The sequence below is a fragment of the Excalfactoria chinensis genome, chromosome 4 (assembly GCF_039878825.1).
Source record: "Excalfactoria chinensis isolate bCotChi1 chromosome 4, bCotChi1.hap2, whole genome shotgun sequence".
NCBI lineage: Eukaryota > Metazoa > Chordata > Aves > Galliformes > Phasianidae > Excalfactoria > Excalfactoria chinensis.
The window spans coordinates 17,073,947-17,301,687 of NC_092828.1; the positions used below are offsets into that span (position 1 = coordinate 17,073,947).

At 40.8% G+C, this 227,741-nt stretch overlaps 4 protein-coding genes across 5 annotated transcripts; 3 read left to right on the forward strand and 1 right to left on the reverse strand.

Moving 5' to 3' along the window:
* The first annotated feature begins 1,178 nt into the window (after positions 1–1,178).
* Positions 1,179–18,663, forward strand: SLC34A2 (solute carrier family 34 member 2). Its single transcript, XM_072335877.1, has 13 exons — positions 1,179–1,212; positions 6,670–6,784; positions 6,886–7,020; positions 7,515–7,643; positions 8,458–8,601; positions 9,203–9,314; positions 10,903–11,098; positions 11,712–11,807; positions 14,324–14,444; positions 15,148–15,315; positions 16,674–16,790; positions 16,878–17,002; positions 17,764–18,663. The coding sequence occupies exons 2-13, from the start codon at positions 6,679–6,681 to the stop codon at positions 18,337–18,339; spliced, it is 2,025 nt and encodes a 674-aa protein (XP_072191978.1). The 5' UTR covers positions 1,179–1,212; positions 6,670–6,678; the 3' UTR covers positions 18,340–18,663.
* Positions 18,664–31,473: 12,810 nt separating this feature from the next.
* SEL1L3 (SEL1L family member 3) lies at positions 31,474–62,419 on the reverse strand. Its single transcript, XM_072335439.1, has 24 exons — positions 62,224–62,419; positions 57,847–58,414; positions 56,390–56,516; positions 53,621–53,742; positions 52,196–52,311; positions 51,278–51,333; positions 50,615–50,747; positions 49,845–49,977; positions 49,073–49,216; positions 48,139–48,350; positions 46,269–46,448; positions 45,541–45,660; positions 44,900–45,040; positions 44,609–44,671; positions 42,272–42,448; positions 41,531–41,658; positions 40,343–40,426; positions 39,454–39,544; positions 39,259–39,343; positions 36,997–37,106; positions 35,681–35,808; positions 33,906–34,008; positions 33,739–33,811; positions 31,474–32,748 (listed from the first exon to the last, which is right to left on the reverse strand). Exons 1-24 carry the CDS (start codon positions 62,278–62,280, stop codon positions 32,582–32,584), a joined length of 3,318 nt encoding a protein of 1,105 aa, XP_072191540.1. The 5' UTR covers positions 62,281–62,419; the 3' UTR covers positions 31,474–32,581.
* Positions 62,420–62,443: 24 nt separating this feature from the next.
* On the forward strand, positions 62,444–68,021 carry SMIM20 (small integral membrane protein 20). Its single transcript, XM_072335440.1, has 3 exons — positions 62,444–62,785; positions 64,357–64,413; positions 65,722–68,021. Exons 1-3 carry the CDS (start codon positions 62,677–62,679, stop codon positions 65,757–65,759), a joined length of 204 nt encoding a protein of 67 aa, XP_072191541.1. The 5' UTR covers positions 62,444–62,676; the 3' UTR covers positions 65,760–68,021.
* Positions 68,022–125,506: 57,485 nt separating this feature from the next.
* Positions 125,507–217,006, forward strand: RBPJ (recombination signal binding protein for immunoglobulin kappa J region). Of its 2 annotated transcripts, none has more exons than XM_072336314.1 (11): positions 125,507–125,667; positions 191,304–191,342; positions 195,536–195,631; positions 203,720–203,885; positions 205,487–205,661; positions 207,115–207,252; positions 207,465–207,577; positions 208,774–208,914; positions 211,761–211,916; positions 212,550–212,653; positions 212,771–213,243. In XM_072336314.1, exons 1-11 carry the CDS (start codon positions 125,657–125,659, stop codon positions 213,084–213,086), a joined length of 1,455 nt encoding a protein of 484 aa, XP_072192415.1. In that variant the 5' UTR covers positions 125,507–125,656; the 3' UTR covers positions 213,087–213,243. The 2 variants fall into 2 exon arrangements, with proteins under 2 accessions (XP_072192415.1, XP_072192414.1); XM_072336313.1 differs by lacking the exon at positions 125,507–125,667 and adding an exon at positions 160,005–160,096 and having other exon boundaries at positions 212,771–217,006.
* Positions 217,007–227,741: the final 10,735 nt, after the last annotated feature.

Consider the following 227,741-nt stretch of genomic DNA (forward strand, 5'->3'; position numbering starts at 1 on the left):
ACCTTGAGGCCATCTCCTATCACTTTTTCCCCCTTCAGGCTATGGTCAGGTCTCCTTGGGCTCCAACATCACCTGTAATCAGGGTCAAGGCAGCGGTTGGCTTTACACCAGCAGGTGCTCTGCGATTCTGCAGATGGGGCTGTGGAGGCTTTGCAGCCACCACTTACACATACACATTTCTGAGACTAATGTGAGGATCAGGTCCTGGCCCCCAGCTCCAAAGGCTGGGTGTCTGATAGGTAGAAAGGTGCAAAAAGCAAGAGTTTTATTTTTCTTGCAGTTACTAAGTCACCGAGCTGCAGGGAGATAGCCCTGCATATGCACAGACGAAGCAGATCTGCTGATTCAGTGGCTGGTTTACAGCTTACTTTCTCAATACAGCTTGCCAGCTGAAACAGGAAAAATTCAGAGGGAATAAAAGTACGGTGCCTGAGGTAGCCCCTCTAGTTCCCCGCTAAAATCGTCAGTGAAATAGTGATTTGTGCCTACTTGGTAATAGCTTACTGTAGTTATTGGATAACATATCTCTTTATTGTAATCTTCCTTGATAGCGCTCCGAATGCAGTTATCAAAGGTGTCCTTACATCTTTAACTCATTCAGAATGAAAACCATCGCCAAAATGCTAATGAGCTCCCCTTAATCGTAAACACGGAGCACTGATAAGAAGGAAATTTCATCCTCTGTTCTCAAAGAAGTTCTTACGTGTTTCCTACTTACACCGCGTTTTATCTGATTCCCCTTCACTTCTGTTCCTAGGCAGATTAATAGGCACCCGAACGGACAAATAACAGTACTGCCACTTCTCTGCATCCTTTTGACAGACTTCTGAGATTGCAAAATATTGTTTGACAATTACTATTGGAAAAAAGATTACCGAGTGATCGGGCAGACTGCAATTTCTCCGGCTGGAACAAACCGTCCCGTAGCACTCACATGAACACATTAGTAACTCTTACTTAAGTGCTGATGGGACATTTTTTAGAATGTGATAAGTGTGAAATAGCCTGTAGTTTTATCACTCTCGGTTGCTGCCCACTCCTTTTGAAAAAGGGTTGATCGTGATTACTGAGGTAGGCACTGCCTTCGGACTGTAAAAATGTTACTGCGTAATGATGAAAGCAAACTTTGCTCAACACCTGTCTATATATATTGCAGGTTGCAGTGGCTGCCCAGTTGGTCCGTTCACTCTGTTGCCTGGGGAGAAAGAAGTGGTAAGTAAAACCAACTAAGAGCAAGGAGTGCTGTGGATTTTATTTTGTTTTCTTTCTTTCTTCTTCTTTTTTTCCCCCCCAATTTTTTATTTTTTTAAACTTAATTAGCTTATAAATCATCAGCTCTGCTTTCACAGCTCAGGAAAAGGCAGCAGAGAGCTACTGTAGGGAGCAGGAGGGGCGTGTGAAATGTCACCCGGTTGGTAGCATTTTCAGCTTGTGTCCTTCACTGCATTTATATCTTAAGGAAGTGATAACAAAGTGTAATTCTAAAACCGAACTCTGCTACTTTTTGTTTGCAAGTAACTAGTTGCTTTAATGAAATATCATAGGAAAAGACCCGGTGTATTTGCAGCTGTCACAAGCAAAGCAAACAAAAACACAAATAATAACAACCTATGACATGAGATCTTATTGTTTTTGCTATTATTTGGATTGAAAAGTGGTGAGATTTTAAGTCACGGTGGTACTGGATACTGGAAAATGCCCAGGATATGATTAATGAAACATTGGAATGGAATACTGTCGGTCCATGTGCTGGTGCAGATAGCCGCAGTCTGTGTGCAGCACTACGGCAGGGCCAGGCTATTCTCCACGGAAACATTTTCTTATGCTAATTCAGTTTGATACACTGGGGTAGAAGGAATACATTAGTCTAATGCAGTTAGTTCAACTAATGTGACAGTAGACAGAAATCAGCTGGTTTCTCAGTAACTTTTATTAGCAGCTCTTCCATTAGATCAGTAAGTCCTTTTAATGTCATTATTCTTTCCTCTCTCCAATCTTTGCTGTGTGTTTTTGTCTTTGGGATGGGGTGACTTGTTGGGTTTCCTTATTGCTGGGAACATTTTGCTGTCGTTGTTGTTGCTTTATTCTAGAAAAAGGAATTGTTTGATTTCAGTAAATACCTCCTGGGCGTTTCAAGCAGGTCACTGAAGTTTCTCTGTTCTGGCTGTTAAGTGGCATTGTTTGGTGCTTTGCTTGGTTGTAACTGCTAAAATTAACGTTTGGGATTTGTTTTCTCCCTGCACTAGTTTAGGCATTAGTTTTCTTCTTAGTTTTCTCTTTATTTAGCTTTGCCACGTGTTGGATGTGAGACAAAAAGTCAGGGCTGTGTAGGAATAAGCAGTGAGTACAGTGCTGTCTTTTTTTCCCCAGCTTTCACACATCCTTTCTTTTTTTCCTCGATTGCTTCTACATTAGTTGAAAGCTCACACAGTGGGTGAGCCTGCTGTCTTATTCAGAGAAAAAGCCCTGTGGAGGTGCCAGGGCAGAGATGAGGTTTGCTCTGAGGCTGGATCCTATCTGGTATTTGTTTACCCGGTTTTCTCTTCTGCTGCACTTGGGGCTTTGTGGCTGCAATGGGCTCTTGGGTAGAACTGTCAAGTAATGTAAAGAAACTAAAGTAATTTGTGCTGGCTAAGGTCTTTCCCTCCCCATCTCAATATAATCTGCTTCTCTGCCTGAGATGATGATGCATTTTGAGGAAAAGCTGTATTTCTTCCAACTGTACATAAGGATTGCTGTGTAGCTATGTATTTACTGCTATAAAATACGTGTAGCAAATAACGATCTTGACTAACTCATAGCACTGGCTCTCAGATTATCTGGTAAATGCCTTTTCAGCATAAAAACTGTAGCATGGTCTGGATGGCAAAAAGTGGAATGTGTTTGTGGGAAGGCTGGGAGAAGAGAGGAGAAGTGTAGAGAGTCTGGCCGAAGCCAAAATTTGATTTGGAGCTTCATAAGCAACCTGGGAATTTTTTATTTCCCCAGAAAAACCTTGATTTGGTTGGGTCTGTTCCTGTCAGGTGTGATATGTTCCAGGCTCACAGCTCACTTCGGGCACAACCTGCCCTTTCACTGGATGGTCACGGGTGGAGAGGTACAAACAATACCGTCTAGGCATGTGCAAATGGAACTTCATATTCTCTGCGTTAAGTCCGTCAAAAGAAACAGATTTGTTGCTGTTGCTGCTTTAAGGCAGAATAACACTGACACGGAGCCCTACAGCAGCAGCAGCAGCACTGTCACAGCTGTGCAGTGGCCAGGGACAGCAGCGAGGGTGTTGTGTGACACCAAGTGTCGCTCCTCTCCTTCCCTGGACTTTAACTCTGGCATGCAGCAGTGAGGGAGATAACATGGCTCTGACTTCATACCTCTCACATTTTCTTGCAGCATTTGTTCCCTCCGTTTGTGCTGATCTCCCCCTGAGGAGCGGGAGGTTTCAGTTTCCCTTACAGCCAGAAAGGACGTCACATGCAGTTAGCATTTTCCGAAGGAGAGGAAAGACTATACCTGCTGTGCCGTGGTGTGAGAGGCTTTGCCGTGCGGCTCGTTGGCGCAGGCTGGGTTACAGCCTGCACAGCATTAGCTTTCAGCCCTTTGCAATATGCATAGTGTGCTGTGACCTGCCACTTTCCGGGGGAATGGGGCTCCTGTTTCAGCACAGCACTGAGCAGCACACTCAGCCTGTGCCTGGGGTCTAGCTGAGCTTCTCCTGGCAGTCTGTGTGGGCACAGGGCTGTCCTCTGCACATTCTCTAACATGTTCCTTCGCAGTTGTCATCAGTGCTCAAAAGGAAACCACTACTAGTGTTTTCATATCCACCGTGTACAATGGTCTGTGGCTGACGTCAACTAATCCGAGGAGCAGGGAGTGATATGGGCAGCCCTATCACCCTCTGCTCATCCACAACATCTGGATTGTCTTCTGCATGTTTTTCTCAAGACATTAACATTTGTATTGAGGGCAAGAAAGAGTTGTTTGAAGGGAAAATTGTATCCTTGTAGTGCAGTGATCAATTAACAGTAAGTTGCTGTGGCGAGGACTCTGACAACCGCAGTATCAGGTGTAAGTTATCAGCCTTAAGTTATCAGCTATAAGTTATCTTCTCCACTGTTTCATTTAACAAGAGCTGGGATCTGGAGAAAGCTGACAGTCTGGGTGGCGCTTCAAGGATCTGTGTGGGTCTGCTTTTGTCCGTCCTGATAGCAGTCACATGGAATTGGGGTACAAGAAACACCACTGCAAGCCCAGCCACACAAGGCAAATGTTGTTAGGGTGTCCAGTACTCAAGTCTACCTTAACAAATCAGAGCTTGGCCAGGACTCATATGAATAATTTTATGAACGTAATAATAAAAAAAACTTCTACCACAGAGGCGCTCAATTCTCATTCTCAGGTATTTAATCATATAAAACAAAAACAATAATAATGCATGACGTACCTGTGGAATCCTGAGCACCTCAGGAACATGAGTGATGTTTATTCAGATGCCTTGCTGAGTTCTTGAACTGGAAGAGTTTATGTAGGAAAACCACAGGTTGCTTTTGTGCCAGAGTTTTCAAGCTCCAGTTTCTGTAAGAAATGCATCGATTCAGTTTCCATACTCCAGTAACGCAGGCTGAATCTTTCATTTCCATACCAAAGGTAACAAAAGAGCTGTAAAAATACTGATGACCTCCTGGACTGGCGCTATCCAGTACTTCTCCGTGGCAAGGAGTACGTTGGCAATACAACTTTGAACCTCAATTTCCAAGGCATTTTCCTGATTGCATTTCACTGAAGGAGCATTTGTGCTGAGCAGTTATGCTTTTTCAGATCTCCTTGAATGCTGAATGTGTATAACTGAAACTTGTTTGACAAGACTGAGGTGTTCTGGCACAGGTGGGGCTTGGAGGTTGTTCTGGCATGGATGAAAATACCAGAATTTGCTCCAAGCAGATGAAAAGCCTTGTTGAAACAAGCAAGAGCAATTTTCCTCCATCTGTTCTGAGATCTTGTTGTGTCTTAGGAACTGCGCTGGATCTCATGCCCACTGATAACAAATGTGCAAAAATGTATCTTTTGCTAATGAGACTGTAGAATAATTTTCCTGCTAATGTGGAAGGGTAGAAATTCTTAATCTGGGGAGTGGCAGAAAACAATAACTTGCTTTGCTGCAGTGGTATATTGCTAGTATTGTCCGTGCTGTTTCCTTCCCAGCTGTAGGAGTAGGATGTGTGGCTGTTAACATGGGCAGGGACAAAACATCAGCTACCAAAATGATTATGATTAAACAAATGATTAATTATACTCTCTGAGAGTGGCTGCTAACCACAGCTGAGTCTTGTTTATGGGTGTATGATATGGACACCTGCCCTTGAAGGTTTGGGGCAGGTGCTTTGTTTATGAGGAATATTAAAGGCAAATGAGCTCACCTTTGTTTTGGCCGTGTGGGTGCAAGACATGGTGGCCAGCAGGCATGTCTGGTGGAGAGAGTGGAAGAAACAGGTCCCATGGTGAGACTTTTTTGTGTAGGGTTCACTTCTCCCATTCTTTGCACTGGGTTTTGGGTCACGTTGGCTGGGCTAACCAATGGTATCACAGGCCTGGGAATGTGAAAATGTATCATGTATTGCTGGGAGCCCTATGATCGCCTTGCCTCCCGCAATCTCTACCCCTCTGGTTCCCTGCATTGCTGAAGTAAATGGTTTGGGTCTTCCAAGTTTTGGTACAAGAAACATCTCCCTCCTTAGCTTTTGCCTGGCCTTGGGCTGTCTCATGTTCTTGTGTCTCTGTGTTCGCTTAGACCAGCAGGGATTTGGCCACATGATTTCTTATTTTGATTATGTTTGATTATTGGACAGTATTACAATGAATGCTAAATGTTTGACCACTTCAGAAAAGAAGTGGTTCACAGAGAGCGTCTATTTGAGGTGACTGAAACTGAAGTTGCAAATACAGACCTGAAAATGGACACTGCTATTTGATGACGCTCTTCTCTGGTCCTTCAGCGGGGATTGCTCTGGTGCTTCTGGAGCTTGGGTCTTCCTTCAGATTGTCTGGTCACTTTGCCATCCACCCTTCCATAGGAATGAACCAGTGAAGGCAACAAGAAGATTTTTTTTTAGCCTATGTGACTACCCAAAGTGGGGGAAGAATGAATTACCAGTTTGGTAATCAGTCAAAACCTGAAGATGGAAGAAAGTAAAGCTTTTTGCTGAAAGAAGAGAAAATGAATTAGAGAAATGTTAAAAGTTTGGAAAGCAGAGAAAAGTTGGCTTTCATGCCAGTTGAAAGTGAACAAGAATACAGACATATATATATAAGAATACGGATATACATATATATATATGAAATCACACTGTTGATTTCATTTGCACAATTTACAAAATTAAATATATATACATTAAGTATATATTTACATCATGTTTACAAAATTATATATATAATATTTAATGCATATATATATTTAATCTTGTAAAATGTGCAAATGAAATCAGCAGTGTGATTTCAAAAGTAATTAAGGTGACCATTTCACAAATAAAGGAATAATTCAGAAAGATTATTGAAAATCTGTGTTTGAGGACAAGTTGCTTCCATTCAATCTCTTTTAATCGTGTTTTTCGCATACTTTGTTCTAAGATGTTTTTGTTGACTGCACACAAATTTTAATCAGCTCTACTTTGTTAGTCGCAGATCATGGCTCCTTGGCCTGAGGTAGACAAGCCTGAAACCAATAATTATATTGGTGATTCCTCCAAACAAAACCAGAACATGCCTGGAAAAGAAGGAGAAAATCATAAAGGTAATGTGTGTTGACCTTCAGGTTATGGAAATATGTATGTTTGAGTCTCCTTGGAGAAGAGATGAAGAAATTAAAACATTTTTAATATTCTGTTTCATCAGGCAACGTGTCTTCACTTGGAAACAAAGTGGAAATTCAACCTGCATTTTCCACAATAGCATTGATAGATGAGACAAGGCAAGAAGAAGACCCATGGGCTCTGCCAGAACTGCAGGACACTGGAGTCAAGTGGTCAGGTAGACATTTCTCAGTAAATTAGTTACTTGCACTTATTTTTTCCATCGTTTCTGATGTCTGAATTTAGGATGTGAGCAGTTTTCATATGTGGACTTTACACTTTCTCTCACGTTCCTCAGTGGTGAAGCTGAGATACGACATTCAGACTGCTAAGAAGGAATTGCAAACTGTACTGCTTACCCTCTGTAAAGCACAAGGGGATATACGGAAAACAGTCCAAAAGTAGCGTGATCTTATTTCAGGTTCATATTGAACCTTTATTCAGTAAGATGAATGTGTAAAACTAAGTGTCAGTCTAAGACTTCATTAGGAAAATGAACTGCCTCCTTCTGCAGTTAAAATTTGAATTAAGAAGAGCACTTTTGGGTTTAATTACATGCAAGGGTCACAACACTGTATTTAGCTCCGTAGCCTCTTCTTCTGCACTAAACTGTTATGGAGAGAACACCAGAAAAATAAAAGTTTCTTTATGCATAATGTGTTTGTTTTGCAGATCTGGATAGAAAAGGAAAAATCATTCGTGTACTCTATGGGATAGGAAAGTTTATTATGCTGCTTGGATTACTCTACTTGTTCGTGTGTTCTCTGGATGTACTGAGCTCTGCTTTTCAACTAGTAGGAGGTATGAAAATGCATTTAAAGTATCAAGAATAAGGCAGTAGATCTCATCTGAATCACCAAACTGCAAGTATCACTCTTAAAGAGTATATGCCACAGATTTATATGCAGACCTGTAGAAGGAAGTATCTCTACATGGAGACTGACCTTCCTCTGTGTGAAAGGACCTTTGTTTCTAAGTTTCCAAAGAGCTGTTGATGTAGAGACCGATGTCAGTTTCTTAGGAAGCTCTGTTACTTTAGTGACAGAAGCATTCAGCACTGAAATGTCCCCTAAATCATTCCAAGATGAAAACTGTTGAAATATAATTTTACATTTACCTTTCTCTAAGGGTTGGATTGGACTCATGGATTCAGAAATGGTTATCAAATAAATATGTGAGCTCCTGTAGAATTTTTTTCTGGATTTTTGGCAACCTAGAAAGCTACAGGAACAGTATTACTTGGAATTATTAAAGCAACTTTTCTTGACATGGTAACCAAAAGTCATAAAAGCAGTAACAGCATTTAAATCTATGCATATATGCTCTTTTACTCAATAGTCTTTACTCCTTTGCTAGTTTTGTATGGTTCTCTGCAGAATTCACTGGAACTTATTTAGTCACTGAAATGAGAGAATATCAGGCATATAACTGATAAACTGAGACTTCAGAACCTGAATTTGGTTCCCTGGGCTACATCACCTTGTACATTTTTTCTGCTTGCAAGCATGGATGCATATGTATCATGTTAAATGGTTGAATGGTCTTTAATTAAATGCTCTGCTAATTTGTATTGACTTGGCCTTATACTCCTCTCACTGAGAATATGTTTTGATAGGTAAAGCAGCAGGGGACATTTTTAAAGATGATTCAGTGCTCTCTAATCCTGTTGCGGGGCTGGTGATAGGAGTTCTGGTGACTGTGATGGTCCAGAGCTCCAGCACTTCTTCATCCATCATTGTCAGCATGGTGTCCTCTACACGTAAGTCTCCTTGCAGTATCTTCCTGGAGATCACCCACAAATCTCGGTGCAGCATACAATTGTTCCCACCTGTGTTGAAGTTGTAGAAGCATTGGATTTAAGAGTAGGGACTGCAGGAAAAGACTTTCACTTCTGTTGCACTTGTTATTTAAAAAGAAGAGAAAAAAAGTTAATGCGCTGTAGAAAACAGTGAAGTAATATTCATAACTGCAGTGAAAGTCAATGTAAGCGCTGGCATTGAATGCACTAACTTCGGAGGTATCCACATACCTTTCTTGTGTTAACCAGTTACAGAATTTTGTTTCTGGCAACATTTCAAAATTCTTCAGAAAGTGGGTTATGCCTAAGGAAGGAGAGATGGTTGTACCTCTAATATGTGATGAAAGGAGATAACAAGGGACTACAGTGGGGATCACTAGAGTGTTGGAATGCCTTGTTCCCAAGGGGCGTGTTTAAAGCAAACATATCTGGAGTCCCTTGTTCCATTGACACTGAACGAAGTCTGTCCCTGTGGTCTTAATATAGGTTAATTTTTACTGGACCAAATAGCTCACAGATGATCTCATTTTTTTCATTCAATGCTTCATTTTCTACTTTCTAGTGCTGACTGTACAATCAGCTATCCCTATCATTATGGGGGCAAACATTGGCACCTCAGTTACAAACACAATTGTGGCGCTCATGCAAGCCGGGGACAGGAATGAATTTAGAAGGTATTGTACTTAAACATTAGATCTGAAAAGTTGCTTTTCTTCCTTCTTAGTAAGTTTTCTTCTGTATTGCCTGTCACTACTACAGCCATTCAATCCTTCTACTGTCCAGAAGTTGAATGCCTGGTTATGAAAGCTGCAAACAAACTTCTAAAGCAACTTTTATGACCTCTAAATCTCAGTGGAGATTAAAATAAATAAATAAATAAATCCTGTTTTTCTTTGTCATAAGGAAGTAACAGAGTCAATTCTGTAACATTCTTTCAGCAAATAGCAAATTGTAAGCTGTCATCATTCCTGCCGTGGCCAAAGTAGTATATCTGGGTGTATGGTTACACGTACTTGAAGAAAAGCGCATTGTGTCCCTTCAATTTTTTGTGGTTTTATAAAAGTCCTCCATTTTTAATAGGATCTTACACAAGGATTAAGATTCAGACAGCCTCCATGACATCACCCACCTTTGATTATCTCTTAATTATAGGAGTTAGTAGATGGATATTAGGCTATTTTGATCTCTTCTACGTAAGAGAGACATCAGCGTTCAAGGTTTCGGAATCTACAATAAACAAAAGATGGTAACCATAGAAAATATGATGTGTTTTGGCTGTCAAATTATGACAAGTCTGCCACTTGGAGTTATCCTTGAGAGAGTTCATGGCAGTAAACTTGGGAGGGTTATGAGACTTTGGTACCTTATCATTTATGACATATGGAACATATGAAATACCAAAGCATACTTCTACAAGATTTGCTATCTTTGGTTGTGTTAGACTTAAACTCCAGGGACAAAGTAGCCTATTTGTTTTGGGCCAAGTAAAAAAAGTGTAAATAAGTTGATTTTCATTGTAGCCTTTAACAGTCACTTACTTTTGCTGTCCTACTTTGCATGTTCCACTTAATTTCCTCTCGAGCAATTTGGAACATAAATCGCAGGTTTACCATTTCTAGGAATATTTCCTCCACATTTTCTTCCTTTACAATGCTTAATTTAAGGAGTTATATTTTAAAACAAATATAGGCAGATTGCACAGAATTAAGAGCTATTAGGAAACAGCTGTTAGGAAACAGCTATTAGGAACGTGGGAAAGAGCGCCCTTGAGGAAACAGTTGCGGCTCTTCAGGTTGTGGAGGAGAAACTGGGAGGACAAACCTGCAGTTTGCAAGAATGTGTGAGAGGGCTGCAAACAGCCACTTCTACATGAGTCAGGTAGAATAGGTCCTGGAGGCAAATCCTGTTTCAGGATCAAAAAAGTAAAAAAAAAAAAAAAAAAGAATAGGTGAGAGGCAAAGAATGTAGGCTATACAGCCACTTCTTTCTTCAGTTGAGCTCTGTTAGCAGCCTTGTGTTAAGGATCACTTGTCTCTCCTAGTTTTTTCTTGTTTCAGTGACCTTAGCCAACTCTTTTGCTTGGTCAACGGTGTGGAGAATATGGGGAGCTCTGTAATAAAACTGCCACCTTCTGGGACCTTAGAAATGAAATAATGCCTGTCTTGAAATTGGCTTCATCTCCACTTTTATGATTTCATATTTAAATGGAAATTGTGCACATATTGTTTAATTAAAAGCAGCTCTTTTTTTAATTTCTTGTAGGGCCTTTGCTGGGGCAACAATTCATGATTTCTTTAACTGGCTTGCTGTGTTTGCATTGTTGCCCATTGAAGTCATTACTGGCTATCTTTACCATCTCACCAACGTTATAGTTGAGTCCTTTCATCTTGAAAGTGGTGAAGATGCCCCTGAGCTACTAAAAGTCATCACAGACCCTTTTACAAAGCTCATCATTGAGGTAAGATCTTTAGCTCTTAAATTAAGCTGTTACACAGAGAGCCCCAGCTCCATATTTCCCATTTCTATTTCCTCCACATTTCACCTTAATGAGGACAGGCCTAGCTAGGAAGGCTGGGAAGGCAGGTGACACATGAGATGGACAGAGTGTCAGAATTATTGCGTAGACACTGGCAGACAGTGCTACTTGAGGCAATCTGGCACATCCAAACGATCTGCAGAAATAATCAAGAAGATCTGAAGAAATAATATAGATTATGGGAAACTTAAACACCACTGGAGGAGCAGCTGGAGGCCAGATGAATTGCATGCAGCTCCTAAAATGGAAGTAAACATGTTTAGGCAGTTACATCAGTGTAGCTGCTTGAATAAAACAGCTGAGATATGAGTGGGGGTGGTTTGGGCAGAATGAGACACAGCATGTGTGTGTGTAGAATTTAAGCTTCTCTGGGAGTAAAGCCCCTCCTCCCTGTCGGGCAGCAGCTCCAGTGTTAGGGATCATCATGGAAGCTTTAAATGGTTCAGCTTCCAAAGAAAGTTATTATTTGAGTCGAGCTGAACAAAAGTGTGTGATGCAAGTTGAAATAATGCTGTTTGTTGTTCTTTTCTTAAAGCTTGATAAATCTGTAATAAATGCAATCGCTACCAATGACGAATCAGCAAAAAACAAAAGCCTGGTAAAGATTTGGTGTGTAACTGAAACCAATGTGGTGAGTATTATGTTAAATTAGTTGTCAGGCTCCCTAGGAAAGCTATTACTGATCCGTAGCTGACACTTCTTATCATACTAATGTGAAATTAGATTTTTAAATGAGTATTTGTTGCAGCAGAAGAATGAACACAATATAATCTAGCTTTTGCATCACTTAAACCAAACATGTCATTCCAGTAGTGAGCTTGACTTGGTTGCTTTAGGGACTGTACCATGCAGGGTCCTGCTTGTCAGGACTCGTGGTTTGGAGCCAAGCCTTTCACTTCTTTCACAGTTGAATACCTTTAAACTTGGTACTTCTATCAGCTCCCTGAGAGTGGAAAAAATTTGCAGTGGAGGCCCAAGAAACTCTTTTTTTTGGCCACCATCTTATCCAATCTAAGCACCTAGTCTAATACGTGCTAGAGTAATCTGCTTACAGTTGGTTGGTTCAGCTTTCTTGGAAAACTGCCCTCAGACAAAGCCTCTCTGGAGCTAATATCGTTTGTTCTTCACCTGGGTAGCAACACTATAGTGTGAAGGAAGTTGTTGCCCAGGGTGACACCAGTGAGTACTTGGGTTGGCCATGGAGCTGTGTTTGAGTTATGTTGTTCAGCTGAACTAACAATTGGAGAATTCTCTTGGACCTTTACTTGTAAGTGTGTGTAAAAAACTCCTGAAGTCGTAATGTAGAAGATAATTGAGGACACGTAGCAGAGATTAAAATTCAGAGCTTGCATTTTCAGAGGAGACCAGCTCCTATTGAATGACTATCTGGATGGTCAGTGAAATGCTAGCTGTGGGAGATAGTGGTAGGAGCAGAGCCATGCTAATGTGAAACTCCGCTCGGGTTACCCTGCTGACGGGCTGGGTCTTTAATCTCAGTTAAGGCAGAGGCTGGGGCAGGCCTGCTGCTTCCAGCCCCCTGGCAGCTCTTGGTTGCCCTGCACCAAGTTCAGCAAGGCTGGAACCCTGGCCTCCTGCAGTCCTCCCACTCTAAGAAGGCAAGTGATGGCACAGGGAACATAGACTGAAGGTTGCATTTCAACACAGATAATTCTTCTGTAGGAGACTGTGTTCTATGTAACTACTGCCCCAGTGTACAGTCAGATTACAAAGATACATGAAACCCCTACAAGTTTGAACTGAGCTTGGCTGGTGAAGAGGAAGATATATAACTGATTTGCATTCCTAGCAAGTTAACCTAATTTCTGGCAAAAATATTTAAACGGATTTACATTAAGGAGGAATGTTTGCAGACTGGGTGCATTTAAAGCAAAAGATGAGGACAAGCATTTCAGTCTGATGAAGCTGCTTTGATATCACGTTCTCTGGAAGAATTTCAGATAAATGTGTTGTGACTATATTGGCTGATGTTTTCAGCAGGCTGGAGTCTAGGTGCTCCCTGACATGGGGCCACTCCTGACTTTGTCCATCCTGGGCTGTTCTGCATCAGCTGGAGGGGGAATGTGAACGCTGCATCAGAATGGGATCTGATGTGATCTCTCTTTCCCCATTTCTGAATCAGAGTATCACTCCAACATATCTTACAGATAGCTCCTGTTTGGCAGTGTGTAGTTCAGAGTCCATTTTGCTGTTAGCTACATTGATATGGGGAAATACAGTTCAGTCACGGAACTGTTTCTTAATCTACATAAGGACTTGTGGACTTAGTGTCATCTGGGCTATCAGCTGGAGCTCCTGTAAGCAAGGTTGTATTTTATAGAGAAATTCATGTTCAAGTCAATAATACTAGTAGTAATCATAATGAAAACGCTTAGCTCTTAGGTAATCTTTGAGCTTTAGAAAATAAAGTAGGAGCTGCACCTCTGTGTCTCTGTTTCTACAGATGGGAAAACAGAGGCGCACAAAGGTGTTGTGACCAACCTGTGCTCATTCAGCAGCAGATACTGCACTAGTATCATAGTGTGAGTCACAGTCCTGTGCAATGCTCATCAGACCATTTCCGAACCTCAGAATCACCAAATGGCTGAGGTGGGCAGGGACCATTTCTTCCAACCCCTGCTCCAGCAGGGATACTCCGAGCAGGGTGCCCAGAACCACATCCAGGTAGCTTTTAAGGATCTCCAAGGAGGAGACTCCACAGCCAATTAACTGCTGACAGTAAAGAGGTAGAAATTACTTTGATCCAAGGAAGCTGTGGCACTGACTGGAAAGGAATGCCTTTGTCTGCCACCTGCAGCCTGATGTGAATTTCTTTCCACGAACCCTGAGATCAGTTATTAAGGTTCTTAGTTCCTGACAAAGTGGTGCTACGGTTGTAATGATACAGAAGGTCTGGGAAATATTTTCACCTTTAAAAGTTGCGTTGAATGACTTGAGTGAAAGCACAGCTGGTTATTCGGAGAATACAATAAAATCTTCCATGCCATTAATGGGGTGCACACGAGTTACGCTCCAGCTTACAAATCTGCCTTTAGTTGATAAATTCTTGGTTGCAGTAAAAAACTTAGTATGAGCTCTTCACAAACACTGTAGTTGCCTGAAACAGCTGCTTTCTCTGGCAATCTTTAGACACTGCAGAATGTCACAATTCCGCCTCCGGAGAACTGCACCTCTCCTGAACTTTGCTGGTCAGAAGGAAACGTGACGTGGACCTTGAAAAACATATCTGAAACAGAATATATCACTAAATGTAAGTAGTGGAACCATTTTGCCTTTGATATCATGTCGTTACAGAGATACATATTGTTCTGATGGTGTTAACAGACCACTTTAGAGGTGTATCAAGAGGCACTCACCTGTATGTGTAGACAGGATACTTCTACCACTGCAGTCAAAACAGCTTGTGCTCTGTTATACAGCTGGAGTTACCAGCATCATCACTGTATCTGGCAGTACATGGATCTCTTTCCATGCCCCTTAGTATCAGTAATTGAGGTCTTCAGTATCACGTCACCCTGGCTATTCAGGTGACTTGGTGCTACAGTTACAGGTACTTTGCTGTAGCATTGCTTGGATATCTCCATCCAGGTGTGCTGTTCAGGAATTTCGACAGCTGTTGTCAGGCACGTAGCCATCTTTTGCTGACCCACAACCCAGAGAGGAGCACATCACGATTTCCTCATTTGGTTGTACACTCCCTCCATGCTCAAAGCTGCACGTGGTCAGCCAGACTTTGCCTGCTCTGCAGATGTGCCTGCTGTGTATTTATGAAAGTGTCATGTAGGAGCCCCTCTCAGGCAAATTTTGTGCAGCTAAGGAGATAGTATTTTCAGTTTTTGCCATGTATGCTCTGGTCCCATTTTCTTAAGGCTGTGCATGAGACCCAGAGCTGGCCTTGGCATTAGAAACAAAAAGGAGACTAGGCTGATTCTTTTCCTTTTCTTTTTTTGCAGGCCGGCATCTCTTTACAGAAACAGACTTGCCTGATCTTGCCATCGGTCTCATCCTTCTGGCTTTGTCCCTGCTTGTTCTGTGCTCCTGTTTGGTGATGATCGTTAAGCTGTTAAACTCTGTGCTTAAAGGACAAGTAGCAAGTGTTATCAAGAAGACAATCAACACCGGTAATTACCTGCTTCCCATGAAGCTTGTTCTTAGTAACAGCAAGGGCACTGGGTACATTCAATGACATCCCCTGTTTTGTTGCAGAACTGTTTCAAGAAAATGATATTAGACCCGAAATGTTGCCTCTAAATATTCCTTCAGCTCAGTGTGTTATTTTCTTCCTTAAAGAAATGTGTTAGTGAACAGTGTGCTTGTGAACTGCAGATTAAAAGCAAGAGAGGCTAAAGTCCAGGCTCTGTTTCTGATGTGTAATCATTAGCTGTTAGAAATGTAATCTTCATATCCCCAAAAGATAGTGCTGAAGTGCTGAGATCATGACTGCCTACTTGCACACAAGGTCTGCATGTTCCTTTTAAAGTCTGACAAACGTATGTAGAGATTATTTGATCTAATTCCCTTACTTGCCATGTTCCATTCTTTAACCTTCTCCTCAGTAAGATAAGCAACCCTGCTCATTGATACTTTCTGTCTTTCCCTGTGTTATCCACGTGATTTTTGCTTTTTCTTTCATTGTGTGCAAACAAGGCTGTTTGTTTTGTTTTGTTTTATTTCCCTCTTGGCTGCCTTTTCTTCATTTTTCCATTGAATGGTGAGTACAGGACCTGCACCAGGGAAAGGCAGTCCTGGCATACACCTGATTGTGTGAGAGGGCTCACAGCCATGGGGAAGACAACAAAGTGGTCCCCATTCTGCCTTCTCCTGGGCAAAGATCACTGCCCAAAGCAAAATAAATGAGTAGAAAGTGGCCAATTACTGTTCATTCATCATTTGCTTGCAGTTTCTGTGTCATCTCAGCTGAAGTCCTGACCTCTTGGCTCACTCATAAATCTGCAGACTGCAAGGAACCATTGCACTTAGTTTCTCTAATTAGTGTGATTAGCTTTTCTTTGCAAGAGTAACTAGAATTACTAGGAGGTATTCAGCTTGCAACTAGTTAGGAGCCTTATAATTTTATCATGGTGGTCTTCAGAGCCTTTTGAAGATCGCATCTACATAGCAAATGCCTGGTTGCCAAAACCAGGAAACTCTAGACAGTTAGGAGGTGTTGAGTTGAGCTCAGTGGAAACATGTCTGGCACCTAATTGTATTACAGCACACACACTGTTCTGGGTCAGGACAAAGGTCTACCTAGGCTAACGTCCATCTCACAGTGTGTCCAGTGGTGGAAAGCTGGAGACAGTACAAGTGACAGCGCAAATTAGAGTCGTAGAACTGACTCTGACCTCCAGTTTTGTTTTAGACAATATGCAAACAATATATATACATTCAAAATGCTTATGAGGGTTTTCTCTGTTACGTGACTTTGTGTGGAATGTTCTGTTATTCTAAAGGCATTGTCCTCCCTCTATTTTTCTAGATTTCCCGTTTCCTTTTACTTGGCTGGCTGGATACCTGGCTATGCTTGCAGGAGCTGGCATGACCTTCGTTGTTCAAAGTAGTTCTGTCTTCACATCTGCTATTACACCTCTTGTTGGTAAGCTGCCAGTATTTTATTCTTCATCCCCACATTTTATCTTCTTCATCATTCTAAAACTGCTTAATGCTATTTCTTTTCTTCTAGGCATCGGTGTTATAAGCATTGAGCGTTCTTATCCCCTCACCCTAGGAGCTAACATTGGCACAACCACAACAGCTATACTTGCAGCTTTAGCAAGCCCAGGGAGTACATTAAAATATTCATTACAGGTCAGTATAAACCAATGCTTCCTTGAATTTATTTAGATGTTGCAACTCTTCCGAATAAAAGCCTGACAAAATCAGTTGTGATACAAATATGTCCTGGATATTGATCTTGATTATATGTGTGGTACTAAGAATGGTTCATTAATTTCAACTACTAGAACAAAAAACTTCTATTAAGCATTCCTTGAATAGAAATATGTAGTAAAGTCTTACCTAAATTTAGCTTGATCTGATTGAGTTCAAGCAGAAATCCAGCAGGATTGGCCACTTGACTGCAGAGCATTGAATCTCAACATCTTGGAACTCAGTGCCCAAATCTGACAACTCTCTTAGTAACCCTTTGAAGGTTACTAATATCTAATACTAATACTATACTAATATCTGTAAGTTCCTTGCTCAGGATCCTGACAGTTGCTTGCTCTACCAGCTTTATTTCTGATGGACTCAATGTATTTCAGTACAGTGTTGCATTTTACAACTTCTCTATCCGCAGGGAGATATCTTGACTCTGTTGGGCTTCTCTTGCTTCCAGATGCTGTGGCCTGTTTATCTTCTTTGATCTTTAGAATGTATGAGGTATTATCAAGTCCTTTTTTCATGCTAGGATAGGCCTAGCAGTGAAATAGAAGCACAGACAAGAAAAGATCAAAGTGGGGACCTAGAGGAGGGAAAATAAGAAGTCAGTACCCCTGGAAGTTATTACTGTGTGGGTAGGACACAATGTCATTTGAGGTAATTAACTTTTCAAATGTTTTTGCTTTCAGATTGCCTTGTGCCACTTCTTCTTCAATGTCTCTGGGATTATCCTGTTTTACCCGCTGCCTTTTACCCGGCTGCCAATCCGCATGAGCAAGACCTTGGGAAACATAACAGCCCAGTACAGATGGTTTGCTATATTTTATCTTCTCATCTGCTTCTTCCTTTTGCCTTTGTTTGTATTTGGTCTGTCACTGTGCGGCTGGCCAGTCCTTTTGGGTGTTTGCCTTCCACTTTTGGCTCTGTTTATTGCTGTGATTGTAATTAATATTATGCAGACAAGGCGGCCACATTCACTGCCTGAGAAGCTTCAAAACTGGGATTTCCTACCCATCTGGATGCACTCCCTAGAGCCCTGGGACAATATGATTATGTCTTCACTCGCCTTCTGTGGGAAGCATTGCTGCGGATTCTGCAAGTGCTGCAAAGTCAATGCGGAACAGGAGGGTGCCAAAGATAATCAGCTAAAAACTATGGAGGTTTATGAAAACACCATTGCAATGGCTGATGAAGAAAGAGGTGTAAGAAGGGCTCCAGCTGCAGCTTGTGTTGAAAAAACAGGCACAAACAACACAGCCTTATAGTAGCGGATCAACCCATAATAGCACAGGTAAAGCATAGGACAGTCAGGCTCTTGAAAACTACCTTGAACAATGCACTGAGAACAGAGTGAATGTTTTGTTAGGTTCCTGCAGCCAGTGATATATCACTCATCAAGGAATGGAGTCAGACAAGCTTGACAGAGTCCCTAGAAAATCTATGATCAGTTGAAAAGCTAAAGACAGATTTGCTTACAGAGCATCTACTGCGTGGTACATTCATCCAATGCTATCAGTAGCAACCAAAGGAAATTTTGATGTAGTCCTATGAAAAGAGGGATGAAAGGAGCGTGATTAATTAGAAACCAGTCAACCCAACAATGCACTTGTAGAACAGCCTTTCTGGCCTATTGGCTTATTCCGTAGAAGTTACTTTATGATACCCTAAAGGTTCTGTAAATAAAAAAAAGGAAAAAAGTAAAAAAGAAAACCGACCAACCCAAAAGGATCCAAATGTTTTCACTGGCCTATGTTCAGTGGTCAAAATAGAAAGCAATATTCCAAGTATGGACAAAATCTGTTGTCTGTGTGGAGGAAAATGAAATGCTGGGACATACCTCAGGAGCTCTGGGAGTCCTAGTCTGGCATAAGGGTGTGCATAAGCCCATTTAGAGCCCTTTCTGTCTCCTTTAACACCAAGGGCAGGAGCTGCTGTCTTTTCTTTTCTCGAGCTAAAGGCCAAAAATGAATTGCTGATCGCTTTGCCTGCTGAATGTTAAACACTGGGTTTAGAGACACCAGGTGGCTATGAAAGAGCTTTGTGGACTCAGGGTGTGGTTGCATGGCTGGCTGTCTCTCTGGATAGTCCTCCCTCATCCTGTCCACTGAGTAATCCCATAAGCACTTGTCCTGGCCCAATTAGAGGAAAGGTGCAGGAGGGAGGACAAGTGACTGGCACAGGCATGTAGAGAGCTGCCCAAATCCAGGCTGACACCACGAGATCTCTCTGCAATGGGGACTGAGCCACAAGATGGCTTTTAAATATAGCAGTAGAGACTGGCATTAGAGAGAACAGACTGTGGTTAGTGCAGGACATGCAGCTGCATTGACAGGTGAGAAAGGAGTGTTCACTCTGCCACTTGACAGTGCTCTGAACGTGCTCTGAACCACCTTCCTTGGAAATAATGTGAATTTTACTGGCAATTGTATGTAGCAATCCAAATTCCAAATATAATCCTTAGGTAGTGTAGTCAATAGCACACGTGGTCAATCCAGAGGTAGTAAAGCACCTGGTGTGAAGCTGCTTGTGCTCAGGTCTTACATTACTGATGATTTAGTAAACGCTTATGAGACAGCACTGAATCACGGACTGACAGAAGGTATCATTTCAATGTCAGAAAAAGAGCATTTCAAAGACACATTGAGTACTTCTGCTGGCCTTTAATAACTCAGACATGAGTGAGCATGGGATAGTACCTGAGGTCCAACCACTAATGGAAAAAAGATCGTGTGGCGGAGTGTAGGCCAATCAGTATCACATGAAGCCAGTTTGCATGGCTGAGTTGTAGATTAAGTTTGTCATGGAAATAGTGAGAGGACCCTTAGTTTAGCATAGCCACTCAGTGCTGCTGTGACACATTTCCTTCTGAGTAGTATGTAGTTTTCTGCAGAACTGGGACCAGCGGGCTGCATTCAGACACCTTTTAGAAGGGAAAACCTTTTCATCTGCTTTTTTAAGCTCGCATTGAAAATAGCAAACTAAGCTGCCTAAAACATGTTTGCAAATTGTATTCATACTGAGATTGCAACTTGTTTCGGCAGTAATGAGCCCAGGGATAAAACACCAGAGTGAATTTTTGAATTTGATTTTGGTGTAGTTCTGCTCTTGGTGGGTTTAGTAACAGAGAACTGAGTTCTACCCAACTATTCTGTTTTGAATTTACTTTTTCTCCATATAGTTCAAACAGAATTTTGTCAGCATTTCATTTTCAGAGTGGAATTGTCTTTAGTAATTGTTCTTCATTTTATTGTCACGGTTCTGGATTCTTTCACATTCCGTGTTTCTTGAAGTTCCATTTCCCATGCTCTGATTGGACAGAAAAAAAGAAAAAACAGGTGAAAAATCCAGAATTCTTTCAAAGGTATCTTGAATTTCCATGGACCGTTCATTGAAACAGGAAACATTTCCATCTACTCATACTCATTTCTTAACGTGCACCTTATTTTGCATCTTGAAGTAAAGCTGTCGAGCACAGTGACAGTAACACGGTGATAGTAACACAGTGATAGTAACTCTCAGCAAAACATCAGAGGAAAAGCAGTTCTTACAGAAGGATAGGGGTGAAAAATTCAAGTCAGACATATCCGTACTTCATGTTCCTCCTGGTAACTTTTCCCCTGCGGTGTATTGAGTTTGTCCCCTCCGCTCTCCTTGCTGGTGAACCTCAGGCCATATTGTGCTGTTGTTTTAGGCAGGTTCCAAAGCAGACACGACAGCACAACATGCCCTGGGAAACAAACATCCCTCCTACACTTAGCAAGAACTATTTACACTTTATTTATAATTATTTGAGTGTACAGAACTTTTCATAAGTTATACAGAAAAAGGCTCGTGATTGTGTTGTATGTACGTATATGAAAACCACACCATGGTTATCTATAAAAATGTAAAAAGGAACTACTGTATATTTTGTAATATAACTTTTAACGTTGTTTGTAACTGTGCATACTGTGTCTTACGGAGGCCGCTGGCTCCACCAATAGGTTACGCAAAGGTTGTTAGCAACGCAGAGACAGATCTCCTAAAATAAAGATGAAAAACACCGGTGTGTTTTCATAACGTGGCTTCGTGCACAAGGATGCAGGACTCCACTTTTCTAACAGATTTGAGTTTTCTGCAATGAGGACTTTTGGAAATACAGGATTTCTAAAGTGCTTTTTTTTAAAACTTTTAGACGTTTTGTCTTTTACTGTCTTGGGGACAGCGTGCGGCTTTATACTTTGTCATGAGCGCTCATCTTGTCTGTCCTCATGCATTGAATGTAAAAATAAAGAGAAATTCCAAAAAAAAAAAGAGAAGATTTTCATATCTGTTTGTAGACATATCATGGAAGGTGCAGGAAAATGAGGGTGCTGATATAACACAAATAGCTGTGCAACACAGTGTAAACTGTCTTCTTCTAACATGCAAGCAGCAAGCACCGTAGGCCTGTGGTTTAAGACCTACAGCTTCTTATGCTCATGTAGAAATACTTCAGTTCTGTGTGCCATCACTGTCTGTGACTCACTGTCCATCATGAATCAAAGCACGTCCAGGAAACAGAGATTGTGCCATCCATCTCAGTTTCCAAACCCTCTGCAGAGCTACGCAGGGCAAAGTTCAGCGACGCCTATCGGTATTTAACAACAGATACACGCTGAAGCCTTTAAAATGTTCAAAATAATGCTTCAGCTAATTGCTGGGTTGGTCCTGTTTCTACAACCGGAATCTGTCTGCTTCCTCTCTGTTTATGACTTAACCGTGATGATGGTCACAGCTCCTTCTGGTGCTCCCAGTCTTGTTAGCCCTCTGCTGAAGCTTCACATTCACTTCCCCTGCTCCAAACGGTTGATAACACCGCACTGAACTGAGCTACAGTTGCCATCATGATAAATATTTACCTATCAGAAACATGGGTTGAGTTCTCCAATGTTTCTTTTTTCAGCTCGCCAAGTAGAGGTGAGCGGTCCGTCAGGCCCCCAAAATGGCCTCAGTCTGTGCTGCTGAGAAAGGCTGCTCTCTTATTGCAGCAGTGAGTGCAGTTTGACGTGGTGCCACTCGTGACAGCTTAAAACCAACAGCACCAAGCAAAAATCCGCTATTGAAAAGGTGCATCAGTGAGGATATATCTGATAGACAAAGTAGGGAGTGAATGACAGGCCATGTCCATGGGCTGTGGTTCCAAGAAAGTCCTTTATTTGCATTCAGGTAGCTTGTTCTCTAGCTAAAGGCCATTCCACCCAAAGGCATGACACCGTAAGTGTAAACCCACTAATGATACTTCTATGGTGAACATCCTGTAGATGACAATCTCTTAGCTATAATTTTACTACGAAGGAAATGTTTCAATGTGAGAACTGAATGTTGGTATATTGGATATATACTGATTTTCATTGAGTTGTCCCCAGACAGATTTACTGTGACAGCTGAGATCTAAGTATTTCAACAGGACAGAGAAGCAAGAGTTCAAATGTCACAACCATTCCATCTTACTCAGCACCTGATGAAATGAGCTAATTGCCATTTACACTTTTGGAGTGTATCAATCTTTTTTACACGGCTTAATGTCTAAGGACATCACCATGGCATAAACAAGCGGTAATGACAGGAAAAGATGTTTTGCAACCAACACAACACAGTTGATTGGGTTTTTTGCACAACACACAAAAAAACATCAATTACAGGACATGCAAACAACTGCTGGACCGAATGCTGCCCTTGGTTAGGCAACATACAACCATAATTGACATTGGGAAAATTCATGCACGTGTAAAGTAGGGAAGCATTAAGCCCCATTTTAACTGACTAATGCAATAGCCCCAGGCACTGGATAACAACTGATTGCCATTGCGCTCTTCACTGAGTGTGAACTTAACACAGGCAGCTCCCACCAGGCATTCTCCTGCTGGGGCCTTAATGCAGTGCTTTTGGTATCTCCTCTCCAGCTGAGCCACCTCAGGTGTGTGACAGCGGTGCAGCTCAGCCCATGACCCAGCAGTGTGGTACTTGCCCTCAGCCTTTGCAATCTGCTTGGCCTGATGAGGAGGCCTGCCCAGGCTCAGTTCATGTTATGGTTGGAAAGTGATAAAGACTTTAGAGATCTGCGTATGATTTGCTAACCTGATTGCCTTCTTTGGCCAGGTTGGGCATAGCCTCACCTCCCTCAGTGCTGACACCTTAAGAGAGGTCTAAGAGGACAGTGAAAAATTGTAGGGAATAGGAAAAATACACAGCTCACTGTCGCTCTTGTGGGATCCTATCTCTCCCTTTAGTCTCTTCTCCCCTCCCTTCCAGTGTGCCAGTGGCTCTGAACCAAGGAAACCCCAAGGTGATGTTCACTTGGCTTGGGAAAAACAGGAGCAGGGAATGATGTTTCATTTCTTCCTGTCTTTTTCCTCCATTGCAAGCCTGGGATGCTGGGAACTGAGGAATCACACACAGCAGGAGTGGGGCTTGTGGGAGCACAGCTCCACACTACAGCAGAGTTCTGGAGGGCAGATGAGGTGAGTTAACAGCGGGGCTGGGTGACAGGTTGGGCCAGGTGGTGAAGTGAGTGCCTCCCAGCAGGCAGAGATCGCTTTGGATTCATCAGCTGCAGTTTCAACAGCAGCTCAAGATGCAGGGAAAGGAATCCATTTTACTGCTTTTGGAGCACAGCGAGGCACCATCACTCTGGGCTCAGGGGGCTGGCAGTCCTTATTCTGGCACCTCATGGTCACAGATGTTATGGTGCATCTTCAGTCCATGCCTCCTCATCAGGCAGATCACCAGCCATGCATTCACAGTGTCCAAAGAGACCTCAACAAAGCGGGCTCAAAGCATCCACTGAGGTCTTCAGGAGAGAAGGCAACTAGTGGTGTTGGTCAGCAGGGCTTCATCTTGAGCACTGCTTGGGAAGTGGTAGTGGATGAGCTGGCAGCCAGGCCCTCCCTCCTAAGGTATGTACACACAGAGGGCTGTGGTGTGGGTGTGAGTGATGCACATCTGTATAGTCACACTCCTCTTGTCGGGGTCAGCCTGGGATGTAAAACACAGTGCTGTGGGGCTGAGCGAGGGCATGCTGGCTACCTTGGGTGCCTATGGGGTTTGCTTCCTGACCGACAAACCCTACTGACTGTTAAAGGTCATAATGTGCTTTCACACAGGAAGAAAGCACACTGGGTACAAATACAGAAGAAAATACAAAGTCAGGGAGTGGTTTATGAAAATCACTTGAGGAAACAGCTGTATTTTACAACAACAGTATTTGCTTTGCAGGAAAGGATGTCTTCTCTGGAGACAGCAATTAGCAAAAAAAAAAGGGAAAAGGTCAAAGCAGGTTAAAGCTGATCGTAGATTAATTTCACTTTGGCTCCCTTTGATCCCTAAGAAGCAATGGACAGCTTTGCAGGATGCTTGTTCCTCACTCGAGCGTGAACACTGAATGCTTTCACATCAAATTTAGCAGTATTTCAATAACTATAAGAAGATTACAAGGGAAACTGGACAGCAAAATTCCTTCAGAGTGCACAAAGCGTCTCAGACTGCAGGTAATGGAGAACACTGTGGTCCTGGCAACTCTCCCAGGTGCAGAACCTGTAAGTATTAAAACTGCCCCTCTGGGCCAGGTATGTTGCTCAGGGATGGGCACTGAGGATGGCCTCTGCAAGGTAGATTTCACACATGCTTGCTATAGGACAGGCATTTCTTAGTCCTAGATCTGCAAATGACAGCTGGGATAAGTGATGCTCGGTGAGCTACCAGAAGCTGCTGTTACTGGTATTGAAATACTGACTTGTATAAAATACTTAATGAACACAAAGTTTTGCCTAAAATATTCTGCTACAAGCGAACACCTCTCAAGATGGACTGGGACTTCTTTTCCCTTCCTGTAGTCTTCAAGGAGCTTTTCAACTCAAAAGGCATGAATAAACCCCACACTGGGGAGAGAAAGCATCTGAACTGGTTGTGTGGGTGCTCCTGGCGCACACCTGGTGATGCTCTAAAGGGAATGATTGAAAACAGCTGAAAAGTGACTGAAGGAGAAATGTCTGTGTCTTAAAGAGGTGTGCCAGAAAGTGCTGTGTGATCTGGAGATTATCTTGAGGTAAGTAAAGTTGGTTTTGGAGATATGCGGTCTGCGATTGCAGGTGCTTAATGGGTTAATGAAGAGGTGTTTGATGATGTTGGTTTTTTGGGGGTCAACAGTTATTTACTGAATTTATTTTACTAGAGCAGAAGGTTTCTGTTTAGAGTGAGTAAGTCATTGAAATGGGGGAGACTGGATGGCAGGTGGGACTATTTCTGTCTGGTAACGTTAGCGGCATTCTGAAAAATGTAGTTGGTGAGGGTCCTGTTTCTGGTTTAAATTGCATGAATGTTGAGTGTTTTCCCTCCTTCCTGGTCATCAGTTAATTCCTGAGAAGGTGTGGTACGCTGCACATCCGTGTCTGCAGTCCTGTCTGATAGCCACGTGATGGATGAGATGGATAATGTTCAGTTAAGGCTGCGTTCTCTCCCTTGGGCAGGATGGAGAGAAAGAAGCAGGACAGCAGATATCTATGTGTTCTTGTTGCTTATTGCTGCTGTAATGCCTTACAGGGATGGAGGAGATTTTTGTGCTTCTGAACACAAAGGAGAAAGGTCACGTTTCTTCAGAAAGTTTTTGTTGGGGGAATTAAGAGACATAAAATGTGGCTGACAGTTACTGGTTACCATCGCTACACAACATGGACACCTTATGCAAAGAATGGTGGTAACTGAGGTGCTGAGAGTTTTATATGGAGATGGGTAAGAAAACCTCTGGCATATGAAGGCACAAGGAGGTGCAAGCTGCATGCAGTGCCTGGGTGCTCATGGAGTTGTAGAATGCCTTGGGTTGGAAGGGACCTTAAAGACCATCCAGTTCCAACCACCCTGCTGTGGACAGGGCAGCCACTCACCAGCTCAGGCTGCCCAGGGCCCATCCAACCTGGCCTTGAACAGCCCCAGGGATGGAGCACCCACAGCTTCTCTGGGCAGCCTCTGCCAGCGTCTCAGCACCTCTGAGTAAAAATATTCTTCCTGATGTCTAACCTAAATCTCCCCTCTAAATGATGGCAGACATTTCACATGTATTCAAGGGCTTATAACTGCAGACATCAACAGAAATTAGGTGTCTAAATTAGGCAGGAAATGATTTAAACTGAGATCTTAATAATTCCGAATCACTGAAACCGACTACCTGAGCTATCATTACTATGATATCAATACTATCATTACCTCACGTAACAGTTAGAAATATGAATTTTTAATACGTTTAGACATTCAGCTTCCAAACCGACCCTCTAACTCAGGATACTTGCACTCACTGGATGTTCCTCTTGTCAAGAACTGCGGGTCTTTCTCCTACAATATTGGGATGGGAAAAGTATTCGTGTTTAGTGAGATCTAATGGATTAATTCAGTCTCCTGTTACAAGACACAAGTGCAGTCGTGTGATGTTTCCTCCTGCAATGAGAACTGCTGCAGGCCACTGCTTTACTTATAGTAAGAGGAGGCTCAGGGGAGACCTTATTGCTCTCTGTAACTACCTGAAGGGAGGTTGTAGTGAGCTGGGGGTTGGTGTCTTCTCTCATGTAACTGGTGATAGGATGAGAGGGAATGGCTTCAAGCTGCACCAGGGGAGGTTCAGGCTGGACATTAGGAAATACTACCGCTCTGAAATGTGGTCAGGCAGTGGAATGGGCTGCCCAGGGAGGTGGTGGAGTCACGAACCCAGGAGGTGTTCAAGGAATGTTTGGATGCTGTGTTAAGGGACGTGGTTCAGTGAGAACTATTTGTGATGGGTGGATGGTTGTGCTGGATGGTAACGTGGGTCTTTTCCAACCTTGGTGATTCTGTGAAGATACAAAGTCTTCCTGCAGTGGTAACCCGTTTATATCAGAAGCTGTTCTGAGTATGTTATTATATCTGAAAGTCAGTTGTCCAGGAGAAGCCCTAGTACATTGCGTCTTTATTGGGAAGACATGAATCCCGAGGATGTAATCTTTGGTTCGCTTGTAGCAAGCGGCAGTCTTAGAGAATGCTGCCAGAATGACAGAACACCCTTAATCTGATGGAGATGAATAGATAGTAAAAGTACTATCTATACTGCAAGACAGCTTTATTTTAACTGTGCCAGCAGACTTATGTAAGCACGGACCAGCCAGGAGTGGAGGGGGCTGAGGGAAGAGAACTGGGGCAAGGCCAGTGGTAGATAAAATTCCCAGGGTACAAGCTCTTGATCACAGTCCAGTTGTATCCTCATCCAAGGACAGACAGAAGCCTGTGTGTGTGTGTGTGTGTGTGTGTGTGTGTGTATGTGTTCAATCTCTGGACCTCTTCAAAATTTCTTCAAAAGAAGTGTCTTCTAGGATGTAGAAGTTCAGTTTGTGTCGCTGCTCAAAGCAACACAGTCTGCTAATGGTAACTGTACTACCTGGACAGGGACAGGCTGACAGACTGGAGAGTTTGGCAGTGAGGAACCTTATGAGATTCAGCAAGGGCAAGTGTAGAGTTCTGCACCTGGGGAGGAAGAACTATGTGGATTAGTGCAGGTCTGAGGCTGACCTGCTGGAGAGGAGCTTTTCGGAGAAGGACCCGAGTGTTCTGGTGGTCAGCAGGTTGGCCGTGAGCCAGCCATGTCCTCTGTTGCCAAGAAGGCCAGTGTTATCCTGGGGTGCATTAAAAAAAGCATGGCCAGCAGGTTGAGGGTGGTGATCCTCCCCCTCTGTTCTGCCCTGGTGAGGCCATACCTGGAGTGTCGTACCCAGTTATGAGCTTCCCAGATCACAAAAGACAAGGAACTACTGGAGAGAGCCCAGCAGAGAACCACAAAGGTGATTAAGGGTCTGGAGCATCTTCCTTATGAGGAAGGGCTGAGAGACCCGGGACTGTTCAGTCTGGAGGTGACAGGGGGGTGGATCTTATCAATGCTTATAAATATGTAAAGGGTGAGTGTCACAGAGTTGTTAAGGTTGGAAAAGACCTCTAAAATCATCAAGTCTAACCATCACCGTGTCACTAAATGATGTCCCTCATTGCCACATCTGTGTGTTTCCTGAACACCTCCAGGGACAGCGACTCCACCACCTGTTTGCAACAGGCGCAAACTGGAACCCAGGATGTTCCACATGAACATGAGAAAGAAATTCTTTCTTGTGAGGGTGTCGTAGCACTGGGACACACTGTGTGGTTGTGAATTCTCCTTCTCTGGTATTCAAAACCTACTTAGACACCTGCCTAACTTGCTATAGGGAACCTGCTATAGCAGGGGGTTAGACTAGGGGATCTCCAGAGGTTCCTTCCAACCCCTGTGACTCTGTAACATACTTCAAAGAAATGCCTTTCTGTAGATGCAGTGAAAGGCTCAGTTTATGTATCTTCATTATTTGCAGTGACTTTATGTATTTCTACCTCTGTGCAGTAGGGACCTTTATTAAATTCAGCCTCCCATCTTCAGCTCTTCAAAGAGTTTTGGGTTTATATAAGGCAGCGACATAAAGCAGCAGGTAGATATCCAAGTTTCTGTTTTCATCCACAAGTGTATGGGTTGGTTTTTCCTGTTTAATTGGTAGAGTTATGATCATAAAATTACTGTAACTGAGAGATTCTATTTTGTGAACATACCCTTGCTTAGTTTTTAATGCATCACAAGAGAATCCAAGTATTCCTGGGGTAATGATACTGGGGCACAAGGTACAAATATTCATGACGTAGGGAAGGGTTTTGTTATCAGTACACTCTGATTGGTTCCTTTTATTTTTCCCTTGTTAACTAAACTAGTACATGGGCTGATAAGATATTCTTAGTGGTCTCTTCCAACTTTAATGATTGTGTGAAATCTTCAATGCAGTTCTTATTGGCAGTGCTACAAGGCACAAAATGATTACCAGGTTGGTGAAATCGGGACTAACATTATAATAGGTGCTGGGAGTAAAGGTGTCCTACAGCCTAAACCAGAGGCCATCAGCCTCAGTTGATCTGCACAATTAATCTAAACAGGGTATAAGGTATGTACTTAGTCAGTGGCTCATGGTCATCTGTTCTATCTGGCTCTGTGCTTCCCAGCCTCACCTACAGCTTGAACAGAAGTGACAGTGTGAGGACAAAGCTGTGGGGGTTTTATGGACCCGGACTGTAGAACAGGCAGAATGTGAGGCACCCACGTTCTGAGGACAAGCTGAACTATGGTCATGCTGTGCCTCTTTCTTTCACAGCCAGGCAGAGAGTGGGGTGGAGCCTGCACTTCGTTAGTGCATTGATACAAATTCAGCCAGAGACTGTTCAAGTTTAGAAGCAAATTCAAGATGCTTGCTGCATAAATCTGTGATTCTAAGCCACAATGTAATGAATAGATGGAAAAAGCCATTGAGGTTGTTTTTCAGTTTCTGCTCTGTTGAACTGCCGTAAAACGGCGCATGCTGGGCTCTGCTGGTGAAGTTTTGCTTTCTGATGTTCTCCAGGTGGAACTGATATGAACAAATATCACTGCTGGCTATTAGGAGCTATCTAGAAGGCTGGTGAGTGATCAAAGAGGCAGAGGTTGACCTGGACAAACAAGGGGTGAAACCAGGAACCATACGATGGGATCTGGGGAGAGAGAGAATCAAGGCCAATGGGTACATTAGAGGAGGAAAGATCATTGATGATGAAGTTATAGAATAACCTGCTGAATCCAGCTTCCTTCTGAAGTGTTATTAAGGTGCCAAAAGGTAGGAATCTGATACGTTTACCAAGAGACTCAAGTACCTTAAGTCAAGGGGCACATATGTTTAGAACATTAGTGTTTCAGACTATCTAATCTATAGCAAGATTTCGCAAACACACGATGCCTAATGCTTACAGTAAGGCAAGCATAATCTGTGTGTACTGTACTTAATCTTTTCCGTCCCATTTTGGTTACTCATTACTCCTTTTTCTAGCTATGATTCTCACATGCTCAAATCTGCATGCAGCTCCAGAGGGCGTCTTACATTTAGACATGGACTTGGTATTATGTTTCTTTTTACTGACAATAATAACTGGGCCTTTTGGCGTAGCAATTAGTTACAACACAGCTTGTGCTGTTAGGGAAATGTTTCCAGCATCTTTGTACGCCAGTCGTCTGCTTTTTCTACCTTTACAGTTTTCTTTCAACTATTCAGGTGTTGTTTCTCTCACCTACATCTTAGTCATACATGCATATATGCACATATACATACACGTATGTATTAGTCCTGGTACGCTCTGTATGTATTTCAAGTACATCTCCTACAGGAATTACAGTATTTCTATTTGAGGAAGGACTAGGAAAGCAGAGACAATCTTTAGAAGCATATGGGAAAAGTTATCTGTGATGAGATTTGTTTTATGGCAGAATCTTGTCTGCATAGTGTGTTCCCATTGACTACTGGACTATGATGTTTAACACGGGATGACTGTTGACCCTTCACTTGGAAGTGCAGGACAAAGGTGCAGAACGGGCTGATTAAGTTTTGACAGAAATTGTCCCCCACACACATTCCTCCTTCCAATAAACATATAAACTGAGTTAAAATACAAAGATGTAGAAAGAGAATAAAAGGGAAAGAACAGCTGGAATTTTCAAAGACTGAGTCTAAGTGTAAGGAAGCTCAAGAATAACGAGGGGAGTCCAGACACAGAGCAATTTCCTTTGCTATCTTCTATGTAGGCTGCTCTGCCACCTGTCACATGTAACGGGATATTGACAGTAAGGTGCAACTTCTACTGCCACACCAGCAACGTATACCTCTGATGTTGTGGGCCAGCATAACAAGAGGCATTACTTTTGGAGCAGCCCTCATAAAAGTGAAACTCCTGTGTAAACACTTCACAATACTGAGCAGAAAGGAATATCGGGCTATATATGGTATAACAAAATGTGTCCCGTGACCTCCCTCTACAACCATAAGAACAAGAACAACACTCTGCACTGTTCTTCTTTGAATAAGTGAAAAACCTAGTAGTAAGAGCATACTTCCTCATTATAGAGTTGGAGATAGAGAGGGAAAAAGTGCTTCAGCAACTGAATTTTTTTCCCTTTCTCATTGGATGGAACTGCTGGCTGAATGCAGTGACTCAGAACACTTTTGGATTTCTATGTATATATATATTTGTAGGAGAAACACGCACTGCTGTATGTGTGTGTATATATTTCAATCTCTTTCCGAAAGTTGTTTTTTTCCTTTTAATTCATTCCTTACCCATTGCAAACTCCTACTTCTCGAATGACAAAAAACCCTCCCAAGTCTGCTCTGTGAGAATGCTGTGTTCTTCAAAGAAAGTAATGGCTGACTGTCCCACTTCAACCTAAGAAAACAGACACAACAGATAATATTCTCGAACGTCTGCAATAGTAACATAATATTATAGGAGAATCTCACCTGACGGGTGCTTTAAAAGAATCCTCACATTAAGGCTGAATTAGAAAAATATTTTTATTTACAAGCGTAAATAATGTAGTGCAAGGAGAGTGGATTTAACCCTCAGTAATGCATAGATTGATGCAGTTTATAGTCTGTGATCTAAATACATTTGCAGAAGTGAATGTACATCTGCATTAAAAGTCAGACCTCTCCTGCAGCCGCTTACCTCACAGCTTTAGATCAGACAGAAGACATTTGCACCACATTCTTACTATCCATATTTCCCATCTAAGTTTAATCGAATTGTCATTTAAAGAGGTATCTCTGAAGAGGTACTGTAGAACCTGAAACAAATCCTTTGGAGCATCACCTACGCAAACTTAAGAAAATGAACTGTTCACTCCATGTCACCTGGGGTAACACTTCAATATTCTTTTATTTATTTAAGGACTCTCTCTAATCAATACCTCTTGGGTAGAGGAAATATTAACTGTTGTGTTCCTAGGGAATTGCTGACACCTGTGAAACTTTGATGTTTCAAGGGTTAGCCAGCAGTACTGCTACATTACGACTGCACTCCAAATCTTCCCAGTGCTTTTCTTTCAAAAGAGAATATTTCCTGCACAAAAGAATTAGGATGGAATATAAGGTGTCCATAAAAACAACTGTTATGGGTACCAAATTCCTGGCTGGTGTGGCACGGAACTAGGAAAGAGGTGGTGGCTGGGTTTCACTTGTATATCATTTCCATGCTTTCAACTCAGAAAACTTTAGAAATTGTACCAGTAAAGTGACCTTTACTGCATTTGAGCTTATCTAGTACGTTATTAGATATGCAAATAAAATATTTGCTTCATCGAAACCAGGGGGAGTTTTTGCATCAGTTGGGTATTGACTTTGTATGTTGTCTTCTAGTCCTTCAATAAAACACACAATGATCATTTGTTGGGTATAGCAAGATAAGCTGCATTCCCTGTTTGGAGTGTTAAAGTTATTATAGGAATGGTTTTCTACTACAGTAATTAGATCAGTGGATTTCCCTGTAATTTTGGATGTTGGGCTGTATTATTAATGCTACTAATAAGGTTGGTTGCCAGTTCTTAGATTTGTGGTTGCTCATATCCCGTATTCCTGTAGACTATTAGCCTTATCAGAGTACACCTCAGCTGGTAACAAGAGGATTCAGAGGGTTTAACTCCTGCTGCGCTAAATCATTTGATAAAGCAGATTCATCTTGTTGCACTGGTCTTGTAGCATCCTCACCGCTGCTCCCCGAGGAAGAAGGTTCAGCCAGTGACGGTTCTGATCTTGTTCCAAGAGAATTACTGGCTTCAGAAAAACACCAAAAGAAATGATTAAAAAGAAACTCCGTTCCACATTAAAAAAAGTCAAATTAAAAACAATATATTAAAGGTTCAAGTGCGTATAAAATCGCAACATAAAGATGATAATACACAAAGGTTAGGAAATATAATCAAAAAGGAGTATCTGTAACTTTAACTATGCCATCTGGACATATACATTGTGACTCCCAAGTTACATTACTAAAGCTAGTAAGAAAGGAAAAGCAGGTTACCAAGTGACTTCCATAATCAGCACATTATGTACAGCCATGTCCTAAATGCTGTCTAGTAATCAGGAAATTCAAATGATCTTATATGCATATCTCAGCATTAAATATATTTTTAAAATACGATTCCCTTTTGATGTAAATTGGCAACTTGGAAGCTGTATTCTCCATGTTGCAGAAATGCTTTTCTATTCTAAAGAATATGCAGTTAGTGGAAAAGAACCTGAGTTCTGGACAGGAAGAATCTGCAACTGCTGATTCAGTGTATTTACTGATTCTGTTACCAGTCTGCAGAGGAGCTGACTAGTCTCAAGTTAGAGGAGCTGACTAGTCTCAAGTTAGTCCTCTGTACCAGTTCCCTAAACTGCACTGTTTCTCCCACGCTTGATCTGAATGGATGCAGTTGTACACAACATGGGATGCAGTCTCACACACCGAAGAAACAATGTATGAACTCACAGCCATATAATTAGTGACTGCATAATCTCCTGCGGTCAGTGTTTTTATTAAGAATCAAAGGTTTTATCAAGGGAAATTCTCATGAAGCCAACAGGTTTAAACCAGCTCTCTGTGTCTGACTTCACGTGATTCTTTTCAACAACCAAACAATGAGCTGTATATCAGAAAACCCGCTGTGCTTAGGCTGCTCTACCATTTCTAGAATTCCCACGGTTATTTTTAAAGCTCTTGCTGAAACAAAAAGATCGCTCCTATTATTGATTCAGTTGTTTGTTGTGACAGATACTTACCAGATAGAGTCTGAAAATAGTGTACTGCAAATGCAACCAGGGTTGATAGAAGAAAGGTTCCCATGAAATATATCTGTGACAGGGAGGTTAAAAATACGTTAGATCAGTGCAAAGCCAAGAGAGTGCTCCAAATGAACTAGTGCGTGTACCAAAGGAACAATACATACCAAAGTAGACTGTAAAATACCGTTCCAAAAAACTCTCATGTAGAAATAAAGCAATGCTAATGAGCATGGGCTAATTGATTCTTGGTTACTATGATTCCAGCACCTACAACCAAAAGATTAAAAAAAAACTAATTAGTCCTACTCTGCAATTCTGTGGCGTCTGTGATCTGGGAATCTCCAGTGTGCTGCACTATCACATAACAGTAGTCAATAATAAAAAGCAGATATGATTAGCAGTATCTCACAGGTGATAAAGTAAAAATTCAAAGAAATACCAGATTAATCTCATTATGCACAGAATACCTTACCCTACGAGTATATTTCTATTTTCTGATTAGTCAACAACTGGTCTAAGCATCTAGGCTGTCCCTGCTGAGAACCACAGTACGATATGATATCCGGGATATTTTATAACTCATGTGAGTCACCAGCAGTTAGACTTGATTCAAGATTAGGTCTACAAAATCGGGCTGTCTGTGCAGGAGATTGGTGCCTAGAACTCCGTTAGAGACAATGAAGTACTACATAGTGCACCCAGAGTTCAGAGTGCTTTAGCTGATTAACTGCTAGGGATCTGTGTGCGGTGGTATGAACTGACTTGCATTCTTGGTTTTGTGAGTTAGAACTTCTCAGTCATAGATGACTTGAGCCTGAATAAACTGATACACTTTTTTTAACCAAGCTGAGGTGGTTTGCATGGGTGGGATGTGTGTGTACGTGTCCTTCCGGACAAAAGTGTAGAATGATGGGAAATCACAGCAGCGCTCTCCACTCTGGTGTTATTCTTCCTGCAAAGCAGATGCCTCCAGCTCAAGTGAAGGTTCAGGTTCAGGTGCACAATCCCAGGAAGACCTACTTAGCTGACTGCTAATTTAATGTGGATTGGAAGTAAGTTAAGGTACAAGTTCAGGCTAACTTCAGTGAAGGACCATTTTGGTGGATCGTTGGCAAATTAACAAGTGAGGCCTTAGTGTTGGTATCGTCTCCATTTCTTATTTTTTATTTTTTTTGGTCACAGCACTCGGTGGCAAAGCAAAAACAAACAAACCCAACCACTCATTCCTCCTTCACAGCCTCATATTTAACCATTAGCTCCTCCTCCCTTAAATATATAGAAAGGCAGTTCCTCATATCCATCAAATAATGTGTAGGCTTTCAATTCCCACTGTGTATTTCCAACACATGCATGCTGCTTTATCAAGGGAAAAGAGACCCGAGATCTGTATTGGAACCAGAGTTCTTTAGGAGACCCCTACATGTATAGTACTCACACAGCAGGTTAGGCAGTGGATCTGCAATGTTCTCCGATCTACCACTGTGCCACCCCAATGTGAGGAGGATCTGTGGCGCAGTGTGAGCAGGAATCACTGGAATGTCTTTGCACAAACAGCAGGAAGAACTACAGTTTCCCCAGTTACACACTTGTAAATTCTGTATTCTACACATATTACAAAAAATTGTTTTTGGACAGATACAAATTGTCAGTGAATAAGTTAGGAACTTAAAAAAGCAGAATTGGAAAAGTCTACCTGGATCATTAAATCTAGTCACTGCTAACTCAGGGAACCACATACAATTCAGGTCTCATATAACAAGCATAAATTGAAGTATATTAAGCAGTTAAAGCATTTAAAACATGTTGACCTTAACCTGCCTTAAATCATACAGGTGAATGAAGTTAATAATTATAAGAATTGCTGTTCTCCAAAGTAAATGCTACTCTTGGAAAAACAGAAGATAAGGTCAAAAAACCCCCCACAAACTAAAAACCTCACCTGTAATAAAGTTCCTGAAGAAGTGAAGTATTACCAGAATGCAATGCCTGGTCAATTTCCAAGTGATCCAGAATGTAGGAAGGTATGGAGTTGCCCTCTTCTATAAGAAGGGCCAAATTAAAGAAACCCTAGTAATAAAAAAGCATACATGCATTTTAACCATTAATATTCTATGTATGTATTTAGAGATTAACTTGATATAAGTATCAAGTATCTAAACAATTACATTAGTATAACATGATATTCACTGAATAATTACAAGAGCCTTACTTCCTAACTGTATATCCAGCTAAATACAGAAAATGCAAAGGAAGTAGCGTTCATTTGTTGTGACAGTTTTCTCAAAAAATACCTGGAAAAAGACTTGAGCTTTCTTGTCTTTGTTTGCTCTTTAAACACAGCCACCATATCAAACAATAACGTCGCATCTACTAGAGTACACAGACTAAAAGCAGGAATAGATTCTTTTCTGTTACTATCTAATTCTTTTCTATATAATTCAGAAATCAGAACAGTGAAACTGAGGGGAGGAATTTGCTCCAAGCAATTTAAATCCTTAATGTTACACTTGGCTTACTAGGACTAGTTGTAGCCATCAATACAACCCTTCCAAGCCTTGAAAATGAACACATGGGAGATGAAGGACTCCCTATCAATCTGGCCTTCATACTTCAAAATAACTGTTCATGTTTATCTTCTTTCCTTTGCTAGTTTACCAGTATTTTTTTGTCCTAATATCTAGAAAGAGATCCTAAATATGCTACCTCTAATAAAAAAGCACACAATATATTATCTGTAGACACTGTCAGAGATATATGGAGAATACTGGGTCTAGGACATTCCAGAACAATGTGAAGGCAGAAGGGCTGAAATGCTGCATGTCTCCAGTAATGTAACATCATATGTTTCTTCATTATAAAACATTTTAAGATGGATCTTTTGTTGATGGAGCAAACAAAGTTTACCTTTGCACATACTCGATGCTGTCAATGGAAACGGACCAATCTTCCTATTTTCTAAAACAACGAGCAACTGAATTTGAAAAAAATTCAGGCAACTCTATTAACTCTTCTGCTTGCAGTGCAAAAAATGCCAAAGGTCACAAAAGAATCAAGTGTGTCAAGGTATGGTAGTACTGAATTAGACTTTTCACCTTCAGCTTTGAATACAACTTAACTCCAGGCACGTCCTTCTTTTCTAGGTCTGCCTTCTATTATGAAATAGTAGCAATATGGATCCACAACAACCAGTCTCAGATGAATCAACAGTCTGCTCTAAACTAGTGTTTTACCAACACATTACAACAGCAGTCCTACCTGTGAATCTCCCTCTAATGCAGCTTGTGCATACATGCGCACTGACAGCTCAAGGTCTTTAGATTGGTTCTGGTAACCATAGTAGTAGAAATCTCCCATCTTTAAATAAACTGTGGAAGAAACCGGTAGTGTGTTATTTAAAGCATTTGTAGAGAGAGAATAAAGTAACCAGTAATGTGATGAAGAATTTATAATCTTTCTTTTCAAATCAGGGTATAACATATATATATATATATATAAAATATATATAACATATATATATATATATAGTATATATATCAGGATATATATATAATATAACATATATATAACAGGAGTACTCTTCCTCACTCATTGTCTCTGTGACTACTTTATATCAGACTGACAACCAAAAATATTTACCCTGACTGAATATTTTTCATGGTTGCTCTTCAATAAATTAATTCAGTTAACTGGTCATTAGTACGTTTACAAAAAACTAAGAGACTTCATACTTAAATCTCTCTTCACTTGCTAAATCTGTCAGTCTCTCTTTGGGCATCCTGTAGCCCATTACTCAGGTAAGTGTACTAACTCAGTAAGACTTAAGACATGCTGTTTAAGAGATCATTCTGTACCTGTCTCTATGGAAGCTGAACACACCCCAAAAGCTACAGTGGTTTGCTGATGATAATTTAATTCACTTCAAATTCAATCCAACCCAGGACAACAGCAGGGGTAGAATTTTCCTGGTGAGCCCAACAGATACCCTACAAATACCTTTCTCTGATACTGCACTGTAATGAAACACTGTGAAGAGCAGAGCACTGATTCAGGAGCCAACATATGCTGAAGAGTTTAAGAGCTTCCACAACCAAGTCCACGCTTATCTCACTTAAACTGTCCCCAGATAGCTGGAAGCACTTCCAGGCTTTGTTTTGTATGTCTCTTGCAGTTGCTCAGAAATCCAACTGTCTGTTTTTGTTTTTTCTTTACAGTGAACTATAGCAGAGATCTTCCAGCAAGTCAGTCCCAACAGCAATGGAAGAAAGAGAATATGCACTGGCTGACAAGGATTCAGAGTGGTAGCACAAAAACACTGTAGTGAATCACAGAGAGTTCCTCCCCCCGCCTTGATTGTATTAGGTGTGCCATGCCAGTCTTGTCATGAGGACTCTCCAGAAATAAGCAGTGGCCTTGTGGTCAAACACTGTTAATAATGTAGCTCAAAGAATCTCTGCTGCCAGGCTTAGACTCTCCTACAATAGGAGGATTTGATCCTCCACTAATGCAGACAGGGGCCTAAGATTAAACTCCCCTTATGCTATTCATGTGAAGAGAGAAAAAGTAATAAGTTCCTTCATTTGCTGAAGTCAAAAAGTTGTCTTTCCTTCAATGGAATGACAGTCTCACCTCATGAGGCTGTACTTCAGAAGCTCTTCTAACGTAAGATTTTGCCAGTGGATCTGTAAGAGTGTTAAGCTATCAACAAACTCCTCACAAAACCTAACAGGGTTTGTCAGCTCCTGCAGGTTTAAGCTCTATCAATGTGGTATTTATTTCTATTGCTTGAATTATTTTTAGACTGCACTCTTCCGAATTCTTTTTACAGAGCACCGAAACTTTCTTGTGAAACAGGTGAGCATGTTGAAATACTGAACTCTATCAAGGGTAGCAAAACGATTTAGACACTAAAATTGCAGATGTATTAACATTTAAAACCAGAGGAATCTAACTTATATGTGAATGAACCCTCCTCTTTCAGAAAGGCATATATTTTTTGCAGAGAATCTTTCAGTCCCCCCATGGTAATCTGTGCCTGTGATAATAAACTCTGTACCCTAACAGAAAAACTCACAATAAATTAGTTTAGCCTTCATTTGTTTCTCATGACCCAATTATGATATGGAAGTGTATTTGCTTTTGGATTTTCTCTCTGATAAACTAAACAGTGTGAGCTCTTAAAGTCTACTGCTGTTTTTTCTTCAGTGTTGAGTCAATCGCTCAGGCTCCCAAATGTCTGGTACTTTCTAAGCACAGTGTTTTATTTTTAATTTTCTTTTTTAAATTGTTTCTCAGTATTTTATCCTAGAAACGGGAAATTCTTGAAGTGTGCTGAAACACAACACTTACTTAACACACTTTTCTAATATTCCTGTCAAGATACTGAGAAGGAAGTCTGATAAGCATGGCTTACTCTTCCCTTAGCTTGCTCACTGTCACAGAAGTTGCAACAAATGTAACTTTTGAAAATTAAAGAAAAAAACAACATGTAAAAATACAGAAAGAATTCTTTATACTTACCAAATGAGGGTGCATTGATTTGAGACACAGAGAAATTGTAGTATCTCCAAACACAATCAATTGCTAGGTATTTCCTTGCTAGATCCTTGAAAGAAAATGAATTCATCCATTTATATCACACACAAGATGTCAGGATCACCTTCCTACTAAATGGTGTTCCTTTTAGAGCAATGAGTTGTGAATATATGTACTTACTGGTCTTTCTTCACAGATGTGTGCTAAATTTGACTGTGACACTTCAATCCCAGTTTCAGCTGCTAGAACATAATGCAGCAAAGCTTCATGCCTAAAGTTAGACAGAATAATTTTAGTTACAGCTAAAATTACTACATAAAACGATAAAATCTCCTAGGAGTAAAACCTGAGTACAAGGTTTAAAAGCAAAAGGTTGATGATTCCATACAACAGCTCCATCTAGTGGCAGTGCTTGGTGTAACAAGTATTGCTGGATCTCAAGAATTTTTAGTGTTTTCTCTCTTGTACTGAAGCTAGATTAGCTCTAGTGTGCATTTATTCTTTTAAAGAGCAAAATGATTATACAGCTATATGGACATTAAGCCCAATAATCTATTTACATGTTTCAGATATTACATTCTTAAGAGACTCCTACCCTGTGCTCCTAAAAAATACTCATTATTAATCTGTTTATACCTGTCAAACATTCATCTGGGTACAATTTTGAAACACTTCACCTGTTCATTTATGAGACTTTGTTGTTCTATCTTATAGACTACTGGTACTTTGGAACAGGAATTAGAATACATAGAACATATTAGAATGTGTGAGTAAAGAGTGGTGTTTGGTCCCTCTATGGACTCTAGACATTTCATTTATTGTAAAGCAAGCAATAGAAGATAATTTTGCATTTGCAATATAGCATTTCAGTATATCAGTACAGTGCTATAGAATTCAGGACAATTCCTGCTTCCCTTTACATCAGCAGGAATAATACCACTGATTTTAGTACTGCTGTTATTTACTCTTTTTTTTTTTTTAAGTTCATGGCCTAATGTTAATTATTTTATTATGCTAATAAGTAAATAAAAAATAGACCATGAACTTGAAGAGAACAGAACAAACATACCATGAAAGTTCCAGATAAGCATTGAGTGCTTTTCTAATGACATGACCTAAGTAACCATTCTTCTCCGCAATATGCTTTGCCCAGCTGTAGAGAAGAAGAAACAAAATATTAACAGCTGTGCTCCAGTAATCCCTACTCACTTTGACACGAAGAATACAAAAGGATACAGGATCACCTTCTGACTTCCTTCACAATATAAACTATGAGATTTTGCAGTAATTGCTGCAACAGTCTTGCAGGTGTTGACTGAAAGGGGCCTGGAGTGTGTCCAGAAAAAGGCAATGAAACCAGTGAGAGATCTGGAGCACAAATCTTACAAGGAGCAGCTGAGGGAACTGGGATTGTTTAGTCTGGAGAGTAGCTCAGGGGAGACCTTATCAGTCTCTACAACTACCTGAAAGGAGGGTGTGGTGAGCTGATGTCAGCCTCTTCTCCTGCATGACTAGCAATAGGAGGGAATGGCCTCAAGTTGTGCCAGGGGAGGTTCAAGTTGAATGTTAGGAAAAATTTATTCTCCAAAAAGTGGCCAAGCACTGGAATGGGCTGCCCAGGAGGCAGCTGAGTCACCATTCCTGGAAGTGTTCAAGAAAAGTTTAGAGGTTGTACTAAGGGACATCGTTTAGTGGGGAAATATTGGTGATAGGTAGACTGTTGGAGAAGACAGTCTTAGAGGTCTTTTCCAAACTTGGTGAATCCATGATTCTATGAATAAGAACATATTTGCCAGTTCATCTCTATAGGCATATGAGAGATATTCTATGGTTTTTCTTTGCAATTTTTTCTTTTTTCTTTTTTTTTTTTTTTTTTTTTTTTTTCTGCAAAAGAAAACATCCAATGCTCAAACTTAGTGATAAATGCTATAATTTCTCATCAGCCTCTTTGTACAACAAGTCTAACATCTCTTAACGTGCTAATGTGTGCTGCTGTATTACACACTACCTGCATTTGGATCAACCCAGAGAGCCAATGTACTTGGGTACATCTGAAAGTCCACCATCTCTCAGAATCTACGGGTTATTTAACTAATACTCATATTAATGGGGACCAAACTTTACTACAGATTTGTTTCTCAGGGAGGAAAGCACCATGAAATAAAAGATGTTTTGACTGTGGACTTAAAAATCACCAATAATTGAAATAACCTCAACAGAAATAAATTCCCCTTTAGCAAATTATTTTATCCCTTACATTACAGCTTTTTCTGGATCTCTGGGGAATTCTTCCATGTTTCCTGTGATGTAGTACAGAGAACATCGTAAAGTCCCTTCTATGTGTCCTCCTTGAGCAGCTTTATAGAAATATTGTGCAGCTACTGTCTGTGAAGAAACAAAACACAATTAACAACACAACACTGTTAATGCTTATTGAATTTTGGTTCCCAGATCTCATTTCATTAAATAACTTTAAAATGGCAGTTGGCAGATGTAGGCAAACCACTTATAGCTACTTTTACTGTACTTAGGTGAAAATAATTCCTTTCTTTAACTTTTTGAAGGTTTAGGCTGGAAAAGATTTTAAAAAACTAAAATTCTGAATGAAAAATTCAAGAGCAGAGTAACGTTAACGTAACTCAAATGTGAAACTCAAATGTGAATAAACCTTCTTTCCCAGAAGGCTGGAGAACAATGCAATGCTCGGTATGTCTTGTTGTGCACAACCACCATCCTCAAGTCTCTGAAAGTGATTTGTAAAAGGTAACTCAGGCTGTGCAGGTGGGGTCAGGGCCCCAAAAGCAGGAAAGATGCTTTGCTGCAAGTACTTTGTTTCCAAATTAAAGGAACGCAAACATGCATAGCAGAGACACTTGAATAACAGTCTAAGAAAAGGCATAAGAAAACAAGAGAGTGAACACAGCAGTCTCAAGAACGAAGCCAAAATCTGCAAATTGGGCAGTGATATAAACAATACCATCATGAAATATTGACTCACTTGATTTCTACCGGGTACTCCAGGGTAAATTCCATCTAAATAAAGGACACCAAGATTGTAGGATGCATCTGGATTTCCCAATTCTTCAGCGATTAACCAGTGCTTGGCCGCTTTTCTGTAGTCTCTCCTAAAATTGTGGTAATACCATCCCAGTCCATTCACTGCTTGGGGCAAGCCCTCAGGGAAGAAGAAGAGCAGTCTCAGGTCACACATTTAACTCTGCTTTGGGTCATGCTGTTCTCCCAACCTGCTGCCCAATTTTAAGTACTCTCATGGGCTTTCCTGTCTGGGCACTTGGCACACACATTCAATCAAAATTCATATTGGAATGGAGGGATACAAAGGGTTACTGGTTTTCTTTCTTTTCTTTCTCTCTTTTTTTTTTTTTTTTCCCTAGATCTTTTCTTCCTCAAGGCCTTGTGTTGACAGCAAGGAATAATAGTCTGTCCCCTCAATATCTGTCAGGCTGTTCATTAAGAAATGATTCCACTCTGAAATCCAACTCCTCTGTCTTCTTATTGTACAGAGTCTCAGCCACATCTGCAGATTTGTACTTGGTGACAAGACCAAACCAAGACTGTTTCACTCGTTTTCTCGGCAAAGCCTAAACGTGAGACCTAACCACAGTTACAGGCAGGATTAGCAATCAAAAGCAATCACTTCTTTTAAACTCAAACATCTCCCTAGGAATAAATAGGAAGCAATGAACAAGGAGATTCAGAATGCTGTTCTTCAAACATAGGTATCTATTTGACTAGCTTCATATATATCTTTTTAATACATGTGATATACGAAGTTGCATTATTCCCTCAGAAAGTATGGATCATGCTGGGACACAGCTCTTGTTTTGGCTGCAGTGAGTCACTGTCTCCTTGCATAAATTTGCAGATCATATGGTAGGTATAAGTTTGGCAGCAGTTCAAATTCCTCAGTACCAGTAAATAAGTTTGGACATGCTACTTTTTCTTATTTGATCATGCTCATTTCATAGCACAACCCTACCAGAAACAATGACATAAGGTAATAGCTGCCTAAAAAACACAAGCAATTTGCTTGCTACTGACTGCTAACAGCTTCTACACTGCACATCCTCTTTCTGTAATCTTTGTAGATAGAGCTGTGTACTAATGACACCAACGAAGACCCTCTGGAAGAGCACTTATTTTCCTTTCAAACATGAGTAGTGTTGCTAGCTTACCTATCAACATCCAAAAGGTGCTCAACCTGTCAATAATTATGGTGTTATTGTTCTACAGAAAATGTAAATACGTGAGCCCAGCAAGAGTAAGAAAACCATCTCTAGGCTGTTCCCTGGAATTTGCTGCTAAGATCCTGACTTAAGAGAATTTCTGTCATATTGTGAAAGCTATTCTGCTTACTCAAGCCTTTCCCAAAGTGGCTTTGTATTTCAAATGACTGAAATGGCACAGTTTCTTTTCTGGTGGTAGTCAGTAATTAAGTCCTATGGACATTACCAGCAATTTAACTAGTTCTTATTTTATAGCTAGGAAGGTAACCAAGGTCTAGGTACTAGTACCATTTTTTGCAAAGGATCAGACCATGGTCAGGGTAATCTGTCAGTACAAGATCATTAAACGGAGTGAGGCTCCTTTCCTCTGAGGTTCCTGTCAGTGTTAACCATAGCCTTGGAAAAACTAAAGGGCCTTGGGACATCCCGGTCATCACCCTGATATGAGGCCATAGAGAGAATATGGTTTTTTTCCAGTCATCAGCATCCACCTATAAAAGCTGTAACTCTAAGCGAGCACAGAAAGCTAACCATAAAACACTGCTGCTCAGAGGCTGTGGGGCAGGCAGCCACCACTCTTCTGAGTTCAGCCCTTCTGCTGCAGAAATGCACTGTCATTCAGCCAAGGTTGCAAAAGTAAAACCCAGACCTGTTTTTACCCTTTTCCATTAATGTTACAACTTAACTTTGTTATTGTAGCAGAGCTTGCCAGCATGGAATTTCAAAAGCAGCAATTATCTCCACCTAGCGACTGGTGGGACCAGGGCATTGAAAACTCAAGCCTGCTGGGTACTCTCATTAAAAAAAACAACGCATACTTAGGAACACAAGGCAGAAACATACTCTTGTATGAGCTATTCACTCTGTAAGTCACTTAGCCACCATCAAGTTCAAAAAGGCATAAATAAAATTCTTTTTATTCATAAAAATTTTGGCTGATTCACCATTTAAGTTGAAGACAACGGGAACCCCAACTATTATTTACACAAAACTATTAAAGACATTTTTATATTTAATAGAAAAGCAGGGGCCATTATTATTGGCAGCTAGCATACAAATTCTACAATAAAATATTACTTATATTTTACCTTGGCTGCTGCTTTCTTCATCAGTTCTAAAGCAAGTTTTGTGTTCTTTTTCACACCTTGGCCCTAGGAAATGTATAGTGAAACGATCATTGCTCAAAATTACAGAATACACGCTGATGAAAATTCACATATACAATTCCAAATGCATTTTAATGTCAATACCAACACTTACTAGATGTTATTCAGCCTTAAAAAGCTATAATTTAAAATGTAGCTCTACGCTCACCCTTCATTCACATCTTTGCAAAACCACAATGAGTTCTTGAGGTGGAAAAACGAAACATTACTTACCTTAAACAACACAATGGCATAATCATATATTAACACCGGATCCTCTGTTTCTATTGCACCCTTTGCATACCATTCTATTGCTGCTTCAGGATTTTTTGCCACTCCTTGTTGGCCCCAAAACAGCATCTGAGCCAATCGTTGCTAAAAGAAAACAAGGAAAGCACCAACATTACAAATGTTATCACTGAGAATTTTCAGTAGAACCCATTTTACAGGCTTAAATGGACTTTAAATGAGTTAAGAAACAATACAGCTTTGACATACAGTTATGGCTTTAACAGTTTGGATGCAATTGGTTGTCAGGAATCTTCTTAGAGCTTCCTGACAATGAAACGTACTGATAAAGGCCTTGGCAAGTGTATGCAAATCATACGATTCAGTAACACAGCATCTGAGGGTGATCTGAAGAAACCAGGGAAACAGAACAGGGGAATTTGCCAAGTCTTTACAGCTCTTCCTGCATGCAGTTGTTACGGCTTTTTACATGGCCACTGGATATTTTCAGACAGAAATATGTGAAACAGTACAAGCCTTTCTGCGTACAAGCAATTCCACGTGTATAGAGAAAAAGTCTGCCCTCTACTGATGCACATACGTAATGCATGTATAGAGCCAAGATGAGGAAAAGCATTATTTTATACCTGTGCAGCTGCATTTCCTCTTGTTGCTTCATGTTTTAACCACATAAAGACATCGCCATTTTCTTTTGTTTGAGCTTTAAGCAGCTCATCATCCATTAGCCTGATAGTTTCAACAAATGCCTGAAAAGTAGGTGAACAGAACAAAAAACATGGCACAATAAATTCATACACCTGCCACCTAATGAAGTTGCCTGTTGCCTGCTTATCCTTAAACACCCGTGGCCAGTTCCGAGTTTGACAGTTCTCACCACCTTTTTGCTGACCAGAACATTAAGGAATATCCTTAACTTCAAGTGTAAAACCACTTACTGTTTCATTATAGTACTCAGTTCTAAGTCCACTCTACAATGGAAAAGTATACTAATGCGTCCACAGCAGGAAAAAAAAAAACTTAGTTTTGAAGGCAATTACTAATGACAAAGAAGTGCTTTTGAATACATTTGAAATAAAAGGAATAGAATTTTTGAGGGATTTTTAAGGTTTTTTAGTTTGTATAGAAAACTCTTCAAACAAAACCCCAAATCTGGCAGAAAGCTTAATGAAGACATGCCCTACAATACAGCACTCTTACTTAGGTGGCTGATTGTTCTTCAGCAATCAAAATCTTCTACATTTTTTTGTACACTAATTAATAGCCATACTTTCTGATAGGTCAAAATTCTATGAAAAGTATATATGAAAAGTACTTGCATAGAAAACAAATCCAGTTACACTTAAAATTCTTTTACCTGCTCCCCTTTTATAGTGTGTTGATCCATGGAGGTCTTTATTGCAATATTACTGTAATAAGCATATGACAGCTCCAAATCAAGTGGATAGTTATTAATGCCTTGGTAATGTTTATAGCCGAGATTCATCACAGCAAGTCTCTCCTTTCCCTGAGCCCCAACCAAACTGTAGAGCAGCCCCTGAAAAAAATCAACAGAAAAACTAGAGTGAATGTTCACAGTGTATATCACACATCTAGCATTTTCATGAAGAGGTACAGAGTTGCCTGTAATAACTGTAGCTAATATAGCAACTATATTAACACAAAATCAACAATGCCCCCAAAGTAGTTAAAGTGTGTTTTATATGCATAAAAATATAAGCTTTGTAAGAAAAACTAGTCTCTCTAATACTTTTAAAATTATTGCACACTGTGCACAGTGGTTTTTGTAAGGCCGCATTATTATAGCACTAATAATACTCTGATACTTTTTATAGTCAGCAGCGACCTAACTATTTTCACTGACATTATCTGTGTTTTAGCACTGAATTCACTGGAAACAGATAGTGGCTAACAAACAGTACTTCAAAATTTTACACTAAGGATCCAACAGGACTAGGAGGGGACTTGCATAGATAAAGGGAGCTTTGTGTTAAAACCCTGTAAGTCACATTGTTTAGTTCTAGCAATAGCGTAGGTACTCTACATTTGCCAACACGATTTTCAGCACTGTTGCACTCTTAGTATTTTTCACCTGTATAGTAATAAAAAAGTGGTGTCCCATCTACACTGGATATTAAATAATTTCCTACGCTATCTGAAGCAGATCCAATAAAAAAAATTGTTAGCCTCCATAATTAGTACCAGGTAGACTCCACAATAAGGGTATTAAAAATACTCCTGTCTAAGGTTTCCTGTGTTTCTGGAACTGAAGTGAGCTTGGTCTCTTAGGAGTTCTTACGAACTGTAACCACATTAGGCAGAGTTGCTTTTCTTTATTAGCATTTTATATGACACTACTATTTCATTGCTAAATATCTTTCGGCAACCTCAATACAGCCCTTTTCCAGTGATAGATACCCTCTTCATTGACCTTACAACGGAATCCAGAAACACCTCAGTTATTTGCAAGTTGCCTTAAAAATCTAGAGAACACATACTCCACACAGCCACTCAGCCAAAGCATGGTCATTTTCTTTTCTAAAAATATTAAAGTATTTAGGGGGGACACTTTACCCAATTCTAGACATCAACAGGCCATTTAGGTAGTTTCAGAAGTTTCTAAATTGTTCAACTTTTGAACTTCTGAAAACCCAAGGTTTAATACTAAGGCTCTGTATTGCAGTAGACCAGCTGCTCTCCCACAGCTACTTATCAGGTCTCCAGCACAGAACCATTAACTTCCTAAATTTTTCTATTGTGGTAACTTTTAATAATTTGATCATATACTCAGCACCACAATCTTGTACATTATGCCATGAGACCTTTTTTCTGACTACCATAAAACCTTTTCACTTTAGGAGATCTGCCTTAAAGGAGATACTTTCACAACCATCTACAAAGGTCTATGGGTAACTCAAGGGTTACTTCCTCATTCTGCCTCCTCAGCAACTGGGAAAAGCAGCATGTTTCCCCCCTGCCACTAATACCATTTTTAGGTCTCATTAAATCATTTATTTTCCTGCCATAAGGAACTCAGAAAGACTTCACTGCCACAGAATTATTTAGGAGTAGCTGTATTAGAAAGTCCCATCAACCACAGCCTGAAAAGGGATCTGGAAGCCACTTCACATTTTTTACTCCTATTGATCCTAACTTTATCCCACTTCTAACTTGCCTTTAAAAATAATCATTTTCACAGAGATAACATAATATATTAAATATACTACCTTTGTATGATCCACAGACATACCAAGTCCAGTTTCAAATATAACTGCAAGGAAATAAGAAGCCTTATGGTATCCACAGCAACTGGAGTCCACTAAGAAAGGGACAGAGGAGCTCACACTGCTTAGGCCATCAGGACTTGATAAATTCTTCGCAATCTTCTCAAATATCCTCTGGCCTATTTCTAGAACTGTATCACTTTCCTCTTTTGACACTGAAAACACAACACAGAACACAACATTACTGCAGTAGTTAAAACCAGAGACTGATGCCCCTCTCCAACTTAATACAACCAAGTCAGATTCTACTACTTGTTACGCTAAAAGGTATTCTCAATAAAGACAACCAAAATTCCTTGGTATTCTTCAATAGGGCTTTAGGGGAACTGTTACATCACAGCCTAAAATGATGACTGAACACCTGGTGAAGGAGATGGCTGGCTCAGGAAGCACAGGTATAAGCAATTTTCCAGTGCTTCCCACCTGATTGGAAGGGGGTGGACACTGGGCTTATTTAATGGGTAGCATCTGAAGGAAGAACAACAACTGGATGAAGGCTGATTTTTGAGAAGAAGAGCTCTGTAGTTAGAGACACTATCATCAGTTGGTGAGTCAACTTCTTCCTATATACAATTACTGACATTCTGTATAATACTTTGCCTGGTATCACAAAGGATTTATTGGAAGCGCTTCCAAGGACCAAGAGGTAAATAAATGCTAAAAACACATTCTCAAATTAGCTAAATGCTATAAAGCATCTCTTTCTTTTATGTGATGAGCCATCTTTTGTTTGTGGTGTGTGTATCTGCTAACTTAATAAAGACTTATATGAGGGGAAAAAAAAAAAATCCATGAAATATTAAGTCAGAATGTACTAACTTACATTGCGTATGTTGTGAAGTTATTTCAAAACAGTAAAATTAGTTACGATTATCACCTGGAGCACTGAAATCCATCTCTTGCAACAGTCTGAACAAGGTGTGGTACTTTTTCCTGAGTTCTTTTCCCCATGTGAAAGCGTCGCATGTGGACTTTTCTCTGTATTTGTGAAGCTGCTCTAAGTAATAGTTTTCAGAATAACCTTGAGAAAACAACATTTTAAAGTGAGATATGAAAGCTGTCTTGACTGCCCTGTAAACAAGCTTTTAGTAGAACTAAGATGTTTCAAGAGTAAACTAAAAATTTATGGACAAGATGGGTATTTATGTAACATAAAGCAGCGTTAAAATTGGTACAGTTAGCACAGTCTGTTTACAAATATGTAAGGTTCATTCTATTCCATAATCTTGTCACAATGCATATAGTCAAATTCTAACTGGAAACACTGGCTCTTGGTCAACACACATGTAGACTATGAAACTCTTCTTTAACTGAAGTGGTTGTTTTGGTATAAACCTCTTAATTAGTTGATATTAGGCAACTATGGAAAAGAGACTTGCAAAAAAAAAAACACACATTTTGGGGAAAAGGCTTAAAAAACATCTACCTCTAGAGCAATTTGCAAATGAAGCTGAAGAAAGGTAACAAAATAGCTTACATTTAAGCTTGAAAGTGTTTCTTTGACTGAGCACTTCAAACCGACCTTTTTCCTGTTATGTATAGCCAGATTTAAGTTTACTTCTGATAATCATTAGCCAGGATGGGATAAAGGAAAGGCAATGGGTCTCCAAAGATAGATCAAAACTCGTATCCCACAGATCAATACTTACAAGCCCTTTGTGCTAGTTGGCCTTTCCTTACAATATGCCTGTACTCATAAACTATGTCTTGAATGTCCATACATCTCTCGTAGTAGTGTTCAATTTGTTCCGCTATTTCTTTGTCATGGAGAGGGTTAGAAATCTAGAAAAATACATACAGCATTTACATGATCTGTTGTTTGTTGGCTACATTTTGTAATAAGTGTTCTAGGCAAATAATATAAGGAAATAATTACTACAACCAGCTTATCTGGCACATGATGTTAATGTGCCAAACAATCTGATGCCAGACATGACAAGACTATGATTTCAAATAGTCAGCATAATTCACAGAGGTATCTGAAAAACTGATGAAACCTGAGTGGTGTTTACCAGCAACTTCAACAAAATCATGAACTGTCAAACGTGTCCTGTACTGTATCTTCAGGAACTCTGGAAAACTGAGCAACACTTAAACTGCATTTAAATAAGGACTTAATTTGAGGAATATTGCTTTACATAACTTGCTTCTAACATACTTGCTTCTAAAAGTCTTATCCTCTAACATTTGAAATACTAACATTGCAAGATTTCAACATGAATTCATAAAATCATAGAATTACCCAGGTTGGAAAAGACCTTGAAGGTCATCAAGTGCACCCACAGCCTAACCATAGTACCCTAAATCTAACAACCCTCACGATTGATCATGTATGTTTACGTGTTCTCAAGTTTTACTATGTTTCATATTAGCTGGCTGCTGATATTTAAACGTTTGCCCAAATACTGCTTCTGTTTACCTGCTCTGTTTCCAAGACATTGAGACGATAGTACTTTACAGGTCCAAAGAATGCTTCAATACCATTTACGTATCCACTGCCTCCAAGGACAAAATATCCAGCAGTGTCATCACAGTAGAAATCTTCCCTGAAACTTGAAAACAGAAAAGAGATGTAAGCTGGCTATCAAGAGGTACTATGAAAGGGGGGGGGGGGGGGGGGAAAACTCAATTTCAGTATCCAACATGATGATCCACTTCTTTAGAATCAAAGACAAACTAGGAATGTTTCAGACAGACAGCAGGATTTCTACCAAAGCAAAGCAGGTAACAATTGCACAGATTAAATCCTTCCTTTGACTTCATCATCAGGGCCAAGATTTCATCTGAAGACTGATCTAGATACCACTTTTTTTTTTTTTTTTCCAATCAGTTTTTAGTATGGAGATCAGACTCCAGCCCTAGAGTGTGCAGCACATTACTTCAAACTAGCTCATGGCAAAATTACCCAGTTACTCAGATCGTTCTTAGTATAGCTATAGTGATGCAAACTGGTTTAGTGGGTGTAGACTAGAAAAAGATGATAAATTCTGAACATTTGGAATCTCAGTTATGAACTTGCTGCCCTCCCATTTTCCATATCTGAATACATACATTACTTGGCAGAAGGTAAAACGCTGCTTACATAAAAGACTGGTGATGTTGTCTTTTCAAATTCTTCCCAACGCTGCTCACTTCTACCTAAAAGAACACACAGTGTTAACTGCAATAGACTAAATATTACAAGGAATATTTAAGACACTTCAAGGCATAATTTACAAGATTACAACTGCAGGTGTCTTCCATGACCTTTGCATCATTGTCATGTATCCAATTTGTGTCAGGAAAGTTTAGTGGAAAGCACTGACACTTACTTCAGCTATTTAATTTCTGTGCTCAACTCTAAGATACCTATACCTTACTGAAGCTTTTACTCTTCCATAGTATGAAAGTATGTCTTACTTTTCTAGATTAGAGAAATGAAGAGAATATTAACCTCCTCAAGAAGCTGTAGCTTACAGGTAAAGAATGGCCAAAAAGTTAATGAATCTAGGAATTAGATGAAAAGGAAGACAAGATAAAGTTTTCACACCTGTTGCTATTTTACAAAGTTGTCTAAGGACTCAAAACAACTTTGCAGAACTTCATTTAGTGCTGAAGCACCTGTATGGATTCATCTTTCAATGCCTTTAAATAAGACTCTCAATTTCTTGATGCCTTAATCTCCCGTTCCTCCCTAACTTAAATATTTTGTTCAAGATCCTGTTGTATTAAGCATGTTATGTCAATGAAAGTGAAGTAACTAAATAAGGATTTTTCTGTGCACCTCTGGAGTATCAAAGCATTAAAAATCTTTCTAAAAGAAGGCATGCAAATGGAACTGAACTGAACCACAGTTTTATCTGTCCCAAGAATGACAGGTAAGTACTGAAACGCTTTTAATTTTGATTCTACTTTTTCTTCCTGCCATAAGAGTGCTCAGGTGAGCAATATGTTCAGGAATTTGTCAGAGGTATAATCAAATCAGAGAACTCTTAATCGTGTAATTTAGTCAGACACATACCTGTCCACCTTTAAAAGAGAGATCCAGTCGAAACCACTGCTTCAGAGGAAGGCTGAAGCTTGTTTTCACTGCAAGATCATCTCCTCTAATGAGGTGCATCTGAATATGCACATAACCTGACAGAGCAACAAAGGAGAAAAATACATTAAATATCACAAAAATATCAATGTTAAGAGTGAATTTCCTTATGTATTACTCTGTACTCTTTATCACCAACAAATCTGTGGACTCTCTATGCCAATATGTGAGCTCTAACAGAATCACAGGGAAACATGCTGCTATATGAAACCACTGAATCAAAACCAGCTTGTCTGGGGGATAAGGATATTGAATGTGTCTAACAGGAAGGGCACCACATTTGATCTCAAAATGCTGTACATAATCCTTAACAGCACAGGGGGACATGACTTCAGTGTTTGACTGCTAGCATGTGAGAATGTAATTACTAACCAGGTACAAGATAACTCCAGGCCTCACTACCTGGATGGGAATGAAGAAGCTAAGCTCATAATCTAAACTTGTAAAAACAAAATAGTCCACTCAGATAACCTATGAAACACTGGGAATAAAGCAGGCCTCGGAAACTCTCAAAGTGAGTCTCTTATTGACGGGGTAGCTTCCAGTGGAGCTGTCATTTTTGTTCTTTCTTCAACGGAAAGTATTCAGTTTGTAATGGAAATATAATGAATAATGGAAAACTTACCACAGTGCTGTATCAACTATTCTAATGATTTATTATTTAAATTGGGAATGAGACAGAGAATATAGAAATAGCAAGAATAGCTGAAAGGAAGACATTAGTTGTGAAACCTGCAGCCTGTTATGAGAAAGCCAGTGGTGCACTCCTAACTTTTTCCTCTTTGAGACTGCCAGCGAGCCCTCACTTGCTGAATTTCTTCTGAGACTGAAGAGCCTTTTTCTGGCAGGGAAGTTCTTTGATTGTGACTATTGCCAAACTAAGCATTACCTCTGAACCTTTTTTCGGATCAAGGAAATAGACCTTACCTTGAACATCACCACATAGGCAAGAACTTGAATTATTTGCACTTCCAAGGCTATTCCAAATTTTCAATAAATTCTATGTAGTAAGTATATAAGAGTTGAGCGCAATATTAAAATAATACTTAAAAAATCTTAATTATTATTTTTGATCGAAATAAGACTTCAATCCCAGTGTTCATTCCTAATCTGTGCGGCTCAGTGCATCCTCCTGGCAAAGCAGATATGCAGACATCTTCCAAGTTATTCAAGACTAGATGCTATGCAACTATTTTTCAGTTTTGCTCTACTTATTTGTAGAGCAAATATTTCAAGATCAATTTCACAAAATAAGTCTAATAATAGAGTTCTTGTTCCTGTGTATAGGCACAGATCTATAAAAGCTACATGAAATCCTTTCTGAAAGCAATTAATGAAATCCCTTACCTTCCTCATTTAGAAATATAGCAGGAGTACTATACATCTCTTTTGGATCAATAAAATAAAGTATACCACACAGATCCTTTTCGCAGTGATGCAGTAAATATAGCCAGATTGAAACAGTGAACCTGCATGAGGGAAAACAAACAAGAAATCCACTCCTGGTGAGAAATCTCTTTAGCTAAGTTCAAAAGCATAGTTTAAGATTTTTTATCTGTGATCTCCTTATAATTCACTTATAATCCTTATAATGCACTTCTGTGGCACTGATACGAAAATTAAAGGAGCATTATTTGAATAGTTCCACAATAGTGGATTAGAACCCACATCAGTAAGGAACTGAAAAAGCAGCTGAGATGACCTGGAGCCACCCTCCCATATGTAGACTGTACAAAATCCCCAAATGCACATTCTTGTAGTCTTGATTGTGGAAACCAGTAACAACTAAGTTGTGTCTTCTGTACTAAATACCAACAGTGAAAATGTGCTTGGGAGGAGAAGGTGAAAAGGAATTTGTAACCTCTGGGTAGTACAAATAGGTATGAACGCCTGTCATGGAGTTTATCAAAGGATAAATAAAGGTGGAGCATGTTCAAACCATGGAATGGTGGGGGAAGGGTGGGAAGGAAAAAAAACCTTCAACTTTACTTATTGAGCAATTTTTGTACAAAGCCAGAATGGTTTCACCAGCTCTGATGACATTACAAAGCAGACTTGATGAAGCACTAAAATCAGAATTTATGCCACTGCATCTGACTAAACTAAAAACTGCTTCCGTCCTATCGTCTGGAGCTTAGCACTTATTCCTGTAACAGCAAAGTCAGATCAATGCTGAATGCCTTTGAAAATCAAACCTCCAATGTACAACCCAACTAAGCATGAATAATTACAATCTTTGATGAAGTCTTCCTACTGGCTCCTAGAAGGAAATATTAATTGCATTTTGTGTACTTAAAAAGAATATTTGTTTGTTGGTCAGTTTGCCTTATATTTCTTGAGAGAAGTTGCTAAACATACAACACCTCGTATCTCTTCCTTAACTAAACCACCATAGCTCTGAAAGTGTAATAGCTGCTCTGATGTTAAAACTAAAAAAAGTAGAAGTGATGCAGTTTTTTCCAGACTGCACCTTAAACAGCTACCAAGGTCATATTCTCCACAGATGGAACACAGGTGAAATAGAGGTTTGTAAACCATAATCGTTTGTAAATAGATTATTATGATCTGCAGGCAAACACTGTGCTTCCAGCAATACTGCTTGTGTTTGTACATTGTTCTTCCCACTTTTCATCTCTGGCAATACAGCAAGCTTAAATTCTGCACTCTTCATTTGCTCCCTGACTGCCAGTCATACCCTGTCTGGACAAATTTCCTGGGACACAGGTGGGAACAATGCTGACACATTTTGCTTTCTCTATTGCTGCAGAATGCCACGCTGAGTCAGTAGTCCCTCAGATTCCCATCCTACAGGCAGCTGCCCCAAATGACAGTTGCCTACTTTGTTAAAAGAGCAGATCTCTATTGGAAAGTTTCTTCATTCAACAAAATCCTTGATGAAAGTCAAACAGGAAACTTGTTCCATTAATCTTATAGGTTGCCTTTGGATGCAGTGGGAAACCACCATTCACCTACAAGCCGCTAAAGGAAAAATCTTTTCCACTTCTTAACAGAGCTACCCACAGATGTCATGCAACTGCAATACATAAGCAATATTTCATGCTGGTACCAAAAGGCAGCATGAAGGAAAGAGCAGGTACAGAGCTGCTTAAATTTATGCTGTGTTTTGTCAACCAGAGCTTCAGCACCTCAGTACCAGTGCAAATGCATATGTGGGCAAAGAGCAGCAGACAGTGTAAACTAGGCTGTCATGTATTCTAAAGAGGCCAGGAGCTAAAAACTGCACTGAACCAATGACTTCAGAGATACAGCTTGCAGGCTGCTACTCTGTACAGAACCTGCACCTGTTGGTTACTCTTCTTTGTCTCTCCTTGCTTAAAGCCCAAACACAAACAAGCAGGCAAGTTCAAGTTCCTGTGATTGTGTCCTGTTTCTGAGGTAACAACATCTGGTGGAAATGAGATACATATGTACATGCACACCCATGCACTTTTTTTTTGTCTGAAGTTGCAGAATATGGCTGAAGAGTTGTGACAGTTGTGGGAAGGGGAAGAAGAGCAGGTAAAGATGCTAGTGTGATTCCTCTGTAACTGAACAGTGTATCTGACTCGAAGAGTTTACACAGGGATGGTGAAAGAGACTAGTGTAAGTTCAAGCTGGATGACTCAACTACACAAGAGACGCTATCAGTAAAAGCTTGTCACCTGCAAACTAGTGTGAATTCATAGGAAAATAAGCTCTTATACTCTGCCTGTCCTGTAGGAACAGTATTCTGCAATTAGTCTGCAAATGGTGCTTGAAATACAGATCTTTCTGTAACATAAAAAACTTCAGGCGAGGTAGTCATGGGGCAACTGTGTGATCACAGCAGTGTGTAACAGCTAACCTGCCCTTTGAGTGGTACCAAACCACTTTAGTTACATCTACAGTAGTACCTCTCATGGTATGTATTACGGTATGCCTCTTAGGCTCAGCTTTATTCCCTACAAAACTGCCATCAGAGAACAGAAGGAACTGCTAACTAATTTGAGCCATTTCTCAAAGTAGCAGATGGTATTCCTTTAATTTGAACAAAGCTTAAGAACTGAAGTATACACATAAGCATATTCTATAGCCTACACGAATCAACTATAGCCCATTTAAGCTGTCTATACTTACATTGGATAATCAATCTGATGTTGTCTGACTGTTTCAAGTTCTCTGTTTTCAAATCGTTCAAATCTCTTCACGATTCCTGTCTTCTCGCCACTGGAAGCATATATGAAGTTGAGAATCTGAACACCATCTGCAAAAATAAAGATTTCCTTAATCTGCCAGAAAGTAATCATTGTTAACGGACTAATTAATTGGCTCACACTTGTACAGTCAAATATTTGAAACACATAATCAATTAAAAACTAATGCCGACTTTCAGTAAGTTCTCAAGCACAAGTTCATTTGCTGCTATTAAATGAATTAGTTTTGGAGTGAATAACTCACGGGAAAGTGAAATGGAATCTATTTCCAACCACTGTTGGAAGCAGGGAAAATACTCATTTAAATCTACGGTATTTAGATTTGAAGTGTGAGTTAGCTTAAGCAAAAGTTAGTACAGAGGAAAATCTTTGTTTATGTTATTTGTTTAAAATCTCATTCTACCTTTGGTTATGCCAGTGTGAGATTAATCCACAGCTCCTGGGCTTGCTCTCCAGTTAAACTGCATGTATGGATAGATACCAATTCTATTCTTAACCAGTATGCACAATCCTGTAATAAATCTAACTGATTATGCTGCCCCAATAAGAAACAGAAGATATTAACAGTTTTTTCAAGGCATATAAAGAGCTTTTCCAAAACAGAGCAATTTGTCACAAGTTCACTTTTAAAAATTATTGGTTTTTGTTTTACCAAGTGTTCTCATCTATAATGTAATTAGATAATGCATTAAGATGTTTCATGCTGTTGTCAGAGATCTCATGCTCAGTCTTCAAAATGGATTTCAGAAAGCCTCTGGAGGCAGAAACTACTTTGCTTCCTGGTTCTTCTCAATGCATTCATGTGCCAGTGTAGCAAAAACAAATGATAAAAATACTTTTGTAGGTTTTGCTAGGATATAACCCTTTAGAAGCTAATAACCTTTTTGCTATTAGGTTGTACTACAAACGTGTTCTGAGGACAAAGCCAGCTGGGAGTGGATGTAAAGCTAGAAATAGGCAGACAGGAAAAAGTAAAATAAAAAAAAATAATCAGGAGAACTCCGAGAAAACCTAGAAGGCAAAGTTGTGAGTTTCAGGAATTTGTTTAATTGGGTAGGACTTTTAATTTAGCTATTGTCATGGTTTTGTTTGAACTCAGTGAGTTCTAAACACAAATTTGTGAATACACTCAGAAAATAAAAGGCAGTGCCACCGTGATGAAACAAGCCAGCTTTGAAAGACACGATGATTTTTTGTCATTTGAAGCTCTAATCTTGCACTTATTAAACTTACACTCAACAGTGTGGGCCAAGTAAATGGTACTACCCAACCGTTACTACAAGTATGTATTCTTTTAACAGCTTACAACATCTTCCAGTGTTCTTTGGGTCCTATTAGTCCACTTGGAAACAAACAACAAAGAAGGGACATAACACATACCGCTTTCATGAGGGCACTGAGGTATCTTGTTTGCCTGAAGCATCCACAAATAGTCAGCGCCCCACTGAAGACAGACTTTGTGGTCTTTATACGGGCGTTCAAAAGGTGGAACTGCTTCTAAAAAAGTGTAATTCTTGGCAACTGCCTCCTGGTAGCTTTCATTCTGCTCCACATCACAGCTGCTAACTGATTGGTGACTAATCCATGCATACAGGATCACACTGTGCACTATTATTGAGTTTCTGATGATGTAATCATCTCTGTAAACCATGATACTTGGAAATTTCAAATGTATTTGTCGAGTTTGACGAACATAAATATTCTTCTCCTCCTTCCACCTCCTTCTGTACACTGGTACACCAGTCCTGAACTCTGAGGAAGCTACTGCTTCCAAATTAATTATACAAGGCTTAGAACATAAATACTGAACAGAAACCTCAGAACTATTAAGGACTTTCTTTTCCAAAACGTTTAGATGAATGAAGTCCACATAATCCATCTTTTTGCCAAACTGTGGCGTAACTGCTGTTGTCTGTAATGTCTCCTTTCCAAAAGATGGCACACAATTCTGTAAATAAAAAGCACAACAAAACAATTATGTTAACTAGAGAACCAAATTTACACAGTTATTAATATACTCCCACAAACAGCAGATGGTTTATACACAGTACTCAGCACCAGGATTCCTTCACACAGCAAGTAGCTACGCAGTACTGAAAATATACCGTCAAGATCTAAATGGCAACAATTCCCCTGCCACTGACTTCTCAAAGCCACATTTACGTCTACAAAAAGTACTTAAAGGGTGTATCCTTCTGCAAGTGGAATCTGGTCCTCTCAGATACTGACATCATGCTGTTTACACATGTTCCCAGGATCAAGCCTAAAGAATATCTACGGAAAGGTGTTGGCATTTATTTGTCATATCATTGTTCACTTGCACTGCTGCAGCCTGGTATTTCTATCTTCCTAAAAAGTTAAATCATTTCGTTACCTCCATGAGAGGTATCTGAAGAGCAAGAATGATAACCAAAGCAGACCATTATGGTTTCCTGAAAATTAATTCACGTTCATAAAGCATTTCAGACCTTACTACTGAAACACTCCTATCTGGAAGGTGAACTTCTAAATCTGAGCAACAAGTCTGGCAGACGGTACTTAGATTCTGCTCCTTACAGCTATGTACAATACATTCTCTATGAGTTCTTGGACATGCACAAGGATTATCCTCCATGCTGAAGTTCTTGTCTCTAAAGCTTCTCACTGCTTTTTTTCTTTCTGGTCAGCAGCCAGCGACTGGCTTGATGTGCTGCCAGGGACACTGAGGATTACTGAGCTTGGGGAGCCACCACCACATCACCGGGCTTCTGCCAGATTCCCTGATCTGCATCAAACGTTCCAAACAGTCACTCTGGACTACCAGGGAAGCTGGTAGATAAGGTTATTCAAAATGAGAAGCTCTGTTTTCAGTGACTTTTAACTTTGCGAAGCTTGAACAGAGTGAACTGAAATAGCTCAGATAGCTACTTCATGTTCATGAGCTTTTTGCTGCAGGTCTCAAAATATTTACAAACCTGGGCCAAGTAGTTCTATCTATCAGATGTATGTGCTGTAAACCTGAAGGAAAAGACCTCACCCCTGTGCCAAGATGGGGATCAGTAAACAAAATGAATTGTTTTCTTTTTTATATCTTAAGAATACATTAACACTCCTTGAAAGCTACTCTGAAAACAAATATTTGCCTGCTTAACTTGCAAAGCTGTAAATATCAGGAAAAGCTAGAACTAAGCTTACCTGTACTCCCCTCCTCATTCCTAGACAATTTTAGATTTAACTGTGTGACCAAATTTTTCCTCTTTATTTAAATTGGAAGACATAACTGAGTGAGGGAATGTTTGAATGAAGGTGGGTGTCGCTGTTAGCAGCTGCTAACTCCAGATAATCAGACTTATTAACAGGCTATCGATCTTTCTGTACTTGTTACTCAAACTACTTTCCAGAAGAACAACCAAGAGTTCCCTACCTCCTCATGTCCAGCAAGAGAGGCAGGAAACCAAATGTGCAGTGATGCTGTACAAACACATGGAAGCCCCAAGATACATATTTCTTTTGGACAAGTAAAAATGCTAACCACACCACAATGCCAGGATCTAGGCTTTTTACAACAGGTTGTGTCTTTGCAGTAACAGCTTTTCTCTCCTTCTGTCTTGTTTCTCATTTTATAAAATGGATAAAATTCTATTAAAACTAAATTACCGTTTCAATCACTAGTGGCAAAGCACAGTAGAAATACCCATTTGAATCTAACAAATCTATCTGCAGTCAGTGTTTAAATGATGTGTACTAAGAAGGATTTACTGAAGGGGATAAAAAAGAAAGACCAGTAGGAGGCTGGTGTCCATTGGAAAACTGACCACCGCATCCTGCAGTAACACATGTGCAGAAATACTGATACAGAAGCTGACAAAAACTTTAATTATAATACTATTTCTAATGTCTTTTAAATCTACTATTATATGTTTCCTTATTTGGTTCTAGATACCTTTACAGAGCACACATAATGGCATCCACAAATTATGCTACAACTCCTCTGCTCTACTTGATCGATACCATTCATACGTATCAAGTAATTTTTGGACTTCGTAAGAAACAGTACTGGAAAACATCTTAATCTGTATGATATATCAGAATCTTCCTCATGATGTGGCCCCCAGCTTATAGAAGCAATACTGTATGTTGATCACAGGATGTTGAAGTACACCAGGTAGACAGTACAAAGCATCACGTTACTGCTGCTTTTCATATATATCTATTTACAGTCCAAATGTATACAGCCAGCCCTCACTTTGCAGGGGTTTATCCAACACAGAGACACAGGAGTTGGCTCCAAGCAGACATTGCTTGTTTCTGGCTGTTTTCATTAGCAAAGACACAGCAGTATGTGAACAGGGCCATCTGGCTTCCAACGGAAGGCCAATTCTGGCAGGAACAACATTACTTTTTGTGGTGCACATGTGCCAAGGCAGCAAGCACTGCAAACCACAACCAACCCTTGCAGAATAAGCTTCATGATGCTCCTAGAGCACCTAGGCATGATGTAGTTTGACAGCTGATGCACAGGTCAACTTCACATGCGTGTCTTCCCTCAGTGCCTGTTCTGCAAAATGGCTTCCACAGGTTTACTCCTGAACACTTTCTCAGTGGTGTCCGACGTACTGATTGAGACATGCAATGCAAAAATGCGTGAGACATGTTTGGGTCTGCTGCATCACAACCGCTGAACCCCTCAGGATGCTCACCTAGGCTGGGGCACAGTACAAAGCCATCCTGCACTGACGCAGCTGTGACAGAGACCAGGGACAGTGTAGTCTCCCAGATCACAGCCCAGGGTCTGTTCCCACCTGGCTGCCTCCCTGCATTACTCTCCCAGCATTGTGTAGTGTACCTGCTAAATGAGGTCTTCCCTCAGTGTTACCTCGGACAACATGAAGTATATTGTGCATAATCTCTGCCTACAGGGAGCTGAGATGAAAGGATTACAAAACAAGTGAGATTATGAGATTTAAATACAATATTTTCCACGTGCAATAAACAGAACAGCTATGGCAGATCAAAAATGTACTGTAGGACACGCAGAGTTCAACGAGGAAGGCACAGAGGCTTCACTGTGTGGGGCACCTCAACCACAAAAGCTGTACAGGTTCTGTTCCTGGGTCTTCTCCTTAAACGCACTGAACCTGAGGGCGTTAGCCCACGCCATCCCAACAGATGTCAGGACTGAATCAGAGCCATTAGTCGGAAAGGGAATATTTCAGTGGTGAAATACAATAGAAAAGGCTTGTAATCATGCTTTTCTTAACTGGAATAAGGTGACAGAAGAAACAGGGCTCACCCCCACATGATCCTATGGGATCGGGCCTGTTTGCTCAGAGCCTGAGGACAACCACAGCCCTGTACCTGTGACCGCCACGTCATGCTGATTTTTGTGTGGAGACACAACAGAGGAGGTGCTGCTCTGCTCCCCATCAGCATCAGTGTCCCATACACGTACAGGGTCTCCAACTAGAGTCTGTGTTCAGCAAAGCAGAAGAGGTACAAACTGTGCTCAGCGGATGCCTTTAGAACGCAGTGGTTCCCTTCAGGTGTTACAGTGGCCACACACGCATCTGGAGACGATGACAGCGGAAGCCCCATTCCCTTCAACCCACGAAGCCCAGCTCAGTGCCACCTGCCACACACAGCGCGCTACGCCCGGCCCGGCCCCGCGGGGCTGCATCCCCCGATCGCCGCACACACACGCGGCTGCCCGACGCCCTCCTCCCGGGCCGGGCCGCCCGAGCTCGGGGAGCCGCGGCAGGTGCGGGGACCGCCACTCACCATCAGGAAGAGGAAGAGGAAAGGAGGGACGCGGCGGGGCTCGGCCGGGGGCCGCATGCTGCTGCGGCGGCTCAGTAGGCGGCTGCGCCTCGAGGCGTGGCGCTGCCCGCTGCCGCCCGGCCCGGCCGGCCCCGCCGACACGGATGCGGCAGATCCGGCTTCCTGGAGGAGGGGCTCGCGCAGCGCCGCGCCGCGCCCCGAGCGGCCGCCGCAGGTGCGGAGAGGAGGGCGTGGCTGGGCCGGGGCGGCATCCGGCCGCGGAGGGGCCGAGCAGACTCGGAGCGGCGCAGCGCTGGCGCTCGGCAGGACTTGTCCCGCCCCAGCGCCCTCCTCGCGCCTGCGGAGCTCGGCGGCCGCACGCCGCCCTCCCCGCTCCGCCCGCCGGGCCCCGTCTCGCCCGGAAGCGGCGGCCGCGGAGCTTCCGTTCCGGACTCTGGGCGCCCCTCCGCCGCTATGGCCGGGCTGTCCCGCACGCTCGGCATCTTCGGCGGCTTCGTGGCCGTGGTGGGGGCCGCTTTCTACCCCATCTACTTCCGGCCACTGCTGCTGCCCGAGGAGTACAGTGAGTGCCCGGGGCAGGTCAGGGGAGCGGGCAGGGCCTGCGGGGTTCCGGGGCCGCCGTAAAAATGACGTGAAGCTCGGAGCGGTTCGGTCTCAAGGTGACCCTCCGTAGTTGGCTTGGAGCGGGCCGTGCGTAACTCAGGTCGTTCCGTGAAGTGTCGTACCGGGAAGCCCTGCGATGCCCCAGTAACAGCGCGGAGCGGGAGCCGGTACCTCTGCGCCTGCCAAGCCGGGCGGGGGGAGCGTTTGGGCGTGACGCATCTCAGAGCCCGTTTACTTGTGTGAGGGCAAACGAGGCGCTGCCATGGAGGTGCGCGAGGTGACTCTGAAGAGATTTCTAGGAAGGAAAACAAAAAGGGCAGCGAAGCTATTGATCACCTCAGGACTTTAGCCTCGCCCTGATGGTGGAGTAAAATTTAACTTGCGGGCATCCAAAAGAATGGAAGGAAGTTTGTGAAGGTGGAAACTGGCCCGAGCGGGGTTTTGGCACACACACGGTGGGCAGTGTGCACTTATAACACACTCATGCTTGCTTTGTAATACCTGATTTCAAGCTTCGTTTATCACATGTGCCTCCAGCTCTCCTTGGGCCGCACCTTTGTTAATTTCCTGTGTGCTTTTCTTGACGCTTATCGGCTGTATGAGAGCTGTGTAAGTGTTCACCTGATGCTTAGATCAGAATGTGGCATTCCATGGTTGTGGTACTTCAGTGGAAATATTAACGGGAGGGAGGATTTCATTTTTGGAGTAAGCTGTTTAACAGCAGAACTGCTGTAGAAGCTCATGCCCCGCATTGACGTGAGCTGTGGTGAAACACTCGTTATTTCTGTGTAATAGGAAGCTGGGTCTGAAGTCCCAGTTTTCAAGGGGAAATAGTTTCAGACTAAAAGAGGGGAGACTTAGATTGGGCTTGAGAGAGAAGTTTTTTACAGTAAGAATAGTGAAGCACTGGAACAGTTGCCCAGAGAAAGGGTGGTTGCTTCACCCCCGGAGGCTCTCAGGATCAGGCCTGATGAGGCTCTGAGTGACCTGATCCAGCTGTGTAGGCATCCCTGTTCATTGCAGGGGTAGTTGGACTAGATGGCCTTCAAGAATCTCTTCCAACTCAGACAATTCCATGATTCCAAGTCAGACATCTCGATCATCATCACACAGAGTCCTGCAGTAGGCAAGAACGGCTTTTAGTTCTCTGGAGTGATTCTTGACAATGTTTTTTTTTTAAAGGCTTAAAAAGTTCAGTGGGAGGCAAGAGGCTGCTACAGCCGAGTGCTTTGATGTCTGCTTCATGTGTGAGGATTATTCCCCTAAAGTGATGCTCATGCCTTAAATTGAGTGATGACAGAAAACATTGTTTGTAAAAAGTAGTCATTACTTTAAGATGGTTATCTTATAGATTGTAACCTTGCAGAACCAACTAGCTCCTAGTTTCTCTGCTAAGTGTGAATGCTACATTTGTGTTGTGCACCTGCATACTCATCAGGATTTGTGTGGGGTTCAGACCTCGCTAGGTGAGGTCAAGATGGTCTCATAATTTATTTTCATTAATATTGTTCTTTCTGTTTTGTTTTCCAGAGAGAGAACAATCAATAAACCGAGCTGGTATTGTTCAAGAGAATATCCAGCCTCCAGGTATGATTGATTCATGAGTTTGTACTGTTTTAAAGGTCTTCTTGAAGACTTGAATATTTCTATGGATTTAAGTAATACAGTGAAGAATACATTCAAAGAATGCATGTATTAAAAACAAACAAACAAAAAAAGCCTTACAGTGAGAACATTTTCTCAGGCTAATTCTTCACTTAGAATTATGAATTTAATAAAATCTGTTTTAAATTGAACTAGCCAAGAAGGTTGTAGGGATTGAATTATCTTCACTCTTTCTTAAATACTTTGTACATGAGACAATAACTTTTGCATCAAATCAGAGTAAACAAACCATGAGTGGTCTGAGCTCTAGCTGTAAAAAAATAGTTTGTTGCACCTTTCTTTTATTGAATGCTGCTTTACAAGTTAGCTGAAACAATTTGTGAGGAATGTTGTCATTACCTTTCAGGTGTAGGAGGCAGAAATATGCAACGCTACAGAAAGTTTTGAATGCAGTGCTAATAGCTTTTTGATGCCTCCTGTTGCAAGTAGAAGGAGTAGGAAAGTGTGAGGGGAATAAAATTGTACTACTCATTTATACATGATTATATCATAATTGATAATTGGCTCATATAGGACTGGCAAGGTCGATATTTCCCATTTAAAGTTGCGAAGTACATGTCTTGATGAAACAGTTTGTATTTGAATATGTTAAAGGGTAACTTAACTCCTATTTTTAGAAGAGCCTGACAGCAACAGCAGGAGAAAATCCAATAGGACTAATGCCACGTCCTTACTATGCATATCACTTAAATCATCAATGCAGGACTGGCTTTCTAAGAAAGCAATGAAATTTTGAAGAGGAGCAGGCAAGTTATATTGATGTAAAAAGTCTTGTAAATTTGCTTTATATTGAACAGTAAAGAAGATGGGACTGTCTCATTTATCCAAGATGCAGGTACTTGATGACCAGTCCTCCTCAGTATAATTTTTACATAGGAATTTATCTGTTGGTGAGGATTTATGAGATCCTGTAGTTGAGTGTGAAATCCAGACAAATGGAAGTGTGAAATAAGGTGGGATTCCAGGTGTTTTTTTCCAACAGTATTGTAATATCTTACCTGCTGCTGTGATGACTTTTCTGCTCTCTGAAGCTTAAGATGAAGATGAGGTTGAATTCCTAAATACTTTTCAAGCTTGAGTAGATTTTTGAGCTCAGTGCAGAAAATGTTCTTGAGATTCATTTGTGTTTTGCTTTTCCAGAAGGCTGGAATAGCAGACAAGATGCCTTTGTTTTTTTTCCCCCCAAAACTGTAGTTAAGAACTGCTGGTATTTTCGTATTTGATTTGTAGGGTTAAAAGTGTGGTCTGATCCGTTTGGAAGAAAGTAGTGTTGCCAGCCTGGTGCATTTCAAGGCAGAACTGAAGATGAGTTATTTCTTCTTACACTGAAGTGTGCCTTTGGGCGTTGCTTGAGAAGAATTGTGATCATGCTGTGTGGGCACATGTGGAGCAACAAACGATACTGGTTGGAAAGCCAAGAGGAAAAAATACATCCCAGTTTTGGCAGAGTGCTGTGGCACAAAGGATGGACTGCTAGAAAGGTGACTGTTTCTTGTGTTTAGAAGTAAAATATTTATTTCCTTGAGAAAAAGGAAGAATTATTATTTTTGTGGCTAATCTGTAAACATTTGGAGAACAAATTATGAATAGACTAAATTATGCAGACCACTGCAGTTTCCTGCCTAGTTTGAAGATTGCTTTCTGTGGTTTAATTGTGAAAACATGATAGAAGTTTATACTGAGAGACACTGGTGAAGATTTGTTCTCTCTCAGGCAGAATATAACATGGCGCGTGAGAATTTGTGCATTAAAATTTCTTCCTTTCAAACCAATGTGTATTCTTCATTATTTGTTACATGTTTTGTGAGCAGGTGTGATGGATAACCTTGACTGGCTGCCAAGTACTCACCTAGCCAGTCTCTTGTTCCCATGCCTCAGCAGGATGGGGGAGAAGACAGGATGAAGAAGCTCATGGGTTTTGATAGTAACAGGAAGATTGTTAACTGTCTGCTGTTGTGTGCAAAACAGACATGTCTTCCATGAGTTGCAGTGTGGATACTGACTCTGGCATGGTTTTCTCCACATTCTGCAGGGGAATACCTTCTCTGGTGTCCCTCCTTGCTCTTTTTTTTCTGTCACTTTATACTACTATTTCTCATTTTATCCTCCTCGTTCTGCCTGTCTTTTCTTGATGTTTCTTAAATATGTTTTCACAAAGGTGCCACCCATTTGGCTGGTGGGCTAATCTATGTCCTCTGTGGGTGCATCGGGACCAGCTGGGACTGTGCATGTCATGTTGCTGCAGCCCACCTCCCTCCCACCAAAACCTTGACAAGTACATCCAGTAAAGTATGTTGGGACTTTTGGGGTAGAAAAGCAGGTATTTTAAAAGATATTTGTAAAAGCACCTTTATGATGAGTGTGATGATGGTGAGAACAGCCTAGTAAAGGATTGCTCCTATTTAAAATCCTTACCCTAATTTACCTTAATTTAATTGGTAAATTAGGGTTCTGAATAAATGGTGTTGTCAGAGGAAAGAAATAATCTGTAACCTGCAGAAATGGGCTGTATCCCAACTGATACTGTTGAGTACAGGCATAGCACATGCATTTAACTTGAATATGTTATCTTCTTTTCTACACTTAGTATTTCGTTGTGAGACAGACATTTTAGAGACTATTGCAAGAATGCATGTGCAGTGAGCATTACTCATTAAGTGAACAGGTGTTACGTTTTTTGGTTTTTTTTAGACATCACCTGGCTTTCTTCATGACAGATAAAAGACTCATCTTTTACAGTGTTCTTTGCCAAAACAATTGTTACTCGATATCTCTTTTCTGCCTTTTGTTGTTGTTCCCCTCCCACGCAGACACATACTTCCTCTTCTAATTTTCTCACATCTTTAAAATCTCATTTTAATGAATGTCTTTTTCAAATCTTTGATATATATATATATACACACACACACACACACACACACATATATATATATATTTTGGCAGAATAATAATTATTATTCATGCAAACCAATACAAAATAAAACTCTTAAAACGACAGGGCAGACACTGCACTAATTCTCAGTTTACACTGAAATTCTCTTCTATTGCTCCGGCATTTGCCAGTTGCCTGAAGACTTGCCCTACGCTCATGTGGGAAGTTCTAATCCTGCAGTTGGCTTCCTGGTCATTGTGACTGTGCTTTGCTGTGCTCCTGGGCGCTGGGCACATCTCCTGACTGCTTAGTTGCAGGGGAGGTTGGATAGCTAGGCAGCTGTGTTCCCCAGAACTCTTTCCTTAGCTTGCTCTGAAGTTAAGAGGTTTCTGCTTTGGTGGACTGCAACTACTACTAATTTTCAACATAACATTGAGTATGCTTACAGTAATATAAAATTCTTTATCATTTTTGGCACTTGGGAAATCTCAGTGTGTCTAATCTGCCAGGGGAATCAATCTGATGGTTTTGTTCTACCTTTTGTGATTGTTGTGATAAAAATGTCTTCTAAGAATGTTTTTAAAAGGGTTGCTCTTTAATATGAACTCATTTTATTTATTCTAGCTGGCATATAAACAACAACTATGACTTTATCCTCTGATGGACTCCGATAAATGTTTCAAAAACGGTGCTTTGACAACCTGACAGAAGCAATTGCTTGTACTAAGTTTGGGTCTGCTATTTTAGGCTGATAGGTTTGGAAATTATTAGAACTTGTATTATGAAGAGGGAGGTGGACATTTTGATCTAAACCCAGATGTGACTCTGAAATATTGTAGATTGTTAATGATACAATGAAACTCTCAAACACAAACGCTGTAGGATGGGTAAATAGAACAGAATGTACTGGCTAGGAAGAAAAATGAGATTTTACAATACGTGCTGAAGACTGCACTTGAATTGTTGAGATTGCTTTCACTGGTAAGGTAAGAAGGGGTTTTTCTTCATTGGTACTTAACACATTGAGTAGTGTTAACTGATCTTCAAGTATTACTGCATAGATGGTCCTCAACAACAAAGTCCAGAAAAAGAAGCAGTTGTTATTTTTGCAGTTTTCTACACCAAAATAAATCATGCATTTTCCCTTCTTGCAGTCTAACAATAATTAACTACTTATTTTCTCAGAACTGTGTACACTCCTACTGACCTTCTTCATGTTAATATGCAGACACAGCAGTAAATGGAAAGCTGCATTGACTTTTTCTGTGATGCCACACAACCCAAATAGTATGTTTGTTAGTGGGAGGAAATTATTTTCTAGCTTCTGAGAAAATGCTGCAAAGGATAGAGTTTTAATGTGGACAATGTATGACTGGAGGGCAAAAACCAAAGTGCAGGGTAAAGCATATTAAAGCTCTTTTTAACATATCAGCCTAGCAAGAAAAATAGTGCAATGTTTAAGACGCTACCTTGGAAATTAGGACTGCTGTGGCCAGTTCTATGTTCTGCAGACTTGTGCTTTTTTTCTGGCAACACTTGGGTAATTGAGCTTCAGTTCCATTTGTAAAATAAGAGTAATAGTACACCCGTTCTAGGCATGATGGAGAGAAGTACAGGGGTTGATTAATCTGATAATGTGGAATAACCTTTTTGGTTCTTACCTAGGAACTTTTCTTCATGATTTTGGAAAAACTTGACTGGGAACTAGATATTTTTGTCCTGAGTATTTCAATGTTTTAAAGAATCTTTTTCAAGAAGAAACAACTGAAATTTCCCAGGGCTTCATGTGCTAAAATATGTTCTGGGTACAGAATTTTGGGTTTTTGGAATCAAACAGGAAACTTACCTGCTTTTCACTATACTGATGTTTAGTTCAAAATCTCCAAATTTGAGCAGAAACTTCCAGGTGTTAATTGAAGTGCGACCCATTGTGAATGTTACTACTGCTGTGCAAAAAAAGAAGTAGGAAAATGGACAGATTTTGCTCTAGGCTCAGGTGTCTGTTCTAAGCATAGACCCGACAAGTTTTCATGTACTTTGACTTGCCACTTTTCTTGTCTTCTGTAACAATGGGTCCTACCTTTCTGCCCTTCACACAACCAAGAAGTAGCTAAAAGTCTTGTAATACAGCTGAAAGTATTGAGCAGGTGACACTGAGTACCACTTAAGAGAAGTGAGGGAGAACTGGAATGTTCTGTAGCCCTGGAGTGACACCTTGGAGATAGGATGATGGGCATGAAGGGGAGACAGGGCATACTGGTCAACTGAATGGACAGGAGCATGAGGGCCAAAGGACATACAACCACTGGAAACCATTCTTTGTTAGCTCTACTGCTCAGAAATTAGGATACCCCTTTCCCTCTTTCTGTACTCTTTAGCAAATCAGAGGTAAACATTTCTGAAGAAAGTTCTTAGTAAAGGCAGTGAAGTTATCATGAAAAGAGAGCATCTAAGGAGATGGAATATAAATATCCTTCACTCCAGCCTACCTTGGGAGGTCAGAAATTGCAGAATAATTCAGGTTGAATGGGACCTTGTGCTGAAATGTATCTTTCAGGCCCCAGATCACAGGGAAAGGTACCTCCTTCACTGTCTGCTTTTTCCTGTAACTCCCTACAGTACGGTATCAAAAATACCAATCAGGATAGAGGAGGAAGGTACTCCCATTGCTTCAGCAAAATTTCATGTAGGAGGAGTCCTTCTCAGCCACCCATTCACTCCCAGAACTGGATAGTTCTGGAAAAGTTTAGGATTATATTTATTCTTTTAGCTTGGAAGAAGAGAAACCACTGTGGATATCAACCATTTGCTCCATGGCTGCTCCTGTGACTACTGGGATGCCAGTGATTGTAGCAGACCACCTCTAGATCCAGATTTCCTCCCCATCTACTGGTAAGAGGGATATACATACAGGAACTCTAACTTGTGCCATTACTGATTGCACCATTAGGAGACTTCTGAAGTCTGGAAAGCAGGTAATCTTATTAACGGAATCTTCGTTATCTGCTTGTAGCTTCCTCTGAAATAAGCTTTCCATTCCACTGGTGCTTCTTACAGTTGTCCTTTGAGTGACTGGCACAGGCTTGCTAGATGTTCCAACAAAGAATTTCTCATGTTTCGGTCCAAAATCCCATGTGCCACATTAAGAACTTGTGGTCTATTATGCTCCACTGTGTTTTCTGTGTGCTTTTAATATGGTTTATGTGATTTTATGGCCTCTGCTGCCTTCTGCCCTCCTACCCCTCTCTGCCTCTGGGTCAAAGCAATGATGCCAGCAGCACCATTAGCTGAAGGAGCCTCTAAGCAGCTCAGAGGGGGATCTAAAAAATGTATTTCCATACATTGTCTGCCATGTCTACTAACCTGTTGTGGACTTTCTCTTATTTTTTTTGGCTGACAAGCCTTTGGTTCATAGCAAAAACTCTTGTTATTATTCTATATTGCACCTAGTACAGTTAATTTTTGTCCCATATTTATAATTCTAGCTATTTAAAGTCTTTTGTTTAGGTATTGTCTCTCAAATCATTTAATTAGAAGATTGCATTAGTATACTGTTATTTTTTGTGCTAAGCAACTACATTTGTCCTGAGACAGCTCTTTGAGGAACATCACCATTAAAATCCCACCAGGCCAATGACTTCCCTTTCATCATTTCTGCTTTAGCTAGTTCCATGTTTGGCTTATGAGTCTTGTAACTATTTGCTTTCCATGTGGCACCATTTAAATGCTTTGCTAATGTCCAGACAGAATATACCCCCTGATTTTTGTCATGCTAACTAGTCTATTAAGTAGGAAGATACTGACTTTTGGAATTTTGATTTGCATCCCCATTTCTCAGTACTTCGGAATTTACTTTGGAATTGCTCTCGTATGTTTTTCTTTTTGTCTTGAAAAAACATCTAGGTAGAAATTCTCTGAAAGAAGTCACAGATGTACTTGGACATTGTCCTACTCTTCTTGTCTGGATGCACCATAATGCATAGCAAATGAAATACTGCAACTGTTAGAACTAACTAAACATTGTGAGCATAACCTGCCTTACCAGCCCAAGGAGAGATGTTTGCTGCTATTGGCTGCTTGCAAAAACTTTTTGTAAGTTTTGAGTTTTGTATCCAGTATCCATGTTGTTGATTATTGGCCTGACTAACAGAAAGTTGCTGTAGGTGTAGCTCAAGAACACAAGGCTGGTTTTATTTAGTCAGAAAAACTTTAACACATCAAGCTTAAAGGAGAGATTATTGACAAAATGTGATTTATTTATTTATTTTTAATTGAAGTGTTATCTCTGCATCATTAGCAAAATTATTCAGGGTGATGTGAAAGAATTTACATCTGGTTCTGGTTTCCACAGGTCATTGAGTGCACATCACTTAGTAAGGCTCTTGAAAAGGCAGGTATGACATTCAAATAATGACAGCCTAGAAGAAAATAGGAAGTCTCTCTTGGCTTTTGGATTCAAAGAAGAGGTACAGATTAAGGTAAAGATATGATATTAATTGCACCGTTGGTTTTAGTGGAAAGATACTTTGTGATTCATTTGTGAAGTGCTGCATCCTTTGTGACTTCCTTGGAATATGGTATGTAATTCTAAAGATGCCTCACTCCATCTGATTTCACATTCTGTTTCCAACCAGTGATTTCACCTCACCCTTTGCCAGGAATCTTCCTGTGGTGATGTGTTCTGTCTGAAGCTCTGGTCATCTTTAAGTCTTAGAAGTACAAAAGGTATTTCATTTCTGTTAATTTTGGCTTTCCAAGGTAAAAAGGGCTTGCATACTACTCTGTGGAGATGAATGTGAATCTTAAAGATCAAGCTGGTAGTTCCAGACTCTGATTACAGCCTTAAATCTAGGGGAGATTTATAATCTTCTAGACTATTTTTTCTAAGTTTGTAGGTAGATAGCTCCACTTGTGGAGTGAACATGCTGTGTGTTCAACCAGTAATGCAGAAATGCTTAGTTGTGAACACAGCTTTGTTCTGAATCATAGAATCACCAAGGTTGGAAAAGACTTAGAAGATCATCCAGTCCAACCGTTCACCTATTACCAATAGCTCCCACTAAACCATGTCCAAGAAGTATTCACTACTGCATCGCTTAGGAAACTGTTTCCTGTGGCAGTTTAATACAGCAGGCATAAGGATCCTTACTACTTAGTTCTTTTGGGATTCAATAATTTCGTCTCTTTCAGGACTTGGGTCAAGTCAAGGGAAACTACTGCATACTTGTAGTATGGGGACTCTTCTTTACTTTTGGTCTGTCCGTCCAGGAGTAGATACTGAGCTGGCTCTTCAGATTCCAACAATCTGAAAATCTGACTTTTTCCATGTCCTTGATGCATAGCCTTCTTTGTGTATGAAGCACCTATAGCATTAAAGCATTAGGGAAATATTTATGTTTGCTTTGTTGATACTATCTGAATGAAAACAGATATTGTACTCTTTGGACTTGTGTGTTAGTTAATGTGTTGATTATCCTACTAACAAATTTCTCACTTGAAAGCCTGGCAGGGGACTCCCCTTAAAACAACCCACATGTTCCAAGTGTAATCGTATAATCTGATTCATTTGGGTATTTCTGAGTTAAATGCTAGCTCTTATGTTGGATGTCTACTTTGTAATTCTAGTGGATGTACCATTTTCTATCACAATTGAAAACACAACGCTCTATATAAAAAGTAACGAAGGTGGAACTACATCCAGTTAAATCTGAAGAGGGTGGATTTTTAGTTGCCACATAGATGTATTGGAAGGGAATTTTTGCTGAGGAGTTACATGCACACAGGAAAGTACATGAGACTAATACCAGACTAAACTTCTGTGCTCTCTTGAGAGCACCAACATTGAGATCTTTGGGTCGTTGACTGGATTAATATATCTTGCCAGGAGGCTCCACACAGTCTGCAGTGCATTTAAGGAAACAGAGGATCATGGTGAAGTCCCAGACTTTACTTGAGTACAGGCCAGTGTGATGAATGCACGCATTATGGGTCCACTGTGCAAATTAAAACTATAGAGCTGTGTTCACTTTTCCCACTAAGGTTGGTGGGAAAAGAGTATGATCAGAAGTTACTGCTCATTGACAGTATGGATGGAATGGGATTTTGAAGATGTTTGCACTGCCAGGAAAGGTGAGCTGGTCAGCCACGAGCCAGCCACGCTCCCTATCAAAGTATCTTTGGTAGGAGGGCTTTGGCAGCTGCCTGGAAGACAGCCACGCAGTGGGGCATGTGTGATAATCCCAACTCTCTCCACCCAGCAGAGCAAGAGCTACAGTCACATTTTTGCAAGCTCCAGCAAAAACTAGCAAAGGATCCAGGGTTGCTCAGCCCAGTCAAGACAAGAACAGAGCCATTGCTCCACACACCTCCAAACTGTCCAAACCATCTACTGATATTCAGCTTAGGCAGTATTCTTATTTCTGTAAAGGAGTGATACTAACAACTGAAAGCCCTCTGTGCAAGCTCTTTCCAAATGCTCGTCTCTCGTTTCCCTTGGTCTGGAAGTCATTTTAGATTTGCCAGCTGGGACTCAGCCCCTGGGCTGATTCCAGCACCTGAGCCTAGGTTTATGTCAGAGTGAGCTGGCTGTTCCCGTGGGACATTACGGCGTGCCCTGACGCAGGAGGTGCTCAGAAAGGTGCTGCTGGACCTCTGGAAGGAGACGGAAAGTGGCAGAGTCAAAGCTGAGTGGTTGGAGAGCAGTGATTTCCAGCTCCTTCAGATGTTTATTTCCTGGTGAGTGGTATGTTTAAGAATATCCTTAATGTTTGTGGTGGTAGCAAGAAATGATAGACTATTTACTTTTCCTGTTTCTTCTGTTGTGAATTTTTGAATATCTGTGATTAAACACAGTTACCAGAAGAACCCCCTGAACAGAGACTAACAAACAGAGACTGGATAATTGTTCAGTCCAGAGTGTCTAAATGTAGAATGAAGCTTCTGTTTAGTGTTTTCCCAGTGAAAACAATCTGCTTTTTGATATAAAATACATGATCTCTTGGGATCTCTGTATCTCATGCATTATTTCTTTAAAAACAAAAGCAGTAGTTTATGTGATTACAGCTGAAGAATGAGGATTTTGTCCTCGGGAAAAAGGTAAAGGATAAGAAAAATTGCATTCGTTTCTGTTGTATAACCAAGAACATAAAGTCTTAGAGAACAGTGCTAGATATTTTCATTCAGAAGTACTGTGTATAGCTAATATAATTGGTTATTCACTTACAACCAGGAATAAAAAATGGGCCCTCAATGTGTTAAGTACCATGTTCATAGCAATTGCAGGCTGTTTCTAAACAAGGATGGCAGATAGTTAAGAGATGAGGAGAATTATCTCACTTATACTGATGGTGAAAGAAAAAGTAAGACTGAATGCTTTATCTGCAGTTCTGATCACAGCTTTCATCTGAAGTCTGTTTTATATTCAAAACTCATTCCAAATGTTTGCTTTTGCTGGTTCCTTGATTATATATCAGTTTAGATTGACTTAAGATTTGGGCTCATTATGTAAGTCAGACATCTAAAGCTGTCCTTGTGTAGGGAAAAGAAGGGATTTTCCCAGCCTAATAACCCAGAATTTGACCCATCAAAGGTGTCTGTCAAGAGGCACTAGGCTAGTTAAGGAGTTTCAATACCAGTATACGGAAGTTGCTTTCAACAGCAACACTAATTAAAGGCTTTTAAACCTGGACTAGTGTCCTTTCAGCACTGTGGTATGAATGTCCTTTCTCCATCATGGTATCTTCTCTTGGAACTATCTGCTATGGCTCCTTTAAAGCACCTTTCACCTTATCAGATTGCAGAAGGTCCCCCCAACACAGTCCAAGTCTTGACTGTAGAGATTTCAGAGACATTTGACTATATTTTTTCAGACCAATTATTTAGACTTCAAAGCAGTACATATGCTTATGACCTCTTATGCACAACCCAGCACATGGTATACTAGGCGGTCTTGATCTACAGCCCATACATTCCTTCCCCACTTGCTATATTTGAAAATAGTCATAGTTACTTCTGAAGTTTATCACACAAGGTGAATGAGCCTCAGTGGGGTTGTTCCTCCTTCTTCTTTGCAAGTCACTCCCCATCTGTTGCCTGTTTACTGGGTAGTTAGAGTAATTGCTTCTGAAAATAGATGGTTGTACTTGGGGGCTTTGCCACCTGTGCTTCCTGAAGACAATGGTCCCTCATTGTTGCAGTTGTAACAATAAGTCCTCTGTGAACTTTCATGCCTGGGCCTGGATAGACATGCTGCTAGTTTAGTCCTGTCTCTTAGACTTTTCAAGACACAGCAGCCCTCTGGGCTGGAGAGATATGTGCCATACAGGAGGTGTAGTTACTTGCATGCTGACCTACTTAACTAAGCTGTCATAGGTTTGCTAGGGTCATGTTGAGAAAATGCCAGGGAGAGAAATCTCACTATGAATCAGCTTGCAGGTGGGTTATCTGCTAGACAGCTTGCTGACAGGCTTTTTGGTGGTCTTTCTGTTGGCTGCAGCTTTTTCTTTAGGCACATCTGGATCTGCAACTAGCATGGGAGTTCACAGAAAAGAGGGATTTTATTAAAAAGTGAGTGCAAATGGTATCCTGAAATAATATGGGTGAGAGGCATTTGCTCTAAGTGAATCATTTGATAGGGCTTCCTACCTGCAGAAGGGTAAAAGGCCTCTTCAAGACAACCCAAACTTCACATTTTCACTCTAGAATCCATCCTGTCCTCCAAAGGAGCAGACCTGCTTCGATAGGATGGATGCACAGTAATGGAAAATATAAGGTCAGTTTGCTTCTAGGGAGTTTGACTTGCTATTTAGTAAATATGTATTTTATAATTCCTTAAAAACCTTGTGGTGACCATACTGAGCTGCAGTGCATGTGGCTGCTATGTGACAGGGGTTCTGCAGGCTGCTGTTTTGCAATGTTATATGATTTAAGTTCAGTTCAGAACAAAATGAGACATATTTATTTAATTTCTTCTGGTAAAGAAGTCGGTGTTACTGCTCAGGCTGTCCTATTTTCTTAAAGTAGAACGCATTTGTCTCTTTGGTCATAAATAACTAATTACTGCATGGATGAACAACCAGTCTGAACGTCAACGTAAAGCACGTATGTGTTTTCTGAAAACCTACCGTCTCTGGCATTTAATCATCCCTTTAAAGTTAGAGATTGGAACTTGAGAATGAGAGTGAATCAGGGCCTTGGTAGTGGCACGTTTCATTGTTGCATAAATCCAGTCTTCCCATTGACCAGTAGATGGGGCAAGTGAACCTCCTTAGAGTTACGATCAAGCTTTCTCAGAATGCAAGGTTAAAATGTAGCCCTCGTTGGCTCTTAGTTCAAAAGTCTAGTTCGAACTCTCTTTACCTTTGTACTGTAAGGGTAAATTACGTACTTTGACGCAACTGGATTATTTTCTTTACAAACATGTGTCGTAAACAATTGTTCTATTCCTTGAAATTCTGAGATTTAAAATGATCCTTTTTACACGGAGATGGAAACAAATCTTTTGAAAGTTTTGTTGTGAGAAGATATGGGAATGAGTGTTCCCTCCCCAAAACTAGCCAATGGTTTGGTGTTTACAACACTCACGAGGATGCAAAGGATCCAAGTTTTAGTCCCTGGTAGTATTCCATGTGACTGTAGAGTGTAATAATTGCAAGATCACCTTCTCTGCTTGCCTTAGGTCATCATCTCCAACCTTCTCCACCAAAAACTGTTGCCACTTTGATAAATTTATCACTGTACCAGGTTTGCACGGCCTACGTGAATGACCACAGTTGTTCATCCTAGACAACCTTTCTGCCCATATTTCTAGCTTCCCACTTGTACTTCATGTGAAGAGAGAAGTTGACCCACAAAAGAAATTCCTGAATGCTGCCTGTTATAGAATGTATAACCTTTTTCTTAAACGTGAGGGAATGTAGAGCCCTTTGTTTCTCTTTAGCATCTGCATTTTCTTCTACACTTTACCTACATATGCATGCTCTGCTCTGGCCCCACTCCTTCATGTTCAGCTTGGTAGTACGGGTCCTGGAGCTGGTTGTATTCTTGCAGCCAGTTTGGTGCCATTACAAGGACCATTTGCTGTCTCTCACAGAAGCAAATAATCCCAGTGAAGTTGGCCTTGTGTAGGGTAGGAGGATCCCCAGGTGCAGAGACTAGTGACAGCAGGAAGCTTCTGCTTGTTGTGTGGACAAGATAGCATTGTTCAGTATGTTGAGTATGTCCTGCCATTGTGGATGCAGATCCCACTTGGAAAAAAAGTGAGTCTGTATTCATTTTATTTTAAAGTAGAGCATACTGTGGTTGGAAGTGCAAAGAAACCTGTATCTATACAAATGCTGTATGTTCATATAAAAAAGAACAGCTGGGCTAAAAATATATATATATATTTTTAAATATTATTATTATCTTTAGACTGCCCTCAAAATTTCAAACACTGAAACAGGTAATAGGTGTAAGCCTACTTTCTCAGCCATGCTGGGGAAAACTTTGACTGCTGGACACTGAGTAGTTTAGTACTTGTGTATCTATATGCCACCATCTGTTATTATCCATTTATGATATTCAAAGCTTTTTTTCTGGATGGGAGAAAATTCCTGGCTGATAAGTTCCTAGCTGGATTAGCCATGACTTTGTGCTCTTGTTCGAAGCTGCAATAGAGATGGGTGGTACTGAGTATGGGAGGAGACAAGGCTCAAGCTGGTGTAATCTGAGAGCAGCGCCTTTGCATACAGTGAAAGTAACCAAAGCCTATAGATGTCTAGAGTGGTAAGACTTAGCTCTCCTCCTTTAGTACACTCTGTTGAATCTGGGCACTGTCTTAACCTGCTTTGTGTTTCTGAAGATCAATTTCTGTTAACTTTTCCACATGTGACTTAAAGAGTGCTTCACTTTCTCCTTCTTTTCAACCTCGTGATGCCCTCAGACTCTAGCACTGACTCCTCCATGGCGTGCAACCTGGCTCAAAGAAGGACACTCACAGCCAAATTCCTGTAGCCTGCTGCAGTCTTTCTTTACTTTCCATTTGGTTCTACAGGAAAAATTCCTCTGAATTCTGCCATATCTACCTTTGCATTTGAATGTTTTCACTGGATTGCTGTGTTTTGGATGAAATTTAAATTGCTGTGTGTTTTCAGCTGGCATTTGCATTTTATTCACTGAGTGCATCTTTACCATCTTCTGTCCTTTGCTTTCACCACTGTCCTCATGGTCCTCTGATTATTTCCGTCATGCCCTTCCCTGCTCCTGGAGAAATATTCTTCCAGTAGGATAAGCAGTGCTACTATTGCTGAACATGCCCACTTTTACAGTTCATTCTTCTTATTCCCTTTAGATTTAGTAATTTTTCTCTTCATTTTCTGTGTTGCTGATGTAAAGAACTGTTCTATAGGAAACACGCTGCTCTGGTGGTAGGTATAAAAGCATGGCTCAGACTGCACGGGTTCCTCAGGAAGTTGGTCTGTGGCACAAATTGGCACGAGGCAGCTGGAAACACCTACAGCATGCAGTGGTTTATAGCAAGCCAACTGCTCAGTGACATGCTGGCCTCTGAGGAAAGCTATGTGTGCTGCCTGCCAGAGGTCTCTCAGGAGGATTGAGAGTTTGTCTGCTATTTGGCTCTTCACAGACAGCAGATGTTCCCCGAGAAGGTGAAACATGCAATAAATGATCATATTTACTTGAGGCAAATCAAGACAAGGCAGCAGTCCAGCCAAGTGTGTTTACTGATGCAGGAATGCTTTTGTGCTGATACAGCATTTTTTCACCCGAAATCTTGGAACATTTTGAAAGTGTTAACAAATGTGAGCCAACACCAGTATTTGCAGATCTATTTGAGACAGACTTTTATTACCTGCCTTGAATACCACCATCCACACAGCCCACACTGATTTTGGTATTTGACCATTTCCTGAGCTGCATATATGGCATCTACAGGTGGTGCTGAGCTCATGTTGATGCAAATACATGATGTGTGGGACCTGAGCAGGTTACTGTGCAGTTGGCTTAGGTAGAAACGTGTGAGGGGTTGTCAGTTCAGCACAGAGGCACAATCGTCCTGTTTTTAAGAGGGGAAAAAAATCTAAGACTTGAGCAGAAGGCAAAAGACATCACAAAGATGCATCTCTCTTTTCTAATGCTTCTTCTGAGGGGAGGATGTTAAAAAAAATGTGAAACACTGAATAGATTATTGCAATTAAAAAGAAGTTCAGGCTAGGCTGTGTCATATCTGTGTTCTGACTGAAAGTTCAGCTAATGTCTAATGTGGAGGAATGTCCAGCAGTCCAGAAGGGAGAGAAGTGATGTCTTCAAGTGCTTGCAGTCTTAGGACTAACAGACACCTTCGGATGCTTTCTGAGGTTACCTGTCAACCTTCAGGGGCATACAGAACAGAACTGTATCTTAAGTCAGTGGCAGAGTGTTAATACAGGGATTTCAAATTGTTTTTCTAGCGCAGAATGTGCTGCCAAATAAATATCACCTGGTTCTGGTTAAGTGCCAAGGGGTTAGCAGCAAGGTGGGAGCCAGCAGGGCTTCACTTTCCTTGGCAGTTTTCACCTCTGCCTGGGAGACTGACAGCTGTGGGGAGACAGGGGATGGCTCTTCCTCCCTGATGTACTGCTGTATTTCTGGTGGATGGCTCCTCCATGATGGCCTGGTGGCCCTATAGCAACCCTTTTCCACAAGACACAAAAGGGACAATCTCTGAAAGTTCCACGGGATGGACAAACAATCCTGTCCTTCCAGCTTTCCTACTTGTTTTACTGAGAAGCTCACACTGCTCCCTTCTCCTTTTCTCAGCTCAGTTTTCTGTGGCCATTTCCCCCAAGTGACCTCGCTGGAACCCAAGAGAAGCAGAAGGCCTTACCCACTTTCTGCTCCAAGTCCCTTAACTACAAGATGCATTTGGTCTGCAGAAAGGGCTTTTCCTCTCTCTTTCGTTCTCTCTGCTCTCTGGTTGCCCACAATGACAGCTGTCTCTGGTTTGAGGGAAGCCTTGCATGCACTGTGAGTGGCTCCTTCTGCTAATAATTTGTTCTCTGGAGCCTGTTGCCACATAGTATAAATAAATTTCACTGCTTAGTACTTTCCCATTTTGCTGCTGAGCTGCTGGTGGGGAGCTGATACACCCTGTTTTGTTTTTCAAATTTATATTTTTGCCCTTTTTGTACGAAGGCAAAGTCACCAGATTACATTAACAGAGATGCAGTACTGGCACGTACTTTTCTGGTTGTCTTCTATTGCAATTTAAATACTGCATAAAAAAGGAATTAAAATGCAGCTGCCATCCTGGAACAATACTCAGTTTGGTGCTGGGGCAGATTATAGACCTCATCCTGATTCAAAAAGCCTATCGGTATATGCTGACTAGATAGTATCTATATGAAAATTGTTTTTCAATTGTTCTACCATGTAAACTCAGTCTTATTTTAAACAATCTTACTGTGGTCCGTTCCATACATACGTATGTTGGTAGAATTACCAGGTTATGTAGTGCATCAGACCTAGCTGTACAGTGGTGAGTATAGGGACTGGAAGTTCTGTTTGTGGTAGCATGCATACCGCCGCAACCTCGAGCTCAGTGAAGGGTAAATATTTAGAGTGGCTGAGCCCAAACTGGGCTCTGTGCTGTCTTAACTAGATTGCTCCTGCCTAATTTAAAGCTGGCTTAGGCATTTCTCCACCACACCAGAGTCTCTGCTGAGTACACATACCCCTCATTTGGTATGATGAAAGCCACAGTCATGATTTTTGTGGTTCTAAGTCTGATGCTTTGAGCACTTGAGGTTGTTTTTACTGTGTGGATGTGACTGCATGTGCATTTTAATATAGGGAAAAACAGGCCATGATAAACTAATGAAGTCAGTAGAGTGGTTACATTTGTCTGCTTTCTTGGAAATCTCCATCATCCCCATCTTCCTCAGAATGAGTACAAGGGAACTATCAATCTAGGCAAAATTCTTTCTGCCTGTTTTTGAATCTTTTTATAGAGAGAGTAGGTTTTAAGAAATGCAGCATTTCCAGTGGTTTTTGCTTTCTCTTCCACTGATTCCTTCTAAGGAACGAAGGACATCTCCGTCCATATTGTGGAAAAAATTAGAAAGTAGCCCTGTGCCATGTGCATTTTATAAACTGAGTCTTGAAAAAAAATGACTTGAGGGAGGGGAAATTTGTCACCTCAACATTGCAAATGATGTGAAACCAGAATGTCCTCCCACCACAGCATATGTTTGTGGTGGGTGGGTGGGTGGGGGAGATGCAGGGAAGAGGTGGTGGTATAAAAATACCTTGTAAAAACAAGTGTTTGGCTGGGCGAGTGGGTTTGTCACTTCAGCCAGACTGGAGGGGGGAAACCAGACAGACAGGGGGCGGATGGGGAAGGGGGGAAGAACTTATGTCACTTCAGCAAGGTAAATAACTTGACACAGTACCTCAGAAATAGCATTCAGATAATTAGCAGAAGATCAGATATTAAGTGTCCAAGTGGACTGGAAAATTAAGAGGAAAAAGTAAAAGCTGTTTAAATAGAACAACAAAGGTGGTGAGAAATGGTTGATGTGGCAAATTGAAGTAGAAGCATACAGGTAGAAACCCCAGATAATGCACATGTGCTTTCCAGTAGGTGCTTTTCCTGGGCTCTGTGCTGGGGCTGTGAGGTACCCAGCAGGGTGGGAGCACAGCACTGGCCCTTTGCAGGTCGGGTTGGTGGTGACAGCTGTTAACGCTGGGAAGGCTTTCTCCTTCCTATGTGTGATATTTATAGCTTTTGTTTGATTTTAGTTGGCTTGCCTCTGCACCCATGATGCCGCTCAGCCCTAATATAAGTGCACATGTATGTGGGAAAAAGAGAGAAAAGATGGGGACAGAGCAGGCTGGTGACATGCCCTTTGTCCAGTAATCTGCTAGCAGGAAATATTTTCTGAATGGCTTTAGGTGCTTTCATCTGACTTCAGATTTGAAAGAGGGTTTGAAGGATCTCACCATGAAGAAGAGGTGCATTGCACAGTTGGACAAAACTTGACTACCTGCTTTCTCACTTGTTTTGTTGGGAAGTATGTCATTCTCCCACTCTAGTGGTGATTTTGCTGATTGTTATCATTCCTTGCAGCAATCCTTCCCTCGTGCTGAAGGGTTTCTAGAGTGGCATATGGTATGGAAGTTGGCTGGTCCCCAGTTTGCAATCTAGGATGGAAGATTCAGCTCTCATCTCCTCCTCTGACCTAAAGCATATTGCTGAGGTCTATTGCACAGTGGGGGACTTTCCACTAGTAGGTGTTCATACAAATTTTACTGTATCTGGGGATCTTCATATGCTGGCGTGCCGTCATTTCATACTTGCATTCCCCTGAAAAGCAATGGGTATTTTCCCCCTTCAAAAAATTTCAAAGAAAACACACTAGCACATTTTTGGAGAAATTTTGCACGCTCCAGCCAGCAAACGGAAACCTCGAATACCTTCAGAGACCCTGCCTGTGCAGCTGCGTTATTGCTTTGTCCTCAAGGGCTGACTTGGGGTAGCTGAGGGGATTAGTAGTCTGAGTTCCCTGACTTCCATGCATGTAATATTAATGAAATATTTTGGTGGAAATCTAGCTTTTACATTTCAGATTTGTTTCGTTGCACCAGTTGGTAGACTGAAACTGCCATCAGAGCAGCTGTCTGAATATCAAGTAACGCAACATGCCTTGATGCCTTGTCATATTTCTGTGTTTGCTCACAGCTTGAACAGTCCCAAGCATTGTGTTCCTATTTTTTTTATGAAGCTCCAGAGTTAGTGAAATAGAGAGGATATTTTTTTCCTCCACTTTCTCACAAATCCACTCAGAATCTCATCCCACACAAATCTCATGCCTTTTCACTCCTCAGTGCCTTCCACTGATATAGTGATTCACCCTTTGTGGTACAGATGCTTAGGGGCACTTGTACCACTGTAAGAATTACACTACTACTATGTCAATGCTTCTGCACTCATGTCTTACTGAATACGTTGTGCCATAGTACCTGAAGGGTGGATGTTATGATAGTGAAAAATAAGATACGTACAGTTAGTCTAGACCTTTTATTTTATTTTACTTTGGTGGAAGGTGTTATAACTAAGATTTAAAACTTCATGCACATTTAGTACTTGCGATGAAAGCCTGGGAGTTTCTTATACATAATGTTAAAAGAGAGAAAGAGTTTAATTGCAGGGCATTAAATAACCTGGTGGTTAGAATGATCTTCCACACATACAAGGCCCAAATCTAAGTTTTCAGTGTGAACTAGAAGGAACAGGAATACCAATTAATCTCTGTAGTGTTGTAACAAGTGTTGTAACTGTTGGGCTTTTGAGTGCTTAGGAGGATACACGAGTCTGTTTTCTGTGATTTCTTTGTGTAAAGACTATCCTTTAATTCTTCATTAGTCTTCATAGTCTTCCTTTAATTCTTAAAGTCTTTGAATTTTTTAATTTTTTTTCATCTGGGATTGAAACTTCATTATTTTGCAAAACAGAAATCTTGTATCCAAGGCACGTAGAATAATAGCAGTTGTAGGTGCATTGTCAACATGGGGTGAAGAAGAAAAATGTCATGTTTCACTGGATCTGTGCAAGAAGAAAGTTTGAGCTTGATCTACAAGTCAAAAGTAAATATATTTTTGACTTACAACGGGTAAAGATTTAACATCTTCTTTGTTGGGAGATGCAAATGATCCAGCCCGACTCGATCAAAATCTGCTGTCTTGTTTGGCTGATGGCACTTGGAGTTGGTGGGTGCGATGGTTACCTTGGGGCAGACAACCTGCAAATGGCAACAGCATTTTAAAGAAAAGATGTCCGAGTGTCGGAGAGCAGCTTGGTTTTCTCACTTGTCATCGTTATTTGTTTCTCTCCTGGCCGAACCACCAGCAGCAGGTTAAGGATGACACAAACTAGCAACAAATCACGGGGTGGAGGACAGAGCATGTGACAATGCCCTGGCTGTGGTGCAAACATTTGAGCTACGTTTCGAAAGCCTGGGTTTGTGTTCAGCAGGGTTCATGAGGGGAAAATAAAAGTCTTTGAGGATAACAATCAGCAAGCTTGGTCTCATCAGTGTCTGCCTTTCAGAGAAGAGGCTGGAGCAGATCCCATCAAGCTGCGATTTGGTTCGGTGCACAAGGGAAGGTTCCTAGAAGCATTCCCCCAGCTTCTTCACACTGTGCGCTGAAGGGAAGAAAACAACATTTGGCAATTTGTTGTCAATATTTGTATAACTCCTGATGCCACTAAAACTGCATATGCAGGCTTTAAACTAACAAAAACAAAGCCATGGCCAAGCTGGAAAGCTGGATTTGTTTCCACGCACAATTAGGTTTATTTGTTTAGGTCTCATTTTATTTGCTTTCAGATGACTCAGATAGGAGTATTGCAATCCTTTCAAAGTGAAGTAGTGTTCTGTGTATTTTGGGCATTGCGCTTAGCCAAATGTGGAAAAAATTGGCCGCTCAGTAGTATTTTCCTATCCAGAGGTTTTTCAGACTTTTGAGAGGAACTGAAGGAATGTCCCTTCCATGCCAGGCTTTTTTTTTCCCCCCTTCATAGCGTCTCTCCACATCATTGTTACAGAGCACAGGAATTTTAAAACACTCCTCCGTTGTGCAACTGTTAGCAACTGCCCTTATTAATTGCTTTAACGTTATGTCGCATGCTTAAATTCTCACTGGTGTCATCCATAACGTGCTGCTGTGAGCACCTTTTAACCCGTTCGGATAAGAAGATATGCACGGTGTACTGCTCAGAACCTCCCAGCTTACTTGACCAGCTCAGGTTTTGCTGAAAATGATTTCCTGCATGTACAAATGGATATTTACATGTTGGCCGGTCGCCAAGCTTTCTGCTGGGAGTTAGCCACTGAGGGCAGATTATTTTCCAGTGGACATGCATGCATGCATGCTAGTGGTGTTATGAGAGCTGTCTCGAGTCTCAGTACAGTAGCGCGGTGTGGATTTTTTACTTTATTTCTCCCCTCCAAACCCCGTAACAAATAAATGAAGGTAAACCTACAGGGCTTTTTAAATCTCTTCTCCTGTTCTAAATGGGCAGGAGGCAGCGGTTTGCAACTGGTGCTTTAAGCATCTCTGTGTTTTGGGGGGAGGTTTTTTGCTTTCTTTTCCTTTTGTTTTCTTCTCCTGATGGTTTTCTTTCTGGAAATTCCTCCTCTGGTGATGTTTCAGAAAACGTAGACGATATGAATAAATCCGCATTTATTCCTATTTATACAAAACATAAAGGTTAAATGATTTCCTGCACTCACCAGAAGTATGCATCTGATTTATGGCTTTTTTTACCACTCTTCCCACTCACGCTCATAAAAGAAATATATTACAAAAGCTAATAGACAATCTATTTTAGAGTTTGCCTTGATAAAACCAAACTGGAACTTTATTCAGTCTTAAATGTCAGTTCTAAAAATCCGAATGTTTTTCTAATCAAGGACAATAAACGTGGAAAGTGTCTCCATGGAACAGAGCTGTGGCTCAGCACGCTGCTGGCCCAGCGCTGCACACCAGGGCAGATGGAGTCGGCACATCACGTAGCCCTCTCTGCAATAGCTTGCTCTGCAAGACTGTTTTGACCCCAGGGGGGATTAAACAATGCTTAGGATATGCGATTTGTTCTTCTACTTCATTTTTCAGAGGATAGGAGCCCCAAATATACCTATGACAAAGTGCCAAATTGAGAAGGGATGTAAATTTTCAAATACAATATAGAAAGGAGAAATAACATAGATTTCCAAGCCTGTCTTAAATGCTCGAAGTAGTCATAAGGTGAGCAAATAGATTGGAAGGTGCCTAGAGATTCATTCCAGGCCTATGATCCTTTGCTTCCCTCCCTCTTGCTTTGGAGAACTAAGACTGTAAAAATGAAGCCCATTTTGTGGTATCAATTTATACCACTTTTAGGCTGTTTTTTTACCATGGATTGGCTCCTAAGTTGCTATGCACAGCTAAGCAATAAGACAGGTTTCTTGGTGTGCTATATATACTTAGGCCTTCTTACATATACCATGTAGTGAGCTATAGCTGAGCTGGTGTTGATTTCAATCTAAGATGGTTTTACCCCTTCCTTCCTGCAGATGTGTAGTTGTGTGTAGGCAGATACTCACTGATGCCTGGCAAATAATTCAGATATTGAGACCTGTGGGCTGATCACCACTTCCTGACGTGCATCACAGGTGAGCCTGCAAGGGGAAGGAGACCCTGAGGAGGAAAGCTAGGACTTTAAGGTTTAAAAGCATCAACCTGAAAGCTACAAGGCAGAGGCAGAACATGAAAGGAATTCAGATAGCACTCTTTTACCAGATGATGAGTGACCTGAAAAAGCTCAGCAGCAGTTAAATCTTACAGCAGTACCAAGTATAAACAAGATGGTGCACACGTTAGTCTTCTGTTATCCTATCCTTCCACTCTTCTTACTTTACTTAAGACAGAATAAAATGATTTTAAAAATCTAATTGAACATTTTTTTCCCTACTTTAGGGCAACGTAAAGTTGCCTACCTTTAGGACTGGTGAATTGGAGGATTTTGAGTACTTTGGATGCCACGTGCACACTTTTTATTTGCTGGAAAGTTGCATCTTAGTTAGGATGAGGAGAAGATGGCTACCAGCCATGGAGGAGTAACTTAGGTCACCTGAATAGTAAGCATATTGTAATCAGTAATGGCAGTGCCAAATGCTCGGAAACATGAGAGGGAAGAGAGGTGGAGGAAGATGAACAACCAGTGATGCTCTGAGGGCATGAGAGCATGGCAGTAGCCAGGAAGGCTCTGAGAGCTCAGAAATGCCTTGCCCTGGTGTCCTTTGACACTGGATTTTTCTCTGTATCTGAGTCTTATTGTACATAATATGACTCAGACTCATAAAGCAGAGGATAAATGTCAGAGCCTGTTTTGACCTACAGCTGCTACTGTCCAAAAAAACACTTCTTTCCCCACTAATGCAAATCAAACTTTCATCCAAAAATCATGCATATTGGTAACTCCTCTGATTGCTTCTTTATGATGTTTCACTTTCCACAGACAGTCTTTATTACCTTTTTCCGTTCATTTGAAGGAGGACCTTTGATTCAGCTATGATTAACTACTTTATTACAGTGATGCATGTTTACTTCCTCATTGCTGGATTTCATTAAGTTGTCATCTTTGAACTTTGTAGTCTTCAACAAAGTAAAATTTGTCAGACATCTTCATTCCAGCAAATTTTGGTATGTGGGTTTTCTTATTATTATCATTCACTTCCTATGCATAGAGCTATGTGGTTGTTCACCAGCAGATATGAGTTCCCACTGCTCGTGCTCTGAGCTGTGACTGCAGTTAGCAGGGTGCAGAGCCCAACTAATAAACATGCAGCTGTGGCTTAACACTTCTCTAACATGGCTACACAGCTTCCATTCAGCCTACAGTACTGAAACATCTGTCTGCAGTGTACCTAGTGAAAAACTCTGCAGGAGTCAGTGTAGTGGCTTCCTGGGTAGAGGACTATTAGCATGCAATTAGGAAGCACATGGAAGAAACCTGTCTATGCCATGGATAATGCAAGCTTGAGTTAGAAGCTCAGTAGAGATAAATGACCTATGATCTCAGTAAGACATATATGAGGCTATGTGGAAAAGTTCATGTTGGAAATAAGGAACGGAGCACGGAGTCAGCCATATCAAGTGGTGTTGCTCCCAAACTAGGCCTTTGCTGCTGGGTCTCCAGTTGGATGATGCTTGCTGATCTCAAGCTGGCCCACGTGCAGTGGACCATGGCCTCTGATATGGCCACTTCTGACAAAGCAACTGCTCTGAAAACACTCTTCCCATCCAACCAGTTTCCATGTAAAGCTCAGCTGGCTGCAATGAAATGTACCGCTTGCATAGTAATTGCTTCACATAAGTCATTCACAGAAATAAATGAAAGCTGTGCTGGTCGCTGTCAATGCTTTACAGCAGCTTCAAGAGCTGTTCTGCTCAGCTAAAGTGGTGCCAGGATGCTTTTGTTGTTTGACAGCCTGCTGGCAAGAGCTCCCTTTTTGGGTATTTTTGATGGTGGTGCTGCTTAATACTTATGGGATGCAGTGATGGCTGGCAGGTCCCTTGGGCTGGTGCACAGGGGCTCCAGAGCATTGTCAGAGACAGTCAGGCCTGGCAGGACTCTCGGGATCTCACCAACAGTAGCATGCACAGGCTATGGACCTCCAGCTGAACACACCTGCTTGCTCCATGCAGGTCCTGCTCCAAATGGAGACCTTCCCTGACTGCCTTCTCCAGTTCATAAACCTAAAACTTAATAAAATACCAGATCTTAATGCTTCTTCCAGAAGAGAGTGAGTGCTGCAGTCTGTTCTTTTTCCTGGATAGCTAGAGATGCTTTACAAATGGTGATGTCCCTTGAGTGGAGCCAGACAAAGTCATCGTCTGGTCAGACAGTAAACAAAACCATTTGTTAAAGGTGAGCACAAAACCTAAGCATCAGCTCAGACTTTGGACTATAATAAAAATATTTATGCCCATTTAAATAAAATTCTTCCTGTAAACCAGAGTAATTTTAAAAATCAGCAGAGTACCTTTAAATGTTTACTTTTTTTTCCTTAAGAGCATGTAAGGCAAAACCAGTTAAAGTGGCTCTTGACAAAAAGGCATGTGATGGTGGCTAGATGAGCTACAGGACTCTGTGGTGGCCACTCTGTCTTCCTGCAGCTGGGTTATAGCTCTTATGCCTCCAGGTGAAATCAAGAACTGTAAGTACTCAGCATCTGAGAAGTCACTCCCTGAGTGACGTTACTCACTCCACAGTGAAGCCAACATCTATGAACAAGTAAAATGATCTCAAAGGGAGGTTAGTTTTTGGAAGACAAATAGGAACTGAGGGTAACCTGTTGCTTAACTGCCATTGGGGAAGAAGATAACATGATAAGGAATGGCTTCAGCCTATTTCAGAGACCCAGTTCCTCCTCCATGCTCATAGTGTTATTCTTCATTTGTGCAGCGTTTAACACCCAAGCATCAATGCTGCTATAGAAAAGCCTGTATGGTTGGTGAAATATTTTATATTAGCTTTCCAGTCAGAAGAGTGAAAGGGTATGCATTTGTCATATTTAAATGATGTCACTTTGGGAAGGGATTAATGTTTTTTTGGACTGCAAGATAATTAATGTCTGCTAACCCTGAGGGTTTGATTAAACAATCAAGTACCAAGTGACATCTTTGCCACATGACATTTCTTTGGAAACCATAAGCACCAGAACAGCATTTCAGTGTATACTTTGGCTAATGCGAAGCCACCACTCCTCCTCAGGGCTGAATTTGTCATGACGTCTGGGTGGTGAGGAATCCTGGGTCTCTTGAAATAGGTTGTTTCCATTTTCGGAGTGAAATAAGAAGATACAAGCAAGGGATTAATAAATTATTAGGTGGAATTCCTGCATCAAGAAATTGAAATGGATATGAAAAAAAAGTATAGTGCTCAGGCAATGGGCTGTGTGGACCAGAAGGAATATTTTGCATTTCACAATAAGCACAGAGTGAGAAATTAGCATTTTTTTTTCTGTAGGCGTTTAAAATGTCTTAACTATTGCTGACACCAACGAATCTCCTTGCACTGAAGAAAAGGCACTATAAGGAACAAGGCGGTACCCATCTGAGACTAAAGGTTCATGAGATTATGAGGATAGACAAGGCAAACGAAGCAAAAAGTGGAAGGAGATACAGGTGACAAGAAAGAGTGACAAAAATATGGGAGAAAAGCAGACAAGGCAACTGCTAGATGGTTAATTGGGGTATTATTCCAGCATACTGAAAATCTGTCAGACTGCCGTGTGAGTGGGTCCTACTCTGTCCATAACCCTATCTCAGCTTCCACTTTTGAAAGGTCATGTCCGTACTGACCCTCAGATGTCTTCTGCCATTGTATCCAGGGGCTGTGATTACCAACAAAAACCCAGACATAAAAGCTTTGATAGACCGATGAATACAGCAGGTGAAAAAATAGAGAACTATTTAAACACAAGTATTTGACTGTTGTCACAATTCTGCCATGGGGCTTTAAGTGGAATTCATTTGTTTTTAAAAGCAGGGGTGGAACAGTTGTTATTATATCATATTTATTTATTTTTTTACTCCTTTACAAAAGAGCACTGCAAGATTTTATTATATTCTGCTTTCTCAATATCGCAAAGATAAGTTTTTGTCCCGCTCTGTAACCTCAGGACTATTGGTGACAACACAGTCAGGATGCTTTGTTGCTCCCAAAGTGTTCCAATTGGAGGGAAGTTTGTTGAATAAATGAAACAATCGCTATGAAAACAGTAGAAGGAGGAACATCCCCTAAACTCAACTGAACTTCTTATTTTCCAAAGCAGGGCAAAGAGAGGAAGATATGTAAAATTTAATTTGATTTTTTTTTTTTTCTGTTAGATTTTGCTTTGAAAAAAACAATGCTTATTTTTTCAGTTCCTACATTTCTTTTGTGTGGATCGTCTACTACCTGTAACCTTCGGTTGGTGTTAGAAAACTTCTGGCTTTGATTCCTCAAGCTCTCATTCACCTATGTCAGCCAAAATGCCAGATAAACAGTTTGGGTGCGAGGGGTAGTTTCCTTAGAAGAGGTATTTGTAATATTGCCCCATCATTCAGAAATTATTTCCTTCTTTTTCACACACTGCAGCAGAAACTGTCTCCAATTTCAGTGATCTTGAACAAAAATCATTGTGTTGGCATGATGTGGAAAGCCAAAATTTTTTTCAATCAAAAGCCGCAGTTGATTGACCAAATATATGATGAAAGTGCCCCAGACAGACTCAGCTTTCATTTAAATGTTTTGTTAATAATTATGTGATCTGACATCTCTTGTTTTGTTTCTTCTGAAGGTTTGTGTGTTTCTTAGTTTTCTAGCCTAGAGCACGGGACTGGAGAATCCCAAGGAATCCATCATGCTTTAAGGAAGGGATTTTATTTTATTTTATTTCTTTTTCTGGAATAAATCCAGAAATTCTGTGCTTTATAGAGGAGATATATATTCTCTTCCTAAGTGAACTCACTTGTGTTGAAAAAGAAATAAATTAACTGTTATGATTTGGGCTAGAGAAATAAGTTCATAACACTGGTACAAGAAGCAACAGCGAGCAGCAGGAATCTTTCTTCAGCTGTCCCTGAGTCTTATGTCCCTGCACCAGTCTCTTTCCCATTGTGTTGCACTGTTCCATAGAAATCTGCTTGGTAGTTCTTGGAACAGCTTCCTTTTGCAGCAGTTTATGGCATCTCCAGCATGACTTCTGGAAGTAGAATGAAGCTCAAAGTCCCACCATTTTCTGGGGGTAAACAGTATGACAACATTTCCTGAGTAAAGGCTAAAATCAGTGTTCAGTGTTCACAGAAGTTATTCTTGGAAGAGCTTCCCATTGAAGTTTCCAATTGAAGCTCTTGCAAGATAGCTATGATTGAAAGGATTTTTTTTTTGCTTGGTATGGAGACAGGGCAACACACAGGAGGAACTGATGATAGTGCTTTGTTGGCAATGATGTCTTATACCGCTCAAAGAACTACGAGACACTTGTGGCACCTGTGGTAGGAGAATATTAAAGCTCATCTGAAGAAGCACAGCTTTTTTTGCTTCCTCTTATGATTGCTGTCAGCGCTGTTATGGGCATTTGAAAGAGTATCCTGGATGTGAGAAGTCAAAAAGAACAGGCAGGTGTTTACGTACTTGCATGGGGAACTAGTCTTATCGTTGCTGTACCAGAATGAATTATTGTATCATGGTTTTTTGTATGGAAAAGAGAGTGAGTATTTGGTTTTGAGGAGTCTGATTTCTGTTCAAAAAAGGAACTAGGGGGTGAAAATTTCCACTTTTAGGTATCTTGTCACAAGTAGAAACAATGTGCAAAGCTTTGACTTAGAGATGATCTTCATGATCATGGAGATTCTTGAGATCAATGAATCATTTAACATTATTAGAATTCTTGAATATGAAGGAGTCTTTGGAGTACTAATATTTCACTTCTGTGCTCTCCCAATAAAATGCACACTTACCTTAGTAAAACGTAAGTGCAATCCATGTTGTCAGAATATTTAGGAATGCTGAACTTTATGGAGTCAACCAGGTACTTGTTCTACACATATGGCAGATCTGAGGTGTGTCTGCTTTTTCACTATTAAACACATTCCCAGATTTCACAGAGAGAATCACCCGGTCAATAATATTCTCAGCAGAGGGAAGACAGTGGGATCTGATGCTACACAGCCTAGTCACTATTAACTGTTACTGCTGGCAATGGTGAATGTGGGATTTATAGGTGAATGGCCTACCCGCAGCCTAGGGAATTTGTTGTTCTCATGCTTTGTTAATAATCTGTCTTCCTTTTGCAGAAAGAATTTATAGCAGTATGGATTGTTATTGTTGGTACACCGTAGAGCACGCAGACTTTTGAAAAGGATCTTCATCTTTTATTAAGTGACAGAGAAGAGAGTAGATGGAGAGCCAGGGTGGAAACTAAGCATTGGAGCATACCACATCTGGCTTTTTTTGGTAAGGTGTCTTGTGCCCTTTGCTGGAACATTTCCTGCCCAGCGCTTTAAAGAAAGCATTCTGATCTAAACTGACCTTGTGTCTGAGCAAACCTGGCCATTCCTATATTAAATGTTAAATCATTTTTAGAATACATAAATAAAAGAGCAGATAACAGATTGCTATTAAAATACCATTCATTTCCTTCCATACTCCTTTAAAACTGCGGGCCTTGGGATACAGGCATTCAGTGAATACATAGTTTATTTCATTCTGATTTGTCATTACATGTCAAAGGCATGTTACTGAGTCAGTGTTCTAGTCATTTTTTCCTTAGCTGTTGATTATTTCCTGATCGGTTGATTTTGGAAGCTTTTATTATTTACTTTACTCTCTCAATCTGGAAGTACCTCTTGGTTTCCAAACTGGCCTCAGACTGTCTTGCTTCTGAAAACTGGTACCTTGTTTTGATCTGTTCCTCAGATTGATGCTATGTCAGAGATTCCCTTGCACAGCATTTCGCCACTACCCTGGTGTTCCCATCTTCTAGAAGCACACTGGAATATCGTAACTGAATGACTTACTCTTTGCCTATTGAAATATTAAAGAATATGCTACAGAAAATATTTCAGCTTCTTTTTTAAAGATCTGGGGTGCTAGCCAATCTTATTCTACTAGGACTAGGCTCATGAGATGCCATAAGACCAGATTTTTCAGATTGACTTTATGTGGCTTATGTTGGTTCTTTGTTATTAAACAATTTAGTATGTTTTACTTTATTCATGTGTTGCAATCGAGTATACTGAGTGTTCATCATAGTGACCGGAGACCTGGGACAGGGGGTCAGGAAGAACAGATGGGGCTTTACAGATGCAGGTTAGAAGTTCATTTGAGTGGGAGGGGAAATAGTTATGTCTGTCTCAATTAAACACAGCAAAATAGGAGAGGGACAGCAAGTTGCAAATGTCTTCAGAATGCCTTGCATCTATAGGATGCTGCTTTATCTGAAGAGTTGCTTTTTTGCTCTTCTGAATTTCCAGAAGGCACAGAAATCATCAATCTGAAACATGAAACCAGGCCCAAGTTCCTAAGCCCCACTAAAATAGCAGTGTTGTTTCATTTTCCAGCTGAGTAATTACTCCTTGGAGCCAGTAAGAAGGAGGGGCTTGGAATGTCACTTGGAAATGACTTCCCCCACACACACCTCCACAATTTTTTAAAGACTTTCCATGCAATGAAGTCAGTGCTTAATTCCAAAGAGCACCCAAAGGGTGATTAGTATACAGTACTCAAGAGAAGTATCTCTTCAGAACTGCTGGGGGACTATTTTATAGAAAAAAAATAAAGGAAAGAATCACAGAATCATAGAATGGTTTGGCTCAGAAGGGACGTTAAAGACCATCTAGTTCCAACCCTCCTGCTGTGGTCAGTTTCCACCCTCCGGATCAGGTTGCTCAGGGCCCCATTCAGCCTGGCCTTGAACCAGGAATGGGAGCACCCACAGCTTCTCTGGGCAGCTTTTGCCAATGGCTCGGCACCCTCCAAGTAAGGAATTTTGCTCCCAACATCTAATTTAAATCTCCTTTATTTTATTTGAAAACCATCCTCCCTTCTCCTATCACTGACTATATAAAAATTTAGTCTCAATCTTTTTCTTATAAGCCCCCAGAAGTACTGGAAGATCTCAATGAGGTCTCCCCAGAGCCTGCTCTTGGGGCTGGACAGTCTCCACCCTTGGGTGCTGAGGGAGCTGGAGGGGGTGATTGCCAAGCCACTCTCTGCCATCTACCAGCATTCCTGGTTATCTGCAGAGGTCCCAGAGCATTGAAGGCTTGCTGATGTGACTCCCATCTACTAGAAGAGCCATAAGGAGAATCTGGGGAACTACAGGCCTGCCTGTATTAGAAATAGTGTGACCAGCACGAGCAGAGGTAATCATCCCCCTGGATCCAGCACTGGTGAGGCTGCATCTCGAGTACTGTGTTCAGTTTTAGGCTCCTCGCTACAAGAAAGACATTGAGGCCCTGGAACGTGTCCAGAGAAGGGCAATAGAACTGGCTGGGGGTCTGGAGCACAAGTCTTATGAGGAGCGGCTGAGGGAGCTGGGTTTGTATAGCCTGGAGAAGAGGTGGCTCAGGGGAGACCTCATTGCACTTTACAACTTCCTGAAGGGTGGTTGTGATGAAGAGGGGTTTGGCCTCTTCTGCCAGGCAACGAACAGGACCTGAGGAAATGGCCACAAGTTGCGCCAGAGGATATTTAGATTAGACATAAGGAAAAAGTTTTTCTCTCAGAGAGTGATCAGGCACTGGACTGGCCTGCCGAGGGAGGTGTTGGAGTCGCCATCCCTGGCAGTGTTCAAGAAGCGTCTGGATGAGGAGCTATGAGATATGGTTTAGTGGCTTGTGGTAGCAATGGCAATGGGAGGACGATAAGACTAGATGACCCTGTAGGTCCTTGCCTACCTTGTGATTCTATGATTCTCCAGGCTGAACAAGCCCAGCTCCCTCCACCTTTCTTTATAGGAAGTGAGAGAAGCCAATTTACATTCCAAGTTGTCAAAAACATAAACATATATTCAAGGTCCATTCTAGCTATTCTGTACTACTAGAATGGCAGAATCTTGTCCCATTTGTTCGGGCCAGATACACAGTATGTAAGTTTTGTATTAGGATGGTCTGTCTTAAAAAGATGAGATACTATCCAATACTTTACATTTTACATGATATGCTAAAAAAAAAAAAAAAAAAACGTGAAAATTTAGGGTACTCATTTTTGTAATTAAAAAAAAAAAAAAAGCATTCCTTCAAATTTTCCTTTTTTAAAAAATCTTTCTATTCTGGTTAACTATTACTCTCATTGCCTAGGTTTTGTTCTTGGGCTTCTTTCCTCCTCAGTGTTGAATTTACCTGTTTATGGGATTGGTATCACTGTCTATCACTACATTGTGCAAATGCTTTCTTCAAAACTTAGCTAAATGCATACTAGATTTCATGTCATTTCATGTACATTGCTCATTTACAAGTCATGCTTAGGTAGAGTTTATTGAAGGGCAGGAAGATGTTTGGGGTTTGCTGAAGACAAGGACTGTGATGTGATGGAGGGCATTGCTGCACTGTGGTTGTGTTTCCCAGAGAATGAAGCAGCTGCAGAAACTTGTTGATAAGTGTTCATTTTCATTTATGTGGTTTAACCCACTAAATGCTTGAGAAAGCAGGAGCAAATTTTCAACTCATCTTCCAAAGCTTCTGGAAGGGGGTGTTGACAGTAGTCTGAGTTGATGAGAAAGAAGACAGAAGAAATTTGTTGTTCCGTAAAGGTTGTTTATCTACAGCAAGTAATAGAATCATAGAATCATAAAGGTTGAAAAAGACCTCTAAGGTCATCTAGTCCAACTGTCCACCTACCACGAATACCACCCACTAAACCATGTTCCTTAGAACCACATTTATACCTTTTTTTAAACACCTCCTGGGATGGTGACTCAAACACCTACCTAGGCAGCCTGTTCCAGTCAGTGCCTGACCACTCTTTTTAATATTCAACCTGAACCTCCCGTGGTGCAACTTGAGGCCCTTCCCTGTTTTCCTATCACTACCAGATCATTATAGATGGGATTACTTGCTAGTGGATTATTCTGAAGTTGTAAAATGGAGGCTGCCTAACATTGGCTCCTATCAAAGAATAGGTTGATCTTCACGAAGGAGTGAGGAATGAGCTTCCCAGCAGATCAGAGAAGGATTTTTATTTTGGGCATCCACATTTAGCAAAATATCAGTGCTGTGATGTGCCACATAACTTTGACATCGTAGCTGGTTTCTAGTATATTTTCAGGCATTTAAAGTCTTTTTCCCCTGTCTGAAAAACAGTGACTCAGTCTTGCCTAAGCTCAGCCTGACCATACTTCATCTAGGAACTGATTTCCTGTAGATGTTCTGCCTTTTCAAAAATAGTAATAGCTGTAGCTGTTGAGACTAAGCATCTCTTGCACTGTTATCAGCTATACCTCAGCTACCTGGGAGTACTCAACAGTGATCTTGTGCAGCTGTTATATGAGGGATAAAACCTGGGGCACCATGAATGAAGGCTTGGACAGAAGATGTTAGCTATCATTCTGAGTTTTGCTTTGAACAAGACACTGCAAGTACCATTGTGCAGGATCTTCTCTTACTGTATGCAGTATTTTTTGGTTTATTACACCCATACATATGGCTGTGTATGGCAGTATCAGTCTTTTTTTCTATAGCTGTAATGGGCTGAGTGGCAATAAAGACAGTCTCTATTCTGTGTCCTGATGTGAACCCTAACTGCAAGGCCTTCAGAAAACTGGCAGTTGCATACTGTTGGCACATTATGGTTACTATTTTTTTAATAGTTTTGCCCAGGAATGAGATGGCAATAGCAGAGATCTTCAGGGGATAGTGTTTCCTTCCCAAGGAGTGGAAAAACTACTTATTTTCCAAGGAGCTTGGTAGGTGAATCTCTCTGGCTGAAGTACTGGCTGTTTCCACCTTTGGCAGGCATGCTTGTTCTTCTCTGTTACCAATACTGAAAGCCATATAACTGTTTAGTAGTTCATGGCTCTGTTTTTTTTCCCCTCTTCTATTGAGCTTTGCCATGCATAAATGGGACTGTGTCATTTGGAAGTCACAAAAAAGAAGTGAATAGTCTCTGTTGTAAGATGGATCCTTTTTTTCCCGTGAACTTTATCTCACCAGTACCAAATATTGACAACTCTTTGCAGCTTCCAGGTCCTCAGCCTAACATCACTGTTGAACTCTGGCTTGATGAGTTAATTTAGGTACTGAAGTAACTATGCAGGTTGTAATTGTGCTATACTTTTTAGAAAGTAATTTCTGTCTGTCTGATTCATTGGTCATGACCCATTTCTGAACCGTGATGTATTTCCTATCAGTGTGGGCAGTTTGGAATTTACATGTTATTGACAACAAATATCACATAGTTGGGCTGCTGGTTAAGACATTAATGAATATTCTGTTCCTCTAAGGTGAGGAAACTTTCCAGAGAGGACATTCTTTTTAGATCCAGACCTGTTTGGTAAGAAAGCTTTGAAGTGCTGAGAAAGCAATGGTGAAAGGAGGAACACAAACTTGATAATGTCCTGATCAAACCAGAAAAGTAGTATGTTGGTTTTGCTCCGTCAGCCACTCTTATACATTCAATCAGATGTGTAAGATTTGTAGGGCTTGTACCTTGTTCAGTGCTTTCTCTGTTTGATGGCTTCCAGTGAAAACCTCACAGGTATTATTTTCCTGTAGGTCCCCTGTCGCTAGAAGATTCTGATGTCAAGTGGCTATTCAGATGCAATCTTACTTTCTTCTATTTGCTGTCTACACATTCTGTGATTTGTTCTTACAGAGAAAGAGTTCTATTGACTTAATAAACATGAGAAATGGTGTCCTGGACAAGGCTGGCTATTTCTTACTCAACATGCCAGTGTATCTTAGTACTGTTAGTGCTTCATATGCTACAACTTAGCTTTAGGGTGAGGCAGGGTTGGGGGGTGAATTACTTTTTGTATGTGAGTGTATATGTTGTGATTTTTGTTGTTGTTTGTTTTATTTTGTTTTAAATGGGAGCAGTGACTTTATTTCTGGAAGGTCTGAAACTCTCTTCTGTTTCTTGTCATTTGTAGTCAATTCCAGTTTTATTAAATATTTTATAAACTTGTAGCTACATATTTTTGTTTCTTATGCCAACCAATGGGACTAAAAGGTAAATGCACATAAAAGGGCCAGGCCTTTGTCACAGCTGAGATTACTGCAATGAAAGTTCCTTTTCTTTTCACTTACTGTATCTTCAGCTACTGATTTTTGTTTTTGCTTTTCAAGTTTAGTCAAAACCATGTTTGTTGTTCATGTTCCAGTTATCATAGAAACACCAAGGTTGGAAAAGACCTCTAGGATCATCCAGTCCAACCGTCCGTCAATCACCAGTTAACACTGTTGCCATTAACAGAACATGTAACTTTTCCATTCTTAACGTCATTAATGATAATACAAAACTACAAAGCAATTCTAAATAATGGAGAAGCTCTACCCAGTTGTCAGGTTCCACTGCAGAATATATCCTTCAAAAGCCCCACATAGGCAGCTTATCTGACAATCATGCAGTTCTTCTATGACTCATTTTAAACTACTGGAAAAGGTGTAATAAGAAACATTTCCCAAATTATGTGAGGAAAAAGAATGCTTCACCCACTTGGAATCCCCAGGCCCTGGTTTTTCAGTACCCACAAGTAGAGGAATATAGCTGGATGTCTGCCCCTCGGATGGTATTCTGGGTCAGCAAGAAATTCTTAAGGCTCTGTAGGTGTGCTTTCTTGGACTCTTCCAAAAGAGGATCAAGACTTGCTAGTTCTTAAGACTATGTCCTCTCTTCCTTTTCTTTCTTCTATCATCTTCTTGTGCATGTAAACACAGAGTGCTGATAGTACTGCTGCCAGAGACAGCTCTTACATTACTGAAGGAACGTCCTGTATAAACTAGTTTGCTTACCTCCATTGTAGGCTTGTAGGTGTGGGAAAAAAATATGAATGGAAAATGCCATCCTGACTATTGCACTTAAATACTCCAAAAGAGAATTAAAGTTACATATAAGCCTTTTAAACAATTACTGTGAGCACTGGCATTGGAGAATCATTCCTTCTTACAGCATAAATCTCTTTGTCACTACTGTACACACGGTCTTCTAAAACTGGATTAAATTTGTGGCTTGGATTTGTGGGAGCTGCTTTTTTTTTTTTTGGCTTTGTTATGTAACTACCCTTATAACTGTGCCAAACTGCCTACTTGATGGGATGATAATTCATGTGAGCAGGAGGAAGAACAGAGAAGGGTTGGAGTGCCATTTTTTGCTTGGCTTTGCAAATATGGCACCTCATACCCACAAAGTATTTGCAAATGTATAGCTGCCAGTGTAGGTGGAAGCTGTATAGCATACTTCAGAAATGATTTCTGTGGCTTTGAAAAGAAATACTATGGGCTCAAAATTCTTCATCAACATACTGATGTTTAATAAATTACCATCTGTCAGATGACATGTGGTAAATCCAGTGTGAATGCCCTTAGCCCACGGAAAATGTAAGACAATTTGACATAACTTTGCCTGCAGAGAAAGATAATAGAATCATAGAACCACAAGGCTGGAAAGGACCTACAAGATCATCCAGTCCAACCGTCCTCCCATTACTGTAGCTACAGCAAACCACTAAACCATCTCTTGTAGCTCCTCATGCAGACGCCTCTTGAACACTGCCAGGGACAGCAACTCCACCACCTCCCTGGGCAGCCATTCCAGTGCCTGACCACTCTCTGAGAGGAAAAGTTCTTTCTTATATCCAGTCTAAACCTCTTCTGGTACAGCTTGCGGCCATTTTCTTGGGTCCTGTTTGTGGCCAATAAGCCATGCTACCATGTGTTTGGACAAATTGAAAGTGTGAATCCAACTATTTCCTGGGCCTGAGCTGATTAATGATAGCTTGACCCTTGATTGTGAGTCCTTCTGCACCTTCACTTACAGCCAAATGATAGTCAGAAACTGAAATCTTGAGGGATGGCTAAATATAGCCAATTTTTAATTTAGTTCAACTGCTTTGGCACCAGAAAATCTTTCTGAATTTTCTCTGGCCAAGATGCATGGAAAGATTACTTCTCTGACTATGTAATGTTGATGATTTTATAGATTTCCATGTGGAGGTCACTTTGATGTAGCAAGCAAACAGGAGATACCCTCCAAAATCTCTAGTGTGATCTTGTGAGGGAAGGTTTCAGAGAATAACTTGAGCAAAAAGGATTCAGGCTCTTGCTTTTTGCTACTTAACACTGATTTTTCTTGAAAACTTGCAAGGAAAATTCTTAAGTTGAACTTGCACTGTGCAATATATTACTAAATACAGTGCTGTCTTGCACAAAGTAAGGTTTGAAAATCACTCTCCTGTCTTTATTATATTATAATGGGAAATGAACAGGAATTAACATTCAATAATGTATCAAATGACATTTTACTTTGGAAATTCAACTTCTATTTGATACTTGATTTCTGTTTTTATTTTTTTAAGTCTAGAGGGGACATTTTGATCACCCGTCTAGTCCTATTACATGACATATTTTGCAAAACCTAATTTTATATTTCTTGGTTGAAATAAGCCTAGGATCTAAGGAAGGTGAACACTGAATTTTTGAAAGAGACCATTTTTAAGAAGAGACAGTTGGAAGCCTTGGGCTGCAACACACTGTAACTCTAGAGAAAGATTTAGAATATGATTTATGAGGGCCGCTCTGGAAGTGATACCTCCTATTTCATTATGTTGGCCCATTATGTCAAAGATAGATATTGGTGGTACAGCAGCAGAGATTGAACGTTCCCACCAGTATTCCATTACAGGTTGTTGCTGTGTGACAGATGGCAGCAGAGGGGTCAGTCTGACAAAATGCTGTCTGACATGGAAGCGTGTATGAAGAAAAGGTGTGTCACTGAATTCTTCCATGTGGAAAAAATGGCACCCTTTGGCATTCACTGATGTTTGTTGAATGCTTGTGGAGAGTAAAGAGCAGATATGAGCACAGCAAGGTGACAGGTGGTGCTTTTCAGTAGTGACGTGAGTGGATCACCTCCACTGGTGCAGATGTTTGCAAGCATGGCATGCAGGTTCCTGTTAATTGCTGGTGAAAATGCATAGGTAATAGTGGTGGCAATGTTGAAGAAGATTGTCTTGTAGCTGAGAATTTGTTCTATCACACAGTGTTGTTGTGCTCTTTGTATCTTTTGTTGTTTCCATGGAAGTAAAGAGGGGGCATTACTTTTGGAGTGACCTACATAGTTCTGAACTTTGTGCTTTGGCCTTAATTCAGTTTTTTGGTTTTTTTTTTTTCCAAGTAAAATTAGCATCTGGCAAAAAATCCCCCAACCCCCTTACTTATTGGGTAATATAGTTCATTAGTCATTTAAAGAAATGTAAAAAGATATACTTGGGAGGCTTGGAAGGATGCAGAGTACCTCAAAGGTGCAACAGTCCCTGCTATATTTTGAAGTGCAGCAGTATTATTTTGAAAAAGCAACCGATTGGAAACAAATTCAGATAAAAACCAAGATACCAAGATACGAGCAATCCTGATCTGGGCAATCTTTGCTAAGGCAGTGACCCATTTGGAAAAACAAACAAAAAAAAGTTTGGATTTAAATTCTATTTTTTTATTTCACTTAGTGTAGATGCTAAAGAAGGGAATTGCCTGTTTTTACTAGCTGATTCTCTTTCCTTCCTTCTTGGCTCATGTGTCTCTCTGGTGAGTAATGGGGAGGTTGCTTCTCTGGAACACAAGGGGAAAGTTTCAGTAAATTGCAAAAGCATGTTTGTTACTTGGAAGTCTTTTGGCACATTTTTGACCCAAGTTCATGGAAACCTTAAAAATATTCTGAAGAGAGACTTAGAGGCTACATTATCAAAAAAATAAGCAACTGCGCATAGGGACCTGCTCGTGGAGAGTTCATTGCCAGATCAAGAATCTAAGCTGTTGTGCAGTCAAACAGGTGTGCGTAAAATACACTGCTGCATCTGCAGACCAGGCAGTTCTCTCTATCATGGAAATATACAGCTCTCAAATTTGCATGGATGTCTCTGTGTTTTATAAGGGTGGATTAAGTGCGTGGTTCTGTCTGAGAAATAAACTCTTTCCTTTCTTCTTTCCCTGACCCTTCTGTTTTCACTGTACATAAACTGTAAGTTCTCCCTGCAGAGCAATTCAGCAATTCCAAAATGCTTTGCCCCTAAAGACATCACATTGTGAGGCAAGGCTAGTAATAAGCTCATAGTGGAGACTGATATATTCATACAGAACCTTGATCTCGATAGGACACCTAGGTCCTGCCACCAGTAACTTGGATTTTATATTCTTATTTTGGGAAAACCCATTAGAACATAGGGATTTATAGGGGAAATCAACAGTTCTACGGGATGGCAAAAGGGGGTTTTGAAAGGGAGGGAAGGACAGGATGGATGTTCCCTGGCAGGGTTTGAGGTGTAGAGGAATATGCTCACACTAGGCTTTTGGATGGCTGGATTACATCTGCAGCTGCTCACACGCTCTCGCTTTTATATGTCTGCTTGCTCACTTTAGTCACTGTACTTAGAACTCCTTAAAATAATAATTAAAAACGAATATTGTAACTTCTGAAAGGTGCTAAATAGGCATGCTGAGATAACCAACGTACACAGAATAGAAAGATTTTTCTTGTGTCACTACCAACATCTTTCAAACTCAGGCTGGACAAAACACAAATGTAATGGGAAAAGGAAGCTTCATTTTCCATAGTCCTCCAGGTCTTGGCTTCCTCAACAAGGAAGTCATATTAACATCTTCTCTGATGATGGCTTATGTGATGCAAATGGACCTATGATGAGAATGGAACTCAGAAGACATCTTAATTTCATACATATTTTATAAATAGATGTAGGTTATCATTGCCAAGATTTAATTGGAAAACTACCTTACATGCCAGCATAATTTTCCTGAGCTCCTTATCGTTTTTTGAACTCAAACATTTTTACCTGTCTTAGAGAAGGATCAGGAAACAGTCATGTGTCTGCATGTTTGCAGCTGACTTAATGTCTTGCAGGTATGCAGGTATGGCTGTTGTCAGCAGTTTGCTCTACCTTCCTTTGTCCTTTTCTTGAATACTCACATAACCTGCAACGTTCTGGGAAGGTTTTTACATCATTTGTGATTGACCTAGTTACTTTTTTTTTTTAAACAAGTCATGTCAGATATATCAGCATGGAGTTTGTCTTCTATACTGTTCTCTCCTAGATGTGAGGAATGGGACAAATGGATGCTGAAGTTATTGAAAAAATCAATGTGTGTGATTTAAATGTCCTGCTTTGGGAGTACATAGGAGCAGAAACCACAACCCAGCAACCAAAATAAATTTTATTAGCAAATGAGAGCTGCAGTGGGAGCTGACACAAGCAATCTATCTGCCTAACATGCGAAACATTAATTTTCTAGAAATGCCCCATACGTGCTGACTACAACCGCCTAACCCTAACAACATTCATAGACACCATTTTACACAACGATTCAAAAGAGTAACAACTCTGACACTGGGTGTTGGCTGAGAATTAATGACTGTCCACGATTAATAGCCCTCAACTGCATTTGAGCCATCAGCTCCTCCCAGCTAGTCATTAATCCCTACAAACAGTTCACAAACTCCTGTTGTCCATTTGGAATAGGACGTGCTGAAAATATACTGGCTTTAACCAGTGAAAAGCTTGCAGCAATATAAACATTCAGTAACTCTACTGCTTGCTTCAGGCTTGTGCTAGGGCAATTTCTGCACTGACTTTGGTCCTAAATTATGTCTTTTAAATACCTTTTGATTCCCACAATTAATCACTGCACAGCACTATGGGGAAGGAGAAATTCCATATGCTGCAGTAATGAGAAGCCTCTAAGAAATGTGACTAATAAAGGAAATGTGCAGCTTAAGCTGTGAATTAATAATTTATGTGAATTGCAAACAGGACTTTGCATATGGTGCTTGTATGATTACAGATGAAGCTGCACATGCAAATAAAAGGCTCTGCAAAACAGTTGCACAACTCAGGACCCAGCCTCCATTCAAGGACATGCCATTATGACATGGAAAAGATGAGGCTCACTCATGCACAGTTTCATCCGGGCCTCTGACTTTGGTTTTAGAGAATGATTATGATATGCAGAGATGCTTCCAATAAACCTGCGTTCTTATTTCCAGCTCTGTAAGCAGAATCATATCTACTAACCTTGGAGACATAAACCCTGAGTGAAAAGGCAGCAGTAATGCAGGAAGCTGCAGAACTGGCAGTGGAGCTGGAGTGGGATGGAAGGAATCAACCAGACACTGTGTCGCTTTAAGGACAGCAGTGAGTTAAAAGACAGGATTTCCATGTCATGGAAAATGTTGTCACTTCACAGATTGCTTTTCTTCAGAATCAACAGTCTGAAACTTCCCTTGGAAAGGAAATATTCTGTAAAGACGTGTCACAGTACAAACAGAAGAGCTTCCAATCCATAAAATAAGAATTTCTGCCTTCTCTGAGACACAGCTGACCATATATAAAACAAAATAACAGAATATCAAAGGTATTGTCAATAAGTCTTTACATGCCCTATGAGGCAGTATTGCTATGCTACTACATGATATGTCAGTAAGATTATTATTAAGATCCCCCAAATAAATGACTTTTCATAATGGATATGATTTTTTAAATGCTTGTAGTCTGTTTTTTTATTTCAGGGCAATTTGAAATCTTTACAGAATCAAGTTATTTTGGCTTTAGGTGAAATAAAAACAACAATCTTTTTAAGCTCTTAAAGACCAATGCTTTGAAAAGATAAAGCCATGCCAATCAAGCATGGAGTGATAGTGCTGGTACACTGTGCAAACCAGGGCATCCAAGGTACTGAGCAAAGTGCCGTGGGTCTGTTTTGAATTGACTCTTGTCATGGTGTCCATCATAATGGTGTCTGCAAGTCTGAGAATGTAAAGCTGCTCGCTCTGCGGCCAACCCCTAACTACTAATAAGGGTTAGAGAGAAAGTTTCCTTGGAGGCAGTTCATCCCCTAATTGCTTGCACAGATTGTCTAAAGCTTTTCTCAGATGAAGTTGGTATTAAGTACTGTCAGAAACAAAGATTTAGGCTTCAAGGACAACAGCAAATCCTCTGCTCCTGTGGCCTGGCTGTTAGTGCCCCGGGGACAGGTAGAGCTGTTGGTAGAGGTACACTTTGCTAGGGCCAGCTGCTGTCACAGGCATGACAGATCACTGTCAACAGCAGCAGAAGTCTGGAGGTGGCACAAGGCTCTGCAGCCTGCTGGGTCTGTCAGAGCCCTGCACCTTAGTTTGCCGCTGCACTCTAACACATGGATGGGCTGAGGGCAGGCGTAGTTTTTCTTTCAGTTTAGAGTTGGACCTTCTGAGCTGGTAGATCCAAGATTAGATGCAGTCAAACAAAGAAAGCTCCTAGCTTTACACTGGTTTTGCTAGTGTTGTCCATCCCAGTGTTTCAAAGCTTTTTACAAATACAATAAGGAAGGTGTGAAAAGGTGTCATCGTTTCACAAATGAAGAAATTGAAGGACAGAAATGTTGGAAGGTTCATGCAGGGTGGGCATGAGTGTGAGAAAAGAGGAATCTTTGTTCTGCAGCTTGAGCCCTGGACAGCAGGCACTGGGAAATGCTGTAACCACTTTAAGCCTTGATATAAGTTAACTGGAATTGTGTATCAGAAATGTTGCTATCATTATATGCACCAGGACTTCTGAAATACGTAGGTCTCCCCAAACTATGTTCGCTGTGAGCATAGTTAAATGAAGTACCTGGCAGCAACATTCAGTTCAAAGTCATTCACTTCTTGTTAGCAGCACTTCTAATTAATCTCAAGTCAGTTCAGCCTAAACAAAAACAACAAAAAAATACAAAACCCGTAATAATTAATAAAACCCTTGCAATCCATCTGCAGAAGCATTCTGCTGCATCTGGTAGATTCTCCCTCCTGCAACATTCTTATCAGTCAGGCCAGAACAGTTGTGAGCTCCCCAGCAATGTTTTCTATAACAACATATCGATGTTTACAAGATGACATGACGAAGCTGCAAAGTCATCTGAAAATACTTCCTTCCAGTGGTTCAATATGTGATTGATAAAGCGAGGCAAATATCAAACAGGTGCAAGAGGGGTGAAATGGCTTCATTAAGGTCAGCCTGTGTTAAAAGATTAGGGGCTCAAAAGCATCATTGAGGTGGTGGTGGGCTGGAGTTATTGCAAGGGCTTGGGGGTATGATACCATCTTGATGTAAGCTGACCATGTGCTTGAGTCATAACTAGCTATAAGTTCTAGAACTGGTAGCTATTTTATTCAGGTTCAGCTGGCCTGTGCATGGATGTATAATGATGAAGCTTTAGCTGGAGAATTTCTGCAAAGTAGAGAAAGGCAACTCTGCTAGGTATTGTAGAAGTGGTGGGGTGGAGAAAACTGGGCATGAAACTGCCCAATATTGATGTGGGATGGGGAATCCATATACCTTCCTGCCAGGTGGTTTATCATTAGTCTTTATCTGGATCACTGTTTTCAGTTTTGTGTTCCCCGGTTCAAGAAAGACAAGGAACTGCTGGAAGGAGTCCAGCAGAGGCCACAAAGATGGCTTCATGCTTCTCTTGTGCAAGGAAAGTCTGAGAGACATGGGACTGTTCAGCCTGGAGAAGACTGAAGGGGGATCTTATCAATGCTTATAAATATCTAATGATCAGACATGGATAGGGCCAGGCTCTTTACAGTGGTGCTCAGCAGCTGAGCAAGGGGCAATGGACACAAGCTGGAATGTAGGAAGTTCCAAAAAAATATAAGGAGGAATTTCTTTACTGTGTGAGTAACAGAGAACTGGATCAAGCTGTCCAGAGAGGCTGTAGAATTTCCTTCTGTGGAGATAATCAAAACCCACCTGGATGCTTTTGTGTGTGACCTGATGTAGGGGAACCTGCTTTAGCTGGGAGTTGGACTAGATGATCTCCAGAGGTCCCTTTCAACTCCTATGATTTAGTGTTTGTGTGAAGGAGGTTTTGCATTATTTCTCCCAAGAGCTTACTGCAGTCTTTCCTATCTCAGTTTGTGCTTAGTAACCAAGAGCCAACAGTGTACAAATGTGGAGGAATTGCTCTGGGGATTGTGACACAGAAGAAGAACAAATCTACGACGTACCCCTGCTGCTGCATGGGTTGCTGTGCCCCATATGAAAACAAGATGAATTTGCCAAGTTAATTTCCCCAACTCTTTGAAAGTTCAGAAGAGCTTCGTTGATCACAATGAAGTTCGCTCAGCTCTGAAATAAGCTCACTTTGCCTCTTACAAAGATCCTGGAGTGCAGAGCTGCAGGGCAGAAGAGAGAGAGTGTGTTGTATCTTGTAAAAACAAAGTTCTGACAGTTTCTTAGAGAAGACTGGTAATGGCCAATGCTTTTTTTTTCTTGGAAAGCATAAAATAAACACAATTATTCATCAACTTGGCCAATTACAAGAGGAGATTTACTGTAAAATCTCTACTGGCAAGAGTCCAGCAAAGGGCTGTGAAGATGATGAAGGAACTGGAACATCTCCTATACGTACAAAGGCTGGGAGAGCTGGAGTAGAGAAGGTGCAGGAGAGGCCTTTTCTATGTGTATAAATATCTGAAGGGTGAGCGCAAGGAAGTTGAAGCCAGGCTCTTTTCAGTAGTGCTCAGTACCAGAACAAGAGGCAGCGGGCACAAACTGGAGCCTTGAACATCAGGAAGAACTTTTTTGTGAGGCTGTCTGGGCACAGCTTGCCCAGGGAGGCAATGGTGTCTCCTCCTTGAAGATCTTCAGAAGCAGCTTGGACAAGGGCCTGGGCACACTGCTCTGGGTCACCCTGCTTGAGCAGTTGTTGGGATCAGATGGACCCAGCTGTTTGGTGTGCTGTCTTATACTTGTTTATTCAGAACTCCGTTTATCTTAGTAATTGATCAAACAACTGCACCGACTGCGCAAAATAAAAATCTCAAATCTTGGTGTTGTACCGGGATACGTTTCTTCATATCACCCTTCAGTTTAAATCAAAACAAAGATATTAGTTCTAAGTTAGTAAGAAGGCCATTCAAACAGTGAATTTTAGGCAACGTGAGGAGTAGTCTGTCCTCAACCTATTGCTGCAGCTCTGTGACTAAAAGCAGGTGCCTTTCCTTGTGCATGTCCAGATGGAAAAAAGAAAAAAACAAAAGAAGAATCTATGCGAGCAGAATTGACATCTCTTGTGTGGTTATTCAGGACTGACTCAGCATCTGTTAGATGTGGGACTGCAGCCCTGGAGAGTGAAAAGAGGGGCTAGCATGAAACGGCGCAATGGCTTTTTGACCTGTTTTGAGATGGGTCATTTTGAGGATCCTTTTGTTTTCATTCTGTCATTTTTCTGTTACCTGAAGCACTGCTGAATTCAAACACTAGCTGTGACTGTGGCAGTTTCATGCTTACTTCCCCTCCCTCTAAATAACTGGTTAGGAAGAGACCTTTAGCAAAGTTACTGATTTTGGTTGCATGGCTTTCTTGGTTATTTCTTTAGCACCGAAAATTCACTCTGTCTGCCAGAATTATATATATATTTCATGTACAAAGCTGAATCTCAGAAGACTATGCTGCTTTTGACCATGGTCTATTTTTATGTATGAAGCATATGCCCATGTATTTTTCACTGTGAGAGAGAATCAGTGTTTTCCCTTTTCCTCCCCATGCTTTCATACTCAATAGAAGCAACATTAAACATTTTCTGTCACAGTGAGTTAGTAGAGATTATACTTTAGTTAGTTAATATATAGACTGTTGGCTTTGGGAGCTCCTTGCTAGGATAGGAGTGTGGATATTAAGGACGGTGATGTCACTGATGTCTCCTGTTTTTCTTTCTATACATATGCTTGTTTTAAAAGAGTTGTATAGAAATCTTACGGCACTGAAAACCAACAAAAATGGTCCAGTCTATATTTTCGGTGCTATTTTAGACATGTGGTTATGGCTGTCAGGAGCACAGTTTCACCAGGCACACCCTTCTCCTTTTCCCAGCTTCCTCAAACAGTTCCTCAGTGCTCAAGCAGATTCACTCCACGTGGAGCAATTGTGCAATCTTGCATCATCCCTCCCACTTCTCCTCCCCATTCTTCTTACCCTCCGTGAAAAGTGTCTTTCCAATATATTCAGGACATAACCAGAAACTTGTTTTAATCAAAGACCATACAGTAGCCATCGCTATTTGCATATATTTTATAATACAAATATATTTGCATATTATTTACTTATCAATTACCTACAGTTTCATTTCTAACATATATGAGTTTCATATCGGACAATTTTTTAACAATATTTCTACCACAGGCAGAAACTGTTGCAGAAGTCAACAATTTTGTTGGATTCTTTTCTCATATGACTTGGAATTCAGCAGAAAACTTTAAATTTCCTGGTGAGTTGTTGGCATAGGTCTGCAGAACTGTAGCTAAGCTAGGAGTAAATGATGGGTATGAATACAGAGGCTTTTCCATGTTAATTTCAATTGATATTGACATTTGCCTAACTGCTATTTTATATTGCTTGTGTCAACATTGTACCTGCTCATTAATACATTTGTTTTAATACGCATTCCTGTCACACAAGGAAATAATTCTATTTAATGGGTAAGGATTGAGAAACAGAAGTTAAGCAATGTATACAAAGTCACACAGGAAATGTGTGGCTAAACCTTCATCCCCTGAATGCCAGTGTGGTGGTGCAACTACAGCAGCAGCCATCTGCCAAAAAATGAGTTGTGCTAAAGGCCTTACCTCTGCTACTGTAAAAAATCAAGGTGATTATTAACTTTTAACATATTAAGAAGGATGAAATGTATAGCCCTATATAGAGTAATTAAGAATCCTGGTTTAAATTCTACCGGTTGCATTGCTACAAACTGCTGCTACTCAGAGGTTGACATACCATTTTGGCAAGAAGTGGATGGATCTTTCATCCTGTTGTGTAAAAGAGATATTTCCCTCCTGTTAATGTAAAGAGCAATTCTATAGAAAACGTCTTAATAAAGTTGTTTAATAAAACACCTTCTTGTGACTCTAGTTACCAGCTGTGGTTAATGTGTGCATTGTGATTGCACTTATGCTTATGCGCAGCATTCAGGTTACCTTGTTCACAGTATCTCATGTTTCCATAACGCTGCTGAATGTTTCAGAAATACACTGGTGGAACACAGACATTGGCTACTATTATAAGAATATTTTCAACAGCTTTGAATAGAATATTTAGATAAATTCAACTCTGAAAATACAGTTGCTCATACACTGCCTTAGACTTAGCATGTTTCTTTGATAATCCGTGTAAGTGCTTATATAACAAGGGCACAGGCTACTGTGCCATTCTTGATTCATGTCCCCTCTGGAAAACCATGAGGTACAAGCATGTTGAATTCATCACATGACAGTCCGTCTTACAGCTCCTCCAAAACTTCTTGTTTAGGTTTTGGTTTCAGTTTACCCCCTGCCTTTTTATTTACATGCTCCCACCCAAGTCCAGTGAGGCTGTAGGAGATCTGCCCATCTGTTTCCTCTGCTGTGCTCCATCTGCTCTCTCACAGCCTCAGGGGGCTGCTTGTTGTGGATCCTGGGCACAGAAGCCTATTTTCACTCCCTCATCTGTTATGTCTGTGGACAGAGTGCTGCTGCACAACATCTATCAGCCCCTTGGTTGATGTCAGAGATCCTTGGAAGGGTGTTCTGTTTGGTGTCTCCTTCCAGATCCAAATAATAGCATTTTTCATTTCTAACCTATGACCATGAACACAGTCCCTTTCATTTGTTGCCCCTCATCACTGTTTTATCCCTAGCTTCTTTTTCTTTTGCTCACACACTTTGCCTGGAGATTGTGGGCAGAGGGTGTTCAGCCTCCTTAGAGATGGGCTAAAGCCTGTAACTTCTGGAGGAAAACCCACTAGTAGTAGTGACCAACTCCAGACACCCTCAGAGGAGTGTAAGAACAGGGCAGACAACCAGCAGTATTTTCCAGATTGCTTCATGTCTACCCACTGGTGTCTAGTCTTTCTTATGTACGTGTAGGTCCTTGTTCTCCTTTGAATCTGATGAATTTGCTGTACTTTCAGGTAGAAGTCATTTGGAGCTATTTTGTAGGATGTGGATTTGGGTATGGGTATTACTGCAAGCCTGAATGTGGGCAAAAGCATCAGCAAACCTTCTGGAGCAAAACTTTCTAATTTGAAAATGAACACATTTTTTTTTCTTTTTCTTTTTTTCTCTTTTTTATTTTTTAATATTTTATTTTATTTTATTTTATTTTATTTTATTTTATTTTATTTATTTATTTATTTATTTTGAAGTTCTGGGTGCCTTAATAAAAATTCAGCTGATATTCTGTACAGTGAGATGATGGTCCACTTTAACTGGGCATAAGCTTCCTGTATCAGCTTTCATGCCCAAAGTGATTATTCAGACAGATTTTTAAACACCTTTAGCCATTCCAGTTAAATTCACATCAATGAAAAAAGCCGAGTAACCCAGCAGTGAGACATCCATGTGTGATATTAAGTGGAAAATTTCTTCCCTTTTAATCCTTCAGTTTTCTTCTTGTAGTGGGTAGCTAGATATTTGGGCATAAGTGACCAGTGAAGAGAAGGAAAGAGTGAATGGAAGCTCGGAGGCTTCAAAGGTGAGAGTATCAGCAAGGTGTCCTTGAGAGTGAAGTAGTGATGAAGTACATGAAACAAATTCAAATGAGCGAATCAGGGCTAACAGCATAATTACTAGTTTGACTGGTGTTCTAAGCAAGGATGAAGGAAGGATGTAGGTCTAAGAGCAACTATTTCATGCTATGTTGTTGCTCAGAGGTGGTGTTCAGAGGGGGAGTCCCTGATCCTTCCATGCTCTAATAGAGTGCTGACTAATGGAATGTTTGCTACACTGGCACAGGGGAAATGAAACTAGAACTTGCAAACTATTAGATTTGCATTGGAAGCTTGGGTAATGATAAAAAAGTGGACAGTATCACCCTGATGTAATCTATATTCTTAAGGAGGTTCTAGAAAAACATGCTGATAAAATGATCCAGCACCAAGTAATCTGTGAGGGTGTTCCTATCAGCTGTTGACGATTAGCATCAGAAATATGTTCTTACAGCTATCCGTAATCCCATCTTCTCTTTCTCCCCTCTTGGGTGTGTGTTCATGAGGTTTGACGAACTTTAGTAAATAATGCTAGGTAATATCATAGGATTTGATTTCATGGCAAGAGGAGGGTAAATGTTGTGGTTTAGAGTTAGTCAGCTTGAAATAAAGTCCTACTACAGCCTAAACGCTTTTCAGATGAGGTAAGTAGCCAAGCAAAGACTGATTAAGCTCTCTGTGTGAGGTCTGTTATCTCTGATAAGTTTAACTCTGTTTTGTACAGCAGCATTCATCTTTACTATTGGCATATTGACAATCCAGAATTTCTGTTTTGAGCAGTCCTATGGTATCTTTCGTCTGTAAAGATACTCCTTGCCTTGAAGATTTCAGTCAAGTACCAAATCTTTTATATTGCTTGGGTACTTCCTTTATTTCTCAGTCATCTCAAAGAGAGGTTCCATCTTTCACTTGAGTTACGCAGATGAGTGAGAACCTGACTCCTGAATAAAATTCTCCAACTGGATTCTCTTGTTGGCCTTATTTAGGTATATGTAGATAGCGGAAGAGGAATACATTTCTGCTAACTTCAAGGGGTAGACGTTCACCACTTCTTCTCTGTGACTATGTTAATGTCAGGGTACTGGGGAACTAGGAAATGTCTATCTGAAAAATGATTCTTTAGGTAGTCACTTAAGGAAGAAGACAGATAGAAAATGACCCTGTATAGTAAGTATTAATACTTTTAAGTGTTAAGGCTATTGAAGTGGTGGGATCAGTGTGGAATCTTCTGGAAAGCCTGATGAACATGGAATCCTAGAATCATAGAATCACCAAGGTTGGAAAAGACCTCTAAGATCATCCAGTTTTGTAGTGAGGGGCCCCAAACCAACAAGTTATAAGGTTAATTATCTGTGCTGTGAGAAAGGAAATCACCATACAATTTATAAAAACCTTGGGAAACATGGGTCAATTTACTGTTAGCTCTTTGCCCAACAAGACGAAGTCCCAGCATGCTGACAAACCCACTGAAAATGGAAATTAGGTCTAAGCACAACTCTAGTGAATAGTGAAAGTCTTAAAATCTGGGTCAGGCAGATTTTACATTTCATTACAGCGACAGGACAGAATCTGATCCTCGGCACTTAAAAGATTACTCTAGAGGTACTGCAAAGCAAACATGATTAACAGGACCTAGCAGTGAATGAGCACGTGACACAATAAGTGGAGCTAAATAGCACTTTCATTTTCTACCCTAAAAAGTGAAAATATAAAAGAGAGTGATGGTGGTGGAAGGCGATTCAGAGTTCATAGAATTCAGCCACATGAACAAAAGATGCAGCTGGTATTTGAGTTGGTGTTACAAAAATCGATGACTTCATATGGGGGTGCATTGTTATAAATCTCATTTCCAAATTACTTCTCTTATTCGAACAAATCTCTCCAAAATGATTCAAAATGTATCAATTAGGTTAGCGCAGTGCATCAATCAGCAGCATTCAAGATGTGCTGACATCAGTTTTTGTGGCGTCTTCTTTGCAGCATTGTTGCTCTTGTAAAAAATTGTTTCTGTGGTCCTTTCAGATTTCCAAAGCTGGCTGCATCCAAGTGTTTGTTTTTTTTTTCTAGCAGTGGACATTTTGGGCAGTTAGGAATAACTATTTCCAAAACCACATTTAATTTATTTATTACCTCATCCCAGAACTTATTTTACCCTAGAGCACAACTACAACATATGTAACTAATTATCCTGATAATGTCCACAGCTCCCACAGCTCCAGTAAATACGATTCTTTTCCCCCTTTTCCTTTATTTATTTATTTTTTTAAACCCTGCTATTTTTCTTCCCTTCTGATGTCAGCTAAGTCCTACAGAGAAATTTTCACTGAATAAATTCCCGTTTGCATTCATGTGCAAATTCATTTATGTTTCAGAACATTGGTTCAGAATATCTATATATCTATATATATAACCTAGATTTTGGTCCACAAACCCTTAAGTCTCTGACACTTAGGAATATCAAAACCAGAAAGTCCTATAATGAACATACCAAGGCCCAGATTTAGACCATTTAAATTCCATTTGAATCCTCATTCCTGGTAATTTCTCTTGGCTACACATGGCTGAAGTTGCAGGGCCTGCCAGGAAGGAATATTAGGCAAGAAAAATATAGTAAAATTTAGCCAATATAAATGAGATTTGGGGTCCCTGATTTTGATTGAAAAGCAAACCACAAAAACTCTGAGTTCTCCAGGAAAGAAAGTTGTCTTATGAACATGAAGATTGTTCAAATGCAGCTATTCTCACTGTCCTTCTTCCCGGTGCAAGAAAGAATAAGCACAAAGCACTTAGTGAAATGCGGTGCAATCATAGGAGCAACAAAGTCAACTCATTTTGTTTAGAATTCTTTCCGATGGAATTTCTGTGATATGAATAATAAGTGAATGAAGTGAATCCCAGTTCTCAGTCTGTGATAAAAAGTTTTCAGAAGCATAGAAGAAAAAATCCATGATAATAAACTTTGAGGACAGCTTCAGTCACATATGTGCTAAATCTTTCTCAGGCAGATTTTCTGTTCTTCACTGCTGCAGAATAGACTCTTCTAACTTGCTCGTGGGAATCAGGAGGGTTGCACATTAGAAGTATGCTGGCCCCACTTCAATGCAGTGTAAAGAACCAAACCTGTTCAGTCTAAGAATTAGAAGCAGCTTAATTCTCATGGAGAGGAGTTCCAAGTATGCTAATTTATCTTATCAAGAATGCTGGAAAATTAGCCTGAAGCAGCCCTTGCTAGTCTAAAAATCAGACGTGTGTACCATAGAGAAGTTACTAAGTACTTACAGGTCTTGTTTACATTACAGAGGACTCAGGAGATCAGCACATTTCATATTCAGGCTCTTGACCTGAATTCTAGCATCAGTGAAATCAATGGCAAAGCTCCTGAGCTTCAGTAAGGCAAGATCGGCCTGATTAGGCTAATAGAGGACAAGGACTTTTTCAACGCAAGAACAGTTTCATTGCAGTATTCAGAGTATCTGACAATGGAATTCTGCGGCTGATCCTGTCAGCATTGCTATGTGGGAGTGAGTTCTCATTGAAAGTGTTTTTAATCCTGTAAACAAGGAAATTTAATCTTGGCCACTCTGTGTTTGTAAAATCCCTTCATTTTTTTTTTATTTTTTTTTCCATGAATATGAAAAGGAATATTTTGCATTCATATTTTTTTTTCTTTTTCTCTTTTCTTTTTCTCTTTTCTTTCAATTAGCCAAATGACAACAGTATGTTTTGTTCCATAAATGACTTATAAGTCAGTGTGTCCCCAGAAATATTAATCTTCCAGACAAGAAAAGTGGGTTTAATGTAAGACATAGGATAAGGATCTGCTCCAGATGTTTAACTAACTTTCACACTGAGTTTCCATGTACTCTTTTGGTTGTATTTCTGGGGTATAACTGTCTTTGGGAGTGTGAACTACACTTGATAAAATTTATACTTACCCCACATGCTTTTTCTGTGTGTGTCATTTGTTTTGCTTGTTGTCCACTGAAGCTAATGAGCCTATCCACAAGAGTAAACATAAGATGATGAAAATTTCCCTGTTCAGACCCTAATTCACATCTCAAGATGTGTGACCAAATGTTGGACATTCCATTCAGAAGTCCAGATGAACTCATCTAAGATAACTCACTGTGTTTCCATCTGTTTCATATTTGAAGAAAACTATTTGGTTGGAAGAAGAAAAATACATTTTGTATCATTTTAATGCCGAACAGATTTAGTGACATACTTGCTTATTTAATCTACAGTATAGGAGAGTCTAATGAACTGAGTAAGATACATATCTTGGCTTCAAATCTGTGCTAAGAGACACCAGAGAAGCTCCATTTGACTTAAATAGAATAGCATATTTGTTAACGAGTGCAAAATGTATTCTGATAAAAAATGGGTACAAGCATGAATATAAATATTTCAAACAATTGGAAATTACTTAACAGTTCATCTGCATCTTGTGTGTGTGTTTTTTCAGAGGGACAGTACTGTTTAGTCAATAAAGTAGTCTGTTTTTCTCCACTGAGGAGTGACTCCCACTCACTATAGGTGGAGAAATAATATCTATCTGAATCTTCCAAATGCTGCTGGGAGAATGAAGTACAGTGTTGTGCTGTGCATCAGACAGTGCTGCTGTGTGTGCCAGACAGGTTACCTTTGATAAAACACAGCCTGGGGCTGTCCAGTGCCAAGCACCTCTTACAGAGCTCACGGCCATCTGCTGTGTTTCAGGAAAATAGGTTTTCTCAGGATGGTCCCAATATGCTTGATTTCCGTTGTACTGAATACACAGAGGGGTAATTGACATAAAAAATAGGCCTCCCCGTAGACCAGCTTTGCTGGGGAAATATGCAGCTTCTGGTGACTGTGAATGGGAAGCTACCAGGTTTCTCACTCCTTTCCCATCTCTAATGCATCCTTTGCTCCTGTCACATGTGCCTGGGAGGCCTCACGGTGAACAGTGCCAAGGAGCACACTGAACTAAAGCTATCCTGTTGTTTTTCTCTGTGTGAAAGGGCCGTACAGACAAGGTGGGAAAGAGAAGTATTAACTGCATCAAGGGTTGAGCCATATTCTTAGTGGCTGTTCCATTTTACATGGGTTTAAAGCATGCCCCAGTAGAGCTGAGAGTACATTTTCAGTTGTCAGAGGCAGGTCCACAACTTTGTCAGATCAGCTACAGTAAGGCTTCATTTTATTGTCTCTGTCTCAAAGTTCATCTATACTTCCAGTTGTTTGTAATATTTTCTTTTTCCATGGTAAGTAATGCCTATAAGCAATGCCCATAAGACTCTGCAAGTAATACTGCAGAAAAATGTAAAGGTTCAGAAAAAAATTGAGTCTAATTTTAATTGTGTGACTGTTTTGCTGTACAGATCAAGTTTCTTAAATGTTGTGTTGTCTATTTGTTTCCCTGTAGTTGTTCTGTCTTCAAAGTTGTAGGATAAAAGACATGATTCTTAAGCACTGAGACTGGAATTCCCCCTTCAGTGCAATTGAACTGAGGGAAAAATCACAGGGCTGATTCTTTCAAAAAGATTATACAATATCAGATTGTATAGAAACTTATTTGGGCACTCTTCTATAAAACATCAGGTGTGTTCTGGCAGATTTTCTTGTTAGAGAAAGTGTCGTTTTGTTGTAGCAATCAAACTTTGTAATGTCAATTCACCAAAATTTGACAGAATAGCTTTTCCAGATGAAGAACGAATGGAGAAATCAAGATATGAGAACAGCCTTGGCTTTCTCCCAGATGCGGAGAACCAAGTTCCAAGTCCACTGTGATTACTGGAAGCTGTGCATGGCACACTCACCATTTCCTGGGGAAGAACAGAAAGAAAAACGTAGCTGAAAGTCTTATCAGCCACTCTGAGACCTGGCAAGCTTACTCTAGTGTTGGGCTATCAAAGCCAGCGCTCTCTGTTACCTTTCTGGTTGCAGGCTTGCAGCTGTGCTGCAAAAGAAAGTGTAGGACAGACTGACTGAACAGATGGCAGAAACAGAGAAAGATTTAACTAAAGTGCAGTTGGGAAAAGAGAGAGATATAAGGCAGAGGCTGAAAACAGGAGCGTGAGCCTTGCTGGATTTCTTTCAGAAACTAACAGGAGGTAGTAGAAATGGGGTTATGTTTTGTATCCTTTTCACTGACCCTGCCTGTCCTTGTAATCTTTTGGGACTAGGAGATTCCAGTGTCATAAAAAATTATCAGACACCAGCAGAATCACAGAATCGTAGAATCATAGAGTCATAGAATGGCCTGGGTTGAAAAGGACCACAATGCTTATCTAGTTTCAACCCCCCTGCTATGTGCAGGGTCGCCAACCACCAGACCAGGCTGCCCAGAGCCACATCCAGCCTGGCCTTGAATGCCTGCAGGGATGGGGCATCCACAACCTCCTTGGACAACCTGTTCCAGTGTCACCACCCTCTGTGTGGAAAAGCTTCCTCCTGATGTCTAACCTAAACCTCCCCTGTATCAGTTTAAGACCATTCCCCCTTGTCCTATCACTGTCCACCTTTGTAAACAGCCATTCCTCTTCCTGTTTATAAGCTCCCTTCAAGTACTGGAAGGCCACAATGAGGTCTCCCAGGCCTTCTCCTAGCTAAACAAGCCCAGGTCCCTCAACCTTTCCTCATATGAGAGGTGCTCCAGCCCTCTGATCATCTTCATGGTCCTCCTCCGGACCCACTCCAAGAGCTCTATGTCCTTCCTATACTGGGGGCCCCAGGCCTGGATGCAGTACTGCAGATGGGGCCTCACAAGTACCGCATAGAGGTCCCCCTGTTCACTTCCCTCTCCCTGCTGGCCACTCCTTTTTTAATGCAGCCCAGAACACAGTTGACCTTCCAGGCTGCAAGTGCACACTGCTGGCTCATGTGCAGCTTCTTGTCCACAGCGTTGCCCACAGAAGATGGACGTTTTTGACCATGAAGGTGAATCTCCATCCTTCCAATCTCCCTGATGTAAAATTATGGTCACAAAGGGGCAATAAGCTTTCTTGTTCACCAGGTAGGTGAGATTTCCTGCCCATTGGTTTGGGGCCATCCTTCTCATTTCTCAGATGTAATCTCACACAACACTTCATTCATTAAGCCTGTTGTCTCTGAGCCTATTCAGTCTTGTTATCTAAGATCTTTCCTGGGTATATACTGTCCTACACAACAGGCAGAAGAGACATTTGTTATTTGGACAGTGACATGTTCAACTAATATATCTTCATAGAATTCTAGAGTAACAGAATGCCTTGAGCTGGACAAGACCTTAAAGATCATCTAGTTCCAACTCCACTGCTGTGGGCAGGGTTGCCACCCATTAGATCAGATGTTTTGGAGCAGTGATTTAACAACTAATACTTTCCTTTAAAAATAAATAAAATATTATTTTATAAAGATTTATTAGTCATCTTCTAAAAAATCTGGTGTTGTCTATCAGAGAGGACAACTGAACATTGGTATGCTAGCAGTCTTAGAGCTTCTGGTACAGGTAACTATTAGTTTATGCCTTTAAAAATATATTGAGATCACTTGATGGAAATCACCATGGAAGTGTTACTATACTATGTGCCTGTCTCCTTAAAGACTTATTATATCAATCAGAAGTACGTGAAACCTGCAGTCTCAGAAGGATCAGTTACATGATGCTATCCAGTGTTTTGGTGATCGTGGGGTGACACTGAGGTCAGCCTTGGGCACTGGGCACCTCCCAGGGCCTTTGCAAAAAGCCATGCAGCTGGATCCTCAGCCCTCATTTGCCATCTGGGTAAAAGATGGAGTGGGCACATGGAGGTCATGTAGCAATCACTTCTTCCTTCTGCCATGTGCAAATGGAATAAGAAACGAGAATGTTACGTGAAGATCACCACAGGGAACACTAAGCAAAAACTGTTCTACAATTGGAAAAATGTAATCATCGGATTTCCTCTTTTTGCTTCTGTAAATTGCAGTGCTAGGAGAAGGGGGAATGTAGTAGGAGGGAAGAAGGCTTAAGTTCAAATTTTAATTAGCCATTTACACTGTAGTTGGAACACAGACTAGGAAGTCTTCTGATCAGAAGTGATACTTTTCAAAGCTGTCTCAAGTTCTTAAAAGTTTAATGCTGGATTTTATTGCACTGTCTCAGTAATGCAATGAACTCTGAAATGGAATGGTCACCCTCCAGTGTGTGCGACTTCATCAATGTGCAAAGGATCCCGCTATTGCAAATAATGCTTCAGTCTGAAAGGCAGAAAAGTAGTGTTTTGCAAGCCACTTCTTTCTTTTTCTCGTGCTCCCTGTTGATGATGGAAAAACTACCATAAGCAGTGGCCCAAAGAAGGACAAAATGAGGAGATGGATGGAAAAGCTGGTAGTCTTTCACATTTAGTTTAAGACACTTGAACTTTGAGCATTCATGGTCCTGTGACTCTGAGTCATGTCTATGTTCTCTGAAATATGTTGGCTTCCCTTTCAGCTCCCTTTCTCTGCAGTATCCTCTGTTTCTGTCTTCTAGTTTGCTCATATTAAATCACATTTCAAATCTGCTCTACTGAGTGCTGCCATGTGTACCACCAACAGAACAGCACTAGTATGGCTGCAGTGCCATGAGATGAGTCCCACAGCTGGAGCATGAGCCCTGAGGGGGGATGGTTGGTCCAGGCAGCTGGAGCGGGGCAAGGAACTGCCTCACATTGCAGACAGAACCGTGCACCATTGTAGAGCCACGGACTAGCAAGCATTGAGCCTCGTCTACACACGTGGTCCACATCTGCCAGGTTCTGAAAGAGGAATTAGTGATGACCAGTTGCAGACTGGTCAGCCCTTTTATGTGTCTGATGGGGATGTAATTTGGTAGCATTAAGAAGAAATCATCTTACATGCCTTCACCTTGTATTTGCTGGATATGTAAAGCAGTACTCTGAGTGAGATTCTAAAAATAAGAGCCAACTTTTAAATATAGACAGTCTTGCACCCAGGAGAGGATGACTTAAAATTGGAGCTCCACCTAACAGAGGAAGAGTGCTCAATGATTTTGTTACCTTATGCAATTAGAATGGGGCACGAATTGATTCAAAAATAAAACTGCCAGCCAGCTCTCCAAAGCTGAAAGCGGTTCCTAATCATAGTTAGTTAGGAACAGAAAATTAACATGAGAATTGTTCATTAAAATTAGTACCGTTTAAGAACCTACTGTTGGTTTTTCCATGTACAGCATAAAGGAGAAGTAAAAGGAAACAAGACTAAGTTACAAGTCACTGTGCAGAGATGATAAAGGGAAGTCAAAAGAATAAATGGATTATTTAAAGATAATTCTGTTCCGTACTTGCAGCAGAGCAGGAATGCATACTGCCCTAGACGGATGGGAAACAGCACTGCACTGTACCATTATCTGCCTGACACAGAACTGTGTAGCTGCTTTCAGTGTGCCTTGCCATTCTCCAGATCTGGAGCATTAGTCTGACACATGGTGGGCATATGGGAGGAAATCTTCCAACACCAAATTCCAAATGAACAGGCTTGTATATTTTCAGGTTGCCTACAACCAAAGGTATATTTATTGCCCTGACACAGCACTATATCTGTGTAGCTGTGTATCTAATTGGCTAGATCACTCAGCGCTGCAATACAGTCATGTTGTTATGTGCTTGGATCATTTTATGACCAGCTTCACATTTTAACCATACACTTGCATAAGCCACGGAAGCAACAAAATATTGCATAGCAATTAGGTTATTGGTGACAAAAGACCCCCTTCGGTTTAACCTAACTATATTGTACAGATAAGTTGAAAGTAAGGGACAGTTTATTCATGTACACATGATGTAGGTGTTAGCAAGTGAGAAGTGACAGGTCCCCATCCTGTGTGATAGAAAAAGAAATAAGACACTAAGAACTGATGATGAAAGAGGAATCGGAAAGAAGTGGGGTGCGAAGAATGGTCTCAGTGCCCCTTAGATGCATCATTTTTGTAAACATTTAGAGAATGCTGGAAAATTGGGCAGTTTCCAAAGTCAGATGGGATTGTGTTGTCTGCTATTATAAAAGCTAAAGAGAGGTTATCCAAAGGCGTCCAGCTCATATGAAACATTTGAGATGAATTCTTCACAAAGGTAATTAAAGTTTCAATCTACTAAAAATGTAAGTATAAATTTACTTCCAATTGATCCAGTTTTTTAGTTTCCTTGAAAAAATTAATTTTCTACGGTGGGATTTCTTGCAGGATAGCACGTGTGCTGGCTGCTGTTACAACATACTTGCAATCTGATGTTTGTTTTGAGGGCATATTAACTTTGCAGTCAGAAAAAAACCATGACACCTGAATAGTTTAGATGTCTCTTCACCAATTTAAATATCTTGAGGACATCCATAACATACAGGATGAAATCAAGTTAGTATGGATTTTTCCAAGATTCATTTCTCGTCAGTTTCCCAGAGTTGGCCAAAGTCCGGTTATAGTTGATTTTATGTAGACATTTTGATGAAGACTTGGGAATATCAGTAAAGGGAAGATGGCCAACGTCTGTCCTGCCTAGGGATCTCCTCTGGTGGGACTCAGGCAGAGACTTGTCTCATCTGGAAATACTGAAGCCAGCAGACAGAGAGGGAGACCTGGGAGTTTGTTTTCCAAGGAACACTTAATCCAAGTCAACACATGGGCTGCCAGTTTATTAACTGGTATGGTATGTTGTAGTGTGGTATGGTATGGTGTGACTGTAGACAGTGAAGTCATCATCAGTGCCACATCAGTAGTCATGAATGCAGATAGTGGCAGGAACTGACTGGTATTATTCATGAAGAACTGTTTTTCAGTAGGAAAATGGACATCTCTTGGGAAAAAAAGTCATTCTTTCGGTTTTCTTTTTAAGAGTGAAAAATATTTCCTCCTTTCTGCTCTTTTCTTTCATCAGGGAAGATGAAATGGAAAGAGAACACAAGAAAAGAAAGCAAACCAGAAAACCTGTAGAGATAGGGCATTTTTCTGGTGTGTTTTCTAAGGAAACATTTTTTTCTTTGGCTCTAGTAAGTGTGACAGACTTGCTGTGCTCTGGTACTTCCTACGCCATTCAGATGGCAGCCAAGTAGAAGTATGGGTAGTTGTTTTGGGTTCTCTTTTCTTGTATCTTTTTCAAAGAATTGTTCAGCCTTCATCTTTTTATTTCCATTAGAACTTAACACAAAGCAAACCCTAATATTTGCAAGCATTTCCTTAGTAACTAGCACTTAAAATAGTAAAATCTCAGCATTGACCTCATTCCTTGCTCTCTGCCCTCCTTCATCTGATACAGAGGATTCTAAGAAAAGGAAATGGGATGGGCAGGCATGGTCCAAGCTAGGGATTAGCTCCATGAAGACCTGAATCCAGGAAAGGGACTGAATAAAGGGAAGGTCCATTAAAGAAGCTGTCTGCCAGCTGCTGCTGTATCTATGCTGTTGAGAATACAACTTTTTCTCTTACTGCAACAAAACTCTATTAACATCACTATTTAACTTCCACTTTTTGTGTTTTCTTTGGAGAGAAAAACTGCCAAAAGGAAATTCTTTTGCCTATGGCCAAGTAATTTTATTCAAAATTCTTGTGTTGGAAAGGGGTTGCTAAAATCCCACTGGAATCTCCCTTCTGCGATGTTTCTGTACAAACACAGCATGGCACTATGTTGAATCACCATGGCTAAATGAGCTCTGCAATCCGTGACTTAAGAAAAATAAGCTGATCATATGGCTTGAATCACAATAGAAAAGATGAATACAGAATGTATCTTCTTTAATTAGGAAATCTTTCTGTTCCAGGTACTCAAAAAGTGAGGCTAATTTGTGTGAGCGTATTACATCTGGGCAGACTTAAAAATGCATCAACACAGAATATTTTAAAGTTCCAGCTTCCTAGGGGAAATTCAATAATTTTTTTAGGGCCAAACACTGAAGCCAGTAGAATTTTGTTCTATAGAATCAGAATTAAACAAAACAGCCCCATGTTTCCCCTTGACTATTGATGACAGGCACCAGAGCTCTGCAAAGGAAAACAGAAAATGAGCAGTAATGAATTTAGAAGTGATGTTGCCAAGTTACAATACTACCTTCATTTAAGTCTCTTCTAAGATTTTTTCCAAGGTATTCACAGGAAATAAATAGCTTATGAAATCAGCAATATAGTTTCAGTGGAACCATTGACAGACCCAACAGAGCCCAAGTCAGAGCTTTTTCATGTGAGTGAGACTCTATCACCAGCAGCAGAACTAAGCATGGTTCAACAGTCAGTTGAGTCAGTAAGGTCATTTTGGCAAACAAATGTGGGTACAATCACTTGCTCTGTCCTGACTTCTGCAAGGCTTTGGATGATCCTTTTTGTTCCATTGGATGCTTTTACACGACATGACCACATCAACTCTCGACCTTTTCACATCGTGATAGTTTCTAAGGCCAAATTTCAGACACTAAAAGAAAGTCCCCAAGCAAGAAGTCTTTGGAAACAGGATCATCTCATTGGCAAGGCAGAGGTTGCTTCCTGAAGGGCTGACTAACTGCACAGTCATGGCTGTTGTTTTACCAGTGCCTGCTGTTCTATTAACACCACTGGATGGTGGATGTAAAATGAGAGCAGCGATAACCCCCTCCTGCCTGACACACATGTAAAGGAGAAAATGTTACAAGACAGAAAGGCATGTGGGTGTTTCTTGTAAAAGATGCTAGATGTGTCTAGCATCTCAGAACTGTCTTTCTTACAACTCTGTGAATTTTGACAAGTGGCCGTGTCATTTCATAATTTTATCCATTGCCTTGCATTCATGCTCTCTTGCTGCTCTTCGTCGCATCCATGTTTGAAGAGCACAGAATCCCAGAGGAGTGGTGAGGAGGAGACAGACAGCTGTTATAGCTACTGATGCTGGGGCTGTGTGAGCTGCAGGCTTCAAACGCCACACTGGCAATGCCTTTCAAAGCAGTCATACGAGTCATATGCTGAGTAGCCTGCTCAGGTAGAGGTCTGGATAGACATGACTGCTTCTGTACATAAACAAAGAAATTTATTGTCCCACAAAGTAGGGAGGAAAAAGCTCTTTGAGGCTGTTAGAAGTCCAGGCAAATCTCTCTGCATTCCCTCTGCCCTTCTGTGGGGAAGATGCCTCATACACGATATATATTCCACATGACTCATTTTCCTTCTCTTACTAAGATCACTTGTAAAACAAACTTTCAGTCATTAAAAGCAAGTCTCTGGCATTTTGTATTCAGTAAAAGCTAAATGACTTCTCTAAAATCTTTCTGAATTTCTCTACAGTGGGTTTGTGAGGTTGTGTCACAGGTCTGACAGTCATAGTGAAAGAGGAATATAGCCTGCTCCATATATGAATGAGGAAGTCTGCTCTTTTACGTAGTTAATATATTGCACATGAAAGATGTGGAAAGCTTGTCTTTTCCACTTCAAGCTGAGAATACCATAGCTTGGCCCAGAAACCTCTCTGCTTGGGAATTACAGAGGGATGGGGTAAGGCAGTTCTGTGGCTCAGTGATTCAGGGCACTGCAAGAACGTCGCATGCTGATGCTGTAAGCCAAGCCAAATGAAAGTCTTGTAAGTGCTTACTGTGTTATTTAAACACACTCTTAAACCTTTCTGAACTGCTATTCTGCTTCTGTCTTGCTTTATATTAGCTCCTTTAACAATACATTTTCCAGAAAGAAGAGCTTAATGCAAAAATTGAATAATTAACTAAATGATCTATGTCTGGTGCCATGAAACATAACTATGCCAGTTTTTATAGAATGGAATTATATGTTGCCTGCCCTTCATAACTAATTTTGAGAGTTATCATACTGGAAAATGAGGAGACTTCTCTGAAGCTGTATTTTCTCTCTGTGAGCCATACAGCTATAGCTTGAGGCCTTTGTGGAAAGTCTAATTGTCCCTCTGGACAAGTGCTGCTCTTGAGTGTCTGATTCAAGCACACAGCCAGAGTGTACATTGGCCCCACTTGCCTGTGGTGAGTCCCTCCCTAGAGCTGGTGAGGAGATCACAGGCATCTGAATCTCCATGGCACGTGTGTGTGCAGGCTGACAGACCTTTTGTATGGTGGGGAATCGATGTTTCATATTTATAGGCCTTTGATAAGGATCTTGAGGATCACTGATAATCTTATTGATTGCTCTCTGCCCCTGAGCAGGAGGCAGGAGTTAAGTGGTGGTAATCAGTAGGGATAACATCAGCTTGAGAAGACAAGCATGTTGGCTACAAGTTTCTGCTCTTGCTTGTTCCCTCAAAGAACTTCTAGAATTCTGCAGTTTTTGCTTTGACCATTCAAGAGTTATCTTAAAAAAAAAAAAGAAAATGGAGTAAACTCAGTGATGATCCACAACAATGGGTGAGTGTGCAGAGAAAGATTCAAGGAGCTCTGTATATTGGGTGGATGACAGAGTTGGGGTAAGTCTGCAAATCGTGCTCTTTGAGGAAGAAAAAAACACAATGCAGAAGGGCTTTGCAATCCAGGGACAAAATTTATAACCGAGTAAATGAGATCTGAGGCCTTCACTAAAATCCCAACAGAAAAGGAAGTCCTTCCATAGAAAGTCCAACAGCTTCACTTTGGTCTGATGAGACAAAAGCACAGGGAACTGTTCCTGCTGCTGGGTCAGGTGAGGGCATTGCCTTGGCAAGATGAGATGTGGCCATGGCTGTGGCCCAGCAGCTGTGCCAAGGACGTGCTGTTGCATTAAATGTGGAGATGCACTGGGGAGGTACACACTGTGGGTTAGACAGGAAGCCCAGCAATGAAATGGCGTTGACAGGACACCTGTGAACTGCTGAGAGCTTCTCCAGAAGCATGGATTGATTTTAGTACCCTTGGTAAAGTAATCCGTTTATCGTGTATTAAGACTGAGCAAATGAGTAAAAGAAATGAAGACTAGAAAGAGTAACAAATCTCTTTTTGGCCTTCAGTGGAAGTACTTTTCAGTTTCATTTTTTGGGGTCAAATGATCAAATTTGACTGTGTAGAGTCACAGGTAGAGACACCAACATGCCAGGATACAGACTGCTCCCAAAAATGTCAAGCAAATTCTGAAGAAATAAGGAAACTGTCTCCACTCTCATCATGATTCAGAATCAGAATTTCAGGTAGAAGAGAATGGCAGCATTTCAGATCGCTAACTGAACTTAGTGTAAAATGCCAAGTATTTTCTCTCACATACCACTTCAAATGATGACAGACCCTGCCATCAAAACTCAGACAGCACACTGCCAGTGGCTGCAGGAAGGGCCGGGCTTATAACAGTGTCTGAAATTTTTCTTGCGAGGTACAGAGAAATGGCCGCTTATTTTTAGAACATTTTTTCTCCTTTTCTGGAAATGATTAGATTTGGTGATGAAAAACATTTAACGGAGTGTGAACCGGAAAGGCTTTCTGGAATAATGAAAGAACTGGAGAATGGGAGATGTCATACCAAAATCTTTAAGGAAACTCTCTAGCAGGTAGTAATAGATCTATGAGCAGCTCGACTCATTTAATAAAGCACAGCTCAATGGAAAAAGTACTACATATATAATCAAAAGTGTCTTCATCTACCATTGGATGGGGCTGTTTTGTCTCCTTTGTGCTGTGTTAAGAAATAATTGTTTTGGGGTTCAAAATGAGGAAAATATCCTTGGCTCTGAGCAGGTTGGGGGAAGGAGATCCCTAGGCATCATAAATGTATGAACTATGGTTTCTTCTTTTCCTAAAGATAAGATCAGTGCTAAACGTAATGACCAGAAAAGACCACAAACAACCCATTTAGACATTATTAGAGGAAATAAGAAATAAGATTATAAGAAATAATGCAGAATATACAGCAATGTTCAATAAGTAGTTTTGTTCTTTTTCATGGAAGGGGAAATGCGATTCTCTATTTGTATAATTGATTGATGCAATACTTTCCACTACAGCGTTATCAAAAGCCACCTGTAATTAACATGCAGGGATGGGAGCTTTTACTGCTCGTTTATCCCACCTGTTTGGGACACCTTTCTCAGGAGAGACTAAATTACTTTCTGAAAGCGCCTAAAGACAGAGGAGATGAATTCCATTCTCTGGGTCAAACAACATTAATTTCTATTGTAAAGTGACCTTCTTCATTAGACTACAACAAAATTAAAAAGAGGAAAAAGAAGAAGAAGAGGCTTTTGTTAGGTAGAGGAACAGAGTGACCTGAATGTAAGGAGGTGTAAGTAATCTCAACATGTATCAGGTGAGAGAATTTCTTTTTTAAACACGGAAAATATTAATGCTCTTCATTGAGACTCTTTGTAAGATGCTCTGTGGAAAATCTGCTTGCTCACACTTGAGAATTCAGACATACGCGTGTACAGCAGGCACCTGAGTGAATTGTGAAAACTGCTCTTTGACAGCAACGAAGGAGCTCGTCTTCTTTAGCACAGCAAAAGAAAGTCTGGAATGTAATGTGATTGCTTTCTGGGAATACAACTGAGAGCTAAGCACAAGGACAGATAGGTGAACTAAGACTGATAGATATGGGACCACTATTACATTTAAACTGGTAATTAGGCAACTGTTTAAAATCACCAGATTGGTGCAACTGTTTTAGCAAGACCTAGGGGAAGGATAAAAACATGAGAGATAATGCTGATGCTATATTGGTACTTTTGTACCGGTTGCAGGATATTTTATCTGGCTCTGGAGTTCAGCCAGCTCATCCTTCAACCCATACGTTGAAAAGCGTCCTTCAACCTATACTGAGAGGAGCCATTGACTCTGAAGACAGGCATTTTAAATCAAAGCGACTCCTTCCTGTAGCAGCCGTATCAGAGGCTGAAATAGCCAGAAGCTGAAACTAAACGAATTCAAATCAAAATAAGATGAAGTTGTTAATTCTGAATGTAATCGCAGCGATTTGTCAGTTTGCATTTCCTCTCAGTGGAAACTTGGAAATCAAAATGGCATGTTGTGCCTAAAAGATAGAGTTTTGTACATTCGTAGTGCTGGGCTTGAATCAGGAACAGATTCATGGAAATCATGTGGCTTGTATTTTGCTGTGTATCAGACAGATTACTCCCATAGTGCCTAAAACCTTACTGCTATCATTCTACTTATTTACTTCCAACCTCCTTTTAAAATGCAAGAACAGCATAAATCAGACTTAATCAGTGTAAATGAGTGTTGGGGCCTACAGTTCAGTGCTTCTGTGAAACAAAAATACATTGTTTTATGATATGTCTTTAATCTTGAATCATTTTACTTCATGCGTGGTGATAGCTCGCAACAGTAGATTATATTCCAGTATTTTTTTGTGTAGCTTCCTTTGCAGAGGAGGCCAGCCTCTAGGTTAACTTCTGGAAGTAACTTTGGAAACTAAATTTCAGGCAGTGCTCCAAGAAAAAGAGGCACATGTTAAGGAACTGACATAACTTTTTAACACCACAACCAGCATATTTCTTCAGGCAAACACAGCCAAAACGAGTTGCCAAAACCAATATTGATCTAGTCCCTCATCCAATCAACAAATGCCATTGTTTATAAGATATAACTATTCTTGGTAAAAGTTCAAAGCTAAACGCCAAGGATTTAAAAAACTATTAAAATAAGAGGATTTAGATTTCCAGAATCTCTGGCCTGTTTTCAGCCTCAGGGGGTATTCTAAGCCATTAGAAAAGTATTCAGAAAAATACTCCTTGTTTTTCATATGGAACCTAATGGTGAAATGACAGCAAAAGGAACATGGGTGCAGGCACAGAGGTATGTGTGTATGATATACGCATGCATTAAAAACTATTTTACAAATTTTACATCCAAAAATGGCACGTCAGATTTTCTGAATCACTGAAATTCAGAGCGGCACAAAGAAAAGAGAATCATGCAGTAGGATCAAATGAAGTTTGCAGAATCTCCTGTGTGTTGATAAAACGTCTGCTCTTCTAATCCAGCAAAATAAAAACTGTGTTGTGTTCAAAATTCCGTGAGCTTAGGTTTTATAATCATAAATCCATTGAATCATTGCATAGGCATGAGATTTATTTAACCTTTTCCTTAAGATGCTTCTTTAGCAGACTCAGTCAAACGTTCCCGAATTTTCCATGGCAGTAATAGGCCCAGAACTAAGCAAACCCAGAATAAGTAGTGCAAACATTTATCTTTTTCTAAGAGATTTTCACAGTTCCTTTCAAGGGTGAACCTGGGTTTCATTTATGAAAGACACTACAGGAGCTTTAGAGTACATGCATTCAGGTAAGTCAAGTCAAGGCTGTATGGCAAAAAGCCAGCTTTTCAACTAATTTTCAGTATCCTCAACAAGTGGGAGCTGAGGGTTTTGAAAGGCTGGAGTGGTAGTCTGTGTTCTACATAGCACCATCAGAGTTCTTGGAACATCAGTTTTACCTCTACTTTAACAGTCCATTTAGGTAATGATGAAGTGTCCTGTTTAGACATCGAATGGTAAAACTGGGTTTATTTTCATAACCTTTAAATTCCTGGAACCCTCATGTGGTCATCTGATGGTCAACAGACTTCTGTGGTGCTCTGTTTGAGGGACTCCTGCTTTTTGCTTAGATTTCCGCTTTCCGCTTTCCTATCTTGAGGGTGAGGTGATTGGATGTTAACTCCTAAGAAAGCCCCCGTGTGCCTATTTGCTAAGAATCCAGGTTATTTACTGAGCTGAGCAGCAACATTACTTCCTTCTCTCTTTTGCTATTTCAGTGGCCCATGAGAGCCTGTAAAGAGAAACAGCACGTCCTCTTTTGTGCCTCCACAAACACAGGACTTAAGGTTTCTGTCCTGTGACGCGGCACACAGCAGTGGCTTGAATTCTGAGTGTTACATCAGTAGCCCAGGAGATGACAGGGGACCATGCCATTATTTTTAAATGCCATCTTAAAACACAGGAGTGTTTTTCTATAAACAGGAACGTCTCCAATTACAGCAAAATGGATACAAATTGCATTAGTTTAAGTCAGCTTTTTGTTGTCTTCCCCTTCAAAGATGTGATGTGTCATATAAATACATGTATGTATAATAACCAGTATCAGATAATTAGAGTGTAAGGTGAAAAGCCTAGCATATTACAAAATGGGATTTGGTGCACAAATACAATTTTTAGGTACTTTAGGAGCCCTTGGGGTTTATTTAAGGTTTTCTTCTGCATGGAAAATACAAGAATCTGTGCTGTTTTCTGGTGAACACTCATAGGAGAAAATTCTAGTTTTCCCTGAAATTGTTTATTGTTGTGGTCTTAAACTATGCCATCGTTTAACTTTTGGGTTTAATGGTCCTGGCATAAATTCTTTGGTAAGATATACATTTTGTGCAGCTCTTTGCATGATTTATTAAAAAATAATAATAAAAATGAAACCAGAAGATATTCCCAAAGAAAACCCCTCATCTCTAGGTACTGGGTTCTTAGAATATGCCATTCTAACTTCTAAGTGTAGCTTGAAAACACATCCTTCTCAGATACTAGTTGGCAGAAAAATACTTACCCCTAATTTGCAGGTGAAATGTCTTCTCCTTATTAAGAGCAACTTGCACTGGTTTGATGGCAAATGTAGATCAGGATGTTGTCAGTCCCCGGCCCCACCATAGCCAGCTCTCAAAACAGGTACTTCTGGTCAATCCCGTGTCAGAATTCTGCCCAATCCCATAAAATGAAGAAACATTATCCAGAAGGATGAGTCCCTGAGGGGTCAGGATGGGTATTAAACAGCAGGTGAGGGGCTCCTTGCCTGGCTTGGCAACCTTGGCCTTCTGCTAGGGTGGAAAATGCTTCCCTGTAGATGGAGTGTTTTGCATTCTGTTGGCCTCTTCTTAAAAGTTTCACCCATGGGCAGCTCTGAGGAGACACTGGTAGCATTTTTCAGCCCCTATGGTAGCAAGGTACTATGATCCCGCTGGACCCTTTAAGACCCATGAAGCAGCGATGGATTGGACACACACCAAAGGCTGTGCTCACCAGTGGGAGGAGTTTCACGTGTCCCTGCTGTTAACCTGTCCTCAGCTGTCTACCTGTTTTTATTTGGTTCAGGATTCTCGAAGGCACTCTTACATAACTGCCTTGCTGTGATGAACAATCATTTGTAAGACTACACTGGGTTCATTTGTTCAGCATTTTAGGATGAACTAACTGCTTCTGTACAGCAAAACCTGACAAACCTATCCCATCACCCTTTGTGTTTTTTGAATATCTTCCTGGATCTTGCTCAAAAGTAGGTGTACCATTCTTCTTTATTTTCCTCCTCTGATACAGAAGGTCATTCTGGAGTGGACGTTCAATGACATATTTTGTTTTTAGGGAGATGTTTAAAAATATTTGACATCTATTGCCAGTAACGATTCATAATATTCCCCGTGGAAAATCTTGTTCCCAGAAGTTGCCATAGGTGACATGGAAGTTCAGGAATGATAAATGTTTCTTTTTGCTGATGATTTCACATTTTCTTCTTACTGCTGACATTTAGGCAAAGTTTTCTGCTGACATTAGAAAAAAAAAAATGGTTTTCCCTGTCCAGAAGTTCTTGGACAAAACATCACTTTTGTGCTTGCTTTCACATTCTTAAGTTCCCAGTTGTCCTAAATGAATTCTTTTTTATTGATCTAATGATTACTAGGTTCAAATTCTCTCTGAGTATTCTTTCGTTTTATGCCTTGATTCTGTAGCTGTAGTAAGAAAGCCCAGCTGTTTCATTTTAATCCTTTCTATAATCTTCCCTTCTCTCTGCCCAGCCACACAATAACTTTTGCTCGATTTTAAGTTATTTAATGGCAGGTGGCTACGCAAATTCAAACAGTTTTTTTTCACCTCTTTTTCATCTTGAATTACTGATACTTTCATTCATGCACGTTATTGAAAGCACCCCTACTCCATCAGTTTGGTGCCTTTGTTTATGTCCTGCTCTACAGCAATACGGTTGCCTTTTCTTTCTTTGGCACTCTTATGATCTCAGGCTCTCTATTTCAATGACCCCATCTAGCACAGTCTTGGTTTCTCCCTTAACATCATATGTTATATTCTTTAGTTCTGTACACTGTCAGCTCAGGCTGAAACCTAACAGTGTATATTGCAGTGGCTACAAACTAATATGTTTTGTAATGGTCTTTCTTCGTAGAACTACCATTCAGTAGAAGCCTTATTAGTTCCAGATACTCTGAGATTTTTAAATGCTGCTAATTCAAAACTGTTGAATTTACTTTTGTAACACTCAGACAGTTAAAAGCAGGCTGGAAAACAATGAAGAGATCTGGGACTTGTTATGACGCCCTTGTTGTTATAACAGTTCTGGTTGTTTGTGTTTTAAAGTGAGAAAATTGAAAGTTATTGAGAACAAAACCAATGCTCATGAATGCTAAACTTTTAAACCTCTTACTGCCTTTTACTGCTATGAAAATAAAATCCTAAGGAAACTAGCAGCCAATGACAAAAATCAATACTTGAGTACCGTAAAGTGGCTGCCAATCAGTAACTATGCAAGAAGAGCTCAAGCTCTGCAATAAAATAGAAAAGGCAAAAGAATATCTGCAGCCCAAATTCCAGCAGATCTGAAAAATTAAACTAGTGTAACTGCAAAAGCCAAGACTCTGGGGAGAGGCAACAAAAATAACCTGCAGAGAAGCCCGTGTACCTCTGCAAGCAGGAAGGATTTGTTCCATCTTTTGCTGCCATGGGAGAGGGGAAAGAGAACAGAGAGTTTTGCAGAAAGCCTGTGCTTGTTGCATGGCTTTTTTATGCCCTTCTTGTTTACGCCTTAAAATTCTACTGACCTGTGCAACAGCTGCTGCTGACAGAAGGAAACCTCTTACAGTCATTGTGAAGACTGAGAATAAACACCTTCTTTGGGGTTTGTACCTTCATTCCCTACAGAAAAGCCACAACACAGACACCTGCTGACTCTCAGGATTCTGGGATCAGTACCTGTATGTAACACAGAACAGTGCTGTGGAGCCCGATCCCCATTTCTGTGCTTTCTGTTTTGGAAATTCAGTTGCAGTCTGTAGCAAGGAATTGTGCAGTAAAGAGGATTCAACATTATATTTTCTGTCCTTCTCATCTATGATACATGGTTGGAAAGTGTGAGATGTAATGCAGATGCACTTGCCAAGAAAATTAAAATACTAAAGAGGCAGAAAAATAATGCAGTCTCCTAATTTTTAGCACCATAATCTCACGGTGCCGCATGCCACTCTGCTGTAACACACTGCTCTGTTCTACCTCATTAGAATCATAGAATGTCCTGGGTAGAAAAGGACCACACTGATCATTGAGTTTCAGCCCCCCTGCTATGTGCAGGGTCACCAGCCACCAGACCAGGCTGCCCAGAGCCACATCCAGCCTGGCCTTGAATGCCTCCAGGGATGGGGCATCCACAACCTCCTTGGGCAACCTGTTCCAGTGCATCACCATCCTCTGTGTGGAAAAGCTTCCTCCTGATGTCTAACCTAAACCTCCCCTGTATCAGTTTAAAACCGCTCCCCCTTGTCCTGTCTCTATCCACCTTAACAAACACAAAGGAAATCCTATTCTTGTTTGTAGCCTTAAGCTTTAAACACCTACAGCATTAAATATCCTCTTCATGAAGGCTCAGCTGCGGGCACTGAAAGAGCATACAGCGTGTTGAGGGTGTATTACAGGATGGAATCTTTTCACCTCTCACAAAAATTCCTTTTAATATAAAAATAATGAGAACTTCTAGTGCAAAATAGTCATCCAGAAACTTCCTCATTTTGCTTTTCTCTTCAAGCCGCTCCTTGCAGAGCCCCTACAAATGAAGCAATGTAAATTAGAATTGATTCGTCTTCTCGGAGGTATAAAACTTGGTGTGTTGCATTGCATTTTGATCATAAACTTGACACCTCAGACTGGGTGACAGATATATGAGTAACAGGAAGTTTCCTGCTAAAACAGAAACTATTTATAATTTTTTTTTCAGAACCTCTGCACAGAGTTTAGGGTAGTTACAAAGCAGTGATGCTTTGCTCTGTTTTTTCTATGCATCTGACCCCACACAGAGACCATGTGGTCTTCCTGGTTTGGAAAACCCAGTAAACAAGAAGCAAAGCCTCTTAAAATATAAATATTTAACTGCAGATAAAAGTAGCGCTAATGCAGTACGAGATATTCAGGCAAATGGCAGCTTTGTAGCCTTCTGTAACGACATTTAGGTACATCCTTAAGTGACAGCGTAATCCCAAACTCAGCCAGGTACCACTGGGAACTCGCTTTCCTTCTTAACACAATTCCATATTGTTCAGCTGCGTGAGCACAGGAAGTTTAACACTTAGCAAACCATACACTTTTCCTTATGCATCAACAGTGACTTTTTGTTTTTAATGTCCATTATAGCACTTACCTGCCTGCCTTAGAAGGAGATATTTTACAAAACAACCCATGTAGAGCATTAAGAATTACATCTTTCCAAATTATTGATAATTCTACAGCTGGGCAGTGACATTACCAGAGTTGCAGGGAGAAAAAGAAATTACCCCATTGAATTCCTAATTCTTGCTGAGCACTGTTCACTGTTTTTGTTTAGACTAAAGAGTATGGAAAAGAAAGAGAAAGGAACAAGACAAATTAAATAAGAGGAAACCAACTACAGTCCCCTCATAGGACGGTCTTTCTACAGTTTTGGTATAAAGAAGGTGGAATATGTCAGCAGAGCTCTACCGTTCCATCTTTTAGGGTAACCCTGTGCAATCTGCTGCATTTTGGAAGAATTTCTCCATTTGAATGTATTCTGTCTTTCTTGGGGCTTAAATACCAACGCTTACACCAGAGATGGGCAAATAACAGAATATCTTTAGAGGTGAAATGTTGGCATTTTAAGATTTATGTGCAAATTAGAGTGGGAGGAAAATTCAATGAGATTTCCTGTTGAACAGGCAGAGTGGGGGGGGAAAAATGGAAATAGACATATACAGAATTTCCAGATTGAAAGGTGAACTGCAAGGATCGCAGCAGCAGTTTTGGGAAAGTCTCTGCCAGCTGAGGGTAAGCAGTAGTTCAGTCAACAGGAATCACATCAGCATCTGCCATGGCTTCTGGTCTGCAGGCAGGTTGTGGGGCCCAGCAAGCCAGCTGGACTGGGATCCTGGAAACCCTGCGACCCTCGGCCCACATCGGCCTGAATCAGCAGCAAACCTCTGCGGCCTCCTCCATGGCAGGACGCCTGGCAGGCAGGCAGGTTTTGGCTTGAGCTGGGATTGCAAGCTGACTGCGATAGAGGTGGAGGCCAAAATGAAGTTAAAGCCAGGGCTTTCATGGCTTCCTTGCTCTTGGCTTGAGTAGAATCCCAAATAACACACAACACCGGGACTGCTCGTGTAGGGATGTTCCGGAGCTACAGGCTCCCAGACAGAAACTGTATGGAAATGTAGCTGCATCACAGGAGGGAACTCTTCAGGTCGGACAAATTGATAGAAAAATTTTGTAACTTTTGTTTTGGAACATAACTAACTGGCTTCTGAACCAGTGCTTCCATCCTGGCTACAGGGATGTGAAGCATAAAAGGAAAGTAGAAGTGCAGTAGATGCAATCCTATAGCTTTTAACTCAGCAAAATAGGCTGAGGATTTTTTCTACTGGTCCTAATTATTTCACTGAGGCCAAGACTGGGATTTTTTCTCTAATAACTGGGTCACAGCATGTTAACAGCATTTGAAGTGTCTTGTGTCACCTGAAAGTGAACTAGTAGAAATACAGGAGCAAAAGAACTTGCCTGAATCAGAAATGTTACCTCGTCATTTTGCCACTAATGTTACTACCACTCCAGTCCTTTTTTTATTTCTACTGCTCAAAGGACCATCTTGAGCTGGGAGTGGATTATATTCTGAAGAATAACTGCACTACTGAATCTTAACTCCAGACTATGTTGGCATACATCACATCTTATTTTTAAGATGATACAGTTCTACTCATACAGTGTAAAGGGTAAAAGCTCTCTATCAAAAACATTATGAAACATCGCAGTAAAATAAAGTGATTCAGCTCAAGACACAGATACACAAATTCATAAAAACAGAAATCAGATGCCAAAACTGCACTCTTGTGGATCTAGGTTGAAGGCTAATCCAATATTATTAGCCTCTGAAAGCAACCAATGTCGTTTTCTCTCAAGGTATAGTACTTGACTACTTCTTTCTGTGAGGGAGAGACATTTTGCCTGCACTAAGTTAGCTGATAAGCCTATGAAGTAGGCTGGAGGCCCTCCCCTCTGGTAATGTAGCAGTGGCAGCAGATGCAAAGAAATTTCAGAATGTAACATTAATGGGTTTATTGACTTGTCTTTATTCCTTTCTCCCTCTGTGTGAATGAATACGCAAAAAACATTTCCCTTACTACTTATCAGAACGACTACTTGCGAGGCAAGAGGAAGAGCTGAATTTTACATGCCATCGTAGTTCCCTTTTTTTGTTCCCCTTCCACGTTTTTTAAATGTGGGCTGAGTTCACTATTCAATGCAGTGCTCTTTACTGACCCAAACCCCACATTAGTTCCCCTCCTTATCTCTCCATGTGCCCATAGAGCACATAGCAATGGGAAAGTACTGTGGCTGCTTCTAACTGATTACTGCATATTGATGCGATAAAGAGGTTTGAAGGACTATCATGATGAACTCCCGCTGACTGCTTTCAGCCCAGCAATATTCCATGCAACCAGGCACCAACCCTTGAAGCATTTCCTTCTTTCCTTCAGCTTTGCTGTAAGGAACACTGCCTACTTATCTGCACATCCTGAGTGCTTCTCTGTGTTTCTTTGAAGCGAGACAAAGAGGCATTCAATAGGAATTTGCCTGTATTATATAGCTTTGACTTCTGTTTTTGCCATTATCACATATCAGCTTTGTTTTTGTTCCCTAGCCAAGTTCTTCTCATATTTTCCAGATCATTCAAGTGCCTGCATCCAGTGCCCCAGCAAGGTTTAATGAACAAGTCAGTATTACTCTATAAGCAGGCAATTATTTTTGATTCATCTCTTTTCAGGTCTGTAAGGGAAACAGTGAATTAAAGGAACTAATGCAAATGAGTTTTGCTGCCATTACCACGTGCTGGTTGTAAGCCAGCATCTGCTGGAGTCATGAGCATGAAATGAAGGTGAGCAAAGGTTCCTCAGTAAAATGATTAACTGTTGGTCCACTTCTTCTCTTCTCGTGGAAAGGAGTCAGACAGTTCTTGCAGGAGAGCTAAACTCAAAAATATTCCTAGGCAGCCTGCAGTAGGGAACCAGGATATCCTCAGCCAGAGTTAGCTCATCCAATCTTTCCACCTACTCCCAAGCACACAAGAAGTTCATAGACGTGGGTAAGTTTGGGAGTTAGGCACAGATGGTTGTTGTCATCAGAATTAGCTCACATCAGGATTGGGTCTTGACGAAGATTTCTGCACACCTACATTTATTTATTTGAAGGTTATTTCTTTTCCGCTTTCATTGGTCAGGGTACCCCCAGGTATGACATTTCTGCATGGCAGTGTCCTAGAATTGTCAGCCTTTAAGCGAAAAAAATGCTCGCTCCTTTGACAAGAAAAAAATTGCAGAAACTGGCAGTTTCCTAATGAGTTCTGACCAAATAGCATCATTTTTTGTTCCCTTTTCAGCTACAGTTTCTATCATCTCCCTGACATTTTGGCCTATAAGCATGGCTTTGTTTTCTCTGTATCATTGACAGCTCTTTTTGTCTTGTCTTGGTGCATTTGAGCCAGTGATCTACCAGCCAGTGCCTCTGAAATGACCACACCTCCAGTCACCTTGGAGAGCAGAGGGAAGCTGCATATGCTGTAACCCATGAGCAACTTCAGTGTGTAATAGGTGATCTTTGGTCTTATTTTACATAGGGATGACACAGTAAAACTAGAATTCCAGTTTTAGTCTCCTGGATGTATCTCACTTAAACATCAGAAGCAGACAACATGATCTCCTCCATGTCAATTTCTGAGAAGACTATTATTTTTTTCTTTTTCTATTTAGAAAATAGCCTTAAATTAAGAAGTCTTTCCAAGAGGATCATGTTTTGCTGCAGTGAAACATCTGTACTTGATAGGACTGAGTAGAATTTAACAGAAAACCTAAAGCGCTCCTGTCCTTAAATGTCTCACAACTGGAAATGGAATAGATAGTCACTATTTACACATTACAGTGCCAGGAGATAATCCTTGTGTTTTGGTTTTCCATTTGGAATCTGACACCATAGCAGAGGATGAAGTGAATTTGTCAGTGCTCTACTTCCACTGCACCATCCTCGTGCTTGTTGTGACACAGCACAGATTTAAACACATCTATGTTGTCTGACACTATTCAAGTCACACTTTCATTAAGCTTGCATTACTTTCTATTCCATCTGACATTTTGGTTTCAGAATTGCTGCGAGAGCTGCCTTTGCTGACCAGGGGAACGTTCCCATTGCTACAGGGCATCTCTTCTCTTCCCATTGTGGAACCTGACCTGAAGGCAAGAAAAGTGCCTAGGTCCTAAGCTTCTTATTTTGGCATTGATTTCTATTTGCATTGCAAATCCCTTATTTCATTATCATTAAGAGGCCTTTATCACAGGGAAATGTGAACACAGCTCCAAGCAGCATCGCTTGTGTTGAGTTTATTTCATCCACAGTATCTTACTGCACCTGCTGGCAAGCCACGCATTGCACTCTCTCTGCCTGGAAGAATCTCCCAACATTTCATCCCTCAGTTCCAAGCACAAGTGTCACTGCAAGTATTCTTCTGGACTGACTCTAATGGGGAAAAAGTAACAGTGCAGCAACTTTCTAGGAAGGGTGTTCTGCTCTGTTTTGGTTTTTAAAAAAAGAAAACAAAGCCTATTGACTGGAAATGATCTGACTGTGAATCGAGCCTCTGCCAGCTTTCTTGGCAGCGTGAGCTGCCAGCTTTCCTTTCCTGTTGTGTTTTCTTTTTCCTCTGATAACGTATGTAAACAATCAGTAGTACACATCAGAAGGTTTTTCTTGGGCTTACGTAGAACCTGCAGTATAAAGCACACAGATGATACGGGATGGCGAAATCTATTCCATCAGAGATATGACTTGCTCTGTTATAGGGCAAATTTGCATTTGTATGATGGTAAAACAGCACGATAATGGAATGATTTGCAGTTCGGGGAAAGAGATGCTGAGGACAGGGTCAGATTACTGCAAACCTCTGCCCGAGGCACAGCATGACATGAAGCTTGCGCGGTTCTGGTTTCTCATGGCCATCCTACAGTTCATTCCCATTTGCCCCTCGTAGGCTGGTGGAGGTAAAGAGGCCTGAGAAATTACTCCAGAAGCCAATGTTTTAGTGAGTTTAATAGGGTCTTCACAGTTTTTCTCCTCCTGGTGCAAAGAGTCATTCGATAAAGCTGTCAGTGAGCTCCAACAGCTCTACTTCCACTTCATGATGAAGATCAGGATTACTCACAGCTGTTGTTCCCGACTGCATGCTCAGACATCAGTATGGGCATAAATATTGTTTCAAAGAGACTTATTTTTAAATGAAAACCAAGACAGTGATAGAATCAAATAAACCTCAGGATGCTTTTGCCCTAAACTTTGTGAAGTAAAGGTATGAAGTAAAGATGTATCACAGCATATTAAGACACGAGCAATCAGACTAAAAGCAAGATAAGCTTAGGAATTTATAGGGAATGAAATAGAAAATTAGGGTTTGTTTTTTTTTTGGAGTGGATGTAGCTACACCTAGAATGCTGTGTGCAGGTTTCGGTGCCATGGTCCAAAGATGCCACAGTTGAAGTGTTTGGACAACATTCACATACAGAGTCTGATGTTTGAGTGGTCTTGTGTGAAGCCAGGAATTGCCAGTGAACCTCATGAGTCCCTTCCAACACAGAATGCTCTATGGGACTCTGACACAGTGAATATCCTTGATATTAAAGGAATTACAGAGATACCCTCAAATGAACCACTGACTTGAGCAGCTAAGCCTTCATTATCCTTTACACTGTTTAAACAGAAGAGAGCAATGCTATTTTGAGAAAATAGATGGTTAATTACTATCCAGGTGATTCTCACTCACAGAAAGATAGGTTTCATTATTAAAAGTCATTTGCCTTGCACATTTGATACCATGATGTCAGTCAAACAGTGAGAAAATGGCAAAGTTACAAACAAGTGGACAAAATGTGCTGTCCCTACACAAAGAAAGTTGTAAGTTCTCCACTACTTCATCCTCCCAAAAGTTCTGTACTGTAGACAGAAAACAGGGGCATAAAGAATAGGCCTGAGAACCTGAAAGGTATGTGGAATGTGTTATTCTCTCTGAAGAGCTCTGAAAATATTTCACCCACTGGCTGCAGAACTACTTGGTAGCTGGCAGCAGGCAGCATATGCCCATATAAATGTTATGTTCACAAGGTCACGCTTCCCCATATCCAAGTCCTTTCTATCCACTCTACTTTTGTTGCAAATGGTATAGCCAAGCTATCCACATGCACACCTTCACTCTTACTATAAAACCTAGCATGCAGTAAGACTTGTGCTGTTTGTTTTCACTGGCCTACTCTCCTCAATAAGGTAGGAACAAGGAAAAGTTGCTAAAAGCTGGGCTGTTTTCATTTCATTTTTTCAGACTGACTCATATTCTCCAGTCCCTCGTCCTCAGGGAAGACACAAGGAAATGATGTAATTCTTCTTTTTCTTCTTCTTTTGTTTTTTTTTTTCATGCTTTGGACTTTTTCTTTTGGCATCAGCTGCACTGGGCCTGTTTTCTAATTAATCTGTATAGACTACGCTACAGTAATAGCCTGCCCCATCTGTCTCTGTGTACTCACTTGTAGTAGGTAAGAAGTATTGATTTCAATGACTTATCAGGTTACCTATTAACAATTGCTCAGGGATTCTGCAAGCGCTCTTTGGAGACTGAAACTGAAAAAGATTGACATCTATTTGAGACATAAAGTTGTTGTAAGTCCTGCAACTCTAAATTTGTTGCAGAACAGAGGTGGAAGGGAAGATACTTTAGAAAGGAAGAAAATCAGAAACTACTCAATGGCCAAAATCTGGATGCTTCTAGTCCAGATTGAAACCAAATCTGAAGCTATCAGTTGTGTCTGGCTATTAGGAAACTTCTAGTTCAGCAAAAATCAAGTGGTGAACTTTACAATAATTTCTTCTAATCAATAAACAAATATACTTTTGTTGTCCAAGGACCAGAATGAGAAAGGGAGAGAAGGAGTACTGAGGAAGTATAGGAGATGGAAAATGTAAGCTTGAGTCCTCTTGGACTTGGGCAGAAGATGAGTATCTCTGTAAGTTTCCTAAACCACAATGACATTTCAAGGCAAAGCGCAAAATAACACACCAGAAGCAGGTTTTAATTAGCGTGAGGTCTGCTGGGAGTTTGGAGCCACAGCTGCCTAACAATGTCCTGCTCCCTAGGAAGCAACATCTATCATCTCTCCAGCCAAATTCTGCCTCTGGTCTGGGAACAGGGAAATTCCAATACATGAAGTGGATGGCAGTCATTCCTACTTCTGCCTGTTAGAGAGAAAGGAATCTTTCCTGCTGTGGTTGCTTATACCAAACCCAGCCCTTTGTGAGCCAAGGTGTGGCTGTGCTGAAGCTGGTATCAGCCGGGCTTGGACAGCAGTGAGCAGCAGACTGACAAATGCAGCTCAGGAAATGCAAATACAAACCCACAGGTCCTAAAAGAGCCTCCAGGTCAAAATGATGCAGCTCTAGGTGAGCTCAGACACCTCCATGGCAGCTGAGTGCATTTGCCTGAAATTCCCCCAGTGCCCATGATTGTAAGTGCTGGTGTTCCCTTTTGCAGTCAGCAAAGCAACCTTGGAGGCAGGAAGGCAGATGGGAGTATAATCGGTGGTGTAAATGTAAATGCTGTCTATTAATAGAAGCTGAGATGGAGTTCTAGCAGTGCCCACTTGAAACATGAGGACAAATCACTGTTTTAAGTGACCAAATCTTTTATGGATCAGACGCCTGTAGAAGGAATTCAAGAGTATTAGAGCTAAGCCAACAGAGCACATTATGCTACGAGTTCAGTCAAATCACTCTTCACATTCCTCTCTGCTGGCTTTTGGAAATGCATTCACTCAATGTGTGCCTGATTGTTTGGTGAGAGCAAATACAAAGATCACATACTCAAGAATTAACAGAAACTGGATTTTGTCCCTGTACAAGCAGCTGCTGTAAAAAAATTACCTGATCTATGGCAATCCAAATAGGGAAGAGAAATTACACAGATGAACGTGGCTGTAATAATAATGTAGCAAGGATTCTTTCAAACAAACTAGAAACCAAATCGTAAATTATTGTTAAACTTTTCCTTCTGATTTTTGAAGTGCTGATATCCCTTTGCTCAGATGAGAGCTGAGAGCCAAAAATCATTGACAAAATTAAAATCAGCATCTGGGAGTTCTGACTTCTGATCTCACGGTGAATACATTGATGTTGTATATTGCGTCTGCATTCCTGACGTTACCTGTAACCACCCCTGGTAGAGAGGAGAAAGAACAAACAGAAGAGAACTAATTTTTTCTGACTTCAGATCCAGATGCGTTCCAGGTTTGAAATGATGCTTTGGAATAACTTTTTCCTTGACAAATCTGGAAAGAGAATGTGGGCTTTGCTTCTAATGAAAGTCTGAAGTGTGCAGCTCACTTTGCAAGGTGAAACATCAAAATAAGCAAGTCGAGAGCAAAATGCTGGTTTTTGTTCAGACCCTGAAATATACTTCTGTGCTGTACTTATTGGTCAGAATTTAGGCAGAAACAGAAGTCTACGATAAAAGCTAAGATGGAACAGAAATGTTGATCTTAGCAGCAAAGCCAAACTTCTAATGTGAGCGAAGTGTAAAATATCAGCTGCTTAAATATCCCAAGTACCACCATTTTGTTACTGGATCTGTGTCCTTTCTTCTGCTTGAGGTACACCAACATGAAATCTGGTCAGCTGAGAGAAGCAACGAGTACTGTGGTTATTTTTCAGTTGAGAAGACAGAATGAACTGACTTATTTTAATACCCAGTATCTGAGTGAATGAGCTTTCTAGCACAGTGCTTTAAATGAACCTTACATGATTCCAGTGTTTTTTTCTTCAAGCTTTGTGTTCTCATCAAGTCCTGCCTAAAGCAGGGCTGCCTTTGATCACAGACAATACAGGATGCCTCTTTTCCTGATTTGGCAAACCCATCCCTTTCTCTTTTTAGAAGATTTGGAATAGCTGTTTCTCAGCTTTCATTGCAGTCATCTCATCATGCAGCTTGGAAAACAATTTTCCACATTGCTTATGCTTGTTAAGTTGTATGTGAGATATATATATAAAGATTCCTCTGCTTATACAGAGATTCAGTGTAGCTGTTGTTGGTCTTTGCAGAATTAAACACAGAGAACTTACTCAAGGTTGTTGGCTAGAAAATCATACAAACAGGTATACATACAAGCATTACTGTGCAAAATTATTGGGTTAATTAGAAAAATAATAAGTACCTTCCCAAAGTCACAAAAAAGTATATGTGGTTTTATATATATTAATGTTTTAGTTTGGAGCAGTCATGTGGTTTTTAAGAAAACCCTCATTGTCCCCATTTGTAGTGCATTTGTTCAGTTCAGAGAGCAGCTCTGGTGCACAGCAGCTCAGCTTCTCTCCAGGGGAGGCCAGGCCAGCAGCAATGCCCAGTGCACAGAGAATGCACTCCAAACTCCAACAAGATGTAAGAGTCCAAACCACCATGTGGGCCTCTGGAGAGCTTTAAACCACTCACACGGTGAGAACAGTCAGTTGAAGGGATCGAGTCAAAGGCAGCCTGAAGTTCAAACCCTCGATGGACTTGTACTGAACGTGCTAATTCTTAGCACAGACTACTTCAATATGGTGATCTATTTCTGTTACGATGAATCACTCATTAACGTAGACATAGCAAGCCTATGAGACATACACAGAAGAGAAAACAAATCCAAACAATTACAAAATAGGCTTTTGCACAGGAGTTTGAGAGTTACATTTATACGTTTATCGTGCTGATAGTTCTGCAACCACTGCTATCACATCCCCTTACAGTGTAGAAGGCATAGCTAAGGTTTTCCATCTGAAACAAGATATCTTTGCTTAAACATACTTAAAGTTTAGTTAGAAAAATCCTGAAAGGCTGAATTCAAAAAGATGATCTACTATCCATGAACTGAGCTGATGAAATAATGCAGTAAACACTACGCCATTCTTAAACTAGTATGCAATGGGGGATTTCTGAGGATAGACATATGGTAGTGGTCTAATTTTACAGCTGCTGAAGAACCTGGAGGTTCTACAAAATTATGACACACTGCAACTTTACTAGTGTAAAAGCTTCACCAAAGAAGTCATTTTCATCCCATTCTGTGTACCATTCATACAGAGAAAGACTTGATCACTGATCTGAAAGCTGGGAGTTGTATAGATGCCATGGGTCATGCTCAAATCAAATTTCCTTTGGAGAAACAGACTATTGTACTGACCAAAGCAGTAACCTGCTTTACAGGAGTAATTTCCCAAGACTGAACATAAACGCCAACTTCATAGAGCAAAGGGAAACCATTTATTTTGAACCTGAATGATGACTGAGAATTTTTAAGGGCTGTTTTATTAACTCCAAGACTCCTGTCTTCAGGGCAGGAGACTTCCTTGGGTTAGAATGTAAGGTGATCAAAGCAATATACTTAGCAGGGTATACACACAGGTAAATTAAACTTACCCACTTTCAGTGTGAGCAATACAGGATTCTGCCTGTTTTGGGTTTTTGACATGCCTGTTGAAATTAGCAGTGACATTCATGTTACTCCATCTCAGTTTTTGTGGTGTACTTCTCTGACGTCTCAGAAAGTATCAAGAATTCCCGGAAGATCTGTAGACATTAGTGCTCTCTCCCACAAGCCATATTCTCTTTTGCAAGTCTGTATTACCAAGTTATTCCCAACTTATTGCAGTTGTCTAGAGTGAAACTGCTGGTGCTGAAGACCCTGTGTATGTGATTCACAAATTTTACTTTGCCATAGCTAGAGCACAACCATGGGCTGAAAGGCCCGGTGCAAGGAGGGGAATGTGGGGGAGCTCCTTCCAGTCTAGTTGCTTGGTTATAAATTTCAGTTCTTTCCTTCAGGATAAGCATAGCAAACAGAAGCAGTTGGGAGACTGCAAAAACAGTACTGCAGACAAATTCAGCAATGAGCTCTCGGGTGCCCCTCTCAGATGCCCCACAGCACAGCCATGCACACACACCATGGTGATTTCAGCTGTCAGCAGTACCCCAGCCTTTACTCTGCCATACCTTCTGTTTGCTGATTTAATGAAGTACAAAGGAAAAGAGAAATGGCTTTGTTTCAAGTAGCATTTGTTCTCATTCTGAGTTTGTTATTTTGGGCATCAGTTATACACACAGGCTCCTGGCTTGCAGAGATCAGAACTCTTCCTCCTTCCCTCTGAAACTAAGGATGAGAATGTGAGCTCTCCTGTTTGCAGTGCCTGCACAGGAGACTGTTGTGGACATGGAGGAAGCTTTTCACACAGAGGGCAGTGACACAGTGGAACAGGTTGCCTGAGGAGGCTGTGGATGGTCCTTTTCAACCCAGGCTATTCTATGATTCTATGACTTGTGAAATTGGGGGACAAAACCAAGCCTGCCTGTATCCTGGAAAGGCAGTGAGAGTGAACATTAGTGAAGTATTTGTTTTCGCAGTTCTTGTTATCTGGACGATCTGCTTTGACAAAGCATGTCAGGAGGTGTTGAATGTGACGATTGTGATTTATTTTTTACCACCTCTTTTGCAGATTAGCACATTCTCCTTTTGATTCTGTCCCCCTGCCTTTAGCTTGCTCCCACATTCCCATTTAATTCTCCCTCCTCCCCTCTTATCCCCCACTTCCTTGTTTTGTCTCTCTAAGGTTCTTTCATCGTCACATTGTGCTCCTTCAAATGCAGCACGCATTTTGTCAATGGAGCCTCTGTAGTGGCTGGAAAGCGAGAAGACCCTGTGCTGCAGCCTGCCAGGCAGCGGGGGACCGCAGTTCTCTCAGTCTCCAGCTGCTTTAGAAGCAGCACTGATTGGTTTCTCTCGCTGCTGCAGAAAAGGCTGGCACATGGGAGCAACAAATTCAGCATGTCCTTCTGGCCTGTTTTCAAAAGATCCACAAGTGCCAGAACAGAGATCGGGAGCAATTCCATGCTGCCTGCTCAGCTATCCCTCTATTTATTGAAGCAAACAATCACTCCCTTTGCCTTTCCATCCCCACTCCCCCTTCACCCCCCTCTTTATTCCATCTACGATTTCTCTCTGCCGCATCTCTTTCCAGTTCACTACTTTAGCTACAGGACCCTTAAGACAACGTTTGTCTGTTGTGCTACTTTTCCAGCCCTGTTTAAGCAGCGGATGAGCAGGAAGAGCTCTGCAGCTCTGTGAGGGCATACATGGCCATTAACAGTGCAGTGGCTTAAAAGGTGCAAAGGAAATGTAACAGTGTCTACTTCTTTTGTAATCAACATAAAGGGCAAAACAAAAGGCAACCCTTTCAGTAATCTTCTCAGAAGATTTCTGTAACTATAAACAACGGAGAGAAATATGTTAAAAGCTTTGAATGTATTTTTTCTCCCATCTGAAATTTTAAACATGTTCAATATGTTTGGGGAATTCCCTGTATTCTGTGCTTTGGAATTATCGCTCTATTTGCAATCAGGGAAATTCAAGGGACTGAAATACAATGCTGGAAGTGGGTAGAGCAGGCAGTGAGAAGGGCCGGAGGACAAAAGCACTCGAAGTCCACAATAATCGGATATATCCCCTAGGCTTGCTGCAAATCACTAGACTATTGCTTCATAAAGATACATAATTACATTTAATGAAGCCATTATTTCCTAATGGCCATTTATCTAGCCATTAGGCATTAGAAGCTTCTTGCAGACAGTGTTGCGGAAGCAATTTGGAGAAAAGATTTGGAAGAAGATAGGTTATTAAATTTATAAATGAGTTGAAGACAGGTATGTAAGAAACAGTATCTAAGAGGTTCAGGGTAAAAAAGTCAGGCCAAGGCTCCACCAGGCAGTAAAGCCAAAGTCACAGCAGTTAATCCCAGAGCAAAGATGTCACCACCTCCTGGTGCAATATGCTCAGCTGGTACAGATTGCAATACTGGATTATATTTGTTCAAAAATGCAAAGCATTGCACCTGTGCAATTCAGGTTGGATCAAATATCACCATTTCTCCCATAGCTGTCACTGGGACAGCATAAAGCTGGCATAAACACTCTATTTTGTGTTCTGGCCAATTCAACAGACATATCATTGTTCCTGATCCAGACTGAGGCTGTATTGCCCTGCAGTCTGGTGACTCACAGAAGTAGTCTCTATAAAAACACTATCTACAGCCTGAGGGATGAAGGCTGATGCTGATGAGGTAATATATGAGAGAGGCAATGTGAAAAATAATAATAATAATAATTTAAAAAAAAATAAAGCATGAAAGCCCCACTGTTATTTTAGCCAAGATTTTCCCAACAGCTCACTTCCTAAGTATCTGAACAAAAAGTTTCCAGTGCAGCCAATGGATGCTGTGTGATTTCAGCATTTGACTCTTAAGCTGTAGTGTCGAACAGGGTACCCACAGGATCAGGCATTACATTAGTTCCTTTCATCTAGGAAATTGAGAGAAATGAACTAAACTCTCCTGTTCACACAGTGACAGATTTATGAAGTAGAAGTTGAGAATAGGGTTCATCCCGAGCACCATTTCTTTTTAAATATGCCACAATATGCTGGAGGGAGGAGTATTGCACCAGCTTCATCAAAGAGCATGGTTTCGCAGGAACATGCCATAAGAGCACCAGTTTAATTGTTCAGTTGTTCATTTGGTAAAAGCTTTGTTTTGATAAGAAAAGCAGTATTTCAGTAGGCCAGAATGTATCTGTTCTTGTGTTTTCCATTTGCTACTAAACACAGGAGTTGTAAGATATCTATCTCCTGAATGCTGAAGTCCCTTATTTATGTGCAGAATACACAAAACCAGTTCTAAATTACTCCAGGATTGTCAGATGTGTTTGACCTCTGTCCAGAAGGATGACTTGCAGGCTGAGAAACCCAGGCTACTGCTTGTGCTAACATAGACTGTGAATGCTGGAATAAAGCTGCCAACAGAGGTTCAAGCTAGAGCTGAAAGGCATAACTTCCACCATGCAGCAGTCTATTGTGGACTAAGCACAGAGAAAAAAGGTATTTCTCTTGGATTACTGATGGGACTTTATTGACTTTCAGTCCCTACACATTTAGGGCAGATTTATATCTGTTTTCTACAGGTCAAAAGACTGTTCAGAGAATTTCTCTCCAAAACTACAGTCATAAAGTCATTTACAATTTGCATCCACTGTGACACCTAAAATATACATTGACTGCTGTTCTGTATCTTATTGCTTCAGTCCCGGGCTGTGGCACTATATCATTAAAAACAATCCTTCCTTTGGTTCTGATCCCACACTGAAAGACTGCTTCATTGCAGTACAAACCAGAGCAGTTCAGCTCAGTGCTGAACAGCTCAGTGTAAGTGCCCTGCAAGTACAAATACGCAGCTGAGTCCCATGACATCTTGCAAAGGAGCACAGCAGTGCTGTTCCACATTCCTTGCAGGCTCCAGAACCAGCTCTGCTGCTCTGGCAGCGGGGTGTCCTGGTGCCAGGAAGGCTGAGGAGGTGGAGTTTGGAAGCATGTAGGTGCAGCTACCTGGAGGTCTCCTGCTCCGTGTTATGTTTCAAGCAAAGCGTGTGCATCCAAGATGCTGTCAAAATGCTACATGGACTCAAGAGGCTTAATGCAAAAATACCCAGAGTGGGGCTTTGTAAAATAGGAAAACAACTGAGGATAGGACCTAACAAGATTGGGTTTGCTCATGCCAAAACCACTAATTATCAGATGAAATGTCAAATATTATGTATGTGGTAGCGCTGTGACAGACACTGCAGCTATGTGAGGCAGAGAGCACAGCAGTCCTTAGTGTGATTTTGCTTGTACAGAATGGTTTGAAGTTATTTGGCAGCGAGCCTTGCTTAAAAATGCTCTGGGTCCATCTCCACCTGCTCTCTTCACAGCTTTCCAGGGCTGCTGCCCACTTCTCTTACCCTGTGCTGGCACTGTTGCCTGCTTTAGCAGTATGGATGCTAAGAACAAGCTCAGCTGGGTTTGTCACAAGTGTTGCTGATGTCTTTGCTCTGAGCTCCGTTGCTGCACTGCTTCCCCTTGGATAAAATGCAAGAACGTGGGCCTTAGCCCAAGCTAGCCCAAGTTGGAGAGAGAAGTTGTGCTTTACCTTTATGCCTCTGCACTGTGCCCCAGTGCACAGAAAGCAGACCCACTTCCAATTGCATGAACCGAAGGTCTCCTGTCTGCGTTCAGTCATGGGTTCAGGAAAGTACTATGAAGGGCTGGCTGCGCCCCACACCCTTGCATGGGGCTGACACACTGTTTACCGTTGAAGCAGCCATTCTTAGCAGAAGAAACGAATTACTCACTAGTTCTTTGGGCTGAAGAGATAGATGGTAAAACTGCTCACTCAGTTTCAACATCACGCTGACACAGCTGTGCCAGTCCTGTTTCCAGGAACTGCTTGTCTTACTTCAGCTCAGGGCTCTCTGCCCCTCGCCCCAGCGCTTGGCATGGCCTGGTAATAAGATGCAGACAGAGGCAAGTTGGGCTTGATGGAAGTGATCATCTGGCCGCCTCAACAGAATAATATATCAAACTGCTTAGCATTTATTGTCAAAGCTTTCCCCATTTAACTATCCTTTATGTAGGACTTTGTAAATAGGAAAAGGGGAAATGTGGAAAGCCAGGCACCCTTTTAGAGATGCTACGCCAATTACAAACACAGTGATCCCTAGGTTTGAGCTTATTGGCGACAGTTTTTCTTCCCTTCTTCAGTTTGTGTTACGGCCTGAAATCACAAAGCTGTGATCTCTGAGAACCCCCTTTGTAATGCATATCAACTTTCGTTGTGCCCCTTTGTTGGAAATGTGATGGAGCATTGTGGTGCCTGTGTCCGGGGAGCAGGTTCGCTTTATTGTTCTTGTAAATATGTACTGCTGGGCGCAGCTCAGTGGAAGGCATTGAGTTTGTGCATGACTGACGCCGACCCGGACAACTGCTCTGACCCCCAGCAGATGGTGGTGCAGGGACTGCAATGATCTGGAAGTAATAGCATGTGCCATTTCTTTTTGTTTGGAACAGACAGCCAGACCCTACATTTCCCTCCCCTGTGCGGCAACAGCTGTATATACAGTACAAACTGGCAGGGCCCTAACTGTCACTCGAATGTTCCTCCTCTGCCATTAATCATAAAACCTTGGGCGCTGAGACTTCATCAAGATTAAACACTATATGAACACCACATGGCTCTTTCTAACGTTCATGAAATCATGTGCACCGGGGCATAGTTCAGTGGCTTTCCTAGAGAAAAAATAAATAAATAAAGGAGTTAATAATATCCACCACCCCCAGCACTGCATTTGGTAGTGGTGGATTCGCTGTTTGCTTAACCTCTACCCAGAAAAAGCCAAAGGAAGGCAGTCAGTCTTCACTAAGTTATTCAACTTTTGGACAACAAATAGGCACTACTAGAGCTTTATTCAGTTTTTGTCATCATTTGTACTTATGAGGAATCAAAATAAGCATTTGTTTTGCAAAGAAGGTACAAAGTGGGTGAAAGTCCACAAGTGATGTATTTTTCCAAGGCTGGGGAGATTTATTGCTCCACAATGATAGCAGGACAGTTGGTATTTGTTTTTACAAGTGAGAGGACAGATTTTTTTATAATTTATTGTATACACAATATCTCACCAGAGATTAAAAATGACAAATAACAGCTTATTCAAAATTGAAGTTAATCACTCACTGTACATTTGGTCTCTGGTACCAATGGCCATAAAACTGTCCTGATAGTCCAGTAGGGAATTTCCTTGGGGTAGTGAGCGGAGGTAGAGTAACTGCTCCCTGCCACTCCTCTCTCAGCCCAAGCCAAGATAGCTATCAGAGAAAGGGGCTGAAACACATCTGCTCTCTAAACGCAGTATTTCTGGCTGCTTTAATGCTTTTGTGAGGCTTTCAGCAGGCAGGTCACAGACAGGCAGCCTCACAGTTCCTGAAATGAAGTACAAAGGTAGGACAGTCTCCTGTCCCTGGAGACATTCATAGATGGGCTGGACTGGGCTCTGAGCAGCCTGAGCTATCTACTGTAGATGTCCCTGTTCTTTGCAGGGGAGTTGGACTAGATGACTTTTAAAGGTCCCTTCCAACTCTGAGGATCCTATGATTCTATGACACAACATAAAAGTAATCCTAAGTGAGGATGGCATTTTGCAACATCTGATAGTGATAGGACGAGGTAGAATGGTTTAAACTAAAACATGGGAGATGTAAGTTTGGAGGAAATTTTTCACTCAGATGATGGTGTGGCACTGGAACAGGTTGCCCATAGAAGCTGTGGATGCCCCATCTCTGGAGGTGTTGTAACTAGATGATCTTTAAGGTCTCTTCCAACCCAAGCCATTCTGTGATGTGACAGAAGTACTGGTAAGGAAATGGATTTATTTTTCCATAAAACTGTTGGATTTTTTCCCCTACTCTCTACTGAAATAGGCGTCTCTTGGTTTCACACACCTACTAAACCTACCAATCCCATGTCCAAGCTGTCAGGCCAGTCCTCTAAAACAACGAGCACTTTGACTTTGCTTAATTCAAGGCAATCCTCCTTGTCCCGTGTGAGCAAAACCTGTTCTGGGTTTTCCTGGTTTGCAGCGTTGTGCCATAGCTCTCCAGTTACAGTCAGCCTTCTTTGCTGGGCAGCTGGCCAGAATTTGTATTTCTCATTATCTCTCATTAGAAATGTCATCCTAAAAGATCTGCTAAAGTTTGCTGAAACCAGCTCCAGATTGGGCAAGCTTGTCTTTTCTGAAGGGAAATAAATGTTAGAAAATTCTTGTTTACCTCTCATGTGAAACCACCTTCACATTAACTGACAAACTGTGCTGTGCCTGACAAATTAAGTAGAAAAAACCCTTTTCACATGTCAAAACTGGGAAAGAGGAATACACGGATGGAAGGCCTTCAAGATGAAGGAAACTCAGAAGTGAGGACCCTCCTGTGGGAATCTGTAGCTGTTATCTTCACCCACTTTATACCTTCTTTGCAAAACAAATGCTTATTTTGATTCCTCATAAGTACAAATGATGACAAAAACCTTGAAACCTGGGAAGCTGCTTGGAAACAACAGCAGCCATTGCTCATCACCTGTCAAGCTTGGGTCAAGGAATAATCATTTGAATTTCTCTTTATGTGACACTTCATGAAAATTCTTGTTGAGTTTAAATTCCTTCCAGTTTCTCGATTCTGTTTGTAGTCGAACTGCTCCAAATGGCAAACATTTCAGCAGAAGTAGCTTTGCTTTCTTGACTAACCCCACTAGCTTTAATGAGTCTAATCGCATGAATAAAATTATGCATGTACTTAGCTCTTGGCAAGGTCAGTGCCAGCAATGAGCAGAAAAACAAACTGATGACGAAGCCATACGTAATAAGAATGGTTGGCTACTGGGATTTCTAGAAATAGATACAGCTGTCTACAACATGAATAATGAAACACCTTTGGTTGTGATCAAAGAAGTGACAGTGATAGTGACTTCTGAATCAAGACTGACAATAAATAAAATTATACAGAAATTCTTTAATTAGCATCAATTACATATCTCCAGTTACCTCCGTAAGAGCTATAAGCTCATCACCTTGGTTATGCTTTATCTGTTCATCTATTCATTTATGCAAAGCTCATCAATATGATATCCAGGCACTAATGAACTTTAGCATTAAAAGGTCACTTGTAATCCACTACAAGGGGAAAAAATCAAATGGTTATTTTATTCAAAAGTGTCATCCCCCCTAGATCTGAGCAATGAAATATTCTCAGGCACTTGGTTTGGAATTTATTCTCATTAAGTCCTACCAGAACTGGCCTTTCTTTGGGAGTGAGGTGTGATGAGGATTTTGGAAAAGGGGCTACAGCACAACAGAGGTTCTAACTGATATTCTGAGGGAGAGCGGTATGAAAGTTGGATAAAGCCCACGGCTACTATAATCTGTGACTGTTCTTGAAAAATAAGTAAATAAATAAATAACCCAAACCGACATCAAGATGGCAGCATTGTAAGATAAGTGGTTGTTACGATTACGTGTTCTTTGACTACGTGTTTAGAATACTTCAAAAAAAATCCTGTGTTTCAGGAATATATAACTTCCTCAATGTTTTAAATAAAGAAACAGCCAAAAAAACCACAAGTGTTATCTTCATGGCTTGAGGTCACTTACAACCTCTGTAAGCCACCGAACATGCAAAATCAGTTTAACTTCTTCATCCAGGACTAGCGTAAGGCCTAATCGAAACAGCAGAGCCCAGCTTTATGCTCTCTGTCAAACAATCAATTTCTTAGCTCCTCTCTCTAGTCATTACAAGGAAAATGCGTGTGCTCATATTTGTGTTGAGAATTACAGGTTAAGGATTTAATCTGTCTAAGTTTTTTTCCCATTCTGCACAGCATGTGGCTATGTCTGGGGCCTAGACTTGCCTAGTTTATAGTAAAATGGGCTGGATTATAATTTCAAATAGGTTTTCAGTGGTAATTTTATCAAGGGGTTATGTGCAGTTTGTGGTTTTCTTTTAGAGTAGGCTGCTGAGCTCTTTTTTTATACCTTTTTATAGTTAGTCTGATATGCCCTTAAGCACTGAATACGAGAGAAAAATACATATAATCAAGAGCCTGAGTTTCCTTCGTGTTTTGTTGAGTCAAATGAGTTCTCATTCTTTGGTGGCTTTCCCCAAACCACATTTGACTTGCAGGTAAAGATGAAGTATGTCAGAATAGGCTTTCTCAGAGAGAGCAGACTATCTGAAAAAATCCATTCAGACACTGAATTGTAGGTTTAAGTGTGAGCGTCTCTGCTAGCACAGATATAGAGCAACACACGTCATGAAAACAAAAGAAATGAGATGGTGCCTCTGGTTAAGTACTTTTTCTGCACAAAGATATCTGTTTTCACACTGGTTCAAAGCCATAACATTGCAAACTTAATTTGTATTTATATACAAATAAAATTGATGAAACATCTGGAGCTGTATCAATCTATAAATCCTCCTTTTTGCTTTATCTGTAATAACTCATAGTCTAACTGGCAAATTCAGTCCTCCCCGTCCTCTCTGTTTCAGTGGGATGCAATTAATTCAGCTTTGTTGCACTCTACTGAAATGTTAAATGGCCATAGAGATAAAGGAACAGCATGTTTTCCCGGATGTCTTGGAAGAACAGAAGAGATTTTTTACAGCTTATCCTGCCATACTCTGTTTCAGTAATCCTGTAATCCTGTGCGCTGAGGTTTAATCCAAGAACTGGTTTGGTGGGTACACACACTACCTGTGGCACAAGGCCCCAGCAGCACCAAGGTGTGGCCCTGTGTTTGGGGTTGTGGGTACAAGAGCTGGAGGTCACTGGACGGTGGGCAGATGCTGCCAGGATGCTCTCTGGCTCAGGAATTCACTGCAGTAGACCTGCAGCAGGTCTGTGCAGGGCACATTGACAGCAGGAGGCTGAGGGCACCAGGCACCACTCCAGGCAGTCCCACTGCGGGAGGATCAGCAGGTGCCACAAAATCTCCGGGCTGGGCACTCTGTGTGTGCAGCAACGGAGAGGAGCACTACACAGGGGAGGTTCAGAGATGGATGGCTGTTTCTTTGAAGAGCCCGAGGAGTACAGATATGCAGAGTGCAAAAAGAGAAAAACATCATCTAATGGAAAATAACTGAAAGGACAGGGTGAGGAGCAAAGTTCAATACAAAATGTGTCTTAACAGAGTGTTTTAGTAAAGCGTTCAAAAATAAAAGGGTACAGAAGTCAGTCATCAAGCTGTTCACACTGTTAACCTACATAACCACATGATGTTATTACTGTTAACCTCATCTTTCCTCCCCCTCTTCCTTCCTATTGTTTGTTATTCTCACTTCTTGCATCTTGCCTTTAGATTCTAAAAAAGCTCGATGCTGTGCTTGCTTGCAAGGCATTCTGGAGTGAAGCACAAGCCTGCCTGTGGTGTTTGGGATATACTGCGCTAAGGCACACTTATGCCCTAACTGGCATAAAGTTGCAGGTTCAGATTTTTCTTTGTGCTACTGAGATTACGATACACGAGTGAAAACTATTCAGCAACACTCTTGTTTATAATCGCTAACTGTCCTTTAGCCTTATCATCTCAGGACAGCGTAACAAATCCTCAGAGCTACGCTGAACAGTAGCTTCCATTTTGAGCAACAGAGCCACTTCTGACATGTAGTTGTCCAGCCAGAAGTCAAGGAAATAACTTTAGCTGGAATATGCACAGGAGCTCAGATGTAAGATATGCTCTGTGGGCAACTGCCTGTTTATTTTCTTTCCTAGACACGCGGTTAAACCACATTGTACATCCTGTGCTTATAAAATTCCAGAAGAGTTATATCATAGTATGTACTACTAGAATGTGTGATTTCCATCACCAGATATAAACTGCAGCATCTAGAGAAACCTGTTACTTACACTGAACTGAAGATTCAGATAAGTGTGTGATTCTACTACATACGATGTTTTTTAAGGTCACTATGTTTTATAAATAGCTTGGATTTTACAAGTTGTGCTATGAGTTACTTTTTCTCAGAAGCAACATTCAGGTGGGAAAGAGGATTCACTGTCCTAAACATGCAACAGATGTTCAGAGACACAGAGCGCTTCTACAGGCATGGGTGCAGATCTGTTGTCTTCTAACATTCTCCAAGTCATCCAGACTCGAAGCTGAGGCCAAATGAGCAGGCAGGCAGGCAGTGCTGTGAGTGTCAGGACCAGAGGGATGAGCCTGGGAAGCCCAGAGCTACAGCTGAGCTGGAGAAAGTTTGGCCTGGACAGGTCATGCAGGCTTTTGCAATCTCAAGCCCTTTTTATTACAGCTCGTAGCCAGTGCTCCCCAATCCTGCCTGGCCAGAGCCAGGCTGTGCTCAGCCCAGCAGACAGCTCCTTCAGCCTCATGATAGCCACAAGGAGGAGGGAACCACATGACTTCCCAGATGGAGCTGCAGGCATGTGGACAGACTGCAGACAGACAGACCCATAAACCTGGCTCCGTCCATACCTGTACATGTCAGAGAGCCCAGAAAGCAGGAAGGAGCCTTGCCCCACCACTTACAGAATGCAAGTAGAAGAGATTTCCTTCTCTTTCTAAAGGCAGCTGGTGGTTCTGGCACCCAGCTGACGGAGCGCGGCCCCACGCCTTATGAATCCCATCCTTCAGTGGCACTTCCGAGCCACACTTCTCCATTTCTGAAGCCACGTGCCTGGCTCAGAACTATCCCACTGACCTCAACAGGACTTAAATCACCCCATATTGAAAGGTTCAACTGCTGATTGCATAGCACATACAGAAAAATTAATTGTGAAAACTTTGTCTTCGCATTTGCTCCTCTGCCTCAGGTCGGGAAGTGTTTACACTTCGTAACAGACCAGAAAGTGAGCGGGGCACAGTACCCTGAGGCATGAGATGCTTTCAGTTTGCACTCACGTCAATAAAAACCGCTCGCACTTCGATGTGAAATAAGAATTTTAAGCAACGAGGAGTAAAATTCAATGCATGAACAACACCTAAGAAACCCTCTGTGGTTTTATTATCTTTCCTTCCACCCCGAGCTACTCGAGGCTATTGTTTCTGACATGAATAGTATTCCTGGCCTTTTGCACTGCGGATTGTCTATAACTGAAAAGAAAGGGAAAAAAAATAAATTCAATGGTCATTTGTTTAATAGCGTAACTGTCGGCAACGGAAAGAATGATGACCATTACTGCAATTATTAATCCTTCAAAATGAAACGTCTGCACCAGTATCCAAGTCATTTGATTATTAATCAGAATGCCCTTCTTTGTAAGATATCAAAAGAGCCTGGACACGGCATGGTATTGTGTGCAGTATTTTTAGATTTTCCATTTTGATTGAAAACACACCAGAAGAGGGGCCTCCGAAAATGACCATCTAGAGACAGGCCATGGCACACGGCCAGGAACCGTTCTTAATGGGATGGAGCTGACATGAACTGAGATCATTCTTTAGCCTTGGAAACAAAAAAAAAGATGTTAGGAAGAGATTTCTAAAGGGATTATTAGTTGATCTTCACAAACAACACGGAGCATTTCCAGTACGTATCGTATCGTGCTTTCGACAAGAACTGTGCATTCGTGGCTCCTTCGTGGAGCCAAACAATGTCCTTTGATTTCTAATGAGGAGAGGGAAATCGGAATGGAAAAGTGGTTTTAATGATAGCAGACAACAGCTGTTTGTGCAGTGAATACAACTACAGCAAACTCTGTGGCCAAGCAACCTCTTAAAGCACGATTTTACCCACCTGAGACATTCAGTGGATTAGTGCTAGCAGCAGACAGCGCACTGTGTGAAAATACAGAGAAGCACCATGTTAATGGTATTATTGAAATTATATTACTTTTTCCTAATTTGGGAGATAGCAGAGGTATGGAGGTGAAGTAATAAAAACGACCCACATTTTGGAGCCTGGGGGACCTTTAAATCAAAGTTGCACCTGCTTTTGAAGTTAGATATGTTACACTAAATGCATAAGGAGCTTGAATGAAGGCACAGATTACAATCTTTGATTAACTTTCACACGCTGCCCTCTTACAGACAATCAGACCCTCACCTTGCAATGGTCGCATCATTACATGGACCCAATTCAGGCTCCCGTTATGTCAGCACTCTTGAGCAGCCAGGCCAGCCTCTCTGTACAGATACACTCCTCTTACATTATTTCTGCTGAGACTTCTGAGACGTCATGACGCAGCTCACTGTACTGGTCAGTGCAAGCAGGGACCAACATTGCAGTTTATGTTTTTGGTTGTAGAAAACACCAGAATTAGTAAAATGGGCTGATTTTTCAAACAACACAATACAGGGAACGTGACAGATCTTTCCAGTCACTTCGCCTCTAGGCCCCAGTCTCCTACAGTCAGTTTTTACTCCCAGTTTGCAAAAATTCTTCCTTTTGGATTTTCTGGTTTGTGTGCTTGGTATGAAACAAACATGAGTGATGGGAGTATTTGGCCTGCACAGGCAGGCAGTGCTGTTGGCAATAACAACACTTGGTTTTTTTTCACTGTAAGCTTTAGCAGGAAGCCCAGGAAGCCCACACTGCCCAACTGCTTCCAACCCGTGTTTCACACTGGAGCAGAAGACCCGTATCCCGTTACAAACAGAACTCCCACAGAGCAGCGCAGTGTTCTCCCTCCCGGCCTTGCAGCAGCCCGCTGTCCTCGCAGGGTAGGGCCGCTCGGAGCAGCCCCTGACCCGGGCTGGTGCCGCACTCCACACGCAGCTCGAGGCTCAGCCGCCCCGTGCCGCCCGCCGACGCCTGGCATGCGGCGGAGCAGCCGAGAGCACGATGGGGGCGGACCCGGCCGCGCTTCCCGCCCAGGGGCGGGGGGGATGAGGAGAAGGCGGCCCCTGGTTCTCCCGGACGGTGCCGAGCTGCCATCGCTAACCAGCACCCCTCGCTTGCCCGCTGCCTCCTCCTTCCCTCCTGGCCCGGGATGGTGCCTTCCCTGCAGGCGGGCGATGCCGCCTTATCCCCCCGCCCCGTGTCTGTCCGCACGGCCGGCCGGCGGACGCGCAGGAGCCAGACGTACGAGCAGGCAGAGGGAATCCCCCGCCCCACCCACGCCGCTCAGCTCTCGCGAGAGTTCCCCGCTCTCCGCTCTGCGCGCCGTCCGGCCGTGCCGTGTTCTCGCGAGCGCAGCGCGGTTCCCACGCCCGGGCTGTTGTGTCTGAGGGGAGAACCCGGGCGCTGAGTGGGCGGGGCGCGCCACCCCCCGCCCCCCCGCCCCGCGCGTGTCTCACGGGCTCGCGCACGCGCGCTCCATGTGCGGGGAGGGGGGCGCTCTCGCGAGAGTAGGAGTTTTAGCGAGAGTTTGTGGAAGATGGCGCCTGTTGTGACAGGGTAAGTGTGGGGGGTTCGCGGCGCCGCGCCGGGAGCGCTCGGCTTCGGAGGCCGTCGGGCTGCCGGCTGCCTGGCTCCCGGCCCTCGGCCTCTCCGTCGCCGCCCTGGGGGAGTCGGAGCGTGTCTCTGGGCGGCCCGCGGGCGGGCCCTGAGGCGCAAACCCCGGGGGGCTGGCATCCCCCTGGGTGGGCGCACGGCAGAAGGCCCCCTTGGGCCGGGGCAGCGGCTGCCGGCGGTTGGGTCGCCCGGCGGGGTCCCGGCGCGGGCTGCCCGCAGGACGGGCGCTTTCCCTTCGCTCCCGTTCTGCCCGGTGCTGCCGGAGCGGTCGGGACCCCGCGCTGGGTCGGTGCTCGTCCCCGTCGGCCCGGGGCAGCGCCTGTCGGAGGGCTCGCTCCCCGCGGGGCGAGGTGCCGCGGCTGGTTACGGCCGTTACTCTTTCTCGGCCGGCCCGGCTCGCCCCGTCGCGGGAGGGGACCCCCGGGTTCTCTCGGCCCTGGCCGGGAGCGCTCGGACAAAGGCTCTCGTGGCTGCGAGAAGTTGAGCGCTGGGCTCCGTCTGTGCCCCGGCGCCTGCTAGAGCCGTTGCGGGTTCCCGGCTCTGGCCTCGCTGGGCGCTGCTGCGGAGCGCTCCCGGCCCGGCGGAGCTGGCAGGCTGTGGGGAAGGGCTCCTTTCCCCCGGGGCAGTGCGCTGAGCTCCCCGTGATCCCCTCCGTGTGCTGCTTCCCGTTCTTTGGGCTTTGTGGAGCTTTCTTAGCTGCCTTCCTGCTTGTGTTGTGTGGTGTTGCACTGAAGGGCAGTAGCCTTCCCGCCCCACTAAGCCACAGTGGATCATAATGAATGATAGTTGCCATCTCTTCCAACCGCACTGGGTAATACTTAATCATGGCTAGCCTGCTGTGGTGTGTCACTGTAATAAGTGACACCCTCGTAGCCACCTACAGCTGGTGAATAATAACAGCCCCGCTGCTGACATACAGCACAGAGTCTCACCTGCAGCATTACGTTGAATATTGCCACCCTTACCACAGCTAGACTTCTGCTTGCTCTACGTGCTGTGCCCTTAATGTTGGGCTATGCCGAACACTTGTAACCTCCCTCTGTGTGTTGAGGGAAGGGACAGTCCAGAGAGGAGCAGCCTGTGTCCACACTCCACTTGCTTGTTCCAAATAAAATCCTGGATGGTGGAAGCACTGCTGCGTCTTTCTGAAGCGTGGATCTTATTTTATGATTTCACAGTGTGTCCCTGACCTTCTGTCTTCCCTGTGGGGATTACATTGTCTGCAGCATTGGCTGTGTGGTTAGAGAGAGCAACAGCCTGCTTGGGGGTGGGGTGGAGCTGGTGGTTGGTGCTTTTGTTCTTGTGAAGAAGGTAGCATTATGGTATTCTGGTATTTTATTTGGCTGCAGCAGTGTTTCTAATTCCTCATTCTTGTTTGTTGAAAACTAAATTGTAGCTTTTGCTTGATTTCTCCTGATAAAGGCATCTTGCGGCTCACACACGTTTTCCCAATTAAGTGTTATATGGGGAAGCTGGTCTTATTTGTTATGATTCCTGGAGTGTGCTGTTTTAGAGGTTAGAGCTGAAAGAGTGAAATAAATGCTTTTACAGTTTGCTATCAGGTGTAGTCTGTGCTCCAGTTAGCAATTAAGTTTTTCCACACTTCTATTTGTTTACTCACCCTAATATTTGGGCTCCCTTTCCTATTGTTTGTTGATGATTACAGGTTTGTCAGGCATGTTCTCGTGATGTTACATTTACCCTTCTTGGATATACATTAAAATGTGGAGGATAACAAACTGCTTCTTAAAAAATGAATGATCAAATAATTTGAACGGTGGAAAAGAATACCAGCGTTTTAACAGGAGTGCAGGCAGTTGTGTGTGCTTCTGGATTTGAATCCCCAAGTTATAGTTTAAAAGCTGTAAGTTAAGTGATTCTCTGAACAAATGTTCTCATCTTATTGGTAAACATTTTTAGATCTGATAAAAAGAAGCAAGTTAAGACCAATGATTATTATAGTGAGATTGCATTAATGATTGCACGTATGAGCTGTTTTTGGCTTACAGCTCTGGTACCAAGATGTTTGTTTATATTAGCATTGAAATTTGATGATTCTTCAGTAATCTGTAAAGATGTTTTCTTTCTAGACTGCTCTGTAAAAGCTGTTATTGAACAGGAAAAAGAAGTGCCTGAAATTAAGAAGTTGTAACTGAGGAATATAGTACCCAAATACTGCATCGTAATTTAACGAGCGGCTTGCCGTTCTTGTGGGTGCCTGAACTTGAGATAAAGCATATGGCTTTTCTGTAGCTAGTGTAGGCTGAGTGTAAAAACACAGTTCTTCCTGTACAAACTGGATGCCTGAGCCTGAATTGTGGTTTCTGTAGCGCGGGATGGAGCAGTAAGAATTTACTGTAGTGATTTTTGGAGGGAGTCGGTACATTATGGTTTAATTATTTGCAGTGTGTTGCATTCTTCTGCTTGTGGCACGAGGAACGTTTTGGTCAAAATTACTTGTGTGTACAACATGACTGAACCTAAATTGCCCTGTATCAGAGCTTGATGTAATAAGGCATGCAGAAGTGTGAATCGCAAACTGAACTGAAATCGTATTTGTACTGTAATTTCTAATGAGGTGGGTAATTTGTGACTGCAATATGAGAATTGTCTTTTGGGCTTTTGGCAGGTATTTTTGATTTTATTTGTGAATAGTTTGGGGAAACTCATCATTTAAAGACAATAAAATTAACAAAAATGTTATTTAATTGGCATTGCGCATTTTGAGTTCAGAACACTTTAAGTAGTGATACTGCTTTGTATTGCTTTGAAAACTGCTGTGCTACAGAAGGACAGCAAAATTTCTGCCCTTAAGAATTTATTTTTCTGTCACTTTAAAATGGCTTAAAATGTGGAGCTGTTTTTCTGTGTCTCTTGAGTCTGGGATAAGGTTGTCTGTGAAATAGTAGACAATAACACAAGGAGTCATTGCCTAAAGCCTTTGCAAGGATTTCTGTAGCAGCAAATAAATAAAAACATTTAGAAAGGAAGGTAAAAGTGGCAAATGCTAGACATAACTTTGTGTACTTGATTAGCAGTGAAAACCTTTGTAATACCAGTAAGCAAGATAGTACTCGGATTGTTTCTCAAACAGTTTTTGGAGAAGCCCTGAAAAAACCGATAACAGCAGAACAAGCTTATTGCTATGATGTTTACCAGGGGCTCCGTCAAGTAGGAAAGTGTTTTAGTACCACTGTTCAAAGTAGCAGGCCAAGTTGTGTGCCTGATTTAGGCACTGCAAAGTTGTGTGGTTAAGAGGTGTTTCCTGACCCAGCTTCAGGGGAAGGGAAGATGAACCAGATTGGGGATGATACAGGAGAGACTTTGGCACCAATGGGGTGGTGAATTGTAGTGCAGTGGTAGTGGTCTGGGCATGCCAGGCATCTAGTTGCTTTGTTTTTAATGGGCAGAGTGGAAAAAATTGTAGGAAGCTTTTGGAAGAAAATTGTGCTGCTTTGTTGTAGATGTTTATATGCAGCCCTCCCAGCTGTGAGGGCAGCAGAATAGGAGTTGAGAGGTGCAAATGTCACTGGCAGCTCATTAAACCTGCACGTTCGGCATTGTGATCAGAAATTGCAGGGTGAAATAGACCAGTAAGGGGCTTGGAGCAGGGAGTGGGGCAGATGCTGCTGAAGAACTGGGAGGGAAAGCTTATGTGATCTGACGTTAGATGGCAAAAACTGCTCAGAGGAACGTTCATGAAGAATGGAATAGGGTCAGTTCTGGATTTTGAAGGATGGAGAAAGGTTCTTCGGTAGTTCAGATGTGAGTTGCTGTGGTCATGAGGTAAAATCCAAGCTATTAAAGTCATGACATGGTAGGTATTGTCAGGATCCCCAAAGATAGCTGTTTTTATCTCCTACTGAGAACTTTGTTCTGAGAGCTGATGCTTAGTTAAGTGTCCTGAAAGATAATGGCTTGCAGTGGTAGAAAGGAGACTGAAGCAGAGATAGAGAGTAAAGACCTATGTTTAGTCTATACTGAGACCAGGCTGATAGCAAGGTGTGTGTATGGAAAAAATGGAGGTGGAAGCCGAGATGTTAACTTGGTGAAAAACTGCAGAAATCAGTTTGAAGGTGTGTTTCTGACTTGGTAGCAGGAAGGTAATAGTTTCATGTGAATCCTGGTACCAGGTTGAGTGAAAGGGAATGGAAAGGAATGCAAGACAAAAACTATTAAACGATTGGTAAAATAGTAGAGGTAAGTGAGGATGCTTCTTCAGAAAGGTGCACAGAAAAGACTATGAGGACGGTAAGGGGTGAATGAGGAGAAATGATGGCAAGAAAATCAGGAATAACCTTTCTGGAAAAGAAGCACTGCTGATACTCATGGCTGATTGGCAGGTCTAGGAGGATATCAATTGCACTTTGTGTTTGGCTGCAAGTGTTCTCACTGAGAATGGTGTCAGTGGAGATCAAGGACTGGCAATTGGGTTAGACAGCAGAAGGACAGCTCAGGGATAGGATCTTCAGGCTACAGTTTTTACTGTCACTGGAGGTTCAAATGTAGTGCTTAGTAAGATTTGAGTAATAACCCGACTATGGCTATTATAATGTGTGTATACACATGATGAGTGTTAAAGGTTGTTGAGGAAAAACTGGTTTGCAACCAAGTGGGTAGATGATTTTGTGTGACTAACATTTAAATGATTATCAAGGAGCATGTCTGGGTGCTGGGAAATGTTTGTGAGCAGCACGTTTTCAAATGTGTCTTTTGAGGCTCAGCTCCAGTAGTAGTAATTTGGTGATGTTAAGCTCTTGATTTGGATTTTATTTGCTTTCCTTGTTTACTCATTGTTTGAAGTTGCTCTTTGTCGTTTCTTAGCTATGGTTGATACAGAGCTCAAAGAAAATAATTTGTCGTAGATTGATTTCTGTAAAAATAATCTGGGAAACGTGCTTGGTTTGGTTTTGCTTGTTTTTATTTTCTATGTAAAAGGCTGTATCCGTTACCAGTATCTCTCTGCGGCGAGGAAGCTGTGATTCTGTGCCATGAATTACATAAATGAGCCAGGGGTTTGTGTGTGGGAGAGGATACTCTTCCTTCCTTCTGAGTTGCTAAATTCTACTTTGCAGTAGCAATTCACTCTAACTTTTTTTTAAAATCATGATTATGAGCTGAAGTAATTTCTACATTTGAAAAGAATCCATAAAGAAGCTACAGTGGCCTGCAGCAGCAGTGACTTAGAAAGGCTTCCTGAAGGACCTGCAAGCGCCTTCATGGGTAGAGGCCTGCAAAACCAGCTTAGTAGTCTGTAACTCATTGTTAGTAGAGGGTACAGTTAAGGTGTTTTACATGGCTACTCTGTATTACATTTGTTCTGTTTTTATATAAAATCAAACGGAAATTGTAATTTTAGATCTAAAAATACATAGCACAAACAAGTATCATGTATTACACAATACATGGGAGTGTCTATTGTGAATCAAGAATCTAGTTTGTTCCATATATTAGCTTCACGTTTGGAGAAATGGCATCATCATCAGGATTTAAAAGTTTTGGGGCACGCTTTCTATATTTGCAGTACTCATCACCTGAAATGCTTTGGATGTTAATTGTGAGCACACTGTTAACTAACCTGTATGGCGCTCAGTGTGCTGAATCACTGCCTTCCGAGCACATTAAGCAGAGATGTGCTTCTAAGTGCATTTTATTTTATTTTTTTTAAAGCTTACAATTATAGATGTAAAATTGAATTACTGAACTTACTGAACTTTCCTTTTTTTTATGTGACAAGCTTATAATCTAGTGTTGCACATTTTTCATATTCATCTTGAACATAATTGCAGAAATTAATGAATAAGATTGTATGAGATGAGGAAATAGTATGGTCTTCACAGAATCACAGAATGGCCGGTGTTGGAAGAAACCTCAAGGATCATTAATCTCCAACACCCCCCCCTCTGCCTCCCCCACAGATAGGGCTGCCAACCTCCCCATTTAATACCAGACCAGGCTGCCCAGAGCCCCATCCAACCTGGCCTTGAACATCTCCAAGGATGGGGCATCCACAACCTCTCTGGGCAGCCTGTTCCAGCACCTCACCACTCTCTTGATGAAGAACTTCCCCCTGACATCCAACCTAAATCTTCCCTCCTTCAACTGAAAACCATTTCCTCCTGTCCTGCTGTTATCTACCCTTTCAAATAGTTGACTCCCCTCCTGTTTATAGGCTCCCTTTATGTACTGAAAGGCTGCAATTAGGTCACCCCGCAACCTTCTTTTCTCCAGGCTGAACTTATGGTCATTCCTTTCCAGAATAAAAAACTCAGAAAGTAAAACAGCTCTTAAGTTTGAGTGAAAATTAGTAGTAGAAGCAGTAATTTCCATATCGTGATGTCCTTATGGAGTTGTGGAAAAGTAAGCTCTAAATTCAGAGTTTGAAATTATCTCATTTCCTGGGGGTTCTGCTTAGGTTGTGGTGTGCTTTATTTGCAAGTTACCTGTGTGTATTTTGTGGTTGCTGCTGTTTTCTGAAGTGCTATCCAGCCTAAAGGAAGTCCTTCATTACATATTTCTTTGGGATGTCACAGGCTGCTTCTCAGAAGCAGTGTATAGAACACCATTTAAAATAATCTTTGCTGAATCTTCATTCACTTCAGCTGGAGTGATTAACCTGATTGTGATACACACGTTCATGTTCTTGTGCTTGTCATTGTGTAAGTGGTGTATTTGCAGTGATAAACTCTTCCACCAAGAAAAGAAAGAACACACGATTTCACCATGTACAGTGTTGTAATCTCATGATTTGGGCTGTTCATTAGGAGAACACAAAGACAGAGGTGTTTGTACTGAAGTAAATCTTTTCTCCCTTCTGTTATAGTGGTATGACTGACTGGTATGAAGTGACATTTAATCAGTGTGCTCCAGAGCCACGGCTTTTGTGGTAAAAAGCAACAAGTGGCGTTGGCAAGTGGTTGTTTCTGACTGCTCAGTGTGAGGTTACACCAGTTACTTCGCTTAATTTTTCTAGTGAGGTTCAAGAGTTGTATTGCAGCGGGTCCTGGTCAGTGTTAATCTAATTATTTATAGTTATGTGAGTAGCTACACAAATATGTTTAATTTCTCCATTGTGAGTACAGAGAAGCGTAGACGTTTTTCTGTGTGTGCCTGAAAATGATCTTTCTATTGGTATTTGTGATAAGATTGCTTAGTATGTAGAATATTTAATCTGCACTTTTTTTTCTTCTCATTTATACTGGTGGCGTATTTCCAATGTGTGGTGCTTCGGAGATTACCAGGAAACCTGGTATCAGAAGGAAACTTGATCAGGCAGCCATGAAATTTAGAATTTTCGAGGCCTGAGAGAAGGAATCGAATGGTGCACAATAGTGGTCCCTCATTGTGCTCTTACCACGGTCTGGCAAAAGAGTAAAAAATACTCTCTAGGCAATATCCTGCTTTGCTTTTCCTGGCAGCTCTTCTTTTGACTCAGTAATTTAATTTTGGCTATGAGCGGTAGATCTTGCAGGCAGAGCTTCTTTTGCAAGCCATAGATTAGGAATGGCCGGTGCAGAAATTAAGGTTAAACTTGTTTGGTCGGCACAGCAATTAGTGAACATAAGCTTTCATCAGATTTTGATACAGTAAGAGGAGTCTCCATTAATTGTTTACTGCTTTCACCAGTGTTGTAGAATAAAGAGGCCTTCAGACTGAAGGTCTGGACAACCAGAGAGGGGCTGGCACTCGGTCAGAACTTGTCCCATAACGGAGGGTTCTAAAGCTGGCATAATAAAATAACAGTTAAACTTGGTTGTTTTGTTGTTGTTGTCCTCGCCTTCTGCACAGAAGTTCTTCGTGTCCCGAACATGAGAAAACAAGTTCAAAAAACCAGTGCCTTGCCAAGGTCAGATGGGGAGTCCATGGAGAGGTGAAAATAGACTTGCTGTCTCCTGCCTGGCTCTTGTTGCTCTGTGTGGTTGGAGGCCGGGCCTTGGTCAGTGCTTGTGGGGTTTCACCAGGCGGCGGCGTACCTTCTGTCCCTGCTGCAGTTGTGTTGCAGGGTGAGATGGGCAGAAGATGTCAGGCTTCCTGAGGCATCTAGTTTGCGTGATGAAAAGAACATAGCAAAGTATTTGTAATTAAAATGTTTTGGTGAAGGATGTTAGTATAAGCACTAGAAAGGTGCTGCTGTTAGATAACTGAGACATAAGGGATGAATGGGGCATGACCAGAGTATAAACGAGGCCTGAGTAAAGGTAAAGTGGTGCATGCCGCAGTGTGCTGGAGCCATGTCTTTATACTACAAAAGAAATCATTCTATATAAGTATTTATTTTTAAATTCAGGATACTTCACTACTTTCCCATTCAACCAGCCAACACTGGCTTCGGTAGTAAGAAGTCAGGAAAGAAAAAGTTTTATTGAAGGACTGGTGTACTTCTGCATGTGTGTGTTTCTTTTCACACTCTCTTAGTTCTGTAGTACATACACAGTGACGACTAGCAAAATCCTTCAGAATGTAATATCTTCCAGAAGTGGGGGGGGAGGGATATAGCAAAAACTATTTTGGACGTGTCTTTTCTGGCCAAGTATTTTTCTGGCCAAACTTTTTTCTTTGGCTGTTCAACACTTCTATGCTAGCATTGAGTCCTGGAGTGTTGTTTTTACTGATTATTTTTCTTTTTCCCTTTCTGCATTCCAAACTTGTATTTAATATTGCGTGATTGATGTCATTTTTGTTTTGTTTATGTGTGCGTTACAAATCTCTCAGCAATTAACTTTGCTGAGCAGTTAATAAAAAGAAGTATTAAGGCCAGGCCTCCTCTTTGAAGGAGGCTTGTGGCGGTACAGTGCACTGTGACAGGCTGTTTCAGTCTGCACAGGTGATATCAGGTGAATCTTATTGACATGAAATTTAGGTATTTGAGAGATCTTACAAGTGGTGCTATCGCTTCTAACATTGTTCGGCTGCTAAGTATGGGGGTGAATGTGGCTCTTCATTTGTCTATATAATAGGTAAATATGTTGTATAGATAAAGGAGATAATGAGTTCTCCAGATCCTGAAGTATATTTTGACTGCTAAGGACATCAGAAATAGGAATCTTCAAGCATAAAACCTTATTAAAATATCTGTTTTAATAATACAGATGTTGGCCAAGTTAGTGTTCAGTTTTGATAGTACAACAGATTGCTTGCAGTGCTTACACAGAGATAGTAGCACTGGGAATACTGAGAGCTGTGTTAAAACCAGCATCAGAACGTGTTGTGTTTTTATTTGCAGTGGGCAGAATACCTGTGTTTCACAATAGTTAATGGACAAAACAAAGGGGCTGTTATGAAACAATGTTTGAGAGAAGGTTTATTGAAAAGTTTTTCTGGTAATTGACTTGCTGAAGCGATAAGTCATACTTGAAATGGTAGCAAAGGAAGAACAGTCCAGGTTCTTACAGACATTCCCAAGGCTGCTAGGAAGTTAAAGACAGCTCTTATTTATTTATTAATTCCTTGAGCTGTGAGCAGAATCACATCTATTTCTGACAAGTTGCAGCATCTACATGGAGCTTTTGAGGCAGCAGTAGATGAAAGCTGATGTTGAAAGGTAACTGAAGGCAGCGTGAGTGTTCACTGAATCTAGGCTGAATTTCTGTGTGGAAATAAGATATATAAGAAAATGCTGGACATATCCAGTAAATTTCTACAGATGTTTTTTAGATAAACTCATTTTTATACTGCTTACTTAGCATTGGAAAAACTGATTGTTTCTCATCTGCTTTACCCTATTGCTGCATGGCACTTGAACTTATCGGTAGACTACACTACAGTCAACTTGTCAGTTTGCATAGTCATGAAGGTTGTATTGCATCGGTTCAAATCTAGAAGTTCATCTTTTTCAGTTAGAACAGTTCTTTAAAAAAACAAGAAAAGCAGCAGGCCAACATTTGCCAGAAGTGATTAGGCAGTGATTAGTTTTACATCTGCAGAGATAAGAGGTTTCTTTGCTGACCAGTTGTCCTAGGTGCTTCTGGTGCATAGTATTGCAGTTGTGAATATTATTAAGGTACTTTTTGAACTTAGATTGTACTGATAGTGTTTCTGTTACCTTCAGTATTTTCTTATGTAGGGTGTTTTCATTCAGAAATGATCAGTTTTGTTTTTTTCTTTAGATGGAAGTTACTATTCTATACTGTACTGTTTTGTTAAGCACTGGAATAGGCTCCCCAGGGAGGTGGTTGAATCCCCATCCCTGGATGTGTTTAAAAACCATTTGGATGTGGTGCTCAGGAACGTGATTTAGCAGACAGTTGTTAGGGTAGTATGGTTAGGTCATGGTTGGACTTGATGATCCTTAAGGTCTTTTCCAACCTGAGCTATTCCGTGATTCTAGCAGTGTCCAAATTATTTTCCCTATCCTGTATCCTTTTGTTTGAAATTAGTTAAAGGACGTTTATAGCCACTGCTTGACATTCCTTGTCCTCTAACTCCAATTCAGACACAATCTGCTCTTTGTTATATGTATAAAGTGTATTGAAATAATGTGTTATTTGCTGGTTTTAGTTATTTTCCTGACTTCTGTGACCAGATGTCAATTAATTTTGTTTTTACATCTCTTTTGTTTTTAGTAGAGTCGTACACCAGAATACTTTATCTCCCTTTTTTTATCCTATGACGTTTGTTTCTGGACGTTCTGTATTCAGCTGCATTTGTTCAGAGCAGAACTTGAAAGAATTTCCCAACCATGCTGTTTCTTACTCTGAATCCATCAAGTTCATCTGTCATGTCAGTTGTTGCTATTGCTGTGAGGCTCATGCTGTGCTTATAGCATCACCACCACTATCTGCAGAACGAGGAAGTCACTGTTATGACTCAACCAATACAATAAGCATCAGCTGCGTTTTTCATTAAGTCCAGACCCTATTCCTTTCTTTATGGAATTTAGAGCTTGGACAGATTGGTGTCTTTGATCCTGAGAGTGTTTCTCACTGCTGTGCTGTTGTCTCCCAGCTGAAGCCTCATTGCTGCAACTTAGAGAACTTGTGAGGATTGGGGAGAAAATAGATTTCAAGAATCCCAAATATCTGTTGTAACAAAACATGTATACAGAGAGGTGTGGAGAGTTAAGTTATATGGGGAAAGCCAAAAAAAGATCATAAACATTAAGGATGTGAAGGGAGGAACTTTGGGAGGGGTAGAAAAAATAGAGGATCACTTTATTTTGGAGAACTTCTGTTATTTCTTTTCTCTACCCTTTTCTTGTCTTGTTGGAGTCCTGTTCATGATTTTAGAAGAGCTTGGGAAGCTATTACTATTGTTATCCTTTTACTACTTCAAGAGTGATAGTTAAAATAGAACTTCAGATGGACTGAGAGTTACTGCTGCAATCTGTTGCTAGTGCCTTTGTAGGGAATGCATTGAAAGTAGGGAAGAAAGAGAACACTTTGTTCTTACTAAGCCGATGTATTTCAGAAGCAGCAGAACTGGGAGAAAGGATTGTTTTTGAAATGCTGAAAGTAAACAAAGTAAAGCTGAGAGCAGTTCTTGAGTGCTAACTTTTGTAACTAAGCAGTGTCTAAAATGTTTGTGTGAATGTGTGAATCAACTTCAGATAGTTTGTTATACGGCTTTGTTTTACAGCTTGAATTGATATTTACTCTACAGAAAGTTTCTCCTAACATAGAATGGGTTAAAAGGGGTAACTATTAGTAAAATTGCAGCTTGTCTTTTTGGCCTGGATCAGTGGTTGAATACAAGCACTAGTTGTGCTTTTCCTTTACGGAAACATCATGATTTGATGTAGGTTAAAAACTCAAAGCTCAATTGTAGTATTTCTCTTCAACGTCTTTCTCATCAGAGAAGGAATCCTCGTTAGTTCTTAGGTTTTGTGATGCACTTGTCGTGAACTTGCCTGCTGTTGTTATGTCACTCATTTTGAAGGCTAACATCAAGGTGTCGGTCAAGTTGATGTGTAGCAATGCAGCTGTTGTTTTGGTGTGTTTTTTTTCAGTAGCAAAACTGCTGCCTCAGTTTACTCTCTGCTGAAGCTGTTGATGTGGCTCTTTGGTCAAAGCGCTCCTTCCCTCTTCTTTTTGCAAGAAGACTTAAGTAGCCATAGCCTGCAGATCTCAGAATTGAATAATGGTTCTGACCAGCCAGTCTTGATGTGTGCAATCTTTTTCCTATGATAAAAGGAACCTTTGAAAATTCAAACTTGCAACATTGGGTTATGCTTGCAGAAACAGGAAGTGAGCCCTTAAAGCTTTGTCCCAGATCTCCATTGCTTCTTGTGACTCTGATCTCTTCCTTTTTCAGTTGCTTTCTTAATTTCTGTCTTGGAAGCCAAAAGTAGCTTCATGCTTTTCTCTTAAGAGTTGAGTCATTTATCTATTTTTCCTTTGCCAAATATCTGTAATGAAATCCACTAAATTTTCTTTTGCCTTAGGCTGTTTATTGCATTGTCCACCTGCTTTTTGCCTTTGTCTCATTCCTCATGATCCCTTATTCTGTGTTGTACAGTGTCTGCAGTTAATTGTAGCTGTTAGAAACATCTTGAGGACTGAGAGTTTCAAGTGCCCCTGGTCCTGGCATGGTATCATGCCTATGAGTAGCTTATATTCATTTGTAAACTTCAGAACTTTATCTGTTGGGTGGCACACGTGTTCAAAGCAGTGGTGCTTGATAACGTGAGCTGACGGACCGTGTTCATTTTTCACTACAAAAGCAGTTGGGATAACTGGAGCTCACAGGCCCTCTCACTGCTCCCTGTGTATTGTGAAGAGTGTAGGAAAAAAGTGTTACTATGTTCTTATAACTTAGAAATGTCTGGTAAAGGAACTGTATTTATGGCAACAAAGCAGAACTGCATGGAATCATCAAAACCTCTGTCACATTGACTTTTTGAAAAGCAAATACGTGACTAGTTGAGCATCATTGTGCTTTCCTCTTGGTTGCTGCTTGCAGTTATTGAAAGGTTTGTATTCTCATATTGCACCTGACACTGGGGTTTCTGCTTGTGCCTCCCATCCGCATCCTGCTGCAGCCTTCAGGTCAGTGCCTGCAGCTGCTGAGCCGTGTGATTTGCAGGCTTTTTGAGTGTTGCTTTGATGTGGAACTCCCTTTGCCAGCATGTCAAAAGTTCTGGGGTGGAATGATGTTTAAACTTTGATCATGCTGATAGTGCCTTGTGGGATTGGGGTTCTCCTATATGTCCAGGGTAGTCCTGTGCTATAGCTGAATGCTCCCTTGGTCTCTTCTCTGCCTCTCTGGTCCCCAAAGCACATAGTAGGCATCATTTGCTGTCTACAGCATGCATAGATTGTGTTAGGGTACAGTTATTAATAAAGGCTGTGTTCACTCTTGGCGTCAACACTGGGCTCAGAAATCCCCTGAACTGAAAATAGTCATAGACAAGGAGAGTGTTTCAGGGGAAATACCAGCTAGGCTTGTCTGATTCTTACTCTTCTTCAGCTGTCCATTAATCCTGCTGTTGGAGCTGAGCAAGTGGTCTGCTGGGCTTTTAGGCATACTGACTCAGCATAACCCATGCATTCCATAGCAGTGGGAGCAGAGGGCCTTGAGCCTCAGGTGTGCTGTGTCAGCTCTGCCCTTCTTCTTCCTGCTGCTTTTACTCTACAACATCAGAAAGGAGACTACTGGAAATGAAGGGATGGACTGGAGCTGTGGAGGCAGCTGAACTGTGTAAATACCCAAGTAGATCCTGATGCACATATTTGTGTGTGGAGGCATTCTGATCTTTCCTTTTGCTTCTCTTGAGTTTCCTACTTCTGCCAAGCTGGCTTTTGATTGTCTGATAGTATTTTTGAGGTGGGAAAAGTAGATCTTGCTATCTGAGTTTTTAAGTTTTTATCTAATTTTTCACTTTAAGTAGAAAATTATGGAAACACTTAAAGCTTTACTGTTTTACATGCGTTCATGTATTTAGCTGTAGGGAAGTTGGTCTTTCTCCTCCCCCAAGGGAGTTTCCTGTGTATATGGAAAAAATACAAAGCAGAAGTGAAAGATACCTCAGGCTTCCAAACCTGCCGCTCGCATTTCACTTCTCCCACTGCCCTCCTCCTCATCATAGAAACAGTCCAGCCGTTCTTCCTCTGTCTCCACAGCAATACCAACTCTTGAAAGAGTTACTCACCATCTTAGCTAACATGGCAGGTAACTCAACACATGCACAAAATTATTGCAACAACCTGTGAGCCACTGGGGAAATTAAAAAGTTTAAAAAAAGAAATTACATAGCAAATTAATTTTCTGGTGTTTATCTTTAAATTGCCAGAATTTAGACTTTCTTCTTCTTTCTCAACAGTTCAGTTACACTGTAGGATTTATTGTTGTTAGTGTTCTAGAGACCCTCTTGTTATAACCTAATGCAGAGCTGACAGTAGGGTTTTATGTTTCTTATGCCTGAGTGAACAGCATGTGGATTACACATTTAAGACTTAGATGATGAAACAATGGATATTCTGTATGCATGAAACCTATTCTGATAGTATGTAAAGTTTCTTGTAAAGCACCTCACAGCTGACCTGACTTTTGTTCAGTCTGTGTTTTGTGCATGTTATTGCTACTGCTAGTTTTTTGTTGTGTTGTTCTGCAAACAGCAGGAATAATGAACATAACTTTCCTCCTGTACGATGAGGAGAGTCGATTGGACAATACTGTGAACTTCTTCATCCCTTATGGGGAAAGTGTGGTGCGTGGGATGACAGAGACATGTGCTTACACTGTCTGGATGGCACATGGAAATGACAAATTATTTCATAGCTCAGTTCTGCCTTTTTCAATGACATCAGTATTTTGGAAATGTCTGCCCAGACCCTAATTGTTGCAGAACTCAAAGCTATGTAAAGAGCTGAATTATGGGTTCCAAAGTTACAGCAAGGGTGGATAATCAGTTATCCAACATGAGATGAATTTTTTAATAAACTGGGAAGCAAAAGCAATGAAGGACTCTTTGCAGTTAGTAGGCTAATAAGCGTGTCCACATTTTCCAGGCTGCATTAGTGGCTTGGAAGAAGGCGCTGCCTCTCTGCAGTGCTGAACTCCAAGCCACAGTTTCTCATATAGGTCACCCCCAGAATTTGCTTAGAATGAAACTTTTTCTGTTCATTTATCTTGGCTGCAGGGGAATCTGTACACTTTAACCCAGGAATTCAGCTTCCCTGCCTGATTTCTGGCCTTTAATTATTGTGTTTGTCCATGATACACGTTTTTCTTGGAGAACTCAATCTGTGCTGTTTGGAGCAGCAGTAAGCAGGAATGGCAGAAGGGAAATTTCACCATCGGGCAGCACATTCCATGTACTACACGCTTGGCATTCCCTTTGCTTGGCTATCATTTTTGAACCAGGCAAGGTACAAGTAAGGCAGTGGTAGCTGCTAACTTAGATGCCTTCTTAAATTTGGTGGTTTTGCACTTCAAAACAGCTTTGACAATTTACTTTCCCTTCTGGCCTGAATGTACTTGAAAGGATGAGACTATGTTTTGAAAAGAGGTTGGGTTCAGAGCTCAGCAGTTGGGAGCCTTCACAGCACTGCTTAGGCACGCTTATCATGCAGTAAAATCCTCACACACAAATCTGTGCCAGCACAAGCATTTTTCTGGGAAATCTGTGTGGTGGCGGACCCGGGTGCAAGATCGTGTAGAATCGAAGTACTGTTGGGTAAAGCTGCCTTCTCATGTCCTACTAATGGCTTAGAATACCTCGGTCTGGTAAAGTTCATGTTAAAAACATCTTTATTTTCAAGTTGGCCTCATAGTTTATAATGTACCTCATTAAGATTCAGGGAGAAGTTTTACCAGTAATTTGCATCTGTGTGGAGTTTAAACTTGACAAACCTGAAAGGCAAGCCTACTTGAATTAAGTATGATTCACACAATTTCCATTAAAAAAAAATGGACAATAATAACTGTTCTGCATTTTGTGTTCTGCGGATTCTTTTTCTTATGAAAAATAGTCTATAAAAGCTATTTTGGCACGAGAGAAACATGTAATTGTGTAAGAGAACTGCAATCCTTTAATACCAGAGGAAAGGAAAAGAAGGTGTTAGTCTGCTGACATGTCAGGCACGTAACCTAAACTTTTCATCTGATTATTATAAATGTACTGTGATAAGGAGAGAAGGTGTGTTTTTGGAGTGTCAGTTTGGTTACCCTGTTCAGTAATCCCTGACCCTTTTACAGTAGTGGGTACTAAAAATATTACTGTATTTGATGGCAGACATTGTGGAGGTTAAATTACCAATTTGTTTTTAAAAATGAGTTATACAATTAAGGATAGTAGTAATTGAAATTGATCAGAAATTCATTTTTGTGTTGTTTCATAGAATCATAGAATCATAGAATTACTCAGGTTGGAAAAGACCTTGAAGATCATCAGGTCCAACCGCAGCCTAACCAGTAGCCTATCTCTTAAAAAACAACAACAAACCTCTGCTAAATCATATCCCTGAGTACCACATCCAAACGGCTCTTAAACACATCCAGGGATGGCGATTCAACCACCTCCTTGGGGAGCCCATTCCAGTACCTAACCACCCTTTCTGTAAAGAAGTTCTTTCTAATATCCAACCTAAACTTGCCCTGGCGCAACTTGAGGCCATTTCCCCTCGTCCTGTCACAAGTCAGTAGTGAGAAGAGACCTGCCCCACTCTCACTGTAAGAACCTTTCAGGTACTGGAAGATGGCTTGTTTGACTGGAAGACGGTTTGTTTGTTTGTTTAATAAATGCTCACTTTTTCTTTAGAAGTCAAGTATTTGTTTAATGGGAATATGAGTTTCTATCTCTTTCCTGTGAGGGAACACTCCTTTATTATTGCCATGGCAGTAGTTGAAGTCTAAACTGATGACTTAATTTACCCACGAGTCAATTGAACAAACAAACAAAAAAAAACCCAGCAAAGTTTTTATATGTTTTTAAATGCTTGTTATTAAAATGCAGTTTTACAAATTACAGGCAGGCTGGCACCTAATTTTGCCATCGTGTGTGACTTTAAAGGTTTAAGAATGCTCTGTTTATATAAAAGGCTCCCTGGTTGTAGGCTGCTAGCATTAGCGCAAGCACAGATTGACATGATTTAGCTGTCCTAGAAAGTGAAGAAGAGCCTCTAATTCTCCCTCTTTTCTGGAATGTGTGTTTATTGCTGCTGTTTTTATATTCATGGGATGAACTATTCATAAGCTTAATTACGAAACAATATACTTGAGATTGATTAATTCTAGGATACTGACAGCTCATTTTGCAACTGCGCCCAGTTAATGTTAGTGCAACCACATAATTCCTGAGTGATGCAAGAGGAAAATGCCTGAAATCTAGGAAAACCTGTTATTTTGTAAAAACAGGTTGGTGCCAAATACAGCTTTGTTAAAAAGTACACGTGTTCACAGGTTTGGTGTCATCGCATCTATTGAAGAGACTAATTTTATTTGACAATTTGGAACACTGTGTGCATGAAAACCTGCTTGTGAGCTGATGCCTGTTCTCTGATTTAACACTGATAATTATTTATGAATTGTTCTACAAATCTCGAAGCAGTGGATGAGACATAGTAGCATAGAAGTAAGCTTACATAACTGCAGTAATTTTCTTTTAATGAATAGGAGGAGCTGCTTCCATTTTGCATTTGGAAGCGATAGTGTAGTGTGGAAGTTGGAGGAGGAAAAGAAATGAAAAGAGAGGAAACAAAAAAATGATGACGTTGTGTGTTCTTTTGTTGCTTGTTTTGTTTAGTTTTTATAGAGACTTCTAAAACATAAAAAGTTGGCGAAGCTGACTGATATGCTGGAGCAAGGAGGTGAATAGGGCATATTCCAAAGGTGTTTAGAAGTATGGGAGTACAGCACAGGCTTTTATAAGTGGCTTTTGAAACTTTTGCTTTGGTGGGCTGACAGATGTATCATATTGCTTCCAGTTCCTAATGTGAGATCAGTAAATGCAATGTACAAATTCTGTTTTTTTTCTATTGCATAACTTAAAATGCAATTAAAATGGTCTGTACCAGCTTTCTCATGGGAGGTCCTCCTGCTGTTCCTGTTGGCTGCACTGTGGTTGGTGTTACTGCTTAGCATGTTCCTGTGGAATCAATAAAGCTCACTTGTCTCCCCTCTCCCCAGGAGTCTTTTGGGCTGGATTTGAACTGATGTGTGGGAAGCTATGCCAGGTGCTGTGCTGGGTGTGTGGGATGGTAAGGGTAGCTGCAAGGAAGCTGGCTGGTGAGACCTGTGCTTGGTGATGACAGAGCAGTGCAGCTGTTGTGAAGCTGTGGTGCAGCTGAGACATGAGTGGATGTCTGCTTGTCCTGACCTAATACAGACGTGATTGAGATGGTAGTGACTCAGCTATCACAGAAGAACTTGTTGATGGGCCTGCTGAGATTGTAAAGGTATTAGTACACTTCACTGTCGTTTTGCATTAAGTTTTGGCTGCAGTTGGGTGACAGTCCTGTACTATGCAAAGTGAAACTTCAGCTAAGGGTCTTAGTCCACTAACAAGATCTCTTAATTATGCTTAAGACTTAAAAGGGTTAACTTTCTTGATTTTTAACAACGGATTTGAGTCATTCAAGAATTAAAACACTGTCAGTTGTTCATTTTTTTAAATTTTTTTATTTTTTAACTTCTAGGTAACTTAATTATTCTGTATTTTATTTTCTTGCACGCAGTTCCTCTCTGAGAGTTAAGTTACAGTGTCTTCTTTGGCTTCTGTTAAAGTCAAGTCTGTTGAGATGTGCAAACAGCTTTATGCAGTCAAAATCTCTGTTTCCCCTTCTGTCTCCTGCTTCCCAGTGCAGGGTGTGACAGATGGGTGGGCTGAGCTCTGCAGGTGGTGTGGTGGAAGCTAGTTGAGGAGATTGGAGCTGTTCTGGCAGCCAGGGGCACTGTAAGCCCCTTAGGGACAGATTAGTGTGTTCTCCTTGGCCCTGTGCTGATAGGAAGCAGTCGCTGAAGTAATGAAGCTCCTTTGGTTATGTAGTAAAGGGTAAGAAAAAACACACAGAAGGGTTATTAACCTATTATTTTATAGGACAGTAATTAGAAAAGTTGAGCTGACCAATGACTCTCCCTGTTAAGAACCACTTATTTCATCAAGAACTGTTCAAAAGAAATACATACATGCTGTTATGGTTAGTGAGGTTAGGCTGGCTTTTTGAGGATCTTCCTCCTTTTTAAGTTTGGTAAGGTTCTTTACCACTTCCTTGCAAATTCATTCAGTTTCTGCTTCTGTGAGGTACTTTTGGCATTACTGTGAAGAGGCAATTCAAAGAAAACCATAAACCTGGTTTGTGCTTTTTCTTCCTTAACTATCATTTTTTGTAAGTTGCCTTCTGCACAGGTGATGAATGCTGCTCACCCAGCTAGGAATGGGTTGGAAGATCTCTTTAGAGAGAGGAAGCTGTTCCCTGGATGCAGCAGACATTGATTCAGACAGGGAAAGAAGGCAAGGCTTAGCAAAGCCTAAGGTACCATAATGTGCAGAAAGGTTCCTACATTGTCAGGAACCCAGTTTTAAAAGGTATTGTTCTAATTTGTGACATTTGTCAAAGGTTAGGCATCAGAAGAAGTAATCAGTAGGTTTTTTAAAACTGATTCCTCAAGCATCTTATTAACCTGTTCTGCTTCAGACTTTGTGATCATGGTCAATTAGTAACCATAAAAAAGCATCGTTTTATTACTCAATAGCTGTGTTCTTAGCATATTTAGAAAGTTACTCTTTTAAAAAGACAAGAGAGCAGACTGGTTTTGTTGCCATTATTAAGGGCCAGCTGACAACTTGAATTATGGTTTAGTAGGGGACGTAGAATCACTTTGTTAAGAAGTAAAAATCAACCTCTCCGTTGAAATATCTGGTAATGTGCAAGGTGAGATACAGTGGGAGATTTACAGGGCTGGAGGGAAAAGAGGAACCCAACACACTGCACACACAGCGAGTTAGTTGTCACTGAAAGCTGTGGATGTAGAACTCTGCTTCAGGCTATTTTTGTATTAGCAGTTTGCCATTATTTTGGTGGCTAATTGTGTGCACTGGTTTTATTTTTTTTCTTAATTGTCATTTTTTTCTTAATGGTCACTTTTTGTTTTGAGTGGATGAAGTTGAAACTAATTAGCCTTATGCTGCACATTCCTCATGCAGGTGCAATAGCTGTGCCAGGTTTAGTTATATTTTGGAGGCTGAGATTCTGTTGTTATGCTGATTTTTCAACCTGGTAACTCTTTCAGCTGCTAAACATGTAAAAATGTGCAAATCTGTGGTTTTCCGTGAGCATTTGAGCCAACATCAGGGAATTGGTCAAAAAGAAATTGTGTGCATTTAGTGGAATCTTTATAAATGGAGTCATTTTTGATGGTGTTTCTTACACTTTGCATCATCCTACCATTTTAATGACATGCTTTAAGTTGATTATTTCTATCTTTAGTATACTTGAGATTTTTGAGTTACTTTAGGTTCTTGCAACAAGTACCTACCGCAAAAATCAAAGCAGGGAAAATACATCTACTGAAGTAGATTTAGTCACTTTCTTATTCCTGAAGAAGCCGTCGTTTCTGGTTTGTGGCACAGTTGTTCAAGTTCTCGATTGGACCTGACTTTGATTTTTAGAATCATGTGAAATCACGATGATTTACTAAATGTGTTTTTTTTCTTCCTAAATGCAGCCTGACTAGTGTAAAGTGGTGAATTTGCTTCCTTTTTAAAGGCATTCAGAAATCAGCCTTTTCACTGATGACAGTGCAAGCTGTATTTAGATTGCAGTTGTAGTACTGCGATTTTCTTTTTATGGTGACTGGAAATGAGAGAGGACAATAATGAAAGCAATGTGGGAGGATGAAAGCAGGTCAGAAAAGGGAGAGGGAGTTTCTAATTGAACCAGTGACCTCCAGTGAGAGGGCGTGACTAAATGAACCATTTTTTTCTATTGTATTTATGTCCTATAATTTGAAATAGTGCCAGAAGTGTATACAGTGGTGTACAGTAGAAGATTTGCTTCATGCACATAACATGTTCCCTGTGCTTGAGAACTTGGTGAGGATACAGAGCGGTACAGGATCATGCAGTACAGAGATGTGAGAGTGCGTGGTTGGTGGCATTCGCCTTGGAGCAGGTGGGTCTTTTTTCATTTCCTTGAAGGAATGCTTAGTGTATCAGCCAGAAATGTGTGGATGCGAAATTTTAATGGTTTTAAAAGTAGGTCAAACTCCTGATCTTCAGAACAAAGTCTTTATAGTAACATTTATTACGACAGACACTCTGTTTGGGTTCAGGGCTTAAGTACTGCTGGCTGGTGGAAGCGTGAGCCTGTTGATATCTGTGCCATGCTGCTGGTTCTTGTGTTTGTCCTGAATGATGTGCCAGCTTGGGGCCTTCTGCATGGCTGAGGAAAGCCTGGTGCTGATGGCTGCAGCAGCTCTGAGGGATGGTGCTTCTGAACACCACTGCACCTGGAGGACAATCAATGGGGAAGACAGATGTCACTTTTTCAGTAGCTGCTGTACCTCATATATGTGATCTTACTGAAGAAAAAAGAGCCTCTGAAATGAATCAGATATCTTTGGTTACAGGTAGTTATATCTTATTACATAAATCTAGGCTTGTTTACTGCAAATGAAAGAAACGCTCTTAAAGTGTATAAATTACTACAGAGTAATGAGTCTTCAGTGTCTTATGTATCTTTCATGGAACTGAATAATGGCCAACGTGATATTTTGATTGAGGAAGTAGTACAGCAACATCATCTGTGGTTCTGCAAAATGGAAGGAAATAATAGAAGACCATAACGTGTTTAAGGTATGAGTAGTGTAATGAATGAAAAACCCCTTTCTCTAAAATGCTGTTAAGATCAAGCCATGGTGTAGGTTAGGCCATACTAGGCTATATGGCTTTATGTGATGACAAACCACAAAGATCAGTGGTAGCAGAGGAAAAATGCATGCGAGATGTTGAGGGGTGAGGAAAGTGACTCTGTGTGGAGCTGTGTGAATAGTAAGGATGTGTGGAATCGTGGGCTGAGTGAATAGAGTGACTGAGAAAATCATTATTTCTGTCCTGTCGTTTAACAGTCTAAATTTGTTTTGGTTCTTTCTTGTTAGTTGATGCTCGTAGTGCGTTGTTTGTTTAGCACTGAGTGTTACTGGTAGTACAACTTTCTCTTTCACTTTGTGATCTGACCTGTGGGTAGTGAACATACTGTCATTTTGGAGAAGATGAAATTTTCCTTCAGTAGATCTTTGTTTTGACTGTTTTTATTGTTTGTTTTATTGGCTGTTTGCATCCGTGTAAAAGTTAAGTGTGAAATGTTCTATTTGAACATGAATATTACTAACTGCTTGTGTTTTCCCCAACTTAACTGAGTTATGTATCCAGTTTTGTCTTTTGTTTTAGTCACTTAAGAACTCCATCCTTCAGGCTGGCTGAGTTGTTGGTTTTTTGGTGTTCATCCTCCAGAGCATCACTTTCTCAGTTGGCAATTCATAACAATACTGCATTTCCAACCTCAATAATAATCAGTAGAAATGAGCTGGACGTAAGCAATCAAACTTATCAGGTACCACCCGTAGCAAACATTAAAAATGATGTGAATCAACAGATATATTTAATGTGTAATTAGGAGACCAAACACAGAAGAAACCACTGTATGAATTTTTTTCTCTCTGCCAGTTTATGCAGGATCACAAGTGGTCTTCTTTAATACCTAGGAATTCTCTTAGTGTCTGTGAAACCAACAGATGGAATATTGCTGTCTAGTGATAGATGATCTTTTCTCTGGGGAGTCGTATTCTAACGTCTGTGAGGAAAATATGGTTGTGTAGGTGTGTGCAAGGAAATATTTTTCAGTATTTGCATATTGTCTTCACAGAAGTTCACAGGAAAGTAGATTTACACAAAAAAGTTCTGTTTTTAAACCTACATCTGCTATTCTTATAATGTTGATGCAGCTTAAGTTGTTGTAAATGGTAAAGTGTAGAAAATTGTAAGTGGGAAATGTAGAAGCTAGAAATATAGAAAGACAAAGTGAGGCTGACCCAGAATAGTTGTCTTGCTATGTAGATTGCAGTATACTACTAAACCTTTATGAAATGTTTCTTACCCACTCTTGTTGCATTTAATGGCTTTTGGGGTACCACCTATTCTGTAGAAATTAGAGTTGCTGGCACTTGACTTTAACCTCTCATCAGGCTTCACTGTCACTTCACGCTGTTGGAGAGCAGAGGTTAGAATTTCTTACGTTCTTTCTTTCTGGCTTGCCTGGTATATTCTGAAATGTCTCTAGAGATGTTATAAAAATCTGAAGATCTTTTCATTATGTTCCTCCTATTTCAAGCCTTGTTTCCCCCAGACCTCCTCTGAGGAAGTAAAACTTTCTTTATGTATTCAATTTGGTATTCTTAATCATTGCTATCCCCTAATAAGTACCTTGTACAAGTCTCAAAGCCAATTATTTGACAGCTTTGTTTAAGGCAAGTGAGACTTGCCACTTAATCAGTTTGTGGGCCTTATGCTGTCCTGGATTAGTGATTGTTGTATTTAATGTCTGACAGTGTTGAGAGGTTTGTGCTTCAGGAGCTGGAACTGTTGTATTTAACAGCCATGGGATAATTCTTTGGTGGGTTTCCTTCAGATCCCTTGTCGGTGGATTGTTTCCAGAATCCATACTGAGGGATTACGGCCATCTAACTACAGCTTATTAAAGAGTTCCTATGAAATATTCTGCAAGTGCTGTGATACACGCTGTCATAGAGCCAGACAAATCAAATATCAGTTTTGCTCTTCAGGAGAAATGGTAGGTCTTTGCTCTACCAGTCTAAAACACCAGCAAGTTTTGAAGGTCCAGTTGGAAATGGTTTGACAGCTGGACATTTGGGAGTGAGACTTTACCAATGAATGGGTACTTTGTGCTTGTTTGAAATCTCACTCTTGGTTCCTGTGCAGAGAGCATGAGGTTTTCCTTTAGTTTTCCCGTTATACTGGGTCTGGCTTGGCTGGAGTTAAGTTACTTCCTAGCAGCTGGTATGGTGCTGTGTTTTGGATTTGTGACCAAGACGATGCTGATAACACAGCAGTGCTTTAGCTGTTGCTGGCTGGTGTTTGCACAGTATCAAGGCCTTCCTGCTGCTTACCCAGCCTTGCAGACTGGGAGTATGCAAGAGGCTGGGAGGGAACATGAGCAGGCAGATGACTGGAACTAACCAAAGATGTATTCCTTACTACGTAATGTCATGCTCAGCAATGGAAGGGAGAGGGGGACTTAAGCAGTTTAGACCTTTTGTGTGGGAGCTTGCTGTGCATCCATCAGCCTGTGGGAGATGGCAAGTGATTGCCTTTGCATGGCTTCTTTTGTTTTCTCTCAGTCTTCCTCTGCATTTCCTTCATATATCAAACAATATTTATCACAACCCACAAGCTTCCTTGCTTCTTATTCCTCCTTTCCTCTTCTCCTGTTCCACTGGGAGTTGGGGGAAGATAAGCAAGCAGCTGTATGGCACTTAGTTCCCTGCTGAGGTTAACTTACAATACCCATGAAGATTCTTGCGTGAGGCAAAATAAAGAGTTGCCCGTGCGAGTTATCACTACAGGGATATCTGCTATTGTGTGTTTGGAGTTCTCTGGGGTAATTCAGATGTTTTGCTTTTATTTTCAATAAGGCATTTCTCGTGCTTCATTTTCCATAATGTGCTTCTCAGGCCCATTCTCATCTAGCAAGTCACAGCTTGCAGCTCATGTCTTCCCATTTTCAGTTCTCTTCCCAGTATTCCCCCAATGCTGGCCTCACCAACACACTTTCTCTCTGCTTAGCTGTTATTCCTACTGTATTCAAATTTGACAGCTCCCTTTTTCTTTTTCCCTCTCTGGAGACCATTATTTACTGTAAGATCCATAGCATTCACGCTGTATGCCAAAAAGCATGTCAGACTATAGACTAAGTGAAGACAGAATTCTTAAGGTGAATTGGTGAAGTTTGTCTCTGTCTGGTTGTTGTGGAAGTATTTTTTTCTTTTTTCTTTCTTTTTTTTTCTTTCTTTTTAAGGCTAACCAGCTCAGTGAATAAAGGTAAATGGACTTTCTCAAGGGCTGTAAAAAGTTTGTTCTTACTGAAAGGCTGGTGCTGGGAAAATGCAAAGCTCGTATTCTAGGCATGAGGGTGCTTGAGCAGTTTAGTGACCACCAGTTTTCAAAGTTGAGACTAAAGCAGCATGGGATCTTACCATGGGTTTGTTCTTCCAAATGGCAGAAAGTAGTTATTTTAATTATTTTTTCTTCCTAAGCCTCGAAATGCAGTCCTGGGGTGGGGGGGTGGTCAGAACAGTTAAGGTTAGCAATAGAAAGATTGTTGATAACAGAGGAAAGTTGGGTACTGTTAGTTGAGTCATAGAGGAACAGGTGGATTTTCTTTGTGTTTGTGCTATTGTGTAGATGCTAGAAACACTGGAATTTCCCATCCTTTCAGCAATGGAAAACTATATAATGTGTTGTATCTGAGTGAGGGATTCCAAGTAGGATTTGACATTATCATATTTTCTGAAAACATTTGAAATGCATTGTGTATTTTGTGTCTTGTTTTACCTAACCTGAGAATATTAAAGATTGAGCAAAGCAAGGTTAATATTAGCACACTTCTTTATTTCCACAGTTACCTGAGAGGCAGGCAGGTGTAGCATGTAAAGGGAGTAAGTTTGTTTTGCACTACTTGCACTACTTCTCAATGGAGAAGTTTACGTAGTGGGAAACGGAATGAACAGGGAAACAGGGCTAAATAAAGATAGATTCGGAAAGAGGGATGATTTGGGTCATGATGTATAAGCAGTTATTTCTGTAGTGCAGAACGTACAAATGAAATTAATTTGTGCAAACTATCATACATGAAGTAATAGAATATGAAGTGGTGTTTGGAGAAAATACAGAACTGGGAAAATAGTAGTTTGAACAGGTGTATCTGATTAACAGCAGATTATGGCAAGCCTAGTGCTGGTCTCGTGTTTGCAGTGCAGTAGGTTGGGAAGACAGGTTGAGCTGAATGAGTTCTGTGAATTGTAGTGGTAACTTGACTGTATGTCGAGCATTTCAGTACAGCTGAAACAGTACTTAGTCATGGAGAGTAAAGTTGGAAAAAAAAGTAAACATTCAATTATATGGAGTTTACAATTAGATTTACAAATGGCATCTTTTTTGCTTGTTTAATAACCACTGGAGGGAAGAAAAGATGTATTAGTAGTTTGCATATTTTTTTTTATCCACCAATCTGCATATTTTTCAAGGTGTAAAGTAAGAGTAATGCTGAATGTAAAAGGAAATCTCAAAAAAGTGAAATCCAAGAGAAATCTGAAATGAGAAAAATGTTGCAATCTCTGCCAAGTTTGTCAGATACCCTTTTGAAATAACTGAACTGGCTCGGATTTTAACATGCCAGTCAAATGTGAAGGGTTAAAGTAGCAGCAGTCACAGCTTATACAGTGCCTGATGTTTAGTACAAAGCTTCAGATAATGTGTTTCTTGTGCTTGCAAATTGTTAGCATCACAAAATAAAAAAGCCTTCTGCATGGCAGTTGCTGTTTGTTTGTTTGTTTGTTTTTTGTTTGTTTTTCTCTTTTGGTCATACCATTAATACAAGTATCTATAGCAAAATGTATGGAAAGAGCAAACCAGATGAACAATTAAATGTGTGAGAGCTGCTCTGAAAGTCTGAAGGTAATTCCTTGTATCTTATGATGTTGGCTCATGATGTCAGGCAGGTATTGGTGTTATGATAGTAGAGGTTAAACCTTCCCACCAGTGTTCTGTTCCATGTTGTTGCCATGTGGCAGATGGCAGCAGAGGGCAGTAAGACCAATGATGTCTGTCATGGAGGTGTGTGTGAAGCAAAGGTGTGTCGTTGAATTCTGCTGTGAGGAAAAATTGGTGCTGACTGACATTCATCAACTCTTTCTGAACGTTTATGGAGACCCGACACTGGATGTTGATACAGTGAGATGATGGGTGGTGTGTTTCAGCAGTGGTGACAGTGATGTATTGGATAAATCATGTTCTTGATGGTCATGCACGCCGCAAAATGAAGCCCGTCTCGATCAGCTCGTTGCTGCCTATAAGTGGTTTGTGACCTGGCAGCTGTGGATGTGGCTGAGTGTTGGCTTCTGTTTATTGGAAACAATGTGGCAACACTGAAATATCACAAGCTCTTTGTGCCAGGTCCCATGAACACTTAGACAGGAACTGAGAAAACACCCTACACAAGTATGTCTGGACCTATTAAACTGAAACAGTTTCCTAGATCACATCATCACCAGTGATGAGACATGGTGTAACCACTACAAGCCTGAGTCAAAAGGGCATGTTAAACATGGAGTTTAACATTTGAATTCCCCTTTGAAGAGAAAGTTCAAGACAGCCCTCAGCAGGAGGTAGAGCACTGTCTTTTGGGAAAGTGGTGATCCTTTTGGATTTCTTGGTAGCCGAACAAACCATCAACTCTGACCACTGCATCACAATGGTGACTAAGCTGAAGACTCAAACTTCCAGTCAGGCCAGAGAAAAAGACAACCTTTGTCTTGCAACACAGTAATGCCAGGTCTTGTACCAGTTTGAAGACCATGGAGCAGATCGCCGATCTTGACTGGACTGTCCTACCACACCCACCATATGGTCCAGGATTTGACTCCTTCAGTATTCTGTCTGTGCTGATGAAAGATGAGCTGCATGGGCAACATTCTCCTAGTAACAGCACCGTCATAACAGCTGAGAAACAGTGGGTCACCTCCCCTCATGCAGATTTATGAGTGTAACATACAGGCTCTCGTTCATTGCTGTCCAAAGTACACAGCTAATGGTAGTGACTGTGTTGAGAAAAAGTGTTCTATAGCTGAGAATTTGCTCTATCAAGCAGTGCTATTATGTGCATTTTATCTGTTGTTATTTCCGTGGAAATAAATAGGAGGCATTACTTTTAGAGCAACCGATGTAGTACACCTGATACTTCCTGTCTTGTATCATGTCTTATTTATATATCTTACATTGTGCAATGCGACTAAAAAGTTGGTATCCTGGATATAGGAGCTGATGTGGGATATATTGCGTTCATGTCAGGATGTGGGATGGTACAGGAATCTGCTGGTTATTAATATCAAGGGTGGGATGCACAAGGAACGGTTGTTGGTCAGCATCTCTGTTCACTGGTGACATTGACAGGGCCTGAAGGAATTGTGCAGAGCTTTGTCAGGTTGGGAAAAGATTCTTCACCACAGAGTGGTTTGCTACTGAAACAGGTTCCCCAGGGCAACAAGCTGACTGAGTTCAAGAAGTGTTTGGACCACTCTCAGACATAAAGTTTGAATTTCGGGTAGTCCTACAGGTAGCCAGGAGTTGGACTCAGTGATCCTTGTGGTTCTCTTCCAACTGGGGATGTTCTGTGATTCTGTAAGGTGACATTATTGAAGAGGTAGTAGCTGAGTTTATTTACAGAGTCAAAAATTGATCCACAGTTAAGTATGTGTAACTACCTCCTGTCATACCTTGCTCCATATGCACAGTGAAAGAGTTGCAAAAGATTCACCGAACTCACTTTGCATCTGTTCAGAAGATTCATGTTGCTACAGGCAGCACCTCTGTTCACGAGGTGATTAGAGTGAAATCATTAACTTCAGTTTGGATGAGCAGGCTGGGGGAAGCTGGCATGTGGCTGATGGCAGTGCATGCAGTGATTGGAGCTCTGTTTCTGCTCCTGTTGGTGGGCTGCAAGAGGGACCCTTGTGCATCTCTGGTGTGACTTGATGCTTTCTCTGCCTCTGAGGAAGGGACCTGTTGGTACTTAGAGGATGGGTTTTATTATGTTGCAGTAATTGCAGCTGTTCTGTGTCTGTGTAGGTTAGTTGTTTGTACAGTTTAAGATTGTAATTAGTGTGCTTACAGGGAGAATTAATCTACTGTTCCCAGAACTGTGCATGAGTAGATGTTGCCTTAAAGAATGAGCAGTCCTGTCTGTGGTTTCTGTGTCACACAGTTTTGAGGTGTCCTTGTCTCCTCTTCTTGGATCAGAGCAGTTGGCCATGATGCAAACAAATACCGTGTGCATATTGCCTCCTTTGCTCCATGTAGGCACCTCTTACTTTTTTTCTTTATGAATTAAAAGGTGCAGAGTGATTGAAATGAAAAATGTCATTCTATTCAGAGTGAGACAGCTAACCTATAGGGTTTTGTTTGTCTGTGGAGAATAGCTTAAGGGTAATCTGTTGTCTAGTCAGTGAGTCACGGAGAGATGGATCCTCTGCCATATGTACTGCTCCCACATTTCGGAGGGGACAGGAGCCACAGGGGGGTGGGCGCACAAACACCTTCTGTTAGCTGGGGGGTGGGGGAGGTGTCAGTGGCTCTGATGTGCCTGGGAGGTGAAGGTCAGCAGACCTGCAAAGGATAGATGGTGGGAGGCATTGAGGTTTGGGAGCCTAACTTTCTCATTATAGCACCTGCGTGTGCATATAACTGGCACTGTTGCTGAAGTTCAAAGCTGTTAGGAATTTATAGTTTTCTGCATAACAAACATGACAACGTGTTTTTTGTGTATTTCAAGTTTCAAGATCTGCTGGACAAGTTGTGCAGCAAGAATTTGTCATTGTTTTTTTTTAATTTAAAATAAGGTAAATAAGTGAGCAATACACCGACAGAATGTGAACAGAGCTGAAATCAGTTCAGATGCATTTAGTTTTGTTGATTGAACTGAAAACAAACATAAACAACCCAAACCATTAATTTGTCTTAATCCTCTACTTAGTTCTTCTGTGTAGAGTGGACATGAAGACATGGAGAGTAACTTAAAGCCCTGCTGAATGGTCTTGTCTCTGCCTTTTCAGCAGAGTCTGTTTTGCTTACCAATATAAATTACATTAGCTGTGTATTTACACTTCGCACATCTGGAGAATTACTGAAATGAAATTGGGATGAATCGAGTCATTCAGGGCAGATGGACTGTGCAAATGGTTAAACGATGCAAGGAGAAGTTCCCCGTTGTAGCTCTTGTCCTGGGGAGCCTCCAGCGCCGATGTATGGAAATATCAGCAGTAGGTTTTTCATTATCCAGGAAGCACGAAGGGAAAGATATGCCCGCGTATCAAAGAGCTGGGCAAGTTGCAGCGATATTTACGAGCACTGGCAGCAGATGCATTCTCTTATACCCCAGTTTATTTTTAGATAGAAAAGTGTTAAGCTAAGCCTGTTAGATGTTGTCTTAAAGCTGATAAGTGCTTTTTTTTTTCTTTCCCCTTTTCTTTGTCCTCATTTTAGCTTGTGGTTATACTTCCTTAGCAGGTTGAGCAGATGTACATTGCAGATGTACATTGCTGCTACAGCTTTACTTTTTATTTTTGCAGGACTTGTACCTGACTGTTTAATCTGAGGATGGTTTTTGTTAGTGCAAATGGGTCTGTCTGATGGAACTCAGTCTCAACTAGCGTAAGATAACTTTTGGAAAGCTTGCATAAAGATCATAGTCTCTCTCAAGAGCAATATAAAGGCACAAGAGGAAATACAGCTGCCTGAAAAACACTTTGTGACTAAAAGGCATTCAATATATAGCAGGATATTTCTTGCTTATTCTTTGCTACGTTTCACAAGAGGGATTGGATTGCTTTGTATAATTTTGTACGAGCGCGCGTGAAATACTTTGCCATTCTTTTTTGTAAGAGGAAGTAAGGAGAAGCAGGTTTCTAAGAAGTCACCCTAATAAGGAGAATTCACCACGATTTGCCAACTCAGCCTGTTAATTTCTGTTTGTAGATAATTGCTTTTTGCCTGTTCTTGTGGTCAGTGCTTTGGCAGAGAGCTTCTGATTATTTACATCACTGTGATATCTTAACGTTGCAAAAGCAGTTTAGAGAGAAAGTAAATGTAACTTGTGGGAAGTGTAATAAAAAGCCAGGAGTGAGATGCTGGAGACATCTTTAAAAATAATTTTAAAGTAAATGAAAGACTTGCGTAGTGTACAGCTAATGTAATGAAATACTCTTTTTTTTCATGGATATTCAGCAAAGAAATTTATCTGTTCTGATTAAAAAGTGCCTCTGCTTTTGTGGGAAAAGCAGTTGGAGGGAGGCATAGTCTGGCTAGAAAACCGCAAAGAAAATACACCAATACGTTTTTGGACATTGTAAAATCGGGACAATATTTCACTGAAAAACTGTGACTAAACATTTTGGTTTTAAAATTAACAACTTCTTCTTTTTTCAGGAAATTTGGAGAGCGACCTCAACCAAAACGGCTCACCAGGTAAGCGTTAAAACAGTTCATTTTTGAAGCAGTGTTCTCAAGTTCTCTATCTCCCAAAGCATTTCCAAGTTTAAAAAGAAAAAGGGAGTTGTTAATCCTGGAATTTAAAATGGGAAAGCTTTTAAAAATGTCGTTGTATGCAGTCTGCAACCAGAACAATTGAACAGTCACTAGTTTAATATGGTAATCAGAATGCCTTTATAATAAATTGTATTGACTTCGGATATCAGTTATTGTAGATTATCCCGCAGGATGTGAATCTGCTTAGTTTTAAATAACCAGGGATGAGCCAGATATCTTTTACTGGATAAAAGTAATTTGTGATGCAATACGAAATGGCATCACTACCAGAATTCAGCTATTATCTGAGTGCTGTCATGCTCCAGGTATGGGCAAAATTAACTCATTGCTGTCAAGGAGTGGCCTTAACCAATTTCAGATGAAACCTAAACAGAGCTAACATTGAATAGTACCATCATCAACTCAAAGAGGCTGTGGGGTAGTATGCCTCAACTCTTAGCTGTTTGAGGAGCATTTGTACTACATGCTCTTAAGTAGTCAGCACATATCAAACTCGAATAACACAGTCAGTGCAAGCTTTTACTGTTCTGTGCCATAAACTGTGCCCATCAGAAGCAGCTGCTGTGTTCAAAATCCTCTGCAGTGTGTAAGATTTGCATTTTTTTGTTTGTTTGTTTGTTGTGATAATATTGCTGTACAAAAACATGGAAACCCGTTATTTGTCTAGCCCCCATCTTTTTGAATAAAATTATAGAATCACAGAATCAGTTGAGTTGTAAGGGATCATTAATAGTCTTCTGGTCCAAGTGCTTGCAATGAACAAGGACACCTACAGTTGGATCAGGTTGCTCAGAGCCCCATCCAGCCTGACCTTGAATGTCTCTGGGGATGGAACATCCACCACTGCTCTAGGTAACCTGTGCCAGTGCTACGTTACCCTAATTCTAAAAAGATTTTTCCTTTCATCAGTTCTAAATCTCCCTTCTTTTAGTTTGAAACCATTTCTCCTTGTCCTATCAAATTATTATATTTAAAGTGTGGCAGGAAAACATATGCATTTCCATTGGGAATATTTCTCATTGCCTTTCTGGTTAAGCTTCAGGTTAGTTTGTTAAGTATTAAACTTGATTTCAATACAGAACAGTTCTGTACTGACAGAAGTGTGTCTTGTGATTGAACAAACGGTACTGTTTCCTGTTGACCTAGCTATTTTCAGGGGTATTTAAACATACTGGTTTAGGTCATAAATTGATTTTCATTTTGAGCATTAACAGCTGTTGGTGTCACCCTGAAGTTAATGACAACATTTACCTTCTGTGATTTTAAAACAATAACAAAATTGACTATTTAGTCACGTCATTTAACTTATGTTGTCAGGAGTTAGATTAGTGTAGTGACTCTGTTTTGTGAGCAGGATGCCAGGTAGATTTTTCAGTAGCATATAAACTTTGTACTTGATAAAGAGGACCTAGAAGCAAAAGCAGCCTAAATTCATTTCTCTGAAGAGAAAAATGCTAAAAATAGGAGCAGTCACCCGTTTTTAAGAGTACAGTTTTTCTGTAATGCTTTTTCTAAAAAAAAAAAAAACCCTTAAAATCATTTAGTTCATTCACTGTGAAATTATTCTGCTTTTCTGTATAAGCAGTCCTGTTCGCTTAATAATGTATTCAGCCTCATGTTAACTCTCCAGCGTAACATGGAGCATTTTTTCAGGCACGTACTTCTTAGAAAATGCAGAAACTTTCATTTTGTTGTACGAGTTCCTTGACAATAAAAATACCGCTTCCGTTCATACTGAGCTAGTTGTTTTTGCAATAAGATGTAAACTGCAATAGTAGAACCTTTGTGGAGAGGTTTGTGATTTAATAACAAAAGAAGCCTTGTGAGAATTGCGGTGTTTTTCTTTTATCAGTGGGAGGAGTTGGAGGGGAACATTCCTAGTTTTCCTAGGAGCTCAGATTGTACAGATACGCTGTAGCAACAGATCAGTAGAAGTGGCAGGCAGTGTTTGTTCCTAACACAGTGCTAAAGAAATATTAGGTAGCACCTAGCATTTTAGTGAGTGGATTGCTGGCTTTGGGCTGCTGTTTAATGGTAGTCAAGCCAAAGGTTTTTAGTAGGGCAGGCGTTATTAATTTAGTGTGACTGTGTTATGCATAGAAAAATTCAGATTGTCAGCTGAGAAGTTGCTAACCTAATTAAATGCAGCTAATATGTTAAATAAGAATAACTTCACAATGAAATACATTTTATGACTTAAAACATATTTGTATGAGATTGTAAATAGTGTCTATACAGTCTGAGGCATTCTTATAATTTATGCTGCCATGGATAAACATCAGTTCTATCAGTTTCAAATCTAAATAGATCAAGTTAATCCAATTTTGGGATCTTAGCTCCTATATTCCCCTGTACACAGAGAATGCAGCACACTGATCCCGGTATCAGGCAGGCATGGCAAATGCAAGAGTTTACAGAACGTCATCAGCAAAGCTGGTTTGTAATTTCCTCCTTTGTCCTCCCATAGAGTCATAGAGTCAGCAAGGTTGGAAAAGGCCCACAAGATCATCCTGTCCAACCATCCACCCATCGCTAATATTTCTCACTAAACCATGGCTCTCAACACAACATCTAAACATCCCTTGAACACCTCCAGGGTCGGTGACTCCACCACCTCCCTGGGCAGCCCATTCCAGCACCTGACCACTCTTTCACAGATGTAGTATTTGCTGATGTTTATCCTGCATCTCCACTGGTGCAACTTGAGACCATTCCCTCTCATCCTATCACCAGTTACATGAGAGAAGAGGCCAACCCCCAGCTCACTACAACCTCCCACCTCCCTTCAGGTAGTTATAGAGAGCAATAAGGTCTCCCCTGAACCTCTCCAGACTGAATGATCCCAGCTCCCTCAGCCACTCCTCTTAAGGCTGTGCTCCAGACCCCTCACCAGCTTAGCTGCCCTTCTCTGGACATGCTCCAGGGCCTCAATGTCTTTTTTTGCAGCGTGAGACCCAAAATTGAACACATCTACTTGCTTTCTTCCAACAAACTGTATGTGAGGGATTTCTTCTGGAAAAGTTCTCAACAAAATTTTGTTTTTATCTTCTGGATTTTTTTCACTGGAGAAATTTTGCTAAGACACCAAGATGTCGGTTTATTTTGGCATTTCAGACCTGTCTGAAGGGGATTCAACAGTTGGGTGCAGTTCACAGAAAAAAAATCCCTTTTCAGTAAAGTTTAATCTTTATGACTTCCTGTTAAATTCAGAGTTTGTTTCTATGGTTGATAACTTTGAAGATGAGCGTGCTGATGGGCATTCAACCTGCAAAAAGCTCCTCCAGGGACTTAAAAATGATCTGTCAGCACCCTTACACTGCTAAACCCCAGGGTGTTGAATTTGGCATGATGCTTCGTGAGCAGTTTAGATTGATATACAGAAGAATGATAGGGTGTATTGTTCTCTTATTTCTCTCAAGGAATGTTTTTTGGTGTGTCTGATGTAATTATAGCTTTTATATGTCTTCTGTCACTACAGTGATGATGAATGATAGAAAATCTTTTCTTTTTTTGTCTTGATTGTATGCAAGAAATTGAAATCTTGCTCTAGAAATCTAGAGCAAACAACAAAGAATTTAAACTTTTACTTATCTTTATAGCCAATAGAAAATTGACACGGATATGACAAAAGCATCGATTCAGTTAATAATGTTAAAAAAAAAGAAAAAGAAAAAAATAAAAGGCAAAAAAAAACCCACAATGTTTTCTATTCAGCCAATATAGAAAGTGTGTTCTAATCAAGTATTTAAAGCATGGCATTTTATAAAATCAGACATTGGAAGTCATGTAGTGAAGGACATTGAGATGGTTTTGTGTCACACGTTTTTTTTGCCTGGAAATTGTAATGGTAAGTATAAATGACCACAAACCACTGCTGCGGTGCTGTCTTGATACATGATAATTGCACAGCAAAAGGAAGCACAAAGAAACCCCACACCTATCTTGAACTTATTAAGGTACTGATAGATGTCTTTTTTTTTCTTTTTTTAATTCCAGGTGAATTTTTTTTTTTTATTTTTTATTTTTTTTGTCCTAAAGCTGACCTTGAGTTACTGTAATCATAAATAAAACCAGGTGAACTTTCAAAGCTTATTTTTTCTTTTAATTTTTAGGGAAGCAATGCGAAATTACCTTAAGGAGCGAGGCGATCAAACAGTACTAATACTCCATGCGAAAGTTGCTCAGAAATCATATGGAAATGAAAAAAGGTAAGTCCTTCTCTGACTTCCATCCACAATTCCAAATTAGGGATACTTGAAGTGTGTGATCTGATGTCCATTACAGAATTCCTCAGGTTGTACTGTAGTCAGAAGATGAAATGAGATTAAAAGTGTCCAGATAAATGCTACAGGCTACTCCTAAAAGGAGTCCAGTGGAGGGCTATAAAGATGATAAAGGACCTTGGAGCATCTCTCATGTGAGGAAAGGCTGATCAGTTCTTAACTACCTACTGATCAAAGGATCTGATCAGTGTTTATAACTACCTAAAGGGAGGCAAATGGATAATACCAGGCTCTTCTGAGTGGTGCGTAGTGATACAACAAGGAGTAATGGCCTAAAACTCGAACATAGGAAATTCCGTACAAGCACGTGGAAGAACTTCTTCATGATAAGGGTGATGGAGCACTGGAATAGGTTGCCCAGAGAGGTTGTTGGTGTCTCCTTCTATGGAGACATTCAAGACCCATCTGGATGCCTACCCGTGTGACCTATTGTAGGACACCTGCTTTAGCATTGGGGTTGGACTCGATCTCTTGAGGTTCCTTCCACCCTCTGCAATTCTTTGATTCTGTAATGTGATGTTCAAAGAGGTTCTTATTTACTTTGTTGTTTTCCTAAAAGGAAAAGGAAGGAAACCCATGTGTTTTCACCTTTCCTCATTTTTTATAGTAAAAAATGAAACTCCTAACGTGTATTCTTTTTAACTTTCCATTTTCAAGTCTGGAGTCAATATGGTGATTGTTGGTGGCTATTTGTGGAGGAATTTTTTCCCCCAGTTAGTTTCAAAGTGGTTTAAGTTTTGTTACAGTACAGTTTGCATAATAGGTAAAGAATAGAAGCTACAGGAAGACATGAGAATGAATGAATAAAAAAGATTTGCATAATTAAGACTCATTGTAGATGATTTGAGCAGATTACCCACCAGAAATGAGATGTGTGCCAGCTGGTAGGAAAGCAAATTTCTAAACGTGTTTGTGACTTCAGTCTGTTTCTTCTGGGTCCAGAGCAGTTTGTGTTGTGAAAGCAGGAACATTTTGCAAACCTGCCCTGTCTTTCATTATTCTTGAGATCAAATTGCATCAAAAGAAGGGCTAAAGTAAAAAGATAAAATGTATTTTTGATTTTGATTATTGAAAGTTTCATTGAAGTTTGGAAACCTTCAAGTGTTCTGAAGAACATTGGGCAGAGCCTCAAAATATTTGCCAACAGTGTCTGGAAGCTCATGTATACATTTCATAGTCAATGCTACCTTAAATTTCCATTGCCTGAAATATATGTGTATACCTCATTTGATGCTGCTGTAGTCACTTTGGCACAGTATTGCCTAAATTTTCAGGTATTGATAACACTCTGTAAATTAGTAATTAGTTTGTCACTGCTTGAAAACTGAAATTAGGTGGTTTTGCTGCCTCAAATTTGAGGAAACACAGTTCAGTTGCCTAACTTAGCAGCACTGTTTGTTCACAAGAGGTATCTCAGATTCACTACTCAGAAAAAAGGAAGCATGTCAGTGGAATTTAGAGGATTTCAGAGCTTTGCAAAATAAGTCTAGGAATGGAAATAGGTGTTTGTTATAGTATAATGATGATCTGATTGCCATTCTGGTACAGAGATGTAATAAATGCTTGGAATACATGCTGAGAAATCTCTTTTCAATTAAAACATTTCTATTTTTGCTGTATTACTAAGCCACCTTTTAGACTATCTCTGGTACAGTGCTGACAACTTTCTAATTGTTAGCGTGAGTTGTTGTCTAGATTGTCAGCATAAACAAAAATGCTGGTTATTAAATGTTTACATCCTTGTTTGCCCCCAAGATATGCACTTTGTGGAACTAATTAGCTTTTTTCTTTTTTTTGATTGCTTGTTTTATTCCTTTGGGTTTTTCATATTGCTGGGCTGAGAAGAGTTAGTAAAATTTTAAGGTTGCTTTTTACAACTGGTTCATCAGATTTTCACCCTTTTTATTGTAAATGGTGTTTCTGAAGTGAGTTGTTTTTGTGTACATCTCTATAGACAACCCTACCTGTTTAACAGGCAGAATTACATGTTTTCCAAAGTATGGCGTACATATAATCTAGTTAAGTTTTGCTCCATAACGAATAAGGTATGTTGTGCTATCTTTGTAAGTAAGCATTAAGTCACGATAAGCATTATTTCTCAAATAATGAATCCCCAAAGTAAATGTAAAGTCTAAATGTAACCATCGTGCATCTTCTGTTCCACTCTTCGGACTTTGCATGGCACAATTCAAAGTCCAGCACAATAATGATTTTCATGTGTTTTTATGAATATATAGTGAATTACTCTGAAAACTCTGTGTAACCTGCACAGATCTAGCACAATATGGTCTAATTTAAAATGTAAGTGAAGACTTCCTGTGTTAGATTGAGAATGCTTCTGATACTTGTCCCTAATTAATGGTGTGCTAGTGAAGGGAGAGTTCTTTGAGTGCACCTTGTTAGCCTAGCTCTTTCTGAAGTTAATGAAGTTTAGTTGAATTAAGAAGTTGTGTGATAAGAAGCCCACTGCTGGCCTTGGGCTGAATTTAAGTATTTTTGCCTAATGTTCCTTGCTGGGAAGCTGTCATTTTTCAAGTGATAGAGGCACTCAAATCACCTTTAGTCCTAATGAGTGTAGGTGTTTGACTTGTGCTTGTGTTCTCCCACTCACACGTACTTACTGTTGGCAGAGATTTCACTCTTCAGTGGTTATCCTACTAGTATAAAGGTCACAGTCTGAACAACATGAACATTCAACAGTTTGAAGGAGTGAAGTGTTTTGGATTCCAAGATGTGGTTTGTTGAAGGTTGTGGACCAGATTGGTACTTATGTGTTGTATGCTACTCAGTGTTCAAAAAAATTCTCACTGCTGATAAGCCTTGAGAATGTTCTAGTTGCTGTTAGTGAAGGAGCTTCTGCAATTTCTGCTCAAATGCAGAAATGCTTCATTGCACTGTGTTGTTGAAAGTGTAGCTTTTTCTAGTGCTTACCCCGTGTCTGTTCATTCAACTCCTAAGAAGGAAAGAAGGCTGTTGAGTGTTTTCATGCTCAAAATAATGTGGGTAATTGATGAACACATCTTCTGCCTTGACTGACTCCAAACTGACTGACTGGTACAAAGAACCATCTTCCCATCTTCCCTGCTGTTGTCAATGTGAAGTTAAAGGAGACAAGGTTGTAGGCACAGACTTCTGAAAGATGAATTCAAGAATGTCTTATCTTAGAGTCATAGAATGGCTTGGGTTGGAAGGGGCCTCAAGGATCATCAAGTTTCCAACCTCCTTGCCGTGGGGAGGGTTGCCACTGCTAGGTCAAGTACTAGGTCAGCTTTCCCCTGTCCAAACTGGCTTTGAACACCTCCAGGGATGGAGTTTAAAGCCATTCCCCCTTTTCCTGTCCTTATCTCTACCCTTGTAAAAAATTTATTTCCTTCCTGTTTATAACTTCCTTGTAAACACTGGAAGGCCACAATGAGGTCTCCCCACAGTCTTCTCTTCTCCAGACTAAGCAAGTCCAGCTCCTTCAGCCTGTCTTCATAGGAGAGGTGCTCCAGCCCTCTGATCATCTTCATGGCCTTTCTCTGGACTCTATCCAGTGTCTCAGATATTTTGAAAATAAATAAATGAAAATTGTGAACAGAATTCTGTGGTTTGCAAACTGAACTGAGTATATCAGAAGTAGTTAGCAAAGACATGAGCTGATTTTATTTTCTTTCTATCCCTTACAGCCTTGGTAAGTTCAGTAAGGGTGGCTTCTCTACTCATGTATTATATTTTCTCTGTATTTATTGGCTTTAGTTTGACTGAAGGGGTTGGGGGAATGTTTTTCTCTCCTTGGTGATTGTCTAATTAAAAACAATATTCCAGATGGTGCCCAAGACTCAAATCCATTCCACTTCTGCTTGTTACAGTTAAGGCTCAGAAACCATTAGAAATTATTTTGTTCTTCCCCTGAAGTCATTTGGAATAAAAGAGAGCATCCTTAGATACTTCAGTTTGGTGTTCTTGCCATGGAAAAACATTCACTTTCTGGTCTGATGGACCAGATCTGTCGGGGAAAAAAATAAGTTTACCAGCTTCCTTCTGTTTCCTGTACTGAGTTTTTAAGCTTAGTGACTTAATATGAGGTTGGTAATGCTGTGGCCTTTTCTTGGCTAAGTCACCTATGAAATTAGGCCCTTCAGAGAGGGCATTCTGTGGAAGCCCTGTTCTCCTTAAGTGTAGATCCCCTGATCCATCCTGGCTAACGTCAGTCACAACATCAGTTTAGTTTAAAACTACCCATAGTTTTAATTACACTGGTTACAAATCACTAGAAGATGTATAGTGGAAGCATCATACGTAAGGTAAACTGTGAATTCACAAGAGCATTAAGTACATGTTGTCATTAAACATATGAAGTATTTTCAGAGACCTGACATCCCAAAGCATTATCCTGGCTCAGTCAATCAACCATTGTGTTAAATCAGCTAACAGGACATACTGAATCTGCAGCTTGTCCAGAAACACTAACAGACATGGAACAGGTTTTGTCCAAGAAAGATACTCCTGGTTGCTATGCTTTATTAATGGAAGAGTTTACAGAGCTCATCCCTAATAGATCTCTTGTGGTTTTCAAATCCAGTTGTTAGATGTTTATCTCATGACAAATGTACTTTTTTGTTTTATTGCTGATTAAATAAAGAGTTATCGGTCTACTTGTAGCATAGGAAAGAGGTAGTAAGATGTTACAAATCCTGATAGGCAGTTGCATCCCTTGTTACTTGTACTAAAAATTCTGACCAAACTCAGAGCAACCAGAGGCAGCTGCCTTTCTCCCTAGCATCTATCATTTCTCCTTATTGTAGGTCAGATTAATACTTGAGAAGAAGTTTTGCCTCCCACTCAGTCTTATTTTAGTTTGTGGTTAAAGAAAAAAGAGGTAGGCTCTGTAAATCAAAAGTTGAAGGAAGAGTAGTTTCATTTGTTCCACCAAACATTGTCCTACCATTTTTTCCCATCACCAATACTGGAAATTACCTACATGGGCTGTTTTGGGGAGGTGCTTTTCTTTCTCTTCAGTGTTTTTCCCTCTTCACTGTTATCTGAAAGCCAACCTCTCATGTAAAGGTTTATAGTCCTGTTTATGTGGAAAGTGTTTCATTAATGAGAAACTTTCTCTAACAGCTATTTTAAATGTATCCAAGTCACATCATTTAATGCCCTCTGAAAATAAGAAATGGAATACTTCTAGCTTTAATTCAAACTGTACTGGAAATAAACTCTATAATTAACCTGTTCTATACCCGAGTGCCTGTGGTTGTAAATATGAAGTGACAGAGAAGGAAATTTGTTCATATTGCGATCGCTCACTCTTTCCTTGCTTTGTAGGTTTAACGTATCATGAAGTGCTCTAAGTGAAAGTTTCTTTCTTTGGCAATATAGAACCTTCCAGTGTTTTTCTGTGTTTAAATTTAGAAGGACGATTGTACTTGTGCCGATTTCATCGATGGGTTAAAACTTCTTCCTTATGGGTCTTTACTGCCACCTCGTGGCCGTAGATATACATATCTTGATTTAGAATAAAGCTGAAATGAAAATTGATATGATAAAAAGTAGTTGTTTTTCTTCCCCTCCATTTTGCTACAACATTCCAGAACTTTTAGCAATCAGTAGCTGATCTTCAGAAAAGGCTTTTAGCAACAGCTGCAGTATTTGCATCCTGACATGGGCTGGAAAAAGGAATATAAATTATGGTGGTTCTGTAAACACCTTACACTTTGATACTCTACTGTGACTTCAGCCATTGTCATTGTGCACTCTCCCTTGCAAATGCATATTCTCTTATAATATAATATTTATATATTATAATATACATATACATATAATATACATTTATATCTTATAAGACATAATAAACTGAAGAAGTGGTATATGTTACAAGCTGTTTCATAAGAAGCATGTATTACTACTTACGCTTTCTATTTGAGGTAGTTTTCAATATCTGTGCTTACAACAGTAAGATAATGCATTCTGCTGTCAGGTGACTATAAATTCCAGCTTTTTCGCTCATGACTGCTTTGCTGAAATTATTGTCTTGTGTAACTACTGGAGAAGCGTTATGTTTTATTTTTGAGCGAGGTTGTTGTGTAGTTTTTCAGGTTCATGAGTCGTCAGGAAACATCTGTTTTGCAAATTGGCAAGTTGCTACCTGTTGTGTTGGTTCTGTGTTCTGCATGTTCAATTGGAAGGAAAAAAAATCACAGGGCCTTCATCTGGCCCATAGTTACCTCCAGAGAACCAAATGCAAATAGTTAACGCTGATGCAATAAGCACATGAAAAAATATTGTTTGGTGAACTTTGAGTAGTTCGGTTCTGCAAACAGATTTCCATTAACTCATAATTCCATAGTTAATTTTATATTCCATTTATATCCTTGACAACGGTGTGAAGGCAATAAAAGGAACAAATAATTGTTCTGGTACATCTCTGGTGGAATGGATTATCGTAATGGAGGAAATACAGCATTTGGTTCTGAATTAAGTTTGAAAAGCAGTCTGTGTGAGCAGTTCCACTAATGAATTTAAATGGGTTTTTCAAACATGGATTTTTATTTTTTTTTAACCTCATATAGAGGTCTAATTTCTACAGATTCCATTTTGCAGGCAGTCTTTCTTTCAAACAGAGAAAGTGTTGTGGTTTGAGGGATTTTCTTCGATATTTAAGCCATATGATATATTATTATATAATCATTTTTATGAGTGTTAAAAAGAGAAATTGAAGTGCCAAATAAATTAGCAGTGAACATTTTTCAAGATAGCTTGGTGTTTGCCTACAGGAGTCTATTTTTGCTGGTTATCTTAACCACTGAAATTTGGAATTGCTGTAGAACCTTTGGAAGTTATTTTTTGTTTCATGAAGAAGGAATAAATATTGACTATGTGCCGTAACTGAAATGATTACCAATCTTTGCATTTACTTAGATGGAATTTTACTGTTTGTGTTTTTATTACGACTGTTAAGTCAGGATTTTGGTTTCTTCTTTTTAGGAATCTGTTACTTAAAGCATCTTGTGTCTTTGAAAGATAATTGTGCTGAAGGACTGAAGCGATGAAGTTTATTAAATGTCATTTTCGGACTAAAGCTCATTTTTGCTAATTAAAGCTTACGCGGTGTTTAAAGAATTTATCCACAAATTGAGTTGTTCCAGAGCACGTTTTCAAAACGTTGATTCTACTTACAGGAATAAAATATTGAATGTTAGAATTGCCAAATTAAGTACTTCACTTGAATGTGAAATAAATGGATTAAGAAATGTTTTCAGCTTTCCTTTCCCTTTATGACTCTGTAGTTTGCTTAGAACTATGGTATGCTAATAGCTCTTTTGCTTTTTCAACTTTGATTTTAACTAAATAATGTTAAAATAGTGCACCTGTTGGCTAAACTAAAACCAGCAGCCTTAAAGGTTGGCCTTTTAACAATTTGCAGAAACATCAAGAGCTATACATGGCATTATAATGCTTTTCTTTTCAAGTTTTTGCTTTAAAATAGCATCAAGAATGACTGCCAAAGTATAAATCATATCTGACAGTTACCGCTGAAGGCACCTGATTGATTTATAAACAGAAAATAAATTTGAACAGGAATAGACTTCCTCATTTTCCTTTGCTAATGATGAAAGCCTATATATTTAAAAATTGTGCTTGCTAGATTTTCATTAAACTATTTGTGGTACTGCTGTGTGTTAATCATGTTGATTACAAAAGCAAAACATTGTCGTCACTTGGAAGACTTTCTGCTTTTTGTGAGGGTAAAAAATGTTTATATCTTATGGGGATGGAGATTGCTTCTTGTTTCCTTGATATGGAAAAGATGCTCAGTAACAGGGCATCTAATGCTATTTTTCCTTGCGTTTTGTCTCTATTTTAAATTTGAGTTTTAGAAAATCTAAATATTTTAGAATAGTGTGCATGCATAGCTGTGGTGAAAATGCAAATTGACTGGGGAAGCTTTGGATCTACAACAGTTTGAATGCTTGTTTTTATTTTTTCCTTAACAATTGAATGTAATCTCATAATGTTTTTCGTTTTCAGGTTCTTTTGTCCCCCTCCATGTGTGTATCTTATGGGCAGTGGATGGAAGAAAAAAAAAGAGCAAATGGAACGGGATGGTTGCACTGAGCAAGAGTCACAACCTTGCGCCTTCATTGGAATAGGAAACAGCGACCAAGAAATGCAGCAGCTGAACTTGGAAGGAAAGGTAGAAGTGTAATAATGCATTAAGATTACCACAAAGGATGCTATAACTACACGATGCCTTTCAGGGCCTGCACTGGCTTATTGAAACTTCAGTTATTCTGTAGCAGATACTCCATGAGTCGTTTAAAAAAAGAAAAAAGAAAAAAAAAGCCTCAAATATACACAGGACAATGGGAGTCAATGGATGTGGTTCATGGAATTACAGCATGGTACTAATGTTTCATCTGTAAGGTCTTGACGTATTTCTGTTAGGTTATTTGGTAGGCCTTAGTGGTTAACTGAAGTAATGTGTCTCACTGGTTTGTGCAAATGGATAATATTAAGGAAGCATCTGAACAACATCTGCTGCTGAAGTCGTCTTTAAGTTCCTTTGCATAAAAATACATTTTAAGTGCCACTTTATACGTGTAGTACAGTTTTGGTACAGTAATATAAATTCCTACCAGATTTTTTTAGCATATTTTTGGTGACTGAAACAATTGGAATAAGTCTGGGAAGATGTAAGTGCTCATTTTAACTGTTTCTCTAATTATGCAGTATTATATAGCTGATCACTACAATTTGATTTGTAGCAACATCTCCTTAGAAATGTTTCATGTGATACTGTATGGTTTTTTTTTGTTTTTTTGTTTGTTCCCCCCCCTCCAAATATACAATAGAATCCATCCAAATTCTGTATCTTGTCTACTCTTCATGTTGCTGCCATGGAAGGTGATGTCACCAATCAAAGTCACCAAAGATTATATTATTTGGTTTTGAACAGATTCTTTAAATGGTTCTGAAAACTGACTTGTTACTTCCATGAGCAATTACTAGCTGAGGGATTTTTGACAAAATACATGCCGCGTGTGCCTTATAACTTAAGCACATGGCTTCACAGAATCCTACTACAGTTTGTATGGCTTAAAGATTTTTAGTGTAACTTCTCAGAAACGTGTTGGTTATACCAAGGTGGATGCTGCTTTTTTATTATAGAATCATAACATCACAAGGTTGGAAAGGACCTAGAAGATCATCCAGTCCAACCATCCTCCCATTACCTTGCTACCACAAGCCACTAAACTGTATCTCGTTGCTCCATATCCAGACACCCCTTGAACACTGCCAAGGCGAATCCACCATCACAATGGCTGACCTGGGCAGCCATTCCAGTGCCTGACCACTCTCAGAGAGAGGAAGTTCTTTTTTGTGTCTAGTCTAAACCACTTCTGTGGTTTACAGGACTCGGGTCCTGTTTGTTGCCTGGGAGAAGAGGCCAAGCCCCTCCTCATCACAGCCTCCCTTCAGGAAGTTGTAGAGTGCAATGAGGTCTCCCCTGAGCTTCCTCCAGGCTAAACAATCCCAGCTTCCTGAGCCGTTTCTCATAAGCCTTGTGCTCCAGACTCATCACCAGTTTTGTTGCCCTTCTCTGGACACGTTCCAGGGCCTTTCAATGTCTTGTAGTAAGGAGCCCAAAACTGAACACAATACTAGATGTGCAGCCTCACCAGTGTTGGGTCCAGGGGGATGATTACCTCTCTGCTCCTGCTGGTCACACTTTTTTTTACACATTTCTTGTGCTGAGCTAATTTGAAAAAAGAAACAATATGTTTTTACCCACAGAATTATTGCACTGCCAAAACGTTATACATATCAGATTCAGACAAGAGAAAGCACTTCATGCTATCAGTAAAAATGTTCTATGGCAATAGTGATGACATCGGTGTGTTCCTCAGCAAACGAATCAAAGTCATCTCCAAGCCTTCTAAAAAGAAGCAGTCACTGAAAAATGCAGACTGTAAGTATTTTACGGTTCTTTTCTTAATGTTTAGTAATTTTATCTCCTTTTTATTTTTAATACACTCTGAGATTATTACAATATAAAGTATTAAGTTTTCATTTTTAAATTTAGAATTATACACAGCAATGTATTTAATAATGGTCCAGTATTGACTATGCTTTCTAGTTTTATGCAGTCACAGTTATTTAGTAAATACAAAAGATCCACCCAAAACTTTTATCCTGGGGAGTAAATCCTTGTAAGCAAATGTGTAAAGAATGCTCTGTCTCAGCTTTCTAAGCTGTTGAATCCCTTAAGCTGCCTTGATCTGGTGCTTAGGATGTTTTGATCAGTAGTGAATAGATAACTTTCAGATTGTGGTAAGAGTAGCGCCATGTTTCCCAGACTGTACCTCACAGCCACCTTCTTTCTGTCTCATGCCATTTTTGTTTTTATTTTTATATGTTTTGCACGGTCACTTTTATAGTTGGTTAAGAAATCTGTATGATGATATTTCACCCAGATTTATCTGCTTACCCCGTTTTTAACTGAAGATATCTCTGGTGCTATTGGGAGCATTTTTATTTTTTCTCCGAAGTTTTTGCCTGCATTCCATTGGAGCACCTCAAGAGATGCCGTTATTTTTTTTGTTTGTTTTTCTCTCTTCACTAGTGCTTTAAAGGGCTCTTCCATCTGTGTTGGGCTGGAACCCATTCACCTATGGAATGTGGATCTCGGGGCTGCTAGCATGCCACATGAATAAAGGCGGTCAGTTGCTGTGCAGATTACCCCCGTGGGCTCAGAGTATGCACTGTTGACTTCGTATTCAGACAGATATTTTTGATGGACAGTGAATATGAACTAAGCATTTTTCAGTAGTAAATATTAACAGTAGAAGAAACGTGCCTGTTTTGATGACAAAATGATAGTGGCTGATTTTATATTTTTTTTTTAGGGGAGCAGACTTAGCCTTTTGCCCTCTTGAGTCATAAGAAAGTTCATATCTGAGAAACCTTAAATGGCATGGTTACAATTTTATGTATTAGACTGTTTTCAATTGGTTGTGATTTGTAAGAAGGTTTTCTTTATCCTTTAAACGCAGTGACTACTGAGAGTAGTCTTCAGTATTTCTCAAGGGTAAGCTAATGCTTCTGTTCAAATAATCAGTTATTTGAAAGCTGTGAATGGAGAATTTCAGCTGGCAATCACTGGCCTATTTGGCCAAGTGGCAAAATTCAGTGAACTAGCATGCCCTTGGAGAACAGCCTTTATATGTTTCCCACTTACAGTTTTGTCACTATTTTTGGTCTGTCACAATTATAAGTATCATATGATCCAAACAGTAATTGAGATTTATTTCTTGATTTCCAATATTCATCGGCTTATTTTATTGTATTTGTGACTTCTTACTTTTCTTTGTAATAATAACAAAGTAATTTTATAATCTGAAGTCTGTATGTATTCCTTGCAGTATGTATTGCATCAGGGACAAAAGTGGCACTATTTAATAGACTTCGATCCCAAACAGTTAGCACCAGATATTTGCACGTAGAAGGCGGTAATTTCCATGCCAGTTCACAACAGTGGGGAGCATTTTACATTCATCTCTGTAAGTAAAAATGAAGGAATATGTATATTTTAACTTCCCTCCCTCCATCCTCACAAAAAAGTCCTGTGTTTTTCTTCCTTATTAATTGCCCAAGCACAGATTTGTTTTGTTACTGAGCATATAATTGATGTAGTAGTGTGGTATTAGGTGTTCCTCATACCGAGAAAAGCACTTATTTAAACAAATAATGTGGAACTTCATTTTTCATGCAGTGGATGATGATGAATCGGAAGGAGAAGAATTCACAGTAAGAGATGGCTACATTCATTATGGGCAGACTGTCAAACTTGTATGCTCCGTTACTGGCATGGCACTCCCAAGACTGGTAACATTTAATTTCTCCACTGTTATAGTTAACTTGTATATGGCTGCTTAGTATAATTGCACTATTTACAATCTTGGCTTTTTACCTTTCCTTTTAGTGACACACATTTTATATGAAAATGACATTCATTTCAGTAAAAGCATATTTTTATCTTTATGTCTTAAGATTAATGCTACAAGAAAACTAAGCACAAGGAACTTTTCAAAATTCAGACCTACCAAAGTAGTTTAATCTGCAGGCTGTCATTAAAGAAAAATAGGTCTATTTTAAAAACATCAATTTAGATTCCTCTGTAGCAAAATACTTTATTCATTATACAATATCAATACTTAAAAGCTTTGTGACCAGTAGGACAATTTCATTTGTTGACTTCAGCCTAGATTTAAAAGTATTCTGATGGAATCTAAATCTAAGAAATCTAAGCTAAGAAATCTTTGAGCGCAATGGCTGCTGCTTCTGCTCATATTGCATAACAGGAAATATTAAACTTCTCTGAGGTAAAAACTCCACTATTGAGGTAAAACTCCACTATTCCAACATATTTCCACTGCCTGTAAGGCAGTAAGTTAATTTTTAAAAACAAAACAATACTCTGAATTAAGTCAGCGTATATTTTTGGTGCTGAACAGTCAGTTTGTCAGTAGCAATTGTTATTTTCAGTTGGTCATTAAATATTACTTATAGGTAACTGTTAAGATAACCTGGGATTGTTGTATTTGCAATATCATGCTTAAGGCTATCTCAGTACGTTTAGAGCAGCTCCTTATTTTTCTGTTAGTTTGGTTCAGCAGACAGTCTGCAATAGAATGTAATGGATACTATCAATGTTGGAAGCATGTGCTTCTGTAGATGGCTACTAATAATTGACCTACTGTTCTTTCATATCAAGAAACAAACCAAAAGTAGGTTTTGCTGAAGCCCAGACTTTTTTTTTCCCTATTGGAAAAGGGAAAAAGGTGAAATATATACATACAGCATTTTGAAGGAGTAGTACTGATTGTAACTGGAATATTGTGTTCTTGATGCAAAATTATTGGGAATTGTGAATCTAATGTTATTAAAACAGGAGTCTTGGAAACTTGAGAATTGATGTTTAGCTTCCTGTACTTAACAATACATACGTAATCTTCAGTGTAATCTTCAATGTAAAAAAGTGCAGAAGTTGCCCTAAATGTGTATACGACTTTCATTCACAGATAATTCGAAAAGTAGATAAGCAAACAGCATTATTGGATGCAGATGATCCGGTATCGCAGCTCCATAAATGTGCATTTTACCTTAAAGACACTGAGAGAATGTATTTGTGCCTTTCCCAGGAGAGAATAATCCAATTTCAAGTGAGTTGTTCCAACTTATTTTGATAGATGAAAAGCATGGCTGCAGACTTTTCCCAAATATTTACAAATATGTATGAATGCCAGTTTTGTGGTTGGTTTTGAATGAGAACGTTTCTTTTGAAAAATCAGCAGAGTTCATTGTACTTTTTCATGATGTACTTAGCAGTGTTGAATCGTCTTGCTCTTGGCTAAGCGTAGATAGTAGAGTAGAGCCACAGGAATTTGATTTGTCAGTAAAGAATGTACTCATCTGTCTTCAACTATTTTTCTCCAGCAGGTGGAGAAAGCTATTATCCCCAGTGAGCTACTTTAATGGGAATCAACCCCAAGGAATAGCTGCCTAAAAAAATAATAGTAGCTTTCGTTTTGCTTTGACATCTCATCATATGCTAGCAGGCTGCTTTAGTCTCATGTGTCTTAGTGCGCTTTTAGCAGACTTCTACTGCGGTAATTCCAGACAGAATAGCAAGAGTGGTAATCAGATTTAATTCCAACTGGGCATTGCAACATCTCTTTAAAAATCCAGGGCTGCTCAAATAGTACAGGGTATAGAGAGACAATAATGTATTTCAGGAAGGCCAACAAACTTGGTAAAGTCTCAGAAATTTCTTACAGCAGTTCAGAGGAAGAAAGGTAGAAGCTGGGAAGTAGAAAGCTAGCATTTTAAAATATTTCCCTGAATTTAAGGGAGGGGGCAGGAAAGATTAGGACAGAAATCACCTGAGACTTTACCAAATGTGATAGAGGGAAGAATGCGAGAAGCTTTGTTCATATTTCAGCAAACATTCATGACCTAGGGGTCAGAAGTGGACAAGGTCTGTTGTTTTTCCACTAGTGTATAGCAGAGGTATCTATCAATGTATTTTTCTCATAAAGCAGAATGGGTTTTTGCCAGGAAGAAAAGGAAGCAATGAAACAGGAACTGCAGTATCTCAGAATCAGCCTTGCTGTTTGTTTGATCTTTTTCAAACTACTTTGTGGAAAGGGCTGAATGAACTAGGAACTCCTGCTGCTTTGACAGCTGCTGGAAATACCCATGGAACTGCAGGGACATACTTTCACTCAACAACACTCTTCGGTTTACGTAATAATTGCAGAGCTAAGCCTGAAAAGAGATCTGAACTTTCCACATGGGAGAGTGAAAGGATACCCCACTTTTCTGAGTTTTTATTCTACATGTTGAATACTGTCTGTTAAAGTGCATGTTAGACTGTCATTGCTTTTTGGTAACTGGAATCATGACAAAATATAAAGTATTTCTGCTAGTCAGGAAATACATCATGTTTTATCTGTTTCTTTCCTTGGACCAGAAGACCAAGACTGGGGAAGAAAGCACGTGTGCTATCTTTCACTGATGAATATTGACTGCTGAATCTAGTTTCTGAAGTAGGAGTCTAGCCAGTCTGTGCTCACTTTGCAGAAGAAAAGCCATTTTTTAATGAGTGAAAAACCACAGTTCTTTCATGAGTGAATGAAAACAGACAATGTAAAAAGTTGGTCTCTTTCTGGATTTTCAGTCCCCTTCTAAATACTGGAAGGTCACAATGAGGTTTGTGATTCTGTGAGGTCTCCCCTGAGACTTTTATTCTTCAGGCTAAACAAGCCCAGTTCCCTCAACCTTTCTTGGTAGGAGCAGTGCTCAGCCCTCTGATCATCTTTGTGGCCCTCCTCTGGACCTGCTCCGACAGCTCTGCATCTTGATGGGGGGACAGGCCTGGATGCACTGCTCCAATTCACTGCACTTGTGTTTTGATAGTATCCACATTTCTTGTAGTAAGGGATGTTAAGGTCTGCATCCCTGACTCTGTCTTCATTCTGTTGATGTAGCTCTCAGGGCTGTCCGAATTAAGTTCTGTGGCATTTTCTTTCCACTTTGAGTCAGGTGTTTAGCAGAACTGATGGTTCTAGTCAAGGATCTTGTAGGTTCTAGTCAAGGATCTTGTACAGGCTCATTCACTTCTGATATGTGTTTTTGTTTGTTAGGAGTTAAACTGTCTGCCTGTTCATGTCAATGGGAAAATGTCCTTTGTTGAAAGAGTATACAACAGTTTCACATTTGAAGTTGGGCTAGTAGTGTATAAGTGTCACATGCTTCTAATAAAAATATCAGTTGGGTCTTGAGCTGGGAAAGGTCAGCAGTTACTGTCCTCACTGCATATCTGTCTTGCAAGTTATTTTCAGTGGTTTTTAATCTGATCATATCAGGATAAAGAGTCTGTCTGAATTCAGCTTTGATCCTGACTTCATTTCAACTGGGCAGTTTGTGTTAGATTTGTGAAGTTTACTTCCCTCTCAGAAGAGCATTAGATAATGTGACTGGATGGTTGTACATCAAGATGCCCCTAAAATTTTATGTAAGCGGGCAGAATTTAGCTATGAGTAGTTTTCTAGTCTGTTTTTTTTCTATGATTAACCTATGCACAGTTTCCTTATTGACTGCAAAATAATGGAATTGCTCAAAGAGGGCTTGTGCTGCCATGAAGAAACAGTACACAAGGATGTAAAGCAGTAATGGTACGTGATTTACAAAAAGATAGCAAAAGTTTCTAGCTTATTTGCAGGGTTTTCATTTCAGCTTCTCCCATGTCTTTGCGCAAACATTGGAATATTAGCTTGTTTTCTTTCATCTTTTTGTAGATAAAGAACAAATTTCAAATAAGTAAATCTTGGTGCTTGGCTGGTTATAATTCATAAAATAAAAAATAATCAGAGCATTTTGTTGGAGGTGAAAGATGGAGAAACATGTCATGAAAATAGTAGATACTGTTACTGACTGAGCTGCTTTTTAGCTCTGTGACTGTCAAACAGTTCTACGGAACAGACTTAAAACTTGCTTTCTTTTTAAGGCCACTCCATGCCCAAAAGAACCAAATAAAGAAATGATTAATGATGGAGCTTCTTGGACAATCATTAGCACAGATAAAGCAGAGTACACATTTTATGAGGGGATGGGACCGGTCCATGCTCCAGTGACACCTGTGCCTGTTGTAGAAAGTCTTCAAGTAAGTGACGTATTTACTTGTTTCACAAAAGATTGTTCTTTTTACATTTAAATTTTATATTACTTTAGTGAACTACTTGAGGCAAAGATTCCTACCAGCTTTACATAAGATAATTACGTTGCAATAATTTTTCTCAGCTACATTTCAGAATGTGTATCTATCACATGAATGCTATTAATATTGATCACAAGAATAATGATAATATTGTTCTGTAAATTAAGAATGTTATTTTTTTAAGATACTATGGTGGTGATACCTTTAGGACTTTTACTTCTCTTTTGGTTATTTAGAAAACTGCTTTACCTCTTGAAACGGCCATTTACATATCAAACAGTACCAGGCCGAAACTGTGTTAAGAAAATGAGCTATCTGCTGTTCAAAAATGTGAAGCTCTCTTAGTGTTCTCTGGAAGATGTTGTTCTCTGTTTGGTAGTATCTTTTTGAGTTTATGTTTTTACAGTTCACTTGTGTAGGTCTGTTTATTTCATCCCACTGATATCGGTAGCATTGTTCACAGTTCATGTGTGCACTACAAAGAATTTTTTAGGGTATTTTTGTTCTTAATTAATGTGTGGTTGTTTGTTTTTTTTTTTTGTGTGGGTTTTCTTCTTTTATACTCATCCCTTCATCCAGTTGAATGGTGGCGGGGATGTAGCAATGTTGGAACTTACAGGACAGAATTTCACTCCAAATTTACGAGTCTGGTTTGGGGATGTGGAAGCCGAAACCATGTACAGGTATGGTGTTTCCTACTACTTTTATGGGGGTTACATTTTAAGGGATGTTTGGTGTAGCGTATGCTCGTTCTTTAAGCTTGAGTTTTTGTTTACTAAGTTGGCTCTCCTGTTTTTCAGGTGTGCAGAGAGCATGCTATGTGTTGTTCCAGATATTTCCGCATTTCGAGAGGGTTGGAGGTGGGTCCGTCAACCCGTCCAAGTTCCAGTAACTTTGGTCCGTAACGATGGCATAATTTACTCCACCAGCCTTACCTTTACTTACACACCGGAACCAGGGCCACGACCACACTGCAGTGCTGCTGGAGCAATCCTCAGAGCCAACTCAAGCCTCATGGCTTCCAGTGAAACAAATGCAAACAGCGAGGGAAGTTACACAAGTGTCAGCACAAATCCAACCAACGTCACATCATCTACAGCAACTGTAGTTTCCTAACTACCGTTGTTTGTTTGGACTTTAACTGACTTTTAAGTGCTACGTTCAAGAGAACTGAACAATTTTTGTGGTTTCATGGGAAAACACCTTTCCATTTTAGGTGATATTGTTTTGAACCTGGTTACCTGCAAGTGCTAATCTTAAATATAGAAGCCACAATAAAAAAAAAGAAAAGAAAAACAAACAAAAAAAACATCCAAAACATAAGAACTTTATTGAAAATCTATTTTTCAGCTGTTTTTTTTTTTTAATGGGCAAGAAATAAAAATGTGGCTGGGATACATGTTGAGCAAACTAGAAAACATGAACACAACATAGTTTTTATGGACCAAGGAACTTGTATAAGCTTTAGTATAAAAGGTACATTTTCACCATACCTTTTTTGTATCACAACATATAGTACACTTTTGTTACCAAATAGTTTATATTTTTTTTTTCTCTGAGCTTTTGCTCTGAAGTATATTCAGGTTCCAAGCCTGACCATGCTTGTATAATCTAATTACCATACTCTTCCAGTTTTAAAAAAAAAAAAAGTATATATATTTTTGGTCTGTGGCTGGAACTGTTCTTTTTTTAAACTGAAGTCTTGTGACTTTTTATGAACTGAAATTGTTTTTATTTCAGCAAGTAGAACCTTGTAAAGGCCAGCGTATTTTTTTTAAGATTATATGAAGTCTGTGCAAAAGCTTTAAAAAATGCCTCTGCCTTGCCTGCAATACATGCAATGTATGTTAACTTTAGTGCTCTGTTTTCAGTCATTGTTAATAGTTATTTCTGTTTTCCTTTTTTTTTTTTTTTTTAAATATATATTTATAGTGATAATTCATGAGGTTCTAACATTACATGAGTTTCGTTTTGAGGTGACGTCTCAAGCAGTCATGTTAATGATTGTTCATGTCACAGGCATACGTTGGTGTTTTTGAAGGGTTGTTACTGGGTTACTCTCCCTCTTCCTTTCGCAGTCATATTGCATCTGAAAATGTTTCAGAATCTGTTCAGGTTTTTCTGTTCTTGTACATAATTTGTATTAAGTGTAAGTTAAATGTTTTATTTCGAAAGTGGAATGTTCCCGATAACTTCATTTGGCAGCATGTCTTCTGTCTTGTTGGCATGTAACTAAAATATCACGAGAAGTATATGCTACAAATGAGATTGGTAGGTGATGCCCTTCATGGCTAGGAGTCACAAAAAGCATGTTTTTCTTCATACTGCTCAGTAAATTAGGCCAGACTTTAAGTGTAACACTTGTGTTGAGAACGTGCTTTTCATTGTGAAGTGATCATACCATAATAACTAAAGTAAATTTTATTACTTAGGAATGGGCAAATAGAAAATCATAAAAGCACTATGAAGATGTCAACTCCTCCCATCCTTATTTCCTATGGGTTTCTCTTTCCCTGCCAACAGCTTGTGCAACATTCAAGTCTTCTCTCCATCATAAATTTAAGGCTCATTTGCACTTTGACTTTGTTGGTCGTTGTGTTTGTTTTTCATTTTGATTTTGCTGTGTTTTAGCTCTCCTTGTGGACCTGCCTGCTTCATCTGTAATTGAAAATATATCCCACTAGTTCTTAGTCACAGAACTAGACATAGAATCGTAGGACAAGTTCTGATAGCGTGATCTTGAAAAGCCAAATTATGAATCTTATGGTGTGTTCAGCCTTTTTTATTCCCTGAAGCATGAGCCACAACTGCTGTGTAAATGTGAACCTGTGGCTTCCTACGCTGCATTGCTTTCTAGCTTACCTGTTGACCATTTTCATAGGGTTTTTATTTCTGACCACTTACTCCAGTTCCAACACCCACCAACATTTTAAAGCATTTTCACTGCACCATATTTTGTGTACTCTGACGCTCCATTTTACGTGTTTGTTATAGTGCTCCACTGTACATGTGAGAACAATGTGGTTAAAAGAGGAAATCGGTTATAAAACATATTTAGCTAATAGTTTAAATCAGTGCCACTGTCCTTCTGAAATGTGCTTGTATCCTACCACAGGCCTTCATATTTGATCTGCTGTATTATGAAACAGACTCCCATGACACAGTCACAATGCTGGTCCTTAGCACTAGTGGATACTGCCTCACCTCATCTCTGTTTCAGTGACCAAGGGCAGAATTCATTGTGGCCTTATCTCTGTTTTAAACTGTTTACTGGCATTTACTTGCAGATCTGTTTACTTGTGTATATGCTATAAAACTTCATGTTAGTCTTGTTGTGGCAGGAATCATTTCACAGTGTTTTTGTTTGAAGCACATAAGTATCTCACAGTACTGTTTAATTCAGAAGCAACAGATTTTCGTCGCTAATTAGACTGAGAATTGGAGAGGTGTATATATATATATCAAGTTTAGGAGGATATTGAAGAACAAACCATGATATACACATAATAGGCAAACCGTAACAAGTCTTTTGTCCTTCAAAGGATACTTCAAATAGCGTTTCAGAACTTGACACCTGCTTTTATACTCATTATTTTAAAATTTTTACATGTAAATGCAATACTTTTTTATATTGTTTATTTGCAATAATTTTTGCCCAATAGATATGATATTCCTTGACTTGTAAAGAACCTAACGACCTAGCCTTATTTCTGCTGTTCTACACACTACAGCCGTTTGGGTGAAAAACAGATTACTAAGTTGTGCTTACAAGACCATTTAAAACGCCGTTTTACCTTTGGGCTTGTGGCGCCATTTTTGCCAGTAGTTACTTTGTAATACAGAAATGGTCTTCCAAGTCCTTACTGTGGTTCAGATGTCCCCTTGTTCAGTTATATTATCTTCCTGAACTTTTTCCTGCGGGGTGTTACTGTTACATTTATTGGCCTTGTGAGCTGTTAACCAATTTTCATGATATTTACAATATCTCAACATTTTGATACAACTACTTTTAGAATGTTTCAGTATGAAACAATTATAATTGTTCCAGTCTAGCTGTTAAGTCTGCTGTTAATTCTGTATGCATAGAAACTGAGTCTGTGTTCAGAATGTTGTTGTGGTTCCAACTGTAGGATGAAAAAGCAAACTGTGTGCTCAGATTTAGCTCTGCCTTTTCTTGTTTTCTTTTGTTTGGAACTGCATTTCAGAATTCAACACTAGCATAGTCTTTAATAACCTGCTGCTGATGTTTTCCTTTCCTAATTATTTGCCCCGAGGGCATCCCACAATTGTGTTAGTCATTGTATTCTCTACTTCTTTTCATTGCACAGACTTGTAAGATCAGAATGGTTACCTGAAAAGACATGAACTCAAGTTGTTAATCTGTGGATTCCCATATACGAAATATTAATGCCAAGTGAAACAAAATATCTATTGGAAGTAAACTACCCACTTGTAGATTAAATGACTCCATAGGGGTGTCCATCCTGAAACTAGATGCTCTTCAATTATTAACCATGTTATTTACTTTATTTCAAAAGCAGCTGTGTTTATGAGTACTGAACAAATGTGTATACTTGCCTGTGCCAGACTTTTGACTTTGTTTTCCAGCACTGTACTGTGGGATTGAGTGGCAGCTTTGTTAGAAGAAGTATATTAGGGTTTCTACTTAACCCTTTTAAGACTGAACAGTTTCTTTCCTTTAGAGGCTATAAAGGAGCGGTTCTAACTTTGTGAATGTTCTATGTTCAGCATTTGCATTTGCCCCATATGGAGGTGCTACGCTAATGTCATTTAAAAAAATAATAATCCTGTAGCATGTATATACATTCAGTCTTAAAAGGGTTATTTTTACAAACTGTGCACCTGTAAAGTTTCTTAGCAATAAGGTAGAAAAAATGAGCAAGTTTTTACCATAATTTTGTAGATTGAACTGCTCAGTTCCATATTTCATCAAGAAAAAGAAAAAACAAAACCCTGCAATATGGGCAGTTTTGAGGATTAAATAAAAGTGAAATGTAAACCACGTAAGTGTTTTTTGTCAAGTGTACTGTGTGTGTATATGTGCATATAGTATCAGGCTGCAATTTTTTCTACAAGGCTAAAAGTGAAATGCCGTGTTACTATTGATGCGACAAACCCAACTGAACATCTGTATGATGATTCCGTCAAAGCAGTTATGATTGATCACCTGTTGAACCTTTGCCACGTTTTTGTGGGCTTATTTTTCTTCTTCATCTTAACTAAGGAGTGTGTTTGTTTTGGGGTTTCTTGTTGCAAATGAACAGTGAGGTCATCCGTGGAACCAGAACGGCGCAAAAGAAGAACAAGCCCAGGAGTGGAAAAGTCATCAGTAGTTGTGAGGCTATGCACACTGGACTCCACTTAAACGGGATATGGAATGTCCACCCAAAAAGCTGGCTTCCAAATCTGAGTCTGTTTCGTTATGGCTTTGTATCATTGCTGGAGTTAGATAAGAAACTGTTTTGTTTTTGTTTTCTTTTTCTTTTCCCAATAATGTAACAAAACGAAAGTTCACTTTTTTTATATTATTTATTAAATAAGAAAAAAAGAACTGTGTTTAACTGTTTAACTTTAGCCACTGTATTATTACATTTAGCATTGACCTGATTTATTTTCATCCTTTTCATACCTGAAGACTAATCAGCTTCTAATCACAATGGAGAGTTTAACGGAGAGTTTAAAGAAAAGTTTCCAGGACTTACAAAGAGAAGGGAAATGGACACAGCAGCAAAAGAACTTGGAGTGTCAGAAAGGTACCACAGAAGAGCTGCCAGTGTGGGACAAAGCTTGCTTAATTGTAAGACTAGAGCGGGCTGTGAAGTGGTTGTTAAGATGTAGGGAGAAGCAAGAAAGGGAGAATTTTGATGACTTAAACAGATTCTTTTGTCTATTAAGAAATATTACAGGTGTATTTTTGAAATCTATACAAAGCTACATGCAATTCTTTGCTATCAGATAGCCAGGAATTCAGCACTGATAAAACTTCTGCTGTTTGAAACAGGGACAGTATGGTCAGGTTATGCCTCAGAACTGTTTTAGAGACACTTGCAGTCTGTTTCTGGAATGATAAGCTGACTTTTCTGGAAGAGAAAAGAAATGAGAGCTTTTCTGAGGCTTTGGTGGGAAAAAATGGTCACTTACTGAGCGCTGTTGTTGGGCGTAGTTGGAAGAAGTAGGATTGTGTTCCTCTTGGATGGAGAAATATAGATTTAAAAAGCAGTTAGAAGAGGAATGTCAGACTAGGACTAAAGGAAGGGATTCACTGGGAGGCTTACATAGAATATCTGTTCTTTCAGCCCTGGGGCTGGGTTACTGAGCAGTTTGCTCTTGGCAGTGCCCTGTGCAGTCAGTGTGCCCGCAAGGAGTATTTATTTCTGATGAGCTCGTGCTTCTGGGTTGTAGCATAAGAAGCTACTGAGTGTATAACTTACTTTAGAATGTTTGTGCTGACATTAAGCGTGCAATTCATTCTGTGTGATAAAAAGAAGTCTTGATTCTCTGTATAAGAAAACTGTGCTGTCTGAAGAAGCGGTGATACCGTGTTATGAATCTGACATTGTGACTTCACAGTTGTACTCGAAGAATCGTAACAGCTGTGCTATGGAGAGAAGCACAGACGTGTACAGCCTGTGTTTTCTGCATGGAAATTGTCTTTTAATACCTGTTGGCCCACAAAGATGTAATTTATCCTTAAAACATGTGCTTAATTCTGTTTAGACCCCCGAGGTTAGTTTATTTATTGGATTAAGAGAGCTTGTTGTAACTTTGATATTGATATAATTGTATCTGTTCAGAGCTCATCCAGCCAAGGTATCTCTGCTGTGAAACGGCATGTGCTAAAACAATGCAGGGAGCCCCACTGGCATGCTTATGGCAAACCTGCCAGCAAAGGGCTTCAGACCTGGTTTTGGTCCCTGTTCAAGGTAAATTTGTGTGGTACTTTGTGCGTGTGTCGTTGCAGAGTTTGGATCCCTGTACTTTCTTGTCTTGCAGAAGTGTGCCCGTGCAGCACCGTGTAGGTAGACACAGATCCCAAAAGACAAAAGGTTTGTTAACTTCCACTCTTTCCTTTAACCCCCAGTAATTCATTTCTATACTTAAACCGTCTCTTCTGGTATTTCTACTTTCCCAGTTTGTTCTTAGCTGTGTGTGCTTCAAGTTCCATTGCAGCTCTTGTTGCCAGCAATCTGGCTTTGTGGAAGCTGGGAGAGGGCAGACAGGGCTCACTATGGCTGAATTTAGTGCTGCCTCATAGAAAGTAATTGGAAATTGCAAGAACCATCTGAGAGATATTCAGGAGTACTTGTTTAATTGCACTCCTTTTGGTTCTAACAATGTGTTTCTATGGTTTGTCTTTGAAAGAGAGAGTTTTCAATAAGGGCCTTTCACAGTTGAACCTAATTCCGTGGGATCTCTTTGCAAGAGTGAGAAAGTGAACTGTGATCCAGTACAGCATCACAGTCCAGCAGCCTGCTGTAATACCAAGCAGGATGTTGTACAAAACCATCAAAAAGAAACAAATATGAAATCTTGAGAAAGGATTAAACCCGGTATTGCCAAAGGAAGCAGTTAGCACAAAGTTGTCAGTGAAGGAGGATGTTGGTTCATTTTTGCCAAGTGAAAACGTCTGAAGTCTGTGCAAGTGGCCACGAATTGCAACGTTTTGAGCCAATTGGGTTATTTCTGAAGGGCTCGATGTGGGCTGGCTTTCATGTAGGCGTGTGCAAGTGCTCTGAGCATCCTTGTGCCACTCCATCCCTCTCTTTGCAGTGTGCTCGGGTTTGAGGGGCTGTCTGTTGTTTGGGATCTGCCAAAGGGATGAGCTCTGTCAGCTCACCAGTTTTGCACATTCAGATGTTTTTGACTCAATTCTTGACAAGCTGTTTTAGCTTGGAGAATTAATAGACGTATAAATCAAGTGACACGGTCCAGGAAAATGCTCTTCTTTTTGTTTAGCATGCAGGTAATGCTGATAAAGATGATTCTTTTTTGTTATTTTGAAGGGAAAAGTCCAGTTAGGTGAGTGTTTAAGCTTTCTAATACATGTGGCCTATGAGAGTCAGAGCTTGAGGTTATACACTTTGATAAAGATCTACTTGTGCACAGATTTTTTTACCTGTTAGCTGAGAGTAAATGATACAGAACAGGAGCTACCCCTATAAATGTGTTAAATCAGAAAACAAGAATATCCTTCTCTCACAGGAAGTTAGGCTGGCAATGCAGTAGATGAGGTGAAGTTCGCACCTGTATGTGATCATCTCCGCAGCAAGAAGGAGATTTCATGCAGCCAAAACCTGTGTGGTGGAAATTCTCTTTGCAGCTGGTTCCTCCAGAGGACGTGTCTGAGATGCGGGTAGCGCTTTGCCATTCGTTTATTGGGATTTTAGTAGTTTGTGAGCCTGTTCTCCCTTGTGTTACTGTTGAACTTCTTTCTTTCCTTGCCCTTTTTGTCCTGCTGTAGCAGGCACAGTCTTTGCAGCTGGTCTTATTAGAGTGAACACCAACTGCATTGATGTTTATCTTGTTACTTTCAATTAATGAATCATTTATGTATCTATGACAATGTCCCTTTTTAAAAGTGAAGTGTTCTCAAAGTATGAAAAATTCAGTGCAAATCAGACACTTTCCATTAGCCTGCAGAAAATTCATGATCCCGATGCAATGATAGCCTGAAGTGAAGGACATTTGTCTGGGTCTCAGGCGGGAGCTGAAACAGTGAGTTCAGACCTCCAGTTAAACCTAAGTAGCACCAAATCATTGCATCAGGTGGAAGGAAAGAGGTAACAGCAGGTGGGAATACTGGATTTTAAGCCAGGTTGATGGAAATTTCAGGGCAGACAACTGAGTCATGTAAGAGCTGCAGCCGTTCCAGTCTGAGTGATACCTCTTATATGGGCAGCGACTGTCCTTTGGCTTTTCTGCACTGACCGATGATGATCTTGGCTCAAAATGAGGAATGATGGGACGTGAAACCCTTCTGCCAAACGTTAGTGAAGGAGTCGCTGTGATGGGTGGAACTTATGAAACCAGTCTGAGATCTAATAGTGAAAAATGGAGCAAGTTAAAATAGTTTAATAGACAGATTATAATGAAAATAAGTATAATAAGCTGTTGGACTCGAGCAGAACTGACAACCTCATTCTCCGGCCACTCATTCATTGTCAGGGGTAAACAGCCAAGATCAGGTATAAAATACCAAGTGATGTACAAGGTAGTTATTGGGGGAACTCAGATCCAGGGTGAGATCATCTTGAGCTTATCTGATTTTAACCAATGTAATGCGTTTTACTGGGTCCCATACAGAAGGTAAAAGGATGTGGAATGGGGTTGGAAAAGAAGAAAGTCTGATTGAGATTCTTGCTATGAATGTAAAGGTGGACACAAACCTGACTCCTGTATCACATTGAAGTACAGTAATTGTTGCGGTAGCGTTTCATCATGTGTATCCCTGCTCTTTTCCAGTTCATAGGCACTGGTAAAGCCTCGGATCAGTGAGGCTGTAAATCCCCTCTTCCAGGTAACCCTCCAGTGGGAGTTTCTGGAATGGTAAGAACTGAGGTTTGAATCCTTTTTCTGAAGCAGGATCACGTGGAACTAAAACCAAATTCTCTCTCTTCTGAAACCACAAATTCCGTCTTGGACTGGATACATTTCTTCATGCAAAGAAGGTTCGCAGTCATTGGTTCGTTTCCTTCAAAGTCTTTTTAATTAGGTATTTTAATAGGAGGTTGTTGATAAACTTTCCTTTCACTTACCAGTTGAACTGTAGTGTTCTAGGAGTGGATTACAGCCCTGCACTGGAGAAGCATGAATGACTTGGCATTAAGGAACCATCATCTGCAGTGCTTTCAGCCCACAGTAATGATCTGGAGACAGAAATGCTTAAGAGTGGATTTGTGCATGAGGGAAGCTGGGCTGCTGCACTCAAACCAGCCAGGTGGGAGACTTCAGTTTCTGCAGCTTCCCAAGCCCCATCCCCTTTGTAAATGAGCTGATGGTCAACAGTCCCTGCTGGAAGTGCTTTAGCAGGATTCTGGGCTGATGCATCTCTGACCAGTGGGAGCAAACAGCTGAAAATCAATAGAAATGCTGAGGGGAAAGCAAGCTTTGCTTTATTCTGGCATCCCTACCTGGACAAAGCTCTCATTGACAACAGAACATACAGAACAAGCAGAACTGGATGGGATCCCAGGGCCAGGTCTGGAGCAGAACTGGCTCTTGGAGCATGCAAGGTTTCCAAGCAGTCAGTGGCACCTCAGGTGTTCTGCACTTCTACTTGGAATCTTTCTTGCAAGGTCTGTCCCTTTTTGAGGTTCACCGAAGCACAACAGGAGATATTGCTTTGGTCTTCTGGAAATAGGCAAAATTGCTGGCAACAATTTGTTGTGAGCGAGCTGCGTGTGAGAGCACTGGCTGTGTTGTACTGCACGGGGACAAGGGAAATAGCCAAACCCAGAGGCTGGCTATAGGAGGGAAAGGAGGTTTGTGTTAACACTGAGAAGTGAGGCAAAGGGACTGCAAGCCACATAGGAACTGTAACAGGTTAAAAAATAAATGGAAAGGGTTTCTAAGCAAGCAGGTGAAGAAACGTAACGTTTACCAGTCCTGTCCCTTTTCAAAGCCCTTCCAACCGCTATCTAAGATAATGGTCACACAGGTGGAGGGATCCCACAGCCACAGAGAGGCACTCAGAGCACAGATGTGTTCCTCTGAGAGGACCAAGGACAACGGCAGCAGATAACAGCTCCTGGCTCCAAAGCAGCGCCTGAAGTTGCGCAGATGGCTGCGCTTGGGCTCCCAGGCAGATGGGGATAACATCAAACTTCCTCGGTTTGTTTTATGGAGCGCTAGATTAGGAAACATTACTCAGACTGAATTTGGAGGGAGGGCAGATGCGACGTGAATCAGTTATAAAATTGCATTTTGGTAAGTTTATATTAATTTAAAGCCGTGCTGCTCTGGGTGGAGTTAGCAGAGTAATTTAATGTACAAGGCACTGTGGTCTAACCAAATCTCCGTCTGCAAATTGCTATTAGTGAGGTCAACTGGTGGGAAGGGGGCATGCAGTGGGCTGTTGGCGAACACAAGCACTCAGCTCTGCGTGAAAGGGATGGAGCAAAAATTGCTGAAGATGGGGCAGGGCTTTGCTTTCTGGGAGTGTAGGATTCTAATGCTCACGGTGCTGGGTTAATGGTTGGCCTCAGTGATCTTTGGGTCTGTACTTCTGAGTCTGTCTAGACTAGAGCAGAGCAGTTCCATACCGTGCAGTTCAGACTCCTCGAATGAAGGAACACGCAGCACCCAGCTGCCTTTTCTCACCCACAGCATGGCTGCGGCAGCTCAGAACCAACAAGTGGTGTCTCACATTGCCCTCTCTTCCTTTGTGTAATTGCAGTTCATCTGTTTATTGCCACCTGCTTTACAAGGCTGAAATTCTCATCGTTCACACCCAGTTTCTCTCACAGCCCTGGACCCACTTTTTGCAGCTGCAGGAACATCAACTCTCAGCTTTGCCTTCATTCACTGCCTCTCTGAATATCCACGGCTCCCATCGGTCCCTTCCCAATCTCACAGAGGCCATACAGCACAAAGCCGCAGCCCTGTGGCTTTCTATTTCTCTTTCCATACTGGACCTGGAGCCCCGTCTCCCTCAGCTCAGTGCGCAGCAGAGAAGTCTGTCTCTGCTTCAATAAATATTTGACAAACTGATGCAGCAGGAAAGTTACGTTGAATGTCAGTAAACATCTGATGTCTTGTGGAAAAACCTCTCAGTAAAAACTGTAAGAACATTCACTATGCAAAAAGCAAGGGAATGAATACAGAAGAGCTGGGAAAAAGAAAAAAAAAAGCTTAAAAAATAGCAGGGAACGCAGAGCTCTGCCTCGCAGTCTCCCCTGGACTGTATTGTTTTGCTTCATCTGGTTGACACTATTTAAACAGGTTCTTTATTTAATAAACACAAGGGCACTGAGATATGTTTTCTGGATCCTTTTCCTACAACTGCAACCTCAGCGTGGCCAGAGTTTAGGTGCTAGCAGAGCTTTCTTCTAACAAATCCAGCATGAAGGCCCTGCTTTATAGCTAAGAACTTGCTTCTGCTTTCCTTCTATGTCCCTTCAGCCCTGACCATGACCCTGCAGGGCTGTGCCCACTGCAGGCTCCTCACACTGCAGCAGCCTTCCAAAGTGAGGGACCAGAGGTGTGCTGAGTTGGGCATAGCATGTGTGAAACCTGGAGGGGATGCTGGTAGGAGATCACTGTCCTTGTGTTCTGCTTTAACGACTGAGTTTTGAGTCAGGTTCAGAGCAAAGAAACAGCTCTAGTCACTGCCCATCTCCCTTCTGCTCAGCAGTGAAGTGCTGGAAGAGGTCAGGTATGGAAAATTCCCATGGTGGGCTTGTAAGCTGCTCAGAAGCTCGTTGTATTCTTGGCTGCACTGGGCATGGTATTGCCTGCAGCTCATGAGGGGTGATTCTCCCCCCCCCTGCTCAGAACTGGAGAGGCTGCACCATGAGTGTGTGTGGAGGGGATCAGGTGGGTGTTAGGAAAGGGTTCACCAGAGGGTGGTAGGCATGGCACAGAGCTGCTGGAGTTCAAGAGGCATCAGGACGATACTATCAGACGTGTGGTTTGATTTCTGGATAGTCTCGTGTGAAGCCGGTAGCTGGAGTCAATGATCCTTGTTGGGTCCCTTCCAACTCAGGATATTCTGCAATGCTACGCGCTGCCTGAAGGAGGGGAGGTCCAGGGAGACCCAGTCAGTGTCTGTAAATGCCTGAAGGAAGAGTGCAGAGAGCACAGGGACAGGACAAGCAGCACTGGGTGCAAACTGGGACGCAGTAGGTTTGCATTGCTGTGCTGTGCAGGTGCTGGCACAGGCTGCCCAGGGGCTGTGGAGTCTCCTCCTTGGAGACGTTCAGAAGACATGTGGGTGAGGGCCTGGGCATCCTGCTTTGGTGTCCCTGCTGGAGCAGGGGTAGGACCACGGGGACCCAGAGGCCCGTTCCACCTCAGCTACGCTGTGGTTCTGTGTCTGCAGGAGCAAACACGGCATTCCCAGCAGCAGAGCAGTTCTCCCCCGAATACTGTGAGCTCCCAGATGACAGTAAGCCCTGTGGCTTCAGCTCAGGGTGTCGTCCTTCTCTTGGAGGTGAACTGGGTAAGAAATAAAATAATCAGCTGCTGAAATAGGAGGAAATCTATTAAAATTAAATAGCATCCTGCAGCGGATGGTTCCTCCCTGGTGCTTAATACCTGCTGGTGGTAATGAAGGCATTCTCTCATCTTGCAGTACAGCAGATAGCCAGCATCTTGCTGGCTTGGAATGAGTGCCTTAGTTACACAACTGGGAGTGACACCAAAGAAAACTCTTTGTGCCGTAATTATCTCTGAAGATGCAGATAATAACTCCAAGCAAAGACAGTTTGCCATTAGACAAAGCAGAAGCATTACCTTTCAAGAATGTTTCCTTTGCATTTTTCTTCCTTGTTAGGCTGCCTCGGATTACCTACCAAGCATTGCAGGAGGAAAGAGAAAAACCTAGTACCAGAAATGGGAGTTTGTTAGACCTCTTAGACAGAAATTCTGGCATATTTAGGCACACACTAATGTGACGTGGAGGCTGCTGGTGAGAGAAAAGCCAAGGAGTGGCTGTGCTGGAGGTGTGTAACAGAAATGAATAACGCACAAAGCAAAACGGAGAGGAAAACGGGGGTCAGAGGGTGATCAGGTTGTTGTCCTATAGGCACGTGAGGGGTGTGAGATTCCATTGATCTATGTCACATGAGACTGCAATAAAAAGATGATGGACTCCCCTTCATATAATCCTTGCTCGGAACCAGCAATTTTAATCATTCTTTCTTCTGAGAACAGACAACTTTCACCATTAGGAATCTTACATGTAGCTCACCATCCACTCAATTCAGGCTGATAAAAAAGTCCTGAGAAGTGGAAGAGGAAACAAGTACCTCCTTCCAGTCTTACTCCATATATACTTTGATCTGTACAGAGAATCATCAGATGTTACCCGGGAGAAATGGATATCTGAGAAGAGGGGGTGCGATCCTTCATCTGTTTGTCTGCTCCTGCCTGAAATCTGCTCCAAGCTGTAGGAGGGCTGAGATCAGTCAGCATTCAAAGGAGACAACGTGTGAGCACAAGCAGGTTTGTGCAGCTGTGGGACCACTGGGAATGGGCAGGAGGTAGGGAGAAAGAAGGAGAGAAAAGTTTGAGATTTATGGGCATTTCACATCTGAAATGTGTTGTTTGACTCCTCTGCTGTGTGTCTGCTACATCTAGGAAGTAGCTCGCCTTTGTTAGCCCTGCTGCAGGTTGTCAGAGTAGACTTATAGGATGGGATTTCACCCTAAATGCCTGTAAACAAGTGATGTTCAAATGAGGCAACTTTAGGTTCCCTTTAGTCTGTTACCAACCTGTTCTGCTCATACTTATTTGCTGAACACAAATTTCCCCTGAGAGCAGTATCAGAATTAAAGGTGTTTGTAGGACTCCTTGGCTCTACTGAGGGGAAGGCACCACAGTAAAGCAGGGAACTTTCCACTGAGATGCACAAGCATTGCAGAAGGGCTGAAGTCTCTAGTGCTGGGAGAAGGAGAAGAGACAACAGGAAGATTCTAAGTGAAAGAAGGGGATGGACTCTTGGGCAGGGTCTGTGGTGACAGGACAAGGGGAAATGGGTTCAAACTAAAGGAGGTTTAGACTGGATATAAGGAAGACTATTTTTACAGTGAGACACTGGCACAGGCTGCCCAGAGAGGTGGTGGATGCCCCATCCCTGGAGGCTTTCGAGGTCAGGCTGGATGGGGCTCTGAGCAACCTGATCCAGCTGTAGGTGCCCTTGTTCATTACAAGGGAAGTTGGACTAAATGGCCTTTAAAGGTTCCCCTCCAACTCAAACAATTTTATGAAAATGATTGAATCATAGTTAAATGATTGAATCACCTTAAAAACATCATTCCTGCTCTGTGCTGGAATTGGGTTTGAGGCTCATCTCTCTGGGAGACAGGCCAAAGAGCTGATGTTCTTGCTGATGCTTTAGTGTAAAATGTAAGTTTTAGAATAAACTTCTGTTAAGACTTATTCTAAAACTCCTGTTTCAGTGTGTAGTTAGCAATATTCAGATCCAGCGTATCATTCAAATGTGATTTGTTGTATCATCATCATAGTATCATAGTATCGTGCGAGTTGGAAGGGACCTTAGAGATCATCGAGTCCAACTCCTGGGTTTCGAGCCCCCTGTGTAGCGAAGTGGCACTTCTACCCCTGCACCACAGGGGGGATTCGAACCCGGGCCCTCCGGTGCCGCAAGCAGCAGCTTATACCACTGTAAGCAGCATCTATAATCAAGCCAGGCTTTCAAATTCTATTTCAAATGACTATTCAAAAAATCTCCTGTTCTGCCATCGCTCTTCCACATCAATCCAGAAGCAGCCGAGTTCGTTCCCTCAGTGTCAGCAGGAGGATGGGTTTGCAGAGGGTCTCATCCTGCAGCCTGAGGTGGAGTAAAATACTCATTTCGTTGTTATGAACTAAATCCCGTAATTTAATTCAGTAGGTATTTGCAAAAGGTCAGATAGACGTTGGTAGTCTCAGCAGTTCCAGGAACAGTGCTGCTTTATTAACGTGGCAGGCAAAACGTTGTTTCTATGGATTGTGCATAAATAGTGTTTAGAATTTTATTTTAATTTCCTGTCTGTGAGCAAGCTGGATGCAAAACAACCTAATAGCTGA

Excerpts from the sequence above, each read along its gene's own strand:
- SEL1L3 (XM_072335439.1), bottom strand. The coding sequence starts at position 62,280 with ATGCGGCCCCCGGCCGAGCCCCGCCGCGTCCCTCCTTTCCTCTTCCTC. Across the intron at positions 49,217-49,844 it reads CCAACTAGCACAAAGGGCTT|GTTATTCTGAAAACTATTAC; the intron begins GTAAGTATTGAT and ends TGTTTTCTCAAG. Across the intron at positions 44,672-44,899 it reads ATGCCATTGTGTTGTTTAAG|GGCCAAGGTGTGAAAAAGAA; the intron begins GTAAGTAATGTT and ends TACATTTCCTAG.
- RBPJ (XM_072336313.1), top strand. The coding sequence starts at position 160,077 with ATGGCGCCTGTTGTGACAGG. Across the intron at positions 205,662-207,114 it reads GTCACTGAAAAATGCAGACT|TATGTATTGCATCAGGGACA; the intron begins GTAAGTATTTTA and ends TATTCCTTGCAG. Across the intron at positions 211,917-212,549 it reads CTGTTGTAGAAAGTCTTCAA|TTGAATGGTGGCGGGGATGT; the intron begins GTAAGTGACGTA and ends CCCTTCATCCAG.
- SMIM20 (XM_072335440.1), top strand. The coding sequence starts at position 62,677 with ATGGCCGGGCTGTCCCGCACGCTCGGCATCTTCGGCGGCTTCGTGGCC. Across the intron at positions 62,786-64,356 it reads GCTGCTGCCCGAGGAGTACA|AGAGAGAACAATCAATAAAC; the intron begins GTGAGTGCCCGG and ends TTTGTTTTCCAG. Across the intron at positions 64,414-65,721 it reads AGAGAATATCCAGCCTCCAG|GGTTAAAAGTGTGGTCTGAT; the intron begins GTATGATTGATT and ends TTTGATTTGTAG.
- SLC34A2 (XM_072335877.1), top strand. The coding sequence starts at position 6,679 with ATGGCTCCTTGGCCTGAGGTAGACAAGCCTGAAACCAATAATTATATT. Across the intron at positions 9,315-10,902 it reads GACAGGAATGAATTTAGAAG|GGCCTTTGCTGGGGCAACAA; the intron begins GTATTGTACTTA and ends AATTTCTTGTAG. Across the intron at positions 16,791-16,877 it reads TGCTATTACACCTCTTGTTG|GCATCGGTGTTATAAGCATT; the intron begins GTAAGCTGCCAG and ends CTTTTCTTCTAG.